Genomic DNA, 248450 nt, shown 5'->3' with positions numbered 1-248450 from the left:
TCTTTTTCCAGGCTCTAATCCAGGACCATCTCAGAACAAGTTCATAGTTTGAGGTTTTCTGGACCGCTGGGTGATATAAATCCAGGCAACACATCTATGGGAGAATACACTGTGTAGTCACAAATTCTCATGAAAGGTTTGGGATATTTAGATGGCTCAGTCGGTTAAACATCTGACATTGGCTCTGGTCATGACTGTGTGGTTCATGGGTTCAACCCCCACATCAGGCTCTGTGCTATGTGGCCTGGAGCCTGCTTCAGATTCTGTGCCTCTTTGTGCCTCTTCCCCACTCATGCTCTATCTCTCAAAAATAAAAAATAAAACATTAAAGAAAATTCTCATGGAAGGTTTAATCTCTTTCTTTTTCTTTTCCTTGTTAGTCCCAAAGCAATGTTCTTTGCCATCTGTTGGAAGTGGGAATTAGCACAGATTTGCTTGTTTTTTTTTCTTTTTTAAAGTTTTTAGTTTAAATTTCAGTTAGTTAACACACAATGTAATATTGTTTCAGGTGTACAATATAGTGATTAAACACTTCCATACATCACCCAGCACTCATCACAACAAGTGCACTCCTTAATCCCCATCACCTATTTAACCCATCCTCCCACCCACCTCCCTTCTGGTAAGCATCAATTTGTTCTCTATAGTTAAGGGTCTATTTCTTGGTTTGCCTCTCTATTTTTCTCCCATATAATTGTTTGTTTTATTTCTTAAATTCCACATATGAGTGAACTCATATAGTATTTGTTTTTCTCTGACTTATTTCACTTAGCATAATACTTTCTATCTCCATCCACATTGTTGCTAATGGCAAAATTTCATTCTTTTCATTCTTTTTATGGCTGAGTCCACATCTTTATCCATTCGTCAGTCAATGGATATTTGGACTGTTTCCATAATTTGACTATTGTAGATAATGCTGCTGTAAACATGTGGTACATGTATCCCTTCAAATTAGTATTTTTGTATTCTTAGGGAAAACACCTAGTAGTGCAGTTGCTGGATCATGGGGTAGTTCTATTTTTAACTTTTTGGGTAACCTCCATACTGTTTTCTAGAGTTTTCCAGACTGCACCAGTTTGCATTGCCATCAACAGTACAAGAGGGTTCCTCTTTCTCTACATCCTCACCAACACCAAACCTGTTGTTCCTTGTTTTATTGATTTTAGCCATTTTGACATGTGTCCCCACCTCCCACCTGGGGTTCAATATCTGTTACCCACCATACTGTAAGCTCGCCAAAACCAAATTCAAGTTTTTCAGTTAGGACAAAAGCCCTCATGCCAAAAGTGGTTTTGGTGTTGTGACTTCTCTCTCTGGGTTTCAGCTTTCCTTTGGGTTTTGGCCTGGCAGTTCCTTTTGACCATGTCAGTTCTTCACTGCTCTTAACTTAAAAAATATGTGTTTTATGCAGTATTTTTGGTGTTTTTACTAAAAGCATTAACTCAAATACTTACCTGCCATGACACCAAATGAAGTCCCCAAACAAATTCTTTATAATGAACGCATATTAGCTTTGTAATTAAAAAAGATATGGATGTGGTGCCTGAGTGACTTAGTCGGTTAAGCTTCTGACTCTTGATTTTGGCTTCGGTCAAGATTTAAGGGTCATGAGATCAAGCCCCACCTCTGCTGGACTCCCCACTGGGCATGGAGGCTGCTTAGGATTCTCTCTCTCTCCCTCTCCCTCTGCCCCTCCCCCCATGCGTGCCCTCCTGCATGCACTCACTCCTGCGCGCACTCTCCCAAAAAAAATAACATGGGCGAAGACTTCAGGATATTTGAAGAGCAAGATGAGTCACAAGATAATGCATAATTATTATCCCCCCCAAATGAAAATAGTGATTCTCATTTTCTGTGACTTCAGAAGAAAGTGAATTCACCATAGTTCGAAACAGGTTGACAGTTTGACAAAACAGTTTAATGGCAGAAGTGTGATTTAAAGTGCAAGATAAGGGGCGCCTGGATGGCTCAGTCGGTTGAGCAACCGACTTCGGCTCAGGTCATGATCTCACAGTTTGAGTTTGAGCCCTGCGTCAGGCTCTATGCTGACAGCTCTGAGCCTGGAGCCTGCTTTGGATTCTGTGTCTCCTCTCTCTGCCCCTCCCCCACTCATGCTGTGTCTCTGTCTCAGAAATAAACATTAAAAAAATTTTAAAAATATTCTATATATATATAGAATATATATAGAATATATATATAGAATATATATAGAATATATATATAGAATATATATAGAATATATATAGAATATATATAGAATATATATTATATTCTATAATATAGAATATTATATAAATATGCATACATATGTGTGTGTATATATATATACATGTATACATATATATGTACATACATACATATATATGTATATATATACACATATTATATGTGTGTGTGTATATATATATATATATATATATATATAAAACCTTCTTTATCCATTCATCTATTGATGGAAACTTTGGAAACAGGTTGCTTTCATATCTCAGTTATTGAAAATTATGCTGCAATCAACATAGGGATGCATATATCTTTTTGAATTAGTGTTTTCTTTTTCTTTGGGTAAAGAACCAGTAGTGGAATTATGGAATTGTATGGTATTTCATTTATAATTTTTTGAGGAACCTCCATACTGTTTTCCATAGTGGCTGTAGCAATTACTTAGCCATTAAAAAACAGAAGAGATCAGGGTTCCTGGGTGGTTCAGTCGGTTAAGCATCCGACTTCGGCTCAGGTCACGATCTCACAGTTTGTGAGTTCGAGCCCGGTATCGGGCTCTGTGCTGACAGCTTAGAGCCTGGAGCCTGCTTCGAATTCTGTGTCTCCCTCGCTCTCTGCTCCTCCCCCGCTCATGCTGTCTCTCTCTCCTTCAAAAATAAATAAAAACATTTTAAAAAAAAGAAGAGATCTTGCCATTTGCAACAATATGGATGGACCTAGAGGGTATTATGCTAAGAGAAATAAGTCAAAGACAAATACCATACAATACAAATACCATATGATTTCACTTATATGTGGAATCTGAAAAACAAAATAAATGAATAAATAAACAAAAAGCAGAATCAGACCTATAAATATAGAGAATAAACTGATGGTTGCCAGAGAGGAGGAAGGCAGGGTGATGGGCAAAATGGGTGAAGAGGAGTGAGAGACACAGGCTTCCAGTTATGGAATGAATAAAAGGAATAAAGGGAATTTTCAGCATAGAGAATATAGTCAATGGTATTGTAATAACATTATGTGGTGACAGATGGTAGTTATACTTGTGGTGAACATTGCATAGTATATAAGGTTGTTGAATCATTATATTGTATACATGTAACTAATGTAACATGTGTCAACTATTCAAATAAATAAAGAAACCATGCAATTTTATTGGCTACTTAAAAACTAAAAGAAAAATTACAGCTGAATATTCATATGGTGTTTGGTTCAATTCTATGTAACCTGCCACCCCCCCCCCACAAAAAAATCCAGCACTAAACATCTGTCACTCTTGAATTAACTGAATAGATTCTTAAGATTGTGGTGTGTGTGTGTGTGTGTGTGTGTGTGTGTGTATGCAAGATAGACCAATGGATTTTGATGCAACAGAATAAAAAATATCTCATTAATTTTTATGGATTCACTTTAACTCATCCCATGATCAAATCTGTGTGGCTGGAAGCTATTTTGAGATATGAATCTACAGAGTGTTTCATCCCTGTATTTCCCCTGTCCTTACCTCCCATTCAAGCATGTAGCTCTGTGATTATTGCCTCCAAGGGGGTATGCAGCAGAATGGAAAGCAGAAATAACCCACAAGTCTCCTTGGCTTTTGCATTCCAAAAATGTAAGACCTTAGAAAAACTTAAAGGGGAAGTTAGAAGAAAGGGAGAATTAAATTCCCAGGTATAAATGGCATGTCTCAGAAGAAACATGAAAGAACAAAGATCTACCTCAGACTAAAATGACATTCTCTTAGACTGAGGGTAGGAGATAAGGAGATCTGCAGGGTCCAGAGCTTAGACACGGGGATACTGCTTTCAGCTAGTGCTATCAGGGAGATAGTAGAGAGAAAGTAGTTACAGAGAAATGGCTCTTGAAGCATCCAGAAAGACAGAACATAGGCAGTCTAAAAACGATTCCCAGGCGATAAATTGACACAAAAGCAACAGAGAGCTAAAATGGAGGGACCGTGAAGACAGGACAGCGAACTCCCAGTGGTAACAATACTGGTTCTCTTTGCACTGGCACTGTATTAAACCCTAAAATTACAGTACTATCGAAGGATAAAAACATCCCCCAGAATGGCTGAGCATGATTTTCCTGTCAGTCCCGTGGAACAGAGTCAGAGGATAAGTCAGGATCAGAAAGTAACATGAGTGGTAGAAAAAAAAATAACTGGTATATCTTAGCCAAGCTTGTGACTGACATTCAAATTACTTCATCTTTATCTAGCTCTGACATTTTCTCAAGCTCCATGAAAGTGCTTAATGAAAATTTTGAGATGGGTGTTCCACTATCACCTCAAATTTGGCATATTTGTAACCATATTACTAATATTGCCACTGAAGCAGAGCTAGCTGAGACAATTACCCCTATACTATCCTTCTCGTAATCGGGAGAAACCAAAGAATAGGGAAAAGCAATTTGAGCACTGTCCTTTATTGTGTCTTCATGTTAGAATGCTTTGTATGTAGCCCAATTCAAGGACGATGTTATGTTCTTTGAACACGAGGCCTAAGTTTGTAATAAATAAAATCAAAGTTTTACCCCAGAAGATATATGAATCTTTTGTGTAGAGAAATGTGTTAAAGAAAACTAAATTTCAAGGTGGATGGGTGTTTGATTATGACTACTTAGAAGAATCCCAGCCACAGCGAGAGTGGAAGCTTCCTAGTCCTGTTCTTTCTCCACTTTTCATGGGACAAATGTGTTAAGGGCAGTGAAGGATCTGAGATTGAACCCTACTTTCATGCCACAAGTTAGGCTGACACAGTTTCAGGGATGTTGGCAGAAGACACAAGACGCCTGGGTCAGAGACATGGTACAGGAGATAGCCTGTCGTCCCCTTTGTCGTCCAAGTCCCACGAGGGTGATGCACAGGTGGAATCAGATAGATTTTGCACATGCAGTAAACATGTGTCAGGACCCAAGAAAGGGTTAGGAGTTGGTGAGTGCTGTAGGGACGGGTGACAGATCCCAAGGAAGTGGGGAGGCATACACTACAAAATGTGCAGATGGCAATAGAGTAGGTTAAAGGAAGAGAACTTTTCAGAGTGAAGGAGGGAAAGAGGACTTTAAAGAAAAAAATTTTAAGTTTATTTATTTTAAGAGAGAGAGAGAGAGAGATTGTGAGCAGGGGTGCGGTGGAGAGATGGGGAGAGAGAGAGAGAGAATCCCAATCTGAGCTGACAGCTCAGAGCCCGACATGGGGCTCAAACTCACAAACCGTGAGATCATGACCTGAGCTGAAATGAAGAGTCAGATGCTTAATTGACTGAGCCACCCATGGTGCCCCAAGAAAGAACTTTTAACTAACCCCTGAAGATCTAGAGAGTAAAACCTCATGTAAAAAAGAGAGCACATTTCAAAGACCAAAGATTTAATGCCTCACTTTTTACCAATGCCAAATGCTTCACCAGAATTTCAGTAAAATAGCTACAGTCTTTATTTGTTTTGGGGAAGGTGGGTGCTGCAGACTGGGTCCTCTAGGAAGCAGACTTCCAGAGTGCAAGATGTTGAGTACAGAATGTCCTCGGGGTTAGTGGGGAAAAGAAACGCAGATTGGGGCAGAGAGAAAAGACAGGTTGCAATGCAGGCCTGATGACATTTTGCCAATGCCAGCACCAGCTATGGAGCTAAATTAGCCTGTCAGGGTTGGTTTTTTGGGGTGGAAATGGTGAAGCCTTTTCTCTTAGTGTCAATGAGTCACTGCATGTGTACCATTTGGAAGGGGTGTGTCCTTGGGCGAAGGACTTTTCTGCAGGCAATCCTGGAAGGAGCTGAGAGCTGGCTCTAGAAAACCCAGTGACTGGACAGCAAGTCCTTCTTTGGATGAGGGTCTGGATATCACAGTTTCATGTCTACCACTATCTTATCCACTCTGTGTCACTTAAAATCTACTTCTTAAAATACGTTGAGTTCAGCTAGGATTCTGGTTGGCCTCCCCTACTGGGGAAAACTTCGAAGAGGAGTGTTAATGAAGTGGACTATAGCTTCCATAATTGCAACTCGTTTAGATGTCTCTCATCCTTAGCTGGCACCTCTGCTGGTTTTGGACATAACTCCTATATGAGAAAGGGACACTGCTCTTCAGGATACTGCATTCATCTTAAAGTGATATCCAATAGTCCTCTGAAATGTTTGGATAGTCCCCTTTGTCCAGTATGTATGTATCTGCATAAATGGCCGTAGGTCCCACTGGGGAATGATTTTACCATGTACATTTGTTCTGCTCTTTTACAGCTATCTCTTCTTTCTGAAAAACGGCATCCTCTGGGTCCAAAAACAGGGGGGGGGGGAGGTTAAATTCTGAAAACAGCAAAAGATCATGAAGTTTTACTGGAACAACTACCCTCAGCCTCCTATTTAGTCATCCTTAATTTCTTCTAAGGGTACAAGTTAAATAATACAAATTCGTATTTTCCTAACCATCTCCATAACTCTCTGTGGGTCAGTCCCCTTGGCCACCAGTCTGAACTTGCCACTCATTACAATAATTGCATCTACCTAGTGTCTAATTAAGTGCTACCATGTGGTCTCCATCTTTTGGGGATCTTATTATCCCTGTTACCATAAGTGAGCCCGGTACTGTAACCGACTCTTTTGCTGTCAACCCTGGCAAACAAAAGAGAACTAACACTGAATTTTTAGTGATGCTTGTCTTCTTTCTCCCAGCACATCCCTATGGTCTTGCTAAATTGTGTATCCTTCAGGTCTTCCCGTGGAACATAATCATTTAGAGGGTATTTTTGTCTGATATAGTATATCTACTCCAGCATGCTCATTTTTGTGTATCTTTCAATTTCCTTTTCCATCTGTCACAGGAATTCTGGCATTTTGACCTCTCTTATTATGGGCCATTATTTTTTTTTTCCCAGCTGCTAGGTGTTACCCAGTTAGTGAGTTAACAGAGATCACAGAGAGTTCACAGAGATCTCTTCTCTTGGGATCCTTGTTATAGGTGTTAAATCCTGTATCTCAGGACTTAATAAAAAACACTTTTTCCAATCTCTTGTTCTAATCTCCTTGATCAAGCACTCAAAGAACACAGCCCCAGGCATACTTCCAGCTCTTTCCAGCACATGCCGTCAGTTTCCTGCATCTCCTTTCTGTCCTCTTTCATGTCCCAACATGTCCCCAGCTTGGTTATATGCTATGACCCCTTCAAAATCTTCCCCAACTACCTACTTCACAGATGCTGAGAGGAGCACATATTGTCTTACAGGAGGTAGAAATCTGTATTTTCTTAAAGCAAGAGGAAGTGGTAGCTCTGAATAGGGAGAGTTGGGCTACTTTGGTAGGTTCATAACTCAGGGAAATCTGAGAATCCAATATTTTCAGGGGTATCAATCCGAATGTCCCCACTCCAAGTGTTAAGGTCCAATTCTTTCTCAGAGTCTAGACCTTAGTATAGCAGACTTATGTTGTTTGAAAGTTGAACTTTTTTGGAAAGTACCTACTCTGACAATTAAGTGCTGGGTCTGATCCTAAGTTTTCTCTGCCTCCCTGCTACAGATAGCCACTTTACATGTTGCTAAAGGGCCCCCAGGTTTTCCACCTGACTATTTCCAATTGCCTATTAATTGCTCTTAGCCTTTTATCTTTTTCTAGAGCATCAATCCAATTTGGCATTATCTATGGAATTCCATTGTTCTTGTAGTTACTACTGTATCTGTATTTTTCAAATGTCTGATACATCAAATCAGCTAGGGTATTTCTTTTCACTACTATGCCATTCCAGCTCACTACTAGCGGAAATTTGAACAATTGGATGGCTCCCTGCAGCCAGAGGCTGTTGTTACTTCATTTACTATCAGTGATGACATCTTCACCAAGCTGGTAGTGAATGAACTAGCTCTAAATCCCCTTCTTAACTGTTTTCTGAGACTTCTCCTGGCACCAATTATTGCAGATTGGATTTTCTGGGAAGCACAGTGGATTGGAGTTTAGGGTGCAACATGATATTAGGGAGTACCATTGTGATCAAAGAGACAGGATTAGGCAGATGGAGAAGTTGAGCTGTGATGCAGGCTCTAATGACAGCCTTGATTGAACCCAAAGAAAAGCTTGGCTCATCATAGTTTTCCTATGTTGGACACAAATGGCAGGAACTTTATACTCCCTTGTTAATGAGTCATTCTAATCTAATATTAGAAACAAAAATTGTTGGTGAGGATGTGGAGAAAAAGGAACACTTGTGCACTGTTGGTAGGAATGTTAACTAGTATATCCACTGTGGAAAACAGTATGGAGGTTCCTCAAAAATTAAAAATAGAAATACCATATGATCCAGTAATTCTACTATTGGGTACTTAACTTACCCAGAGAAATTGAAAACACTAACTTGAAAAGATAAATGCACTCCTATGTTTATTGCAGCATTATTTACAATAGCCAAGACATGGAAGCAACCTAAGTGTCCATCAAGAGACAAATAAATAAGGAAAATGTGGTATATATATACAATGGAATATTACACACCCAAAAAAGGATGAGATCATGCCATTTGAGACAACATGGATGGACTTAGAGAATACTATGCTAAGGGAAATAAATTAGACTGAAAAAGACAAATACCATATGATTCTGCTCATAAATGGAATCTAAAAAGTTAATAAACAAACAAAAAGCAGATTCAAACCTGTAAATACAGAGAACAAACTGATGGTTGCTAGAGGAGACAGGGGTGAGGGATGAACAAAATGGGTGAAGAGCGGTAGGAGATACAAATCTCCAGTTATAGAATAGATATGTCACAGGAATAAAAAGCAGAGCATAAGGAGTACAGTCAATGATATTATAATAATAACATAATGGGACAGTTGGTAGGTATACTTGTGGTGAACATAGAGTAATGTCTAAACTTGTCAAATCACTAAGTTGTACACCCAAAACTAATGTAACATTATGTGTCAATGATACCTTAAAAAACAGAAAGAAAACCTAATGTTGAACCCATAACCTCCCTGCCATATAAGGGGGTGATTGCCACATAGTTTCCTCCTAAATAAGCTCCCTAATTAATTTTCATCTTTCAATTAATGGTGGCATCAATACCCAACCAAACATACTTTATCTATCTATCTATCTATCTATCTATCTATCTATCTATCTATCTATCTATCATCTATCTTAAGCAGGCTTTATGCTCAGCACAGAGCCTGAGGCAAATCTCAATCCCATGACCCTGGGATCATGACCTAAGCTGAAATCAAGAGTCAGAAGCTCAACTGACTGAGTCACCCAGATGCCCCCACCAATAAACCATACTATAAATGACAATATCATGGCTTACCCTTTCTCCCTAACATTTCCAGTCAATTAGCAAGCCCTGTGATTTTTGTTTTGTGTGTGTGTGTGTGTGCTGTGTGGTAAAATACACATATTATAAAATTTTCCATTTTGACCATTTGAAAATATACAGTTCAGTGGCATTTACAGTGGTATATCATCATTATCACTATCTAGTTCCAGAACATTTCCAAAATCATGAAAAGAAACCCTGTACTCATTAAATAGTCAGTCCCCATCATCCCCTTTCCCCAGACCTTGGCAACCATTAATTTGCTTTTTGTCTCTATAGATTTGCCTATTCTGGATATTTCAAATAAATGGAATCATAAAATATTGGTACTTTTGTGTATAGCTAATTTTTTTTAAGTTTATTTACTTATTTCAAGAGGGAGTGTGTGTGTACGAGTAGGGGAGGGTGAGAAAGAGAGGGAGAGAGAGACTCCCAAGCAGGTTCCACACTAGAAACAGAGCTGGGCTCCATCTAAAGACAGTGAGGTCATGACCTGAGCTGAAATCAAGAGTTGGATGCTTAACTGACAGAGCCACCCAGGCCCCCATATATGGCTTACTTCATAATGCCTACAAGGTTCATCTATGTTGTAGCATGTATCATTACTTCATTCCTTTTATTTGACAAATAAGATTTCATCGTACGAATATACCACATTTTATTTATTCTTTCATTATTTGAACACTTGAGTTGGCTACATGTTTTTGGTTATCATGAGTAGTGCTACTATGAACATATGTGTACAGGTTTTTGTTTGAATACCTGTTTTCAATTTTTTTGAGAATATACCTAGGGGTGGAATTGCTGGATCATATGATAAATCTATATTTAATGTTTCAGGAACAGCCAAACAAGTCCTGTGTTTTTAAATGGGTTTCCTGTGTATCCATTATTTCCATTTTTGCTACCATCAATATGAGTGTTTATTCTTTCATGATTGAATTACTTCAAAATTCCTTACTGGTATTAGTTCTCCTAATAGTTGTGCTTAATGCCTTCACACATATTCCCAAAATAAAGTTTTGATAACATCAGTTCACTTCCTAAACACCATCTAGAACTTCTGTTTAGAATAATATCCTAATTCTTAGGACACTAATTCTTAGCTTGGCATGTAAATCCTCCACATTTCCATTCCAGATATGTCTTATGTCTCAGTCTCCAAACCCTCCAAATAAACTAGTTCACTCGTCCTCTGAATACATCTTGAGTTTTTCCAGTTCTTCTTGTTTTCTTGAAACACATTTCCTCATTCCATCTCATGCATGAATAGCTTACAACCTATCCATGATTTAATTACAAAGCCATTTCTCTTTCCAGTTTGTCCCACCTCTGAACTTCCAGAGCTTGTAGATCAGGTTGAAATTTTATTTTGTCTTTTTGATTAGAGAGTGTTTCAAACTCTTGCAACAAAGAATCCATTTTTCAGAAAATATTATGCAATTTTAAAGAGGACAGGATTTCTGGAGGGAAATGATGTTATGTGAAAAGTGTGAAGAAAACAACAAAATCAAATTAATGATAGTGGCAAAAATAACTTGAGTTTGGACTTTTTTATAGACCCTAATGAAGAGAGAGATTTCTAAAGATACATGCCAGCCCTGAGGAAAAATTCTTCTCTGAAAAGGTAGATAATGCAGTAATGGGAAATATAACTATGAATTTAAATCTCACTAACAAAGAGCTGAAGATAATGTGTGATTGGAATCTCTGAAGAGGAGGCCATGTTCTTTCTGGTTCCACTGGCTTTGGACCTGAAAATGGGATTGTCCCAGTCAGAAATTTATTTTACTTTAAATACAGAAAAATGAGTTATGGTACTCGGTCTAGGATATCTGTAAAGGAATATGGTTTAAAAAATATAAGAGATTCTTATGTATATGAAATTATCACTATTCATTGGGAAAGTGAGGTAACCTGCACATAAGGAAACAAAATTAACTATAGAAGGAACTTTGTGATAAACTCAGGTTTTGAAGTGATCTTTAAATTGTTTTTAATGGGGGCGCCTGGGTGGCTCAGTCGGTTGAGCGTCCGACTTCGGCCCAGGTCATGATCTCATGTCTGTGAGTTCAAGCCCCGCGTCGGGCTCTGTGCTGACAGCTCGGAGCCTGGAGCCTGTTTCAGATTCTGTGTCTCCCTCTCTCTCTGACCCTCCCGCATTCATGCTCTGTCTCTCTCTGTCTCAAAAATAAATAAATGTTAAAAAAAAAAGTAAAAAAAAAAATAAATTGTTTTTAATGTTTATTTATTTTTGAGAGACAGAGAGACCGTGAGCAGGGGAGGGGCAGAGAGAGATAGACAGACAGACAGACAGAATATGAAGCGAGCTCCAGGCTCTGAGCTGTTGGCACAGAGCTTGACGTGGGGCTCGAACTCATTAGCCATGAGATCATGACCCTAGCCGACATCAGATGCTTAACCAACTGAGCCACCCAGGCGCCGCTTGAGATGATCTTTAAAAAATAGAGGGGATGGCACATAAACAGCAAAATGTGGCATGAATCTTTAAAACTGGAAAGCTGGAATGCCAATGGATAAGAAATGCAAAAATTAAGAAAAGTGCCCCCTCTACTTCTTTTTTAAATTGGAGTATAGTTGACACATAATGTTACATTATTTTCAGGTGTATTCTACTTTCCTTTAAGATATTTAAATTATTGAATTAAAATAATTGAAAAGGCACATTTAGCTGTTTTAGGCAAGACAAGCGATGTTTACTAAAGAAGACAGGACTGTAACTCTTATTTTCCTTCCATTTTATACAACAAATAGCATTCAAAGGTAAAACTAACTTTAGGGAGCCTGGGTGGTTTCATTGGTTAAGCGTCCGACTCTTGGTTTTGGCTCAGGTCATGATCTCAGGATTCGTGAGTTTGAGTCCCGCGTTAGGCTCTGTGCTGTCAATGAGGGACCTGCTTGGGATTTTCTCTCCCCCTCTCTGCCCCTCTCCCACTGTCTCTCAAAAAATAAACTTTAAAAATATATTTTAAAAATTAAAAAAGATAAGCTAACTTTAAAGTGGAAATAGAAGCCCCTGGTAAGTGAGGAACTGGTCTTAGTGCACCTCGATGCTTTGGATAAATTTAGAATTCTTCATTTATACAGATTGTACTATAGATAAGGACGCTTTTCTAAACACATTTGTGAAGGATCTCCTGGTCAGAAATGCTGCAACCTGAGCAGGGGAAGAGGGGTACTATTGACCTTGACAATGACCATGGAGTTTGGTACTGAACTAAAGGGCCAAAACGTTTGTTTTTTGCTTGGGAGAGTTGAAAGGAGCATTTGCCCTCCATTGAGAAGACCATTTGGTTTCCTTGCCATCATTTGGTGGCAAGTTGCTTACATGAGATAATGTCCATCTTTGAAAGAACAAACATTCACTTTTACTGTTGTGGTTCTGGGTATGGGTGTGTTTTTCTTATCCACAGAGTCTAACTCTACTTACTCTTTGATGGTTCACAGACTGATTTACTAGGAGCTATCAACCTGATAATATGGTAGAATGGCTGGGGGGTTTGTTTAATTTTTTTTAATGTTTATTTTTTAGAGAGAGACAGTGAAGCAGGGAAGGGCCAGAGAGACAGAGAGACACAGAATCTGAAGCAGGCTCCAGACGCTGAGCTGTCAGCACAGAGCCTGATGCGGGGCTCAAACCCATGAACCACAAGATCATGACATGAGCTGAAGTTGGACGCTGACCCGACTAAGGCACCCAGGTGCCCCTTCTTTGTTTTTTAATTAGAGTATAGTTAACACACGTTGTTGCATTAGTTTCAGGTATACAGCATAGTTATTTGACAAATTTATACATTATGCTATGCTCACCACAAATGTGGCTACCATCTGTTGCCATGCAATGCTATCAAGATACCACTGACCATAAATATTATGTTATGCTATATCTTCTATCCCTGTGACTTACTTATTCATTCCATAACTGGAAACCTGTTATCTCCCACTCCTTTTCACCTATTTTGTCCATCACCCCACCTCCCTCCCCTCTGGCAACCATCATTTTGTTCTCTGTATTTATAGGTCTGATTCTGCTTTTTGTTTATTAATTTTTTTTAGATGTCACATATGAGTGAAATCATATAGTATTTACATTTCTCAGTCTGATTTTTTCACTTAGCATAATACCCTCTAAGTCCATCCGTATTGTCTCAAATGGCATGATCTCATCCTTTTTATAGCTGTGTAATACTCCATGTGCCATATATATATATATATATATATATACACACATATGTATATGTATATATATATACATATACATATATATACGTATATACATATACATACGTATATATATGTATTGCACATTTTCATTATCTATTCTTCTGTCATTGGATACTTAGGCTGCTTCCATATCTTGGCTATTGTAAATAATGCTGCAGTCAACATAGGGGTGTGTATATCTTTTCAAATTGGTGTTTTTGTTTTCTTTGGCAATTCCCTGAAGTGGAATTACTGGATCATATAGTATTTGTAGTTTTAATTTTTGAGTTACTTTCATACTTTCTATGCAGAACTTTCATACTTTTTATACAGTTTTATGCAGTGGATATTGCAATTTACATTCCCACCTACAGTGTATGAAGTTTCCTTTTTTCTCAACATCCTCATCAACACTTGTTATTTCTTGTTTTTTTTATCTTAGCCATTCTTACAGGGGTAAAGGGATATCTCATTGGGGTATTGATTTGCATTTCCCTGATGATTAGTAATGTTGAGGATTTTTCATGCATCTATTGACCATCTGCATGTCTTCTTTGGAAAATGTCCAGTCAGGACCTCTGCCCATTTTTTAATTGGATTGTTTGGGGTTTTTTGGTTTGAGTTGTAGAAGTTCTTTATATATTTCAGATATTAACCCCTTATTGGATATTTCTTTTGCAAATATCTTCTACCATTCAATAGATTGCCTTTTTGTTTTCTTGATGTATTTATTGATGTATTTTTGCTGTGCAAAAGCTTTTTATTTTGATGAAGTTCTAATAGTTAATTTTTGCTTTTGTTTCCCTTGCCTTAGGGGACATATCTAGAAAAATGTCACTACAGCCATGTCAGAGAAATTACCACCTGTGTTCTCTTCTAGGATTTTTATGGTTTGAGGTCTCACATTGAGGTCCTTAATCAGTTTTGAGTTTATTTTTATGTATGGGGTTAGGAAGTGGTCCAATTTCATTCTGTTGCATGTAATTGTCCAATTTTCCCATTGAAGAGACTGTCTTTTCCCAGTTGTATTTTCTTGTCTCCTTTGTTATAGATTAATTGATTACGTAATTGTGGGTTTATTTCTGGGCTTTCTATTCTGTCCCATGGGTTTATGTGTCTGTTTTTGTGCTAGTATAATATTATTTTGATTTCTATAGCTTTGTATTATATCTTGAAATCTGGAATTGTGATAACTTTTATCTTTTTCCTTCTTTCTCAAGATGTCTTGGGCTATTGGGCGCTTTTGTGGTTCCATACAAATTTTAGGATTGTTTGTTCTAGTTCTGCGAAGAATGCTATTGGTATTTTGATAGGGATTTCATTGAATCTATAGATTGCTTTGGGTAATATGGACATTTTAACAATATTAATCTTTCCATTCCATGAGCATGGAACATCTTTCCATTTGTGTCGTTATCAATTGGAATGGTTTTTTTCAAAGCTTCTGCTGAGGTGCTAGAATTATAGATGATTCTCATGTGAGAAAGGGGCACTATTCTTCAGAATGGTGTATACATCTCAAAGGGATGAATATTATATGGTGCTATATCCCCAGCAGTTAGAGTACATCAGTTCAGTATCACCAGTCAACATCACTCCCGACGACCCACTTGGAGAATTTGTTTTCTTGTCCTTGCAGCTTTAGGATCTGTGGATTGAGAGGTCTGAATTTCTATTGCAGTGGGGCTCTTTGCCCCAAGCAACATAGAGTACCTCTAAACTTAAAGCTATAGCTGCTTTCTGGTCACTTTGCATTTCTTGTCCCTTTAATAGCAGCTGGTAAGCAAAGAAAGTAATTACACACTGGCAGGGGTAACTGAACTTCATCATTTAAATAGGTATATTGATACATAAAAGAGAAGAAATTCAGATGCTTTGTGGCATCTCTTGGTACTCCCTGCCTGATTCTAACTATAAATTGACAAACAGCAACCAGAGCTTCAGAAGGGTCTTGCTGCTGTTTCCACTGAGGGTCTGGGCTATTCCACCACACAAACCTAGACCAGTGGAAATGCTTGTCAACGGGTAGAATATTTAAGAATAAAAAGTAGAAGAGGGACATGATGAGTATCTGGCCTTGTGATCAAACAAAGCAGCAAGGGGCAGAAGTCCATCCCATTGACCCTCCTTTTGTAACTTTCCCCCCAAATTGTGATCAACCAGAATCCTGGAGAAGCTGTGACTGGGTATAGTGAACTAACTGTGACAGGCAAGCTGATCTGAGCAAGTGCAAGCGTGGAGTATAATAAATGTTATTGGTGGCCCACCCATCTTCCCCCTTTTCCATGTCAGTGCATCTATCTTTGAGCTGTTGCCAGTGTGGCTGATTGATACTGGCTTACAGCTGCACCAAACTTTGGAGAACTGCCTTGGGCCACTAGTTGCTGCTTCATCCAGAAATGCCTGAGAAATAATGTCCCACCCGCACTGGTGGCCGACAGCCAATGGCCGACATGATATGAGGGTACAAAACGCCTTCTCAAGGTAGGTCAGTTCTGAGGTGCAATCATTCATGCCCAAGAGCTTCTGGTGGAATTAGGCTATGACTAGACTTCAGCTGAAACTATTTCTTCTACTTAATATCTTCCCCTGTCCTGTAGTGCTTCACTCACATCCTGATAGCTTTCTCCTGGGAACACTCCTTCAGCAAATCACATAAGAATCTTGTCTCAAGCTCTGCGTCTGGGGATCCTAAGACAGTTCCTTTTCCTCTATCTCCAAAAAGGAAATTCCTGACGAAGAATTTTGATTGGCCCGGTATGTAGTAAAGAATTAACCTTACCCAAAGGGAGATCTCCCTTTACCCCAAACTAAGAGGAGGTGATCTCTAGGCCCCTGGAATGTCTTGCTGATAGGAATAATTTGCCTGGGGGATTTGACCCATGTAATATCAGTCTAAAAATGTGATTTATGATGGGGGCTTTGGGTCACTCAGTGTCAGTTTTGCCTCCAGAAGGGCTTGGAGACTAAAGATATCAGCCCAACCTGCAAGCCGGTCTGGAGACTACAGTTCAGCAACATAGGTGGTATGTAATGGGGTTCCAATAAAACTCTAAATATCAAAGATGGGGTGAGCTTCCTCTGCTGGCTGTGCATGTCTTCACACATTGTGGCTAGAAGGAGTTAACTCTGTCCATGACTCCATGTTGAGAGAACACGAAGCTCCTCATTTGGCCCCCTCCTGGACTCGACTCTGTGTATCTTTTCTCTTGGCCAATTTTAATCCCTGTAATAGCCCACAACTGTGGCTATAGCAGTTTTTAGTTTTAGTTCTGAGTCCTTCTAGCAAATGATCAAAACTGAGGGTGGTTTGGGGAACTGCCCAGATATGTAGTTGGTGTCATAAGTGAGGGTGGTCTTGTGTGGACACTGCTCCTCTAGCTATATGGTTGGCTAAACCATCACAACTGGCTTGCATCTCTTCTCCTTGTTTGGAGCCATCATTAAGGTCACATAAGTGGAGCACAGTCTGCTAGTAAATTTGGAGATAGGAGATGTGAGCTGGTGGGATGGACTGACAAAAAGATGTTTAATTGCCACCAGCATTTTCTAGGACCTCGAATCTGCCCTACCTTGATGAAAGTCTGCTTCTTTACTCCAATTACTGTGAATGCCACTACTTTTTTTTCTTACCTTCCCTGCATCAGGGAACATTCCCCTCCCATCTCTAACCCTGGCCTTCATTCTCCCCTCAGATGCTCAATTTACACTTCTGATTTGACACATCTGACATCATTTTGCTTGGAAATCAGTGAAATGTTAGTACTGCCTCCTTCTTTATGTGATGCAAATATTTACATATTATAACTATACTATTTTTATCTCTGGAAATTGATCTCTACTTAATATTATGTGTTAATTATAAATGTTTCTTTATAATGAAACTTCTTGGTGAATAGATGTAGTTTGGCCTCCATAGCATCTACTTTATAATTTTAAAGAGTCTGTGGTCATTTTCTTTAAAATGTTTATTATCCATAAAAAATACAAATGAAATAAATTTTTATTATCCTTGCTAACAATATTAACCTCATTCCTTAGCTTGTCCTGTCATCAGGTGTTAGTTGATGTCAATTGCTTGAGAGTGGCTGGGAGGAGGCTCCATAGTAATGTTTGGGTGTTATCTGAAGTCATGTAGGAAACTTAAGTTGGAATTTAAATACCAGCAGATTTTAAACAAAAGTTTCATTTCACTTAGGATTAGCATAGAAACTGGGGTAATGTATCTGTAGACCAACTCGTGGAGTAAAAAGGCAGGCACTAAGAAAACCCAGGCAGAGCCTGAGAACAGTAGACATGTAAACATTTCACTAATATCTGAATGAGAAAGGACCAGTAAGCATTAGAACATCAGAGTAGTAAAGCTTGTATTTCATTATCACTTTTTTGTATGTGTATAAATACATTAAAGTAAGCTTGACTATATGTCTAATCTGGTTTTTGTTTTTTGGGTTTTTGTGGTGGTTGTTTGTTTTTGCTTAACTGATTCTATAATATAAGCCTATTTCTTCTCAACTGCTTTACTGGAACTAGACTCAGTTGTAAGCTGAGTAGCTGGGGATCATTTACTGTATCTCTCTTAGTTTCCCTGTCTGTAAAATAGTGATAATAGTCTAACTGCCTTGTAGGTTGTTGGGAGCCTTCTAGAATGCTTGGCCCAATAGAGGTGCTCAGTAAATGTATCTATTATTATTGGCTCTGTTAACATTTTGGGTTGAAAAAATTAGTTCATTAAGTATCCTTCAGGAGGTACCACTTTTGTGTCCTCACTGGATGTATCAGTTAAGTAGCACCTTCTTTTGAATGTTTCCAAGTACAAACCATTCCTTTTTAGGATTCTTTTGCTTCTGTATCATGAATAACTTTTTGAGGATGAGGCCCTTACTGGTTTTTGCCTTCACTGGTCATGCTCTTTTTAAGGCACAGATATCCTCAGTCTGACATTTAGCCTCACCACCTTCCTGACTCCATGCAGCCATTGCTTTGATCATGGTACGTAAGAGGCAATATTTTATCAGACTCAAACCAAAGCCATTGGAGTGTGGGATTAATCTCACTGCTTTAAGCCTGGGTTTTGTGTGCCTAGGGAGAACCTTGTCTTCTTATATGCCCCCAAACTACAGCCTCTGTTCATCGCTCTGTGTTATTCCAGGCCATTTGACTGGATTTCTGCCTCAGTTAACTCTTCAGAATTCAAGCTCCCCCTTGGATCAGGAACACTGAACCAAATCCATGTGAAAGGGATCCTAACAGCCTGCTCTTGAGCAGCTGAATCCTGTGCTCCATAAATCCAAGGCTTCGTTAGACTTCTGCTCCTGAAATCCAAAACCACTGCCTCCCCTGACTTCATTATTTTCTACTCTCTGTACCCTTTCCAACTGGAATGGACCAAATTTCGATGCCAGTCTGAGTCCGTGGTGAATTTGTCATTTGAACACTAGCTTGCTGCCCCATGACCCAACTCTATGACTGGCTCTGTTTTTCCTCCTGTCCCATCTTCGATTCAGGGCCTCAGTTATACCTGAGGGTCAAGCTTATACAAGTGTCAGCACTGCCAAATGCATTCAGGTATTATCTTTTTAAAAGAATCACATAAATTGCATTCACATAATTGCATAGGTAGAACTACCTATTCTCTACTGCATTACATGTGTTATACTTTTAATATATTTTTTTTGACTGAATATAAAGCAATTTTATTTTTTTTTATTTTTTTTTTATATATGAAATTTATTGACAAATTGGTTTCCATACAACACCCAGTGCTCATCCCAAAAGGTGCCCTCCTCAATACCCATCACCCACCCTCCCCTCCCTCCCACCCCCCATCAACCCTCAGTTTGTTCTCAGTTTTTTAACAGTCTCTTATGCTTTGGCTCTCTCCCACTCTAACGTCCTTTTTTTTTTTTTTTCCTTCCCCTCCACCAAGGGTTCCTGTTAAGTTTCTCAGGATCCACATAAGAGTGAAACCATATGGTATCTGTCTTTCTCTGTATGGCTTATTTCACTTAGCATCACACTCTCCAGTTCCATCCACGTTGCTACAAAAGGCCATATTTCATTTTTTCTCATTGCCACGTAGTATTCCATTGTGTATATAAACCACAATTTCTTTATCCATTCATCAGTTGATGGACATTTAGGCTCTTTCTATAATTTGGCTATTGTTGAGAGTGCTGCTATGAACATTGGGGTACAAGTGCCCCTATGCATCAGTACTCCTGTATCCCTTGGGTAAATTCCTAGCAGTGCTATTGATGGGTCATAGGGTAGGTCTATTTTTAATTTTCTGAGGAACCTCCACACTGCTTTCCAGAGCGGCTGCACCAATTTGCATTCCCACCAACAGTGCAAGAGGGTTCTCGTTTCTCCACATCCTCTCCAGCATCTATAGTCTCCTGATTTGTTCATTTTGGCCACTCTGACTGGCGTGAGGTGATACCTGAGTGTGGTTTTGATTTGTATTTCCCTGATAAGGAGCGACGCTGAACATCTTTTCATGTGCCTGTTGGCCATCTGGATGTCTTCTTTAGAGAAGTGTCTATTCATGTTTTCTGCCCATTTCTTCACTGGGTTATTTGTTTTTCGAGTGTGGAGTTTGGTGAGCTCTTTATAGATTTTAGATACTAGCCCTTTGTCCGATATGTCATTTGCAAATATCTTTTCCCATTCCGTTGGTTGCCTTTTAGTTTTGTTGGTTGTTTCCTTTGCTGTGCAGAAGCTTTTTATCTTCATAAGGTCCCAGTAATTCACTTTTGCTTTTAATTCCCTTGCCTTTGGGGATGTGTTGAGTAAGAGATTGCTACGGCTGAGGTCAGAGAGGTCTTTTCCTGCTTTCTCCTCTAAGGTTCTGATGGTTTCCTGTCTCACATTTAGGTCCTTTATCCATTTTGAGTTTATTTTTGTAAATGGTGTGAGAAAGTGGTCTAGTTTCAACCTTCTGCATGTTGCTGTCCAGTTCTCCCAGCACCATTTGTTAAAGAGGCTGTCTTTTTTCCATTGGATGTTCTTTCCTGCTTTGTCAAAGATGAGTTGGCCATACGTTTGTGAGTCTAGTTCTGGGGTTTCTATTCTATTCCATTGGTCTGTGTGTCTGTTTTTGTGCCAATACCATGCTGTCTTGATGATGACAGCTTTGTAGTAGAGGCTGAAGTCTGGGATTGTGATGCCTCCTGCTTTGGTCTTCTTCTTCAAAATTCCTTTGGCTATTCGGGGCCTTTTGTGGTTCCATATGAATTTTAGGATTGCTTGTTCTAGTTTCAAAAAGAATGCTGGTGCAATTTTGATTGGGATTGCATTGAATATGTAGATAGCTTTGGGTAGTATTGACATTTTGACAATATTTATTTTTCCAATCCATGAGCAGGGAATGTCTTTCCATTTCTTTAAATCTTCTTCAATTACCTTCATAAGCTTTCTATAGTTTTCAGCATACAGATCCTTTACATCTTTGGTTAGATTTATTCCTAGGTATTTTATGCTTCTTGGTGCAATTGTGAATGGGATCAGTTTCTTTATTTGTCTTTCTGTTGCTTCATTGTTAGTGTACAAGAATGCAACTGATTTCTGTACATTGATTTTGTATCCTGCAACTTTGCTGAATTCATGTATCAGTTCTAGCAGACTTTTGGTGGAGTCTATCGGATTTTCCATGTATAATATCATGTCATCTGCAAAGAGCGAAAGCTTGACTTCATCTTTGCCAATTTTGATGCCTTTGATTTCCTTTTGTTGTCTGATTGCTGATGCTAGAACTTCCAGCACTATGTTAAACAACAGCGGTGAGAGTGGGCATCCCTGTCGTGTTCCTGATCTCAGGGAAAAAGCTCTCAGTTTTTCCCCGTTGAGGATGATGTTAGCTGTGGGCTTTTCATAAATGGCTTTTATGATCTTTAAGTATGTTCCTTCTATCCCGACTTTCTCAAGGGTTTTTATTAAGAAAGGGTGCTGGATTTTGTCAAAGGCCTTTTCTGCATCGATTGACAGGATCATATGGTTCTTCTCTTTTTTTTTGTTAATGTGATGTATCACGTTGATTGATTTGCGAATGTTGAACCAGCCCTGCATCCCAGGAATGAATCCCACTTGATCATGGTGAATAATTCTTTTTATATGCTGTTGAATTCGATTTGCTAGTATCTTATTGAGAATTTTTGCATCCATATTCATCAGGGATATTGGCCTGTAGTTCTCTTTTTTTACTGGGTCTCTGTCTGGTTTAGGAATCAAAGTAATACTGGCTTCATAGAAGGAGTCTGGAAGTTTTCCTTCCCTTTCTATTTCTTGGAATAGCTTGAGAAGGATAGGTATTATCTCTGCTTTAAACGTCTGGTAGAACTCCCCCTGAGAAGCCATCTGGTCCTGGACTCTTATTTGTTGGGAGATTTTTGATAACCGATTCAATTTCTTCGCTGGTTATGGGTCTGTTCAAGCTTTCTATTTCCTCCTGATTGAGTTTTGGAAGAGTGTGGGTGTTCAGGAATTTGTCCATTTCTTCCAGGTTGTCCAATTTGTTGGCATATAATTTTTCATAGTATTCCCTGATAATTGTTTGTATCTCTGAGGGATTGGTTGTAATAATTCCATTTTCATTCATGATTGTATCTATTTGGGTCATCTCCCTTTTCTTTTTGAGAAGCCTGGCTAGAGGTTTGTCAATTTTGTTTATTTTTTCAAAAAACCAACTCTTGGTTTCGTTGATCTGCTCTACAGTTTTTTTAGATTCTATATTGTTTATTTCTGCTCTGATCTTTATTATTTCTCTTCTTCTGCTGGGTTTAGGCTGCCTTTGCTGTTCTGCTTCTATTTCCTTTAGGTGTGCTGTTAGATTTTGTATTTGGGATTTTTCTTGTTTCTTGAGATAGGCCTGGATTGCAATGTATTTTCCTCTCAGGACTGCCTTCGCTGCGTCCCAAAGCGTTTGGATTGTTGTATTTTCATTTTCGTTTGTTTCCATATATTTTTTGATTTCTTCTCTAATTGCCTGGTTGACCCACTCATTCGTTAGTAGGGTGTTCTTTAACCTCCATGCTTTTGGAGGTTTTCCAGACTTTTTCCTGTGGTTGATTTCAAGCTTCATAGCATTGTGGTCTGAAAGTATGCATGGTATAATTTCAATTCTTGTAAACTTATGAAGGGCTGTTTTGTGACCCAGTATATGATCTATCTTGGAGAATGTTCCATGTGCACTCGAGAAGAAAGTATATTCTGTTGCTTTGGGATGCAGAGTTCTAAATATATCTGTCAAGTCCATCTGATCCAGTGTCTCATGCAGGGCCCTTGTTTCTTTATTGACCGTGTGTCTAGATGATCTATCCATTTCTGTAAGTGGGGTGTTAAAGTCCCCAGCAATTACCACATTCTTATCAATAAGTTTGCTTCTGTTTATGAGTAATTGTTTTATATATTTGGGGGCTCCGGTATTCGGCGCATAGACATTTATAATTGTTAGCTCTTCCTGATGGATAGACCCTGTAACTATTATATAATGTCCTTCTTCATCTCTTGTTACAGCCTTTAATTTAAAGTCTAGTTTGTCTGATATAAGTATGGCTACTCCAGCTTTCTTCTGGCTTCCAGTAGCATGATAAATAGTTCTCCATCCCCTCACTCTGAATCTAAAGGTGTCCTCAGGTCTAAAATGAGTCTCTTGTAGACAGCAAATAGATGGGTCTTGTTTTTTTATCCATTCTGAAACCCTATGTCTTTTGGTTGGCGCATTTAATCCATTTACATTCAGTGTTATTATAGAAAGATACGGGTTTAGAGTCATTGTGATGTCTGTATGTTTTATGCTTGTAGTGATGTCTCTGGTACTTTGTCTCACAGGGTCCCCCTTAGGATCTCTTGTAGGGCTGGTATAGTGGTGACAAATTCCTTCAGTTTTTGTTTGTTTGGGAAGACCTTTATCTCTCCTTCTATTCTAAATGACAGACTTGCTGGATAAAGGATTCTCGGCTGCATATTTTTGCTATCTAGCACCCTGAAAATCTCGTGCCAATTCTTTCTGGCCTGCCAAGTTTCAAAAGAGAGATCAGTCACGAGTCTTATAGGTCTCCCTTTATATGTGAGGGCACGTTTACCCCTCGCTGCTTTCAGAATTTTCTCTTTATCCTTGTATTTTGCCAGTTTCACTATGATATGTCGTGCAGAAGATCGATTCAAGTTACGTCTGAAGGGAGTTCTCTGTGCCTCTTGGATTTCAATGCCTTTTTCCTTCCCCAGTTCAGGGAAGTTCTCAGCTATTATTTCTTCAAGTACCCCTTCAGCACCTTTCCCTCTCTCTTCCTCCTCTGGGATACCAATTATGCGTATATTATTTCTTTTTAGTGTATCACTTAGTTCTCTAATTTTCCCCTCATACTCCTGGATTTTTTTATCTCTCTTTTTCTCAGCTTCCTCTTTTTCCATAACTTTATCTTCTAGTTCACCTATTCTCTCCTCTGCCTCTTCCATCCGAGCCGTGGTCGTTTGCATTTTGTTTTGCATTTCCTTTAAAGCGTTTTTCAGCTCCTCGTGACTGTTCCTTAGTCCCTTGATCTCTGTAGCAAGAGATTCTCTGCTGTCCTGTATGCTGTTTTCCAGCCCAGCGATTAATTTTATGACTATTATTCTAAATTCACTTTCTGTTATATTATTTAAATCCTTTTTGATCAGCTCATTAGCTGTTGTTATTTCCTGGAGATTCTTCTGAGGGGAATTCTTCCGCTTGGTCATTTTGGATAGTCCCTGGTGTGGTGAGGGCCTGCAGGGCACTTCCCCTGTGCTGTGGTGTATAACTGGAGTTGGTGGGCGGGGCCGCAGTCCGACCTGATGTCTGCCCCCAGCCCACCGCTGGGGCCACAGTCAGACTGGTGTGTGCCTTCTCTTCCCCTCTCCTAGGGGCGGGATTCACTGTGGGGTGGCGTGGCCCGTCTGGGCTACTTGCACACTGCCAGGCTTGTGGTGCTGGGGATCTGGCGTATTAGCTGGGGTGGGAAGGCAAGGTGCACGGCGGCAGGGGGGGCAGGCTTAGCTCGCTTCTCCTTAGGTGATCCACTTCAGGAGGGGCCCTGTGGCAGCCGGAGGGAGTCAGATCCGCTGCCGGAGGTTTGGCTCCGCAGAAGCACAGAGTTGGGTGTTTGCGCGGAGCGAGCAATTTCTCTGGCCGGAACCGGTTCCCTTTGGGATTTTGGCTGGGGGATGGGCGGGGGAGATGGCGCTGACGAGCGCCTTTGTTCCCCGCCAAACTGAGCTCTGTCGTCCGGGGGCTCCGCAGCTCACCCTCCCTTTGTCCTCCAGCCTTCCTGCTTTCCGAGCAGAGCTGTTAACTTATGACCTCCCAGACGCTAAGTCCCGCTTGCTGTCGGAACACAGTCCGTCAGGCCCCTCCGCTTTTGCAAGCCGGACTCGAGGGCTCTGCTTGGCTGGCGAGCCGCCCCTCCGCCCCGGCTCCCTCCCGCCAGTCCGTGGAGCGCGCACCGCCTCGCCGCCCTTCCTACCCTCTTCTGTGGGCCTCTCGTCTGCACGTGGGTCCGGTGACTCCGTTCTGCTAATCCTCTGGCGGTTTTCTGGGTTATTTAGGCAGGTGTAGGTGGAATCTAAGTGATCAGCAGGACGCGCGGTGAGCCCAGCGTCCTCCTACGCCGCCATCTTCCCAGAATCCCCACTTTGAATATATTTTAATTAGCTAATTTTCTGACAGTCATTCTAGTTTGTTACTGAGTTTCAAATTCTATTTTGTTTTAGAGCCCTAGGAAAATTGCACACATTGCTTTAATTAGTACCATTTTGGTTGTCAAATTTTCAAGATGAAGCCATTGTGTTTCAGCATTATTTAAAGCTAGGGCATTAAAATTAGCTGGGAATTTTTCAAGAATCCCTCATTATAACCCAATTTTAAAGTTATTTTAAATATAACATTTAAAAGAGTTACTCTCTTTGGGATACAATATTGCAAAAGTTATATAAAAAGCTAATTGCTAGCCAAAGGTATCACTTTTCACTGAGTAAAAAATAATGTCAACTAAATTGTCTGTATCAGGAGAAGCAGAAATTGAGTAATCCAAAAGTAATTTATATTTGTCTTTGGGATGCTTTTGCCCTTAAACTTGAATATGGGTGAGTCTGATGTCTAGGGAATTCATGTCAAAGTAATGAAGCTATATAATGAAGATCTCAAATGAGGAAGCTGATGAGTTCAGTTATTCTGCCTTTTTTTTTTCTTGCTCTCCCAGGTTGAAAGAAGCAAGTTAAGCTGACCCCCAGTCTTCTTTGGTAGATTAGAATATTGAACACAGATGTTAAATCATGGGTCTGGGAAGAATTCAGTAGCGATTAGAAGATGCTGAAATAAGGAGTTTTAGATCTCTATTGCTTTATGTGATTAGAGATTAAAAAAAAAAAAAGAAAGAAAGAAATGGAGGGAACAACAACAACAACAAAAGAAGATAGATTATATCATAGGAAAAAAAAACATTTAGAGAAAACACTGCAGAATTTCTGTAAAGAGAACAGGGAATGACATGTGGCCAAGTGTTAGGCTGCCCTGAAATATAACCGATCAAGTTCTGCATATTGCGTGCCATGGGGGTTGAAGTAAATTAGAGAAGGAAATGAAACAATAGGCTAAAGAAGTAAAAACTAGTATCTTTGAAAATTAGGGCATTTCTTATATCATGGTATGTAAGAAATGCATATAAACATGATATTTTAAAACCAATACTCTTTTGATTCATTTGAATCATTCTTTTTTACCATATGCATCTTTTATCTACTACTCAACAGCTACAAACTTGAAAACAAGCACCTAGAATTTGAAAATACATAGAATTTGATGGTAACAGCAAATGTTTCTTCTAATGATAAATACCTAACACTCTACCTAGCTAGTTTAGTTTTACACAAAATTTCTAAGTTGAAAGACAGCAAGCTTTGTTTATCTTTTGCAACTAGACCGTACATGCCTTAAGGCCAATTACTGTGTCATAGTTGTTTATATCGATCACAGGCTCTAAGGAGAACACCTCATACGTAGTAGGTGCATATTTTTTGAATGAAGGCATGGATACTGAGTGCATGAATATCTCTGGCTAGGTCTGGATGCCCCATATAATAAGAACATGGCAATCTGATCACTTCAGCCATTTTTATCGCCCACCAATTGCTTCTGCCATGTTCATTATGTGATCTGCAAGGAAAAATTAGAGCTATTATAATTTATTTCATTTATATTCCACCTTGTTTATAAAAAAAATTTAGATGGCACCAAAATTGCTCTATTAACTGTACCATCCTGCTTTTTTTTTAATTTCTTTTAAGTCCTAACCATTTTCAACATGCTGTGCCACGTATGTCTAGTTTTTCTTTCTTAGTGGTTCATGTTTTGGTAAAAACCTTCTTTGCCTCTGCAGATGGATTGATCTCTCTTAACATGTTACACCATCTTTTTTGTAAAAATATAAGTCAGAAGGCATAGTCCTTAATATTTTTAATTTAATTTTTTTATTTTTTTTTAATTTTATGTATTTGTTTATTTTTTTAACGTTTATTTATTTTTGAGACAGAGAGAGAGACAGAGCATGAACGGGGGAGGAGCAGAGAGAGAGGGAGACACAGAATCGGAAGCAGGCTCCAGGCTCTGAGCCATCAGCCCAGAGCCCGACGCGGGGCTCAAACTCACGGACGCGAGATCGCGAGATCGTGACCTGAGCTGAAGTCGGACGCTCAACCGACTGAGCCACCCAGGCGCCCCTAATTTTATTTTAATAAAGGGAATTGGTTTCCTGGCATGTAGCTAGCCAGATCTTCTATAGATGACTCTTTTATTCTCCATTTCTTAACAATCACATAAATGACCTTTCAGAAAAACTAATATTTAGCAATAATAGCTAACCTTCATTCATGCTTACTATCTTCCTGGCACTGTGCTTGACTCTTTCTTATGACCTTGTTGTATTTATTTTTTATTTAAAAATGTAAATATATGCACATATAATTTTATATAAATTTATAAGTATGATGATACCATACATGGTGGGAAGAGTGTGAAGGTACAGGTGCTTCCCCTTCAGCTAAAGGCAAGAGAGAAGAACTTAGGGAAACCACCTCAAGAGCTTAATATGTGTCTCGCACAGTTTGGGAGACACGAGACTGGTGTCAGAATTATTCCTGAAAAATTTAAATAAAGGACTGAGAGCTTAGAGGAAGCGGTCAATGGCTGTAGTTTGGGAAGTAGCTGATATTTTAGAGTCTGTCACAGTGCAAGAGTTTTCATGGTTCCCAAGGATCAGGTCTAGGTGGATAACGTGACAAAAGTCAACCTGAGTGGTCTTAGTTCCTGTCCAAGTGGAAACCTCAGGAACAGAAGGCCCAAAGTGGATACCTCAGGGTATGGAAGAAGTCACAAATGACTAGCTGGAATAGAAATGGATTTGAGATCCCCGCAGTGGTGGTGACAGGGTTTGCAAGAAACCCAAACACCTTCCAGGAGAGAAAAAAACCAGACTGACAAGTCTTCCAAGTCTAAAAGGAGCCAGCGGCAGCCAGCATCAGCATCAGTTAAGTGAGAACTTTTCTGCCCTGCTTTCCTCTCCTTGCTCTCTGCATGCCAGCCTTGGAGAGCTATAACGCTGTGGGAGGAGCAGTAGAAGGGTAATGGAAGGGAGAGAAGAAGTAATTCATACTCCCTTTCCTGACTTGTGGCTTCTCTGCCTGCAGGCTGCCATGGGTGCAGCAGATCTGAGCCAAATGTGGGGAGGAGAACCTAAAATGTAAATGAAGTCCATAATTTTGATTATTATATGGGAATGGAATGGATTGTTATATGGGAATGGAATGCAATTTTTTTGGTTTGCTCCTTTACATTTTTAAATTTTTATTATTTTTAAAATTGAGATATAATTGGCATATAACATTGTTAGTTTCAGGTGTACAACATAATGATTCAATATATGTATACACTGCAAAAAAAATCACCACAGTAAGTCTAGTTAACATCTACCACCACACATAGTTAAGAACTTTTTTTCTTGTGATTAGATCTACTTCTGTCAACAAAAGTTTATTGTCAACAAGCAAAATAATGTCTAAGTAGTAGCAAATGGCTTCAGTTACTTCCATACGTTTCCTTCAAATTAAACATCTGCCATAAAAGAAAAGTCACTTTTTGTCCTTTCCTTCTTTGTCTTTATTTTTTTAATGTTTATTCATTTTTGTATTAAAAATTTTTTAATATTTATTTATTTTTGAGAGAGAGAGAGACAGACAGACACAGAGAGAGAGAGAGAGACAAAGACAGAGTGCAAGCGGGGGAGGGGCAGAGAGAGAGGGAGACACAGAATCCGAAGCAGGCTCCAGGCTCCGAGCTGTCAGCGCACAGCCTGACATGGGGCTTGAACCCATGGACCACAAGATCATGACCTGAGCTGAAGTTAAGTTAGACACTCAACCGACCGAGCCACCCAGGTGTCCCTAATATTTATTCATTTTTGATGAAGAGCACACAAGCAGGGGGAAAGGCAGAGAAAGGGAGACAGAAGATCCGAAGTGGGCTCTGCACTGACAGCAGTAAGGGCTCCAACTCAGGAACCTGTGAGATCATGACCTGAGCCAAGGTTGGATACTCAAATGACTGAGCCACCCAAGTGCCCCTTTCTTTAACTTTAATAGAAATATACTTTGATTAGTTAGAAATCTAAATTGTATACCAGCTTTTAAATAATTCATTATTCAAGTTTATTTGATAGGAATTGACACAGAAAATGTAGCTTTGTAGTTTATTTTTATGTAAAGATCATAAATCATTTTATTTTATTTTCCTGTTATACTTCTCTGTATACTTCTCTGTATACTTCTCCTGTATACTTCTCTGTAGTTCTTCCAAACTATCTACATTGGGCCCATATTAAATAATCAGAGAAATGAGTTACTATAATTTTTTTGCCTTGCCTCTTCCTCAAGCTATCTCATCTGTTCTTCCTTTTACTGCTAGACTTGGAAAAGGAGTCCACACCTTTACTTTTACTTTTTCACTACACATTCACTATAATCCTTCCAATTCTGGTTCACCTCTCTAATGAAACTGCTTTTCAAAGGCCACTGTTATCCAGTCGTAAGATTCAAAGGCTCTCTCTTAGGCTTTATCTCTGGATCACATTTGTGACAGTGCTTAATTCACAGTGCCCAGTAAACAATCGGTTCTGAATATGTTTTAGTTCTATTCCCACAAGGATTTGTTTAATGGTATTAATTAAATTAATAAATATATAATATTCTTTATCTGCATAAAAGAGTGCATTGAATGAAGACTTAAGCAGTCCAATTATATCTGTTTACCTATAAACAGATTGTGTTACCTGTATTGCTAATATAGCACAATAAATTGCCACTGTGTTTTTCACTTATACTCAGGATAGGGGGCCCAATATTGTAGAAATTCAACTCTCATTTGTTGTTCTTTATTTCCATGCCTAGTAATATAATTATTTATTTAAAACATAAGATAAATAAGTTCTGGGGATGTAATATACATCTTTGAGACTATAGTTAACACATTATACTTTTGGAAGTTGCCAAGAGAGCAGACCTTGAAAGTTCTCATCACAAGAAAAAAAAATTCTAACTATATGAAGTCATAGATGTTAACTAAACTTATTGCGGTGATCATTTCACAACATATACATATATCAAACCATCATGTCATACACCTAAAAGGAATAGGTATATGTCAACTACATCTCAATGAAACAGGAAAAGATACAGTTTCCTGGCAGTGAAATGACTGAATCAACTTGAGTATAAGCAGTGGGATCCCTGTCCTTGCTCTATGAGAAATCAAGCGGGCAGACAAATGAAACTCAGGGAGGGGGATATAAGAAGCTGTTCATTGGATTAAGTTGCCTTCAGATCCCAAACCTCTGGTCTCTTGTCTCAAGTTCTATTTTCCACCTTTCCCCTTAGTTTATTGACTAGAATGGCCTCTGTTGAGAGAATCTGCATCTGTTTCCTAATTTTGGATTCCCTTTTCTTTACCAGCTCCTCCTCCCAGCCCAACAACCTGGACAGCTATTTCCAGTTTCCTTCACTGGAAGCCCTCAGGCACTCCCACCTGATGCTGCAGAAGGGGACAAAAGTTGTTAAACCCTGGGCAGGAAATAGCCTCAGCTCTGTTATCTGAATTTAGGCTGATGGGAATGAAATCAACAATATTTATTAAATACCTACTGTGTACCGGACATTTGAAAAATAACAGCTTGATTGAGATATAATTCAGATGCCATAAAATTCACACTTATCTTATTTTGATTTGTGCTACTTATTTATTTATTTGCTTGCAATTTGTTTATGATAGATATTCCACATCTGTGATCCTCTCCAGTTAGAAGTTCTTTGTTTTTTTTTTTTTAATTTTTTTTTTAACGTTTATTTATTTTTGAGACAGAGAGAGACAGAGCATGAATGGGGGAGGGTCAGAGAGAGGGAGATACAGAATCTGAAACAGGCTCCAGGCTCTGAGCTGTCAGCACAGAGCCCGACGCGGGGCTGAACTCAAGGACTGCGAGATCATGGCCTGAGCCGAAGTCGGCCGCTCAACCGACTGAGCCACCCAGGTGCCCCAAGTTAGAAGTTCTTTGAAACGATGCTGTGGGCCTTGCCTGGTAGGAGGATAGAGTCATCTGACTCCCCCATCCTGCCAATGGCCCCACAGATAGCATAGGTTTTAAACTGGCTGTTGAACCTGTCACCCTGTCAACTTCTGCCACCATCTGAGTGGTTGTGTGGTCCTTGGCACCAATGATGAGGTTTTTGGCAGAGCATTTTCAACCCCATGTACAGGCCCATCAACTCAACAGCGTTGTTCTATAAAGTCAAGGATGTGCCTGCTCCCACAGCAAATTCACCCTTTTAAAGTGTATAATTCTCTAGGGTTTATATTCCTAGAATTGTGCAGTCATCACCATGATCCAATTTTAGAACATTTCATCCCCCCAAAAAGAAACCTCATACTCACTGGCATATACTTACCATTCTTCTCTCCCTGTAAACCACTACCCCAATTTCTGTTTCTATGAATTTGCCTATTCTGGACATTTCATGTAAAGGGAGTGATACACAGCTTTTGGGTCTGGCTTCTTTAACTTAGCCTAGTATTTATAATGTTTATCTGTTGTGTGTATCAGTAATTCATTTATTTTTATAGCCTAGTAATATTCTATTGTGTAGATATATCACATTTGTGTATCTGTTCATCAGTTGATGAGGAATTGGGTTGTTTCCACTTTTTAGCTATTATGATTACTGCTACTCTGAACATTTGTATACAAATTCTTCTGTGGACATGAGTTTTCAATTCTCTTCAGTATACATCTAGGAATGAAAATACTGGGTCATATGGTAACTCTATGTTTAGCCAAACTGTTTTCTAAGGTGGCTACACCATTTTGCATTCTACCAACAGGGTATGAGGGTTCCAATTTTTCATATCCTTGCCAATACTTATTATGGTCCATCTTTTTTATTGTAGCCATCCTAGTGAGTGGTTTTGATTTGCATTTGCTGATGACTAATGATGCTGAACGTCTCTTTTTGTCCTGGTTGACCATTTGTCTTCTTTGAAGAACCGTCCATTCAAGTCCTTGGCCCATTCCTTAATTGGGTTATCTATGTTTTTGTTGTTGAGTGGTAAATGTTCTTTACATACTTTGGATACTAGGCCTTTGTTAGATACATGATTTGTAAATATTTTCTCCCATTCTTTGGGCTGTGTTTTCATTTTCATTAAAAAATTTTTTTCAATTTATAGTCTAGTTAGTTAATATACAGTGCAATATTGTTTTCAGAAGTACAGTTCAGTGATTCATCACTTACATACAACACCCAGTGCTCATCACAACAAGCACCATTCTTTTTTTTTTTTTTCTTTTTTTCAACGTTTATTTATTTTTGGGACAGAGAGAGACAGAGCATGAACGGGGGAGGGGCAGAGAGAGAGGGAGACACAGAATCGGAAACAGGCTCCAGGCTCTGAGCCATCAGCCCAGAGCCTGACGCGGGGCTCGAACTCACGGACCGCGAGATCATGACCTGGCTGAAGTCGGACGCATAACCGACTGCGCCACCCAGGCGCCCCACCATTCTTTTTTTTTTTTTAAGTTTATTTATTTCTTTTGAGAGACAGAGATAGTGTGAGTGGCAGAGGGGCAGAGAGAGAGGGAGGGAGAGAATCCCAAGCAGGCTCCATGCTCCTAGCACAGAGCCTGATATGGGGCTTGAACTCATGAAACCGTGGGATCATGACCTCTTGAAACCAAGAGTCAGATGCTTAACCAACTGAGGCACCCAGGTGCCTCACAACAAGTGTTCTTCTTTAAAGAAATTTTTTTTCTAATTTTTATTTATTTTTGACAGAATGCAAGTGAGCATGCAATTAGGGAAGGAGCTGAGAGAGAGGGAGAGAGAGGATCTGAAGCAGGCTCCATGCTGACAGCAGAGAGCCGGGTGCAGGACTCCAACCAATGAACTGCGAGGTCATGACCTGCCTGAGCTGAAGTTGGACGCTCAACCAACTGAGCCAGGCAGGCACCCAAGTGCCCTCCTTAGTACCCATCACCCATCTAGCCCATCTCCCACCCACCTGTGTCCATCAACCATCAGTTTGTTCTCTATCATTAAGAATCTCTTGTAGTTTGTTTCCCTCTCTTCTCTCCCCCTCTTCCCATATGTTCATCTTTTTGTTTCTTAAATTCCACATATGAGTCAAATGCACAAGATTTTCTATTTCTAGAGTGAAGTATACTGGATTTTGAACCTCCAGGGACATCATCTAAGATGATATTGTAGGTGTGAGTACAGGGGGTAATATTCTTCAGGTCCATCATAACTGTCAGAATGAAAACAACTTGCATATGATTAAATAATAATGCTTACTTATGGCCATTGCTTAACTAAGGCTGGGGTTATGAAAGCCTCATAATTTTGTCTGGTCGGGGGACCCATTTTCAATTCTGACTGTGACCAGGAAGTGATACTTTCAACTCGGGGGAATGTTGTCTCTAACATGTTGTCTATAACTAGTGTAGGGTTACCCGATATGTAACGCTTCAACCTCAAACGCTCTTCTCCCTCCCACCTGCCATGTTCTGGTACTCTCAGTAGGGGCACGTGACCTATTTCTGAATACCAGGACCTTCTCATATTTCAGAAATCACACCAGAAGGACTGAGGTTCTGCAAGAAAAACCTCTGTGCCCAGGAGAGGGAAGAGGGTAAAGGCCAGGACTCCTGTCACTGAGAAGCAGCAATTGGCTTAGTTGTTCATTTCTTTCTGCATGGTGGGAAAGATGATACAAAAGAGCCAGCTAGGATAAGCCTTGTAGGGATAAAAAAGGAGAGAGAATTCATGTTGCACGTGTGTGCATTCATGTGTACATGCATGTGTCCGTGTGTGTGTGTGTGTGTCTGACCCTTAATAAATGATATGATGGTTCTGTGCACTGTGGCAGGACTCCTAGAACTTGGCCAATCAATCTTTTCATGGAGTAGGGAGACTAGAGAAGCATGGCTCTCCTGAGAGGCCTTCTCCCAAGCTGTTCAATCAATGTTTTATCTTTTATTTACTTTTTGTGTTAGATATCCTGAGTGAACATAAAGTGCTTCTCCTCCTCAGGAGTTTGTTGCATAAACTTGAGAATGATAAACACAGATGCCTTCCTAGAAATACAAAGCCATAAAATTACACCGTTGGAGGAAACCTCTGATAACTTCTAATGAAAGCCAATGCTCTCATTCATGTCTGGGGTTAAGGAACCTCAGGCCCAGAGAAGTTACATTTTTTTCACAAGGGCATCCAGATACTTAATGTTCGGAACAAGTGTGGGGTTTGCCGTAACAGAAGTAGAGATGCCTACCACTCAGTATTTTATTACAAATAAGAGCTATATAAACCAATTACACCCTAGCTCACCTGGCACATAAATGCAGTATCAAGAGGGAATAAACTAAACCAAAAGTCAACCGAAACAAAAACATTCTCAAATGGCACTGCAGAACCAGTCTATTTTCTTATACATGACATAGCTCTCCCATCTTTATCTGAAATGATATTTAACTTGCAAAACTGCCTCTATGTTATCCTCAGAAGTATAGAATTACCAAGGGCTTCTATAATGTGCAACATGCCTAGGGAGAAATAAGCTATGTTAAGAGAGCATTTTGTTAACGATTTACCTGTTTATCTGTTTTTTTTTTCTACCCCAGATATTGGAATCGTTATTGTAAAACTCAGGTTTTATTTACCTGTGAAGGTTTATTTAACACAGGTGTTTTTTTAATGTTTATTTACTTTTGAGAGAGAGAGAGAGAGCACAAATTGGGGAGGGGCTGAGAGGGACACCCAGAATCTGAAGCAGGCTCCAGGCTCTGAGCTGTCAGCATAGAGCCCAATGCGGGGCTTGAACTCATGAACTGTGAGATCATGACCTGAGCCAAAGTTGGATGCTTAACCAATTGAGACACTCAGGGGGCCCTGACTTAGGATTTTGTGAAACTAGTGGTAGATGTGTTGAAAATGACTAAATAGAATGATGCTGGAATAACAACGTTTTAACATATTTTAAAACATTTAAAACTGGAAACACCTAAAGCAATGGTTCTTAACTTTTTGGACCTTTTTGAGAAACTGATGAAGACTATGGATAGGTCTTCCAGAAAATTTTATATGTACAAGAAGTTTGAGTTATACTTCCCAGAAGTGACATAGACCCCAACGTCTCTCAATGAACGGACCTCTGCCGTATACTTACTCCTGTTAGAATCTTTCAGTGCGTCCTTCAGCTACTTTGGTTAAGGAATCGGTCTCTGTTCTGGTCTGATCTGCATGGCTTCCTGCATCTCCTTCTTGCATGACCACATTCTTTTGTGACGACACTCCCTAGTTTCAGGGGCCTTAAAATTTCTGATTAGTCTCTATATCTGTGAAAACTCAAACTCCCTCCTAAGAACTGCCATTATGGGTGTGTTGCTTCCACTCCAAGAGGTATTACAAAATTCTGTCTGCCAGTTTTATTTGCCAATACTAAGAATAATTTTAATTTCTTTCTTTGACCCTATGCCCTTCTCTTGGTCTGTCTGATTTCTAATGGCTCCATATTCCCTCCCGATGGGGGGGGGGAAGTTATGTGTTGTGCATATATGCTATATATAACTAAGGTAGTCATAGAATTTATAATCAAAATTTTAACACTTTGAGAGTAAAAAAAGTGCTATCAGTAACTATACCTGGACACACAGCATTGTCCTGCCAAACGAGGCCATATGGCACTACTAGTCTGAAACTAAAGTGCTGCTTGGTTTTCCATTGCCCTTATTATTTGGGTGTGTATCTCCCTCAAGAGTCTTGTGAGGAGTGGCCAGGAGTAGGAAATGAAGAGGTGTCCAAGGTGAATTTAGAGCTAGAACCCAGTGTAGCCCTTCTAAAATGCACAGGACAAAGCCTAAGCATATTTGTGACTCATGAATGGTTATTGAAGCTACTTTGCCATCAGCCTGCCTGATGTTAACCCCTAGGGTTGATGCAGGCACAGGAACCAACCTGTGAACTTTTTTGTTGTTCCTACTTCTTATTTCCTACTCCTGGGAAATTCAATTTCACTATGTAATTCATAGGCCAGGGTTCTCCATGGGTGCGAATGATTAGTGGATATGAAATGGTCAAACAGGAATACCCCACGGCTGCAGTAACCAGGCTGTATGTTGGACGTTAGCACTTAAACCCTCAGTACCAGGGCACAACCAAAACACACATGTGGCAAACCAGAGAGCTAACTGCAGAGTAGAAAGCACTTAGGTTAAGAAGGAAGTACTGCCTGAGCCAGGGAGCACAGACTCAGTGGAGGACTCAGATGGAAAGAGACAGGGGGATGAAGAAAATTTTTGTGGACATCATTAGCAATTCAGTGACAATGATGCTGTGCTTAAAAGAAACTTTGGGCATTTGTAAATTCAAGGGAAAAACCATAACCTGTATTACGAATATTACATGAAGAAGTAACTGTATGAGGGGTAAAAACAGATCTGGTGAAGGAAATTAGCAGAATCCTGACAAAATAGGAGAGGAAGAATCTGGGCTAAGCCAGACCAGGACAGAAATTATTCTTCTAACCACTCCAGCTAAGGTATTGCCCGTAGATTCTATATCACATTTCCACAAAAGCTCATGTATAATTTATTAACTATATCCATAGTTAACACACTTTCAGTCATGCTCTACCAATTATTTTGCTATCAAGTACAGATTTGAATAATGCCTGCAGATATCAGGACTAGCTGGACCTTGAATAATGGTTACACTCAAAATAACTAGAGCTAGAGCTGGAGATCAAGGGCTAGAGATAGAGATCAAGATAGAGATAAAGAGCAGCTAAGTGATTACAGGAGTTGAGGGAGGGTGGGAGATGAGGTTGACTATGAAGCAGATGAATAAGGGAATTTGGGGAGTGCTTTATATCTTTATTATTGGGGTGAATATGTAACTTTATGCATATATATCAAAATTCATAGAAGACTACATCACAAAGAATGAATTTTACTGTACATAACTTTTAAAATAAATAAGAGATTTAAAAGTAAAAGAATCCAAAAAGAGGTTAGAGTGGGAGAGAGCCAAAGCATAAGAGACTGTTAAAAACTGAGAACAAACTGAGGGTTGATGGGGGGTGGGAGGGAGGGGAGGGTGGGTGATGGGTATTGAGGAGGGCACCTTTTGGGATGAGCACTGGGTGTTGTATGGAAACCAATTTGTCAATAAATTTCATAAAAAAAACAAATTTGTAAAAAAAAATAAAAATAAATAAAAAATAAAAAATAAATAAAAAATAAAAAATAAAAAATAAATAAAAGTAAAAGAATCCAGGACTTTATAGGTAAAACCAATAAAACAATCTCTCCTCTGACATCCTCCTTGTCATTCTAAATTGTTGCTTTAACAAGTTTATATCTTTCTGTTAGGTACAAAGATATATTGGTCTTTCCATATGCAGACCTGTTGTTGGCCCAAAGACACAGTAGGGATAGAACAGGGAATAGTTACATGGAATAACTCGAAGCATTAAAAATTCCATTACACAGTAATAAATAGAACCTCAAGTACTGACATTTCTTGACGTTTGGACTAATGGTATATGAGGACAGGCATGGAGGTAGAGGAAGGTGGACATGTGAACACAGTCTTGAAACAAGTGAGAAAGGAAACCATGTCAAACTCATAGGAAGGGTGTTCCAGTCAGAGGGAATAGCAAGTTGAGAAGTGGTGGGCACATTCTATAGGTTTGATAACTGGCAGTAACACCAGTGTGGATAGAGAGGAGTACGCAGAGGTGGGGAGCAGCCAGATTGTATGGAGTCCGATAGGCCTTAATAAGAAGTGGTTTTAGTTTAAGTATGGCTGGAAGCCATTGAGGGTAAACAGGGGAATTATCTAGTCTGATTGCTCCCACTGCTGGTGGGAAAACAGTATGGAAGTGCCTTAAAAAATTAAAAATACAACTACCCTATGACACAGCAATTGCACTACTAGGTATTTATCCAAAGGATACAAAAATGCTGAGTTGAAGGAGCACATGCACCCCAATGTTTATAGCAGCAATATCAACAGCCAAAGTATGGAAAGAGCCCAAATGACCATCGACTGATGAATGGATGAAGAGGATATGGTATATAACTTTCTTATACCTACACAAAAATAAACTCAAAATGGATGAAAGACCTAAATGTGAGGCAGGAAACCATCAAAACCCTAGAGGAGAAAGCGGGAAAAAACCTCTTTGACCTCAGCTGCAGCAATTTCTTGCTCGACACATATCCAAAGGCAAGGGAAATAAAAGCAAAAATGAACTATTGGTAACTCATCAAGATCAAAAGCTTCTGCACTGCAAAGGAAACAATCAACAAAACTAAAAGGCATCCAGCAGAATGGGAAAAGATATTTGCAAATGACATATCAGATAAAGGGTTAGTATCCAAAAAGAATAAAGATCTTCTCAAACTCAGCCCCCAAAAAACAAATAATCCAGTGAGGAAATGGGCAGAAGACATGAGTAGACACTTTTCCAAAGAAGACATCCAGAAGACACATGAAAAGATGCTCAAAGATCACTCCTCATCAGGGAAATACAAACTAAAACCACATTGAGATACCATCTCATACCGGTCAGAGTGGCCAAAATTAACAACTCAGGAAACAACAGATGCTGTCAAGGATGTGGAGAAACAGGGACCCTCTTGCACTGTTGGTGGGAATGCAAACTGGTGCAGTCGCTCTGGAAAACAGTGTGGAGGTTCCTCAAAAAATTAAAAATAGAACTACCCTATGACCCAGAAATAGCACTACTAGGAATTTATCCAAAGGATACAGGAGTGCTGATTCATAGGGGCACATGTATCCCAATGTTTATAGCAGCACTTTCAACAATAACCAAATTATGGAAAGAGCCTAAATTTCCACCAACTGATGAAGATGGGGATAAAGAAGATGTGGGGTTTTTTTTATGTATATACAATGCAATACTACTTGGCAATGAGAAAGAATGAAATCCTGCCATTTGCAGCAACATGGATGAAACTGGAGGGTATTACACTAAGTGAAATAAGTCAGTCAGAGAAAGACAGATAACATGTTTTCATTCATGTGTGGAACTTGAGAAACTTAACAGGAGACCATGGGGGAAAGGAAGGGGAAAAAATAGTTACAAACAGAGAGGAAGGGAGGCAAACCATAAAAGACTCTTAAATACAGAGAACAAACTGAGGGTTGATGGGGGGGGGGGCAGGGGAGAAGGAAAAATGGGTGATGGATATTGAGGAGGGCACTTGTTGGGATGAGCACTGGGTGTTGTATGTAAGCGATGAATCACAGGAATTTATCCCCAAAACCAAGAGCACACTCTACACACTGTATGTTAACCAACTTGACAATAAATTATATTCAAAAATAAAAATAAAGATAATACCAAAAAAAGATGTTGTATATATATACAACGGATATTACTCAGCAATCAAAAAGAATGAAATCTTGCCATTTACAAATACGTGGTTGGAACTAGAGTGTAGTAGGCTGAGTGAAATAAGTCAGTCAGAGAAAGACAATTATCATATGATTTCACTCATATGTGGAATTTAAGAAACAAAACAGATGAACGGAGGGGAAGGGAAAGAAAAATAAGATAAAAACAGAGAGGGAGACAAACCACAAGAGACTCTTAAATACAGAGAACAAATTGAAGGTTGCTGGTGGGGTGCTGGGTGGGGGGATGGGCTAAATGGGTGATGGACATTAAGGAGGGCACTTGTTGGGATGAGCACTGGGTGTTATATGTAAGTGATGAATCACTGAATTCTATTCGTGAAATCATTATTACATTATATGTTAACTAACTTGGATTTAAATTAAAAAAATAAAAATAAATATTGCTCTGATTGCTGTATGGAGAGTGGACATTTAGGGGTAAGAGTGGAAGCAAAAAGCCATTGGAACTACATAGAAATGGTGGTATCTTAGAAAGACTTTAGTGTGCACGAAGTGGGTAAGAGGAAAAGCTTTGCTCTTTTGCCTAGCCAGAACCCCATCTCCGGCTCATCATTGCAATGATATACTTAATACTATCTTAGGATTTCTTATTCTCCTGGGCCTTAAACATTGTAGTACATACAGAAATGCTTCTAGACAATTTAAAAGTAGTTGAAGTTGGAGATTAGGATTTTTTTGTGGCTTGAAAACACATGACTATGTCATTTTCTCTAGCAATGTTCAGAAGCCCAGGTGTATATAAATGAAGAAGGAAGATGACTTAATTAACCAAGAGTCAAGGTTTTGCCAGAGATGTGTAAGCGATGAACAAAGGGGCCAAAATAATTTTACCATAATTCCTCCTAAACTATTAATATCTAAAACTATTATGTTCCTCCAGTACATAATCCTGTTATAAAAGAATATCACATGTTATCATATGATATATTACTGATGGTAAGAGGACAGTATGAAGAATGGTAAAGAAAAATGGGATGACGGATGATAAACAGAGGATGGAGACAAGATGGAGAGAAAGAAGGAATACATGAAGAATGTTACAGAGTACTATCTAACAAAAATAAATCATGACTGGTGTAACGTCAGGTCTTTTTGGAGAGGAGTCCTTCCTGGAAGTCCTCACGTTATACTGTTACACATCTATAATTTACCTTAGAATAGTTCATTATGGACAGTATGATTTTTAATTAATTAATTATTAAATGTTTATTTTTGGGAGAGAGAGAGAGTGAGAGAGAGAGAGAGAGAGAGAGAGTGTGAGCAGGGGAAAGGCAGAGAGAGAGGAAGACACAGAATCTGAATCAGGCTCCAGGCTCTGAGCTGTCAGCACAGAGCCTGACACAGGGTTCCAACTCATGAACCATGAGATCATGACCTGAGCCGAAGTCAAACACTTAACCCACTCAGCCACCCAAGTCCCCCTGATTTTTAATTTTAATCTACACCCCAGGCAGGCTAATTAACATTGAGTTGGTTGTACACACATCAACAGTGTGCCCCAAAGCAAATACCAAACAAAGCAAAGTCACATTTCACAGATGGCATTCCTTTTTGTTTTTAAGTGTATTTATTTATTTTGAGACAAAGAGAGCGAGGGAGCATGAGAGCAGGGGAGGAGCAGAGAGAGAGGGAGAGAGGGGATCCCAAGCAGGCTCCTCACAGTGCAGAGGCTGATGTGGGGCTCAAACCCACTAACCGAACTGAACTGTGAGATCCTGATTTGAGCTGAAATCAAGAGTCCAATACCTAAATGACTGAGCCACCCAGGCACCCCTCACAGGTGGCATTCCTAATATCTTTAATCAACATAGAGGGCTTGTTAGCATATGCATGTTAGAGATTATTTTTCATTATTAAAAAAGCATTCAAGACATGTGGATTGGCTAGGGATATTGTACTAGTCCTCCCACAGTTATGGGGACAAGATATAAAAATCTGGTGAACCCATTAGTCTCCACCCTTTGAAATGGTACTCTAAGCTTAGAATTCCAATTCAGTCTGTATACAAACCACTTAATAAGGCTTTTGTGGCTTGGCTTTGACTAGATTAGCTCAATCATGTTGCATTTGTCTTCAGTGAGTCTTTCATGTAAGTTACTTGCTGGAGTGGTAAAAGGACAGAAGCTGTAGAAAGATTACACTGCAGGTTGGGTGAATATTTTTATTCCTGCTTACTAATAAAAATGTTTAAGTGTGGCAGAATTTGACCTAGAACTTGATTGCATTATAAAAACCATGTAAAAAATTGTAGAGGAAGAGACTGATAACTCCTACTTGTCTTTAACCATCATGAAGCTTCCAGTAGAGCCTAAAATCAGGAATAACCACATGGCTTAAGTCACTTTGGAAATATGCCAGGTAAGACAGTCTGTTTTATAAGGTCTTTGGTTTTTTGGTAGATGAGTATGTGCTCTTTCCTTCAACATATTGAATACTTCCTTGTAGAAATACAAAATGTTAATCCTGAAAGGACACTTAAAATCATGTAGTCTGCTTCTTCATGTTGCACATGGAGAAAAGAAGGCTTGGAAAGATTGTTACATTCTCAAGGTTAATAATACTCAAGTTAGTTAGTGGTGAAGACACAAGTATGTTGTGGATCTTATGACCCAGAAGTCTCATTGCCACATTAGTAAAGCCATCTATTCCCAACCAAAACACATGAAGTATATGATCTAGAAAGTTTGGGGATGATGGGACAGAAGACATGGGATTTCAAAGGTTTTAGCAAAACACCCTCATTACTTTTAGCTATCTTACTGCTCCCTTCTTACGTGTTTTCCCACTTCAGTGATACTGTATTTTCTAATCTTCTTTAACCACATTAGGAAGTTGTTAGCAAAATTGAGGGATCCAACAGTATTACACATTGCCTCTTTCTTTCCATGTCTGTACTTTCCCATAATATAGCCCGCGGAAGAAGTGTGTTTCCTCTTGTTTTAAGGATGCATAATGATTTTTTGCATTTGTCCAAACTGGCCACTTACTGATGATCTCTGGCTTACATGTAAGATATTTCAACTGCTGGAAAAATATATAAAATAAGACCATTTCATGGTCTGGCTACAGCCAGTGTGAATAATGACAGTTTTTAAATCATCATTTATCTAGAGTCCTAACCTTTCTCCACCTCTGTTTTGTGAATATGCACTTACCCTTAACACAAGGTGCCACAGTGATCTCTTCACTCATATCTGAAGGTCTAGGAATGAACATAGGGTCCCAAGTAATCCAACACGCCAGTTATCATGAGTAAGAAATTATAAATGGTTCCATGATAGCCATATAACTTGATGAATAAGACTTAAAAAAATACTCTCCAAGTTGAAAGGGGTGTAAAATATTCTTGAAGCCAACTGTCCCTGTCAAGGGACATCCAACCTCTGCTTATGCAATGTCACTTGTCACTGACTAAAATGCTCTTTTCCCAGAGACCATTTATTCCAATTTGGGGTAATTTTAACTGCTAGAAAGTTCTTATTGAAAGAAATCCTTTTCCTTGTCACTTCTACCTACTATCCTCTTTTTCTATGGTCACTTTGGTGTCATGATGAATACATCCAATTTTTATTTTACTTATTAGCCATTTTGATATTTCTTTAAAAAAATTTTTTTAACATTTATTCATTTTTGAGAGACAGAGAGAGACAGAGTGTGAGTGGGGGAGTGACAGAGAGAGAGGGAGACACAGAATCTCAAACAGGCTCCGGGCTCTGAGCTGCCAGCACAGAGACCGACATGGGGCTTGAACTCACCGAGGTCACGACCTGGGCTGAAGTCTGACGCTTAATCCACGGAGCCACCCAGGCGCCCCCTAGCCCTTTTGATATTTCAAAGTAGTTTCCATGCTCCCCAATCACAGCATTAAAACAAAAACTTAAAGACAGATATCTTTATTGAAGAACACAGAACGAACTCTTAACTTTTCTTCTGATTATGTTATTATACATCTGCTTTTAAATGTTTTAAAGCTTGGGGCGCCTGGGTGGCGCAGTCGGTTAAGCGTCCGACTTCAGCCAGGTCACGATCTCGCGGTCCGTGAGTTCGAGCCCCGTGTCGGGCTCTGGGCTGATGGCTCAGAGCCTGGAGCCTGCTTCCGATTCTGTGTCTCCCTCTCTCTGCCCCTCCCCTGTTCATGCTCTGTCTCTCTCTGTCCCAAAAATAAATAAACGTTGAAAAAAAAATTTTTTTAAAAATAAATGTTTTAAAGCTTTTTTTTTAACTTTTTACATAAATAATCTGTTTTAAATAAACGGTTTGAAAATTACAGATAAATTTCATAGTTTTGATGTGCCCAGAAAGAGAAGGGACAAGGATTTGAATGTAAGCAGATTATTTGGGAAATGCAGAATATTTTAGAATAATGGGGAAGTAATACAAGGAAGAGAATCCAGCCAGTGAAGGGTGTGTTTTAAGTCAGCTATCATAGTAGGAAACTCTAGAGAAATCTCCTGAAAGCCCCTGGAAAATGCTGCAAAATAAGTGCCTCAGAATTATGCTACCTCAGGGGTAAGCTACTACCTCAGCATTTTCTGCCTGCTTACAGAACTGTTTTCCACAGTTCTGGAGTAAAAAGCTTTCAGGGGCGGAGGAAGCCCTTAGAAATTAGGCTAGAGTGCTGCATGGGAAACTGACAGTATCCAGGATAATAAGCAAAATAATGAAAATTGTAATTATTAATGATTAACATTTTGATGTACTTCCATTTAGAACATTTTCTATACCTATATTTACCTGAATATAAAGTATCATAAAAATGTCACTCCATGATACTAGTTTGCAGACTTAGTAATGACTTTGTAATAGACTTCTTAGTGATAGACTTTGATGCTTAGTAATACCATATATCCCATCTTTCTATGTCAATAAGTATATACCTCCTGATGTCACTAATGATGATATACTATAACATAATTTATTTATTTAATTCCCTGGTTGGACATCTACATTTGTTCCAGGTTTTTGCTGTTCTTAGAAATACTTTATTTCAGTTTCATTGAGCAATGAATTTATACCTGGTCCAGTTGTCACTCGACTATGTTTATTATGTTAATGCTTACAAGATGTAAACAGTGTGGGATAGAGTGCCATGTATTCAAATGCCAATGATTCATGCTTTGTTTGCAGTTCAGAAATATTGCTTAATACAGGTAAGTTTGAATTCAAAGTACTATAATATATCTTGTGATTATCACAAGATACAGCCACTTAGGTTACAGAGATTCAACTTCATGTGTGTCATTAAACACCACTACCGCTTAGGATCCATTGTTTTGTGTTTATGAATGTTGATTTAGATTTTAGCTGAGTACTTCCAGCCCAGAGCCATCATGCCTTCCCACATGCAGTTATATAATTGGAGCACTTTCTTTTCTCCTTAGAGTACTTGTCACTTGTTAGTTTATAGCAGTACCAAATTACACACAGTATCCATCCCCATGATCCCAACTTGTTCAGTGGGTGTGATATTGTCTAAAGTTTCCTGGGAAATAGACCGAGATGGAGATTTGCATACAGGAGGTTTAATAGGGAGTAGTCTCAGAAACATTCTAAGAAACAAAACCTCACCTCATTTGGAGACAGCTTATCCTGGATTTTGGTTACTTTTTTTTTTTTTCCCTGGAGAAATTTCTAAGGTTGGTGGGAAAAATTCCAAAGCCTGACATTGCATTTGAACCAGACGCTGATCATCTCTCTCCTCTTCCACACATTCTGTATCCCCTTAACATTCAGCTAGCCCTTTCTGGGGTGCCTGGGGGGCTCAGTTGGTTAAGTGTCTGACTTTGGCTCAGGTCATGATATTGCGGTTCGTGGGTCCGAGCCCCATGTCAGGCTCTGTGCTGACAGCTCACAAACACAGATTCTGTGTCTCCCTCTCTGACTCTCCTCTGCTCACACTCTCGCTCTCTCTCTCTCTCTCTCTCTCTCTCTCTCAAATAAATAAACATTAAAAAAAATTTTAAACCCAGAACATTCAACTAGCCCTTCTGTTGGGCTAGGTGGCTTGTGTGGATGGGGCTTGAGGGATCTGAGCCTCTAGTTGCCATATGGATGTTGCACTTATCCTTTTGCCATCAAAATTGCTTAGGCAAGTTATCAAGAGACATTCCAGTGGATCAGTTCAGTACTAAAGAGTTTTCCTTTCCTGCATTGTCTAACAGTTAGCTCTACCTCATCTGAGCCAATTACCCAGCTGGCATGGGGACTCTTTTTCTTGTCTGCTAGCCTCTTGGCAAAAGGAATTCGAAATGACCAGGGGGTAGCTTAAAGTTTAATGAGATTCTTATTACTCTGTCCCCTTTCAGAAGCATTTCTTTTATGCAAACTGGAAACTCAAGGCCTGCAGAGCATGTAGTTGTGGTGACGGGAAGCACTTGGAATACTAATAAGAAAAGGCACTCCTACGTGCACAAAACTGGGTTCCCCTGTTTGAAAATATCACCATACAATGGTCACTGATTTCAGGTGTCATGCCCATCCTGAAGGATAGTCTTTCATCCTCACATGATGCAGTGCTTTCAAAAATCTGTTCCACCTATCAAGCCTGCAGGTTTTGGGTGGTGCAGTATGTGTTAAAACCAGTGAATCCCGTGTCATGAGTCTGTTGCCACACCTCATTTGTAAAATAGCTCACTTGAGCTGAGATAGTGACCTCTTATATAATGGTATTGACTGAGGCACCTTGGGCAGGGCAACCAAACCCATACCTTAAATAGATGTCAATATTTAATTTGGATGGAATGTTTCAGCAAGCACCAGACCACTGGACCCCTAAAAACTTTATTGACATGGATAGGTCTGAATTTTCATAGGATTTGTCTCCTATACTCTGCAGCTATGTGTCTTACCAAGGGATATGAATTGACCATTTTTTAGTCATTAAGTCTGTCTAACATGATATCGCTAATGTCATAGAACAGTGTAATCTGTGGGATATCTAGATGGTCCAGGTATTTTCCACTATGTAATAACAAAGTATAGGACAGTTAACTCAACTCTGGGGCAAGACTTTAAATGTACTGTTGTTTTTCCAATGCAAAGGATACTGCTTATGCTTTTGCTGCCTGCGAGATATTGAAAACAACACATTTGTGACATTAATAGCTTCATACCTCTTATCAGGGGCTGCGTTAATCTGCTATAACTAAGATATCACATCCATCACAGTAGCTACAATGTAAGGTTACTATTTAGTTAAGTTTGAGATACTAACTACCTTGTGTTTTAGAGGCTAGACTGGACAATTACGTAGGGTTATGATGGATACCACCAAACTTATATAGGTCAGGTCTTTGAAGATGGTAATAATCTCTGCCATTCTCCCTTGAAACAGTATTGTTTTTGATTTTACAGTCTTCCAAGTGTAGGAAGAGCAATTCCCAAGGTTTCCATGTGGCCTTTTCTATTATAACAGGTCTTCTTTCATAGGTCAGGAAGCCAATATGAGGGTATGTCCATTCCAATTAGGTATTTAGTTACCAGAGAAAGGACCATTAAGTCATTCTATACCTCTTTCTGTTTTGGGAACTAATGGACTCACAGTGTCATGGATTTGGTCCAAGACTCCACTTATTACCTGACCTCTTTCCTTATTTAACAGATGTGTCATAATAACATTTTGGGTCATTGGGTATTCAGCTCCATATTCATTCAGACCTTGTATCCAATATGCCTCAAAATCTCCTATGTATTCCCTTCAGTTTATAATGACCTGAGGAAAGTCTTTTGGGAGAAGGACTGGGGACATCACTATAGTATACATTTGCTATCATTTTGCAATGTTCGGTGTTCTTCCTCAAGGGACCTGGCCTCTTCTTTAACTGATGGGTTCTAAGTTTGACAACTGTCTCAGGTGTGGAAACTACACAAAGGATTATATCTTCCCACTGGGGTAGGTTACCTTAATCTTTTGCTCATCAAGTGATGGATATCATTGATTATTGTATATATTAAGCAACACCCTTGTTGGATCCCTATCAGCCTTGCTTCTAGATACATGAGCTGTTAATCATCTCCATAGTTCACCATGGGTCAGGCTTCTCTGGCTGCCTTTCTATCCTCACTGCTCAAGAGAATAATTATACCTCTCTTGCTTCTGACAATTAGGTGCTTCCACCTGCCCTCTACTATTACAAGATCATACCATTGTTATATATTTTTTTAATGTTTACTTATTTTTGAGTGAGAGAGAGAGAAAGAGTGCAAGCTGGGGAGGGGCAGAGAGAGAGAGAGAGGGAGATACAGAATCTGAAACAGGCTCCACCCTCTAAGCTGTCAGCACAGAACCCAATGCGGGGCTCAAACTTGGAAACAGCAAGATATGACATGAGTCTATTGTGTCACAGTCTCTTGTTGTCAGCCCCTTCTTACTGAGTACAGGCACTAGTGAGCTTCTCCCTACTGCTGCTGGCCACCTCACCAATGCATTTATTATCTTGGTAAATTGAATGTCGTTAGGGCCATTTGAGGAACATAATTAGCTCTTGAATTTTCCACTTCATTTAGCACAGGCCATTGCTTTTTCCAAGATTCTAAGGGCCATGCCAGCAACTTATTAGAACTGCATGTCAAGATCCTTGCCAGAGGGGTGTCTGGGTGGCTCAGTCAGTAAGTTTCTGTCTCTAGATTACAGCTAAGGTCATGATCTTGCAGTTGATGAGTTCGAACCCCCCATAGGGCTCCATGCTGGCAGTGCAGAGTCTGCTTAGGATTCTCTCTCTCTCCCTCTCTCTGCCCCTTTCCAGCTTGCTCCTCCCCCGCCCCCCACCATCTCAAAGTAAATAAATAAACTTAAAAATAGATCATTGCCAGAGTGTTAAATCAAATGTCATGGGAAAGTGCTTCTATATCAGTAAACTCTCCCTTATTCTGCTTTATATTTTGCTGTCCTTGATTCAGCATCGTCAGGACTAACTTCCTTGCAAACAATCCTGATTCTTGCGGCTGCATGTTATTGAGGTGCTCATTATAGCTCACGTGTCTCTTACATTAGCCGACCTGATGCTACCCAGTAATGCTGAGATTTGACTCTAGTTATTGGTGTGGTTGCCAGGTCAAGGGTTGGTAGCAGATCCTGAGAAGGGCAGGCATTGTCTCATTAGCCACCTGCCTATTGGAAACATCTGCATGTTATTCAAGCAAAGTAGCGCCTATCTTCCAAGAAGAATGAGTGGGACATTTCTGCAGGCTCACAGGGTTTAAACATACCAGGGGTTCAAAGTTCTGACTGGATCCACCCAGAATCCTTAACCTAGGACATTAAGGTTAAGAAGAGTAACCCCCCATCTCAGGACCATTCCTTCCATCTCAGGACCATGGCTTTGGCATAGGAAATTTTCCAGGGTTGATAATGCAGTATTTTCTAAAATCCTGTTACTCTTAAGATTAGGTCATAACTAATGAGCACTTCTTTAAATGATATTTAGTAGGGTCTTTAGTAAGAAAAGCACACTTTGCTTTGAACTGATGAGTGATCATCCTTAGCCTATCATTTTTTTTTTTCATTTAAAGCATTGATGCTCAGCAACAGCTATGCAATTCCACAATCTTTATAATTTCCACTTTCCTCATACATCTCAAATGCCAGAGATGGTACAAGTCAATGCATCCCCTTCTAGATCCCATCCCAATTAGCCACAATTGGAAAGCCTTGATAATTTTACTGCTTCAGCATAACAGGATCTACCATATGCCACTTACCAAGAACATTGAGGTCCTCACTGTCAGTAGGTGATTCAACTGCTGAACACCATCCTTATAGTCTGCATCCCATTTCTAATATCAATGTGTCATGGGTGGTGTTTTTTAGGAGCAGAATCTGAGACAGGAATTCAGGTGCAAGTGATTTATTAAAAGAATGTGCTTCCCAAATAAAACCCCAAACCAGCAGAAGCCAGGAAATAATAAAGATTCGAGCAGATATCAATGTTATGGAAACAAAACAAAACAAAACAAAACAAAACAAAACAGTAGAACAGATCAATGAAACCAGGAGCTGGTTCTTTGAAAGGAGTAACAAAATTGATAAACCCTAGCCAGTTTGATAAAAAAGAAAAAGGAAAGGACCCAAATAAATAAAATCAAGAATGAAACAGGAGAGATCATAACCAACACAACAGAAATACAAACAATAATAAGAGAATATTATGAGCAATTATATGTCCACAAATTGGACAATCTGGAAGAACTGGACAAACTGCTAGAAACATATAAACTACCAAAACTGAAACAGGAAGAAATAGAAAATTTGAACACACCCATAACCAGTAAAGAAGTTGAGTTAGTGATCAAAAATCTTCTAAAAAACAAGAATCCAGGGCCAGATGGCTTCCAGGGGAATTCTACCAAACATTTAAAGAAGAGTTAACACCTATTCTTTTGAAGCTGTTCCAAAAAATAGAAATGGAGGGAAAGCTTCCAAACTCAGTCTACGAGGCCAGCATTACCTTCATTCCATAACAAGACAAAGACCCCACTAAAAAGGAGAACTACAGACCAATCTCTCTGATGAACATGGATGCAAAAATTCTCAACAAGATACTAGTCAACCATCCAAGAATACATTAAAAGAATTATTCACTATGATCAAAGGGGATTTGTATCTGGGATGCAGGGCTGGTTCAATATTCACAAATCAATCAATGTGATACATCACACTAATAAAAGAAAGAATAAGAACCACATGATCCTTTCAATAGATGCAGAGAAAACATTTGACAGAATACAACATCCTTTCTTGATAAAAACCCTTAAGAAAGTAGGGATAGAAGCATCATACATCAAGATCATAAAAGCCTTATATGAAAGACCCACTGCTAATATCATCCTCAATGAGGAAAAACTGAGAGCTTTCCCCCTAAGGTCAGGAACAAGACAAAGATGTCCACTCTCACCACTGTTATTCAACATAGTGTTGGAAGTCATAGTCTCAGCAATCAGACAATACAAAGAAATAAAAGCCATCCAATTTGACAAGAAGGAAGTCAAACTTTCACTTTTCATAGGTGGCATGATACTCTATGTGGAAGTCCCAAAAGAGCCCACCAAAAATCTGTTAGAACTGATCCATGAATTCAGCAAAGTTGCAGGATATAAAATAAATGTACAAAAATCGGTTACGTTTCTATACAACAATAATAAAGCAGCAGAAAGAGAAGTCAAGGAATTGATCCCATTTACAATTACACCAAAAACCATAAAATACCTAGGAGTAAGCCTAACCAAAGAGATGAAAAACCTATACACTGAAAACCATAGAAAGCTTATGAAAGAAATTGAAGAAGACACACAAAAAAAGGAAAAATATTCCATGCTCATGGATTGGAAGATCAATTTCTGTTAAAAATGTCAATACTACCCAAAGTAATCTACATATTCAATACATTACCTATCAAAATAACACCAGCATTCTTCATAGAGCTGGAACAAACAGTTCTGAAATATGTATGGAACCAGAAAAGACCCTGAATATCCAAAACAATCCTGAAAAAGAAAACCAAGGCTGGAGGCATCACAATTCCGGACTTCAAGATGTATTACAAAGCTGTAATCATCAAGACAGTATGGTATTGGCACAAAAACAGACATATAGATCAGTGGAACAGAATAGAGAACCCAGAAATGGACCCACAAACATACAGCCAGCTAATCTTTGGCAAAGCATGAAAGAATATCCAATGGAATAAAAGTAGTCTCTTTAACAAATGGTGTTGGGAAAGCTGGACAGCAACATGCAGAAGAATGAACTGGACCAATTTCTTACACCAACACACACAAAAAAAACCAATATGGGTGGAAGACCTAAACCATCAAAATCCTAGAGGAGAAAGTAGTCAAAAACCTCTTTGACCTTGGTTGCAGCAACTTCCCACTCAACATGTCTCTGGAGGCAAGGGAAACAAGAGCAAAAATGAAATATTGGGACCTCATCAAGATAAAAAGCTTCTGCACTGCAAACGAATCGATCAACAAAACTAAAAGGCAACCAATGGAATGGGAAAAGATATTTACAAATGACATATCAGATAAAGGGTTAGTATCTAAAATGTATAAAGAACTTCTCAAACTCAGCACCCAAAATACAAATAATCCAGTGAGGAAATGGGCAGAAGACATGAACAGACACTTTTCCAAAGAAGACATCCAAATGGCTGATAGACACATGAAAAAATGTTAAACATCACACATCATCAGGAAAATACAAATCAAAACCACAATGAAATATCACCTCATACCTGTCAGAATGGCTAACATCAACAACTCAGGCAAGAACAGATGTTGGCGAGGATGCGGAGAAAGAGGATCTCTTTTGCACTGCTGGTGGGAATGCAAACTGGTGCAACAGCTCTGGAAAACAGTATGGAGATTCCTCAAAAAATTAAAAATAGAATTACCCTATGACCTAGCAATTGCACTACAAGATATTTATCCGAAGGATACAGGTGTGCTGATTCGAAGGGGCACATGTACCCCAATATTTATAGCAGTGCTATTGACAATAGCCCAAGTATGGAGAGAGCCCAAATGTCCATCAACTGATGAATGGATACAGAAGATGTGATACACACACACACACACACACACACACATACATACAATGGAATATTACTTGGCAATCAAAAAGAACGAAATCTTGCCATTTACAGCAACATGGATGGAACTAGAGTATATTATGCTAAGTGAAATAAGTCAGTCAGAGAAAGACATGTCATATGACTTCACTCATCTGTGGAATTTAAGATACAAAACAGATGAACATAAGGGAAGCAAAAATAATATAAAAATAGGAAGGAGGACAAAACATAAGAGACTCTTAAATACATAATACAAACTGAGGGTTGCTGGACAGGTTTTGGGGGGGCATGGGCTAAATTAACAAGGGGGATTAAGGAGGACACTTGTTGGGATGAGCACTGGGTGTTATATGTACAGGATGAATCACTGGATTCTACTCCTGAAATCATTTTTACACTATATGCTAACTAACTTGGATGTAGATTTTAAGAAATTAATTAATTAATTTTTTAAACATGGGAAAAAAAAAAAAAGAAAAAGAGGCAAACCAAGAAACAGACTCTTAACTACAGAAAACAAACTGATGGTTACTGGAAAGGATGTGGGTGGGTGAGGCATGAGTTAAATATGTGATGAGGATTAAAGAGTGCACTTGCGGGGCGCCTGGGTGGCTCAGTTGGTTAAGCAGCCACTTCGGCTCAGGTCATGATCTCGTGGTCCATGAGTTCGAGCCCCGCGTCAGGCTCTGTGCAGACAGCTCAGAGCCTGGAGCCTGTTTCAGATTCTGTGTCTCCCTCTCTCTGACCCTCCCCCGTTCATGCTCTGTCTCTCTCTGTCTCAAAAATAAATAAACCTTAAAAAAAATAATAAAATAAATAAAATAAATAAAATAAAAAAAGTGCGCTTGTGATGAGCACTCACTCTTGTATGTAAGTAATGAATCACTAAATTCTACATAATATTATTATGTAATTATGAAACTAATATTACAGTGTATATTAACTAACTGGAATTTAAGTAAAAACTTGGGAAAAAATAAAAGAATGTACTTCAGGAAAAAACTAAAAGAGACAGAAGGAAGAAGGATAGAGAAGAGGACAGACTGTTCAGTGATGTGGTCTCAGGTTAAATCTGACTTTTACTTGAATAATGGAAGTGGGCCCTTTAGAGTACAAATTATACTGAGAGTTTTCTCAACTTGAGGCTCAAGGGACCAGACTTTTAATTCCTCTATCAGTCATTTATTAGCATCCCCACCACTCCCACAGAGACCTGGAACATCTCTTTTGTACTTTAAGCAATGATTAGACATTTCTTTTTAATAAGTGGTCTCAGACTCTTCCTGATGATTCCTTTTCTCCAATATTTCCTGATTGATTTTATTGGAGAACAGTACTAAAAACAAAAATCTGGAGTCTCTTAAATATTCCTATTGGCCAAACTCTGATAATATGAGGAGCAAAAACAACCCCAATATTAATAATTATTATTTTGGGGGTGCCTGGGTGGTCAGTCAGTTAAGCATCCAACCTGGGCTCAGGTGATGATCTCACCGTTCATGAGTTTGAGATCCGTGTCAGGCTCAGTGCTGACAGCTCAGAGCCTGAAGCCTGCTTCGGATTCTGTGTCTCCCTCTCTATCTGCCCCTTCCCCACTCACACTCTGTCTCTCAAAAATAAACATTAAAAAATCATTATTATTTTTAAAGGATTGATGAAAAAGGTGAGTCTGTGAAAGGTCATGAGTGGATAATATGCAAAAGAGGAAAACAAACATAAAGCATATAAAAAGGTAATCCTAAGAACAAAAACTTTGACCTTAAAAGGAGATCTTTAATGTTAATTCCAGGTGCACAGGAGAGTTGGTGGTAGGCAAAAATGCTGAAAATGTTAGAGATAGAGGTGTAAAAGATAGTGCTTTTTAAAAAAGTTATGAGTTTATATTGATCTTCATATGTGCCTGTATCCAACCTTTCTTATCAACTATGTTTTTTTTGTTTTTGACATGTGGGATTTTCTATTACATTGACATAGATTCAGTGTTATGTCAATCCCTATTATGAAGCCTAAAGTCTGGAATTTTCAAAGATCAAACGTGAACTCTTAACTCAGTACTAAAATAGCTTGCTTTCTTTTTACTTGACATTGTTATCTGTGGTCACTTCTCTTGTGGTCCCATAAAATTACTATATGCAAGGAACTCTCCTAATACTTAATATTAATTGTTTTCATATTAAACAATAATCTTGAGTTGGAGGTATTGTTATCCTTATTTTTCAGATTATAAAACTAAAGTTCAGGCAGGGTAAGTGAAAAATTCACACAACCAGTAAACAAATGAGCCACAGGGCTCCCTCTGCTCATTTAAAAGAAATCCCAAGATAGCTGGTTTTTAAAAGCCCAGATGTCCATCAACTAATGAATGGATAAAGATGTGGTATATAATGGAATATCACTCAGCCACAAAAAAAGAATGAAATCTTGCCATTTGCAACTATGTGCATGGAGCTAAACAGTATTATGCTAAGCAAAATACATTAGAGAAAGACAAATACCATATGATTTCACTCATATGTGGAATTTAAGAAACAAAACAAGTGAGCATAAGGGAAAAGAGAGAGAGACAGAGAGAGATAGAGGCAATCCAAGGAGCAGACTCTTAACTATAGAGAACAAATTGGTGGTTAACAAAGGGGAGGTGGGTGGTGGATGGGTTAAACAGGTGATGAGGATTAAGGAGTGCACTTGTGATTAGCACTGGGTGTTGTATGTAAGTGTTGAATCATTAAATTGTACACCTGAAACTAATATTATACTGCATGTTAACTAACTGGAATTAAAAACACTTAAAACTAAAAAGTAAAAACTTAAGAATAATTTTTCTTTCTATGGTCATATGTTCTACTTGCAACAACAGCTTTCTATCTACTCTTCTAAGGTCAAGAAAAGAATAAAAAGTGAATATTATGGTTTAGAGCATTTAGTATTAAAAAGAAAGAAAAGAGAATTTCTTGTATATAGCAGAAAAGTTGGTGTTGTGGTTAGTGATGGCAGAAATAAATACACCTAAACACTGATCCAGTGCAATGATTTCCTAAACAGACAGTAAATTACTTTTTAAAAAGCATCTATACAAGAAAATAAGTAAGAGGTTACATTGCACTGAAATATAATACCTAAGAACCAATGCGGCTTTCTTAAGGATAGTATTCGAGAAACTTCCTGCAGCTGCACCCAAAATGGTAGCTCCTAGAAAGAGGGAAATAATGGAATCTTTCAATTATTGCTTCCCAACAATTAGTAGGATATATAATTCCACTGGGGATTCCTTCTAGGGAAGACTTTCAAGTGACCTAACTCCAACCAGATGAGAGTACGAGAAATTAGCGTAGTATCCCAGAGAGAAGATTTTAACTTTCTTCTAAAAGTAAAAATTTATCTTGCAATATGCCAAATGCCATATAATATTATTGGAAGGGGGAAAAAAGAATGATAATATAGCAGGAGAAAAGAGAGAAAAGAAGTTAGGCAGTGAAAGGGAAACGTGTGATTAAGAGAAAAAAACACAAAGAGATTTATTTATAAAATGTTCATAGATGAACTAAGAAATTAACACAGAAATTACAAAATATTTGAACTGATAGTGAGCACATGATTTACTCAAATTGTTGAGTTCAGCAAAAGCAGTGCCTAGAGGAAATTCAGAACCTTAAATGCATACCAGAAAAGAAGAAAGGTTAAATATCATTTTTCTAAACTTCCAAGGAACTATAAAAAAGAACAGCAAGGCAAACCTAAAGAAAGTAGAAGGAAGGAAATAATAAAGCTACAGCAGAAATCAACAGAAAACAAATGTAATATAGAGAAAAATTGACATCACTAGAAGTTAATTTTTTGAAAATATTAATAAAATTGATAAACACTTAGGACTAATTAAAAAAAGAGAGATGGCAAAAATTACCAATATGAGACAGAAAGAGAAGTCTTCATTACAGATCCTATATTAATTAATAATATCCTCATAAGAGGATTATACCAATATTTATTTGGATATATTTGATTAATAATTAAGCTATATTTAATTAATATAGCTTATGCCAATAACTTTAAATTTATCAAATAATAAATAGCAACTTGGTTTAAATGGATAATTACCTTAGAAACACATCTTACAATCAAGAAAGTGAAAAGACACAGAATGGGGGAATATTGTAAATTGTATATGATATGGAACTTGTATCTAGAATATAGAAACAACACCTACAATTCAATAATAAAAAGATAAATGACCCAATTTTAAAAGCGGGTGAAGGATCTGAATACTTAATTCTCCAAAGAAAATATACAGATGACCTGTAAAGCACATGGAAAGATGTTCAACATGATTAGCCATCAGGCAAATGCAAATTAAAACCACAATGAGGGGCGCCTGGGTGGCTCAGTTGGTTGGGCTTCTGACTTCAGCTCAGGTCATGATCTGGCAGTTTTGTGGGTTCGAGACCCAAAACAGACTCTGTGCACTGACTGCGTCGAGTCTGCTTGGGATCCTCTCTCTATCTCTCTCTCTGCCCCTTCCCCACTTGCGCTCTGTCTCTCTCAAAATAAATAAATAATTTTTAAAAATAAAAAAAAATTCCACAATGAGATACCACCTCAAACCTATTAGGATGGCCACTATAAAAAAAAACAGGAAATAATAAGTGTTGACAAGGACGTGGATAACCTTCTGTGCTGCTGGTGGGGACATAAGATGGTGCAGCCACTTTGGAAAACAGGTTAGCAGTTCTTCAAATGGTTAAAGAGTTATCCTATTTGCCTCAATTCCATTTCTAAATATATACCCAAGATAATTGAAAATATATGTTAGCGCAAATATGTGTACATGAATGTTCATAGGAACATTGTTGATAATAGCCCCAAAGTGGAAACAACTTAAGTGTCCACTGACTGATGAATGGATAAACAAATAGTAGCGTGTCCATACAGTGTAATATTATTCAGCCTGAACTAAGACAACATGTAAACGTTTGTTTCTATTATAGAGTGTATACAAAGTCATTAAAGAAAATCTTTGTATGTTTCTTTCTTTTTTTTAAATTAAGAATACAGAGGAGCCTGGATGGCTCAGTTGGTTAACCATTCAACTTCAGCTCAGGTCATGATCTCGTGGTCTGTGAGTTCAAGCCCTGTGTTGGGCTCTGTGCTGACAGCTTGGAGCCTGGACTCTGCTTTGGATTCTGTGTCTCCCTCTCTGCCCCTACTAGGCTCTCTTTCTCTCTCTCTCTCTCTCAAAATTAAATAAACATCAAAAAATAAATTAATTAATTAAGAATACACTTGGTAAATGCAAGGAAGAATTACAGGAGTCAGATCCTTCTTCATTAGCAGAATGTTTGTCCCTGTCCAAAATAGCACCTTAACTCCATCCATAACACCTGCTATTATCTGTGATCCCAACCCAGTCTAATCAGTAAGCAAGGTATATAAGCAAATTAGTATGGCTTAAATTTTTTTTTAATGTTTTTATTTATTTTTGAGACAGAGAGAGACAGAGCATGAGCAGGGGAGGGGCAGAGAGAGAAGGAGACACAGAATTCGAGGCAGGCTCCAGGCCCCGAGCTGTCAGCACAGAGCCCGACGCGGGGCTCGAACTCACAGACTGTGAGATCATGACTGGAGCTGAAGTCGAACACTTAACCAACTGAGCCACCCAGGCACTCCACAAACTGGTATGGTTTAGAAGAAATAAATCCATCTTATTTATTTGTTTTCTTACTGATTAACTTATCTATTTGAATTCTTTACTTTTTCTACACATCAGTGGTAATTTTGCTCCTAGGAGAGCTTTTTGGATATCTTCCCATATGAAGAGATCTCCACTGATAAATACAGTTTGGTTGTGGCAAACGGAGTGAATGGTAAAAAGATTAGATATTTTGGAAGCGTAGACATCAATGGATAGGGCACTTTCCTAGGACATAGTTAGAGGCAAAAGGCCGTAGCTCTCAAAGGGCAGGAATTGCAATGCAGATTAACTTGCAAAGTATATTTCGAGAATTGTGCTGAGAAGGATTCCATGCTTGCATCCCAGGTTCAGAGGGAAAGTGTTTCCTGGCTTATTAAGGGAGGATTGGCATCATATGCATAACCAAATCCCATCCCTTTAGCAGAGGTTTCCAGAACAAGAGCTGCCTTTGTTACAGGTACTAAGAAAATTTGGATGAAGAAACTTCCAGAATAAGGCAAATTTTGAGATAGCATAAACCAAGTTACGGTGATATTATGAAGTAATCAGACCTAGAGAAGACAGTGGAAACACCATTAATAGCTTTGGAGCAAGGAAAAACATGGATTGAGAAGTAATGCTCTAAAGACCTGTTGTTGTAGGCACCATCAGATGTCTGGCTGGCTTCTGGGCCTCATCTTTCCATTTCATAATGTGAAAGGGCCACAGGGTTAACCTGAGAAGGGAAACTGGTCAATTAAGCTGAGTGGAGTGCCCATGATAAGTGTGAATCAGGTTGCATGGCAGTCCCAAATATAAATTTAACAGTGCCTAACAAGAACATTGCTTGTTTGCCGTCTCATAGAGTTTTCTGTATCTAGAGATCTAATAGATCACTATAAATACTCAGAGTTTCTTCAGAAAAACGGATGTAGTGAAAGATCTCAATCCAAAAGAAGGGATTCAAGTAGAAGTCAATTTTTGAACTGAAGGTTGGATGAAGATGCCAGGGAGCGATAGGAGAAGACCAGGGAGGTACAGCTCAAGTGTGCTTTGGGGTTTCTGATTTCATTCTTTGGGGGATGTAGATTACTTGAATTTGCTAGAATTGAACAATGACTAGGCTAAGGTGTGTGTCTGGCTCTTGCCAAGGATGAGTCAAGGCAGCATTATGGATGGTGCTTCCTGGAGCCTGGGCTAGTATTTATTGCTGTCCAAATCTTTAAAAACAAACAACAAAAACACACAAAAAACCCCACCTTGCTTATTCATGAAAGGAGAACTTGAAGCCCCTAAAAGCTCCTCTTCTATTTTCCAAATTAAGCCATCCCACTCCGTATTTACTATTCTGACTTGCTTTCTAGGCTCTCAAATTCTCCACCCCATTTCTCTCCTACCTTAATTTCAGGATTCCTCATGTTGGCCATATTGATTGATAACTCATTTGGGATATTTTATGACCCAACCACACATTTTTCTCTAGGATATTAGCAATGCATGTAGAGGTAGGAAAGACTACGCCTGTGAACCCCAGCTCTTAGAGTGACCTTCAAGATTTATTTCTATTTTTATTTTTTTATTAAAAAGAGATATATATTTCCACTTGCAGGAAGATACAGCGGATGTACTTTCCCCTGTTCTTCCCACTAAACTCAACTAAAAACTCTGGAAATTAAATATGAAACAAACATAAGAAGACTTTGAAAGGTAGATAGAAGAAGGAAAACCAGCTAGGTATGTTGAGACCCAAGGAACAACATGATGGTGAGTTTCCAGTGTTTTCTTTTTGGCCTCATAAATCCCAGACTTGGAGCTGAAGAATCCAGAAATCTGAAATGCCAGCAAGTACAGACAAAGGAAACCCCAACCAAAAGTCTGCTCTCTTAGCCAGAGGATCAGGAAAAGGGCAGACTATCAAGATAGAACAAATGCAAATAAATCTACTCAAAAATACTTATAATTAGATTTCTGAAAACTAAAACTAAACAAAAAAAATTTTTTTGAAAGCAGCAGAGAAAAACAGTATCCTACCTATAGGGGAAAAACAATTAGAACAACAGTAGATTTTTCATCAGAAAGCATGGAGACCAGAAGGACGTGACACAGTATTTTCAAGTGCTGAAAAAAAAAATCCTATATCCAGCAAAAATATCCTTCAAAAATTAAGGAGAAGTCAAGATATTCTCCAATGAAGGAAAACTAAGAGAATTTGTTGCCAAGAAGCTCATCCTAAAAGAATGGCTAAAGGAAGTTCTTTAAACAGTAAAGAAACAAATTAAGAAGTTACCTTGGAACACCAGGAAAAAAGGAAATACATGGTAAGAAAAACTGTGGGTAAATACAATAGGCTTTCCTTGTTCTCTGGAATTTTCTTAATTATGTTTGGCACTTGAAGCAAAAATTATAATAATGTTTGATGTTCTCAAAGCAAAGGAGGTATTAAGACAATTATATTCTAAACAGGGGAAGGGAGAAGAATGTAAAGATAGCTAAAGTGTCTAGACTTTACTTAAACTGATAAATGATGATACTACTAAAGTTCAATTGTGTATATTTAATACCTACAGCAACCACTATAAAATGCTAAGGAGATACACTCAAAATCACTATAGAAATATCAAAATGGAATTCTAAAAAACATCTATGTAACCCACGGAAAGGCAGGAAAAACAAAATAGAGAAAAAATTTTTAAAGAACCAACAGAGAACAAAAAAATAAATGGCAGAGTTAATCCCTAATGTATTTTTTATGAAAGTAATCTAAATATGTCATTTAAAATATATTAGTAGATTGCATTAAAAAGATGTCTATTTCACTCATCTGCAATTTAAGAAACAAAACAGATGAACATAGAAGAAGAGAAGGAAAAAGAAGAAAAACAGAGAAGGAGGAAAACCGTAAGAGACTCATAAATACAGAGATCAGAATGAGGGTTGCTGGCGGGGGAATGGGCTAAATGGGTGATGGGCATTAAGGAGGGCACTTGTTGAGATGAGCACCGGGTGTCATATGTAAGTAATGAATCACTAAATTCTACTTCTGAAACCATTAAAAAAAGATGTCTACAGAAAACTCACTTCAAATACAATGATATAGGCAGGTTGGTAAAAGGAAGACATACCAATCCCAAATGTGTATGTACAAAGCAACAGAGCTGCAAATCAGTGAAGCAAAACCTGATAGAAAAGAGAACTAGCCAATCCATGATTATAGTTGGATTTATTAAATAATAAACACCGTTTCTCAACAATTGATCAAAAAAAACTAGACAAAATCAGCAAGAATATGGAAGAATTTAAGAATACTATCAACAAATAGCATCTAACAGACATTTTTAGAACGCTCCATCCAACAACAATGGAATACACATTCTTCTCAAGTGTGCATGGATTATTCACTAAGATAGATCATATCTTGAACCATAAAATGAACCTGAAAAAGTTTTAATAGAATTGAAATTATACAGGGTGTGTCCTCTGACCACAGTGAAGTCAAACAGAAATCAGTAATAGAAAGATTACAGAAAAATATCCAAACACTTGGAAATTAAATATAATCCATGGATAAAAGAGGAAAATTAAAAAACATTCACTAAACTGAATAAAAATGAAAATACAACATGCCAAAATTACATAGGATGCAACTAAAGCAGTTGGGAAGTTTATAGCAACGGAATGCATATTATAAAGAGGAAAATTGTCAAGTAATTATTTAATCTCCCACCTCGAGGACCTAGAAAAGGAGGAGGAAAATAAAATCAAAGCAAGCATAGGGAGAAATAAGAACAATAAAAGCACAAGTCAGTGAAACTGAACACAGAAAAACCAGAGGAAAAAAAATCAAGCAAAAAGCTAATTCTTAAAAATATAAATAAAATTGAGAACCTTTAGGAAGACTTAAAAATGAAAGGAGAGAAAGACCCAAGTTATCATTATCAGAAATGAAACAGGGGAGATTACTACAGATCCTGCAGATATCAAGATATTAAGGGAATAATATGAACAAGTCTGTATAGGTAAATTTGACAACCTTGATGAAATGGACTGCTTCCCCCCAAAACCAAAGTAAATAATGTTTTGACTACTCCTATAACTATTCAAGAAATTGAATTTATAATTTTAAAACTTCCAAAAAATTCCTAGGGCAAGATGGTTTTATTAGAGAAATATAATAAAGAAGAATTAACATCAATTCTACAGGATGCCTTCCAGAAAATAGAAGAGGAGGCAGTGCTTTCCAGTTCATTTTTTGAAGCCAGTATTACCCTGACACCAAAAGCAAACAAAGAAATACAAAAAAAAAAAGAAAGAAAAGAAAATTACAGACCAATACCCCTCATGAATATAGATGCAAAATCTTAACAAAATATTAGCAAATAGAATTCAGCAATATGTTAAAAGAATGATACAATGTGAACAAGTGGAATTATTCCAGAGATGCAAAGCTGGCTCAATATTTGAAAATCAATCAATGTAATCTACCATATTAATCGGCTAAAGAAGAAAAAATCACATGATCATATCTATTGATACAGAAAAAGCATTTGACATAATTTAACACACATTAATGATGAAACTCTTAGAAAAATAAGACAAGAGTAGAACTTCCTCAACCTGACGAATAGCATCTACAAATATTCTACAGCCTAATGGTAGAAGACTGAATGTTTCACCCCTAAGATCAGGAACAAGATGAGAATGTCCACTCTCACAGCTCTTATTCAGCACAGTACTGGAAGTTCTAGACTTCCAGTTCAATAAGGTAAGAAAAGGAAACACAAAGCATGGAAATCTTAAAAGAAGAAAGAAAACTGTCCCTATTTGCAGATAATATATTTATCTACATAGAAAATCCTAAGGATTCCACACAAAAATTTTTCTAGAACTAATAAGTGAAATTATCAAGGTCTTATCATATAAGGTAAAAATACAAAGAAAATTGTATTTCTATACACTGGCAATGTACATGTGAGCTTCAAAATAAAAAGACAATATTATTTACAATCATTTACTAGTAAAAAAAGGTATTTAGATGTAAATTTAACCAAATATTTATAGAATTTGTATGCTGAAAACTGAGGAAAGACATCAAAGAAGATATATAAAGGCATAATATATTTATGGTTTGGAAATGTCAACATAGTAAAAATAATCCATTCTTCCTACATTGAATACAGGTTAAACACAATTCCTATCACAATCCCAGCAACAATTTTTGTAGACATAGGTAATATTATTCTAAAATTTTTAATGGAAAAGCAAAAGAACTAAATAGCTAAAAACTTTTTTAAAAAACGAACAGAATGGGAGGAATCAGTCTACTTGGTTTCAAAATTTACTATAGCTACAACAATCAACTGTGTGGTCTAGTGGGATAGACATATCAATCATTGAAACACAACTGAGGACCCAGAAAAAAACTTACAAAATATGCCCAACTGATTTTTGACAAAGATGTTAAAGCAATTTAACAGGGAAAAGATACCCTTTTTAACAAATGATGATGGAGCAATTGGACATTCCTAGGTTTAAAAAAATGAACCTTAATCTAAGCTTCACATTATACACAAATTAATTCAAAGTGGATCATGAACTTAAATGTAAAAGTATAAAGCTTTTAGAAAAAAACCATAGAAAATCTTCAGGATATAGGACTTTTAGACTTGACAGCAAAAACATGATCTATAAAGGAAAAATTAACTGGACTTTATCAAAATTAAAAACTGTTGTTCCAGGAAAGTCCCTGTTAACCTAAGCTACAGAGAGGTAGAAAATATTTGCAAACCACATATTTGCTATATCTAGTGTCTGCGCTATGTAATGAATTCCTAAAACTCAACAGAAAAAAGAAATCAAACAGCCAATTAGAAAATAGGCAAAAGGCTTGAAGAGACATTTTACCAAAGATCATACACAGATGGCAAATAAGCACATGAAAAGATGTTCAACGTCATTAGCCATTAGGGAAATGTAAATTAATGCTATAATGAGATATCACTATAGAGCTGCTAGAATGGCTAAAATTAAAATAGTGACAACATCAAATGTTGATGACAGTGCTGAAGAATCTGGATCAATCATACATTGCTGGTGGCAATGTAAGTAATACAGTCAATGAAAAACAGTTTGGCACTTTCTTAATAAACCGAACGTGTAACTGTTACTCGACACAGCATTTATCCTAGTGAAATGAGTTTATGTTCACATAAAAACCTAATATGAATATTTATAGCAGCTTTTTGGTAATAGCCCCCAAGTGAAAATAACCTTGATATCCTTCTATCAGTGAATGTGATACATCCATACCAGAGATACTACTCAGTAGTAAAGAGGAACAAACTGTTGATACATGCAGCAACCTGGATGAATCTCCAAAGAATTATAAGGGAGGGGAAGCCAATCTCCAAAGGTCACATATACCATGATTCCATTTATATAACATTATTAGAATGACAAAATTATATAAATGGAGAATAGATTAGTTGTTGCCAGGGGTTTAGGAGGGATTAAGGGTACTAGGAAAGTACGTGCTCAGTAAAGGGTAGCATGAAGGATCCTCATGGTAGTGGAAATATTTTGTATCTTGACTGAATCAATGTCAATATCTTGGTTGTGATTTTGTCTTGTAGTTTTGCAAGTTTTGCCTTTGGGTAAACTGGGCAAACTATACATGATCCCATATAATCTGCATATGATCTACTTATCTCAAAATAAAAGAGTTTACTTTAAAAAAGGGTGGAGGGATTAAGATAGTTTGGGCTGCCACCTGTTATGTTATGGAGAGTTTGTGAGGTACTCCTACTCTTGCAAATAGTTTGTTAGAGACCAAAAGTACTGGGCAGTAGGAGGTAGGGACACTGGGATTACAGTTGTTAGGGACCCAGGAGAAAAACAGTTGATTTTATTTACCATTGAGGATTGGTCTTTTGGGTCTTCTTTTCCAGGCTAGTGGCTTGGGAACAGCTGATACACAAAGTTTGTAAAAGCATGTAAATAGAATTTAGTAGAACTTCTTTTTTTAATTTAAAAAAATTTTATCTGAGTATAGTTGACATATATGTTACATTAGTTTCCAGTGTGCAACATACTCTTTCAGTATCTCTATCTGCTATGTTCACTACAAGTGTAGCTACCATCTGTGACCATACATCATTATTATAGTATCATTGACCGTATTCCCTCTTCTGTACCTTTTACTCCCATCACTCATTCATTTCATAACTGGAAGCCTGTATCTCCCGCTTCCTTTCACCCATTTTGCACATCCCCCTCCTCTCTGGCAACCATTGATCTGTTCTGTATTTATAGGTCTAAATCTGCTTTTTGTTTGTATATTCATTTGTTTTGTTCTTTAGATTCTCCATATGAATAAAATCATTTGGTATTTGTTTTTCTTAGTATGACTTATTTTCACTTAGCATAATACTCTCTAGATCCATCCATGTTGTTGCAAATGGCATGACCTCATCCTTGTTTATGGCTGAATAATGTTCCTATATATATGTATATGTGAGATATAGATAGATAGATAGATATGCCATTTATATATATCTTCCATATTTTGATTATTATAAATAATGCTGCAGGAAACATAGAAATGAATATATCTTTTTTGTGGCTTTGTTTTTAGAGATTTAACACTTTAATAATGACTTCTCCACAGCCCAATGGGGCAGCTAGTGCACCAGGTCTTGTCAGTAGGGCCCAATGTGCACCCCACATTCACCACAGGGACAGCCAAACAGGATGCCCTGAGGACACAGAGTGTCCTCCCTGCCCGCTGGCCTGGCCAAGTAGCAGAGTAGCAGTCAGGTCTGAGAATGTCCCTTATCTTTTTGAAGTAGTATTTTCATTTACTTGGGTAAATATCCACTGGTAGAATTATGGATCATATGGTATTTCTATTTTTAATTTTTTGAGAAAACTGCATACTGTTTTCCACAGTGGCTACACCAGTTTGCATTCCCACCAACAGTGAACAAGGGTACCTTTTTCTCCACATCCTCACCAAAACTTGTTATTTCTTGTGTTTTTAATTTTAGCCATTCTGATAGTTGTGAGGTGGTATCTCATCATGGCTTTGATTTGCATCTCCTTTATGATTAGTGATGTTGAGCCTCTTTTTTCATGTGACTGTTGGCCTTCTGTTGGTCTCCTTTGGGGAAAATGTACATTCAGATCCTCTGCCCATTTTTTAATTGGACTGTTTGGTTTATTGATGCTGGGTTGTAGAAGTTCTTTATATATTTTGGATATTAATCCCATATTGGATGTATCATTTACAAATATCTTCAACCAGTCAATAGGTTGCATTTTCATTTTGTTGATGATTTCCTTCTTTATGCAAACCCTTTTTATTTTGGTGCAATCCCAATAGTTTATTTTTGCTTTTTTTCCCTTGCCTATCTAGATAAATATCTAGATTAATGTTGCAACAGTTGAAGTCAAAGAAATTAATTACTGCCTATGTTCTCTTAGTAGGATTTTTATAGTTTCGGGTCATACATTTAGGCTTTTAATCCATTTTGAGTTTATTTTTGTGTATGGTGTGAGAAAGGGTCCAGTTTTATTCTTTTGTATGGAACTGTCCAGTTTTCCCAGCACCATTTATTGAAGAGACTGTTTTTCCCCCCTTGCATATTTTTGCCTTCTTTGTTGTAGATTTATTGACCACATAATCATTGGTTTATTTCTGGGCTCTCTGTTCTTTTCCATTGATCTATGTGTCTATTTTTGTGCCATCATCATACAGTTTTGATTACTACAGCGTTGTAGTATAGCTTGAAATCTGGAATTGAGATACCTCCAGATTTGCTTTTCTTTCTCAAGATTGCTTTGGCTATTCAAGATCTTTTGTGGTTCTGTAAAAGTTTTAGGATTATTTGTTCTAGTTCTGTTAAAAATGCTGTTATCATTTTGATAGAGATTTCTCTGAACCTGTAGATTGCTTTGGGCAGTATGGACACTTAATGTTAATTCTTCCAATCCATGATCATGGATTGCCAATTCAATATAATTACTCTTAAATGGTCTTTTCAGATTTTCTATTTATTTCTTATTCAATTTTGGAAGATTGTATGTTTCTAGGAATGTATTTATTCCATCCATAAATAAGAAAATACACATTCTTTTCAAGTGCATATAGAACATTCTCCAGAATAGATCGCATGTTAGACTACCAAACAATTATCAATAAATTTAAGAAAACTAAAATCATACCATACATCTTTTCTGACCACAAAGAAGTGAGAGTATGAAACTAGAAATCAATCACAAGAAAAAAATGGGAAAAAACCCAAACACGTGGAGGCTAAATAACATGTTACTAAACAATCAATGGGTCCATGAAAAAATCAAAGAAGAAATTTAAAAATGTGTGAAGACAAATGAAAATGAAAACACAATGGTCCCAAGTCTTTGAGACACAGTGGAAGCAGTTCTAAGAGGAAATATATAGTGATATAGACCTACCCCCTGCAAAAAAGCTCAAATAAGCAATCTAACCTTAAATTTAAAGAGACTAGAAAAAGAACTAACAAATACCAAGGTGAGTAGGAGGAAGGAAATAATAAAGATCAGAGCAGAAATATATGACATAGAGAATTTTTAAAAAATAGAAAAAAGCAATGAAACCAAGAGCTGGTTCTTTGGAAAGATAAACAAAACTGATAAACCCTTAGCCGGACTTACCAAGAAAAGAGAAAGGACTCAAATAAAATCATAAGCAAAAAAGAAGTAACAACTGACACCAAAGAAATACAAAGGATTATAAATTAATACTATGAAAAAATGATATGTTAACAAATTAGAAAACCTAGAATTTAGTAGAATTTCCTTAGATGAATACTTTGTGACTATATTTACTTCCATTCTCATGCTCTTAAGCAAATGCTAATTATGTAGTTTGTTTAGGGTATGTTCAACATAGCTAGGCATGTGGTAAGGGAGATGATGCTTATTGAAGAGGGATACGAATTCAGATGCTGTCCTTTGGATAAAATTGAAAGGAAGGAAGAAAAATTCAGAAACAAAGGACTTGACCTTATGTCAGAGCTAGATAATTCAGAGACAATTAGCTTGTAATTATTTCATTAGTTATTTAAGGAACTGACAAATTCATTTTATGTTCTTCCATCCTTTAATATTTTTTTCCAGTGACAGACTAATCACCTCTGTTCTCTTCTTCATCTATATAATTTCCTCCCCCATGCAGAATGTGTAGCATTATGCAATTCTAAGCAGCAGAAATGAGCAAACATCTCCCTTGTTTTTAAAAGTTTTTTAAAGAAAACCTCTTTTTTTTATTCCTCCATTCAACCTCAGTAGTGCAAAAGGGGAATACTTTTTCTATTGTGGTTTGAGGTCTCTGCTAGCGGTCCCTGCTGCTGATTCAGACACTCTGCTGTGTTATTCTAAAATAAGTGCGGCAAAATTTCATATCTGGCGTTCAGGAATGCTTTCTGCAAGGATGATCAGGTACTGTCATCATTTCTTACTCCACCTGGGCTGTGATCCAAACAGAACACCTGGTCTAGGAAAGGAATGAAGAAAGTAGCAGCCCAGAGGGCTACCAAAAGAAGACTTCAAAGACTTGATATCTACAAACACAGATGTTTTTCAGCAGGAAAAGAGTGATTCCAGAAGCGGTGTAGCCTACAAAATTTAAGTAATCAAACCTACATAGTCCTTAAGGTATAATGGCATGAGTATGTATACAGGCTGTTTGATTTCCAATGTCCAAGAATGTGTCCATCATTGATAAAGGTACATACTGAGAATTTCTGACTGGAGACTAGAGATGTCGAAAAAAATTGCAACAAAATTGGTGGTCATTTCTGCTAAACTTTTTAGTCTGAAAAGAAAGCAGATGGTCACAGGACTCTATAAAATGTGACACAGTGGAATTGAGTATAATAAAGGAATAGAAATGGGAAAATAGGGAAGCTAGGGATAGAGATTTCTGAGGAACTAGAAAATAAGGCTGCAAGAAACTCTTTACAGAAACTGGCACTGGAAAATCAGCGACATTCATTTGTTAATTTATTCATTTATTTATTCTTCCAGCCAACAACAATAACAAAAATGTTTTTTGAATCCCTATTTTATGCCAGGCACAGAAGCCAAGGTATCTCTAGCATGTCAGCTTATTCTTTTTGTCTCTTTCTGGAACTAGTGTCACTTTCTCATGGAGGATGTATGTGTGTGCTTCTTTCCATATTTCTTGAGCTTGCCTTTCTCTGTTTGACGTGAAGTTTTAGCAATGGTTCCCCCTGTTAAATGACCCAGCCTTTTGGGCTTTCTTTGTTCTCTTTCTCTGACAGAGAAAATCTGATTGACTCACTTCATCTTTTGGTGTGGTTACATTATTGGATTTTGGTAGGTCTATTCATTGACTATTCATTCCCTCTTTCTACCAGGTAACCTCATCAAAATAGCTGTTGCCAAGGGGATGAGGGATTTAATTCAACTGGTATTAAATAGGAGATTTGATATCTCATTGTGGTTTTGATTTACATTACCAGAGAGGAGGCGGGGGCAGGTTGGGAGAAATAGGTGAAGGGGATTAAGAGTATACTTATGTTGATGAACACTGAGTAATATATTGAATTGTTGAATCACTATACTGTACCCCTGAAACTAATATAACACTGTATGTTAACTATAGTGGAATTAAAATAAAACCTAAAGATAACAAATAAGAGGTTTGAGCCTTAAGTGCTATGAATGAGACAGATGAGACAGGAAACATGGATTAGTGTCCAGTACATTGTAACCAGAAAACCAGGTAGTAAATTTGTGTATATTAAGGGAAAACTCCCTCAAACTTTTTTAATGCTTCAAGTAAAATTTTTCTACTTTATTCACAATCTCCAATTCATACAAGATTTTACTTCTGAAATATTTTTGAGCTATGTTCATTAAACCTCTATACAGTTACTTCTGTAGGGCAGGTTCTCTTAATGCACTTTCTTCAATATGTCTCTTAGATCGCTAAAATGGCTGGAGTTTTTTCTGCCTTGTTTTGTCCCTTTAAATTTGTTCTTCCCTTTGTAGCCTGAGTGATCTACATAAACACAGATCCTACTATGTCATTTTCTGGCTTGAAAACCTTGCCACAAAAAATTAGGAAAAGGATCCTTAGTGTGATAGTCATGCCCTCCAATCTTCCTATCATACTTAAGATTGCAAGTAGTAAGGGGTGCCTGGGTGGTTCAGTCCGTTAAGCATCTGACTTTAGCTTAGGTCATTATCTCAGGGTTTGTGAGTTCAAGTCCCATGTTGGGCTCTGTGCTGACAGCTTGGAGCCTGGAGGATGTTTCAGATTCTGTGTCTCCCTCTCTCTTTGCCCCTCCCTTGCTTGTGCTGTCTTTCTCTCTCTCTCTCAAAAAGAAATGCCACGTAGTATTCCATTGTGTATATAAACCACAATTTCTTTATCCATTCATCAGTTGATGGACATTTAGGCTCTTTCCATAATTTGGCTATTGTTGAAAGTGCTGCTATAAACATTTTTGTAGCAACGTGGATGGAACTGGAGAGTGTTATGCTAAGTGAAATAAGTCATACAGAGAAAGACAGATACCATATGTTTTCACTCTTATGTGGATCCTGCAAAACTGAACAGAAGACCATGGCAGAGGGGAAAGAAAAAAAAAAGGTTAGAGACGGAGGGAGCCAAAACATAAGAGACTCTTAAAAACTGAGAACAAACTGAGGGTTGATAGGGGGTGGGAGGGAGGGGAGAGTGGGTGATGGGTATTGAGGAGGGCACCTTTTGGGATGAGCACAGGGTGTTGTATGGAAACCAATTTGACAATAAATTTCATATTTAAAGTAAATAAGTAAATAAATAAATAAATATAAAAAAAGAAAAATTTAAGATTGCAAGTAATAAACTGCTTGTAATTCCTTAAAACATCATGTTGTTTTCCATTTTCATGCTTCTATTTATGCTGTTTCCTTTGCTTGAAATGCACCTTACCTTATTTTAAAAAGTTGTTAGTGGGGCATCTGGGTGGCTCAGTTGGTTAAGTGTCTGATTTTGGCTCAGGTCATGATATCACGGTTCATGGGTTCGAGCCCTGCATCAGGCTCTGTTCTGATAGCTCAGAGCCTGGAGCCCACTTTGTATGTATGTCTCCCTCTCTCTCTGCCCCTTCTCTGCTTACACTCTCTTTCTGTCTCTCAAATATGAATAAATGTTAAAGAAATAAAAATAAATAAAAAGCTCTTACAGAAAAAATATTTTACATTTATTCACTCCATATTTAACACTTCTGATGCTCTTTATTCCTTATTGGAGATCCATCTGGTGTCATTTCACTTCTGTGTGAAGAACTTCTATAGCATTTTTTGTAGTTCAGGCCTCCTGATGATAAAATTGCACATGTCTCTTGGTGACGTTTGCTTAGTTTTCTTTCATGTGAAAATGTCTTAGTTTCACCTCATTATTGACGTATATTTTTGCTGGATAAAGAATTCTGACTTAATGATTTTTCCTTTCAGCAGTTTAAAATTGTTGTTCCAGGGACTTCCAGAGAAGATGGCAGAATAGGAAGATCCTAAGAGCACCTTGTCCCATGGATACAACTAGATGACACCCACATTATGTAAATAACTCAGAAAATGGGTAGAGGACAGGCAGAACAGGCCCTTCACAGCTGAATGTAGAGAAGAGGCGATATTGAAGTGGGTAGGAAGAGCTGAGATGTGATGGGGAGATAAACAGACCCAATGCTGTGGACACAGACAGGAGAGGACCAGACCCTGATACTACTAAGCACCCTAGACACAGAGGACCTCCTTGAAAACTGGAGGGGCATAATTTTGTGAGTTCTTACAATCAACAAGGCTTAAAACCTAGAACTTTAAAAATCAGCAGACTGTGCTCTGGGGGAGCCGTGGGGACCAGAAGAAACTGAGTGTCTGCCCTTAAAGAGACAGCACAAAAAAACAGCCCAAGGATATAAAGTTTAAAAGTAGCAGTTTGAAAAACACTGGAGGCATACAGGAGAAAAGTTTGTTTACTAATCTCAGAGTATGTGCTGAAGGGGCAGGGACCTCTGGGATGCTTCTCCAAGAGCTGGAGAGCTGTTGTCCACCATTTCCTTCTCTCATCCCCAGCCTAGATAGATGGACACTTACAGGAACCAGCATAGCACAACACTCTCAGCCTAGCTTGCTAACAGTGTGCCACACCCCAACATGCTACTGTGGATCTGCCTTCTCCCTGGTCTGAGCCCATTGCTTGCCACAAGCCTGGCATTGTGCAAGCAGCCACAACAGGGGCCAGCAACACTCTAACGTGACTCCTGCCCCAGGGAGAGGAGAAGATAACCACATACACTGGTCTGCAGCACCAGCAGTGAGCTGGGGGCCAACATCTGGTCTGCCTCCAGGCCCTGCCCACCAACAAAAACTTCCCAGGGGACAACACAGGGAAAGAGCTCTGCAGTTTAGAGCTATTGCGTCTCTTGTAAATGCTTGACATGACTCACCTCAAGCCCAAAGCTGCCCTGGACTGGCCTACTAACAACACAGACACCGAACACTGTCCACAATAGACAAAGAGAGCCATTGCAGATGACTGGACTGAAGGCAAAAGCAGCTGAGTGACAACAGAAAGGTGCACACAACACACATAGGAGACACACCTGAAGCATCAGGGTCTGATGAACAGGGGACCTTGCACTGCAGGCAGTATATAACCTCTTCTTCATACTACTACTTCATACTACCACATATCACTACTTTCAAGAGCAACAGACATAGATGACTGTCCTAACACATAGAAACAGACACAGAGAGTTAGACAAAATGAGGAGACAGGAATGTATTCCAAGTGAAAAAACAGGCCAAAATTACTGCAAGAGAGATAAATGAAATGGAGATAAACAATAGCTCTGATAAAGAATTTAAAGTAATGATCATAAAGATACTCACTGGACTTGAGAAGACCAGTGGGACCCTTAACAAAGAGATAAAGAAACATAAAAATGAAGCAATCAGAGATGGAAAACTCAATGACTGAAATTAACAATACACTAGAGGGAATAAATAGTACACTAAAGGAAACAGAAGAATGGATCAGTGACCTGGAGGACACAGTAATGGAAAACAATCATGCTGAGCAGGAGAGAGAAGAAAAATAGTAAAAAATGGAAATAGTGAACTCAGTGACACCATCAAGCATAATAACATCCACATCATAGTGATCCCAGAAGGAGAGGGGAGAAAAAGGGTGAAATAAAATGTATTTGAAGAAATGACAGTTGAAAACTCTCCAAATCTGGGGACAGAAATAGAAACCAAGATCCAGGAGGTCCACAGAGCCCCCAAAAAAATCAGCCCAGAAACTCTACACCAGTACACATAGTAATTAAAATGGCTAAAAGTAGTGGTAAAGAGAGAATTTGAAGATCAGCAAGAGAAAACAGTTACTTAGGGAAACCCTATAAGGCTATCACCTGATTTTTCAGCAGAAACTTTGCAGGCCAGAAGGGAGTGGCATGATATGTTCAAAGTGGTGAAAGGAAAAAATCTACAGCCAAGGACACTCTATCCAGCAAAGCTGTTCATTCAGAACAGAAGGAGAGATAGAATTTCCCAGAAAAACAAAAGCTAAGGTTAAAGGAATTCATCACCACTAAACCAGGCCTACAAGAAATGTTAAAAGGGATTATTTGAGTTGCAAGATAAGACCATAAGGAGGAGTAAGAAGAGTAGAAAGACGGGCACCTGGGTGGCTCAGTTGGTTGAGCATCCAGCTTTTGATTTTGGTTCAGGTCATGATCTCATGGTTGGTGGGATCGAGCCCCTGTCAGGCTCTGCACGGACAGCATGGAGCCTTCTTGGGATTCTCTCTCTCTCTCTCTCTCTCTCTCTCTCTCTCTCTCTCTCAATCTGTCCTTGCCCCTCCCCTACTCATTCTCTATCTCTCTCTCAAAATTAATTTAAAAAATTAAAAGAGAAAAGTAGGAAGCACAAAAGCAGAAAAAGTAATTATACTTATAAAAAATCCATCAAGGGATTCACAACATAAAAGGATGTAAAGTCTGACACCATATACCTAAACATGGAGGGAAGAAGAGTAAAGTAAGAGTTCAAACTTAAGCAACCACCAACTAAACATAGACTGTTATATGCAGAATATGTTATGTACAAACATAATGGTAAAACAAATAAAAACCAGTGATATATATGCAAAAAATAAAGAAAAAGGAGTCCAAGTATATCACGAAAGGAAGCAAGCAAACCGTGAGAGAAGAGAGCAAGAAAAGAAAGGAAAAGAGAATAACTACAAAAGCAAACATGACAAAACAAGTAACAAAATGGCAATAATTAATGATCAATAAATACTTTTAATGTAAATGGAGTAAACACTCCAATCCAAAGACATAGGGTGACAGAATGGATAAGAAAGCAGTTCCATCTATGCTGCATAGAAACTCATTTCAGAATGAAAGAAAACAGCAGATTGAAAGTGAAGGAATGGAAAAGTATTTATCATGCAAATGGAAGTGAAAAGAAAGCCAGGGTAGGAACACTTATATTGAACAAAAGAGACTTTAAAACAAAGACTACAACAAGAGACAAAGGAGGGCAGTATATAACCATAAAGGGAATAATCCAATAAGAAGATATAGCAATTGTAAATACTTATGCACCTAACAGAGAAGCCTCTTTATACAAAAAGCAGCTGTTAATAAACATAAAGGAAGTAATTGATTGTAATACAATAATAGTAGGGGACTTTACCACCCCACTTACATCAGTGGATAGGTCATCCAAGCAGAAAATTGACAAGGAAATAGTGGCTTTGAATGACACACTGGACTGCTACATGGATCTAACAGATATATTCAGAACATTCCATCCTAAATCACTAGATTACACGTTTTTTTCAAGAGCACGTGGAACACGTTAGTCTACAGTCAAGTCTCAATAAATTAAAAAAGATTGAAGTCATGCATGCATCTTTTCCAAATATAGTGCTAAGAAAATAGAAATCAACCACAAGAAAAAATTTGGAAAGAACACAAATACGTGGAGGTTAAATAACATGCTACTAAACAATGAATGGATCAACCAAAAAATCAAAGAGGAAATTTTAAAAATATACAGAGAACAATGAAAATGAAAATACAATGGTCCAAAATCTTTGGATGCAGCAAAAGTAGTTCAAAAAATGAAGTTTATAGCAAGAAGCAAGAAAAATCTCCAATGAACAAGCTAATCTTATACCTAAGGGAGCTAGAAAAAACAGAACAAACAAAACCCAAAATCAATTGTAAGAAGGAAATAATAAGGATTAGAGCAGAAATAACAAAACACATACGAAAAAAACAGTGAGCAGTTCAATAAAACTAGGAAGTGGTTTTTTGAAACAAATCAACAAATCATAAACCTTTAGCCAGAATCTTCAAAAAAGAGAGAGAGAGAGATTACTCAAATAAACAAAATCAGAAAAGAAAGGCAAAATAACAACTGACACCATTGAAATACAAAGGATTATTACAGACTATTATGGGGGCTCCTGGGTGGCTCAGTCAGTTAAGTGTCTGGCTCTTGATTTTGGCTCAGATCATGATCTCATCGTTCATGGGATTGAACCTGCATTGAGCTCCATGTGGAGCCTGATTGGGATTCTCTCTCCCCACCTTCTCTCTCTACCCCTTCCTACTTGCACCTTTTCTTTCTCTCAAAAATAAATAATTTTTTTAAAGAGACTATTATGAAAAATTATATGCCAACAAACTGGACAACATAGAAGAAATGTATAAATCTCTAGAAACCTATAACCTCCCAAAACTGAATCAGGAAGAAACAAAAAATTTGAACAGACTGATTTCCAGCAATGAAATTTAATCAGTAGCAATAAGAAAATAAACTTGCAACAAACAAAAGTCCAGGACCAGAGGGCCTCACATGTGAATTCTACCAAACATTTAAAGAAGAGTTAATACCTATTCTTTCCAACCTATTCCAAAAAACAGAAAAGGAAGGAAAACATATTTCATTCTATGAGGCTAGCATTAATCTGATGCCAAAACCAGATAAAGACATTACAAAACTGAGAATTATAGGCCAGTATCTCTGATGAACATACATAGAACATTTTTCAACAAAACGCTAAGAAACTAAATCCAACAATACATTTTTAAAAAATCATTCGTTAGGGCACCTGGATGGCTCAATCAGTTAAGTGTCCAACTTCAGCTCAGGTCATCGTCTTATGGTTCATGAGTTCAAGCCTCTCATCAGGCCCTTTTTTGTCAGCAGAGAGCCCACTTCAGATCCTCTGTCCCCCTCTCTCTGCCCTTGCCCCGTTCACTCTCGCTCTCTCAAAAATAAACAAATATTTAAAAATATTATAAAAAATCATTCATTTATTCTGGGAATACAAGTGTGGTTCAATATTTGCAATTCAATCAATGTGATATATCACATCAATAAGAGAAAGGATAAAAACCATATGATCCTTTCAATAAATGCATAAATATCATTTGACAACTACAACATCCATTCATGTTAAAGACTCTCAAAAAAACAGGTTTAGAGGGAACATGCCTCAACATAATATAGGCCTTAAATGAAAAACACACAACAAACATCACACTCAGTGGTAAAAAAAAAAAACAAAAAACTGAGAGCTTTTCCCCTAAGGTCAGGAACAAGACAAGGATGTCCACTCTCATCACTTTTATTCAACATTAGTACTAGAAGTCCTAGCCTCAGCTGTCAGAAAACAAAAAAAGAAATAAAAGGCATCCAAATTGATAAGGAAGAGGTAAAACTTTCAGTATTTGCAGATGACACGACACTATATATAGAAAACCCTAAAACTCCACCAAAACACTACTGGAACTGATAAATGAATTCAGTAATGTTGCAGGATACAATATGAATATACAAAAATTTGTTTCATTTCTACACAATAATAATGAGGTAGCAGAAAGAGAAAATAAGAAAACAGTCCCATTTATATTTGTGCCAAAGATAATAAGGTACCTAGGAGTAAACTAAACCAAAGAGGTGAAAGAACTGTACTCTGAAAACTATAAAACATAGATGAAAGAAGTTGAAGATGACATGAGCAAATGGAAAATATTCTATGCTCATCCGTTGGAAGCACAATAGGTTGCTAAAACGTCCATACTACTCAAAGCAATCAACAGATTTAGTGTAATCTCCATCATTATTGCAACAGCATTTTTCTGGAACTAAAACAAACAATCCTAACATTTATGTGGGACCACAAAAGACCATAAACAGCCAAAGCAATCTTGAAAAAGAACAGAACTGGAGGTATCAAATCCCAGATTTCAAGATATACTACAAATCTGTAGTAATCAAAACAGTACAGTACTGGTGTAAACATAGACATACAGATCAATGGAACAGAATAGAGAGCCCAGAAAACAACCACAATTACATGGTCAATTAATCTTCAACAAAGGAAGCAAGGAATGGAATGGGAAAAAGACAGTCTCTTCAACAAATGGTGCTGGGAAAACTGGACAGAATGAAACTGAACCACTTTCTCACACAATACACAAAAATTAACTCAGAATGGATTAATGCCCTAAATGTGAGACCTGAAACCATGAAAATCCTAGAAAAGAGCACAGACAATAATTTCTTTTACATCACCCATAGCAAAATATTTCTAGATATGTCTCCTAAGGTAAGGGAAACAATAGCAAAAATAAACTATTGGAACTTCATTTAAAAAAAAAAAAGCTTTTGCACAACAAACAATCAACAAAACTAAATGAGAACTTACTGAATGGGAGAAAATACTGGTAAATGAAATATCTGATAAAGGGGGGTGTCTGGGTGGCTCAGCTGGTTAAGTGTCTGACTGACTCAGGTTATGATCTCACGGTTGTTGTTGAGAGTTTGAGCTCTGCATTGGGCTCTATGCTGACAGCTCGGAGCCTGGAGCCTGCCCCTGATTCTGTGTCTCTGCCCTCCCTCACTTGTGCTCTGTCTCTCTCTCTCTCTCTCTCTTTCAAAAATAAATAAACATTAAAAAAATTTAAAAAAAGAAATATCTGATAAAGGGTTAAGGTCCAAAATAAAGAACTTACAAAACTCAACACGCAAAAAATAAATCATCCAATTTAAAAATGGTAGAAGACATGAACAAGACATTTTTCCAAAGAAGACATACAGATGGCCAAAAGACATATGCAAAGATGCTCAACATCACTCATCATCAGGGAAATACAAAACAAAACTACATTGAGATATCACTGCACACCTGTCAGAATGGCTAAAATCAACAACATAAAAAACAACAGGTATTGGAGAGGATGTGGAGAAAGGGGAACCCTCTTGCACTGCTGGTGGGAATGCAAACTGTTAGAGCCACTATGGAAAAAGTATGGAAGATTCTCAAAAAATTAAAAATAGATCTACCATATGATCCCATAACTCCACTACTCAGTTTTTGCCTAAAGAGAACAAAAACACTAATTCAAAAATATATATGCATCTCTCTGTTTATTGTAGCATTATTTAAAATAACCAAATATGGAAGCAGTTCAAGTGTCCATCAATAGATGAATGGATGAGGAAGTGGTATATATCACAATGGAATGTTATTCAGCCATAAAAAAGAAAGAAATATTGCTATTTGCAACAACATGGGTGGATCTAGAGAGTATAATGCTAAGTGAAATAAGTCAGTCAGAGAAAACCAAATATCCTATGATTTCACTCATATGTGGAATTTAAGAAACAAACTAAAGAAAAAAAGAGGCAAACCCCAGAATACAAAAACCAGAAAACCAAAATCCCATACTCTTAACTATGGAGAACATACTGATGGTTACTAGAAAGGAGGAAGGAGGTGGGTGAGGGATGGGTGAAATAGATGAAGAGGATTAAGAGTACACTTACATTGAGCACTGAGTAACGCATAGAATCGTTGAGTCACTATATTATATACCTGAAACTGTATGTTAACTATACTGGAATTTTTAAAAATAAAATAAATTAATAAAAATCAAAATGCCAGTGGAAAAAGAGAGAACATTCAATGAAGAAAACAAACAAAGTTGTTGTTCTATTACCTGTTCTTCTCCATTATTTCTGAAGAAAAGGCAGTAAAATTTGAATCATTGACTTTCATGTATCAATTACTTTAATGCAATGCTTTTATTATTTTTTTCCAGAAATAATTGGCATACATCACTGTATATGTTAAATGCATATAGCATGATGTATTGATTTACATATATTGTCAAATGGTTACCACAACAGCTACAGCTAACATCCATCTTCTTATGTAGATATAAGGAAAAGAAAGAAGAAAAGAATAAATGAAAAAAAAATTTTCTCCTTGTGATGAGGACTGTTAGGATTAACTCTCTTAACTTTTCTATGTATCATATAGCACTGTTAGCTATAGTAATCATGTTGTACGTTATATCCTAATACTTATTTATCTTGTAAGTGGAATTTTTGCCTTTGACCACCGTTCTTCAGTTCCCCTTTCCTCCACCTTCTGCCTCCAGTAACCACAAGTTTGATCTCTTTAACTATGAATTTGGCTCTTATTTTTCTTTTAGATTCCACATTTAAGTGAGTATTTGCCTTTTTCTGTCTGACTTACTTCACTTAGCATAATGCCTTCAAGGTTCAACCACGTTGTTACAAATGATAGGATTTCTGTGTTTTTAAATACTTTCAATTGTATTTTTATATACTACAATTTCTTTTTTAGTGTTCATTTATTTATTTTGAGAGAGAGAGAGAGAGAGAGAGAGGGAGAGAGAACACATGCATGGGTGCATGAGACAAAGAGCAGGGGAGGGGCAGACAGAGGGGGAGAGAGAATCCCAGGCAGGCTCTGTGCTGTGAGTGCAGAGCTTGTTGCAGGGCTGGATCTAACAAACTGGGAGATGGTGTCCTGTGATGAAATCAAGGATTGGACATAACTGACTGAACCACTGAGGCGCCCTATGCTACAGTTTCTTTATCCATTCATGCATCAGTGGGTCTCATAGATAGCTTCCATGGCTTGGCTATTATAAATAATGTTGCAGTGAACAAAGGGCTGCAGATTTCTTTTTGAGTTAGTGTTTTCATTACTTTGGGATATATTCCCAGAAGGGCAATTGTTGTATCATATGGTATTTTTTTTTTTATTTTCAAGTAGCATCTTCGTGCTTTTTTTAAAAGTTTTTATTTATATTCCAGTGTAATATTACTTTCAGGTGTGCAATATAGTGAATCAACACTTTCATAAAACACCCAGTGCTTATCACAGTGCATTCCTTAATCCCCATCACCTATTAACCCATGTCCCCTACCTACCTCCCTTCTAGCACCCATCAGTTTGTTTTCTATAGTTTAGAGTCTGTTTTTTGGTTTGCCTCTCTCTCCCCCCTACGCTTGCTCACTTGTTTTGTTTCTTAAATTCCACATATGAGTGAAATCATATATACAGTATTTGTCTTTCTCTGACTTATGCTTAGTATAATACTATCTAGCTCCATGCACATCACTGCAAATGACAAGATTTCATTCATATTCCATTGTGTATATAAACCACATCTTCTTTATCCATTCATCAGTCGATGGACACTGGACTATTTCCATAATTTGGCTATTATAGATAATGCTGCTATAAACATCAGGATGCATGTATCCCTTTAAATTTGTATTTTTGCATTCTTTGGGTAAATACCTGGTAATGCAATTGCTGGATCATAGGATAGTTCTATTTTTTTATCTTTTTGGGGAAATATATACTGTTTTCCAGAGAGGCTGCACCAGTTTGCATTCCCACCAACAACAGTGCAAGAGGGTTCCCTTTCTCCACATCCTCTCCAACACCTGTTGTTTCTTGGTGTTGTTGATTTTAGCCATCCTGGCATTTTCTGGGTAATGTCTCATATGCAGGGCTTGATCCCACGATCCTGAGATCATGACCTGAACCAAAATCAAGAGTTGGACGCTCAACTGACTGAGCCACCCAGGCGCTCCAAATCTTGGTTTTTTAATCCATTCAGCTGTTCTGTGTCTTTTCACTGGAGCATTCAATCTGTTTATGTTTAAAGTAATTGTTGACAGGTAACTATTTACTAATGGCATTTAGTTAATTGTTTTCTGATTATTTGATATATTCATTGGTCCTTTTTTCTTTTCCTGCTTTTTTATGTGTTTTGATGTCATTTGGTATGGGTATGCTTTGACTTCTTTTTCATGTTCTTATGTATAATTACTATAGGATTTTCATTGTAGTTACTATAAGGCTTCCATAAAGTGTCTTAAACTTCTAACACCCTATTTTCTTTTTTTTTTCTTAGCATTTTTATTTTTTTATATATATATATGAAATTTATTGACAAATTGGTTTCCATACAACACCCAGTGCTCATCCCAAAAGGTGCCCTCCTCAATACCCATCACCCACCCTCCCCTCCCTCCCACCCCCCATCAACCCTCAGTTTGTTCTCAGTTTTTATTTATTTATTTATTTATTTTATATATATATGAAATTTATTGACAAATTGGTTTCCATACAACACCCAGTGCTCATCCCAAAAGGTGCCCTCCTCAATACCCATCACCCACCCGCCCCTCCCTCCCACCCCCCATCAACCCTCAGTTTGTTCTCAGTTTTTAACAGTCTCTTATGCTTTGGCTCTCTCCCACTCTAACGTCCTTTTTTTTTTTTTTTCCTTCCCCTCCCCCATGGGTTCCTGTTAAGTTTCTCAGGATCCACATAAGAGTGAAACCATATGGTATCTGTCTTTCTCTGTATGGCTTATTTCACTTAGCATCACACTCTCCAGTTCCATCCACGTTGCTACAAAAGGCCATATTTCATTTTTTCTCATTGCCACGTAGTATTCCATTGTGTATATAAACCACAATTTCTTTATCCATTCATCAGTTGATGGACATTTAGGCTCTTTCCATAATTTGGCTATTTTTGACAGTGCTGCTATGAACATTGGGGTACAAGTGCCCCTATGCATCAGTACTCCTGTATCCCTTGGATAAATTCCTAGCAGTGCTATTGCTGGGTCATAGGGTAGGTCTATTTTTAATTTTCTGAGGAACCTCCACACTGCTTTCCAGAGCGGCTGCACCAGTTTGCATTCCCACCAACAGTGCAAGAGGGTTCCCGTTTCTCCACATCCTCTCCAGCATCTATAGTCTCCTGATTTGTTCATTTTGGCCACTCTGACTGGCGTGAGGTGATACCTGAGTGTGGTTTTGATTTGTATTTCCCTGATAAGGAGCGACGCTGAACATCTTTTCATGTGCCTGTTGGCCATCCGGATGTCTTCTTTAGAGAAGTGTCTATTCATGTTTTCTGCCCATTTCTTCACTGGGTTATTTGTTTTTTGGGTGTGGAGTTTGGTGAGCTCTTTATAGATTTTAGATACTTGCCCTTTGTCCAATATGTCATTTGCAAATATCTTTTCCCATTCCGTTGGTTGCCTTTTAGTTTTGTTGGTTGTTTCCTTTGCTGTGCAGAAGCTTTTTATCTTCATAAGGTCCCAGTAATTCACTTTTGCTTTTAATTCCCTTGCCTTTGGGGATGTGTCGAGTAAGAGATTGCTACGGCTGAGGTCAGAGAGGTCTTTTCCTGCTTTCTCCTCTAAGGTTTTGATGGTTTCCTGTCTCACATTTAGGTCCTTTATCAATTTTGAGTTTATTTTTGTAAATGGTGTGAGACAGTGGTCTAGTTTCAACCTTCTGCATGTTGCTGTCCAGTTCTCCCAGCACCATTTGTTAAAGAGGCTGTCTTTTTTCCATTGGATGTTCTTTCCTGCTTTGTCAAAGATGAGTTGGCCATACGTTTGTGGGTCTAGTTCTGGGGTTTCTATTCTATTCCATTGGTCTGTGTGTCTGTTTTTGTGCCAATACCATGCTGTCTTGATGATGACAGCTTTGTAGTAGAGGCTGAAGTCTGGGATTGTGATGCCTCCTGCTTTGGTCTTCTTCTTCAAAATTCCTTTGGCTATTCGGGGCCTTTTGTGGTTCCATATGAATTTTAGGATTGCTTGTTCTAGTTTCGAGAAGAATGCTGGTGCAATTTTGATTGGGATTGCATTGAATGTGTAGATAGCTTTGGGTAGTATTGACATTTTGACAATATTTATTTTTCCAATCCATGAGCAGGGAATGTCTTTCCATTTCTTTAAATCTTCTTCAATTACCTTCATAAGTTTTCTATAGTTTTCAGCATACAGATCCTTTACATCTTTGGTTAGATTTATTCCTAGGTATTTTATGCTTCTTGGTGCAATTGTGAATGGGATCAGTTTCTTTATTTGTCTTTCTGTTGCTTCGTTGTTAGTGTATAAGAATGCAACTGATTTCTGTACATTGATTTTGTATCCTGCAACTTTGCTGAATTCATGTATCAGTTCTAGCAGACTTTTGGTGGAGTCTATCGGATTTTCCATGTATAATATCATGTCATCTGCAAAGAGCGAAAGCTTGACTTCATCTTTGCCAGTTTTGATGCCTTTGATTTCCTTTTGTTGTCTGATTGCTGATGCTAGAACTCCCAGCACTATGTTAAACAACAGCGGTGAGAGTGGGCATCCCTGTCGTGTTCCTGATCTCAGGGAAAAAGCTCTCAGTTTTTCCCCGTTGAGGATGATGTTAGCTGTGGGCTTTTCATAAATGGCTTTTATGATCTTTAAGTATGTTCCTTCTATCCCGACTTTCTCAAGGGTTTTTATTAAGAAAGGGTGCTGGATTTTGTCAAAGGCCTTTTCTGCATCGATTGACAGGATCATATGGTTCTTCTCTTTTTTTTTGTTAATGTGATGTATCACGTTGATTGATTTGCGAATGTTGAACCAGCCCTGCATCCCAGGAATGAATCCCACTTGATCATGGTGAATAATTCTTTTTATATGCTGTTGAATTCGATTTGCTAGTATCTTATTGAGAATTTTTGCATCCATATTCATCAGGGATATTGGCCTGTAGTTCTCTTTTTTTACTGGGTCTCTGTCTGGTTTAGGAATCAAAGTAATACTGGCTTCATAGAATGAGTCTGGAAGTTTTCCTTCCCTTTCTATTTCTTGGAATAGCTTGAGAAGGATCGGTATTATCTCTGCTTTAAACGTCTGGTAGAACTCCCCTGGGAAGCCATCTGGTCCTGGACTCTTATTTGTTGGGAGATTTTTGATAACCGATTCAATTTCTTCGCTGGTTATGGGTCTGTTCAAGCTTTCTATTTCCTCCTGATTGAGTTTTGGAAGAGTGTGGGTGTTCAGGAATTTGTCCATTTCTTCCAGGTTGTCCAGTTTGTTGGCATATAATTTTTCATAGTATTCCCTGATAATTGCTTGTATCTCTGAGGGATTGGTTGTAATCATTCCATTTTCATTCATGATTTTATCTATTTGGGTCATCTCCCTTTTCTTTTTGAGAAGCCTGGCTAGAGGTTTGTCAATTTTGTTTATTTTTTCAAAAAACCAACTCTTGGTTTCGTTGATCTGCTCTACAGTTTTTTTAGATTCTATATTGTTTATTTCTGCTCTGATCTTTATTATTTCTCTTCTGCTGCTGGGTTTAGGCTGCCTTTGCTGTTCTGCTTCTATTTCCTTTAGGTGTGCTGTTAGATTTTGTATTTGGGATTTTTCTTGTTTCTTGAGATAGGCCTGGATTGCAATGTAATTTCCTCTCAGGACTGCCTTCGCTGCGTCCCAAAGCGTTTGGATTGTTGTATTTTCATTTGCGTTTGTTTCCATATATTTTTTAATTTCTTCTCTAATTGCCTGGTTGACCCACTCATTCGTTAGTAGGGTGTTCTTTAACCTCCATGCTTTTGGAGGTTTTCCAGACTTTTTCCTGTGGTTGATTTCAAGCTTCATAGCATTGTGGTCTGAAAGTATGCATGGTATAATTTCAATTCTTGTAAACTTATGAAGGGCTGTTTTGTGACCCAGTATATGATCTATCTTGGAGAATGTTCCATGTGCACTCGAGAAGAAAGTATATTCTGTTGCTTTGGGATGCAGAGTTCTAAATATATCTGTCATTCCATCTGATCCAATGTCTCATTCAGGGCCCTTGTTTCTTTATTGACCGTGTGTCTAGATGATCTATCCATTTCTGTAAGTGGGGTGTTAAAGTCCCCTGCAATTACCACATTCTTATCAATAAGGTTGCTTCTGTTTATGAGTAATTGTTTTATATATTTGGGGGCTCCGGTATTCGGCGCATAGACATTTATAATTGTTAGCTCTTCCTGATGGATAGACCCTGTAACTATTATATAATGTCCTTCTTCATCTCTTGTTACAGCCTTTAATTTAAAGTCTAGTTTGTCTGATATAAGTATGGCTACTCCAGCTTTCTTTTGGCTTCCAGTAGCATGATAAATAGTTCTCCATCCCCTCACTCTGAATCTAAAGGTGTCCTCAGGTCTAAAATGAGTCTCTTGTAGACAGCAAATAGATGGGTCTTGTTTTTTTATCCATTCTGATACCCTATGTCTTTTGATTGGCGCATTTAATCCGTTTACATTCAGTGTTATTATAGAAAGATACGGGTTTAGAGTCATTGTGATGTCTGTATGTTTTATGCTTGTAGCGATGTCTCTGGTACTTTGTCTCACAGGAGCCCCCTTAGGATCTCTTGTAGGGCTGGTTTAGTGGTGACAAATTCCTTCAGTTTTTGTTTGTTTGGGAAGACCTTTATCTCTCCTTCTATTCTAAATGACAGACTTGCTGGATAAAGGATTCTCGGCTGCATATTTTTTCTGTCTAGCACCCTGAAAATCTCGTGCCAATTCTTTCTGGCCTGCCAAGTTTCAAAAGAGAGATCAGTCACGAGTCTTATAGGTCTCCCTTTATATGTGAGGGCACATTTACCCCTTGCTGCTTTCAGAATTTTCTCTTTATCCTTGTATTTTGCCAGTTTCACTATGATATGTCGTGCAGAAGATCGATTCAAGTTACATCTGAAGGGAGTTCTCTGTGCCTCTTGGATTTCAATGCCTTTTTCCTTCCCCAGTTCAGGGAAGTTCTCAGCTATTATTTCTTCAAGTACCCCTTCAGCACCTTTCCCTCTCTCTTCCTCCTCTGGGATACCAATTATGCGTATATTATTTCTTTTTAGTGTATCACTTAGTTCTCTAATTTTCCCCTCATACTCCTGGATTTTTTTATCTCTCTTTTTCTCAGCTTCCTCTTTTTCCATAACTTTATCTTCTAGTTCACCTATTCTCTCCTCTGCCTCTTACATCCGAGCCGTGGTGGTTTCCATTTTGTTTTGCATTTCCTTTAAAGCGTTTTTCAGCTCCTCGTGACTGTTCCTTAGTCCCTTGATCTCTGTAGCAAGAGATTCTCTGCTGTCCTGTATACTGTTTTCCAGCCCAGCGATTAATTTTATGACTATTATTCTAAATTCACTTTCTGTTATATTATTTAAATCCTTTTTGATCAGCTCATTAGCTGTTGTTATTTCCTGGAGATTCTTCTGAGGGGAATTCTTCCGCTTGGTCATTTTGGATAGTCCCTGGTGTGGTGAGGACCTGCAGGGCACTTCCCTGTGCTGTGGTGTATAACTGGAGTTGGTGGGCGGGGCCGCAGTCAGTCCTGATGTCTGCCCCCAGCCCACCGCTGGGGCCACAGTCAGACTGGTGTGTGCCTTCTCTTCCCCTCTCTTAGGGGCGGGATTCACTGTGGGGTGGCGTGGCCCGTCTGGGCTACTTGCACACTGCCAGGCTTGTGGTGCTGGGGATCTGGCGTATTAGCTGGGGTGGGTAGGCAAGGTGCACGGCGGCAGGGGGGGCAGGCTTAGCTCGCTTCTCCTTAGGTGATCCACTTCAGGAGGGGCCCTGTGGCAGCCGGAGGGAGTCAGATCCGCTGCCGGAGGTTTGGCTCCGCAGAAGCACAGAGTTGGGTGTTTGCGAGGAGCAAGTTCCCTGGCCGGAACCGGTTCCCTTTGGGATTTTGGCTGGGGGATGGGCGGGGGAGATGGCGCTGGCGAGCGCCTTTGTTCCCCACCAAACTGAGCTCTGTCGTCCGGGGGCTCCGCAGCTCTCCCTCCCTTTGTCCTCCAGCCTTCCCGCTTTCCGAGCAGAGCTGTTAACTTATGACCTCCCAGACGCTAAGTCCCGCTTGCTGTCGGAACACAGTCCGTCAGGCCCCTCCGCTTTTGCAAGCCGGACTCGGGGGCTCTGCTTGGCCGGCGAGCAGCCCCTCCGCCCCGGCTCCCTCCCGCCAGTCCGTGGAGCGCGCACCGCCTCGCCGCCCTTCCTACCCTCTTCCGTGGGCCTCTCGTCTGCACTTGGGTCCGGTGACTCCGTTCTGCTAATCCTCTGGCGGTTTTCTGGGTTATTTAGGCAGGTGTAGGTGGAATCTAAGTTATCAGCAGGACGCGCGGTGAGCCCAGCGTCCTCCTACGCCGCCATCTTCCCTTCCACCCGTAACACCCTATTTTCAACTAATAAAAACTTCACTTCAATAGTATTTGTAAACTTTACACTTTTACTTCTCCCCTGTCACATTTTAAGTTATTGGTGTTAGGATTTGCATGTTTTTTGTACTGTGTAACAATAGATTATTGTATTTGTGGGTGTTTTTACTACATTAATTTAGAAAAATTTTAAGCTAGAGTTGTAAGTAAATTATGCACCACCATTGCAGAATCTAATTATGACTATATATTTATCATTACCAGTGAAAGTTTTGTTACCTTATTGTGTTTTTATAATATTAATTAGCATTCTTTTACTTCCACTCAAAGAACTCTCTTTAGTATTTCTTGTAAGGCAGGTCTGGTGGTAATGTACTCCCCCAACTTTTCTTTGTTTAGAAAAGTGTAATCCCTCCTGTGTTTCTGAAGGAAAACTTATCTGGGTATAGAATTCTTGGTTGACAGTTATTTTCTTTTAATATTTTAAATATGTCATCTGATTCTCTCCTGGCCTGGAAAGTTTCTATTGAGAAATGTGCCAGTAATCTTATAGGGGTTCTCTTGCATGTAGCTTCTCTTTCTTCTCTTGATGCTCTTAAAATTCTTTCTTTGTCTTTGACTTTTGATATACTAATTTTAAAGTGTCTTTGAAGTCCTATTTGAGTTCAACCTACTTGGGTTTCATGTATCTGGATGTCCATTTCCCTAGATTTGGTAAGTTTTCAGCCATTATTGCTTTAAATATACCTTCTGTCCCTTTCCTTTTCTCTTTGCTTTCTGGAATTCCCATAATGTGAATATTGTTCCTTTTCATTATGTCTTATAAATTCCTATAAGCTTTCTTCATTTTTTCTTTTTTTCCTTGATTTCTTCCTTTTTTTCTTTCTTTCATTCTTTCTCTCTGTATTTCTTTCTATTTTGCTCTGGGTAGTTTCCAATGTCCTATCTTCTATGTTGCTGATTCCTTTTTTGCATGGTCCCGTCTACATTTTTTGCATGGCCCAGTCTAAAATTTCTATTTGTGTTGTTGTTATGTTTGATAGTTGCTATTTCTTTGTCAAACTGCTTATTTTGTTCATGCATTGTTTTTTTTAACTTTTTAGTTGTCTGTGTTTTCTTGTATTTCACTAAATGTCCTTTAGAAGATTATTCTAAATTATTTGCCTGATAGTATATTTTCATTTCTTTGGTCAGTTATTAGAGCTTTATTAGTTTCCTTTGGTGTATTCATATTTACCTGGTTTTTCGTGATTCTTGATTCCTTATTTTGGCATCTGTACATTTAAATAATGAGGCTCCTCTTCCAGACTTTACAGGTTTGCTTTAACAGAAATAGTTCTTCACCAGTCAGCTTAGTTTGGGTTTCTGAGTAAGTCTGATGATAATGTGTTTGGGTAGTTTGTCTAATATTATGGTCTAATTTTTATGGTCTAATTTTGGGTGAGGCAACTGAGCTCTGAAGACAGGGATGGGGGGCCGTGCCATTAGTGAGAACTGTTGGATAAAACTACTGTCTTGGTTTCTTGCCCAAGTGAGTCTGTAGTATGGGTTCTGTAATTGTCTGAATAATCTGGTCAGGCTTGGTAGATGGCTGCAGATGATTAATATGTTCGGTAATAGGTGGGGATATAAGTTAGCTTCCCTACCGTGGCAGGGTGGCAGGCCAGGGCCCAGGGCCTATACAGCTCATTGTTTGGGGCCTACATCAGGCCAAAGTGTGTGCTTTATTCCCTGGTCTGGTGAGGCCACTGATTTTGCTCTGCAGATAGGGGAAACTGTGAGCTATGCTCTCTGTTCAAGTGCCACTGTATGAAGGACTATTAAATGGACTGTGTAGCTTCTTATGCATTTTGGTTAGGTTCCCTGATCTGAAAGTCTGAAGGGTGTATTCAGTGATGGGAAGAGCTACAAATTAGATTCCCTGACTGTTCAAACCAGGAGAAGCAGCTCTAAAACTGGTAAATCTCCTTGTTGTCTAAACTTAAGTTGATTTATACCCTATGTTCACTAGCTCTACATGGCCACTGATTTTGTTCTGCAAACCATCAACTCTGTCTTTCCTTCTTTGGCTTGAGTGCCACTGTGATGTACAGCTTCCAGGTGTTTTTGGCAGCCCTTCTGGTTGAATGGGGCTGGAAGACACTCTCCACAGTGAGTGAAATTAGGTCTCAGCCCCTTTGTCTGGGTGGAAGTGGTAGAAGCTGGTTCTGGCTACTCTCAATTTCCCAAACATACTCTCTGGTTGGGAGGGACCACTATCTACCCTGAGCCTTGTTTACGAATTAATGCTCCTGCCTGTGCATAGCATGTGAACTTTCCATGCCTGGTACTGGCTTTTTTTCTGGGGGAATCAGCTTTTAATACCTAATTCTTGGCTCAAGTACTACTGGGCTAGACAGTTTCCATGAGTTGTCACTAGCTCTTCTGGTAAGATGGAGCTAGAAAATACTCTGTATATAGCGTATGGGTCTTTAACTCAGCACATCAGCAAAGTGGACTCTAAAGCCAGAGAAATAACTTCTCTGAGAATTCAATCAGAAAATTCTGCACCCCACTGAGTTCCCTGATCAGAGTACAACCCTGAGTTGGTTTTGCAGATTAACATAGGTACTGGCTGGGGTTACTACTTGGTCACTGCCAATATGAACTCAATCTGGCAGGATATGTGTGCTGGTTGTTGCAAACCCTCCTCTCTTCTCTGTCACAGTCAGATTCCCTTTGGCTACACCCCACAAATTCTCTTGCAATCCCTGTGGAGTGAGGTCAGAGTAGGGACTCCTGCAAAGTGATTCAGAATGTTGGGAGCACTATTTGTCTTCCCTGGGTTCTCTTTTCTCACTGGAGGAACCAGAGGCTCAGGGGAGACCTTTCTGTATGGTGCTGCACTGGTCTGGTGGAGGGACATATGGTCAGTGTGTAGGCACTTCTCTTACCCTTCTAATGCAATCTGTCTTGGTCTCTGAGGTACAGTGGGGTGCTTCAGCTTCACTCTGTGTTCTAGGATTCTCTCAGTGTTGTCTTGAGTTGCTTGTTTTGTGAGTTGGGGATGAAGTCAGGAATAACCTGTGTCTCTATCTTGGTGATGTCCATTGCATTAATTTTCTTTGACTATGTTAAAATTTTTTCTTTCTCTTTTGTTTTCAGAAATTTGGTTATGATGTTTAAGCATTATTTTCTTTATATTTATACTGTGTGGAGTTCACTGAGCTTCTTGAAGCTGTAAATTTACTTCTTTAATCAAATTTGGGGAATTTTTAGCCATTATTTCTTTATATATTCTGTCCCATTCTAAATCTCTTCTTCTGTGACTTCAATAACTCATATATCACATATATTAGAATGACTGATATTATCCTATAGGCTCTTGAATCTCTTATCATATTTTTAATATTTTTCTCTCCGTTGTTCAGATTGAATAATTTCTAATGATTAATTTTCAAGTTCACTGAAGTTCCTTTATCGTTATTTTTCCATTCAGCCTGCCTAATGAAGTTTTCAAATTTTCACTGACAATAGTTGGGATAGCAGTTTTAAATCCCCTGTTTGCTAATTCCAACATTTGGGTCATCTCAAGGTCAGTTACCATTGATGGCTTTTATTTTGAGAATAGGTCACGTTTTCCTGTTTCTTCATATGTTAAGTAATTTGGGGTTGTATCTTGAACAACGTTAATACTAATGTTGTAGAGATTCTGGATCCTATTTTATCCCCCCAAAGAGTTGTTTTAGAATGAAATAAAGTTGGTCACACTCACCCCGAAAACTTTGTCTCTTAGGAAACACTTCAAATCTCACATCCTTTATTAGATGAGCTCGTTGAAATCTTCCCAACCACGTGTAATTCACTGGGCAACTAGAGCTTTGGGTACAGTTTATACACAGAATTTTGGGCTCTTCTTGGCTGGTGCTCTTTTCAAGTTGTTCCAAACTCTGTTCTCTGGTTCTTCAAACCAGAAAGACTGGATTTTCTGTCAGAGTTTTAGACATTTTTTTGTTGTGCCAACTGCAGCTGTTTTTACATCTAAAGCTATAATAATGGGAAACTCACTCTATGCCATGCCCTACACTCAAGTATAATTTTTCTTCCATAAATCGTCTGTTTTGGTCACCTTCCAGTTCCTACAGGTGATTGCATTCAGAGTTTATAGTTGTTATCTGCAACAGTGTTGGTCCAGTAGGTTACTCAGCCATACCAGAATTTGAAGTCCTTCCTTCTCTTTTTTACCAAAAGAACATCTGCTCATCTGTCAAGAATAGTTAAGACATTACCTCCCCACATAAACCCTCTCCTTCTTTCATTTCTTTCAGGTTGAAAGTTAGTTAGCTACATAAGAGCTGATTAGGTGTCTCTCCTCTGGGCTTTCATAGGAACTTGTGTCAACATTGCTTAGAGAACTTTTAATGAAGTTATTCATGTGTATAATTTCTTTTTCAACTGACTATAAGAATTTGAGCTCAGAAATCCTAGTTTATTTTTCTTTATATTCCTTGTGTGTTGTACAAGATCTGGTGCATAGACTATTTTGTCAAACAGTCTGTGTTGATATATATACATCTTGTAGCACTGTGTGACACTACAGAGATAGAGATAGAGAGAGAGAGAGAGATAGAGATAGAGATACACATTGACTCTTGAACAACATGGGGATTAGGGGTGTCAATTGCCCACAGTCTAAAATCTGCATAACTTTAACTCCCCCAAAACTTAACTACTAATAGCCTACTATTAACTGGAAGCCTTACTAATATAAACAGTCATTAAAACATATTTTGTATGTTATATGCATTATATACTATATTTCTACAATAAAGTAAGCTAGAGAAAAGAAAATGTTATTAAGAAAATCATAAGGAAGTGAAAATACATTTACATCTACTGTGTGTATATGCATATACAGTTGACCCTTTAACTGCATGGGTCTAGTTAGTTATACATGGATTATTTTCAATCAATGTACTGGAAAATTGTTTAGATATTTGTGACAATTTGCAAAAACTTGCAGACAAACCACATAACCTTAGAAATATTGAAAAAATTAATAAAAAGATAGGCATGTCATAGATACATCAAATATATATAGATGCTAGATCATTTTATTTATCATTTACTACCATAAAATATACACAAATCTATTATAAAAAGTTAAAGTTTATCAGAATTTATGCACAGAGTGTACATGGTGCCATTCACAGTTGACAAGCTTAAGATTCGTATTAAATCATAACTGCATAAAATTAAGTGTACTACATACTGTATTGCTGTAATAATTTTATAGCCACCTCCCGTTGCTACTGCGGTGAGCTCAGGTGTTGACAGTATTTGCTTAAAATGCCATGTGATGCTAATCATCTCTGCATGAGCTCTTTGTCTTTCCAGTAAATTGCATATCACAGTAAAAAGTGGTCTCTTGTGGTTCTCATGTATTTTTCATTGTGTTTAGTGCAATACCATAAACCTTAAATAATACCAGGGGACCCATACAAAGTGCCACTGGTGATGCTGGAAGTCCTCCCAAGAAGCAGAGTCATGACATTGCGAGAAAAAGTTGAGCTTCTTGGTATGCACTATAGATTGAGATCTACAGCGGCGGTTGCTTACCATTTTAAGATAAATTAATCCAGCGTTAAGGACCATTGAAAAAAAGAAAAGGAAATCCATGAAATCATCACTGAAGCTACACCAGCAGGTGGAAAAACCTTGCAATTTCTGCAAAATACTTTTTAATCTCATATAGAAAATGCAGCTTTCAGGTAGGTGCGGCATTGCTATAAGAAAGGCACACCTATAGACTAATATGATTCAAGATAAAACATTATATGACAACTTAAAACAAAAGGAAAGCGAAGGATTTAAAGCTAGAGAATTTAATTCCAGCAAAGGATTATTTGATAATTTTAGAAAGAGGTTTAATTTTAAAAATGTCAAGATAACAGGAATAGCGTCTGCCAACTATGAGGTCGAAGACGAGTTCACAGATACCACTAAGAAAATCATTGAGAAGAAATGATATCTGCCTGGACAGATTTTTAGTGCAGACAAAAGTGCCCTATCCTGGAAAAGAAAATGCCACAAAAGGCATTTATTAGTAAGGCAGAGAAGTGAGCACTGAGGTTTATGGCAGGAAGGGATAGGCTAACTCTACTATTTTGTGCAAATGCAGTCAGGTTTATGATCAGGACTGCCCTCATCTATAAAACTGCTAACCTCAAACTTTGAAGGGAAAAGAGAAACACCAACTGCCAGTCTTTTGGTTGTATAACAAGAGGGCCTGGACAATGAGAACACTTTTTTTTTTAAGTTTATTTATTTGTTTATTTATTTTTACACGTTGAAATGTCATTCATTTCCCCTTGTTTCCAAATGTGGTTACTACTGTCAAATTCTAGATATTTTTCCCCTTTTTGGGAAAAAGAAATTCTGACATGACATTTTTTCAAAGAAATGTCAGTCCAGTAAATGAATTGGGGCAGATGGACTAAGGAGAAATGGGTGTGTAATGCTCAAAAGGCTGAGACACAAAGGAGTAACTTCATAGAGAGGGACCCACATTCTTTGAACTTTTTCAGTTCTCTGAGGCAGGGGCTGCTTGGTAGCATTGGGTTTGAGGGCTGAGAGTGTAGCTCAGGTGTCAATAAGGACAGAGACAGATTTTTTTTTTTTTCCCAGTGTGGAGAGTAGTTTCTTCAAGGCAATTGAGAGGGAGGATTGGGAAGATCCCTGTGGTTCCTCAGAGCCCTGTCATTGGGAATTAGGAAGACACTGAAAATGTTGACTGAAGAGCTGAAGGTGCGTTAGGCTCTTAAATTTGTAACACTCATTTTTTCCAATGTCCAGAAACTCTGATAAGTGAAGAAGAAATGGATTTAAGTTCTGGATAATAACCATAGCCTTCCTTACTTCCCCCAAATGATTCCAAATAGGATCCCCTGTGGAGTTTCAAAACCCATCCTTGCTATTACCCCCCTCCTCAGATTTTGTCGATTGGTGTGGATGGAAACACCATCCACAGTGTTTGATTTAATTAAGTGCTCCAGGTGAGGCCAGTATTAGTTGGCAAAGCTTCCCATTAATTTATAGGAGTTGAGTGCAGGCTTTTGCTCAAGGAGAGGTAACAGGGTCTCCTCTACATGAGTGTGGGAGGATTAAGTCAATGCAGCATACTCTTCCTATGCTGCAGTAGAATTTGTGGGTGTCTGTGGGAGAGGAAGCCCCTGAAAGTATAGAAGGAAAACTCAGAGATTGGTCCTCAAGTAGCAAGTCTTTGTTTCTGAAAAGCTCCTGCTACAAAAAACTAGGAAGTTGGCCATTTCAAAGTCCTGCCTGCCAGTGAGCAGTTTTCTGGTGAAGATGTTCTGTTGGTGCCTTTAAGGGCATTTTCTCCTGATGCAGCTGTGATTTCTCCACAAATATCTTCCGAGAAAGAGATCTAAAGGATGAGGTGAAAGAAGAAGAAATGGCCAGCTCTCGGGTAAGCCTGGTGTCCCAGGTCGGAGGCTGAGTCATCTTTTTCACCTAAAATTCCATGCATTTAGAAATCGCAAATGTTGATTTCTCTATTTCTGATGTTTCTGCCTCATGTTTTCACCTAAATTTTTAAGCCTTCTCAGTAATGGTACTCAAGGTTAGGTCACTAGAACTCTTCTCCCATTTAACCTGGAGTCTTCTCTACATTCTTCAACCTGGCTTCCAGTAGGGTGTTAACAATTGTACTTTGAAATAAAGTCCTGCAAGTATAGAAAACATTCCCTTTATGACAGATCCAAAGGGGGAAGGCATTGAGTCTGGATTTCCTCTTGCTGATGGGGTCTGGTCCTGGGAGATCACTCAAGGAGAATAGTTTCCCCTTTAGTTCCAATATGGATGCTTTATCATCTCTCTGTAGACCAGGATTAAGAAAATGCAATAATACAAGTCTTAACATATCTTATGAGTCCTCCTAACATATGAAAGTCCTTCTGGAGGCCCCAGAAGGGGGCCTTTACTTCCCCCAACTCCATAATATATAACTAGTCACTCTTCACAACGCCAGTGTGGCTCTTGCTGCCCACAGGTCCCAGGCCTTTGGTATAATAAAACCACCTTTTTGCAACAAAAAATAAATGAGAAGGTAAACAAGATGGATATGAGGTCTAAAATAACTTGAAAGTTCTCAAAAACAGGGGGGAGGGAAATCTTTCTCTTTAAAATGTGAAAAAGAGGGGCGCCTGGGTGGCTTGGTCGGTTAAGCATCCGACTTCGGCTCAGGTCATGATCTCACGGTCCATGAGTTCGAGCCCCACGTCGGGCTCTGTGCTGACAGCTCGGAGCCTGGAACCTGTTTCAGATTCTGTGTCTCCCTCTCTCTCTGCTCCTCCCCTGTTCATGCTCTGTCTCTCTCTGTCTCAAAAATAAATAAACGTTAAAATGTGAAAAAGATACTCTGTTTAAAATATACTAGATATTGCAAGACATGCAAACAGGAGTCTAAATGAGAGAGAGCATGAGTAGGGAGAAGGGGCAGAGAGAGAGAGATAGACCAGACCGGTCAGCCCAAGTGGGACTCAATATCACAAACAGATCGTAACCTGAGCCAAAATCAAGAGTTGGATGCTTAACTGACTGAATCACCCAGGTGCCCCTAAATTTAGTAAATACAGCGTATGTGAGTGTATAATTTTTATTATTCTCTTCATGTTGGTAGGTATGTAGTGTCCAGTTATTAAAACCACAGTGTTCAAGGGGATAAGTCCAATATAACTGTTGGCCTAGTAAGTATAGGAAGGTTATGGAGATAGCCAAGTAGACTGGGGTCCTTGGAAAGATTCCAGATTTAGCAGTGGGAATGACAATTAAAACTAGGAATGGAAGCAGAATCTATCCTGTTGAGCAGGCACTGATGACAGGGGTTAGAGAACAAGGCAGCCACATACTGAGTCTACAGGTGCCTGGAGGGTTCTCCTTCCATTCGCACCAACCAATTTAAAAATCTACGCATTTAATCTGGAATGGCCTTAAAACTGGATTAGTCTGACCTTTAATCTAGTGATCTTCAATGATGAAAGTTATTTCTGCTAGGGGACACATCAATCCTGGTCCCAGAAAAGTCGTAGTTTTATATTCATTTCATTAAATTCATTCAAATTCAAATTCATTTAAATTCAGTAAAAATATCTGTGGGAAGGGTAATAGTTTAGAAGACAGTCAATTAACTGATAGCTAGCTGAGGCCAAGACCAGGCAAGAATAGGACATAGGAGAAATGTATGGAATTGTTGAATCTATACATAGTACACTTGAAACTCATATAACACTGTATGTTAATTATTCTTGAATAATTTTATAGTATAGCGTATATGGCAGTTGAGTGTGTATGATGGAAGAACACAAACTGTAAAACATTTCCATAGCTTTATGGAGGGTCACTGTTTGGGAAGATCATTAGTCAGTTTTCCCTTCACAGGCTTCCAAACCTCAGGCACTTAGTGTACAATGAATATTTTCCTCTCTTGATAAAAATATGAAAATAATTTTGGCTATTAACCATGATTCATGAGTAAGTCTTACTGAGATTTGATGCACCTTTCTAAGAGATAAATTCACGTTATAGCAAAAAACAAGATATCATGGATGCAAAGTAACTTTGTTTGAAATTTATGCCAGCTTGCTGTTTGTTGCCTCCAGTAAAGGATAAAGACTCATTGCTCCCAGTTCCAGTGCTCCACCACTCATTTACTGTCTTTATTGCTACTGCTCCTGTCAATAACAATGAAATAACTCTTTCACAGCGGGAGTCTCTTTCAAACTCTCTAAGGGAAATCTCTGCTGGTATTGGCCAGTTATTGGGCACAAGGGCACCATGCTTAAGCTGAAGCTCTCATGATAGGGCTATACCTGCTTGCCAGGTCACTTACTACCTCTGGCTCTAATAACTGTGGTTATGAAAAGTGATGAAGAATTCACTACCTGCAAGATAGTCCATTTCAACAACTATGGCTACAAAGCCTCCTAAAGACAGAATCTAATTACAGCAAAGCTTTGTCTAAATGTACAAAACTGTGAATCATAGAGTATTTAAAAATAATTGTATCTACCACCCACTGATTGTCATAACAACACTAATGGTTTTCTTCATTTTACAAGTAAAGAAATTGAGGCTCTGGGTAGGTAAGTTAATTACCCAAAGTTGCACAGCCCTTAGGTGACAGATCCAGGAAGCCTTAGATCTGTCTGAGTCTAAAGTGGGTGTTCTTTGTACAATACTATATTGTCTTTCAAAATACAATTTTGTTTCTTTCAAATACTTTAAATGTCTGTATTACTAAAATAGTTTCTTAGCTAACACCCCTGCACATAGTTTCTCTCCTCCTATTCTTAATTGTCATACACTCCCCGGTTCCAGAGCCTTCAGTGTTTTCTGATTATCATTTGCACCTTATTACTCACTGCCCTCCATCCATAGACCTCCATTGAATTTCTAGAAGACACCCCCATTTCTTCTTTCCTTCACTCCACATCCACATAATTCTTTTGTTTCTCAGTAATTGCCAAATGTTAAGGTTCTTTATGGTGCAAACCAAATCCTTTCTTCCCCAGGAAGCATGTCTTATTTCTCAAGAACTCCAGAAGTGTTCCCTTCTTGAATCCCCATAATGTCTATTACACATTGTAGCTCTTCCTTAATCACAAATTTGATCATATTGTTGCCTTAACTTTTGCAATTTTTCAATCTCCTTTCCTCTGAAATCATTTTAAAGCTAACATACAGCTTTATATGTAATGGATTTTTCTATCCAGCTCGGTTTTCACCCCTGAAATAACAAGTATTTTATTTTTATGCTTTTTATATTTGCTATACATATAACATCAGGATAGGCTTTTTTCCATAACCTTGTACTTTTCACATTTCGAAGGGTCAAATTTTTATTTTGAAACACATTAGAGAAAATAAACTATTATACTGTTTATATACTGGTTATAATGAAAATATGACTAAAATTTTTTTTATGTTTATTTTTAAGAGAGAGAGAGAGAGAGGGAGGGAGGGAGGGAGGGAGAGAGGGAGGGAGGAAGGGAGACATAGAATATGAAGCAGGCTCCAAGCTCCAAGCTGTCAGCACAGAGGCCGACATGGGGCTCGAACTCACGAACCATGAGATCATGACCTGAGAGGAAGTAAGACACCCAACCAACTGAGCCACTCAGGCGCCCCTAAAAAATTTTTTGTAGTAAAAAAAAGCAGTGGGGATGGGTCATAAAACCTAGCTTTAATCCTAAATCTATTGTTAATGAACCATGTAACCTTGAATGAATTTTTAAATCTCTCTAGAAATTGGCTTCCTTGTTAGTGTAAAATGAGGGGCTTATGCCAGATTATGTACTACTCTAAAATTATGATTCTGTAGTACGATCTCATCTGAACTTTAAAAATACTTTTAAATAATTTTTTAAAAATTTGTAATGTTTAATTTTGAGAGAGAGAGAGCAAGAGCGAGCGAGCGAGAGAGAGAGGGAGAGAGAGCGCAATCAGGGGAGGGGCAGAGAGAGAGAGGGAGACACAGAATCCAAAGCAGGCTCCAGGCTCCAAGCTGTCAGAATAGAGCCTGACATGGGGCTCAAGCCCATGAAACATGAGATCATGACCTGAGCTGAAGTTGGAACCTTAACTGACTGAGCTACACAGGCGCCCCTAAAAATACTTAATCTTAAATAGATCGGGATTCCGTTCTAGCTAATGTTAAGGGTATCTTAGACACAATTTCTAAGTTTGTTTGTTTTTTCACACATTTAACTGAATTCCAATGAGCTTCATCCTACCCATTCACTTAAGACTTTTATCTATCCTGTTACAAGATCTATACTGTTGAATCAGCTGCAAATATTTATTCAGGTCACACCCATAGTGATGAACTTTATTGTACAAAGATCCAGAATTCACAACATCCTTTAAATTCATGTTTGCTTTCACAATGTTTCCATAGCAGAATGCTATGTTTCATACATTTTCATTACTGTAAAACATATTTCAAAACTACATAACATATAAACATTCCTAATTTTTTTTGAAGATTTGTGGAATTGAATTATGGATGACTAGTTGTGAATTTTCAAGCTCCAGAAGCACTGTCTGAAAAGTGTATCGCAAAGCACCTCCGATTTAAAAGTGGCACTGTGAGAGATGATATGTGTCGTCCATGACTTGCCTTCTAGATGACACTTATAGTCACTTAGTATTATTGAAAACATTAGCAGATTGGTTTATCGGGACTAGAGGAGATCTCTGCCATTTGAGGGATGACAGATCAAAGTATGGAGCAACTCTGCAACAAGATCTAATAATTATTGTACATAAACATTGACATAGAGAAGATTTTGAGTAATTACAGCTAATGTTCTGCTTTTGCTCTAGAAGAGCTATGGATTTAACACACTCTTGTCTGACCTCATCTGACATTAATTACACAGTGTTTGAAGGTAGGGAACAGCTGCTGAAAAATACATAACAAAGAATAAGGGGGGGGGGTGTGAATGCGTCTTGTTGTTTGTGGCCAGTTGTCAATCTGCTGAGGAAGAACACCCAAAAATCATATCTCCCTCCCAACATAGATCATATAAACAAATTTGGAGACAATGGTGAGATAGAAAGAAATTTTTTTTGACTATTCGTTTTGTGTATTGAAGATGATTCTTACAAGAAGTTGACCAATCTATAGTATATTATTGTATAGCATTAGATTAGTGTTTCTTAAAGCTTAAATTAAAATTTTTTTCTGGTAATTTTAAAGCAAATCATTTCAACAAACATAGGTTTTACTTAGGCATCGATATTTATCATCAAGTATTGGAGAGATGATACAGATTTTAATAACAGTAGCTTTTTCTATAGGTGAAGAAAAGGTGAGAACTTCTCCTATATGAATTTGTGTTATAAAGTTCTTTAATAACTGAAGCTGGAAAACACATTTAAGGTTCTTTTTTTTTTTTTTAATTTTTTTTTCAACGTTTATTTATTTTTGGGACAGAGAGAGACAGAGCATGAACGGGGGAGGGGCAGAGAGAGAGGGAGACACAGAATCGGAAACAGGCTCCAGGCTCTGAGCCATGAGCCCAGAGCCTGACGCGGGGCTCGAACTCACGGACCGCGAGATCGCGACCTGGCTGAAGTCGGACGCTTAACCGACTGCGCCACCCAGGCGCCCCACATTTAAGGTTTTTCTAATGAACTTATAACCAAGAAGAGATAAATTAAGACTAAGTTGTTTCCGTAATTCTTCTCTTACTACCCTGACTAGACTGGTTTTATTTTCTTCTTATCCACTTATAACTACTTTATACATTTTAATGTAAACTTGATTTATTTTACTGTTTGCAGTAAAATTTTATTGTATGTTGAGAAGTACTCAGAACATAGAAGCTTGTTTTAATTAAATTAATGTATATGCTGTTGTTTTTGTTTCTGGTTATTTCCCTTAAGGAAAACCGTGACTAGCCTATTGAAAAATGAATAGTCAACTCCTAAGGATGCCACAAAGAAATGTTCAGCTTTGGATATTTTTAATGAAAAAATGAAACTAACAATTATTGCCCAATTTCTGATATCTCTATAGTACACGGGGGAAAAATATAAATCACATTAGCACTCTAAATTAATAGAAGGCACTTTTGAAAAATATAACCTATGCTTTATAAGTTGTACATAACTAATTCTTTAAAATTCATATTAATTTGAAAGGAATAAAAAATTATTAAAAGAAATTTTCGAGCATGATTAAAATTGTGACTAAAATTACTTATTTAAGGGGCACCTGAGTGGCTCAGTTGGTTGAGCTCAGCTCAGGTCATGATCTCACAGTTTATAAGTTCAAGCCCCACATTGGGCTTCCTGCTGTCAGGGCAGAATCCAGTTTGGATGCTCTGTCCCCCTCTCTGTCCTTCCCCCACTTGCATTCTCTCAAAAATTAATAAAACTTTTTTCTAAAAAATTACTTACTTAAAATAAAATCTAATAAAAAGTGGAAAGAAATCTAACAAAAAGAGATGATGTGATAAACATTTAAAATGGTACATGTAAAGAAAGCAGCGTGAATCAATTCAGTTGGTCAGGCCTAAGCTTCAGGTTTTAGGATATGGACTGATTTAAGAGAAGGATATGACCATCCTTTGGCACCAAATTCCTCAAACATATTGTTGACAGTAATTGCTTTCTACTCATTCCCTTCTAACATGGCTTCTAATTCTTCCACTTCACTATAAATACCCTTCTTGAGGCCAGTAGCTTCTTTCTTGCCAAATCCAGAGGGCTTTTCTCAGTCTGCCTATTGCTCAGTTTTTCCATGGTATTTTAGTTGGGTAACCTCATATTTGTTTCATTTTACTTTTAGCATTCTAAATATTACAAAAGTAATATGTGTCCTTTGTAGTGATTAGAAAATCCAGATTATTTTTAAAAAGGTTTTCAATTTCCATGAACATTTTAGTGGAATCTTTCCTGGCTTTAATTACATTTATATACTTGGCACATTTGTATCCTGAGTTATGTTTGTTGGGGTCAGAGATAGGAGTCATTCCTTTATTAATATTCAGATGTCACTGGCTTTTGCTCTACCTGCTTACAGAAGTCACTATCCACTTTTGTGTCCTTCAAGTATTTCTGGGGGCTCCTAGAGGTATCTTTCTTGTATTTACAAACAGGTCTTATCTTAAAGGTACTATTACTCCTCTGCAAGGTATCTACCCCTCTTCCAGCAGGTATCCTGGACTCTGCTGAACAGCAAGTTTGGCTCCCTAGAGCCCTTGCATTGTCAAAGTTGGGCTGAGTTCCAGAAATAAGAAAGGGGAGGAACAGATAGACTGATGAAAGTGACTAATCAAAAGATAGCCAAGTTAGTTACACTAATATGAGATAAAATTGACCAAAAAGCATTATTAGGGATAGATTATTACATAATAATAAAACCTTGTTTGCCTCTACCACATTTTAATTCCAAAATGTTCTCCTTTTTTCACATTTTAATATATCTGAAGTCAGAAGGCATCTCGCAGTTAAAGTCAGACAAGCAGCCAAACATAAAAGGTTTGCTTATAATTATCAATGGTTCAGTATTTACATCAGAACCTGCAGAATGGGTGTTAGAGACATGGAAGAGAATTCTGGAGAAAATAGTGGAGCACTCTTAATAAGTGCTTCATAACCCACACTTGATGATACAGAAAATAATACTGTATGGAGAAGGGTGGACATTGATGACTCTTCGTTGAAAAGTGATTCAAGCAAGTCAAACTGAATTGGAGGAATATTTAGGAATATCTTAATCAATCATTTTTCCCACAGTTTTATTGAGAAATAAAGTATACACAATAAAATTCACTGATTTTAATTGGGTAGTTTAATGAGGTTGGGTATTTATGAATAGCGATGTATCTACCACAACAGTTAAGATTATAGAACATTTCCAACAATTAAAATTTCTCTGCGGCCCTTTCCAGTCAATGCCTTCATCTCACCTCCAATTCCAGACAGCTATCAATTTGCTTTCAGTCACTATGATTTGCCTTTTCCAGAATTTAATATGATGGAATCATATAGCATACAGTCTTTTGTGTTTGACATGCTTTCATTTGTGTTGGATAATTACCTAAATTGTTGTGTTATATAGTAACTATATGTTGAACTTTATAAGTCACATCCAAATTGTTTTTTATATGGTGGGAAGGAGGAATCATAGTTAACTTTTAAAATAAGGATTTATAATTCTTCCACTAATATTTATTAAACAGACTATCCTTTCCCCATTGAATACCTTTGTACTTTTATTGAAATGTGTGGGTTTACTTTTGGGCTCTCTTTTCTGTTCCATTGATCTATACGTATTTTTTTTTTCAGTACTATATTGTCGGGATCACTGTGTTCTTAATATCAGGTATTGTGAGTCCTCCAACATTGCTGTTCTTTCTCAAAATTGTTTTGGCTACTGTAGTTTCCTTGTCATTTCATACAAGTTTTATAATCAGTTTGTCAATTTCTACAAAAATCCAGCTGGAATGTTGATGAGAGAGAATTGGTATTTTTCACAATATTGAGTCTCCTACTTAATAAACTTGGAATCTCTTTACATATATTTTTTCTTTGGTATCTTTCATCAGCGTTTTGCAGTTTTCAGCTTATAGATTTTGCATATATTTTGGTACATTTATTCTTAAGCATTTCACATTCCTTTGGTGCTATTGTAAATAGTACTGCATTTCAGAATTCAATTTCCAATTGTCCATTGCTAGTATTTAGAACTGCATCTAGTTTTTGTGTATTGGACTTGTATCTTGCAACTTTGCTAATATCTCTAAATATTTACGTGGACTTTTGGGGATAGATTCTTTGGAGTTTTTCAACTAGACAATCATGTGATCTGTGAATAGAGACACTTTTATTTCCTCCCTTCCCAGATTGATAAATTAATTTACCTTATTGCATAGGAGGGAACTTCAGTTCTCCAGTATGATTATGAATAAGAGTGGTAAAAATGGAAGTTCTTGTCTTGTTCCTCATATTATGGGGAAAGCATTTATTTTTTATCATTAAATATGAGGTTAGATGCAGATTTTTTTTTGAGATGCTCTTTATCAGGTTGAAGACGTTCCTTTCTCCTTCCAGTATGATGAGAATCCAATGTTTAATCTCTACATATTAGGCATTATTATTAGTAGGCATTTTAGAGACATTATTTATTTAGACTGACATGCCTGTTTTTTTTTGTTTTTTTTTATATATATATGAAATTTATTGACAAATTGGTTTCCATACAACACCCAGTGCTCATCCCAAAAGGTGCCCTCCTCAATACCCATCACCCACCCTCCGCTCCCTCCCACCAAACATGCCTGTTTACCATTTTATATGCTTACCATTTCTTCTGGCATCTCAAAGTGTTCTTATGGTATGATTTTCTTTCTTCCTGAGTACATCTTGTAGAAGTTCCCTTAGTATGTGTATGTGGGTGGTGAGTCTCTTAAGTGTTATTTATCTGAAGATATCTTTATTATACTCTCACTCTTGCAATATAGTAGTAGTGAGTGCATGGTTCTAGACTGAAATTTTCTTTGATCCCTTTGAGGATACAATAAAATCCCCTCAGAATATGGAAACAATATGGAAATATTAGGGAAGATGAAAATGTGTAACTATATACAAAGAAGAGTGGGATTATTGTGGAAATTAAAGAAATGAGTCACCTGAGTCTGTCTAGCTGGCTGGCTAGAAGTTTTAGTGGTCTGGCTCTATAATTAAAATCTTTGCTCATCCTGATTGTGGTTTTGCACCACTTGGTGGTGGCGGTCTGAATCAAAATAAACACCAGTGATGCCAATTCTGGATCCTGTCTCACTGACTAGAGCTTCCAGGACAGTGACAGCATTTATAGTAATTTATAGTAATCTTCTATATAGCTGGGGCCCATTTAATCATTCTAATCCAAGAAGGGTAGATTGGAAGAATACTGGCAATAAAGGACTCAGCCTCTGCTTCTCTGTGTCCTGAGATTGGGTGCTTAGTTTTTCTCACACAGCTTTTATGTCCCCTTTCTTCATCACTCCACATCCTCTATCTCTTCCACTCAGAAAATAAAAGTTTCTCCCACCCAGTTTGAAAATGGGGGCTAGAGAGAAGGTAGCCAATCATTAATGATTAACTGGTGATTAGCCATCCATCATGCTTGATCCAAATTCTCATTATAGTGGAGCTTATTATCCTGGGATTTCACTCATCATTTTACTGTCTTCTGGCTTCCATTGTTGCTATTAAACATCTGCTTTCAGTCTAATTCCTCCTTTGTAGGTTGTCTTTTTTCTCTCTGGCTATTTTAAAGATGCTTGAAAAAAAAAACTTTTGGGTTATATAACAGGTCTAAGAATAGATTTTTAATTTTATCCTCCTGTGTTTCTTGAATCTATACATTCATGTCTTTCCTAAATTCTCAAAAATTCTAAGCAATTAACTTTTGTAATGTTGCTTCTCGATATTTAAAATCTGTCCTTGGAATCTGGTTATTTACATGTCAGATCTTCTCAGCCTGACTCCTATGATTAACATTTCTTTTATATTTACCATGTCCTTGTCATTCTCTGTTCATTCTGGATAGTTCTCTTAGATATTTTATGGTTAACAAATTATTTGTGTATAATATGGCATTCGACCTATCCACTGAGTGTTTTCATTTCAACAAATAGGCGTTTAATGTCTAAAAGTGTCATACAATTATTTGTCACATCTGCTTGATCATTCCTGACAGTCCTTTGTTGCTTGATCATCACTATAATTCTATCCCTTATTTCTTTAAAAATATTCTCAATAAATATTCTACATTTCACAGCTGATAAAAATTTTTATATCTGAGTTTATTGGGGATTATAAATATTTATTATTTCTTTTGATTTCTCCCTCATGGTGACTTGCTTGCTTCCTTTATGCCTGGTGATTTTTGATGGTGCACTCACATTTTGTTGATCTTAATCCAGGAATCTGGTGGGCTTAATTAGGGATATTTTTCCTCTGAAAAGGCTTTGTATTTGATTCTGTTGGGAGCCTAGGTACATTATCAATTTGGAGCTATTTTAGTCTTTATCAGTTAGTTCAGTAGCTTAGAAGAAGAGTCTCAGGTTCAGCTCCTCCATATTACTGATGATCTCAACCTTGCTTTCTGAGCACAGTCCTTTTATGGGCATCTTCTCAGGTTAACCCATTTTATTTTTTAAAAACTTTTTCTAAAAAGTTTATTTCTTTGTTTGCTTTGAGAGGTGGGGCAGAGAGAGAGAGAGAGAGAGAGAGAGAATCCCAAGCAGGCTCTGCAGTGTCAGCACAGAGCCCAATGCAAGACTTGGACCCATGAACCATGAAATCATGACCTGAGCCAAAGTCAGACATTTAACCAACTGAGCCACCCAGGCGCCCCAGCTCATTTTATTTTTTTAATTGCCTATTCACAGAATCCGTTTTGTTCATTTGGGAGGGCAGAGAGCTGGAATGGCAGATGTCAGCAGGACACAGAAGTTTTCCTTACCTCTGCAAATTAAGCAATGCATATATGCTTGTTTAACAGAATCTGGTTGTTGTACAAGAAGAGAATCTAGCTCACAATTCTGTTAAAGAAGTCTCTTTTAGCTTATTTTTAAAAAAATAGACTTTATTTTTTAGAACAGATTTAGGCTTGCAGAAAAATTGAGAATATAGTACAGAGAGTTTCCATATACCCTGCACCCAGTTTATTCTATCATTAACATCTTCTACCAGTATAGTACATTTATTAAAGCTAATGAACCATTCTTAATACATTATTATTAACTAAGGTCTATAGTTTATTCATATTTCTTTGTTTTTTAACATAATAGATTTTTCTGTCCCAATATTCTATACAGAATACCACATTATGTTTCACTGTCGTGTCTCCATAGGCTTTTTGTGGTTGTGACAGTTTCTCAAACTTAACTTGTTTTGGAAGATTTTGACAGTTTTGATAAGTACTGATCAGGTATTTTGTAGGATGCTCCTCAACTGGAATATTTTTTATTGTGGTAAAATATATATATAACATAAAATTTACCATTTTAACTATTTTTTTTAATTTTTTTTTAATGTTTACTTATTTTTGAGACACAGAGAGACAGAGCATGAACGGGGGAGGGGCAGAGAGAGAGGGAGACACAGAATCGGAAGCAGGCTCCAGGCTCTGAGCCATCAGCCCAGAGCCTGACGTGGGGCTCGAACTCACGGGCTGTGAGATCGTGACCTGAGCCGAAGTCGGACGCTTAGCCAACTGAGCCACCCAGGCGCCCCTTAACTATTTTTAAGTATAAAATTTGGTGGCATTATGTATATTCACAATGTTGTGCAATGATCGATATTAGCTACGTCCAGAATTTTTTCATCATCCCAAACAGAAACTCTCTAATTAAAAAGTAGCTACCCAGTCCCTCTCTCCCTCTCCAGTCTATATTCTGTCTCTGAATTTGCCTATTCTAGGCACCTTGTATAAATAGAGTCATGTAATATTTGTCCTTCTGTGTCCAGTTTTTATCACTTAACATGTTTTCAAAATTCATCCATGTTATAGCATGGATCCAAATTTCATTATGTATAAATATATATACACATATATACACATATATATGTGTGTGTATACCACCTTTTGTTTATCAATTTTGTTTATTAGCTGCAAGAGTTTTTTCGGTAATTCTTTGAAATTTTCTTCATAGACACTTATATCATGTCTGAACAAAGACATTGTATTTATTCCTTCCCAATGTATACCTTTTAGTTCCTTTTCTTGTCTTATTATCAGCTAGGACTTCAGGTATGATATTAAATAAGAATGGTGAGAGAGGACATTCTTGTCTTGTTCCAGACCCTAGGGGGAAGTATTCATTTTTTTTCTTTTTTCTTTTTTATTTATTTTTTTAATGTTTATTTATTTTGAGAAAGAGACAGAGAGACAGAGTGCAAGTCGGGGAGGGGCAGAAAGAGAGTGAGACACAGAATCTGAAGCAGGCTCCAGGCTCTGAGCTGTCAGCACAGAGCCCTATGCAGGGCTCGAACTCATAAACAGTGAGATCATGACCTGAGCCAAAGTCAGACGCTCAACCGACTGAGTCACCCAGGTGCCCCTCTAGGGGGAACTATTCAGGTTCTCACCATTAAGTATGATGTTAGCTGTGGGTTTTTTGTAGATGTTCTTTATCAAGTTGCAGATGTTCTCCTCTGAGAATTTTAGCCAAGAAATTTTCTACCTTAAAAGTTGTTGGATTTTCTAAAAGCTTTTGCCACATCAATATTTATGATCATGTGTTTTTTCTTCTTTATATACTAAATTACATTGATTTTAGAATGTTTAACTATTTTTGTATACCTGGAATAAATCTCCCATTTGGTTGTGTGTATAATTCTTTTTGTACATTGTTGGATTCTATTTGCTAATATTTGTTGAAGATTTTTGTGTTTATGTTCGTGAGAGATATCAGTCCATTGTTTTCTCTTCTTATAATGTGTTTAACTGCTTTTCAGTATTAGGGACTAATAGAATGATTAGAAGTGTTCGCTCTGTTTCTACTTTCTAGAAGACATTGTGGAGAATTGGTACCATTTCTTCTTTAAATATTTGGTAGAATTCATCAATGAAACTATCTCGGCCTAGTGCTTTCTTTCTCAGAGGGTTAGTGACTCAGTCCTTGACTATGCAAATTATACATTTCTCCTTGTCTGAGTTTTGGTCATTTGCATCTTTCAAGGAATTGGTCCATTTCATCTAATTTACCAAATGTGTGAATATAGAGTTGTTTATAGTATTCTCTTATTATTCTTTTAATGTTTATGAGATAACTAATGATGATCCCTTTTCCATTTCTGACCCTGGTATTATATCATTTATATTTTTAATTTTTCTGTGGATTATGGTGTTTTGACATCTTAAAAAACCTTTCTGCCTGGGGAAAGACTGTCTCTCCGGGGGTTAAGCCAATTCTCAGAGATAGCAAAGGACTGAGCCAGGAGCATGCCTTTGGTATGCAAATTAACCAATCCAGGGTCATATCTCTTCTACCTGTCCTGTACACCCCAGGAGGCAATATTCCTCTGCCTTAATTGTCCCAGGACCAGATACCAGGCAACTAGGGACAGCTCCTATGCCCCAAGGCCTGCTGAAATTATTCAAACTAGTCAACCCTAAACTGCCTTGCCTTTCCTGCAGAAACCCCAATAAAAGCTCTAGCCTAGGTTTCCCTCTTGCTTGTGTTTTCTGTCTCCTTACCACCAGAGGCTTTCCCATGTAGTTTTGTGTGGCATTCTTTGCCACCTGTTTTTCTCCTGTGACTCCTCTCATGGTCATATCTGACTAACCATCACGTAAAATAACACAGAATAGGTAATTTATTTTGTGTCTTCTTTCCTTTTCCTAGGTTAGCATGACTAGAGGTTTATTGATTTTATTAATCTTTCCAAAGAACCAGATTTTTAGTTTCTGTGATTTTCTCTATTGTTTTCCTGTTTTCAATTCCAATGACTGCTGTTCTTTTACTTCTTTTTTCCCCTTTTCTTTTGTTGTTTTTTTTTTCTCTCTTTAAGCTTAAGTTGCTCTTCTTTCTTTCATTGCCTAAGTTGGAACCTAAGACTGTCAATTTTAAGTTTTTCATCTTTTCTAATATATGCATTTAATGCTAAGTACTCTAAGTACTGGTTTGCTGATTCCAGTAAGTTTTGATAAGTTGTATTTTCATTTTCATTTAGTTCAAAATGTTTTTAAAATTTCTCTTGCTACTTGTTCTTTGGCTCATATATAATTTAGAAGTCTGTGTTTTATCTCTAAGTATTTTGAGATTTTCCAGCTATTTTTATGTTACTGACTTCTAGTTTAATTCTATCATGGGCTGAGAATATAGTTCATATGATCCTGTTATAGGTTGAATTTTGTCCCCTCAAAAGATATATTCAAGTCCTAAGCCATGCTCCCCAACCTGTGGATTGAGCTTATTTGGAAATAGGGTCTTTGTAGAGGTAATCAAGTTAAGATGAGGTCATTTAAGGTGGGTCTGTAGTAAGGGGCTGACCTTAAGCTTTTGATTGCCAAGGCATCCCTTTCAAATACATCCATCTCAAATAAACATGTTGCCAGCTGGATGACACAGCTACTAACTAAATAACTAGATAAGGAGCGAGGCCTCCCCTGTCCATGGACTTCTCCTTTTATAAAGGAAACCTAGATAACTGACTGCTTGAGTGTCCACACCCCTTTCCCCTTTCCATGCCCCAATTCTTACTCTTACGTTTGAAAATTCACCAATAGAAGTGAATCAAGGAAACCTTAGGCAACCCGTCTTCAACCCTGATAAAGGCAGAATCCCAGGTCTGTACTCCCTTTCTACCTGCAGCCTCCCTTGTATGGCCCTTAGGCATGCTGTATACCCTCCAGGATTTGTGAGTAATAAACCTCATTTTTTCCCTCATGGTTGTTGCTGGGGTGTATCTTACATTCATAATAAGAACCATAAAGGTCAGTCCAGCCACAACACTGGCTCTGGTTGGGGAAATATCCGTGGGGGCTTGCCACAAGTGGTATGGGTCCAGGTGAGTCCCCCAGGCATTCCTGACTGATAGCATCACTACTGGTAGACTGAGATTGACACTAAAACAGTGTGTTAGGCCAATACACTGGCAGTCTTTATGAGAAGAAATGCCATGTGAAGACAGAGACGCTTGGGGAGAACACAGTATGATTACAGAGGCAGAGATTCAAGTGATGCACCTGCAAGTCAAGGAATGCCAAAGAGTGACAGCCACCGCCAGAAACTAGGAAGAGGCAAGGAAAGATTCTCCCCTATATGTTTCAAAAGGAGCATGGCCCTGCCAACACTTTTTTATACCTCTGTCCTCTAGAACTGTGAGACAATAAATTTCTGCTGTGTTTTTTTAATTTTTAAAATGAATTTGTTTAAAATTTTTTTATGTTTATTCATTTCCTGAAAGAGAGAGAGAGAGAGTATGAGCAGGGCGGGAGCTGGGGGGTGGGCAGAGAGAAAGGGAGACACAGAATCCGAAGCAGGCTCCAGGCTCTGAGCTGTCAGCACAGAGCCTGACATGGGGCTCAAACTCATGAACTGTGAGATTATGGCCCACGCTGAAATTGGATGCTCAACCACCTGAGTCAACCAGGTGCCCTCTTCTGTGTTAAGCCACCTAGTTTGTGATACTTTGTTACAGCAGCTCTAGGAAACTAATATAAATTATATTCTTTTAAATTTTTTTATTTTGCATTTTTTGGTACAGGATGTGGTCTATTTGGGTGAATGTTTAATGTGACATTGAGAAGAATGTGTATTCTGCTCTTGTTGGAGGGAGTATTCTCCAAATGTCAATTAGATCAAGATGATTAATAGCAATTATATCCTTAATGTTTTTCTGCCTGTTTAAACTATCAATTACTGAAAGAGGGGTGTCAAAATCTCCAAATATATTAGTGGACTTATCCGTATCTCTACAGTCCCTTTAGTTTTTGCCTCATGCATTTTAACACTAAAATGTTTGTCGCATACACATTAAAGATTGCTGCCTCTCCATGGAGTGTTAACCTCTTTAGCATTATGTAATGCTTTTCCTTGTTGCTGATAATTTTCCTTGTTCTGAAGTCAGCTTTGCTTGAAATTAATACAGCCACTTCAACTCTCTTTTGATTGGCATTAGTGTGGTGTACTTTTCTCCATCCCCTGATCTTTTCATTTTAATAAGTTATTTTTTTTAATGTTTTAACAACTTAATTGATGTATTTCACATACCTATGATTCACCCATGTAAATTGTACTATTCATTGGCTTTTAGTGTAGTCACAAGGTTGTGCAACCATCATCACAATTTTAGTATATTTACAATACCCCCACAAAAACCTTTGCAGCTTAGCCAATCCTCCATCATCTGTAAAACTGGGCAACCACTAATCTAGTTTCTGTCAATATATATTTTCCTATTTTGGACATTTCACATAGTATGTGGTCATATTGGAATGGGGTCAGTTAATACGTGGCCTTTTATGAATTGCTTCTTTCACACTTCATGTTTTCAAGGCTGATCCATATACTACAGTATGTGCCAGTACTTCATTCTTCTTGGGTGCAGAATAATATTCTACTTTATTATTATACCATTTTTATTTGCTCATTAATCAGTATATGATCATTTAGGTTATGTTCACTTTTTGGCTATTCTGAATAATGCTGTTATATAAATATTTGTGTACAACTTTATGTGAGGGCATATGTTTTCATTTTTCTTGGGCATATACCTAAGAGTTGGTTCCTAGATCATCTGGTAACTCTATGTGTAACTGCCAGACTGTTTTCTGAAGTGGCTGCACAATTTTATATTCCCACCAATACTGTATGAGGGTTTGAATTTCTCCACATTTTCCCCAACACTTGTTATTGTTCGTCTTTCACTTTATTTATGGTATACTTTGAAACAAAATGTTTTTTTTTTTAATGTTTACTTTTGAGAGAGAGAAAGAGACAGAGCATGAGCGGGGAAGGGGCAGAGAGAGAGGGAGACATAGAAGCTGAAGCAGTCTCCAGGCTCTGAGCTGTCAGCACAGATCCCAATGTGAGGCACAAACTCGCAAAGCGTGAGATTGTGACCTGAGCTGAAGTGGACACTTAACCAACTAAGCCACCTAGATGCCCCAAAACAAAATGTTTTTGATTTTCATGATGTTCAGTTTATTGATTATTCTCTTGTGGTTTGTTTTTGGTGTTATATTTAAAAGATGATAACTTGATTCAAGGTGATGAAGATTTTCACTTACAGTTTCTTTGAAGAGCTTTATAATTTTATCTCTTAAGGTTAGGTGTTTGATCCAGTTTGAGTTAATTGTTATACCTGGTGTGAGATAAGGGTCCTATTTAACTCTTCTGCATCCCAGTACCATTTGTTGAAAAGACTATTCTTGGGGCGCCTGGGTGGCGCAGTCGGTTGGGCGTCCGACTTCAGCCAGGTCACCATCTCGCGGTCCGGGAGTTCGAGCCCCGCGTCGGGCTCTGGGCTGATGGCTCAGAGCCTGGAGCCTGTTTCCGATTCTGTGTCTCCCTCTTTCTCTGCCCCTCCCCCGTTCATGCTCTGTCTCTCTCTGTCCCAAAAATAAATAAACATTGAAAAAAAAAAAAAAAAGAAAAGACTATTCTTTCCCCCATTGAATGGTCTTGGCATCCTTGCCAAATGTTGACACTTGTAAAAATTAATAAAAGGAAACCTTATTTAGAATGGAGTCAGGAGACCAGGAGGGGGAAGCTCTTAAACTCTACCACTTACCAATTGCAAATCTAACAGGAAGAGATAGACCTTGCACATGGATACACTTCCTTAGGAGGAACGGTGTTTCCCATAGCCTGACAACAGCCCAGCCAATAACAGGCTGTCACAGCTCAGCCAATGAATAGCAATTATACTTCAAACTCCCAGTTTTTATTCCAATAGGCTTTTTGTTTATAACAGCTTTCCCAGCATCCCCCTTTCCTGTATAAGAGCAGTCCTCTCCTTTGTTCTGTGGATTTGGCTGTGGTTCTGCTGCAGCTTGCTTGTTCCAGATTCCAGTTCTCTGCTATTCCCAAACCCATTTTTGCTGGTAAAATAACTGGCAGTTTTATTTTTTAACATGTGAAGGTTTATTTTTGAACTCTCAATTTTATTCCAAAAGAGCTGGAAAATTTAACTGCTTGCTGTGTTTCAGCCACAATCCTAATCACAAATTCATTTACTCCTCATTGTAACTCTATGAGATGGGAACTATTTTTATTCTCCTTTAAGTAGCCAAGATACAGAGTGATTTACCCAAGACCGTACAACTAGTAAGCGGCAGAGCCAGGACATGAACTTAGGCTGGCTGATGCTCTAACTGTGAGAAATTAGAACCTAAAATTCCAATAACGAGTTCATTTTTTAAAAACCAGGTGGAGGTCGAATTGGCTAGTAAGTTTGGAAAAGCACAACAGAGAAGGAGCTTTACTAGCTTGCTTCTTACTGAGTTTTAGAAACGGACCTGCCTTCCTTGATTGAAACGTTTCCAACCCCAACTTCACAATTTGTATGTCGACCCAGTAGGCTGGCTTCTTGGGCTACTGGGGCAGTGCAGATCAGGGTTCCCCCTTTCAGTCCACAGCTAGAGCTTGCTCTGTGCTTACTCCCTAGCCCTCATGCCCCACCCCAGTCTCAGACAGCTCTAGAGTCCAGGACTAGACGGAGTCTGCGCCCAGGGCGGTAGGCTGTCTGGGATGCGGGAACTCTCGCGGGAAGATGAGTTCGTTGCCTCGGTAACAGCGTCGGTCGTGAAAGATGGCGGGGCGCAGTGTCGGTCCCCGGGTCAGTTCAAACACAGACACTCGAGTAGCGACTAGATTTCCAGCGGGCTGAGAACGCGGAACCTCATTTAACTTCGGGTCTGAAAATCCCTTTCTCTTTTACAGAGACGGAGCGTTCCAAGCACTCCGCTCCCGCAGCGTATTCAGCAACCTGCTGCGCCTCGACGTGACCTACTTGCCCGGGAGGAAGAATATAAGTAAGAAGCCGTTCAGCTTTTCCTACTTTCCTTTACCCAAATGAGGCTGCTTGCAAGTACTTTCCTGGTGACTGACGGGGTCTTCGGGGTTACTCACTGTTTACCACTCTCCTTTCATCATCCTATTCGCTAGTCTTTCTTCATCTTTTCTCCGCTTGCATCGTCAGTGTTTGAAGGGGATGGAAATTTACCCCAAGAAAGCATGTTCATCAGGAAAATGGTAATGCTCTTTGTGATAGGATAGCAGGAATTGCCAATATTTCAGTTTCTAGTTTAAGAAAATCCACTTAATTTGGAGTCTCTAGAGTTTAATTATGTAAATTTCTCTTGGTTTCAAAATTGAAAGCGTGTTTCTCATTGCAGTTGGAATTCCCGTTCTCATCCACATTTGGTGGAGTTGGGAGGAGCATTTCCTTTACTTATCAGCGCTCAGTGTAATTATACCTATTCTGACAACACGTGCTTTCATTTTTAGACCATTTCTGCCTTCATGCCCCAGTTTTCACACAGACCCGGAGTAATCATTCAATTTGATCATGTCACTCCCTTGCCTGAAACTTTGCAGTGGTTCCCTGTTGCACTTTAGAAACTGTCTGAAGTTAGGGAGGGACCAAACCCTAAGAGACTTTTAAAAACTGAGAATAAACTGAAGGTTGATGGGGGGTGGGAAGGAGGGGAAAGTGGATGATGGGCATTGAGGAGGGCACCTGTTGGGATGAGCACTGTGTGTTGTATGGAAACCAATTTGACAATAAATTTCATATTAAAAAATAAATAAAAATCAAAAAATCAAAAAAGAAGCTGTCTGATCTGGATCCTGTCTCTAGTTTGATCTGGTGCCCTCTCTTTTTTGCGTACCAATTTCCAGCCTCACTGGTCTTTAAGCGTCTCAGACTTTTTCCCTTGAGGACAATCACACACATGCCTTCCACCTGTAATGCTCCGCGTGGTCTTCCTGAACTATGTTAGAGTAAGCTCCCCAGTTACTCTTTTTATAGGGACTTACTAATTTTTCTTTGCAGTTAACATAATTGTTACAAATTCATTTGTTAGTGTACTTTTTGTCTGTTTCTTCCACTGGGCTGTAAGTTGTATAAAGTAAGAGACCACGTCTTTTATTTGTCATTGCATATACCCTTACAAAAAATTATATTTTACCAACTCATTTTCTTTTTAATTTATCTAATTTAATTTAAAATTGGGAAACATTATAGTACTGCTTCATATAGTTAAACATAGAGTTACCATATGATCTGTACTTAAAATTAAAGCATATTTAAAGTTAAAACTGAAGTGAACTCTCTTGATGAACTAGACATGTACTCGTTAATTTGCCATAACATGTAGGAAGATAATCATTCTCCTCTATTTAATGAAATGGGCCTATTAATTCACTTCAGGAGTTTACCTAAGTAACTCATCTGTTGTCTGTGTACAGGTCTGAATTAGCTGTGCTCAACCCCAAATGGTTATTTTCATTATATTCTAGATAGCACTAAATACCTGCATTGATTAGGTTAATTCATTTACTTATTTAGGGGTATAATTTGCAACTAGCTCTGGTATGTTGTTATGGTCCTGCTTAAAGTCTTCTTAAAGACGTTTATAGGAGCTATTCTATTTTAACAAAAGTCATTTTTTGGTAAAGGTGGCCAGTTGTTGCTTGTTCTGTTACCTGTACTCAGGTGTGCAAATCTGAGGCATATATGAACAGAGTAGCTTCCTGGCTCTGCCTGAAGCTATAGATCACTTCTGTGCCATGCAGAAGAGTAAAATATCTGGCCATTCTTATGGGCAAGAATAAGAGGTAATAACAGAGTATTTTGCCACATGCGGTCTTGATATTAAGCATATTTGGGATGTCTCCCATCAGCAGAACACAGAACTTGCCGGGATCCCGATCCAGAATGGTCTATAATCAACTGCTGTTAGATATTTTCAGGAAATAATCACCATCTGAGAGAATATACTAAAGAATGTGCTGATTACTCAAGTCAGTAGATTTTCCAAGTTTCTTGCCTATATTATAAAACTAGAAATCTAAACAGTAAGATTCTGTGACCGCTCTTATAATGGTCTTGATAACCGGTAGGGCAAGCCCCACTCCTCCCCACATCCCATACCCATAAATACCACTTACATTGGATTTATAGATTAATTGGCAGAGAACTGGCATCTTTATGGTATTGAATCTTTCTTTCTATGAATATTGATACATCTCCATTTATACAGGGGTTGGGGTTTTTTGGTGTCCTTTAATATTTTATATTACTACATTAAACCCTCACATATGTAATCTATTTCTAGGTGCCTTATAGTTTTTGTGGCTGTAATGAATGGCTTTTTAAAATATTTCTCATTGATTAGATGTGTAGGAACATTGCTGATTTTGTATGTTGATCCTAGGCCTGTATTTATATATAGTCCTGCTGAACTCTCTTCGTCGTTGTGTAGATAGAGTCCCTTGGATTTTTTATAATCATTGTTATATCAAATGCAGATAAGGATAGTTTTGTGTCTTCACAGTTTCTTACGCGTTTTTTAAAATCAATCTGGTTAGCACCTCCACTGCAGTATGGGATAGAAAAAGTGATGATGAGCATCCTTATCTTGGTTATGATTTTAAGGAGCCCACTTAATTTATCACTGTGTATGAAATTTGATAATAGAGTTTACTAGATTGTTTTATTAGGTTTAAGGACATTGTTTCCTTTAATTCCTGTTTTGAATGAATGTTAAATCCTATCAAAACTTTTTTCCTTAATTAATTTAGGTGACTAAATGTCCTCCCCCTCCATATTTAATGTTTTAACACTTTGAACTACTAAGCAGATTTTTTATTTTCCTTTAAAGACTGCTGGATTTGACTGCTCTAATTTTATGTAGGTTTTCTGCATCTTCAAACAAATGAAATTGGTCTTAAACTTTTTTCTAGTTCTTTTCCTTTCTGATTTTGATACCCATATTATCCTAGCCACATGAAACAACAGAATAGTTTTCCTTTTTTTTTTCTGTTCTTGGAAGCTTTTTGTAACTAGGGATCATCTATCCTTTGATTAAAACTGTGAAATTGAGTCTGATGTATTTTTTGTTGATGGAATTTTTTTGCCTATCATTTCAGTTTCATAAATGAACAATCATTAATTTAGATGTACTAGTGCTTCCAGAATAAATTTTGGTAATTTGTAGTTTTCTAGAAAAGTGTCCACTTCATATATGTTTTAAAAAGGTAAATTTATTGGGGCGCCTGGGTGGCGCAGTCGGTTAAGCGTCCGACTTCAGCCAGGTCACCATCTCGCGGTCTGTGAGTTCGAGCCCCGCGTCGGGCTCTGGGCTGATGGCTCAGAGCCTGGAGCCTGTTTCCGATTCTGTGTCTCCCTCTCTCTCTGCCCCTCCCCCGTTCATGCTCTGTCTCTCTCTGTCCCAAAAATAAATAAACGTTGAAAAAAAAAATTAAAAAAAAAAAAAGTAAATTTATAATATAAAAACATAAATATGTTTATTTTTTATTTTAAGAAATAGTTATATGTTTGTTTATTTTTTATTTTAAGAAATGTTTATTTTTTATTTTAAGAAATAGTTAATTTATTACTATTTTTTTAATTCCAGTATAGTTATTTTTAATTATTTAGTTTTTTTTATTTTAAGAAATAGTTAATTTATTACTATTTTTTTAAATTCCAGTATAGTTAGCATATAGTGTTATATTTGTTTCAGGTGTACAGTGTGGTGATTCAACACTTCCATACACCACTCTGTGCTGATCACGACAAGTGTGCTTTTTAACGCCCATCCCGAAGTTCACCTATCTCCTCACCCACCTCCCCTCTGGTAACCATCAGTTTGTTCTCTGTGGTTAAGTATTTCTTGGTTCTCTTTCTCTCTCTTTTTTTCCTCCTTTGCTCATTGTTTTGTTTCTTAAGTTCCACATCAGTGAAATCATTATGTTATTTGTCTTTCTCTGATTTAATTTCACTTAACATAATACTCTCTACCATCATCCATGTTGTTGCAGGTAGCAAGATTTCATTCTTTTTTATGGCTGAATAATGTTCCATTATGTGTATATGTGTCTGATATATGTGTATGTGTGTGTGTGTGTATTTTAAGTCTTGTGCGTGTTTATTACCTTATACACACACATCTTATGGAAGCTTTCTAGTGTCATTTATTTTTGCCTTTTCTTTTTTGCAGTCTTGCTGGAAGGTCTATTTTATTGGTCTTTTCAGAGAACTAGCTTTTTTTTTTTCTTTAAGTAGGCTCCATGCCCAGCCCAACACAGAACTTGAACTTATGACCCTGAGATCAAGACCTGAGCAGAGATCGAGAGTCAGATGCTTAACTGACTGAGCCATCCAGATGCCCCCAGAGAACTAGCTTTTGATTTTGCTGCTAATCTATGTTTTCTTATTTGGTCTTTATCTTAGCTCTTCTAATTGTGGTGGATTTTTTTTTTTTACTCTTTAGTTTAGTAATTTAGTTCATATTTAGTTTACTAGGGCACCTGGGTGGCTCACTCAGTTGAGCAACTGGCTCCTGACTTCTGCTTAGATCATGATTACAGGGTTGTGAGATGCAGCCCTGTGTTGGGCTCCACACTGAGCATAGAGCCTGCTAAGACTCTCTCTCGCCCTCACCCCTCTCGCCTGCTCATGCTCTCTGTCTCAAATTTTTAAAAAAAAGTTATTTTTAATTTACTTTAGTTTCGTTTTTAGTTTTGTTTTTAATTTTTTAATAAATACATTTAATTTTTGTAAATTTTTCTCCACCTACAGCTTATTTGTATTTCAGGGCCTAGTTTGATATTTATTTCTTTTGTGGTTATTTGGTTTAAAATATTTTATGATTTTCATAAGTGATTATTTAGGAGTTTTTTAGTTCCCAGGCATATAGATTGTTTGATTGCTTTATTTTTATAATTTTAAAATTTATGTTTAATTGCACTATGATCAGAGAATTACATACTAATGATATTTGAAAATGTATTGAAACTTACTTCTGAATAGATGCATGTTCAGTTTTTGTAAATGTTCATGTATTCTCTGATAGTATATTTGCTATTTGTGAATTAATCTCTTAGCTCAAGCTAATTAATTTGGCTTTCCATAATATCAGTATCCTCACCATTTTTTTTTCTTGCTAGCTCTGTTGATTCCTGTTAGAGGTGTATTGAAATAAGCTATAATTTAAAAACTTCTTCATAGAATTGTGTTCATTTTTTTTGCTTGGACACTGTATTGTTTGATTTCCTTAAATCTTCCAGATGAAATGAATTATTCCTTTCATTATTAGTTCCGTTTTTTTATTCTTTTATTTATAAGCTTTTTATATCATTTAGTTTTAAAAACATTGTTTTTATATCCTGTCTGATCATTTCTGCCTCTGATAAGTGAATTTATTTACATTATTGTGTCATTAATTTGAAATTCTTTGGGTCATTTTATTTTTTGTATTTCCTCTTTACTATCCCTTTGTTCTTTTCTGTCTTCTATTGGATTGAAGTTTTTGTTGTATCTCTATTTTTCTTTTTCTGGTTTGGAAAGACCTTAAAATGCTTTAACTTGGTTTTCTTCTATCTGTCAAGTTAGATAATACTTGACTTGCTCTTAGTTTTGAACATTGCTGCTCTCCAGGTTATCATTAATGTTATTTTTATGTTCTGAACTAATTTAGATTTATCAGCATGTTTTCTAATTTTTGTCCCTGTTGTGACCTTTTTTCTAGGTCCAGCTTCCTCCTTCCTGAAGTGTAGACCCTTCATTACTTTTTCTGAGTCTGCAGTCTTTTTTGAAAATTTTGTTAACACTTACTCTTCTATGGTAGTTTAGCTGGACATAGAATTCTAAATGGTCAGTTTTTTTCCTCTGCAATCCATTGAGGTTAACACTTCATAGTCCATTGGAATCTAGAGATGTTGATAAACTGTCTACTGTCAGCTTTTTAGAACATCATGCTGGTAGACTATTTTTTTTTAAATAACTGCTTTGATAATTTAAAGATTATTTTTGTCTTTGAAGTTCTGTAATTTCACCCTGACATATACAGGTGTGGGCTAATTTTCTTCCTTCCTTCCTTCCTTCCTTCCTTCCTTCCTTCCTTCCTTCCTTCCTTCCTTTCTTTCAAGATTTTAAGTAATTTCTAATCCCAGCATGGAGCTCAACCCCACAACCCTGAGATCACGAGTCATATACTCTACTGACTGAGTCGTCCAGGTGTCCCTGTTTTCTTTTTTGATATATGTTTGTTATATGATTATATATATATGTTTTGATATATGTTATATAATAATTTTAATTCTTTTATCCCCAGTGACTTTGAGAACCAGAATGATCAGAGTGGGAAAAGGAGATATAAATGTAACATAAAAGAGGCTAAGTAAAAACTCTGTAGTCTTGAATTTGAATTGGAAGAATGTTTGAACTTATGATTTATTTTATCTTTAAAACAAAATAGGGGTGCCTGGGTGGCTCAGTCGGTTGAGCAACTTCGGCTCAGGTCATGATCTCAAGGTTTGTGAGTTCGGGCCCCATGTCGTGCTCTGTGCTGACACCTCAGAACCTGGAACCTGCTTCATATTCTGTGTCTCCCTCTCTCTCTGCCCCTCCCCCACTCATGCTCTGTCTCTCAGAAATAAATAAACATTAAAAATAAATAAATAAATAAATATATAATAAACAAAACATCTCCTCCCCTTCCCCCCACCCACTATTTCCTAGCTTTGTCCATGAAAAGACCTAGAAACAGTAACCATTCTAATAACAACACCAACCTTAGTGCCCAGATTACAGTCTTTTTTTTTAACTTGTTTTATTTTTTATTTTTTTAAATTTACATCCAAATTAGTTAGCATATAGTGCAAAAATGATTTCAGGAGTAGATTCCTTAATGCCCCTTACCCATTTAGCTCATCCCTCCTCCCCACAAGCCCTCCCATAACCCTCAGTTTGTTCTCCATATTTATGAGTCTCTTCTGTTTTGTGTCCCTCCCTGGTTTTATAACATTTTTGTTTCCCTTCCCTTATGTTCATCTGTTTTGTCTCTTAAAGTCCTCATATTAGTGAAGTCATATGATTTTTGACTTTCTCTAATTTCACTATTTTAATTCCACTTGAGATCCATGTCTTTCTTCAGTACTAGAAAATTCTCAGTATTTGAATATTGATGTTCCTGCTTCTGGGATTTCCTTCTGCAGCTTCTATTAGGTAGATGTACATATGTCTTTGTCAGTCTCTCTTCAATGCATGTTAACCTTTCTTTTGTATTTTTATCTTTTTGTTTCTCTTTATCTCCTTTTAGGTGCATTGTCTCTTATCTCTCTTCTAATTCATTTCCTCTTAAGTTAATTTGATCAGTGTAACCATTGAGTTTGAGTTTTTAAGTGCAATGACTGTGTTTTCGTTAATGTAATTTCTACTTGGTTCTTTCCTAAATTCAGTGTTCCTTTGGTAAAAAAAAAAAAAAAAAAAAAAAAAAAAAATTAGCTCTTGCCTAATAGTTTCTATTCCTGCTTTTTGGGGAGTGGGCAAATGAAAAATCCTGATTTAAAATATTTAAAAATAGGGGCGCCTGGGTGGCGCAGTCGGTTAAGCCTCCGACTTCAGCCAGGTCACGATCTCGCGGTCCGTGAGTTCGAGCCCCGCGTCGGGCTCTGGGCTGATGGCTCAGAGCCTGGAGCTTGTTTCCGATTCTGTGTCTCCCTCTCTCTCTGCCCCTCCCCCCGTTCATGCTCTGTCTGTCTCTGTCCCAAAAATAAATTAAAAAAAAAAAAAGTTGAAAAAAAATAAAATATTTAAAAATAGATTTTAGATTTAGATTTTTATTTATAGATTTAGAAAATCTAGTTATTATGGTATAAGTTTTGTCGTGTCTGCCGTTTCTCGGTCTTGGTAACTTCTTTATGCAGTTTGTTATGTTTGTGAGGTTATTTTTAGAAGGGTTTGCTTTCTGAGAGAGCTCCATATATTCTACATGAATAAATGTCATTATAGGTTGATTTCACATTTACCTTTCCTAGCTTATCAGAGTTTTCACTGCTTTCGGTGTACCTTTCTACACTAAAATTTGGCACAATGTCCCCACACCATCTGGGAAAGATGAATTTTCTCTGACCACTGACAAGAGAATCTTTTCCACCCATGACTCCAGTTTCATTTCCATTTGCCTAATGTTATGGGTAGTGTTTTATAGTCTGTGTTTCACAGGTGTAGTCCTTCATGACTCCCACACATGCATCAGTTTTTAGCTGTTAGACTCTTTTGGCTTCTGTTCCTGTTTACTGCTCTCACTTTGAGTTACTGCTTTATTTTTAGTGTCAGGGTATTTTCCTTGCCTGAGTTGGAGTTTAGCAATATTTCCTTCATTACATTTTATCCAACATGTCCATTTGGACATCCATGGTTTGGAGCAGAATAGTGTTCTGAGTCATCCTCAGAAAACTATATTGACCAGAAGCTTCTATTTAAGTTCTCATGATTCTTTTTTTTTTTTTTTTTTTTTCAACGTTTATTTATTTTTGGGACAAAGAGAGACAGAGCATGAACGGGGGGAGGGGCAGAGAGAGAGGGAGACACAGAATCGGAAACAGGCTCCAGGCTCTGAGCCATCAGCCCGGAGCCAGACGCGGGGCTCGAACTCACGGACCGCGAGATCGTGACCTGGCTGAAGTCGGACGCTTAACCGACTGCGCCACCCAGGCACCCCTAAGTTCTCATGATTCTTAAGAAAATGTGAAAAATCAAGTAATGACATCTTAAATGCAACTTTAAGTCTTTATTAGTTATTTTTCTTTTGATTAACTGATCTTAAGATGTAAAAATATTTCTTACAACATTAGACTGTTTTAGGAAGGCATAAGGAATGTAGTATTGCTTCTCTTCTTCTTCCTTTTTTTTTTTTTTTTTTTTTTTTTTTTACTGGGGGTGGGGATCGTCTGAATCTTGTTTCTTCTGAATCACATATCGAAGAAAAACAAACAATATCATATCTCATTTTAAAAATTGCTCAACATATTCCCTTCATGTAATTTCAAAAGAGACTAGATGGTCTAGAAATGTGACCTATGAATAAATTAAAAAGTTACATGCTTTTGAAGATATTTATTATAGTGTTAACCTTTAAAAGTGAAAAAGAATATTTAACAGTAGGAACAGTTTAGTACATTATGTTAAGTGCAACTCATTAGAATTGTGTAGCCATTTAAGGCATGAATTATAAAGATTATGTGGAGATACATATTCCTTCTGTTTTTTGTAGGAAAGCATAGTATGAAATTGTGTGTATAGATGAAAATTAGAAGGGAATATGAAAAATAAAAAAAATTGGATGATGGTGGAAGGATTATGAACACTTTTTTCTTTAAAAAGAGTTTCCTTCAGTGATATTGCCATTCTTGCCATTCTTCCCATCTAAATGGAGCCAAATAGTATTCCTATTCTTGGTTAGATTCTAAGTAGATGTGGTGGGGTGAGGCAGGGATGGGGGTGGAGGAAGGAGTGGCAAGTGGAGGCCAAAACAATCACCTTTGTTTCTGAAGCTGATACTGAAGTATGTAGCTGAGGTGTGAGCCACATTAGGTCTGCTCACTAAACCCAGGGTTATCTCCCCAGTTGCAGCAACACCCCAGACCAAAGCAGGCCTCTCCCCCACCCTGCCCTATTCCTGTCCCTAGTTGGAGTTGATCCCACGAAGATGGAGAGTGAAACTGAGTTGAACCCATCCAGTTTGTTCTACCCAAATAAATCATTCCACCTGAAGTGAGGGCCAGAGAGAGGCCACGAGTTACTGTATGAATTTCTACCACAAAAGATAAGGAATCATGAGTGGTTGGAGGTAAGAGTTCTAAAGTAATGGTAATTTTAGAATAAAAATGTCATGTGTATATTTTGGCATTTTTTTGATTAGCTAAAGTGTAGTTACTGAAATTTAATTACTTTTATTTTTGTTAGAATTTTGAGTATATCCCAAATAATAATTATTTTCTGCCTTTAGGCGTTTAAATGCAGAATTGGAGGCAAAAACAGCTGATCTGGTTCGACAAGCTGAGGAAGTAATAGTAAGTAAATATGCAATTATTACTAATTTCATGTGAGTGCTAGTTTTTTTTAACTTTTTAAAAGTGCCCAAAACATAAATTTTTAGTTCAATGAATTATCACAGAATGAACATGAATATATGAATAGGTGTATGTATATATATGCAAGTATATGTTTTTGATATGCACGCATTTTTGAAAAGCCACTGAAAAAGTGTTTTCTATTTGATGTTCCAGTCATCTAATTAGTAAGAACATTCATACTTAGTAATCTTTCCCACTACTTTAAAATTAATGTTTGAGAGTAGATGTATATAATTAATTCTGGTAATTCAGTAAGGATAGAAATAACATGGGCTCTGCAAAAAAGTTGAATAAAGGATAACAGTCATCACTGATACTCAGATGGTAATTTGTTTCTTCAATTCTGCAATTGGATGTGACTCAGATTCTTAGGGCTAGACTGTAGTCAGTTTTATAGTTAGAGAAAATGTAGTGAAGTTTTATCACTAGACAATATAAGCATATTTTGCCCCATTCTGGCTACCAAATTGTTTATTCCTAATGTAAGCAGCTCCGTATGCATCAACATTCCCATTATTTATTCCTTAGAGGAATAAAGTGGCTGCTTTCAAACTTTTTTCAGTTTTTACTCTACTTAATACATCTTCTTTTAAATTCTCACCCATCCCCCTTAGGAGGGTAGTGAAGAATAGGGAATAATTTGTTTGAACTGCCTTATACAGTCCTTCATTATTCGTTAGTTTTGAAATAAGAAATATATGTTATATATAATATTATGTATACACATATATATAATATGTATATATATAATGTATAATGTATACACATATATAATATAATATATAATATACATGTACACACATATATACACACATACATACACACACATCACATTCTTTTCAGGTAATGTATTCAGATAACGGTCATAGACTTGCTAGTTTCATTTGTAATTAAATATTTTACTAAAAGTAAATTTTTATGATATCTTTTAGTTTTTGCCAGTGTCTAAAGACTAGGAAAATAACAAACCATATTATAGGAAAATGAGGGATTTATTGCTCCAAGAATCCTCTAATAAGGACAATCTACCTCTACCCTGAAAAAGAGTAAAGTAGAAGCCCAGGAAGGGCTAGGAAAGGGGAGAAGACATTGCTGCCCCACAGAAGCTAATGGATATAACTTTTGCTGCCTTGAATTTTTGTTTACTCACTTTCATGTCTTGATACATCATTACAAAAAATTTAGTACTTTAGTGCTTCATGATCTTCTTAACATTGAAGTCGTGCCTATTTTGAGATAAGTATTTCTACCCATTAAACAGATTTATGTTCCCATTTCCTGTGAGCCTAATTTCCTTTGTATGTTACAAGTTGGAAGACTAATGTAGTGGGGAAACAGGAGTTAGATAAGATCACATAAGGCATTGATACATTTTTCCTTTAAAATTGACTTTCTGAATCCAAAAAGAATGAAAGGTGAAATTACATTGTTCCAAACCTTATATTCATACCATAACATTTCGAATTCTGTGCCTGGATTTCATGGAAACTATGGACAACTCTGAAATGATTAATGATCAGAAAGGCACTTAACCAATCCTGGTTTTGTGATTTTTGTTTATATGACTTACCTTTACTCATTTAACTAGAGAGATCAGCAAGAAGACCAATCGAGGCCTGTTTCAACACAAATTAAATCATATGAAAAGGAAGAGGATTGCAATTTAAAGTAAGTTAAATCTCAAATACCATTTTTTTGATGATGCATTTGGATCTTTTTTTATGTAAGATCTTTTTGCATGTAAGTATTGGAAATTTATAATTTGAAGAATAATGTAATATATAATGTAGTAATAAAATGGGAGCTTATATCAGCCAGACACAATGTAAACCCTTTACCTACTTTATCTCATTTAATTCTCAGAGTACTATTTTGAAATAAATGTTATTGTCCTCATTTTAAAAATGAGGAAACTAGAACTTAGCAAAGTTCAGGAGCTTGCCCAAGGATATATAGATAATAGGTGATTTCACTGAGATGCAAACCACAGTTGGTTAAGATTTCCGAACCTGTTCTTACATCCTATACTTTCTTTTAAAATTGCATATGAAAATTAGGTAAAAATAAATAAATTAGTAAAAATAGAATATATTAGATCTTTTTTCCCTTGAATTTCATGTGGACTTCAGGTATGTTAAAAGAAAAAAATAGGGACCCAAAAAGTATTTAGGAATAAATTTAACAGGAAACATAAAAGATCTATGTGAATAAAACTATAAAATCTTAAAGCTGAGGCAATAATGATCACCCAACATTCTAAGTTTCTTGCTATGAGCAAAAGTCAGACTATTCTCTTCGAAGCCAACAGATAGGAGTTGGGTTTTGAACCTCAAGCTGAGTCTTTCTATGCCATGATCAGTGAAAATCCAGTTGATGAAATCTCCCAGCCTCGTCTCTGGGTGACCATATGGAACTTATGGTAGAAAAAAGTGTGGCTTTAGCTTTGTAGTTAGGTGGTAGCCAGTGAGGAAACTGATCCTGGAAAGATAGAGAAGTTGTATTAAATGTACCAGCAGTGGATTTAGTAAAACTGCCACCTTTGCTAAATGGGAAGGCAGAACAGGTGTCAAATGAACTTGTGCGTTAGGGAGAGAGGTTGGAAAACAGAATATTAGTAGTATGTGCTGTTAGTTACTATTAGCTGTATTATTCTTTGCCCACTGAATGGTCTTGGCACTTTTGTCAAAACTCACCTGACCAGAGACACATGGTTTTATTGGTGGACTCTCAATTCTACCCAATTGATCTATATATCTTTTTTTTTTAATTTTTTACTGTTTATTTATTTTTGAGAGAGAGAAAGAGTGTGAGCAGGGGAGGTGCAGAGAGATAAGGAGACACAGAATCCAAAGCAGACTCTAGGCTCTGAGCTGTCAGCACAGAGCCTGATGTGAGGCTCGAACTCATGGACCATGAGATCATGACTTGAGCTGAAGTTGGACACTCAACCAACTGAGCCACCCAGGTGTCCCAATGTATATATCTTTTCTTATGCCCTCCCTCACTGTCTTGATGACCCTTGGTTTGTAGAATTAGCTGCTTTTTGACAAGAAAAATTATGATATAGAGAAATTCTTTGAGGAACAAAAGCCTATTAAAGCTCAGCCTTGAAGTAAAAGTCAAACTAAAGATGTGCACTTCATGCTATTGATAAAACTTTACAGTGGATTAAGATTCTTCAGGGCAAGGATCATTTTGAATGGCACCTAGTGAAACTTTCCAATTGGGTAAAATGGCTCAGTGCAAAGATCTAACTAAAGCTGTAGTTTCCCCATAGAAACCTGACAATTTCAAAGTACGGCGTTTTTAAAGTCAGGAAGGAGAAGGGGAGGAGGGTGAGGTGTTCAGTTTAAAGAAATACAGTCTCGGAGAGAACTGTAGGTGTGGTAATGGCACACAAAACTAACTGGAATCAAATAGGTGTGAAATCCACTAGTTTTTGAGGGAGTTTTATTGGCAAAGAAACTTTGAGTGATAGACTAAAACTGTGACTGTTTAAATCTTAAAACAGCTGTGCGTCCTCCCATTCTTCTGAGATGAAGCAGCAGGCTGTGAAAGCAGCACAGCCCCAAGAGGGTCTAATGTTTAAACACCTTAGAAGGCTTAGAAACAGAAAAGAAATATGTTATTTAAGCAGTAGTATAGTTGGCTCATACTTGAAATATTGGGACATCATTCATTTACTCAAAAATACTGCGTATGATACAGCAATTCTCCTTTCGCTGGTTACCCAAGAGAAATGAAGACACATGTCCAAACAAAAACCTTTATGCGAATGTTTATAGCACTTTTATTTATAATTGCAAAACTGGAACAACTCAAATATCTATCAAGTAGTAAACAGGTAGGATAAGCAAATTATGTTATATCCATGCAATGGAATACTACTTGGCAGTAACAAGCAATGAACTATTGATGCAGCAGCAACATAGAAGCTAAGTGACAGAAGCTAGACTAAAATATATGTATGCTGTATGATTCCATTTTTTTAAAGTTTTTATTTAAATTCCAGTTAGTTACCATACAGTGTAATATTAGTTTCAGGTGTACAATATACTGATTCAACACTGCCATACATCACCCTGTGCTCATCATGACAAGTGCACTGCTTAATCCCCATCACCTATTTCACCCATCCCCCCACCATTCACCTCACCTCTGGTAACCATCAGTTTGTTCTCTGTAGTTAAGAGTCTATTTTCTAGTTTGCCTCTCTCTCTCTTTTTTTTTCCTTATCCCTATGTTCCTTTATTTGACATTCTGGAAATGGTAAAACTATAGAGACAGAATCTGATTCGTGGTTTTATGTTGTGGAGGGGAGATAATCAACTGCAAAGCACAAGGGAACTTTTGGGGGTGATGGAAACATTCTCTGTCTTGGTTGTTATGGTTATATGATCATAAAGTTTGTTAAAATTTATAGAGCTGTATAGCTAAAAAGAGTATATTTTACTGTAAATCAGTAAATCTTTCTGAAAAAAAAATGAAACAATTTTTGAATACCATCCATGCCAGGTCTAGCTACTGGTGATACAGTGATAACAGACCAGGTCCTGCTTCCCAGGAGTTAATGCCTGGTGCATTTTAATTTTTTTTAATAAAATTTTTTCCCATAAAAATTTTTTTATATCATCATTTGACATACACACGTGAAACAACTTATCCTTATTATATATAACACTTTCTGATACTTTATGGGAAATGATGCTATCAAAATTCCAAAATTTGGATTACAGAGAAGATGAGGCATGGCTTTTATCAAGTAAATGAATAGATTGAAATGATGGTAATGACTGCTAATGCCTAGTTTCTGTTGAAGCAAGTGAGAGACTGATTTCACAAGCCTAAAGATAAATCTGTTGGTTTTCTTTCACAAAATTTTCCTTAAGTGCAAAGTGGTGATGACACCTCTGTTTACCTTGGTCAGGTGACTTTTTAAAAAAATACTACTGTTTGAACAATTGGCTTTTAAACATGCTACTTGACTATTAGTTGGGAATTGCTGAATATGGAAGGTAATTCTGTAGAGAGATAATCCATTTTAGCTTGGAGAATAATACACCTAAATGATTATGGTCAGGCAGTATACATTATAATAGGTCTTCAACATCCACGGTTACTCTGCCAAACAATACAGTTGGAAAACCAGAATCTAGCTTCTTTTTTTTTTTTTTTTTCAACGTTTATTTATTTTTGGGACAGAGAGAGACAGAGCATGAACGGGAGGAGCAGAGACAGAGGGAGACACAGAATCGGAAACAGGCTCCGGGCTCTGAGCCATCAGCCCAGAGCCTGACGCGGGGCTCTAACTCCCGGACCGCGAGATCGTGACCTGGCTGAAGTCGGACGCTTAACCGACTGCGCCACCCAGGCGCCCCCAGAATCTAGCTTCTTAACAGTATGGGATACGTATCCTTCGGTCTGTTGGAAGCAAGGTTTACCACACAAATCATTTCAGTCATGTTACGTACAAACCTTTCATGGAGAAATGTAATGAAAGTAACTAGAATACTGTATTTTAGTTCATTTTTCACAGAAATACACTAGCAAAGTAATGTCACTCAGCTAAACCTGAGGGAGACAGATAACCGTTAAATGTCTTTTGGCTGATACGTTTGTGTATCTGGGAAGGAACAATGGAAGCTACAGAAAATGTAAGGAAACGGCAAATATTTTTGATATGAAGGCCATGGAAGAGGACAGTTAAAATTTTGTATAAAATTTGGTAACATTTTAATGTCATATGTGAGAATGATTCTTAGTCTGTAATTTTAAGCTGTTTTGAAAGCCTTCTTTTTATTCTTTGCAAAGCTATTTCTGGTTCTTTGAGAGGTTGTATATAATATCTATCTAAGTATATTTTTGTATTTAATATTGAAATAACCTATGTGTAACTAGTTCAGTAGGTGACATCTGATAGAAAGTAATTTTGTTTTTATGTCCTTATTCTGGTAATGAGTTCTCAGGGGGATATGATGTAGTGTTTTGTTTTTAAATATTTTATTTATTTATTTATTTATTTATTTATTTATTTATTTATTTATTTATTTATTTATTTTGGGAGAAAGAGAGTGAGAATGTGAGTGGGGGAAAGGCAGAGAGGGAGGGAGAGAATCCCCATCAGGCTCCACACAGTCAGTGAAGAGCTGCACGCAGAGCTCCATCCCACAAACCATGAGATCATGACCTGAGCTGAAATCAAGAATAGGACGCTTCACCAACTGAGACATCCAGTGCCTGTTTTGTTTTTTAATAGCAACAAGATATAGAAATAATAATATATGTAATGGGGATGATCTAGACAATTGATCAGGGGGTAGGCAGAATCTTCCTGTGAAGAGCCAGATAGTAAATATTTTTGTATTTGTCAGCTTTATAGTTTTTGTCACTACTCAATTTCGCTGCTGGTAGTGTGAAAACAGCCATAGATAATGTGAAAATGAGTTGATGTGGATGGATTCAGCCCATGGGCCAGAGAGTGCAGACCCCATAAACACTCTTTGTATTAAATAAAAACATAATTTTGAAAACTGCGCAGAAAAATGAGTTGTATTTTAGAGGTACAAATTTCTAGTAATAAATTAAGTCAGTCACAGGGATGTAATGTACACCACAGGGAATATAGTCAGCAATATTATAACAACTTTGTACGGTGACAGATGGCAACTAGACCTATTGTGGAGATCATTTTGTATTGTATAAAAATATTGAATTACTATGATGTACACCTGAAACTAATAGACTATTGTATGTCAATTAAAAAAATGTGAAGTTAAAATGTTTAAAAAATGAATTGTATTTTAGATTCATGCATTTAGCAAATATTTGCTCGGTGACAATTTAAGAACCTATATACCATGTACTACACCATGTACTAGGCATAGAGCAGTGAACAAGGCAGACAGGATTCCTACCTTCATGGATTTCACAGTGTAATGGGAGAAACAAATACAGACCACATATTTAAATGCCTTAAACAAAGGATAACACTGGGCGGGCTCACACTAAAAAGCCTTGTGGTGAATTATTTTGTAAAATAGATAATCCCTGTGTGTAGCCAATAATCACTCCTTATGATTTTAATTTGTTAAAGTTTGTGCTTCATTTTCCTACAAAAATATTGGTATTACATTATAACTTCTTAAAGGTGAATTATTTAACCAAAGCAATTTTCTTGTGTTAATAAATTAACATGTGCATAACTAGAATTATAGCAAAGTCTACTTGGTAGTTGTCTATTTTCCCTTTCAGATGTAATTACTGTTGACTTTTATTGTGTCTCAGCTTAGTATCGTCTATTATTAATATATAATGTTTATTTTTGGTCTGTAGAGGTCTGTTGTCTGAAGGGATAGTTCATCTTCATTCAGAAACTAAGGTATGAAATTGAACTTGCTGTAAATGTAATTACGCTGTATAGAATTTAGGTTATTTTTTAGGCTTTTCTTAGAACAAAACAGAGGAGTATGACTCTACAGAAATAGAATACAAGCCTTGATACTTAGAAGAGATGCTTTCATGATGTGTTACTTATAAAATAAGCTGAATCCTTTTTTGTCTCATAATTTCACTGAACAATTTGGTTATATACTGGAAGAAATTCTGAGTAAAATGTATCTGTAACCTAAGGAGTTTGTTTTCCCTCTGAAGCTGAAATTCACCAGGTATTCGACCCAAAAAAGAAAATTATTTATATACTAAGAAGGTAATTTGAAAGGTTTATTCATTCATTTAAATATTTGCAGTGTATAGATCACTATTACAGGTGCTGGGCTTATTGAGATCTACGGGTTCCCCACCCACAGATATCTAGGCCAAGAAAACAGCATATGTGAAGGCCTGCCTGGGGAATAATCAGTGAGGAGAACTCAGTTCTGTGAGTCATAACATCCGATTTAATATTCCACTAGCCAGCTGAATATCCTTGACTTTATGGGACTCATTTTCCTTATCTTTGAACCTGTTGGTGCTAGTGATATCTAGGTCTTTTCCAGCTATACAGTTTCTGGGATTCTTTAAAATACAATTCAATAATTCCATGAAAATAGGAGTTCTTCTGTGTAGTAAACTAGCAGTTCTGTGTATTACAAAACTGCTTTCCAGGGCAAATGGTTAGAATCTAATTAATCAATAATTTAAATTCTTTGATGTAGCCAAAGACCAAAAATGTTGATGCAGTGAACAAGATTCAAAACAAACTACACTCTACAAATAAAGGAAGGAAAACAAATTCAAGGTATAGTACAGTTTTAAAAGTATTACTTTCTATTTTTTTAGTTTTATGATTCATACTATCATGATTTTAGTTATTAAGCTCTTTCTCTTTCTCCAGATCTTTTTATACCTGGCATTGTGTATATCTTATCTACATTCAGTAATTTAAAACATTCTCAACTCAGAAATGTCTTACAGCAGTTAATAAACATTGTGCACAGTTCTTTTAAGCAAAATCGCCACATTTCAAATTTTTAAATGTTATTTTTAGTGAGATATTTTCTTAGAACTGAGTCTAGAACATAGGTGTCTTTGCCTAGTTCTCTCAGACTAGTCTACTTTTTCGAACATTTAATAGAACACCATACATTATTGTGTGTATTGACATACAGAGTGATTTGGTAGGCTCTAAATAAGACTATAGTATCATTATAATTTACATTCTATTGTTTTTGGTGATAAAGAATTCAAGACTGTTCTTAGTAGTTTTAGCTTGAAAAGGGGACCCAAGAGGCAATCTAGGATAGGAGACCTTCTGGAAAAGGAAGGTCATACCTACAATGGGTTGTACCAACACGCTTCTTATTCACAGTAAATTATTGTGTCTATTACTTATCCAAACTGATACTGCATTATAATCCTGGAAAAATCTTTGTTAATGTTGGTGTCTTTTAATAGGCTAAATAACTTTTTTTGTTTTTTGAATAAAAGAAAAAATACAGTGAAGGGATAAGGAAAATAAAATAAATCTAAAATAGATTGATAGGGGAGCCTGGTGGCTCAGTTGGTTGAGGGTCCAAATTGGTTTCGGCTCAGGTCATAATCTCATGGTTCGTAGGATCGAGCCCCACATTGAGCTCTGCACTGATAGCGTGGAGCCTGCTTGGGATTCTCTCTCTCTCTCTCTCTCTCTCTCTCTCTCTCTCTCTCTCTCTTTCTCTCTCTCTCTCTCTCTCTCTCTGTCCCTCCCTCTGTCCCTCCCCTGGTTACACTCATGCTCTCTTTCTCTCAAAATACATAAACATTAAAATAAATAAAATTGATAGAAGAGAACATACACTGCGTACATCAGTACATGCATGCATACATAACTGGTTATTTTATTTTCAGACTTCAAAACTACTTTTTAAGGAAAAGGTTGTTTTTATAAATAGAATTCTGAACTTTGTGCTTATGTATTAAAAGAAAGTTAGGCTTTAAATTAAGTAAAAAGTTAAAAACAAGGCTTTTGGAATCATAAACTTGATGGGTTAGGCTTGGCCCATTCCTTAATGCCTTTACTAGTGACTTTTATTTCATATTTCCTCTCTTGTTAAGAAAAGAAAATCCAATTTTTGGTTGATTTTGATTCTGGTTAGAATGTGTTTCTTTAGGTGGAAAAAAAAGTTGATTTTGATTGAGCTAATAGATGTTCACTCTAATTCTTAAGAGGTATTATTCTCAGTGTTTGCAGAATTATGGCTAAACGCAATATCACTTTATATAGTTCTTCAGCAGCATATAAGTTAAAATCCACAGTCTGGATCTAACTTGGGAGGCCAAGTTCAGCACTCTTAGTTTTGATGTTTACTTGTTTGGAGGCAATGTGTAGACAAACTGGTTTCATAAGCCTTCTCTAGCTCTGTGGCCGTGTGATTCATAAAGATTGAAAGTCAGCCAAGTCTTTTATAATATAATCCTTGGAAGTATCAATTATAGGTTTCATCATAAATTCAAAATTAATAATTTTTTAATTAATAATTTTGATCTTTTTTATTTGGATAAAAGTCATATTTCCTTTGTATGTTGACATTGTATATAATATATAATGAGTATGTATATGTGTGTGTATGTTTATTTATAGTATAAAATTGAAATACTTTGATGTACAGACTGCCAATGATGTTGCCATTCCAGAGGATTTCTCAGACTTTTCTCTTGCTAAAACAATTAGTAAAATTGAAGGGCAACTGGAGGAAGAAGGCTTACCTGATTATATCGATGATGATATTTTTTGTGGTGTTAGTAATGACATTGGAATAGGTAAGTTTTCTTCTGTTTATTTTTATCTGTATATCACAATTACTTAGAAACAGATATTTGGGAAATATTTTTTTGCATTTAAAAAAAGTATCGTGATATCTTGCACTTGTTTCAAAATCATCTAGTGGGACATGATGGTAGGAGGAATGAGTGGAATTATAGATGACATAAAATTGGTTATGAGTCAGTTGAAGATGGATGATAGGAAAGTGGTTTTTCATTGACAGTGTCTTTCTACTTTTATATGTTTGACATTTTCCATTATAAAAAGTAAAAATGAAAAAGACTATATGGTATTGGTTTCATTGACCACTGTTCAACTAAGGTTAAAATGCCCCATAGCTTATCATTAAACATTAAAATACTTTTTAAAACCCAATGTCTTTGTATTTCTTTCATTGATTGTTACTGTATTCTACTTATGGCATGTTAAAAGGATAAATGAATCACTCATGTGGCATCAGTTAAAATAATCAAATTAGTTTTCTAATGAATGTGATTTTCTTTCTTATAAACTCATTCTCTGCATATCACTTTGAAAAATAATAAGTTTAGATACTCTAAAAACATTATCAGTAGTGCCTCTAGAACTGTTGAATTTATGAGGTGCCACCTATGCTATTGTAAACATAAGACAGTTGAGTGTAGATGAAGAGTTAATACTGAACTATAATTGTAAGTTCAGGCAAGCCACTTGGCCTCTCTGTAATTGCAATTTCTTAATTTCAAAATTTAGCAGTTTATATTAGATGGTCATAAGGTTATCTTTAAAATTCTGATTCTGGGGCGCCTGGGTGGCGCAGTCGGTTAAGCGTCCGACTTCAGCCAGGTCACGATCTCGCGGTCCGTGAGTTCGAGCCCCGCGTCGGGCTCTGGGCTGATGGCTCAGAGCCTGGAGCCTGTTTCCGATTCTGTGTCTCCCTCTCTCTCTGCCCCTCCCCCGTTCATGCTCTGTCTCTCTCTGTCCCAAAAATAAATAAACGTTGAAAAAAAAAATTAAAAAAAAAAAATTCTGATTCTGTGAAAACAATAACAATTTATATGTATAATGATTATTGTGCTACATGCTAGTCATTCATAAATGAGCAATTCATTTATGAATTTATCACATTTACTGGCTAGTAAATCTAAGCTTTCTGGGGTACTTGTCAGAAGAGAAGATAAAGGAAGCAGGAAGCTGCCTTTAGGTCTTTGTCAAGATGCCTTCAAGGACACACTGGTCACATGTTGGCTGTTTCTCAGTACATAGTCACCCGTGGTCCCATTACAATATTCCCGCTCCCAGATACATAGAACCAATACAACAGACTACCTTAAATTGCCACTTGGTTTTTATTGCTGAATCACCTCTCTGCCACTTTGTCTCCCTGCATTCCCTTTCCAGAGTCTTTGGCCTAGGTGTCTGTCCTTTTGGGGGAGTTTTTCTCTTATTCCAGATATGAATGGGTATCTTACAGGCAAGAGGAAAAGATAAGAAAAGTAGTTTAGTAGCACATACTGCTTTCTAAGACTAAAGTCAGAGGGAGATGGGGATGGGAGGTTAATGCTGTGGCCTACAGAGATGAGAGCACTCAACTTGATGACACCAAGGTTAGTTGGGGAGAGAAAGAGATGGACAAACTCAGGCTCTTGCATTCTTCCTCCTTTCCCCTTAGAGAACAGCTACTGCAAACTTCACATTTTTAAATTTATCATTTCCCTTCTATCCTGTGCTAACCTGGAGTGACACGAGAGGCTTGAAGGAGAGTTGAGGCTGGAGAGATCTAGGTGGGTTAGAGCCAGTCATCATTAATCATCTCCATGATAACACTGGAAGCATTTAATAGAGCTTTGGGGGCACCTGGGTGGCTCAGTCAAACGTCAGACTCTTCATCTTGGCTCAGGTCATGATCTCACGGTTTGGGAGATCTAGCCTTGCGTCAGGCTCTGTGCTGACAGCACGGAGCCTGCTTGGGATTCTCTCTTTCTCTCTTCCTGTCTCCCTGCACCTCCCCAGCCCACATGTGCACTCTCTCTCTCTCTCTCTCAAATAAACTTAAAAAAATAAAAAATAAAAAGAAGAGCTTTGGAAGGAGTATGCATGAAGAGATTTTGTGCATTCTCTGGGGTATATTCTAATGACTTCTCAGAGACCACTCAGGGTGTTTACTCAACATAAGATCCATGAAGGCATAGCTTGTTTTATCCCTATTAGGTCTGGAACATTGTAGAGACTTAATGTATATTTTTTCAATGAATGATTGAATGAATTATGGAGTGAGTGCTAATTTCAGTTTTCACTTTATTTACTTGTATACACCTAGAAACATCAAAGATTTACTGCTGATATCATTGAATAAAGAACTTTAGGTAGCAATGAAATACTTTGCAAAGGCAGATCTTAGAGTTTGTGCGAGAAAGCTTCAGCAGTAAGGTGTTAGTGTATTTCTTTGCTTCTAAGGCACATAGACTACGTTATAACTTCCGTGAAATTGGCATGTGTGTTACAGTCAATGGTATTTTATAATCACAATGGCTGAAACTGAAGTTGAGTTTTGCTCGAGTGGTTTTGTGTTTGTTTCTGCCAAACACCTGGGGATGTTACCAACCTGAAACCACTTTAAATTTTGACTGAGGTATTTTGTACCACCTTGGTAAAGACAAATTCAGTTTGCAAGAGTGAATACTGGCTTGTGGTTCAGACTCTAAGGAGAGGTTTTTGGGTTTTTTTCCCCTCTTTACTCAGTTCCACTGTTGAAATGTGAACAGTTCCTTTCTGTTGGGTGGATTTGTTTTTCCTTTACCTTGATAGTATGAGTATTCAGTGTCTTTAGTGTTCTCAAACAGGGGTCTCCTGATAAACTCGCCATCTTGAGCATTCTTTTTCCTCATAAAATGGTCTATCTGCAGTTAATGGCATCTTAGATTCAGTGAAGGACAATAAATGTAATCATTTAAATCCACAGAAGCACAGAACAGATTTCTAAAGGCCAAACTCCGTGTTATGCAGGAGGAATTGGATAATGTTGTATATGAATGCAATAAGAAGGTATGTTTTTTAAAATAAATGCTCTATATTTAAAGATATGTTAGGAGTAGTTTCATTATTTTTACAATATATGTTTATTGACATATAATTTACAGTTAACTTTTGAATTAAAAATTGTATGTAAATACTGACTTATATTCTATTCTGAGATGTTGAATTTTCACTAAGTGAAAAAATTTTATTTTTTTTTATTTTTTTTTTTTTTTTAAACGTTTATTTATTTTGGGGACAGAGAGAGACAGAGCATGAACGGGGGAGGGACAGAGAGAGAGGGAAACACAGAATCGGTAACAGGCTCCAGGCTCTGAGCCATCAGCCCAGAGCCCGACGCGGGGCTCGAACTCCCGGACCGCGAGATCGTGACCTGGCTGAAGTCGGACGCTTAACCGACTGCGCCACCCAGGCGCCCCTAAGTGAAAAAATTTTAAATACTTGTTAGCAGTTAGAATTTTTTGTATAAGATTTACAAATGGAAGCTATTAAACACAAATGAAACTTCTAACTTCTATTTTTGAAGATGAGAATGGAACACAATTTGTTATTCTCCTTGAAATGGATATAAGTATCTCATTAAAAATCATATGAAACTCCTTTTTGTTTTCTGCTTTATGTTTTGATACCAAATCTTGTGTATTTTTCACATAATCTGTAATTTTATAACTATAGGAAAATGAAATTCAGGATTTAAAGTCTCAAATAAAAAACTTGGAAGAAGATTGTATGAGACAGCAGCGAACAATTAATTTGCAACAGTCTCAAACAGAAAAATATAAAACTCTTTTCGAGGAGCTAAATAAAAAATGTGATGGATTACAGCAACAGCTGTCTTCAGTAGAAAAGGTAATAATTTTGTGATTTTTCCTGCCCTAATGTTAAAAACACTATAAAACATAAAAGTTACATGTTTGTGTAGACATCACTTTTGTTCACTTATTTTGTTAGTGCTTACTAAAAAGTCTTCCACCATATATAGGAGAATATTAATAGATTTATTGAGATAAAATTCACATATAGTACACACCACACTTTAAAATTTTTTTTAATTTTTTTAATGTTTATTTATTTTTGAGAGAGAGACAGAGCACAAGCAGGAGAGGGGGAGAAAGAGAGAGGGAGACACAGATTCCAAAGCAGGCTCCAGGCTCTGAGCTGTCAGCAAGAGTCAATGCGGGGCTTGAACTCATGAGCTGTGAGATCACGGCTTGAGGTGAAGTTGGATGCTTAACAGACTGAGCCACCCAGGCACCCTGAAATCACCCTTTTAAAGTATACAATTTGGGGACTTTTTCTTAAAGTTTACTTATTTTGAGAAAGAGAGAGAAAGAGAGGCATCCAGCATGAGTGGGAGAGGGACAGAGAGAAAGGGGGAGAGAGAGATTCCCAAGCAGGCTCTGCACTGTCAGTGCAGATCCCAATGCAGGGCTCAAACTCATGAACCATGTGATCATGAACCAAGCTGAAATCAAGAGTGAGATGCTTAACTGACTCAGCCACTGGGTGTCCCCCAATTTAGTGGCTTTTAATATATTCACAGAGTTGTGCAACTATCACCATGATCAGTTTTAGAACATCTTAATTCAAATGAACATTTAAATTTAAATACAGGTTAACATGTAGTATATAGTTTAATAATGATTTCAGGAGTAGACCTGAATGATTCATCACTTAACCTATAACACCCAATTCTCATCCCAACAAGTGTCCTCCTTAATGCCCATCACTCATTTAACCCATCCCCCTCCTTCCTCCCCTCCAGTGACCCTCAGTTTGTTCCCTGTATTTCAGAGTCTCTTATGGTTTGTGTCCCTTCTCTGTTTTTATTTTATTTATCCTTCCCTTCCCCTATGTTTGTTTTTTTTTTCTTAAATTACACATATGAGTGAAATCATGATATTTGTCTTTTTGTGACTTATTTTGCTTAGGATAATAAACTAGTTCCTTCCACATTGTTGCAGATAGCAAGATTTTATTCTTTTTGAGCACTGAGTAATATTTCATTGTGTATATATATGCCACATCTTCTTTATCCATTCATCAGTTGATGGACATTTGGGCTCTTTCCATTCTTTGGCTATTGTTGATAGTAGAGCTATAAACATTGGGATGATTGTGCCCCTGCGAAACAGCACACCTGTATCCCTTGGGTAAATACCTAGTAGTGCAGTTGCTGGGTCATAGAGTAGTTGTATTTTTAATTTTTTGAGGAACCTCCATACTGTTTTCCAGAGTGGCTGTACCAGTTTGTGTTCCCACCAGCAGTGCAAAAGAGATCCTCTTTCTCCACATCCTTGCCAACATCTGTTGGTGCCTGTGTTGTTGATGTTAGCCATTCTGACTGGTGTGGGGTGGTGTCTCATTGTGTATTTCCTGATGATGAGTGATGTTTGTATTTCCCTGATGATGAGTGATGTTGAGCATCTTTTCGTGTGTCTGTTAGTCATCTGAATGTCTTCTTTGGAAAAGTGTCTATTTATGTCTTTTTCCCATTTCTTCACTGGATTATTTGTTTTTTGGGTGTTGAGTTTGGTAAGTTCTTTACTGATTTTGGATACTAACCCTTTATCCAATATGTCCTTTGCAAATACCTTCTCCCATTCTGTCAGTTGCCTTTTAGTTTTGCTGATTGTTTCCTTTGCTGGGCAGAAGCTTTTTATCTTCATGAGGTCCCAATAGTTCATTTTTGCTTTTGTTTGCCTTGCCTCCAGAGACATGTCAAGTAAGAAGTTTCTGCAGCCAAGGTCAAAGAGGTTGCTGCCTGCTTTCTCTAGGATTTTGATGGCTTCCTGTCTTACATTTAGGTCTTTCATCCATTTTGAGTTTATTTTTGTTTATGGTGCAAGAAAGTAGTCCAGATGCATTTTTCTGCATGTTGCTGTCCATTTTTCCCAGCATCATTTGCTGAAGAGACTGTCTTTATTCCATTAGATATTCTTCCCTGCTTTGTCAAAGATTAGTTGGCCATATGTTTGTGGGTCCATTTCTGGGTTGTCTATTCTGTTCCATTGATCTGAGTGTTTGTTTTTGTGCAAGTACCATACTCTCTTGATGATTCTGGCCTTTTAATACACCTTGAAGTGTGGGATTGTGATGCCTCCAGCTTTGGTTTTCTTTTTCAGGATTGCTTTGGCTAGTCAGGGTCTTATCTGGTTCCATACAAATTTTAGGATCGTTTGTTCTAGCTTTGTGAAGAATGCTGGGATTATTTTGATAGGGATTGCATTGAATATGTAGATTGCTTTGGGTAGTATCAACATTTTAACAATATTCTTCCAATCCATGAGCATGGAATATTTTTCCATTTTTTTTTAATGTCTTCTTCAATTTCTTTCATAAGCTTTCTACAGTTTTCAGTGTATAGATTTTTCACATCTTTGGTTAGGTTTATTCCTAGGTATTTTATGGGTTTTGGTGCAATCGTAAATGGGGTCGATTCCTGGATTTCTCTTTCTGTGGCTTCATTATTGGTGTATAGGAATGCAACTGATTTCTGTGCATTGATCTTACATCCTGCGACTTTGCTGAATTCATGGATCAATTCTAGCAGTTTTTTGGTGAAATCTTTTGGGATTCTGTATAGAGTATCATGTCGTCTGCGAAGAGTGAAAGTTTGACTTCCTCCTTGCCGATTGGGATGCCTTTTATTCCTTTGTGTTTGCTGAGGCGAGGACTTCCCATACTGTGTTGAATAACAGTGGTGAGAGTGGACATTCCTGTTGTGTTCTGGACCTTAGGGGTAAAGCTCTCATTTTTCCGCCATTGGGGATGATATTACCAGTGGGTCTTTCATATATGGCTTTTATGATCTTGAGGTATGATTTTCTATCCCTATTTTATGATCTTGAAGTATGATCCTTTATCCCTACTTTCTTGAGGGTTTTTATCAAGAAAGGATACTGTATTTTGTGAGATGCTTTCTCTGCATCTATTAAGAGGAGCATGTGGTTCTTGTCCTTTCTTTTATTGGTGTGATATATCACATTGATTATTTAGCAGATATTGAACCAGCCCTGCATCCCAGGTATAAATCCCACTTGGTCATGGTGAATAATTCTTTTAATGTATTGTTGAATCTGGTTGGCTAGATCTTGTTGAGGATTTTGCATCCATGTTCATCAGGGAAATTGGTCTGTAGTTGTCCTTTTTAGTGGGATCTTTGTCTAGTTTTGGAATCAAGGTAATGCTGGCTTCATAGAATGAGTTTCAAAGTTTTCCTTCCATTTCTGTTTTTTGGAACAGCTTCAAAAGAATGGGTGCTAACTTTTCTTCAAATGTTTGGTAGAATTCCCCTGGAAAGCCATCCGGCCCTGGACTCATGTTTTTTGTTTTGTGTTTTTTTTTTTTTTTGAGAGAGATTTTTGATTACTAATTTGATTTCTTTACTGGTTATGGGTCTGTTAAATTTTCTGTTTCTTCCTGTTTCAGTTTTGGTAGTTTATATGTTTCTAGGAATTTGCCCATTTCTTCCAGATTGCTTAATTTATTGGTGTATAATTGCTCATAATACTCTCCTATTGTTTTTATTTCTGCTGTGTTAGTTGTGATTTCTCCTGTTTCATCTTGATTTTGTTTAGTTGGATTCTTTCCTTTTTCTTTTTGATCAAATTGGCTAGGGGTTTATCAACTTTGTTACTTCTTTCAAAGAACCAGCTCCTGGTTTCATTAATCTGTTCTACTACTTTTGTTGGTTTCAGTAGCATTCATCTCTGCTCTAATCTTTATTATTTGCTGTTTTCTACTGTTTTGGGGTTTTATTTGCTGTTCTTTTTCCAGCTCTTTAAGGTATAAGGTTAGATTGTGTTTCTGAGACCTTTTTTCCTTCTTAAGAAAGGCCTGGATTGCTATGTACTTCCCTCTTATGACCACTTTTACTGCGTCCCAGAGGTTTTGGGCTGTGGTGTTATCATTTTCATTGGCTTCCATGTACTTGTTAATTTTCTCTTTCACTTCTTGGTTAGCCTATTCATTCTTTAGTAGGATGTTCTTTAGTCTCCAAGTATTATCTTTCCAAGTTTTTTCTTGTGATTGATTTCAAGTTTCATAGCACTGTGGTCTGAAAATATGCATGGTATGATCTCTATCTCTTTGTACATGTGGAGGGCTGATTTGTGTCCCAGTATGTGATCTCTTCTGGCGAATGTTCCATGTGCACTCAAGAAGAATGTGTATTTGCTGCTTTAGGGTGAAATGTTCTGAATATATCTGTTAAGTCCATCCGGTTCAGTGTGTCATTCAAAGCCATTGCTTCCTTGTTGATTTTCTGTTTAGATGATCTGTCCATTGTTGTAAGTGGGGTGTTGAAGTCCCCTGCTAGTATGATATTATTATCAATGAGTTTATGTTTGTGATTAATTGATTTATATATTTGGGTATTTCCACACTTGGAGCATAAATCTTTACTATGTTAGATCTTCTTGGTGGATAAACCCCTTAATTATGATATAATGCCCTTCTTCATTTCTTGTTACAGTCTTTATTTTAAAATCTAGATTGTCTGATATAAGTATGGCTACTAGGGCTTTCTTTTGGTGACCATTAGCTGATAGATGGCTCTCCATCTCCTTACTTTCAATCTGAAGGTGCTTTAGGTCTAAAATGGGTCTCTTGCCAAAGAGACTTAAAAACTGAGAAGAAACTGAGGGTTGATGGGGGGTGGGAGGGAAGGGAGGATGGGTGATGGGTTTTGAGGAGGGCACCTTTTGGGATGAGCACTGGGTGTTGTATGGAAACCAATTTGACAATAAATTTCGTATTAAAAAAATAAATAAAAATAAAAAAAAATAAAGTGGGTCTCTTGTAAACAGCATATAGATGGATCTTGTTTCCTTATCCATTCTGTTACCCTATGTCTTTTGATTGGAGCGTTTAGCCCTTTATATTTAGAGTGAGTACTGAAAGATACTAATTTATTGTCATTATGTTGCCTGTAGAGTTGGTGTTCCTGGTGGTGTTCTCTGGTCCTTTCTAGTCTTTGTTGCTTTGGGTCTTTTTTCCCCCATCTTTTCTCCCCCAGAGAGTCCCTCTTAAATTTTCTTTCAGGGCTGGTTTAATGGTCATGAATTGCTTTAATGTTTGTTTGGGTAACTTTTTTTCTCTCCTTCTATTTTGAATGACAGACTTGCTGGATAAAGAATTCTTGGCTGCATATTTTTCTGATTCAGCACATTGAATATATCCTGCCACTCCTTTCTGGCCTGCCAAGTTTCTGTGAATTGGTCTGCTGTGAACCTGATCTGTCTTCCCTTGTAGGTTAAGGACTTTTTTCCCTTGATGCTTTCATGATTCTTTCCTTGTCTGAGTATTTTGTGAATTTGACTATGATATGTCTTGTCACTGTTTGGTTTTTGTTGAATCTAATGAGAGTTCTCTGTGTCCTGGATTTTAATGTCTGTGTCTTTCCCCAGGTTAGGAAAGTTTTCCTCTATGATTTGCTCACATAAAACTTCTACCCCTTTTTCTCTCTCTTCATCTTCTGGAGCTCCTATGATTCAAATGTTATTCCTTTTTAATGAGTCCCTGAGTTCTCTAATTCTTATATTGTGCTCTTTTGCCTTAGTTTCCCTCTTTTTTCCTGCTTCATTATTCTCCATAAGTGTGTCCTCTGTATTGTTGATTCACTGCTCTGCTTCATCCATCCTTGCCACTGGGGCATCCATGTAAGAGTGCATCTAAGTTACAACATTTTTAATGTCATCCTGACTAGATTTTACTTTTTTTTTTATCTCTGCAGAAAGGGATTCTATGCTTTTTTATTTTTTATTTTTTTTAATTTATTTATTTAAAAAAAATTTTTTTCTTCAACGTTTATTTATTTTTGGGACAGAGAGAGACAGAGCATGAACAGGGGAGGGGCAGAGAGAGAGGGAGACACAGAATCGGAAACAGGCTCCAGGCTCTGAGCCATCAGCCCAGAGCCTGACGCGGGGCTCGAACTCACGGACCGCGAGATCGTGACCTGGCTGAAGTCGGACGCTTAACCGACTGCGCCACCCAGGCGCCCCGATTCTATGCTTTTTTAAACCCCAGGTAGTATTCTTATTATTGTGATTCTGAATTCTAGTTCATACATCTTACTTTTATTAAGTCCCTGGCTGTCATTTCGTCCTGTTTTCTTTTGGGGTGAATCCTTCGTTTTGTCATTTTGCAGGAAGAAAAAGAATTAATACAATTAAATAAATAAATAAATAAATAAATAAATAAATAAATAAATAAAAGCAACACAGAAAAAAACAAAGGATGCTAGATTCTAGATGTGTTTTGGTCTGGTTGTTGAAAGAGGTTTGATAGAGTAGAGAAAAAAGGGAAAGAAAAGAAAAAAAAAGTTTGAAAATTTTAAAAGATGAATACACTAAAATAGAATAAATTGAAATGGTGAGAGTAAAATAGAACTAAAAAATTTACCAAAAAGTAAAAAATATAGTAGAAAAAATTAAAAATCTTCTTTATAAAAATAATTGTTTTCTCTTCCTATAGTCAAGAATAAAAGGAAAAAAATTGATAGATGGACCAGTGAACAGAATGAAATATGATTAAAGTTATATCCAGTTTACCCTAGAAGTCCAACTATGAAGCACTTTATAGTCCGTGAACTAGGCAGGCAGAGAGACTTGTGGTCCTCTAGAGAACAGTTGGCCCAGTTGGACAGGGCTCGGAGTAATGACACTATTCTCCATTATATGGCACTGCCTAATTTATTGGTAGATGGCACTGCTTAATTTACTGGTGTGGATTATTGTGACACATGTAGCAACAGAGGGGTGAAAATGGTATCACCCAGCTACCCTGTCTCTAGTATCAGAACTCTGTGCTCTTGAGCATTGGCAATCAAGCACCCCTCCTTTGTCTCCAGCTTCTGTTAACTCCCCACTTCTATACTGTGACCAAGCCATCAGCCTGCCAGGCAGCACCTGGCCTAAGTTTTATCTCAGATGGGGCTGTGTTTCTAAACCCCTCACTTCTGAGGGCCCTGCAGCTTTGACCCACTCAGACTCTCTGGGGAATCGCTAGGTGCTGGCCTGCCCTCAGGAACTTTCACATGACTGCTTTGCTACAGATTCCCAGAGGCTACAGCCAGGTGCCTACCTGCCCCAGAAAAAGTTTGCACAATCATGTAGCAGCAGTGTTTCAAGGATTATGGGAAGTTACAACACACATCTGGCGCCAGGTTTCACCCTCAACGTCCTTGTTCCAACAGCAGCGAACATAGCTGTTCTCCAGAAACCCCTGGGACCTTTGCCTTTGGGGAGGCCGCACAGCCTCTATCTAATGTCCTCCCAGCAGGGGAACCGCCACTGTCCATGTGGCCTGAGGACCCCTTGGTCCTCACTGTCTTCTCCTGGGGATTCGCTCTTCCTACTAGAGCTCCGCCAGGTATCAAGCTGCAGAGTTTCAGACTCTGTACTCTCCTGTTCATACAGTCTGAAAGGTATCCAAACCCTCTCCTTTCTCCCTGTCTTGTTCAGTCCCTTGCAGGTTTTCTACTCTTTCTCTTTCCCTCCAGCTGCTTTAGGGGGGAGTGCTTTTTCTGTACTCTCCATCCTCTCTCTGCAAGCAAAACCAGCTCCCTACCCTCTCTGTCTTCTCTCTCCCCTTTTCATATCTCTGTGCCACGTACCTGCTGAATTCTGTGGTTCAGGTTGTATTGTTATGTTAATCCTCAAATCAGTTTTCTAGGTGTGCAAGATGGTTTGGTGTTGATCTGGCTGCATTTCAGGGACAAGAGAGGCAAAAAAAAAAACTTCCTTGCTGCTCCTCCATGTTAGCTGGCAACTCTCAAATTTCTATCTGTCTCTTCTTTGCTTACATAAGCACTTAAAGCTATCAATTTTCCTCTAAGTGCTGCCTTATCTGCATTCCACAAATTTTGATGTTGTCTTTTTATTTTCATTAAGTTCAATGTATATTCCCATTTCCTTTATAATTTTTCTTGATCATTGGATTATATAGAAGTATATTGTTTAATTTCTAAATAATTGGGCATTTTTCATATCTTTCTGTTGATTTCTAATTTAATTCTGTAGTGTGAGAACCTACCCTGTATGATTTCATTCTTTTAAAATTTATCTCAACTAGTTTTATGGACCAGCATTTAGCATCTTTTGATGAATACTTCATGTAATTTGAAAAAAATATATAGTATACTGTGTTGAATGGAGTGTTCTGCAAATATTAGGGTGAGTTTGTTGATGGTGTTGTTAAAGTGCTTAATCATTTATTAGTGCTGATGCTGAAATCTCTGACTAGAGTTGTGGATTTGTCTTTTTCTCCTTTCAGTTATATCAGTTTTGGATTCATGTATTTTCAGTCTCTATTTTGGATGCCTGCACAATTAGAACTCTAGTGGTTTTGATTAATGCTTCTTTGTAAATACTTTTTTAAAATCTCTGATGATATTTCTTGTTCCAAAGTCGACTTACTTTTTCTGATATTAGTGTAGTAGTTCCAGCTTCATGATGCATAGTGTTTGTGTGATACATCTTTTTTCATCTTTTTACTTGTCATCTGCCTTTTATACTGAGAATGAGTTTGTTATAGCCAGTACAAAATTGGGTTTTGCTTTTTTATCTACTTCGATGGTCTCTGTCTCTCATTGGCATGTTCATACCAATTACATTAATTCAGGTTTTGATATTTGGATTTAAATCTATCATCTTGCTTTTCTAACTGTTCTGTTACTTCTTTTCTCTTCTGAATTGAATATTTTTTAGTATTTTGTGGTTTTTCCCCTATTGGCTATATCTTTGTTTTATATTTTTATGTTAGATTTAACACAAAAAACATCAAAAATGTTTGCATGCATAAATTACATCAAACACAAAAAACATATTTACCATATCACAATCTACCTTCAAATCATGTTATACTATTTCAAATACAAGACGCTCACAACCATATACTCCATTTCTACCTCCTTTCCTTTATGCTTTTGTTGTTATACATTTACTTTTAAATGTCATAAATCTCACAATGTTTCTTTAAATAGTTATAGTTTAAAAAGATTAACGTATGAAAATGCCTTTTATACTTGCCATTTCTGGTATTCTTCATTCTTTAGATCTGTTTTTGTATATGTCTGCTTGAAATAACTACCCTTTCCATTTTTGTGGTATCAGGTTGCTAATTACTGATTCTTTGTTTTTGTTTGTTTGAAAAAAGACTCTTTTCTTTCAATTTTTTTTATTTTGAAAATTATAGATTCACAGAAAGCTGGAAAAATAATAAGTCCTGTGTACCCTTCACTCAGTTCCCCTCATTGATAACATTGAACATAATTACAGTACAATATCAAAACCAGGAAACCAACATTGGTACACACCACAGGTATTATTCATATTTCATCAATTTTGTATGCACTTGTGTTTGGACCCTTACATTTTTGAAGGGTATTTTCCTCTAGAGATAGAATTATCAGTTGAAAATTTTTGTCTTCTTTTAGTACTTTAAAGATACCATCCCACTGTCTCCTAGGTTATGTCATTTCTGACAAAAATTTCACAGTAATTCTTTGCTCTGTCTACCTTTTTATTTTTATATCTTTTATCTCTTCTTTTAAGACATTCCCTGGTACTGGTTTTCAGCAATTTGATAATGATGTGTTTTCTTAGTTTTGTGTGGAGAATGTGTTTATTCTGCTTGAAGTTTGTAGAACTTTTTGGATCTGTGGGTTTATAATGTTCCTGAAATTTGGAAAATGTTGGCAATTATTTCTTTCAGTATTTTTTCTTTCTCCTCTCTTTCTCTCCCCTGACTTGAGACTTCAATTATACTTTTGTTACACCACTTGATATTATCACACTGATAATATATCAATGATATTAGGTCACTGATGTTTTTAAGCCTTTTTCCTTTATATTTTTTGTTTGGATAGATTCTGTTGCTATGTCTTCAGTAGTTCACTCATCTTTTCTTTTCAATGTCTGATGTGTTCTTATTCTTAACCCAGTGAAAAGTTCATTTGGATATATTATTTATCTGTAGAAGTTCCATTTGATTCTGTTTTATATTTTCAATTTATGTTCTCATTATAATAATGTATATAATTAAAATAGCTGTTTGGAAAGCCTTGTCTGCTGGATCCATCATTTTTCTCAGATAAGGATTTGTTTCTCTTGACTATTTTTTCTCCTGGAGATCAATCACATTTTCCTGCTTCTTGAATTGGTTAGTGATTTTATATTGGATGATAGACATTGTGAATGTTATATTATTGAGTGTCTGTGTTTAGTGTGCTCTTTGAAGATAGTATTGGGTTTTAACAGATATTTTTCAATATAGTCCCTTTGAGTCCTGTTTTTAAGTTTGGCTGGGTGTGTCTAGAGTAGCCTCCAAGAATAATTCAACTCTACTACCAAGGCTTCCCTTAAAGATATCTTCCAAAATCTCGACTGAATGCCTTAGATTATCACTATGGACTCTCACTTCTGTCTGTTTAGAGCTCAAATGTCTTCGTTCCTTGTCTGAATGACGTGAATTGTTCTATATACACTTCCTGCTTGTTCTTTGCTGGCCTTGTTGAGTTTCTCTGTATGCAGGTGTGGCCTAGTCCTCAGTATGTGGATTCCTGAAGCTCCTTCCTAATGGAGTTCCTCCTTACTTGAACCCTTCTTAGAAATTCTAGCTGCCTCAGTCTCCTCCAACTCCCATCTCTGTCTCCTTACTCAGCTCAACAGACCTTGAGCTCTATTTGTGTTTTCTCCTCCTTGTACCCAAAGTGTGGGTGTTGCCTTGAGGCTGAATGCTGAGGTGATTATAGGACTACTTCATTTATTTCCTTTCTGTCAGGAATCACCATCCTACTGTTTTCCATGATCTCTAAATAGTTATTTAACAAGTTTTGATTATTTCTTTTAGTTGTTTATGATGTGTTTTTATGTTAGATCCTTATTGTTTATCATGTGTGGAAGACTTAATCTCTGTTTTATGTTGGTTTTGGTCAAATTAAAGTCAGCAGGTACATCGACAAGTTTCTCTGACCATGAATTATGTCACACAAACATGCTTATCATTAGTAACTCACTTTTTAAAAAGTCTGCTCTCTCTTTATCTTTTTCCCCAGCTAAAATTGATGCTTGTATAATTTCTTGAAGATACTTTATTCTTTTTTGCTTTTATAGCAAAACTACTCAAAATCATTTTCTTAATTTCTTCAAGTTCTTATCTTGCAAAGAAAGCTTTTTAAATTTTTGCCTAGATGTGTCCTGTAGAGCTGTTATATTAATGGTCCTTTTGTTTAATATTGTGTAGTTTACAAATTGCTATCACATACATAAGATAGTTGTGTATAGTCAAATATATTTTTATTATACAGATCTGCATCTCCCCCCAGTTCTTTATTCCCTTCCTCCCAGCTTAGTTTTCATGTTCACTACTTAATTATCCATTGTATATTCTTAATTTCCCTGCAAATCTAGTGTGTGGGCAAAACCCAAGCCTAGTTAAACCTAATGTCCTTGCTACTGCATGCTTCCTCAAGTGCAGTGAATTTGGGCTGTCAAAACAAAACAAAACAAAAAAACACCAGCCAAATGGATTGGTCCTATTTTAATTTATTTTACAAATCTCAGGTGTAATGCCATTTTCCTCTCCAACTTTCTGAGAAGTCATTTCCCTCTCCCAAGATGATTATTAAACAGGTGAACTTTTCTCCTCAACTTTTCAGTACTTCTTCTAACTTTCCCATTTTAAGTTCATGACTTTGCCCCCTGTTTTACTAAGAAAATAAAATCAAAAGATAACTCTTTCTCATCCTGTCACTAAATATGTGAATGTCTCTGCCTCTCTACCCATCTACTCTGCTTCCCCCTAATGTATGACAATAGATTCCTACCTCTTCTGTGTAAATGCCTCTCTTTACTGTGCACTGGATCACATACCCTCTCTCCTACTCAAGGACTTTGCTTCTACAATTATCCTGTCTTTGTCTTTCAAAAATCACATTCACCTATTGGATTATTCATATCATCATAGAAACATGTTATAGAATATGCAATATATTTTTTAAAACCTCCATAGATCTTGTATGTACCTCCAGCTCTATAACATTGCTCCCCATTATAGTGAAGCTTGTTAAAATGGTTGTTTATACTCAATGTCTCTATTCCTCATTTGTCATTCTCTCCTGAAACTAGTCTAGTTAGGTTTCCATCTCTGCTCTGCCTCAGAACCATTCTTTACAACATCATCAGTAATCCACACTGCCAGTTGTAGTCAGTTACTATTCCTTTCAGTAATTTGTCTCTCAGTAACATTTGCCATGGTTGATTACTCACTCCTTGAAATACTTTTCATTTGACTTCTATAGCACACTTAATGATTTTCTTCCTTATTTTCTTGATCTTTACATGTTGAAGTGCCCAAGGCTGAGTCCTTGGCTCTCTTCACTATTCTGTCTACATCCAGTTGTTAGATGCTCTCATTCACTTCCATGGCTTTATATACCATTCATATATTGATCACCACCACATTTCTTTTTCTTACTCTAACCTCTTCATAGGTGCCCACTTGATACTTCTGCTTGATATGTTAAACTTCGTACGTCTTAAAAGGAGCTCCTGCTTCCCTGCACTCTGCAAACAAGCTTCTCCTCTCCTTCTCAGTAAAAGACATCAAGTTGTTCAGGCCAAAATCCAAAAGTCCTGTTGCTCCTTCTCTCTTCCCATATCTACATCCAACCCATCAACAAGCTCTGTCAATTCTATCTTCAAAATACATAGAATTAACTACTTATCAAAAACTCACTACTTCTATCCAAGCCCCAGCTACTGTCGTTCACTTACTCTATTCCAGTAACCTCCTAGATTGATAGTCCTACCTCAATAGCAATACCACCTCGGTGATCTTTGAATATGCTGAGTGGATTCCTACCTCAGGATCTTTGTTTTCATTGTTCCTTCAGTCTATAAGTCTTCCCTCCAGATCTTTACAAGAATCATCCCCACATTTGGAAGCCTTACAAATGTAAATTTCAGGAGTAAATATGACTCTCTTAAGGTAGCCAAATGCCTCATCACCTAATTAGTGACATGCATGAATGGATGAACAAGATTCCCACTGTCCCTACCTAGTATCCAGTGAAACCACAGCCAGGGGAACAGGCTTGGTGGAATCGGGGTGGGGGAGAAAGAAGACCCTGTTGACCTTGACTCTAGTCTGGCATGGTGAAGAGACATGAGAGCTGTAGAATAAGTGGGAGGCCCCCGGTGGCCCACCCCCCATCCCTGTGAGGGGTTAACCAGGTAATGGGTCAACCAGGCAATTAGAGAAGAAATTTAAAAATAGATGGAAACAAATGAAAATGAAAATACAACAATCCAAATGCTTTGGGATGCAGCAAAGGCAGTCCTGAGAGGAATATACATTGCAATCCTGGCCTATCTCAAGAAACAAGAAAAATCCCAAATATAAAATCTAACAGCACACGTAAAGGAAATAGAAGCAGAACAGCAAAGACACCCCAAACCCAGCAGAAGAGAAATAATAATGATCAGAGCAGAAATAATATAGGATCTAAAAAAAAAAAAACCTGTAGAACAGATCAATGAAACCAAGAGTTGGTTTTTTTAAAAAATAAACAAAATTGATAAACCTCTAGCCAGGCTTCTCAAAAAGAAAAAGGAGAGGACCTAAATAGATAAAATCATGAATGAAAATGGAATTATTACAACCAATCCCTCAGAGATACAAGCAATTATCAGGGAATACTATGAAAAATTATATGCCAACAAACTGGACAACCTGGAAGAAATGGAGAAATTCCATTGGAATTCCAACTTCTGTTGGAAGGTCTAGCATCAGCAATCAGACAACAAAAGGAAATCAAAGGCTTCAAAATTGGCAAAGATGAAGTCAAGCTTTCACTTTTTGCAGATGACATGATATTATACATGGAAAACCCGGCAGACACTACCAAAAGTCTGCTAGAACTGATACATGAATTCTGCAAAGTCGCAGGATACAAAATTAATGTACAGAAATCAGTTGCATTCTTATACGCTAATAATGAAGCAACAGAAAGACAAATAAACTGATCCCATTTACAATTGCACCAAGAATCATAAAATACCTAGGAATAAACCTAACTAAAGATTTAAAAGATCTGTATGCTGAAAACTATAGAAGGCTTATGAAGGAAATTGAAGAAGATACAAAGAAATGGAAAAACATTCCATGCTCATGCATGGGAAGAATAAATATTGTTAAAATGTCAATACTACCCAAAGCTATCTACACATTCAATGCAATCCCAATCAAAATGGCACCAGCATTCTTCTCAAAGCTAGAACAAGCAATCCTAAAATTTGTATGGAACCACAAAAGACCCCGAATACCCAAAGAATATTGAAGAAGACCAAAGTGGGAGGCATCACAATTCCAGACTTTAGCCTCTACTACAAAGCTGTAATCATCAAGACAGCATGGTATTGGCACAAAAACAGACACATAGACCGATAGAATAGAATAGAGACTCCAGAATTGGACCCACAAAAGTATGGCCAACTAGTCTTTGACAAAGCAGGAAAGAATATCCAATGGAAAAAGACAGTCTCTTTAACAAATGGTGCTGGCAGAACTGGACAGCAACATGCAGAAGAATGAAACTAGACCACTTTCTTTCACCATTCACAAAAATAAACTGAAAATGGACAAAGGACCTGAATGTGAGACAGGAAACCATCCAAACCCTAGAGGAGAAAGCAGGAAAAAACCTCTCTGACCTCAGCCGCAGCAATGTCTTACTTGATACATCCCCAAAGGCAAGGGAATTAAAAGCAAAAATGAACTATTGGGACCTTATGAAGATAAAAAGCTTCTGCACAGCAAAGGAAACAACCAACAAAACTAAAAGGCAACCAACGGAATGGGAAAGATATTTGCAAATGACTTGTGAGACAAAGGGCTAATATCCAAAATCTATAAAGAACTCACCAAACTCCACACCCGAAAAACAAATAACCCAGTGAAGAAATGGGCAGAAAACATGAATAGACACTTTTCTAAAGAAGACATCCAGATGGCCAGCAGCCACATGAAGAGATGCTCAACATCACTCCTCATCAGGGAAATACAAATCAAAACCACACTGAGATAACACCTCACACCAGTTAAAGTGGTTAAAATGAACAAATCAGGAGACTATAGATGCTGGAAAGGATGTAGAGAAACGGGAACCCTCTTGCACTGTTGGTGGGAATGTAAACTAGTGCAGCCGCTCTGGAAAGCAGTGTGGAGGTTCCTCAAAAAATTAAAAATAGATCTACTCTATGACCCAGCAGTAGTACTGCTAGGAATTTACCCAAGGGATACAGGAGTGCTGATGCATAGGGGCACTTGTACCCCAATGTTTATAGCAGCACTTTCAACAATAGCCAAATTATGGAAAGAGCCTAAATGTCCATCAACTGATGAATGAATAAAGAAATTGTGGTTTATATACACAATGGAATACTACTTGGCAATGAGAAAGAATGAAATATGGCCTTTTGTAGCAATGTGGATGGAACTGGAGAGTGTGATGCTAAGTGAAATAAGTCATACAGAGAAAGACAGATACCATATGTTTTCACTCTTATGTGGATCCTGAGAAACTTGACAGAAGACCATGGGAGAGGGGAAGGAAAAAAAAAGTTAGGGAGGGAGCCAAATCATAAGAGACTTTTAAAAACTGAGAATAAACTGAGGATTGATGGGGGTGGGAGGGAGGGGAAAGTGGGTGATGGGCATTGAGGAGGGCACCTTTTGGGATGAGCACTGGGTGTTGTATGGAAACCAAGCTGACAATAAATTTCATTAAAAAAAAAATAAGTGGGAGGCCCCTGGCGTCCCCGCCCCCCCCATGAGGGCGCGGGGCAGGGTCCTCCGGCCTTGCCGGCCAGCGGTGAAATACCACTACTCTTACCGTTTTTTTCACTGACCCACTGAGGCAGGGCAGGATGAGCCCCAAGGGGCTCTCGCTTCTGGCGCCAAGCCTTCTTTATTTTTCTTCATAGACCTTATCACTACCAGATATTATGTATGAGTATGTATATATGTATGTGCTTATCATCTGTCTTTTCGTCTAGAAGGTAAGCTTTATGAAGGGAGGAACTTTGGTTAATTATCATGTGCCCATCATTCATATAGAATAGTACCTGGCACATAGTAAGTGCTTGATAAATGTGTTGCATAAGTAATTAGATATACATCTCATCACTTCCAATTTCAGATGTGGAAACTGAGTCTATCACAGTTCATAGGTTTTCTGACTCCACGTTTAATGCTCTTTGTACCTTAGCCACCTGTTTCTAGAACCTTATCTGATCATTTACTTGTTGTCCTCATGTGATTATTTCTCTTCTAAATTACTGTGGCAACTTGTTCCTCTTAAAGCATTTGCTACATTTCATCCTGTGCTGTGGCTACTGATACATACCTCTCTGTATTCTTGCCCTCTTGTAGTGCCTTATGAATGCTTTAAAAGTTATCAGAGGATGGCAAATTATTTCTTGGATCTCATACTCTTTGAGTTTTAAAGTCAGATTTTCTTTAAGCTATCTAGATTTTTCTTTTAAAGCTGATGTAAAAGTAAGGGCTTGAGATCTTTCATAAAATTTTTCTCTAACAACATGTAAACTGCTTAACTTTGGTAACAATAGGTTTACTGTATTGAGTATTTTCAGCATATATAAAAAATATTGGTACTTTGTATGCATTTTGTAAAGAGTCCTTGAGTGTGACTGAAAACAGCAATGTTTTCAAGTTTTTGGTAAGGTTTTCCCTTAGTAGATTTACTCGTATAGGAATATTTTATTTCGTATTTTAGTATTCTAATGGCTACCATTTTTCTTTTTCACTTCTCCCAAGCAGGAGGTCAATATTGATTCACAAAAAGGGGAACATAATGTGGTGTAGGATGGTTTCCATTTTTCTATGAAGCAGGTTACAAAGTCACCAGAAGGAAAGAGAAGGGCAAAGATTTATTTCATATTCTTATGAGAGGAGGCTGAAATGAGGCAGCTAGAATTGTGGACTTTCTAGCTAATGAGAATCTCTGCCTTTTCCATGTGAACAGTGAGATAAATCAAGCTTGCTCTTACTGTAGCTACCACCCACAAAGCTGTGAAGAAGGCTGGTGATAGCAGATGGTATCCATACACAGTTTGATTTGTTTAGAAACCTACATAAAGAGCAGCATGTGTTTTGTTGTATTTTGTTTTGTTTTGCCCTTAATTACTCAGAGCCAGGGAGATCAGTTTTCAAATAAAACCTAGTGATGCAGCCAGGAGAAAAAAAAACTTAATAAAAGAAGAAAACAGACAACTGTAGCTTTAACTGCATCATTTCAATTCCCTGATATTTATTGAGTATGTGTTGTATATAAAGCTCTGTACTAGGCACTATAGGAAATGCAAAGAAGAGTGAGTTAAGTATTACAAAATAAATTTAATTGAATAAACATGTCATTAAACTTCTGGGAATACAGAAATTAAGACCATTTCTATCCTTAATGAGTTTATATTATAGTGGGGGAAATGAAGTAAATGGATAGTTTCAGTTCTCCACAGCAGGTACCATGATAAATGTGCGTCACGGTGTTGTAGAAGCTCTAAAGAAAGGGTACCTAATCCAGCCTAGGAGGAGAATGAGGAAGATAATGAGGGAAGGCTTCTTGGAGGAGGTAAAGCCCTCGTGTACACCCTTCACTGAGTTTTAAAGGATAAGCATGTAAAAATGAGGAGTAGGCAGGAGGGATCAGGGCAGAAGCAAGAGCATGAGCAAAGGCTTAGAGGCAAGAAACATCATAGCTTTAGAAGAGATCCACATACTGCTGATACATCTGAAGGTAACATTTCTGGCAGGAGATGAAACTGTAGTGCCAGATGATGGTAGAATTTGGAGTTTATCCTACATGTTCATGTTTCTTCATGTGTGGCCTGTAGACTCTGTGCAGCAGCATCTCTTAGAATATTTGCAGAAATGCAAGTCTAAACCTACCCCAAGATGGGGAAAATTAATCCACAAGATCTGTTGTTTGTGCTCAGAGTTGGGATTCTCCCTATAAGGCTAACATAGAATGCTCTGTTTTTAACAAATATTTCTTCTATACTTCGTTAGGTGTACATAAACACAGTGTTTATGAGAGAGTTTGTGCCTTACATGGGTGTTTTGGGGAGGTTCCCAAAGGAAGAATTGTAGTTACAAGGAGTTGCTTATAAAATAAATACAGAGAATCTCTATACTACATAAAAAGAAGTAGAAAATTCCAAACAAATAGTAATTTGAAAGTTGAATTCATAACTACATTTTTAAGGATATATTTTCCTACTACTAATTTGGAAGTAAGAATTCCCTGAGACTTCTGTCAGTCAGTCTTCAGCCCTCCGCCCCCAGCTGTGTGTGTGTGTGTGTGTGTGTGTGTGTGTGTAAAACTTGGGAGAAATGGAAAATGTTATATAATAATAGAGGGAACTTGTGATATATTTATAAATGTCCCATATATTTCTTTTACTGTACAGGAATTAGAAAATAAAAGAAGACTACAAAAACAGGCTGCTACTAATCAAAGTGCTACAGAAGTTCGGTTGAATAGAGCTCTAGAAGAGGCAGAAAAGTATAAATTGGAGTTAAGTAAATCAAGGCAAAATAACAAGGTATGGAAAAATTGAACAGTTTGGGTAGTGGTCACCTTTGGTAACTTCTTTTATGCAAGAGTCAAAAATAATAGTTTTTAAATTATAATTCTTGATGTCATGGCAAACATTTCTCTTCAAAGAAGAAATACTTTCATCATCAATATGTACATCTTCAATAAGTTAGGATTATATTTCTTGGGCTATTGCCATAATTGGATGATAGCACACCTCTTTAGAGGATTCAGTCATTTTCCCATCCAAAAATCTTTATTGTGTGCACAGATTATGTGCCAGACATTTTTCTAATCTCTGGGGATAGATGAAAGGAAAATGTCCTTTTTGCACCTCAAGTCTGCTTCCTTCTCTGAGCCTCAATTTTTCAGTATATCAATGCAATTATGTGGTTCTCAAACTTGAGCGTGTATCAGAATTACCTGGAAGGCTTATTAAAACACACATTGCTGGGCCCCAACCCCAGAGTTTCAGATTTAGTAGGTCTGGGGTGATGCCTGTTTTAACTACTTTAAGGAAGCAGTTTTAACAAGTTCCCAGGTTGATGCTGATGCCACTGGTTCTGAGACAACATTTTGATAGTCACTATTATAGGGTTGTTGTAAGGATGACTGTTGTATCCTGGTATCTAGCCAGTGATGGGCATAGAATTAGCACTCAGTCCCTGAAATGTCTGTTGAATAAATAAAGGCTCACATATCCATGTTGTGTAAAAACCTTTTGTATACTGTATTTTGTATATCAAAATCTTGTATAAATTTTGGCTATTAGTTTTTGGTTCTATGTCAGCCTAAAAGTGATGCTCCATTGGAATCTCTCCCTTAGGACAATAATGAATACTTTAACAATGACTTGGGTGATGAAATTAGGAGCCACTGTCATTATAGACACAGATGATACATTTTGGACTAAATTAATAACACTTAATAAGTGTTAGAACTAACACTAACACTATGTTAGAACATAGAACTAAACTGAACTTGATGAATCCTCTAACATGTTTAACAGAGGCAAATATGTTACAGTGACTAAAGAGTTTTAAGATATCTTCTGTGAGATAGTTTATGCTGTGTGATCAGACTATGTTCATGTTCAAGAGCCATCAATGATAGTATGATGACAGGGATTTATTAATAGAAGTTAGTAAGCAAGTTAGGAAGTCATCTTTATAACTTGCCAATAATTAGCATGCTCTTGGAGTATTATTTTCACTTTGGTGCACTCTGAAGGGATTTTGAAGAAAATAGAATAACCGTGTATATGCCAGGATTTGCTAATTCTTGGTTGTAGATGTGATGTCTGTTTTAGCACACACATTAGAGAAGCAGAAGGAAAAACTTGTTTCCATGACAGCAATAATCCCAAGCCATTTTACAAATTCAAGTAATGAGGATTTGGTATGCGAACTCAGTTTAAAACCATCAACACTGTAAAAACAAATGTGTCCAAGATAAATTTCTGATCCCAAGTCAGCATTATGGGTGATGAGTTTAAAGACAGTTGGGATAACATTTTGTGTAACTATTTGCTATGAAGTAGGCATTTCAAGATCAGAGTTCTTAGACGTAACTTATTTCAGATTTCTGAAAAAATATGTGTATGTCTTTAAGTTTTTCATTTTTTAATTATTTTGCTTTATTTCTAACTTCTTTCTTTGAAGAACTCTTTGGGCATATGCTGTTAGGTTTTTCCTTGTCGTCTAGTCTGTATATAAGTTTTGTGAGGAGGTATATTTTATTTTCCATTTTAATTCTTTGTACTTTGCTTCTCATTCTCATTAGACATATAAATAGGTAGGTAATTAAAATTATTCAGGTCTGTATGTTTAAGAAATAGTAAATTTTCCATAAAATAGAACAAGATTTCCTCAGAGTCATAAGAAAGTTAAAGATTTATTTTAAAAATAATGATATATTTATTCTCCACAGAGGTTAGGAAACAAGTAATCTGGCCTTAGAATAAGAGTAACTTTCAAAATGAAAAGTCAGTCAGCTTAAACCAGATGCTGCATGAGTGGAGGGACCCTGACTGTCTCATCCATTGTTGGGTCTCAGTGCCTGAAACATAATAATTGCCCCTGAAACACACTGCAGGAAGGAATGAGGAAAAACAACTTTGTGATGGTTTAATTGGAATTCTTAAAAACAGGGCATTTGATGATTTGCTTGTAATCCATTTAAAACATGTCACCAAGTCCATGTCATTTAGGAACAAATAATTTCTAATTCTTCCTTAATTCATTCAGAAATATTTATGAGGGCCTTCTAGGTACCTGCCAGATTTTTACTAGAGGCTAGAGATATAAACATGATAAAAATAAATGTGGTGCTTATAATCACGCACTTCATAGTGAAGAAGCTGTGTGTTAGACAGTTCATCAAGCAAAACTAAGGTGCAACTGTGCTTTCAGCAGGTAACCAGGTCAAGGAATGCTTTTTTTTTTAATTCTTTTTTTTTTTAATGTTATTTATTTTGAGAGAGACAGAGCACGAGCAGGGGCAGAGAGGGAGGGAGACACAGAACTTGAAGCAGGCTCCAGGCTCTGCGCTGTCAGCACAGAGCCCGACGCGGGGCTCAAACCCACAAACCACGAGATCATGACCTGAGCTGAAGTTGGACACTTAACTGACTGAGCCAACCCTGCACCTCAAGGAATGCTTTTTTAAAAAGTAATTCTAAGCTAAGTTCTAAATAATATTAATGAGTTAGATGCTAGATTATGGACAAAAGGAATCCTATATAAAAAATGGCACTGTGGCAAGAAGAAAGACAAGGTATGAAAGTCAGGGATGGATATCAAGGGAGTGTTGCAAAGTGAGGCCTCCAACATTAGGTAGAGGCCAAACCATCTGGATCCTTTAGGCCATGTTAAGTATTACAGGTTTTACCCAAAGAGTAGTATAAAGTCACTGTATGGTTATTTGAAAAAGGTGAAAGGAGACTATGCTATGATCAGATGTGTACCTGGAAAGTATTTCTGTGTGCTGTGTGGATAATTGATTGGAAGGATGGATGCTGGTTAAGAGATGCAGCGTGAAAGATGAGGTAGCTTGGACTAAACTGGTAGTGGTAGAATCAAGTCGCATTCTTTTATATGAGAATATCTAATTTTCCCAGCACCATTTATTGAAAACACTATCATTTTCCCATTATTAGTTGACTGTATATGCATGGATTAATTTCTGGGCTCTTGATTCTGTTCCAGTGGTCTATGTGTCTGCTTTTATGCCAATACCATACTATTTTAATTACTAGTCTTACAATATAGCTTGAAATCAGGAAGTGTGATGCCTCCATGAGCAGGGAATGTTCTTCCATTTCTTTATATCTTCTCCAATTTCCTTTATAAGCTTTCTATAGTTTTCAGCATACCGATCTTTTACATCTTTGGTTAGATTTATCCCTAGGTATTTTATGCTTCTTGGTGCAATTGTGAATGGGATCAGTTTCTTTATTTGTCTTTCTGTTGCTTCATTATTAGTGTATAAGAATGCAACTGATTTCTGTACATTGATTTTATATCCTGCAACTTTGCTGAATTCATCTATCAGTTCTAGCAGACTTTTGGTGGAGTCTATCGGATTTTCCATGTATAGTATCATGTCATCTGCAAAGAAAGCTTGACTTCATCTTTGCCAGTTTTGATGCCTTTGATTTCCTTTTGTTGTCTGATTGCTGATGCTAGAACTTCCAACACTATGTTAAACAACAGCAGTGAGAGTGGACATCCCTGTCGTGTTCCTGATCTCAGGGAAAAAGCTCTCAGTTTTTCCCCATTGAGGATGATGTTAGCTGTGGGCTTTTCATAAATGGCTTTTATGACGTTTAAGTATGTTCCTTCTATCCCAGCTTTCTGAAGGGTTTTTATTAAGAAAGGGTGCTGAATTTTGTCAAATGCCTTTTCTGCATCGATTGACAGGATCATATGGTTCTTATCTTTTCTTTTGTTAATGTGATGTATCACATTGATTGATTTGCGAATGTTCAACCAGCCCTGCAGCCCAGGAATGAATCCCACTTGATCATGGTGAATAATTCTTTTTATATGCTGTTGAATTTGATTTGCTAGTATCTTATTGAGAATTTTTGCATCTGTATTCATCAGGGATATTGGCCTGTGGTTCTCTTATTTTACTGGGTCTCTGTGTGGTTTAGGAATGAAAGTAATACTGGCTTCATAGAATGAGTCTGGAAGTTTTCCTTCCCTTTCTATTTTTTGGAATAGCTTGAGAAGGATCGGTATTATCTCTGCTTTAAACGTCTGGTAGAACTCCCCTGGGAAGCCATCTGGTCCTGGACTCTTATTTGTTGGGAGATTTTTGATGACTGATTCAATTTCTTCGCTGGTTATGGGTCTGTTCAAGCTTTCTATTTCCTCCTGATTGAGTTTTGGAAGCGTGTGGATGTTTAGGAATTTGTCTATTTCTTCCAGGTTGTCCAGTTTGTTGGCATATAATTTTTCATAGTATTCCCTGATAATTGCTTGTATCTCTGAGGGATTGGTTGTAATAATTCCATTTTCATTCATGATTTTATCTATTTGGGTCATCTCCCTTTTCTTTTTGAGAAGCCTGGCTAGAGGTTTGTCAATTTTGTTTATTTTTTCAAAAAACCAACTCTTGGTTTCGTTGATCTGCTCTACAGTTTTTTTAGATTCTATATTGTTTATTTCTGCTCTGATCTTTATTATTTCTCTTCTGCTGCTGGGTTTAGGCTGCCTTTGCTGTTCTGCTTCTATTTCCTTTAGGTGTGCTGTTAGATTTTGTATTTGGGATTTTTCTTGTTTCTTGAGATAGGCCTGGATTGCAATGTATTTTCCTCTTAGGACTGCCTTTGCTGCATCCCAAAGCATTTGGATTGTTGTATTTTCATTTTCATTTGTTTCCATCTATTTTTTAATTTCTTCTCTAATTGCCTGGTTGACCCACTCATTCGTTAGTAGGGTGTTCTTTAACCTCCATGCTTTTGGAGGTTTTCCAGACTTTTTCCTGTGGTTGATTTCAAGCTTCATAGCGTTGTGGTCTGAAAGTATGCATGGTATGATTTCAATTCTTGTATACTTATGAAGGGCTGTTTTGTGACCCAGTATGTGATCTATCTTGGAGAATGTTCCATGTGCACTCGAGAAGAAAGTATATTCTGTTGCTTTGGGATGCAGAGTTCTAAATATATCTGTCAAGTCCATCTGATCCAATATATCATTCAGGGCCCTTGTTTCTTTATTGACCGTGTGTCTAGATGATCTATCCATTGCTGTAAGTGGAGTGTTAAAGTCCCCTGCAATTACCACATTCTTATCAATAAGGTTGCTTATGTTTATGAGTAATTGTTTTATATATTTGGGGGCTCCTGTATTCGGTGCATAGACATTTATAATTGTTACCTCTTCCTGATGGATAGACCCTGTGATTATTATATAATGCCCTTCTTCATCTCTTGTTACAGCCTTTAATTTAAAGTCTAGTTTGTCTGATATAAGTATGGCTACTCCAGCTTTCTTTTGACTTCCAGTAGCATGATAAATAGTTCTCCATCCCCTCACTCTCAATCTGAAGGTGTCATCAGGTCTAAAATGAGTCTCTTGTAGACAGCAAATAGATGGGTCTTGTTTTTTTTTTTTATCCATTCTGATACCCTATGTCTTTTGGTTGGCGCATTGAGTCCATTTACTTTCAGTGTTATTATAGAAAGATATTGGTTTAGAGTCATTGTGATGTCTGTATGTTTTATGCTTGTAGCGATGTCTCTGGTACTTTGTCTCACAGGAGCCCCCTTAGGATCTCTTGTAGGGCTGGTTTAGTGGTGACGAATTCCTTCAGTTTTTGTTTGTTTGGGAAGACATTTATCTCTCCTTCTATTCTAAATGACAGACTTGCTGGATAAAGGATTCTCAGCTACATATTTTTTCCTGTTCATCACATTGAAGATCTCCTGCCATTCCTTTCTGGTCTGCCAAGTTTCAGAAGAGAGATGAGTCACGAGTCTTATAGGTCTCCCTTTATATATTAGGGCACGTTTATCCCTCGCTGCTTTCAGAATTTTCTCTTTATCCTTGTATTTTGCCAGTTTCACTATGATAGGTCGTGCAGAAGATTGATTCAAGTTACGTCTGAAGGGAGTTTTCTGTGCCTCTTGGATTTCAATGCCTTTTTCCTTCCCCAGTTCAGGGAAGTTCTCAGCTATTATTTCTTCAAGAACACCTTCAGCACCTTTCCCTCTCTCTTCCTCCTCTGGAATACCAATTATGCGTATATTATTTCTCTTTAGTGCATTACTTAGTTCTCTAATTTTCCCCTCATACTCCTGGATTTTTTTATCTCTGTCTCAGCTTCCTCTTTTTCCATAATTTTATCTTCTAGTTCACCTATTCTCTCCTCTGCCTCTTCAATCCAAGCCGTTGTCGTTTCCATTTTATTTTGCAGCTCGTTTATAGCGTTTTTTAGTTCCTCCTGACTCTTCCTTAGTCCCTTGATCTCTATAGCAATAGATTCTCTGCTGTCCTCTATACTGTTTCAATCCCAGCGATTAATTTTATGACTATTATTCTAAATTCACTTTCTGTTATATTGTTTAAATCCTTTTTGATCAGTTCATTAGCTGTTGTTATTTCCTGGAGATTCTTTTGAGGGGAATTCTTCCATTTGGTCATTTTGGATAGTCCCTGGAGTGGTGCGGACCTGCAGGGCACTTCCCCTGTGCTGTCTTGAATAACTGGAGTTGGTGGGAGGAGAGCAGTCAGACCTGATGTCTGCCCCCTGCCCACCTTTGGGGCCACAGTCTGACTGGTGTGTGCCTTCTCTTCCCCTCTCCTAGGGGCAGGATTCACTGTGGGGTGGCGTGGCCCGTCTGGGCTACTTGCACACTGCCAGGCTTGTGGTGCTGGGGATCTGGCGTATTAGCTGGGGTGAATCTGCAAGGTGCACAGGGGCGGGAGGGGCAGGCTTAGCTCAGTTCTCCTTCAGTGATCCACTTTAGGAGGGGCCCTGTGGCAGCGGGAGGGAGTCAGACCCGCCGCTGGAGGGGTGGCTCCACAGAAGCACAGCGTTGGGTGTTTGTGCGGTGCAAGCAAGTTCCCTGGCAGGAACCAGTTCCCTTTGGGATTTTGGCTGGGGGATGGGCGAGGGAGATGGCGCTGGCCAGCGCCTTTGTTCCCCGCCAAACTGAGCTCTGTCGTCAGGGGCTCAGCAGCTCTCCCTCCCGTTGTCCTCCAGCCTTCCCGCTCTCTGAGCAGAGCTGTTAACTTATAACCTCCCAGATGTTAAGTCCCACTTGCTGTCGGAACACACTCCCTCCGGCCCCTCCGCTTTTGCAAGCCAGACTCAGGGGCTCTGCTTGGCCAGCGGGCCGCCCCTCTGCCCCGGCTCCCTCCCGCCAGTCCGAGTAGCCCGCACCGCCTCGCCGCCCTTCCTACTCTCTTCCGTGGGCCTCTCGTCTGCGCTTGGCTCCAGAGACTCCGTTCTGCTAATCCTCTGGTGGTTTTCTGGGTTATTTAGGTAGGTGTAGGTGGAATCTAAGTGGTCAGCAGGACGTGGTGAGCCCAGCATCCTCCTACACCACCATCTTCCCCGAAATCCAGAATCTTTACATTTTACCTATGTTGTCAAATTTATCGGCATATAATTTTTTTTGTTATTCCTTTATTGTCCTTTGAATAACTAGAGAATTTATATTGATGTTCTTCCCACATTCTCATAGATTTCTTTTTCTCCTTATTCTTGATATTGGTAATTTGTATCATCTTTTCTTGATCAGCCTTACTAGAACCTTACTAAATTGGTTTTTATTTATTTTTCCTCAGTTTTCTCTTTTATTGATTTCTATTTATTATTTCCTTCTCTCTCTTTAATTGGGTTCAATTTGTTCTTTTTCTAGTTACTTAAAATGGGAACAGAATCTGTTGATTTGAACCCTTTCTTTTCTAATATAAGCATTTAACATTGTAAATTTTCTTCTATGCATTCTTTTAGCTACAAATTTTGATTTGTCATTTTTTCATTTTCATTCTATTCACATACTGTCTAATTTTCCTTTTGATTTTTTTTACTTATGAGTTATTTAGAAGCTTGTTGTTTCATTTACAAATATTTGGTAATTTTTCCAGATACTTTTTTTACTGATTTCTAATTTAATTCATGGTGGACATATAATGAATTTGTTTTTGTTTTTGTTTAAGTTTTTTATTTTAATTCAGTTATAGTTAACATACAAGGTTATATTAGTTAAAGGTAAACAATATACTGATTGAACAATTTTAAACATTTTCTGTACTCACATATCTGATAAACGTATTCTTAATCCCCATCACCTATTTCACCCATTGCCCTACTCACCTCTCTGTTAACCATCAGTTCTCTATAGTTCACTCTTAGTTTGTCTCTCTCTTTCATTCTCTCTTTCTCTCTTATGCTCATTTATTTTGTTTTTTAAATTCCACATATGAGTGAGATCATAAGGTATTTGTTTCTCTGACTTATTTCACTTAGCATTATATTCTCTAGCTCCATCCATGGTGTTGCAAATGGCAAGAGTTCATTCTTTTTGTGGCTTAATAATACTCCATTGTGTATATGCACTGCTTCTTTATCCTTTCATCTGTTGATGGACACTTGAGCTGCTTACCTATTTGATTATTTTAAATAACCAGAGGGATGCATATATATCTTTTTGAATTATTCTTTTCATGTTCTTTGGGTAAATATTGAGTAGTGGAGCTACTGGATCATATGGTATTTCTATCTTGAAATTGTTGAGGAACCTCCATACTGTTTTCCAGAGAGGCTGCACCTGCTTGCATTCCCACCAACAGTGCATTGAGGGTTCCTTTTTCTCCACATCCTCACCAACACTTGTTGTTTCTTGTGTTTTTGATTTTAGCCATTCTGGCATGTATGAGGTGATACCTCTTGTGGTTTGATTTGCATTTTCCTGATGATGAGTGATGTTGAGCATCTTTTCATGTCTTTTGGCCATCTGTATGTCTTTGAAGAAATGTCTATTCATGTCTTCGGCCCATTTTTGGATTATTTGGTTTTGGGTGTTGAGTTGTAGAAGTTCTTTATATATTTTGGATATTAACCCTTTATAGGATAGGCCATTTGCAAATACTTTCTCCCATTCAGTAGGTTGCATTTTAGTTTTGTTCATTGTTTACTTCACTGTGCCAAAGCTTTTTATTTTGATGTGATCCTAATAGTTATTTTTTTAAGCTTTATTTCCCTTTCCTCAGGGGACATCTCTAGAAAAAATATTGCTATAGCTGATGTCACAGGAATTACTGCTGCTCTTCTAGGTTTTTTTTTTTTGTCGTTTCAGGTCTCATGTTTAATCCATTTTGAATTTATTTTTGTGTATGGTGTAAGAAAGTGGTCCAGTTTCATTCTTTCACATGTAGCTGTCCAGTTTTTCCAACTCCATTTGTTAAAGACACTTTTTCCCATTGCATATTCTTTCCTCCTTAGTTGAGGATTAATTGACCATATAATTGTGGGTTTATTGGGGGCTCTATATTCTGTTCTATTAATCTGTTTTGTGCCAGTACCATACTGTTTTGATTACTTGAGCTTTGTAATATGACTTGAAGACTGGAATTGTAATACTTCCCTCTAGTTTTGTTTCTCTTTTTCAGGATTGTTTTGGCTACTTGGGGTCTTTTATGGTTCCATACAAATTTTAGGATTGTTTATTCTAGTTCTGTGAAAAGTGCTGTTGGTATTTTGATAGGGATTGAATTTAATCTGTAGATTGCTTGGTAGTATGGACATTTTAACAGTATTCGTTCTCCCATTTCATGAGCATGTTTATTATATCTTTCCATTTCTTTGTGTCATGTTCAATTTTTTCATCAGTGTTTCATAGTTTTCAGAGTACAAGTTTTTTACCTCTTCGGTTAGGTTTATTCCTAGGTATTTTATTATTTTTGGTGCAACTGTAATGGGATTCCTTGCTTAATTTCTCTTTGTGCTATTTCATTATTAGTGTATAAAAATGGAAGAGATTTCTATATGTTGGTTTTGTATCCCTCAACTTAACTCATTTATCAGTGCTAGTAATTTTCTGGCGAACTTTTTAGGGTTTCCTATATAGAGTATCATGTCATCTGCACATAGTGAAAGTTTTACTTCTTCCTTACCAATTTGGATGCCTTTTATTTCTTTTTGTTGTCTGATTGCTGTGGCTAGGACTTCTAGTTCTATGGTGAATAAAAGTGATGAGAGTGGACCTCCTTGTGTTACTTAGGGGAAAAGCTCTCAGTTTTTCACCACTGAGTAGGATATATGCTGTGGGATTTCAATATAAGGTATTTATTATGTTTAGTTATGTTCCCTCTAAACCTAATTCGTTGAGTTTTTTGTTTTTATCATGAAGCATGTTGTACTTTGTCAAATGCTTTTTGGAAACGATCATATGGTTTGTATCCTGTTAGTGATGTGCTCTATCATGTTGATAGATTTATGAATATTAAACCACCCTTGAATCCCAGGAATAAATCCCACTTGATCATGATGAATGATTTTTTTAAATGTATTACTGGATTCAGTTTGCTAACATTGTGATGAGGAGTTTTGCATCTGTGTTCATCAGAGATATTGGCCTGTAGTTCTTTGTGTTTGTGGGTGTGTGTGTGTGTCTGTGGTGGTTTTATCTAGTGTTGGTATCAGAGTAATACTAATCCCATAGAATGAATTTGGAAGTTTTTCTTCCTATTATGTTTATTGGAATAGTTTGAGGAGACTAGATATTAACTCTTCTTTAAATGTTTGATAGAATTTGGGGCACCTGGGTGGCTCAGTCAGTTAAGCATCTGGCTCTCAATTTCAGCTTAGGTCATGATCTCATGATTTGTGGGATCAAGCCCTGCATCAGGCTTCATGCTGACCATGGAGCCTTCTTGGGATTCTATCTCAACATAAATTAATAAAGATTAAAAAATAAAATATGTTCGATAGAATTTGCCTGAGAAGCTGTCTGGTTCTGGACTTTTGTTTGTTGGAAGTTTTTTGACTAGTTCAATTTCATTGCTGGTAATCATTCTGTCCAAATTTTCTATTTCTTTCAGTTTTGGTAGGTTATTTGTTCCTAGGAATTTATCCATTTCTTCTAGGTTGTCCAATTTGTTGGCATATAGTTTCTCATAATACTCTCTTAAAATTCTTTATATGGTGTTGGTTGTCATTTTTCCTTCCATTTATGATTTTCTTTGAGTCCTCTTTTTTTTTTTTTTTTTTTTGATGGGTCTCCCTGGAGGTTTATCAATCTTGTTGATCTTTTCAAAGAACCAGCTCCTGGTGTCATTGATCTGTTCTATAATTTTTATAGTCTCTATATCATTTATTTCTGCTGTAACATTTGTTATTTTCTTCTTTTGGTTTTGGGTTTTGTTTGGTCTTTTTTTTTCTAGTTCCTTTAGGTGTAAGGTTAGGTTGTTTATTTAAGACTTTTTATGTTTGTTGAGATAGGCCTGTATTTATGGAAACTTCCCTTTTAGAAACACTTCTGCTATATCCCAAAGAGTTTGTACTGTTGTGTTTTCATTTTCATTTGTTTACATGTAATTTTTTATTTCTTCTTTGATACCTTGGTTGACCCATTCATTTTTTAGTAGCCTATTATTTAACCTCTAGATATTTGTGTTGTTTCCAGATTTTCTCTTGTGATTGATTTCTAGTTTCATAGCACTGTGGTCAGAAAAGATGTATGGTGTGACTTTGATCTTTTAAATTCTGTTGAGACTTGTTTTGTGCCCTAATATGTGGTCTGTTCTGGAGAATGTTCCATGTGTGCTTGAAAAGAAAGTGTATTCTGCTATTTTAGGATGTTTTGAATGTATCTGTTAAGTCCACTTAGTCTCCTGTGTCATTCAAAGCCACTATTTCTTTGTTGATTTTTTGTTTAGATGACCTGTCCATTGATGTAAGTGGGATGTTAAAGTCCCCTACTATTATTGTGTTAGTATTGATTAGTTCCCTTATGTTTGTCTTTAACTGTTTTATGGATCTGGGTTCTTCCATGGTAGGTGTACAAATATTTTCAATTATTGTATCTTCTTCTTGGATTGTCCCCTTTATTATATATAGTGTTCTTTGCTTTATGTTACAGTGTTTTAAGTCTATTTTGTCTAAGTACTGCTATCCCAGCTTTCTTTTGACATCCATCTACAAAATAAATATTTCTCTATCCCCTTACTTTCAATCTGCAGGTATTTTTAGGTCTAAAATGAGTCTCTTATAGGCAGCATATAGATGGATTTTGTTTTTATCCACTTTGTCATCCTGTGTTTCCATTGGAGTATTTAGTCCATTTACATTCAAAGTAATTATTGATAGGTATGTATTTATTGTCATTTTGTTACTTGTTTTGTAGGATTTTTTTTTGTAGTTTTTCTCTGACTTTTGTCTTGCTCTCTTTCATGGTTTGCTGATTTTCTTTAGTGATATACTTGGATTCCTTTCTCTTTATTCTTTGCATATTTTTTTACTGTTTTTTGATTTATGGTTATCATTAGGTGTATATGTAACATCTTCTACCTTTATCATAGTCTTATGAAGCTGATGGTTGCTTAAGAAAGAGAGGGAGAGAGAGAGAACCCCAAGCAGGCTCTGCAATGTCAGCACAGAGCCTGACCTAGGGCTCGAACCCTTGAACCATGAGATCATGACCTGAGCCAAAATCGAGTTGTCTGCTTAACTGACTGCTATGAACATGAGTGTACAATTACTCTTTTTAAGACCCTGGTTTCAGTTTTCTTGGGTATATATCCAGATGTGGAATTGCTGGATCATATGGCAAATACTTGTTAATTTTTCAGGAAACAACCATACTGCTTTTCCACAGGAGCTGTCTCATTTTACATCCTCACCAATGGTGCATGAGGGTTCTAGTTTCTCTGTATTTTCACCAGCAGTTATTTTTTTGTGGTTTTGGTTTTATTTTTTTTATAGTAGTTATCCTAATATTTATTAGGGGGTTATTTCTCATTGTGACTTTGATTTACATTTCCCTAATGATTAGTAACACTGACCACCTTTTTTGTGCTTGCTAGACATATGTATATCTTTTTTTGGAGAAATGTCTACAAAATAGGCAAGGACTTGAATTGGTTGACTGTGCTCTGTTACTGACTTGTAGGAATTCTTTACATATTCTGGATATTAATTCCTTGTCAGATATATGATTTGCAGAGATTTGCCATTCACTCTGTTGATTTTGTCCTTTAATGTAGTGTTTTTTAAAATTTTTTTGTGGTTGCTTGTACTTTTGGCATCCTAAGAAATCACAACTGAATCCAATATCATGTACCATGTCCCCTGTGTTTTCTTCTAATAGTTTAATAATTTTAGGGTTTACATTTAGGTCTTTAACCAAACTTGAGTTAATTTTTGTAGATAGTATGATATAGAGGTACAGGCTCATTATTTTGCTTGGAGATACCAAGTTTCCAAGTACAGTGTGTTAAAGAGGATGTCCGTTCCCAGGGAATGGTCTTGGCACTCTTGTCAATATAATTATTTGTCCTTATGTGTTTATTTCTGGGCATTCTGTTCCATTGGTCTATGTCTTTTATGAAGGTATCACATTGCTTTGATCACTGTAGCTTTGTAATAAGTTTTGAAATCCAGAAGTATGAGACCTCCAACTTTGTTATTCATTTCAGGATTGTTTGACTATTTATATCCTTTTGAGATTCCATATGAATATTAGGATGGATATTTCCATTTCTGTAAAAAAACACAGTTGGGATTTTGATAGAGATGACATTGAATCTATAAATATCTTTTGGGTAGTATTGGCATCATAAAAATATTAAGTCTTTCCAATCCACAAACACAGAATATCTGTCCATTTATTTGGATTTAAATACTTTCAGCAGTTTTCAAGTTTTCAGTGTAAAAGTCTTTCATCTTGGTTATGTTTATTCCTAAGTATTGTATTCTTTTGAATACAATGGTTATTGTATGGTTACAATACAATGGTTATTGTACAATGGTTATTTCTTTTTAGGAATATTCATTGTTAGTATACAAAACATAACTGATTTTGTGTATTGATTCTGTAACTTGCAGCTTTACCAAATGAATTTATTCTTAATAGTTTTCTTGTAGAATCTTTAGGGTTTTCCACATACATGTGTTATCTGTGAACAGGAATAATGTTTCTTCTTCTTCTTTTTTTTAATTTGGATGCCTTTTATTATTTTTCTTCCCTGGATTCTCTGACCAAGACTTCCAGTACTATGTTGGATAAAGTGGCAAAAGCAGGTGTCCTTGTCTTGTTCTTGATAATGGAGTAAAAGCTTCTGGTCTTTTACCACTGAGTATATTAGCTGTGGGCTTTTCATGTGGGGCTTTTATTATGTTGAAGTAGGATCATTGTTCCTTGTCTGTTTCATGTTTTTTAACATGAAAGCGTGTTTAATCTTCTCAAATCCTTTTTTGACATCATTCAAGAGGATTGTGTGTTTCTTTCATTGTGTTAATGTGAAGTGTTACATTGATTGATTTTCATTATGTTGAACCATCCTTGCTTCCAGGAATATATCCCCCTTGGTCATTCTGTACAGTCCTTTTCATGTACTGTGGAATTGTGTGCTATTATTTTGTTGAGGATTTTCACGTAAGTATTTGTGAGGGATATAGGTCTGTAGTTTTTTTTGTTGTATTTTTGTCTGGCTTTGGTATTAGGCTGATGCTGTCTTCATAGAATGAGTTTGGAAGTGTTTTGTTCTCTTCAGTTTGGGTAAAGAATTTAAAGATGGTTCATGTTCTTTTTTTTTTTTAATATTTGGTAGAATTCACCAGTGAAGCCATCTAGTTCAGGGATTTCCTTGTTAAAAGGTTTTTGAATAGGGATTTCCTTATTAAAAGGTTTTTGAATACTCCTTCAATCTCCTAACTAGATACAGATTTATTTGGATTTCCTGAACTGATTTCGTATTTATCATTCAGTTTTAGTAGATTGGGAATGTCTAGGAATTTGTTTCATCTAGGTTATCCAATTTATTGGTGTACCACTGTTCATAGTATTCTCTTATCTTCTGTATTTCTGGGATATCAGTTGTAATGTCTACTCTCCCATTTATTTAAAATCTTCCAAAAATAATAAATAAATAAATAAATAAATAAATAAATAAATAAATAATAAAATCTCCCAAAATGGGGGCACCTGGGTGGCTCAGTTGGTTAAACGTCTTCACCTAGGTCATGATCTCAAGGTTTGTGAGTTTGAGCTCACGTTGGGCTCTGTGCTGACAGCTCAGAACCTGAAGCTTGCTTCTGATTCTGTTTCCCTTGCTTTCTGCCCCTCCCCCACTTGCACTCTCTTGTAAACGTTAAAAAAAATTTTTAAAATAAAATCTTCCAAAATGGCTTTGTTTCTGTAAAATCAGTTGCAATATCTCCTTTTTCATTTTTGTTATTATTATTTTTTTGAGAGTGAGCAAACATGAGCAGGGGAGGGGCAGAGGGAGAGAGAGAAGTTTAAGTAGACTCCATGCCCAGTGCAGGGCCCAATGTGGGACTTGATCTCCCAAGCATGAGATCATGACCTGAGCCGAAATCATGAGTCACTTAATAGACTGAGCCACCCAGGTGACTCCTGCTTTCATTTCTGATGTTAGTTGAGTCATTGTGTTTTGTTTTGTTTTTTTAGTCTAGGTAAAGGTTTGTCAATTTTATTGATCTTAACAAAGAATGAACTCCTGGTTTCATGGATTTTTCTCTACTGTTTTTTTATTCTCTATTTCATTTATCTCTGCTCTAAGCTTTATTTTCTATTTTCAACTAGCTTTGGGTTTAGTTCTCTAGTTATAGTGAGATTGTTGATTTGAGATATCTTCTTTTTTAATGTAAGCATTTATAGCTATACATTTCATTTTCCCCTTAGCACTGCTCTCACTGCATCCTATAACTTTTGTTATATTGGGTTTTCATCGTCATTTATCTGAAGATATTTTTCTAATTTCTCTTGTGATTTCTTCTTTGACCCATTGGTTGTTTAAAAGTATGTTAATTCCCACGTATTTATGGATTTTCCATTTTCCTTCTGCTATTGATTTCTAGTTTCATTTCACTGTGAACAGGAAAGACACTTTGGTTTCAATCTTTTAAAATTTCCTAAGACTTGTTTGTGGCCTAAAATGGTCTATTTTGGAGAATGTTTCATGTGCACTTAAGAAAAATATATATTCTGCTTTTCTTGGGTGTAATGTTCTAATATGTCTTTTGGGTCCAGTTGGTCTTTAGGGTTGTTCAAGTACTGTTCTTATTGCTCTTCTTTCTGGTTCTATCCATTATTGTAAGTGGGGTATTGAAGTCTACTGTAACTGTAGAGCGGTTCTTTTTCTCCCACCAATTCTGTCCATGTTTGCTTCATATATTTAGGAACTCATGTTGGGTGCATATATAATTGTTATAGCTCCTTGGTGAATTGAGCCTTTTATTATTATATAATGGCCTTTTTTTGGTCTCTCATACCTGTTTTGACTAAAAGTCTATTTTGTCTGGTATTATTGTAGCTACCTCCATCCTCTTGTGGTTACCATTTGCATGGATTATCTTTTTCCATCCTTTCATTTTCAATCTGTGTATGTCCTTAGATCTAAAGTGAGTCTTTTGTAGAAAGTATATACTTGATCTTGTTTTTTAAATCCAATCTATGGGGACTTTAATTCACTTACATTTCAAGTTACTAGTGATGGGGAAGAAATTCCTGCTACCATTTTGTATTATTTTCTATATGTCTTAAAGCTCTTTTTGTCATTTAAACGTCTTAATTTCCTAGGAGTCTCAGCCCTGCTGCTTCTCAGGGCCTTAGGTGTTGTATTAAATTCCTCTGCCCATAATCTCTTGCCCTTAGGCATTCATGGTTCTGCAGACCCCCAGTAGCCCTCAGGTGTAGCACTTCCCATCAGTGCTCTGAGTCAGGCTAGACAGTCCCTCAAGCAATCCTCAGACAAGTCAGAACATCACAAGTAAGTTCCACTCTTTTTTCCATGAATTTAGAGGCTTCTTTTTTCCACTAGGCCAGGAGAATAAGGGGAAAGGGTGAGCATAAAGGCCATAAAGTTTCCTATCATTTTGAATGTGACTTTTTGTTGGTTAGGTGTTTGGTTGTTACTGCTGCTTAATTGGCTTCTAGAGTTCTCATGTTACATTGGGGAGTATATTGTATCTTCAGTGTTTCTCTGCGTATTTGTTGGGGGGAGAAGGGTCTGGAGCTTCCTAATCTTGGTGATATCACTGTCAATTATCTTTTACAGAGATTTATTTTGAAAGAAAAAGTCTAATATTCTATTATTTCTGGTACTTTTTTATGTGTATGTAGATTCAGATTTCCTTCTGGTATCATTGTCCTTTTGCATGAAAGACTTCCTTTAATATTTCTTTAAGATCTTCCTATACTTAAATAAATTCTACTGACCTGTCTTAAAGCTCACAGATATTTTTTCTGCACTGTCCAAATTGCTGCAGAGCTCATTCAGGTAATTTTTGCCAAGATTACAAACTCTGCCTTCTCAGACCACTGGCTGAATTCTCTGCCCAGCTCTCTAGACCACAGCTCTTGCCTTTCATGTTGCCTTTCCTAGAGGTCTCACTCTGCACGTGGGCTATCTAGGTATCTGCCAAGGATTTGAGGGAATTTTGAGGGCTCTTTTCTTTCCAGGATTTGCCACCTGGAAATTTCTACCACCCTGGCAACCCTGCTCTTTCATTCCTCAGCCCAGTAAAACTACTTTTTCCTTGAGGTCTATCTCCTGTGAACCCATTAAGTGGAAAGTGCTCTCAGAAGCCAGTTGAATATGGACCTCAGTCAGTTTATTTCCCTTTTTTCAAGTATCATATCATCTCCACTTTCTGCTTACTATTGATTACTCATCTGTGCCTTCAAATATGTTATTGTTACCCTCAGAAGAGTTTGGTCCATTTTAAGTTACTCTGCCACTACTGGAATTAGAACTGAATTATATTTAAAATGCTTAAAATGTATGAGTTATCAAAGTCAGTTTTTCAGTAATGCAAAGAAGATTTACAAAAATTTTATATTTTAAAGGTAGTTATTACAAAGTGACTATAGTTTTTATAATTTGAAGACTATATGGGATTTGTTTTTCCTTGTGCAGGATATAGCCAATGAAGACCACAAAAAAATTGAAGCATTAAAGTCTGAAAACAAGAAGCTAGAAAAACAAAAAGGAGAATTAATGATAGGGTTCAAGAAGCAGTTAAAATTAATTGATGTTTTAAAAAGGCAGAAGGTGAGTCTATTCTAAAAAAAACAGTTAAATTGTAGATATTTTTAGATGTATTTGATATGCTTAGGTACAAAATTTTACCTATAGAACATACATAATAAGATTTCTACATAACATGTCATCCAAGCAAATGGATATTTTCAGGCAGATAAATTAGTAATGTGGAAAATGGGACTGGTAAATACAGTATGGGTACTCCCTAATGACAGAAAGTATATACAAGAGTATAATATACTATTACCGTATTGGATTGGTTTGCCTCTTTAAACACGGAAGAGTGCAAATGGATTCCAAATCACTCTTCCCTTCTCTACACGTGAATTACCTGGTGGTGAGAAGATTCGAAGCCATGGCTCTGCCACTTTCCCTTTTTGCAAAGGTTACGTATTAAAATACTACTGAAGTGTTCTCTCAACAGGTTGATTCAGTAACCACCATGGACAAATAGGCTTTTACAGGCTGACCCTTGAATGTAATTATTTCAAATATGTTTATTGGAATTAGAGTACACATTCCAACAGAGCTTATCATTTGATAGCATATTTATATACACATTTTTATCAACTGAGTGTTGTCCTGTGGTCTACTCTTAATGCTAAAACAATATTGATTTGTTACAAACACAGATGCATATTGAAGCTGCCAAGATGCTGTCTTTCACCGAAGAGGAATTTATGAAGGCACTTGAATGGGGAAATTGATAAGTGACCTACTTTAATTAGTCTGTATAACTGACTGTGTGCCCCATATACATTTTATTTAAAGTTTTAATGATTTATTTTTACTCTCTATAAATAATTAAGATATTTGATAATGAAATCAAAGCAATTGCAACAAATTCCCTGTTTAGATTTGGGGTGGATACAAAATTGATAGGTGATTATTAGAAAATTGTGAGCCACTTGCCCTTTTATATAAAGTATTTTATGCTCTGGTGATTTAGCTCTAGTTAATAAAAACAGTACTAGCACATAAACTGTCATTTAAGTTCTTATTGACAATAAAGCACTTTGAAATTCCTCACTCCTTATTCTTTTCCCTTATAGTAGAAAGAAAAAGATACTTTCCCTAAACACAAATACCAAGCTCTGAGCAGGAGGAGTAGTATGGAAAAGTTAGTCTCCTGGGTTTGGCTGTATTGTATTTATATAAAGAAAATGTTGTAATGTGGTGTGTAACTCAGCTCTTCAAATTATCAGTACAAGAACAAGAATTTGACTAATAGCAATTAATTTTATAGATAAAAAATATTCTGCAATTTAATTTTATCAGAAAACAAATATTTTCTTATAGATAATTGTTTACAAATGATGAAATACAGAGTTGCTTTAGAAAATCCAAATACATTATGGATTCTGTCACTGACCTGTGAAACAAAAGTCACACTGACATCTAGTGGTGAAAACAAAACAATCCAGGTTTTACCAAATCTTGATGGTATCACTTCTCTTCACAAATTTCCCTCCTTTTCTGATATACTTTTCTAAACTCTTCACCAAGCATATCGATATCATCCTCCTTTTTAAATACTCCCTACAGGAAAAATATTTTGTGAGTTACTTCAAATGCCAGAATATTTAAATGCTTCTAAGACTAACATATAGACTACAAAAATTTGTAAAGTTATCTCCAAGATAATGAAATCTATTTCATAGGTTTACAAATAATATCACTAGTCTCTGAAAATTATGACTCTATGTATAATGAAATCTTTGACCTGATTTCCTGATTTATTTATCAGCTCCAGTATAGGAATTTGTAATAGGAATCTGGAATTCTATTTTACTACCTCAAGTACCACTGCTTGGATTGGCTGAATGAGAATTTCATAAGGTATGAGAGCAGTCAGAGTTAAGAGACTGAGCTTTGCTAGATTCATGCATGGGATTGGCTCTCACCTCCATTCTATGGTTGATCAGCAAACATTGTCTTGCAGGAAAGACTCCAGATTTGGAGTTACATGCCCTTTAAGCAAGCCCTTTGAAATTCTTGGTGCTTTTATTTACTTTTCTTTTCCTTATAGTACACAATAAAAGGCTCTTAAATATTTACTTATGTAATTTAAAGGAGCTAAAGAATAATTTAGGTCATTTAGGGCCATTAGGACCTAAAAGATTAAAATCATTTTGGCAGAACAGGTTTGTTAGACTCTCCCTATCTCCACATTTATTTCCTTTTAAAAGTATCTAAACTGAGATTCTCCAGAATTTATAGTCTAATTTTTTTGAAATGAATTTCTTATAGCTTTTGTCAGTATATCATTTCATATTCATTAATCCAATCAGCCAATTAGACTATAACATCCTGTGGACAAGCAATAATTACTCAGATATTTCCCTTTCTCTTTCCTTAGCACTGGACTGAACCCAAAATAAGCACTTTATTCTTCCAATGGAATAAAATATCAAATGACATTTCTATTTGAAGGTTGTAAATTTTATTTACATGAGTCCAGATGTTTATGGGGCTTAGGAAAATCCATTGTTACTTCATTTATAGTCAGAATGTATCCCACTTATACATGAAAATCTGTTACCTTCTGGAAGTACTTTTAAAAATAGATTACTTAGTACCTACTTATAACCTCCCATTATACAGCAGCTCTGTCTCGGACTCGGTTCAAGCATGTGTCTGTTATCAGTGTTACCAATTACAAGAGTTTCCTGTACAAAAAGTATCACGGTTGCTTTAGGGTAGTTTAGTTTTAGACTTCCTACACCCAAAGGGAAAAAGAACTTCTAAAATTTAAATTCAGTAAATCTGGCTCCTACTTTAAGAATGTGCCAAGATTTGGGGCACCTGGGTGGCTCAGTTAAGCTTCTGACTTTAGCTCAAGTCATGCTCTCACAGTCCATGAGTTCAAGCACCAAGTCAGGCTCTGTGCAGACAGCTCAGAGCCTGGAGCCTGCTTCAGATTCTGTGTCTCCTTTCTCTCTGACTCTTTGCTGCTTGTACTTTCTCTCTCAAAAATAAATAAACATTAAGAAAAAAAAAAAATGTGCCAAGACCAACTCTAATTTTAGAGACAGATGTTCAATGACTGCCTCCGATCCCACTGCTGCTTTGTAACAGCCACAAGTAAGTGAAACCCAGGCCCTCTGTTTTTTTCCCCATTATTAGAGTTTAGGAAGATTATACCTTGAATTAAATCTCACTTACTTTAGGAAGATATCCTAGTAATTTTGTAGCATGTTCTTTGAGAAGTTTTAGTCTTTCTTCTTCAATAATTGCATTAATACATCCTTGTCGTCTTTGCTGCAACTGCCATTCTTCCAGTTCACGTTGCTGGAAATGTAAATGAAATTTTATTGTCACAGAATACATTAATCTTTTAAGAAGTCATCAAATAAAGCCATCTTGCAGTGGATTAGATAAAATTGAACTATTTTTTACACTACAGAAAATATTATGTAGTTTATATATCTTTTATATTTATTATATATACACAAATCTCTATTTTTTACAGTCACTATTCCCTTAAGGATACAAAAAAAAAAGGCATGGCTGGGATTTTAGGGAGGCAAGTATATATCTTCAGGACAGTATCTTCATCACCAAGGAAAAAATGTACAAAGAAGGGACTTCCTAACTAATTCAAATATTTATGTAATGTTTACCGTATGCCAATTGCTGAAGGCAACTTTCAGTGTAAAACAAAACCAAAAACTGGATGAAACAGAATAGGGATGTCTAAAAGATAAATATTTCCATGTATGTTAAAAATTTTAAGAGCCCATATGAAGCACAGGAGTAGCAGCAAGAGTTCTAACAGGAGAACCAGTGTTTCTCAGGCAACAGTTCTGAATGCTCTCATGTAACCGCACCAAAATTCTGTGCCACATGCTATGGAAGAGATGGCCAGCTTTAAAAGTTTTAGGGCTTAAAAGAACTCTTACAGCGTTGTATCCAAATAATCTATTGCAAAGGGAAGGGTGCTAAAGGCAGGCCACTGAAGTAGTGTTGAATTCCTACATAGAATTAAAGTAGTATTAATGTTGAGCTGGTCTGTGCAATAAATAGTTTCCTAGGGTCACAATTTCTTCAAAACTCTTCATAGTTACCAAATAAAGAAGGATGCTAGGACACAGCCATATCCAATGCCACTTAAGCCTTTAATGGCTTCTAATGAGACTATTTCGTCTACTATATTACCTTATTTGCATTACAGAATCAGAAGCAGCACTGGTAGCTGAGAAAAGACTTACACTCTCTACCCATCTTGTTATTGAATCAAAGTGTTGAGTGGTTCTTACTTATTTTCTAAGATGATATAAAGTTATAGAATCTGCCATGGAATTGTTATAACTGAATTTGTTTTGAGACTATATTTCTAAGGCTCCCTTATAATCATGTGTGGTCACAACAAGACTTGGTTTCTGCCAATGGACTATAAGCAAAAGTGTCATATGGCAGATTCCAGGAATCAATCGTATACACCCACTTTGTCTCTCTTCAACTCTTCCATCTGCTACTTGAAACATGAAGGGTGAAGATCCAATTTAGACCATGAAGATAAAGGCTATAGGCTACAGAAGCCACAGCGAAATGCTAGGATGACCCTGGTTCCTGAAGGCTGAATACAGCCTCCATTCCAGCCCTGAATTCCCTTAGACTTTTATGTGAGAATAGTAAACTATCTACTATGCCACTATTAATTTGATACTCTGTACCTGCAGCCAAACCTAATCCTAACTGATCTGTTCTTTATAAAAAGGAGATGCAAAAAAAATTCTGAAACGTTGTGAGGAAAGGTCAGTTGTTAGATTTTTGTCCAATGATGTACGGTCTCTAGTTGGGGTAGAATACAAGATTTCTCTACTTGGGATGTGGTAAACACATTAAATATTTATCCTAATAAACACTTTCATAGTAAATTAGGCTAAACAGAAAGTATGAAACCAATTTGTCCATTTAGACAAACTCAATAGAGCTGGTATTAGGTAACTCTTTCCTGGGTAGTTTTATATTTTGTCTTACTAACCATGTGATTTTTTTAGAGGTAGACAGAATTGTAGTTACCTATTTAGGAATATATCTGAAATCTAAAAAAACAGAGTTAGAGCCTTATAGGATTAATGTGTTCCATGATCATGAAAATCCACCCTTGCTCTTGGGCAAGAAAAATGTGACCCAATCTCAGACACTTTTAGCACACAGCTTTATATTAGGAATATTTACATTAGAAAAAATTAAGAAAATAAAGACATAAATTGTAGAAATATCTATGCTTTAGGTGGTTTTATGTGATTTCCATTTATAGTTACCTTGCTAACTTTTCTAGGAGCTTTCTAATTAGCTCTGTAAGCCATGAGATGGGACGGTCTATCACTGTTTCTACCTCTTTCTACGCAAGGAGTATTCAAAACCTTCTGATCATTTCAAAAGTCTTCTAATTTTCATCCTCCTTGACTGCTCTGCTTGTCTGACACTGTTGATCACCCTCCTTGATTCAACAAACATTTATTATTCACCACTTGTCAAGCAAAATGCTAGGTGCTTAAAGGTTAACCCTTAAAGGTTAGAGTAGATCATGACTGATTTATATCAAAGATAAGGAATTGGGATTTTATGCTGTAGGAATCCACTTAGGTTTAAGTACGAGGAGGACATAATGAATTTTTTAAGCCCATTATAACTAGTAGCAGATGGACTAGTCATATGGAGACCAGTAGATAACAATTTCAGTAGTCCACAGGAATGGTATTAAATGTCTGGACTAAGTTATTAAGAAACTGGATTTAAGACTTATTACTGAAATGAAGTCAATGGAATTTGGTGGCTGACTAAAAATTATTAGATAGGAATGGGGAAAAGTCCAGGATGATTTCAAAGTCATAGACTTGGGTAACTGACTGAATATGCTGTCTTTAACCAAGATTCAGGCTACAGAAACTGTAAAAAGTTTGTGTGGAATGTTCACTTTTGGAAACTAAATTCTAAGGCACCTACAAGATTTCCAACTACGTCATTTAGACAGCTAGAAATATGGCATCAGAACAAAAGCATGAAATGAGTAAGAATAGAAGAGACCTAAAAATTGAACTCCAAGTATCCCCCCCGCCCCACCTCCCCACTTCATGGAGCAGACAAAAAAAAGAGCTGACCTTGCTTGGTTTTCTGTGACTACAACCATCCAGATTCTCTTGCCTTTCTGACCATCTCTTGGTCTTGTCATTGTTTTTTTCCTCCTCCTTCTACTCCTAAATAAGAATGTTCGCTGAGACTCCATCATTGGCCCTCTGATTGTTTCTCATTATAATATATTCTTGGAATCTCTGTGTGCTAATTAATGCCAGATATGTATGTTTAGGAAAACTTGACCTAAGCTTTGCTCCTCTGAGTCAAGTGCCTTCAAGATATTTTCAATTTGTATTTCTATTTCAAGCCCAACATGATATAAACTGAATTAATTCTCTTTTTTCTCTGACTCAAAACATAACAGCACTTGGTATTCTTTGAGTTTCTCCTAGTTGAAACCTTGGAGTTATTTTGACTCCTTCCTCCAGTCTACCCTATATGATCCACCAACAAAACAAAACAAGACAAAACAAAACATACCAGTCTCATATTCCTTTAAAAATATTTAAACTCTTCCTTTCTTGCTTCTTCCATGCTTTGTTAACCTATTCTAGGTCCTCATCACCTCACTCTTGAATCACTACATTCTCTTCTTCCTAAGACCATGTTGTGATCACCAATTTCCTATTGTATCATGTCTAAACTCCTCTGCCTATCACTCCAGTTTCTCATTGTGGGTAATTCCATATGCTGCCAACTTAGAATAGCCTTCTTCTGCTTTTATTCATCTTTTATATATTTCCAGGAAAACCCATATAGTTATGCCATAAATGCACAGTTGACCCATGAACAACACAGGTTTGAACTGCGTGGGTCCGCTTACCTGCAGATTTTTTTCAGTAATATAATATGGTACCATAAAGATATTTTCTCTTATGATTTTCTTAATAAGATTGTTTTCTCTAGCTACTTTATTATATGAATATAGTTTATAATATGTATATAAAATGTGTGCTAATTGACTTTTTTAAAATAAGATAATCTTTTTTATTTTTTTATTTTACAGAGAGAACACAAGCTGGGGAGAGGGACAGAGTGGGGGAGAGGGAGAGGGAGTGGGAAAGAGAGAGAGAGAGAGAGAGAGAGAGAGAGAGAATATCTTAAGCAAGGCTCCATGCACAGCACAGAGCCCAATGTGGGACTCAGTGCCACAACCCTAGGATCATGATGTGAGCTGAAATCAAGAGTCAGATGCTCAGACTGAGCCACCCAGGCACCCCATGTGCCAGTTGACTCTTCATGTTATCAGGAAGGCTTCTGGTCATCAGGAGGCCATTAGTTAAGTTTTGGAGGAGTCAAAAATTTTATGTGGATTTTTGACTGGGGTGGGGGTTGGGGGAGGTGTCAGCACCCTTACTTATCCCCTGTGTTGTTCATGGGTCAACTGTATTGCACAATTGGTAAATTATAACTACCAAATTCTATAAATGTACACTGTACATTTAAGAAATGTATTCTCAGTATAATTTTATATATAATTGAGTGTTTTGGGAATCTATACCCCATTTTTTGTACTACACTAGAAAGTACAAAAATTAACTTGTATTTATTTTGGTTCTGTCACCAATACTCAGCAGAATGCCTAGCAGATCAGTATCTATTGATTACAAGAATATCCTGAGATTTCTTTCTGCCTACCCATACTGGAAAAGATCATCATTAGGATATCAATTAACTTAATTCCAGCTCTGCCACTTACTTGCTATAAAACCCCGACCTACATAACTCATAGAGTTGAAAGGTTAAAGTTATTTGCTTGAAATGAGCTTAGAATAGTTGAATGACATATGTAAAAGCTCAGTAAATGTTGTTACACTACAACTTATATTAATTATTTTAAAATATTTACCCTATGCCTAATCTGTACTCTTCATATTTAGAGCGTTTATCTTTACAAAGCACTTATACGTTATCTTATTTGGTTCTTTTTTTAAAAAATTTTTTTAATATTTATTTTTGAAGGAAAGAGAGACACAGTGTGAGTGGGGGAGGGGCAGAGAGAGAGGGAGACACAGAATCTGAAGCAGGCTCCAGGCTCTGAGCTGTCAGCACAGAGCCTGACACGGGGCTCGAAATCACGAACCATGAGATCATGACCTGAGCCCAAGTCGGACGCTTAACCGACTGAGCCACCCAGGCGCCCCTCTTATTTGGTTCTTAAAGCACAACAATCTAGTGTGGTAGATTAAGTATTATTTCAGTTTTATAAATCAAACATAAAATAGATAAATCAATTTGTCCAAAGGCACAAACCTAGTTCCATCTCCAACTCTTAAATCCCTATTTCCAACTAAGAAATCAACCCCTGGGGCCTCAATCAATGTGGACAAAATGGAATTATATACCCCCTTGAAATCTATTTTTCTTTGTTTTCTTTAGGACATCACCCACTCACTCACTAAAGATGGAAGCAATAGTATTATTTAGTGGTAGTAGAAGGCATAATCCTGCTCTCACCTCTCCAGACCCAGCTAACTGGTCAGCAAGCCCCATCAAGTCTATCTCCCTAACTTCTCTCACATGGCCCCCTTCTCTATTTGCACAGGCTTTCCCCACCTATCATGGACTGATGGTAGTAATGTCCTAACTGATCTCCCTGTCTCTGGTCTCACTCCAGGCAGTACCCCCAGTACCACTACTCAAGTCATCTTTCCAAGTGCAGATCTTATCAGATAGCTTTCTTAATTCTTCAGTGGGTTCCCCTGGATAAAGACCACCTTCCTTAAAATAGCATCCAGGGCACTCATGATCTGTGCCCTGTCTACCACACCAAGATGCCCATACCTGTATAATTATTGTCACGTGTACCTGACATATCTTTACAATGATTGTTTTTATATATTTTCTTTAACCAAGACGATAAAATAAAATCATAGATGTCATAGACTTAGCTGTACATATGTTCTCAACACCAAACGGTGTCTAGCACATAGAAAGCATCAATAAATACATTCTAGATGCATAAATAAATGGTCAGAAAATGTCTATGCCATGTGACTAGTTAGCAGATATCTAACATCACCTGGCACATAAAAGGGTCTCAGTTAAATGCTGAGTGGATGAATAGATGAGCTGACTACTGTTCAGTGATAACAAAAATGAACACTTTTTCTTACTTTGTCTGCAAGGAACTGGTTGCGACGCTCTTCGATAAGCTTTTCCACAGCCCTCCTGTGTTCTAGCTGCTTCATTCTTTGCTTCTGAGCATTCATCAGTTCTATTCGATCATCCTCAGCAAGCTTAGCTAGCGTAGCTTTTCTAAAGGTCTCCTCTTCCTCTTTTGCAGCCTGGAGTACTAGTTCCTTCAGGGCCATTTGTTCTAGAAAATCTTGTTTCAACTCCTTTTGCTTTCTTAATTTCTCTTCTGCTTCCTCCTAAACAACAATCCGTATAAACATTGATTCAGTAACTGTTTCTTTACAACAGATTTATAAAGAAATGATGGATAGAGTTTGGTTAAGTGCAGTGTTACAATATGAAATAAAGCCTGAAAAATTAAGCCTTTTCAAGATAACACTTTCCCTCACCCTGTTAACACTAGTTGGATAAAGGACATGTTACTTTGGATTGCCTTCTTTTATTTTTAAATTTTAATTTGTATCTATTTTGAAAGGAGCTGACATAAAAACTTTTTTGCATAACTGAGATCATTAAATCTGTGGTCTGTGAAATTTGTACCCACAAAGAATCATTCTAAAATCTTGCCTGAAATTATGATTCAAATTACTGGGAAATATTTTTCAGAAAAATAATCTACAAGTGACAATCACAAGTTTTTCAGGAAAATTCAAATTTACTTGGAGCAGTTCAAATCTTTTCCTACAAGCTTTAATTTTCCTAACATTATGAAAAATTTCAAACATAACTGGAAAATAGAAGTTTACAGTGATCACTCATCTACCTAACACCTAGGTACTATCAGTAACATTTTACTATTTTTGCTTTATCATCTATCCAATTAGGACTGATACAATTCCTTCTCAACTGTAACCAGCCTTACCTAATTCAAACACAATTTCCAGGAGGTAAGCCATATCCTCAAGGCAATCAAAATATTGCCTTAATAACAGCCGTTTGGTCAGGTTTCTTACAGGTAACAGAAGCTATAAGGGATTTACTATAGGCCAGCAAGTGGTATGAGAGAACTTCCAGGATGGCCAAGGACCCAGCCACTGTCTTGGTTACCATCTGTCTTCGGTAGAGTTAACCATCATGGCTCAAAGTTACCATGATGGTAACTCTACCAAAACTACTCCCAAAGACCCAGTCTTCTACATGTGACTATGACCTCATTTTGCCCACTTCTATCTTCACACCTTGAGGTTGAGAGTAACTTGGAAGATAACCTAGGTCCTATGAAGAATTCTAGCTAAAAGAAATGTGGTTTTAACTTTATAGCTTTTATAGCAAAGTAAGACAAAAAAGTATAGGAGTGGATTTTAAGCCACCCAATCTGGAATATCAGCTGTTTGTTCCACCTATTTGTTAATTATCTTGAATGTTCCACTTCTTTTTCTTCACTTACCTCTATCTAATCTGTTCAAAACCTACCTCCTCCAGAAAGTCACTCTAATTCATACATCTCTCTCTTTTGGGCCTCTGATACCATTTATTTTTCCCATCATTAATTTTACTTCAGATACATGCATTATCGCCTCACTAAAAATAAATTCCTAGAGGGCATATTATTTCTTATTATTTTATTTATCTTATATATTATTTTTCTTTGGGATGCTGGGCACAGTGTTTTTATGATATTATAGTTTGTGTTCATCTCTATGTATTATATGTAGAAGTCAGAAGGCTCACTGAAGGCAGATATTGTCTCAGCTTTGAATTCCTCCAGAGTTTATCCTAATACCTTGCACATAAAAAATACACATAGAACCAAATGAACTGTTGACATTTCCTGGCATCCATCTCCCATACAAATTTTAGTTTAATCCAATCAACGGTAAAGACATCTGGCTAAAAATCAGGGAAATGTCAGCAAAACAAAACAAAACAAAACACCATTCACTGTATTTTTTTTTCAACTAGAAAAATGTCCCTATACTCTTTGATATGCCTGGATCAGGAATATATATTAATGTAATATGAACTGCATAATTTTCCAAACTTTTCTACATTCTAAAGCCCATAATGTGGTTTGAGAAATAGCTATTCACTGCAGGTTTGAAATAATTTGCTGAAAAAACTACTTTGAGCCTGGAAACTTAGAGGTATCTTGGTCTGGGTTCTCCTCTGAAAGCATAATCTTACACAAATATTTGCATATACATATTTTATGAGAGAGAGAGAGAGAGAGATCTCAGGAAGCAGCAGTGAGGGAAAAGCAGAGAGAAATAGGGAAGGGAGAAAAGCCAACACGTAGGTGCATCAAGAACTGGTTACTATGTGGGCAAGTGTGGCTTAATCCTGCCAGAATCTTGTGAGGAATGCATGAAGCACCTTTCAGGTCTGTCCTCAAGGCTGACAGGAAGAAGCATTTATCCCTTAATTCCTGTCCACTGTTGGCTGAGGGATGCCTCAGAGGGTGTTCATTCCCTGCCCCCACCAACAGCACCACACATTAGGACACTGTCAAGCACAGTCAGTGTAAACCCTCACAAGTGTTGTCCACAGCTGTCACTGAAATTAGAGGTGAGGCTAAGAGGGTATGAGGCAGGGCACAGCAAGCTTTTCACATGGGATATATCCTTAGTAATCTTATTTTGGCTTTTTCTACATTTTTTGAAATCACTATACTTTTAATGCAGAAAATAGTACCACTAAGATTGTCCCATTTTATAAGTATACAATTGAATGACCGTTCATTATTTTCTAATCTTTTTTCTTTACAGACCTTTTAGTCTTTCTAGTTTTGTTTTTGCTTTCCTTTTTAGTATGTTTTTCCAGAGTAAAAGCTTTACCACCCAATACTAAATAATTGGATTAATTAATTCTAATACGTTTTCTTGATTTTGGTAAATTTCCACTTGTATCTTTATGATTTCCTTCCATATTCTTGCCCCATACTTGGATTTGTATTGTTTTTCTAAGTTACTGAGTTGGCTGCCTGGATAATTTTTTCTAATATTTCTTGTTAAAAATTAATTGCCTCGGGGCGCCTGGGTGGCGCAGTCGGTTAAGCGTCCGACTTCAGCCAGGTCACGATCTCGCGGTCCGTGAGTTCGAGCCCCGCGTCAGGCTCTGGGCTGATGGCTCAGAGCCTGGAGCCTGTTTCCGATTCTGTGTCTCCCTCTCTCTCTGCCCCTCGCCCGTTCATGCTCTGTCTCTCTCTGTCCCAAAAATAAATAAACGTTGAAAAAAAAAATTTAAAAAAAAAAATTAATTGCCTCAACTTTAAGATACAAAACAGACGAACATAAGGGAAGGGAAGCAAAAATAATATAAAAACAGAGAGGGGGACAAAACATAAGAGACTCTTAAATATGGAAAACAGAGGGTTACTAGAGGGGTTTTGGGAGTGAGGATGGGCTAAATGGGTAAGGGGAATTAAGGAATCTACTCCTGAAATCATTGTTGCACAAATGCTAACTAATTTGGAGATACATTAAAAAAATAAAATATAAAAAAAAATTTTTAAAAGATTAATTGCCTCAGAGATCAGTTTTATAAATCTGATAAGATTTTGATGTGTACTAATCTCATCCTCTAAATTACCTACAAATTTCCTCTTCAACCAATAATAACTGAAAATAATATTTTTAGATTTTCAGATAGAAGATGAAAATATTTGTCATTAATTTCTAGTGATGATAAATACCATTTCCCCTTGTATTATTCTGGTAAATTTTCTTTGGAAGTTTAATAGCTTTTAAAGTTATGTACTTCAGGGGCGCCTAGGTGGCTCAGTCAGTTAAGCATCGACTTTTGGCTCAGGTCATGATCTCACGGTTTGTGAGTCTGAGCCCCACGTTGGGCTCTGTGCTGTCAGCTCAGAGACCGGAGCCTGCTTCAGATTCTGCATCTCCCTCTCTCTCTCTGCCCTTCCCCTGCTTGCACTCTGTCTCTCTGTCTCTCAAAAATAAATAAAACAGGGGCGCCTGGGTGGCGCAGTCGGTTAAGCGTCCGACTTCAGCCAGGTCACGATCTCGCGGTCCGGGAGTTCGAGCCCCGCGTCAGGCTCTGGGCTGATGGCTGGGAGCCTGGAGCCTGTTTCTGATTCTGTGTCTCCCTCTCTCTCTGCCCCTCCCCCGTTCATGCTCTCTCTGTCCCAAAATAAATAAACGTTGAAAAAAAAAATTTAAAAAAAAATAAATAAAACATTAAAAAAAAATTTTAAGTTATGTACTTCAATGCAATGTTACATAGAAGATTAAATGTTTATCCTGTAATACCCTCATTGTCAACTGTACCTTTCATCTGTGATATCTGGGATTCATTTGATGTTCTATCTATCTGATGCTAACCTTGCCTATTTGCTTCCCCTTGGTCCATGTATACCTGTTACACGTTCATCCATCATTTCATTCTTAACTTTTTTGGGTAATTTGATACTAGGTATATATAAATGGATTACATTAAGTTGTTTTTAAAAAGAAATGTACATATTTTACATTTAAAAAAATTTTTAATGTATTATTTTTGAGAGAGGGAGAGAGAGAGAGAGAATGAACGGGGGAGGGGCAGAGAGAGAGGGAGACACAGAATCCGAAGTAGGCTCCAGGCTCTAAGCTGTCAGCACAGAGCCCAACCTGGAGCTTGAACCCACGAACCACAAGATCATGACCTGAGCCGAAGTCGGACACTTAACCGACTGAGCCACCCAGGTGCCCCTATATTTACATTCTTACATGCAGTAATCATTAAGAATATACACCCAACCGGGTTTTGATATCAATACATGGTAACTATTTCCTCCTCATTGATGAAAAAGTTTATCTACAATGATGTTTTGTTATAGGTGAAAAATATTAAAAATAATGCTAATAACCAACAATCTATTGTATACTTGGCTATTCATGTATTTGTTATATGAAGTCTTTGTTCAAACTTCTTGCTCATTAAAAAAATAGTTCTTTATTATTCTATTATTGAGTTATAAGTGTTCTTTTTATATTCTGAATAAAAGGTTTTTGTAAGATACACATACAGAATACTATTTCCCAGATTGTGGCTTGCATTTACATTTTCCTAACGGTGTTAGGAAATTGTTAGTTTTGATGAAACCCAATTTGCAACTTTTTCCTTTATGGATCATGCCTTTTTTACTGTACCAAAAAAATCTTCACCCTTCTCAAGGTCGTAAAGACTTTCTCCTCTGTTTTCTTCTAGAAATTTTGTAGTTTCATCCTTTTTGTTTGTCACACTTATTTTGAGTTAATCTTTGTATATAATGAGACAGAAAATAATAAACTGGAGGGTAGGGGAAATAGGAAGAGGTTGATAATGGGTACAAAGTTCAGCCATAGGGCCTGAAGATCTAATGTAAAATGTGGTGATTAAAGTGAATAACACTGTATTATGTAAGTGAAATTTGCTAAAAGTCCAACTTAAGTGCTCTCTTCAAAAAGAAATTAAAAAAATAATTATGTGAGGTGATAGATGTATTAACTAGATGGGAGAATCATTCCCCAAAATAAACATATATCAAATCACCATAATGCTTTAAATATCTTACAAGTTTATATGTCAATTATACTTTAAGAAAACTGATAATAAAAGCCAGTTAACTTGAAAAACCTGAGGCAAGAGTGACCAAAAAAACAAAGAAACAAATTACCAATATCAGGAATGAAACATGGGATAGCATTGGAGACCCTGCAGACATCAAAAGGATAATAAGGGAACAGTATGAATAATTCTACATACACGTTTGACAACTTAGACAAAATGGATCACTTTCTCAAACACAAGTCACTAATAGTAACCAAATATGAAATAAGATCATTTGAATTAATCTATAACTATTAATGACACTGAATTAATAATTTAAAGCTCTAAAAAATAAAACTCCAGGGCCAGATGGTTTCATTGGAAAAGACTACCAAACATTTTAACAAAGCATTAAAACCAATTTTACATAATCTTCCAGAAAACATAAGAGGAGGGAACACTTCTGCATTTATTTTATGAAGATCATAATACCCTGATACCAATATGAAAACAGAAAACTAAAAAGCAATATTCCTCATGAATATGGATGAAAACATCCTTAGCATAATATTAGAAAATAGAATCCAGCCATATATTAAAAGACTTACACACCAATGCAAAGTGGGATTTATTCCAGTGATCAGACTGGTTCAATATTCAAAAAAAAAATAAATGTAACCCGCCAAAGTAAAGAAAAAACACACAACCTTATCTACAGATATAAATAGATATCTATATAGATAGGTATATAGATATCTATATCTATAGATATAAAAAAGCATTTGACAAACTTCATATCTCTTCATGATAAAAATCTTCAGAAAATAGGGTTACAAGAGAACTTCCTCAACTTAATAAAGAGCATCTATCTACAGAACTACAATTAACAAAATGCTTTCCCTGAAGATAGACAACAAAGAAAGCTGATATCTATCTCATCACTCTTACTCATCACAGTGGTAGACAATGCTAGAGAAGTTTTAGCCAGAACAGTAAGGCAAGAAAAGGAAATAAAAAGGATACAGATAAAAAACAATTAAAACTGTCCCTATTCTCAGAAAACATAACTGGGTAGGTAAAAAAAAAAAAAAAAAGAAAAACAACTCCTACAGTACTAAATGAATACAGCAAAGTTGTGAGATACAAGATAAATATAAAAAAAATGAATTCACCAGCAAAGTTGCAGGATACAAAATCAATGTCCAGAAATCAGTTGCATTCTTATACACTAACAATGAAGCAACAGAAAGACAAATAAAGAAAATGATCCCATTCACAGTTGCACCAAGAAGCATAAAATACCTAGGAATAAATCTAACCAAAGATGTAAAGGATCTGTATGCTGAAAACTATAGAAAGCTTATGAAGGTAATTGAAGAAGACTTAAAGAAATGGAAAGATATTCCCTGCTCATGGATTGGAAAAATAAATATTGTCAAAATGTCAATACTACCCAAAGCTATCTACACATTCAATGCAATCCCAATCAAAATTGCACCAGCATTCTTCTCGAAACTAGAACAAGCAATCCTAAAATTCATATGGAACCACAAAAGGCCCCGAATAGCCAAAGGAATTTTGAAGAAGAAGACCAAAGCAGGAGGCATCACAATCCCAGACTTCAGCCTCTACTACAAAGCTGTCATCATCAAGACAGCATGGTATTGGCACAAAAACAGACACACAGACCAATGGAATAGAATAGAAACCCCAGAACTAGACCCACAAACGTATGGCCAACTCATCTTTGACAAAGCAGGAAAGAACATCCAATGGAAAAAAGACAGCCTCTTTAACAAATGGTGCTGGGAGAACTGGACAGCAACATGCAGAAGGTTGAAACTAGACCACTGTCTCACACCATTTACAAAAATAAACTCAAAATGGATAAAGGACCTAAATGTGAGACAGGAAACCATCAAAACCTTAGAGGAGAAAGCAGGAAAAGATCTCTCTGACCTCAGCCGTAGCAATCTCTTATTCGACACATCCCCAAAGGCAAGGGAATTAAAAGTAAAAGTGAATTACTGGGACCTTATGAAGATAAAAAGCTTCTGCACAGCAAAGGAAACAACCAACAAAACTAAAAGGCAACCAACGGAATGGGAAAAGATATTTGCACATGACATATCGGACAAAGGGCTAGTATCTAAAATCTATATAGAGCTCACCAAACTCCACACCCGAAAAACAAATAACCCAGTGAAGAAATGGGCAGAAAACATGAATAGACACTTCTCTAAAGAAGACATCCAGATGGCCAACAGGCACATGAAAAGATGTTCAGCGTCGCTCCTTATCAGGGAAATACAAATCAAAACCACACTCAGGTATCACCTCACGCCAGTCAGAGTGGCCAAAATGAACAAATCAGGAGACTATAGATGCTGGAGAGGATGTGGAGAAACGGGAACCCTCTTGCACTGTTGGTGGGAATGCAAATTGGTGCAGCCGCTCTGGAAAGCAGTGTGGAGGTTCCTCAGAAAATTAAAACTAGACCTACCCTATGACCCAGCAATAGCACTGCTAGGAATTTATCCAAGGGATACAGGAGTACTGATGCACAGGGGCACTTGTACCCCAATGTTCATAGCAGCACTCTCAACAATAGCCAAATTATGGAAAGAGCCTAAATGTCCATCAACTGATGAATGGATAAAGAAATTGTGGTATATATACACAATGGAGTACTATGTGGCAATGAGAAAAAATGAAATGTGGCCCTTGGTAGCAACGTGGATGGAACTGGAGAGTGTAATGCTAAGTGAAATAAGCCATACAGAGAAAGACAGATACCATATGGTTTCACTCTTATGTGGATCCTGAGAAACTTAACAGGAACCCATGGGGGAGGGGAAGAAAAAAAAAAAAAAAGAGGTTAGAGTGGGAGAGAGCCAAAGCATAAGAGACTGTTAAAAACTGAGAACAAACTGAGGGTTGATGGGGGGTGGGAGGGAGGGGAGGGTGGGTGATGGGTATTGAGGAGGGCACCTTTTGGGATGAGCACTGGGTGTTGTATGGAAACCAATTTGTCAATAAATTTCATAAAAAAAAAAAATGAATTCACTAGTAATGAGTCCGTGGACACTGAAATTAAAACTAAAATTCCATTTATAATTATTCAAAAAAAAAGAAATACTTAAATATAAAAACAAAGCACATACAGGATTTGTACAATGAAAACTATGAAACACAAGAAAAAATACAAAGATGATCTAAATAAATGGAGAATTATACTATGTTCATGGACTGGTAGACTCAAAAGTGAACATGTCAGTTCTCCCCAAATTGATACTTAGATTTAATGCAATTCCTCTCAAAATCCCAGAAGACTTACTTGTACTTAGAGACAAGATTATTCAAAAATATGTATGGAAAGGCTGGGGTGCCTGGGTGGCTGCTCAGGTCATGATCTCGTGGTCTGAGTTCAAGCCCCGCGTCGGGCTCTGTGCTGACAGCTCAGAGCCTGGAGCCTGTTTCAGATTCTGTGTCTCCCTTTCTCTCTGACCCTCCCCCGTTCATGCTCTGTGTCTCTCTGTCTCAAAAATAAATAAACATTAAAAAAATTTTTTTAAAATATGTATGGAAAGGCTAAAGCAAATTTGAAGCATTATATAGCTACAGTAACCAAAACTGTCTGGTATTGGTGGAGGGACAGATACATAGATCAACAGAACAAAATAGAGATCCCAGGAACAGATCCATACAAATATACTTAACTGTGTTTTAATAAAGTTGCAAAAGCAATTAAATGTAGGATAGAAAATCTTTTCAACAAATGATGTAGAGCAACTGTATATCTAAAAGCAAAAAACTTTGACCTAAGTTTCACATCCCACACAAAATATTAACTGAAAATAGATCACAGACTTAAATGGAAAAGGAAAAAAGTTTTAGGAAAAAAAGGAGAAATTCTTCAGGATCTAAGCAAAGACTTCCTAGAATTGATACCAAAGTATGATCTAAAAAAAATGAAATTAGCAAATTGGACCTCAGAGAAACTGAAAACATTTGCTTGGAAGAAAACTCTGTTAAAAAGATAAAAAGACAAGCTATAGACCAAGAGAAAATATATGAAACCCACATACCTGACAAATGACTAATTTCTATAATACATAAAGAACTCTCAAAACTCTACGATAAATTAACAACACAATTAGAAAACTGGCCAATCATCTTGACTTGTGGTCAAGGTTTTTGATGTTGTTGAACACCATATCCTGTGGTTTTCTGACTACTTATTCTATATATTAATGAGAAGGGATACCGAAATCTTGAACTATAATTATGGATTTGTCTCTTTCTCCTTTCAGTTTTACTTCATGCATTTCAAAGCTTTATTTAGGTTCATCCACCCTTTAGGACTATTATATCCTCTAGATGAATTTACCATGATTTCCAACACCACTTGCTTTTGATTAGTGTTTAGTATATCTCTCTCCATCATTTTGTTTTTAAACTACATGTCTTCATATTTAAATTGTGTGTCTTATAGATAACACAGTTGAATCATACTTTCTATGCAGTTTGTGAACTGTTACCTAGGTATGACTTTTTTATCCAGCCTGAAAATTTCTCTTTTAATTGCAGTGATTATGCTATTTACACATAATGTAATTATCAATATGGCTGGGTTAAATCTACTATTTTTCTGCTTCATCTCAAAATGATATTCTTCTCTATGTTAATCATTCTTTCCATTTCCAAAACTTACTTTTAGTTTCATCTTATGTATTTCAGCTTGTTCTTCCTGGTATAATTCTTGTCTCACTTGTTCCAAATCTTCACGTTGCCGCAGCATTTCTTCCAATTTCTGAGTCAGCTATTAAATTTTTAAAGAAACACACAAACATTAATAAGAAACAAATTCTATATCAAGTATTTCTGAATTTCTCCAATGTTAAAGAAGTGGCTATTTTAATACCATATTCTGAAGCTGCAGCCTTTTTTCTTCATTTTCTTGAACTTTTGCCATTCGATCTTCTTCTCTTTGTTGCTGCATGTTGGCAAACTCTATGATTTTTCTGTTTTCTTCTTCCATCTCCTCACATTTCTTTTTTCTCCAGAGAGCCTGCTCTTTCTGAAACTCTTCTATGTACCTTCGAGTTACATTCATTTTTTCTAACTTTTGTTGTCTTTCCCTAAAAAAGCAATAGTTGAGTACAGTTTTATAGTACAAGAAATAATATAAAAATGTGTCATTTCCTTCAGTTGATAATGTGGGAAAAAACAGCCTTTCTATTTATAGTTTATTCATTCATTCATACCACAAACATTTTGAGTGTCCACTATGTACTGCTAAATATAACGACAGGTATGAATTTTCCAAGTAAAATACTACTTATACCTTTCCTCTAACCTATTAATGAAGTTTTATGCCTCTCACTTCAGAAAGGCACCAACCTGTTTACATAAGCCTAGCAGTACACTACACTTCAGTTGTCTAGCAAAGAAATGATCAGAAGACAAGTCCTCTGACACAATATGGGCACATTTAAGGAAAACAAAGGTTTAATCATTCTGTTACTTAATAAGCATTTGTTACCAGATAATTATCATGCTCACAAAGATAAACGGGAGTTGGACTCCGTTTATGTGATCGTAATACTTCCTGAGGACTTAGTATGTATTCAGCACTGTTCAGGTGCTTCTCCTCTTCACAACAAGCCTGACATAAATCTCATCTCAATTTTTAGGCATGTAAAGAAACTGGGATAAACTTACAATTGATCTTCTTCATAGATTTTCCTAACAATTTCATCAATCATGAGTTTCTCTTTCAGTAACTGCTCATAAGCTTCCTGCTTTTTCCTTTCTTGTTCCTCAAGTTGTTTCTCCAAGTCAAGATAATACTGTGCTTTTACTTTATTCCGTTTGTTCTCTGCAGCATTCTCTTCCTTTATTGCTCTCTCGTGTTCTTCCATCATGATTTTGGCTATTTCAGCATCACGTTTCTGTTATGAAAACAAAATTCATCTTTCTACTTTCAAATGTGAGTGCAGTATGATAGAATATTTCAAAACAGGTGAAATTGAATATTATAAAGTGTACTGCATAAAATATTTTCATCTGTCCAGGTAAATGCAAAGGTAAGTCACTGTTACTTGAAGGGTTTGAATGATGAGTCAAACCCTAAAGATGCTTTCCCATTCCTTCAAGTAGATTTCAAGGAAATACAAGAGAAGTGTAACTAATAACTCCACGTGTGAGAAAATTAGAAAAACTCTGCATTGGAAAAACAGCAAAAATTTGAAAAAATTAGAAGTACTTTATTAATAACTGTTTTTTAAAAAAAGCAGTAGTAATCTTTTCCTTTTATTTAAAAGTCATGTAGGCAATTTTTAGCTCCATTATGTATCAGCTGCCCTTTACAGTAAGGATTGTACTCTTTTTCAGACAAGTCTCCTATTAACCAGCTCTGAGCAACTCTGAAGTTTCTCTCAGCCTAAACTTTCTTTCTTGCCACCAGCCTTTGAAGTCTCTCATTTCTCACTTATTAAATGCCCTTTATAATCACTTTAACTTAAAAGAGTCACATATATCATTGTGCCTGTTTTCTGTAGCTTTTAATTCACTCATTCAAGACCATTCCCTGAGTTAGAGACAATCTTACTTCTTTTTTTTTTTTTTTTTTTTTGAGACAATCTTACTTCTTAACTAGGTTAAACCTCTTATTTTTTTTTGAGCATTTTGAAATCACTTAACAAAATAAGTTGTAAATTAAATATATTGAGGCAATTTTTTTTACCCTCGACCATTATGATCACATACCAAATAGCATCAAATAGACAAGAAAAGATTAAAATGCGAATGTGAATGCCATTCCTAATCTAATTGAGGCTTTTAACATATACACTATGAATATGACTTGACCAAAATTCTTTCTCTTCTACTTTCTTAGCACGTGTTGTACTGGGTTCTTTAAAAAAATGTGAAATGACAAAAACATTTCTGTACACACTGCCACACACTTAATAGACATACAATGTTCTCATTTCACAGATTTAAGAAGACTAAAGCTCAGACAGACAGAGCCCATATTGGCACCTAGGTATCTCGACACCTAGTCAAGTTGTAGGACTATTTGACTTTAATTTTTGTGGACTCACTTTATTTAGAAAATAGTGGCAATTCTTTCAGGAGTCAGACTTAAATGTACAACTACCTGGAAAAACTTCAATGATCAGAATAAAACTGTAAACTACTGGTCAAAGAGTACACTGTTTATGTTCTACTTTATCTTTGTTTTTAATTTTATTTATTTTGAGAGAGAAAGAAAGAGAGAACATGAGGGGAGGAGCAGAGAGGGAGAGAGAAAATCTCACAAAGATGTGGGGTTGATCTCACGAAGCATGAGATCATGACCTAAGCCAAAATCAAGAGTTGGACCAACTCTTAGCTCAGCTTAACCAACTGAGCCACCCAGTTGCCCCAGTTCCACTTTATTTTTGAAAGGGTAGAAAAGAACTACATGGCTTAGGAAATGAGGTCTCCTCATGCTCTCCTACCACCTGCCATGCGAAAGGCAATCCCAGTTAACAGCATGCTGTGCAACCCTTCAGACTTTTCCTATACTAACACACATGCATGCACATCACTGTGGCCAGCATCTATTCTTATGAGATGCCTATGCTGCATTGTGCTGGTTAAGTATTTTGATATTATTCCTCTAATTGTATGTGTGCATCAACATATATGTGTTGATATATATACACATATGTTAATATACAGTTTTTAAAAAATAAAGACGGTCTGTGATGTGTATTTCTCTCCAACTTGATTTTTCTGCAACTTGTTTTTTTTTCTTTTTAACCTAAAATATAACTTTAAAAGCCACAACATTTACCTCTACCTCTTCTCTTTAACAGCTTATAATCCTTGAAAGGGATCCAAGAGAGAGGAAACTCTACAACCAAAATGCTCTATGTATTAATAGAGAAACGAGAGAAAAGAACTTATAAGATTGTGTACTATTGCAATCAGACCTTTTCATCTATGTCTAGCCTTTCCAGGGGACCATGAGGGCTCAAGTGATGGTGTGCACGCTGCTTTTCAGAATTAACTCAATAAACCCTATTTTACATTTACTGTAGCACCACTAGTGAGTGTGTCTAAAACTCCTTTGCCCAAGAGTAACTCTTGCCCTGAATCTGGCAGTATGTCAGGAGTTAGAAAAGGGAATAAACATAGAGGAAAAAGATAAAGAGATAGCTACTTACAAAACATGAAAGTTTCCTGCTTAAAATTATAAAATACTTCACTTTTTAAAACATTTAACAAATGAAAAACCTAGTAACATTCTAAAATGAATTGATCACACTAACAACTTGTACTGTATTGGTTTGTCAAAGAATTATCAGTCAGAGACCACAAAGAATGCTCAGACTTACTGAGTATAGCTATTCATTCTAAACAGCAACCACATTCTTTGTGTCTCTGAAAGGCTCTAATATTAAATTAAACAAGGCTCACTATTGAATAATTTCTGAGTTTCTATACCTTAAGGATCTGAAAAGCATAAAAGTATTTAAGAAATCTAGCAGTGTAAATTCTTCATAGTATGTAGCAGTTTTCAAAAAATTGGTCTATTGTTGATTTTCTAAATGAAGCTAAAAATATAGAAAACATAATGACCAGAAACATGATTACCATTTGCTCATGTTTAATGGCATCCTTCTCTGCAATCTGAGCTGCCCTTTCTTTATTCATGTAAGCTGCTTTTAATTTCTTCTCCAATTCTCTGAGCTCAATACTGTTTAAAAAAAAAAGACAGAAATTTAAAATTGAGGACCACATTTTCATCTTAAAAATCTGTACCTGAAATTTAAAATAATTTTTTTCTAAATGTATATTTATATTAAATATCTTGAAAGTAATACTCTTTTCTCTCTCCATCCAAAGAAAAATCAGAATGAAAATGAGGCATTATAATTAATTTTCCACACAAAACAACTGTTTTATTTCCAATAATCATCACTAAAAATCTTTTTGCCAGTGCCTGACTCAGAGAAGATGCTTTAGCAATATTGGTTCCAATTTCTGTCCAGCTACTGACACTATTGAGCTACAAGAACTATAGTGGAGGGGTTGTAAACACTCTGAAAGCCATGACTATTTTTTGATGATTAATGATGGAGAGGAATGACCATAGGCAAGTTTGCTTCACTTCTCTGGGCTTGTTTACTTACCTGTTAAAAATGAGGATCACCCTCAGAAAACCTCTGAACTGCTTTTCAATCTATCCCTTCCCTAACTATAGTGGAAAATAATATGCCATACACAACTTTTCATTTTAATGTGCCAATCATATTTCTGAATATGAGAATTCTGAGTCGGAAGGGTACTTAGATGTCACTTAGAAGCACATCTTGGGGCACTGGGGTGGCTCTATAAGCTGAGCATCTGATTCTTAATTTCAGCTCAGATCATGATCCCAAGGTCATGGGAGCCCCCGTGTGGATCATGGAGCCTGCTTAAGATTCTCTGTCACCCTCTCCCTCTCCCCTTCCCTGACTTGTGCATGCTGTTTCAAAAAATTAAGTTAAATTAAAAAAAAATTTTTAAAGCACATCTTAATTCTTACTAGAACAGAGGCACTCACCTAATTATAAACAATTTAGAAGTACCCTAAACCTCCAAAGAGATAATCATGGGTAGGGAAGAGAGCTATTCTTGGTGTTATGATGTGTCCTTCTTGCCCTCACTGTTGTAGTTGTAAATGTATGGGACACAAGATTGCCTTCTTTCATAAAAGTAATAATATAAATGAGGATTAAGTTTCTAGGTTAGTCCACATATTTTACTCTAAGGAGCTGACATATTTACAAGAGTTTTTGTTGGATTAGAGTTAGGTACTAATATTAGTAAGCCAATGTACATACCCAATCCCAATTTATAGTATTACCTCTCCAAAACAAAGTGCATCAAATTCCAAACAACTAACATGCAAATAAATGACTTTCATTTGAAGGACAAATGCACAGATTTCTATTGGATATATACCTAGGAATGAGATTTCTGAGTCACAGGGTAGGCTGTATTCAAATTTCATAGAAAATGCCAGCTTTCCATGCTCTGTACAGAGATTTACACTCATAGTGCTTCAGTACTCTCACTGCTACACATCCCAGCAACACTTTTTAGTCGTGTCATTCTTTTTCATTTTAACCACTCTTGTGGGTAAAATATCACTGTGGTTTTAATTTGTTTCCCTAATAAAATGAAACTCAGACCTTTTCATATGTTTGAATCATTTCTGTGAAGTCATTCATCTTCTGTGAAGTTTTTGTTCAAGAATTTTTTGCCCACTTTTAGACTAAATTGTCTACTTCTTGTTACAGAAGAGTTCTTTGTATGTTCTTAATATAAGTCTCTTGTTAGTTACAATCATTGCAAATATTTTATTCCAGTCTGTACTTACTCTTATAGCTGTTTCTTTAGATGAAGAGAAGTTTTCTAATTCACCCATCTGTTTCTTCATTGTCAATGACTTATGTGTCATGTTTTAAGAAATGTTGCCTACTGCACAGACATAAAGTTATTTTCTTTTGTTAGTCTTTCAAAATTTTGTTTCACCATTGACTTTTAGACTATAATCATTCAAGAATTGAATTCTGTGTGTAGAGTGAGGTAAAAAATCAAGTTCATTTTTGTATATATGGCTATTTAATTGATGCAGTACCATTTTATAAAAATGTCCATTTCTGAATGTTCTGCACTACCATTGTAGTGCCAGGGATTTGCAGTGTCATAAAGTTTAAGTGTGTATATATGCATGGATCCATTTTTGAATATCCCATCCCATCATTCCTCAACTGGGGTTCCATAAGAGAACTAAGCCTCACAGAAAACGGAGTCTATATTTTAATTCTCTCACAGAAAGTACATAGCAGGCATTGTTTTAGATCCACAGGAAGTAAGTTAATTCATTACAGATGCCGTAGGCCATTAGGGTTTAAATTTTCTGGTTGAAAAGATCTGCTCCATCCTATTTCATCAATCTATTTGTTTATTCTGTGCTAAAACCACAATATCTTAATTATTATAGCTTTATAATAAGTATTCATATCCTAAAGAATAAGTCTCCAATTTTGGTCTTCTTAAAGATTGTCTTAGCCATTCTAGGTACTTTGCATTTCCATATACATTTTAGAATAAGCTTGTCAAATGTCATAATAAACAATACTGGCTGAGATTCTGATTAGGATTATCCTGAATTTATAAATCAGTTTGACATGTTTACAATACTGAGTCTTCAATTTTATAAACATGGCACATCCTTCCAATTATTTAGGTTTTTAAAAACTCTATTGATAATAGTTTTTTTTTTTCAGTGTTGAGGTTTTACACCTCTTTCATTAGTTACTTACTTTTCTATGCTCTTGTACAAATTATTTTAAAACTTTCATTAATTGTTGCTAATTTACAGAAATACAATTAATGTTGTATATTGACTTAACATCCAACAACACTGCTGAACTTATTCTTATAATTTATACATAGATTCTTTTGGATTCTCTAGATACACAATCATATCATCTGGTAAAAATAAAAGTTCTATTTCTTTACTGCCAATCCTAACAACTTTCATTTACTTTTCTTGCCTTATTGCACTGGCTAGTGTCCCCAATACAATTATTAAGAGATGTTGTTATAGCAAGCATTCCTGTCTTCTTAATATAAGTAAAGTGTTTAATGTTTGCCATTAAGTATGATGTTACTGTAAACTCCTTTTATTCCTAATTTGCAAATCCTCTTTTAATCTTAGAGTGATGTTGATTTCTACCAATTGGTTTTTTCTGCTCATACAGTTTTTCTATTATATTCTGTTCATCAGATGAATTACACTTACTGATTTTCTAATGTTAAAACAACTTTGTATTCTTAGAATAAGTTAAATTTAGTCAGATTTTTATCTTTCTCACACACTGTTGGATTTGATATTAACTAATTTCAGATTACAGTAGCTAAACTCAAGAGAAAAATTAGTCTATAAGGTTCTTACCCTACTCAGATACTGATCGGATTACAATCAATTGGAAAGTGTTTCTTCTTTTCCCACTCTGCAAAACTATGTGAGATCAGGGTTATTATTTGAATGTTTGGTAAAATTCACCAACCACCTAGCTATGTAGGTTTCTTTGTGAAAAAGGTTAATTATAGGTGTAATATCTTTAAAAGTTATAGAAACATTTATGTTTCTGTTTCTACATATGCCAGTTTGGTAAATAGTTCTATTTAAGAATTTATCTAATTTTCAAATTTATTTGTATCAAATTATTCACAATATCTTGCTATGATCTAGTAAACATTTGTACGATCTACAGTGATATCTTATCATCCATTCCTAAAATTGGTTATTTATGCATTCATTCTCTTTTACACTATACCATTCTAACCAGAGGTAATCAATTTTATTAGCCTTTTTAAAGGCACAATTCTTGGCTTTGATTCTACTTTATGTTTACATTCTAATTCATTTGTTTCTGCTCTTATTATTCTCTTCCTACATTCTTTTTATAATCATTCCAGATGGAAATTTGCTGTACATTCTCTAATATCCAGATGGAGCCTTCATTTCTAATAGTCATTTCAGATTATAAATTACTCTTGAGCAACAGCTTTAGCTAAACCCCATAAGTTTGAGGGTTTTCATATTATAATTTTTTTATTGTGGTACAATACAAAAAAGAAAAATTTGCCATTTTTAACTATTTTAAGTGTACAATTCAGTGGTGTTAGTTGCATTCACAATGTTCTACAACCATCATCACTATTTCTAAAACTTTTTCATCATTCTAAATAGAAATGCTGTACTCATTTAAGCAGTAACTTCCCATTCCTCTCTTTTCCTAGCCTCTGGTAATCTCTAACTACTTTTTGTCTCTACAAATTTACCTGTTCTAGTTATTTCACATAAGTGGATTTACACAGTATTTATCCTGTTGTGTCTGGCTTACTGCACTTAACATATTGCTTTCAAGGTTCAGCCATATTGTAGCATGTATCAGAACTTCATTCCTTTTCATAACTGAATGATATTCCACTGTATATACATACCAAAGTTGTTGATGGACAACGGGGTTGTTCCTACCTTTTGCTATTGTGAATAATGCTGCATTAAACATTAATGTACAAATATCTGATTAAGCCTCAATTTTCAATCCTTGTGGGTATCTACCTAGATAGATCATATGGCAGTTCTATATTTAACTTTTTGAGAATCGTCAAACTATTTTCCACAGTGCTTACACCATTTTATGTTCCTACCAGCAATGTCCAAGGGTTCCAATTTATCCACATCTTCACCAGCATTTACTTTCCATTTTTTTATTAAAGCTATCCTATCAATTTCCCTAATGACTTAATGATGTTGAGTGTTTTTTTCATGCGCTTATTGCCCCTTGTCTGTCTTCTTTGGAGAAATCTCTTAAGTACTTTGCCTATGTCCAAACTGTTGAATTGTAGGAATCATTTATATATTCTGGATATTAAATCCTTTTTTTTTTAAGTTTTTTAATGTTTATTTTGAGAGAGAGAGAGAGAGAGAATGGACAGGGAGGGGCAGAAACAGAGAGGGAGACACAGAATCTGAAGCAGGCTCCAGACTCCGAGCTATCAGCACAGAGCCTGATGCAGCCATGAGATCATGACCTGAGCAGAAGTCAGACACTTAACTGACTGAGCCACCCAGGTGCCCCAAGGATATTAAAATCTTATCAGAGATGTAATTTGCTTTTCTAGTCTGAGTTGGTTAGGAGTTATGTGTAACAGAGATGAGCATCTTGTGTCAATCCTACAGGTAGCTACCAGGTAGGTTCAAACATACATACATAATAATTTTCTAATAAGATCTGATCTGCTCTCCTCTCTCCAGAATGAGGGACAGATACTCACAATATGGGCTACTACTTTCAAGCCTGCCTTAGAGCTGGGAGGGGATGGAACAAGGACAAATGAAAAAACTACAAAGCTTTGCTGCCATTTATAAGTTGCCTTTTTCTTGATTCAGCATTCACTTGGTTGCTATGAACCTTTGACTGTTCGAACTGTACTGCCATCAGGAACAAAGTGGCTATGTGTTTAATAAAGGAAGCCTATCTCTGTCTCCTCTTTGAGCCAGTGTTTGCTAAACTTAACTATCAATTATATATGAGATACTTGTTTTTGCTTTTATAAAACTATATATTAACTATATAGTACATGTATAGCTGCTAATTATGTAATTATAAATTGTATAATTAATCATATAATTAAGCATAATAATTTTAAATCACTGAAATTATTAATCACACATATAATTACTGATCTGTGGTATAATTTTAAAAAAGACTTCTAAAAATAGGAAGTGACTAAAAAAATAAAAAAATAAAAATAGGAAGTGATTGTCCCATCTCAAGGTAAAAGCAGTGATAAAATTAAACTGTCTTTTAAATATTTTCTTGGATTAAAAAAACATGTGTTCAAAGATCAAATAACAAAGAATCTCATGACTTTCAAAGTCAATTATTTTCAAAATAAATGTCAATGAGCCTTAAAAATTTACCTTGGGTTTTAAAAATTCATTTCTTTTAGATTTAAAGAGGCTAATCTTACTATACACGGTTTTTAATCACTTAGGATGTATTTTGAGTACCACTGCAAACATTTCCTTGATTTGAGAACTGCCAATTTGCAGATGGAAACACTGATCAGAAAACTGGTCCCTTACTGCACGTCAGTCACAATTCCATCACGGCTTATGCACAAAATTAAAAACTCTTAGCAGTTTTGACACTGCTAAGAAGTAGCATACGCTATTTGAAAAAGCACTCAGCTGAATGACTTCTGCCTTAAATTTGAAGAAAATTTTCAAAAATATAGCATTCTAGATGGGCCATTATTTTCTTTCAGCCCTTTCAATACATGGACTTCTCGTTTTCACTGTTACTGTCAAAATCGAGTTGTACTTCTGATTGTTGCTCCTTTGAACGTAATAGTCTTTTGAGGGGCTGCTTTTGTGATTTTCATAGTTTTATTTATTGTTGGATTTCAAAAGTTTGACTAGGATAAGTACAGGTATAGTTTTCAACATTTGTTGTGTTTTAACCTGTGGCTTTATGTCTTTTATCATTTTTGGACATTCTTGGCCAGTATCTCTTCAAATACTGTTTTTGCATCATCCTCTTCTATTTCTACTACCAGAGCTAAAATCATACATCTGTTAGAATTTCCATCATAGCCCTTATCTCTTTTAAGCTTTCTTTTGTATTTTTCTATCTTTTTGTCTCTCTGTGCTTCATTCTGGATATTTTCCACTGGCCTGCTTGCACATGACTCTCTTCATCTGTTTCTTTCTAATAAAATCAAATTGAATTCTGTATTAGTGAAGTAAAACATACACGAAGGTGCAAAAATCTTAAACATAAAGTTTATCAAAATGTTGAACACCTTGCCATATGCTTATTGGCTAAGCTCTGCTTCAGTTCTTAACTCTCAGCCATACTTTTGGAATCAGCAAAGCTTCCAAAAGAAATGCAGCTTCAAATGCCAAGCTTACCATTCAGGTTTTCTTCTTTCCCAGATCTGGCTTTTATACTTTCTCCAGATAACCTGTTCTCAGAGGGAGCAATTATTGGAATCACTTTGTCTAAAAATTGCTAGAAGTAGAAAGTTCCTCCATTTAATTTTTAGATCAGTGAATTAGACAAAAATATGATGAAATATTTGTTTCATCTTCAGATAACATAAAACCACAAGGGATAGCTCATATGATTGGAGAATTAATGTCCAAAAAGACGGTTTGCGACTAGAACAATACGAAGACATTAGTGGCAATTTTAAATCTTTAAGAATTAGTAAAAGAATTTGATAAAAGTTGTAGACCCAGAAAAACACACATGGGTACATCTGTCAAACATATAAATATAAATTAATGAAGTTTAGAATCCCTGAGGGTCACCCATGGGTCATATAATATCCTACAGGAAGTTTGGCTCAGTTAAGATAAAATGTAACAATTATCAAAGTAAATAAATTTCTATTATATTCAACTATGTAAGTATAGGCGTGACATGGCTGCTCCTAATAAGTAATTCTGTCTTAGGCAACATTAAGAAACATATTTTAGAACAATGTGATTAACAGTCCCTCTACTAGGGGTATTAAGCAATACCCTGGAGCATTACACATAATTATGGGGGTAATATTTTGTTAAGGACCAATAATCATGTAAAGTGTATCTACAGAAGAGAACCAGGATGGTGAAGCTTGAAATTATACTATATGTGAAACAAATGAAGGAATGAAGGATGTTTAATTTATAGAATAAAACATTTATGGGATTCATAAATATGAAAGGATATCCTAAATAAGCACTAAATTTGTTTGTTTTTTATTAGATAGCAAAAATGAGATAAATTCATGAAAGTTACAAGGAACTTAATTTTGAAACAATATGGGGGAAAGATATTCAGAGTTACAGCCGAATGAAAAAAGAAGTTCTATGGCAATCACTAGAGGTGTTGACCCATAGCTGACCAGCCACTTTCCAGTAATACTGGGGTAGAAAATTAAATTATGTAAGGTTTCACTTAAGAGTAGGATTCATGAGTCTATTTTTTAGGTCATTTAAAAAATTACATTTAGAGGAAAGATAAGAAAGTGATATTTATTTTCACCTTAAACACTACTTTGAATACAACTTCTTTTCTCAAATGAATATATACAGGACTTAAAGCAATAAGCATTTCCAGACAAAATATTAACTAAGTGCAATGATACAAAGAAAGAAATTTTGCTTTCAGGTGCCAAGCACAACATAAATAGTTTAAAGGCAAAAACAAAATAAGTGAAATTTATAAATGCCAAGATACCTGTTTTCTCTTACTTGTTGCCTCATCTTTTCATCCTTTAGACTTTCATGTTTTAGTTTGGCCAATTCCATAGCCATTTTTTCTTCTTGTTCAATCTGAAGTTCCCTCAATCTTTTGTTTTCTTCTGCCTGAATTTTTTTAAAAAAGAAACTTCAATTATTTGTCCTTCAGAATCAGATATATTTTTTCCTCAAGGAAGACTCTGTTTTGTAACAGAAAACTTCAAGTGCCTTCGGAGCAACAACCATTTGTGTTTTATTTTAAAATACAAAACGCTATTTCAATCAACACTTTCCCAAACGTTTTACCATAGAAAATGTCAGACATCTTAAGTAGTAAGAATATTAAAATACACCCTCAGGTAGCATCACTCATTTTCAATAACTACCAATATTTTGTCAACCTTTTTTCTTTGCTCTTCTACTCCAATTTCATTTTTTTTCTTTGTTCTTTTTTGCTAGACTATTTAAACCGTATCCTAGATATGTCATTACCATATAAGTAATTCAGTATTGATCTCTACCTGATAAGAATTTCATCTCATATAACAACCATACCATTAACATGTCTAAATAACAGTTATTCCTTAGTAAGGTGTAGTCCATTTTCAGGTTTTCCCAATTGTCTCAAAGATGCTTTTAGTTTGCTTTTTCAAATCAAAATCCAAACAAGGTCCACATGTGGCATCTAGTTATTAGTTCTCTTAAGTCTCTTTCATTCTGTAATAGTCATCCCATACACACATTTTTCCCCCCAAGCCATTGATTTGTTGTAGAAATTAGTACATGTAGCCCATAGAATGTCCTACATTCTGAATTTGACTGATTGCTTCTCCAGGATACCATTTAACTTGTTTCTCTTTTGTATCATGGGTAAAATGGTAGAAGAATCTAGAGGCTTAACTAAATTCTGTATTTAGAAGGAATAAGCACATGAAAAGATGTTCACTATCATTAGCATTCAGGAAATGCAGATTAAAATTACAACGACAGATCACTACAAACCTATTACAATGGCTAAAATGAAAAATAATGGCAAAACCAAATGTTGGTGAGAAATTGTTTGCTGGGTGGGAATGTAAAATGATAGAGCAACTCTGGAAAACAGTTTGGTAGTTTGTTATAAAGCTAACATACAATTACCATATAACTCAGTAACTTTACTCTTAAACATTTATCCCAGAGAAATGAAAACTTATGTTTATTTAAAAACCTGTATCCAGAATTGGACCCACAAATGTATGGCTAACTCATCTTTGACAAAACAGGAAAGAATATCCAATGGAAAAAAGTCTCTTTAACAAATGGTGCTGGGAGAACTGGACAGCAACATGCGGAAGAATGAAACTAGACCACTTTCTTTCACCATTCACAAAAATAAATTCAAAATGGATGAAGGACCTAAACGTGAGACAGGAAACCATCAAAACCCTAGAGGAGAAAGCACAGAAAAACCTCTGTGACTTCAGCTGCAGCAATTTCTTACTTGACACATCTACAAAGGTAAAGAAATTAAAAGCAAAAATAAACTATTGGGACCTCATCAAGATAAAAAGTTTCTGCACTGCAAAGGAAACAATCAACAAAACTAAAAGGCAACCAAAATAATGGGAAAAGATATTTGCAAATGACATACCGGATAAAGGGCTAGTATCCAAAATCTATAAAGAACTCACCAAACTCCACATCTGAAAAACAAATAATCCAGTGAAATAGTGGGCAGAAGACATGAACAGACACTTCTCTAAAGAAGACATCCAGATGGCCAACAGGCACATGAAAAGATGCTCAACGTCACTCCTCATCAGGGAAATATAAATCAAAACCACACTGAGATACCACCTCATGCCAGTCAGAGTGGCTAAAATGAACAAATCAGACTACAGATGCTGGAGAGGATGTGGAGAAACAGGGACCCTCTTGCACTGTTGGTGGGAATGCAAACTGGTGGAGCTGCTCTGGAAAACAGTGTGGAGGTTCCTCAAAAAATTAAAAATAGATCTACCCTATGACCCAGCAATAGCACTGCTAGGAATTTACCCAAGGGATACAGGAGTGCTGATACACAGGGGCACTTGTACCCCAATGTTTATAGCAGCACTTTCAACAATAGCCAAATTATGGAAAAGGCCTAAATGTCCATCAAATGACGAATGGATAAAGAAGATGTGGTTTATATATACAATAGAATACTACTTGGCAATGAGAAAGAATGAAATCTGGCCATTTGTAGCAACCGTGGATGGAACTGGAGAGTATTATGCTATGGGAAATAAGTCAGGCACAGAAAGACAGATACCATATATTTTCGCTCAGATGTGGATCCTGAGAAACTTAACAGAAGACCAGGGGGGAGGGGAAAGAAAAAAAAAGTTAGAGAGGGAGGGAGCCAAACCATAAGAGACTCTTAAATACTGACAACAAACTGAGGGTTGATGGGGGTGGGGGAGAGGGGAAAGTGACAGATGGGCATTGAGGAGGGCACCTGTTGGGATGAACACTGGGTGTTGTATGGAAACAAATTTGACAATAAATTATATATTAAAAAATAATAAAAAAATAAATAAAAACCTGTATCTAAATGTTTACAGATTTATTCAAAATAGCTAATAATGGAAATAAACAGACAAATGCTACCAGGTGAATAGTGAGATAAACTGTGGTACATCCTACCATGGAGGACTGCTCGACAACAAAGGGGAACAAAATAGTGACACTAGCAACAACTTGGATGAATTTCTAGCAATTAAGCTGAGTGAAAAAATCCAATCCCAATATACTGTTTGGGCCCATTTATATAATGTTCTTGAAACACGTTCCTTATTTTACAATTGTGCTTTAATTCACATATTATAAAATTCACCTTTCACAATTCCCAATTCAGTGTTTTTTTAGTATATTCACAGTGTTGTGCAACAATCATCATTATCTAGTTTCAGAACTTTTAAGTGGATATTTTTTTTTTGAAGCAGCTTTGTGTTCACAACAAAACTGAGCAGAAATAAGAGAGTTCCCATATACCCAAAGCCCACACATATGCACCGCCCACCTCACTATCAACACCCCACCAGCGTGGTACGTTTGTTACAATCAATTAATCTGCAATGACACAATCACCCAAAGTCCACAGTTTATATTAGGGTTAACTCTTGCTGTTGTACATTCTGTGGTTTTGAGAAATATGTAATGATATTTATCTACCATTACAGTTATCATACAGAACTGGTAGATAGTTGGAATCATGCAGTATGAAGCCTTTACAGGTTGGATTCTTTCACTTAGTAATACACATTTAAAGTTTCTCCATGTCTTTTCATGGCTTGATAGTTCATTTCTTTTAGCACTAATATTCTATTGTCTGGATCAACGATCCATTCATCTACTGAAGGACATCTTAGTAGCTTACAAGTTTTGGCAATTAAAACTGCTATAAACATCCACATGCAGGTTTTCGTGTAGATGTAAGTTTTAACATTACAGAACAGTTTCATCGCCTCCAAAAAAAAAAAAAACAAAAACAAAAACAAAAAACAAAAAACACCCATACCTGTTAGCAGTCACTCACCATTCCACACACCCACTAGTTTCTGAGAACCACTAATCTGCTTTCTATCTCTATGGACTTGCCTATTCTAGATACTTCATTTAAATGGAATCACAGAATAAGTGGCCTTTTTGTGCTCGGCTTCTTTCATTTGGTGTAATGCTTTCAAGGTTCATCCATGTTGCAGCATGTATCAGTACTTCATTCCCTTTTATGTCTGTATAATATCCCACTGTACAGATAGAACACATTTTATCTAGTCATCAGTGGATGGGCACTTGGGTTGTTTCCAACAACCACCTTTTGGCTATCATGAATAATGTTGCTTTCAATATTCATGTACAAGTTTTTGTGTAAACATGTTTTCAATTGTCTTGGGTTTAGTAGAAGAATTGCTAAGTGATACAGCATTTGCATTTAACTTTTTGAGGAACTGTCCAACTGTCTCCCACAGCCACTACAACATTTTACATTTCCAAAAGCAATGTACAAGGGTTCGAAGTTCTCTACATCGTTTCCGATACTTACTATCCTTTTTAAAAAGAATTAGAGCAATTTTCATGGCTCTGAAGGGATACCTAACTGCGATTTTGATTTGCATCTCCCTAATGACATTATGTTGAACATCTTTTATGTGCTTATTATTCATTTGTATATCTTCTTTAGAGAAATGGCTATTGATGTCCTTTGTCCATTAAAGAGTTTATTTGTCTTTTTATTGTTGAGTTGTATAGGTAGCATTCTTGAAATGACAAAATTATAGAAACAGAGAACATATTAGTGGTTGCCAGAGTCAAGCATGAGGTATGGTGTACAAGAAAGAGATGGTTATGTTTATGAAAGGACAAAATGAGGGACCCTTGTGGTCATGGAGCTCCCCTGGATCATGACTGTGGTGCTGGACATACAAACCTACACGTGTGATAAACTGTAGGGAACCAAACACACACACACACACACACACACACACACACACCAATGCACAGACAGGAGCACAAGTAAAAGTAGGGAACTCTGAACAAGATTGGTGGATTGTATCATTGCTGTTATTTTGCCTGTGATATTGTACTACAGTTTTGCAAGATGAACCATTAGGAGACATTAGGTGCAAGGTATATTGGGTCTCTCTGTATTATTTCTTACAACTGCATATGAATCCACAATTATCTAAATAATAATTTCAATTAACAAAAAGCAACTGCAAGTACTGGTGATGACACAAAACAACTGGAATTCTCATACACCACCTGAGGAAATGCAAAAAAATGCAGCAACTCTGCAAAATGGTTTGGCAATTTCTTATCAAGTGAAACATACACCCACTATATGACACAACCATCCTACTCTCAGATATCTATCTAAGAGAAATGAAAATTTATGTTCACATAAAAGTTTGTAATCAAATGTTTATAGCAGTTTTATTCACAGTTGCCATAAACTGGAAACAATTCAGATTTTTTTCAACATGCAAATGAACAAACAACTGTGGTACATCCACATACTAGAATACAACAATACCATTCAGCAATAAAAGGAACAATTCATACAACGATATGGAATCTTACATTTGTTTTGCTAAGTGAAAGAAGTCAGACCCAAAAGGTAACACATTGCCTAATTCCAGTTATATGACATTGTGGAAAAGGTGAACCTAACAGGACACAAAAGAAATCAATGGTTTCCAGGGATTTGGGGAGAAGGGTGAGTGGCTGACTACAAAGGGGCAGCATGAGGGGACTTTTAGGATGATAGACGTGTTTGAATGACACTGGGAGGGTAGAGATAGAAATCTATCCATTTGTCAAAATCCATAGAACTATATATACATCAGAGAGAATTTTATAATATGCAAATTTAAAAAGAAATCAACCAGTAAATCCATGCCAGGCACTACTACTCAATAATAAAAAAGAATTAACTATTGACAAATTCAACAACTTGGATGACTCTCAAAAGCATTACACTGAGTGAAAAAAATCTACTCTAAAGGTCACATATGACTCCACATATGTATGGAATCACACACAATTACATTTATATAACATTCCTGAAAGAACAAAATTACAGAGATGGAGAACAAATCAATGGTTGCCAGGCATAGTCGGTGGCCGCAGCTGGGTGGGGGGGGGGGGAGGGCAGTGGTGGTGAAGAAAATATATGACTATAATGGGGTAGCATGAATAAGGTCTTGGTGGTGATACAACAGTTCTGTATCTTGAATTAGGTGGTGGCTGTGGAAATCTACTACACATTTGAAAAAAATGACATATGGGTATATATGCATATTGTACCAGTATCATTTTCTAGAGTTTGATATTATATTACAGTTATGCAAGATGTAACCACCGGGGGAATCTTCTGTATGGTGCCCAGTGGACCTCTCCATATGATTTTTGCAATTTCCCAAGAATTTGTAACTATTTCAACATAAAAATTTTTTTTAAAGAAATCGACCACATGTGGGGGGAATAATGGAATGCAGACTATGTCAAATTAACTGTATTAAAAATCAGGGGGTCCAAGATGGCAGCATAGGAAGATCCTGAACTCATCTCCTCCCATGGACACACAAAATCTACAGCTACCTGTAGATCATTTGTGTGGGAATGCTGACAATACCGACTCCATCTTTAGCCCTCCATCTTGTTCATGGTTGCTCAATGACCTTTCTTGGGGCTACAGGTTCCATGTAGCCATTCCATGGAAATGAATAATCATACCTTAGAAATGCCCACCAAGACCAAAATAGGGAGAAGGTTGTTTTGGTCTCCCATTAATCTTTTAGAAATAATAGTCTTTCCCCTTCCTGATGCACAGGTGAGGCTGCAAGATCTAATTAAAAGTTAGCGGTCAATTAGACACATTCAAGCTCTCTGCGGTGTGTGTGAACCCTTTGATCTCAGTATAGTGCCCTTCTGTGCGTCTCTTTGCTCTATAAGGTTTGTGGACTAAGGTCTGGATTTGGCGGAGAATAACTATGCAGTTGCTGTGAATAGTCAGTCTTCCACCCAATCCCCCTGTCAGTAAGTTACCTGAAGTAAAACACTGTGTAAACTGTATGGAGTGGCCTACTTCATTTTCCGGTCTCCAAGTGCCTTCTCAGTTTGGGGGATACTTCATGTCTCTCCTGCACCTTCTAACAATTTCTCTCTGAAAAGGATCTGAAAACTAGATGAACTGCTTCTCTGCAACAAAGGATAAAAGGACCACATTGAGAGCGGTAGAGACACTGTCTTGCCAAAAAACCCTACACCCAATAAGCAGGGAGACACAACAGAGGGATCTCACCAGTCCAGCACCTCTGCCAGATGAGTGAGCGGTTGGTGCCCCACATTAGGCACTCCAACACTTCAGAGCTGCACCAAAAATGTCTGGCTTAGAAAACCAACAGGGCTGACATCCAAGGGACCCAAAGTACTATAGGAAACTGAGATTCTCATTTTAAAGGCTCACCTGCAGTCTCACTCATCCCAGGATCAAGCACAAAAGCACCAATTTGAAGGGAATTCATTTGCTGATCTGGGGGAATCTGCTGCAGAAGTAAGGGACAGTTGGGACTCTGCCAGAGACAGAGGCAAGGCTAACTCCTTTTGTGTGCTCTCTACCTAACCTGCCAGGGTAGCACACTGGATGCTGCACCCTCTCACTGCCTCACTGGGGCTGGTGGGACAGGTGGCCTCAGTGACGTCCTGCTGCTTTCCTGCAGCTGGGCAGTGGGAGCGGTCATAGCAATCCCCCATACCGCGCTTGGACTGGCAAGTGGGAGCAGTCATGACATTCTCCTGCCACCAACCTGGGACCATACAGGCACAGAGACAGGGCACTCTCCCACAGTATCACAGAAGCCTTCAGGCACATGCAGTCAAGACATTTCCCCCCTGCCTTTCTGAACCTGGTGAGCGCACCTTTCAGAGCAGGTGTGTGCAAACCACAGAGAGAATGCCCTTTGTTCACTTGGCCTTGGTGGCCAAGAGGGCTGAAGGTCCTGAGCTCCAAGGGACTCTTACCATCAGAAGACAGTTCTTGGCAGGCCAACCCCCCAGGGCACTGCACACCCAGTCTTCCTTGAAAAAGGCCTATTTATCCTGGAGCTCCAGCCTAAGAAAGAGTCTTCAGGTTTCCCACACAAACAGTAGCTACAAAGGCACTCCCAGGGAACATAAGTAGGGAGACATTATTCTTGCCCATCCTGTTGGCCTCACTGCAGCTCAACAAGACCTCCCAGAAAGGAGCTTATATACTCATCTGCAGCCCTGTTTTTACAACTGTTGCCCAGGGAACACCTCCATCTCTAGATCTGGAGGCCAACAGAGTTTACAATTGTAGCCCCACAGGACTGCATATATTTGCATATATTAAAAGCTGCTGCCTGAGGGTCTGGCTTCCATTCAGCCTGAAACTAGGTGCTGAGTAAGATTCCTCTCCTTGGAACACTGACAGGTCTTGGCATACCGTCAACAACACAGACATATCAAGAATAAAAATCAGGCTGTTCAGACGATCACAAAGGTTCAAGAGACAACCAAGAACTAATCAATGGTGAATGAGAAGTTTCATCACCTACACAAAGCCACTTCTTCAAGACTGAAAGAAGTACTTGTTTTGCCCAACAGAGGGAAACAAACACAGCCAAACAAAATGAGGATACAGAGAAGTATGTTCCAAATGAGAGAATAAGACAAAACATCAGAAAAAGACCTTACTGATCCAGAGATAAGTAATTTACCAGATAAAGAATTCAAAGTAATAGGCATAAAGATGCTCACCAAGCTTAGGAGAAGACTGAATGAACACAGTGAGAACTTCAACAAAGAGATATAAGATATAAGAAAGTATGAAACCGAAATCAGAGCTGAAGAATATAATAACTGAACTGAAAAATACACGAAGAGGGTTATACAGCAGATTGGATAGAGCAGAAGAATGGATCAGAGAACTGGAAAACAAAGCACTGGAAATCACCCAGACAGAGCAGCAAAAAGAAAAAGGAATTCTTAAAAAAAAAAAAGATGATAAATTAAGAGATCTATGGGTAAAATCAAGTGAAATAATATCTGCATTATAGGGGTACCAAAGGAGATGAGAAAGGAAAGAGGCAGAAAACTTATTTGAAGAAATAATGGCTGAAAACTTCCCTCACCTAAGGAAGGAAACAGACACCCCGATCCAGAAACCCAGAGAGTTCCAAGTAAAATAAACCCAAAGAGATCCATGCCAACACACATTATTATTAATATGTCAAAAATTAAAGAGAAAATCTTAGGGTACCCTAGTGGCTCAGTTGGTTAAGTGTCCAACTTTGGCTCAGGTCATGGATCTTGCAGTTCATGAGTTTGAGCCCTGCATCGGGCTTTGTGCTGACAGCTCAGAGCCTGAAGCCTGCTTTGGATTCTGTGTCTCCCTCTCTCTCTGTCCCTCCCCTGCTTGCACTCTGTCTGTCTGTCTCTCTCTCTCAAAAATAAATTTAAAAAAAATTTTTAGAAATTAAAAAAAAAAGAAAAATCTAAAAGCAGTACAAGCAACTTGTTGTAAAGAAAACTCCACAAGGCTATCAGCAGATTGCTCAGCCCAAGCTGTGCAGGCCAGAAGGGAGTGGCATGACATATTCAAAGTGCTAAAAGGAAAAAACTTCCAACCAAGAATACTCTACCCAGTAAGTTTATCACTCAGAATTGAAGGATAGTTTTTCAGATAAGCAAAAGCTAAAGGAATTCATCACCACTAAACTGGTTTTTCAAGAAATGTTAAAGGGATCTTTTAAGTTGAAAAGAAATGGCACTAATTAACAACCAAAAAACATTTGAAAGTAAAAATCTCTCTGTAAAATTTAATATGTAGTGAAGGTAGTATATAAGTTAACTCATAAAGTTAGTATGAAGGTTAAAAGACAAAAATAGTAAAATAAAACTACAATAATTAATTAAGTGATACATAAAATAGGAGATAAAATGTGACATCAAAAACATAAAATGGGGGAGATGGTAAAAGTGTACTATTTTGGAATAAGTTCAAGTTGATATCAACCTAAAAGGTTGATAGGATGTTATATATGTTGTATACATAAATTACCTCACAGTAACCACAAAGCAAAACCTTACAGTAAATAAGTAAGTACAGTAAATAGTAAAAAAGTAAACACAACACTAAAGAAAGACAATGAACCACAAGGAAAGACAGAAAGAAAATGGAACAGAGAGGAACTACAGAAACAGCCAGAAAACAATTAACCAAATGGCAATAAGTACAGATCTAACAGTAATATTTTAAATATAAATGGACTAAATGTTCTACTCAAAAGACAGCTGGCCAAATGGATTATAAACAAACAAACAAAGAACAAACAAGACTCATCTATATAGTTACTTCAGAAGTAACTATATAGAGTTACTTCAGAAGTAGGGATACACACAAGCTGCAAGTGAGGAATGGAAACCATATTCCATGCAAATGAAAAGAAAGCTGGTATAGCTATACTCATATCAGACAAAATAAGCTTTAAAACCAACACTGTAATAAAAGACAAGGAAGGGCATTACATGATAAAGAGGTCAATCAAGCAAGAAAATATAAAATTTACAAATATATATGTATGTAATATAGAAGCACCAAAATATATAAAGCAAATATTAACACACCAAAAAGGGGAAATCAACAATAATACAATAATGGTAGGGGATTTTAGCACCCTATTTATATCATCTGACAGAAATAAGAAAATCAATAAGGAAACATCAGTCTTAAACAACACGTTAAACCAGGTGGACTTAATAGATATATACAGAACATTCAGTACAAAAATAGCAGAATACACATGCTTCTCAAGTGCATATAGAACATTCTCCAGACCAGATCAATGTTAGGCCACATAAAAAGAAAATGTAAATAAATTCAAAATTGATATTATATCAAGCACCTTTTCCAACCATAATGGTATGGAATTACCAATTATCAAGAAGAAAACAACAAAACTGTGAGAATTAACCAGCATGCTACAAAGCAACCACAAGGGCATCGAAGAAATAAATACCTAGAAGAAATTTTTAAAAAATCTACAGACAGGGGCACCTGGGTAGCTCAGTCAATTAAGAATCAGACTTTGGCTCAGGTCATGATCTCACCATTTCCAAGTTCAAGCTCTTTGTCAGACTCTGTGCTGACAGCTCAGAGCCTGGGCCTGTTTCGGATTCTGTGTCTCCCTCTCCCTCTCTATCCTTCCTCCCACTCATGCTCTGTCTGTCTCTCTCTCAAAAATAAAAAAAAAACATTGAGAAAAATTTTTAATTAAAGAATAAAATTTTAAAAATTTGGAAACAAATGAAAACAGGAAAATAACATCAAAATGCAGCAAAAGCAGTTCTAAGAGGGAGGTACACAGCAGTACAGATCTTTCTGAAGAAACAACAAAACCCTCAATTAAACAGTCTAACTTTACACCAAAAGGAACTATAGCAAGAATAAATGAAGCCTAAGGTTAGTAGGAGGAAAATAATAAAGATCAGAGTGGAAATAAATGAAATACGGACAAAAAAAAAGACAATAGGAAACATCAATGAAACTATGAACTAGTTCTTTGAAAATATAAATAAAAATGGGGTGCCTGGGTGGCTCAGTCAGTTAAGCATTCAACTACTGGTTTTAGCTCAGGTCATGATCTCACGGTTTGTGAGTTCGAGGCCCAGATTGGGCTCCATGCTAACAGTGCAGAGCCTGCTTGGGATTCTCTCTTTCCCTCTCCCTCTGCCCCCACCCCCACTCATTCTCTCTCTCAAAAATAAACTTAAAAAAGAAAATATAAATAAAATTGATAAACTTTCAGCTAGACTTACCAAGGAAAAAAGAGAGAGGGCTCAAATACATAAAAATGAGAAGTGAAAAAGGAGTTACAACTAATACTAAAGAAATGCAAAGGATCATAAGAGAGTAATATGAACAATTATACGCCAAAAATTAGACAAACTAGAAGAAGTGGATAAATTCCTAACACACGATCTTCCAAGACTGAATCAAGAAGAATTCTTGAATCAAGAATAAAATCAAGATACTAGTAGGGAGATTACTAGTAAGGAGACTGAATCAATAAAACCTCCCAAAAAACAAAAGTCCAGGACTATGTGGCTTTACTGGTTAACTCTATCAAACATTCAAAGAATTAATATTTACCCTTCTCAAACTCTCAAAAAACTGAAGAGGAGGGAACACTCTCACTCCATGTCATGAGGCCATCATTATCCTAATACCAAAACCAGACAAGGATGCCATACAAAAATAAAATTACCAGCTAATATTCCTGATAAACATAAATGCAACATTCCTCAACAAAATATTAAGCAAACCAAATTCAACAACATATTAAAAGGACCATACACCATGATTAATGTGACTTATTCCAGGGATGCAAGGATGATTCAACATCCCAAATCAATCACTATTATATACATTAACAAAATGAAAGATAAAAATCATTGATCATTTTGATTCAGGAAAAGCAGATTATGGAGAGAATGTACCTCAACATAATTAATACCCTTATGACAAACCCACAGTTAGTTTCATACTCATTGGTGAGAAGCTCTAAGATCAAGAACAAGACAAGAATGCTCACTCCATCCCCACTTTTATACAACATAGTACTGGAAGTCCTAGCCATAGTAATTAGGCAAGAAAAAGAAATAAAAGACATCCAAATTGGCAAGGAAGAGGCAAACTTGTCACTATTTGCAAATAACACAACACTAAAGACTACACCAAAAAACTATTAAAATAAATCAATTCAGTAGTGATAAGACACAAAAAATACATAAAAACCTGTTGAATTTCTACACATCAATACCAAAAGATCAGAAAGAAAAATCAAGAAAACAATCCCATTTACAACTGCATCAAAAAGTACAAAATACCTAGGACTAAATGTAACCAAGGTGACTATATACTGAAAACTATAAGATACTCATGAAAGAAAACGAAGAAAACACAAATAAATGGAAAGATATTCTGTGCTCATGGAGTAGTATAAAATGTCTGTACTTTTCAAAGCAATCTACAGAGTCAATGTAATTCCTACCGAAATATCAACAGCATTTTCACAGAATTTGAACAAATAATTCTAAAATTCATATAAAAGCACAAAAGAATTAAGATAACCAAAGCAATCTTGAAAAAGAACAAAGTCAGAAGTGTAATGCTCCCAAATTTCAAACTATTATCACAAAGCTATAGTAATCAAATCAGTATAGTATTGGCATTAAAAACAGACACATAGAGGGACTCCTGGCTGACTCCGTCGGTTGAGCGTCTGACTTCGGGTCAGGTCATGATCTCACTGTTCATGAGTTTGAGCCCCGCATCCAGCTCTGTGCTGACAGCTCAGAGCCTGGAGCCTGCTTCAGATTCTGTGTCTCCCTCTGTCTCTGACCCTCCCCCATTCATGCTCTGTCTCTCTCTCAAAAATAAATAAATATTAAAAAATTTTTAAAATAAAAACAGACACATAGATCAATATAACAGGACAGACAGCTCAGGAAAACCCACACATATATGTCAATTAATTTAGAACAAAGGAGGCAAGAATATACAACGGGGAAAAGTGGTGTTGAAACTCTTCAAGTGCTGCTGGGAAAACTAGACAGCAACATGCAAAAAAATGAAACTGGACCACTATCATACAACATATACAAAAATTAACTCAAAATGGATCAGAAATTTGAATGCTAAGACCTGAAACCATACAAGTCTGAAAGGAAAACATAGGCAGTAAGCTCCTTTACATTAATCTTAATGTTTTTTTTAAAGCTGATTCCAGAGGTAATTGCAATAAAAAAGCAAAATCAAATGAGACTACCACAAACTAAAAAGCTTCTGCACAGCAAAGGAAACCATCAACAAAATTAAAAGGCAACCTTCTGCAATGACAGAAGTATTTGCAAATCATATATCCTATATGGGGTTAATATCCAAAATATATAAAGTCATAAAACTCCAAAAGAAACAAAATATAAACAGTCTGATTAAAGAATAAGCAGAGGACCTAAATAGACTCTTTTTAAAAATGACATACAGATGCCCACCACCACAGGAAAAGATATTTAACATCACCCATCATCAGAGAAATGCAAATCAAAACTATAATGTGATTATTACCTTACACCTGTCAGAATGGCTATTAGCAAAAAGAAATAAGTGTTGGTGTGTGGAGAAAAGGGAATCCTCATGCAGTGGTGGTGAGAATATAAATTGGTGCAGCCACAATGGAAAACAGTATGGAAGCTCTCAAAAATTTTTAAAAAATCATATAATCCAGCAGTTTCACTTCTGGGCATCTACCAAAGAAAACAAAAGCACTAATTTGAAAAGATATATAAATGTAGCATTATTTATAATAATCAAGATATGGAAATAACCTATGTCCATCAATGGAAGAGTAGAGAAAATGTGGTATGTAAGTACAATAGAATGTTGCTCAGCCATAAAGATAATCTTGCCATTTGTGACAATTTGGATGGACCTTGAGGGTATTACACTAACTGAAATAAGTCAGAGAAAGACCATTATCTTTGATTTCACTTATATGTGGAATCTCAAAAACAAAACAAATAAACAAAACAAAACCCAAATTCATAGATATAGACAACCAAATGGTGGTTGCCAGACGAGAGGGGAGTAGGAGTGGAGGTGTGAAATGAGTAAAGAGGATCAAGAAGTACAAACTTCCAGTTATAAAATAAGTAATGGGGATTTACATACAGGATGGGGAATATAGTCAATAATAGCGTATTAATTTTGTATGGTAAATAGATAGTAACTAGACTTATTGAGGTCATCATTTCACAATGTATACAAAGGTCAAATTGCTATGTTGTGCACCTGAAACTAATATCATAATGTATGTCAATTATACCTCAATAAAATTTTTAAAAAGACAATCACATAAATGCAGTAGAAATAGACATAAGTAATTTTAGGAAACAGTGTCTGACTAGATATTATAAGGCTAAGGACAAAAAATATTTATATCCAAATCTGTACTGTAGTAAGTAAATGTGTTGTTCACAGGGGTGCAGGTTAACAATTCTGAGACTATTTTATTTGTATACTAGGGTTGAAAGAATAAGTAAATATACTATAGATAATGAGAACCAACTTTCTTTTTGTTGGAGAAAGCAATTATGAATAAGGAAAGGACAAAGGCTAGAATAACCACTGTGCTAATCAGAAGGGAGATTCTCTTGGGTAGGCCTGACCTAATCAGGTGAGCCCTAAAATGACAAAGAGCAGTTGAAGCCACTGTTCTGTGGATATCAGGGAAACAGACTGCTATGTTGTAGAAAGGATCAAGTGGCAGGGAATGTCAGCAATCTCTGAGAGATATGAGCATTAGTCTTCGAACTATGAGAACATGCACTCTGCCAACTTAAATGAGCTTAGAAGAGGACCCCAAGATTCAGATGAGAATATATTCCAGACAACACCTGGATTTCAGCCTTGTGAGACCAAGCAGTCAATCCAGCTATAAACCACGTTTGGATTTCTGACCTACAGAAACCGTGAGGTAATCAACAGATGTTTTTAGCCACTAAATTTGTGGTAATTTGTTACATAGCAACAGAAAACTAATATAATAAATGAACGGTAGTCTTTAAAATTGTCAAGGTCATGAAAGACAGGAAAAGTGAAAAACTGTTACAGATTGGAGGAGATTAAGGAAACATAACAACTAAATGCAGTTTGTATTCCTGAAACAGAAAACATGTTAATGGAAAAAACTCATATGATCTGAATAAATACTATAGTTAACATATTGTACCAAGGCTAATTTCTTCATTTTGATAATTGTTCCATGATTATTTAAGATGTTAACTTAAAGAAAAATCAGTAAACAGTATACAGGAATTCTCTTTACTATTTTTTGCAACTCTTATGTATCTAAACTTATCTCAAAAATTGTCTCTAAATATTATTTCCATTAGATGATAACAGTGCTCTTTGGTACAATGGCTGATTCTGGGTGTGAAGCCAGAAATTTACAAGATGAGTCTTGTATTCACCAGAGGAAAAGAACAAATAGGATAATGAATCAGCTCAAGTGATTCCTAAGATCTGAGAGTAGAAAGCCAGAGACCCAGAGAGGCCTGGGTGGCTCAGTCGGTTAAGCATCCAACTTTGGCTCAGGTCATGATCTCACAGTTCATGGGTTTGAGCCCCGCATCGGGCTCTGTGCTGACAGCTCAGAATCTGGAGCCTGCTTTGGATTCTGTGTCTCCCTCTCTCTCTGTCTCTCCTCCACTCATGTTCTGTCTCTCTCTGTCTCTCAAAAATAAATAAACGTTAAAGAAAAATTCCTTTTTAAATAAATAAAGGATGAGGGAGAGACTGTTTTAGATTAGAGGTACCTAACAGACATAACAACCAAATATACTATATGAACCTTGTTCGGATCCTGATTAAAACAAACCAACTGTAAAAGCAGACTTTGACATAATCCCCAAAACTTGATTATGGGATGGCATTAAATGATACCTAGAATTTACTGTTAATTCTATTACGTGAGATAATGGCATTGTTCTGCTACTATGTTAGAAAATATCTGTATTTTATAAGATGCATACTGAAGTATACAGGAGAGAGATGATCTGATATCTAGGGTTTTCTTTAAAATTAAAGAAAAAAATAAGAATAAAAATAGGAAAAAAATCTAATCCCTAGGATCTTATTGCTCAGAGTTGAAAATCATGTCTAAGCTTTATGAAATTGAAATTCAGGGGCGCCTGGGTGGCGCAGACGGTTAGGCGTCCGACTTCAGCCAGGTCACGATCTCGCGGTCCGGGAGTTCGAGCCCCGCGTCAGGCTCTGGGCTGATGGCTGGGAGCCTGGAGCCTGTTTCTGATTCTGTGTCTCCCTCTCTCTCTGCTCCTCCCCCGTTCATGCTCTGTCTCTCTCTGTCCCAAAAATAAATAAACGCTGAAAAAAAAAAAATTAAAAAAAAAAAAAAAGAAATTCAGAGGGATGGATATCATTTTTAAAAGTTGCTTTTGCCATTCCCCACAATATCCTGCAAAATGTTGAACATAAAGCAGGAACTCAAAAAATAGTGAAATATCAGAACACCTTTTTCACATTTATGAGAACTTGTTTCTTATTGGTTTCCCTTTTTTACCACCTTCATCCTGTAAAATATTTAGAAGTTTCCATTAAAAAATTATCTCCATATTTTAGGAGTTATATATATGTACTGTACCTGAATTCAAGTCAGTATTTCAAAAATCAAAAATACAAGTAAATTCAAATCTAATACATACGTGTTCATTTTCTACCACTGAACAATGAACATGTTTAATATCAGGATATTCAAAAAAGGTAATCTGAAATTTTTGTCTTTTGAATTTTATGGAATGCAACTGAATTTTACTTATATGAGCAAAACTCAGTAATTATGGATTTCATGTTTATGAAAAAAACGAGAAAACCTGTGTCTTACTCTGTTCCAGGTACTTTTCCAAGTGCTTTCCATGTATTAAATCATTAACTATTAAAACAATCCTACAAAGTGGGTACTATTATAATTCCTGTTTTATAGATGAGGCAGCAAGTAAAATCATGGTTCAACAGCTTATATACAGCAATACTAGGATTTAAAGACATAACAGTCTAACTCCAAAAACGCAGTTCTTTACCACTACATTGGACGGACATACAATGAGGCATACTTTATCTGATCCTGTTATCTATTCAATTCCAGTATCAGCAGTTGGTTTTTATCATTTCCAAGGAGAAAATGAAGGGAAAAAAATGATGTAAGAATGAATAGTAAAATGTACCTTTTGAATGGCCTCTTCCATATCCAACTCAAACTGTTCATTCTGTAATAATCTGAGGAATCTCCTGCGCTCCACACGGTCATCATTTTCGTTCTGCACCATTTGGTCCCTGACTTGATTCTGTATCTTTCTTAGTGATTGGACATGCAATTTCTTGCAGTAGTTTACATCTACTAATTTCTGATGTCTTTCACTGAAGTTCATAGCTCTCCTTTTAGAAGCCTATAATGAAAAAAAAGAAAAGTATGCATACTTTGATATTCCAAAATCTAATTTTTAAAAGAATACTGCTGTGGAGTGCCTGGGTGGCTCAGAGGGTTATGCACCACACTCTTGATTTCCGCTCAGGTCATTATCTCCCAGTCCTGGGATTGAGCCCCGCTAAGGAATTGAGCCCGGCTGAGCGTGGAGCCTGCTTGGGATTCTCTCTCCCTTTCTTTCTGCCCCTCCCCCACTTGTGCTCCCTCGCTCTCAAAATAAATAAATAAACTTTAAAAGTATACTGATGTAAGCTCCCATTACAAAAATAGGGTACACTAATAAAAATAAAGGACCTTTGGCCTCCTTCCTAAATTCAGAGAAATAAAAAAAAGTACGCGTGGTAGCTAAATATATTGATATATCAGTAAACTACTTTTATTACTCCCCATTTTATAGATGAAGAATAAAAAGTAAAAGCAACTTTACCCAGGATTCCTCAGCTTAAATATGCCGCAGTACTAAGATTCAAAGACCTGTAGTCAAGCTCTGTAGAACTAGCTTTTAGCGCAATACAGGGAATTCCTCCTTCCCCATTCCACCCCCCTCTCCCTTACCCCTTGGCCATAAAGTTCCGTTGAGAAACTGGTCAGGTTTTCCTAGTATAGATTTAACAGGTCGGGCCGCTGCTACTTAATTCATTCACTCTCTCCTGGAGTTTTCTTCCCCCAGTTATTCGTTCAACATTCTTAATCTTTTCCCAAATTTCCAAAATATGAGAAAAAAGATATTTACCGGGCAGATCTAATATCAGCCAGAAATTTTGGAAAAGGCTGAAAGCCACCGTGTTCGTTGCTTAAACAATAGCACAGGAGGCCTCTGAAAGCAAATTGTACGAGTTTCCCACTTTAATTCTCAGATTAGGCACTTCAAATCCTTTTTAGGTGCAAGCTGGCTCTAAACTACAATTAAACCAATAGATAAACAAGTAGTTTCAAGACCCCCAACCGGCTTACCATCTTGGCAGACGAAAATTCCCCTCTCCTGCTCCAGCGGCCACCACCTCCCGCTTCCAAAGCAGAGGCTCAGCTCTCTGATGTTGATGCGGTTTCCTGGCAACTGCCGCCAAAGAGGGTCCCACCTACCGGCGCAGGGCGCAGTCTCTCATTGGACGCAGGAAGAGCCAATGGGCATTGAGCTTCTTGGAAGGCTGGCAGAGGAGGTACTTCTCCAGATCTAATTAACAGGCGGGAAGTTCAGATTCTGTATCCAGGCGCGAACTCTTTGTAGTCTTTTAGGGCGCTCACGATTTCCCTCAAGCGGCTAAATTCTGTGATTTGGGTAGGTTTGGGAGCCAAGGGGAGGCTGTGGAAACTTTACACAGAAATACGCAAACTCCTATTCCATGGGGCCAAAGTCACTTTCCACGCATAGAACATCCTGTGCCCTCAAAGCCCGTTCTGCATGAGTTGATGACTGCCTTCACCTTTAGCAGTGGGAGGCACGGCCACCGTCTCCCTAGCTGGGTAACTGTGAGCCACTGTGGGTGGCATGTCCTTCCAGCGCCCTTCACCTCACACCCCACAGACACTGTTGGTAAACTGTGGTAATAAAATGCAGGGGCCACACAGAGCTTTCTCCGCTGTGGAATACCTGGTCCAGGTATCGATGAGCCAGCATACAGATGATGGCAGGATGTGATCAGGTTTATTTTACTGGCAGTTACACACTACAGTCCATTTTAAATGGAAGAATTTAAGAACAGGAATGGGTCAGAAAAATTAGTCAAAGATTATAGAGATGACAGAGAAGTCCCTAAAAAAATTGAGGCGCCTGGGTGACTCAGTGGGTTAGGCATCTGGCTTAAGCTCAGGTCATGATCTTGGGGTTTGTGAGTTTGAGCTGATAGCTCAGAGCCTGGAGCCTGCTTCAGATTCCGTGTCTCCCTCTCACTCTGCCCCTCCCCTACTTGCGCTCTCCCTCTCACTCTCTCCCTCTCTATCTCTCTCAAAAATAATACTAAAAAAAAAAAATTAAACGTAGTGTGGGAACTTGACTTAGTTTGTGCTAGCTAATTTGAAGCCCATCATGTGCAGCAATGTTGTGCTTAAATATTAATAACCAAAAGGACTTCCAGTTCCAGCTCCAAAATGTAAAAGCTTGGAAGTTATCACTTGTCCTTACTATCAGAAAAATTTCAACAAACTAAAAACTAATGATTTTTCTTGGACTCATCAAAGAACTGAGGTCACAGGGCAACCTACAACCCTGAAATCTGGAGAGGTGAGTCCAGGGGGTAACAGCCAAGACCTACTTATCTAGAGCAGGAGCCTCTGAAGCCATAAACAAGGAATACTTGAATAGTAATTTTGATTAATTGTTGGAAACTGAGCACAGACTGGCGTGAGTTAAACTACCCGGGGTTTGCAGTCTTGGGAGGCCCAACACTTGCATGGGTTTTGCTTTGACAAACTCCAGCAAGTTCTCACCATTAAAAACCAAGAAAGATATCTTGTGGCTCTAGGAAGCAGATAAGATTAATAATTATTATCAAATATATCTAGAGCCTTCTCCTTAATAAAGGCCTACTTCCCAGAAGAAAAGATTGTACCAAAGCTATATCCCACCCAAGGCAAGGACAGTTCTCTGACTATAGCTTCCTCCAGCCTGCCAGTCTCTCCTAAGTAGAGAGGAGGAAGCTAAGAAACACTTGTGAAGGTCACAGCCCAAAGAGGTTTAAAGAGGCTTAAATATAAAATTATGGAATTCTTCCCACACTTAACATTGAGTACAGATTAAAGCACTGCAAAATCACATACTAACAAGGAATTCTTAGGGAAATCCAAAGACAACAGGAGACAGAAACAAAAATACTAGAAGTATTTGAAACCTCTAGAACAAACAGCTACAGCAAACATGAAGCACAGCCCAACTCCTAGCCATGTAATAAAAAACTCACATTAAGCGCTACTTACCTCAATTCCTGTTACCCAATATAGCACAGCCAGTTTCAACAAAAAACAAGGCTAAAGGCAAGGAAACAGTCAGTTTGAAAAGCAAAGTAAGCATCAGAACTAGACTCAACCAGATTGGGAGAAACAGAACAGATTGGGAGATTATTAAACAGTAATATAACTATGATTAATATGCTAACGGATCTGATGGAAAATATTGACAACATACAAGAATAGATGGGTGATGTAATCAGATAAATGGAAACTCAAAGAATCCAAAGAAAATTTTAGAAATAAGAAACACTGTAACAAATGAGGAATGCCTTTGACAAGCTTATTGTAGACTGGACAACACTGTGGAGAGGATCAGTGAGCCTGAAGATATGTCAGTAGAAACTTCCCAAACTTAAATGCAAGGAATAGATAATCCTATTGGGCTTGTAGACCTCACCTTAGAATCAAATTGTTTTCTACAATAGAAAAGGGCATGTGTGTGTGTGTGTGTGTGTGTGTGTGTGTGTGTGTGTTGAGGGGATGGTAATTGTCAAGGTTTATATTTTTTGGGAGATCATATAAACCCAGTTACCACAAAAGTCGAATTGGCCACATGTGTACAGTGCAAAACATTTTGAAAACATTCAATTTTGTTTGTCTAGCAACTTCCACAAGAATTCTACAAAAAGCATGGCTTATGTATAGCTTCTCATAAAGTAGCCTCTAATTAAAATTTTGTTGGTTGGGCTATCAGCAGGAATTTTTGTTTTGTTTTGAACAATGATTAGTGCCTGGCACATAATAGGTGATAAGTAAATATTTGTTAAATTAACAAATGATTGAAATTATGGTACTGTTATACACATCGGAAAAAGCTCTACCCAGAAATAACTTTGAAGAAATATTGCTCTTCATCATTTAAAGTTTTATCAAATTTACTTATATTTTCAAAGAGCAAACTTTTGGCTTTATTAATTTCTCTCTCTCTCTCTCTCTCTCTCTATATATATATATATATATATACATAAATATATGTATATATTTTTTTCCATTTTCATTGTTTGTTGCTCTTACCATCATTATTTTCTTCCCATCTTGCTTTGGGTTTAATTTGCTTTTCTCTTTATAGTTTCATAAGGTGGAAGTTTAAATCTTTAACACCATTCTTCTTTTCAAATATAAATATATAATATAAATTTCTCTCTAAGCCTTGCTTTAGCTGCTTCCCACAGATTTTGATATATGGTGATTTCTCATTCATTCAGTTCAAAATATCAAAGACTTTTTCTTTGACTTATGAATTATTTAAACATGCTTTGTTAACCATTTCCAGGCATCTTTTTGTTATTGATTTCTAGTTGATTCCATTATGGTAAAAAAATGTACCTGTATGACTTCAAATCTTTTGAGTTGTAGAGATTTATTTTATTCAGCACAATATGGTCCATTTTGGTGACTGTTTCATGTGTCCTTGAAAAGAATATGTATTCAGGTACTTTGGATGAGGTATTCTATAAACGTCACAAAGGTCAAGTTGGTTGAGAATGGCTTTCATCCAATGCCAAGGAAATTCCATGTCCTTACAGTATTTCTATTTTATCAATTACTGTGAGAAGTGTTGAGGTCATCAAGTATAATTGTGGATTTGCTTATCCTTTTGCTGCATGTCTTTTAAAGTATTATTGTTAAGCGTGTATACCTTTAGGATTAAGGTATATACATTAACATTTTGACATTAACATTTCAAACACCCTTATTTTCCCCTGGTAATTATTCTTTGTTCTTTTTAAAAATTTTTTAACATTTATTTATTTTGAGAGAGAGAGAGAGAGAGAGAGAGAGAGAGAGAATATCCCAAGCAGGCTCCATGCTGCCAGCACAGGACCTGATGCAGGGCTCGAACTCATGAACTTTGAGATTGTGACCTGAGCCAAAATCATGAGTCAGACACTTGCCTGACTGAGCCACCTAGGCACCCCAGTAATACTCTTTTTCTGAAGTCTTGTTGCCATTAATGTAGCCACCCTAGCTTTCTTATAACTAATGTTTAATAAATTTTTTTTTCAACGTTTATTTATTTTTGGGACAGAGAGAGAGACAGAGCATGAACGGGGGAGGGGCAGAGAGAGAGGGAGACACAGAATCGGAAACAGGCTCCAGGCTCTGAGCCATCAGCCCAGAGCCCGATGCGGGGCTTGAACCCATGGACCGCGAGATCGTGACCTGGCTGAAGTCGGACGCCTAACCGACTGTGCCACCCAGGCGCCCCTCTTACAACTAATGTTTACATGGCATGTATTTCTCTATGTTTTTACTTTTCTAATTTTCTATCTAATGTATCTGCATATTTATATTTAAAATGACTTTCCTACAGATAGCATATCATTGAGCATTATTTTCTTATTCAATCGAATAATCTCCATCTTTTTTAAAATTTAAGTATAATTAACATGTAATGTTATACTAGTTTCAGCTGTAGAATATAGTGAGCCAAAAATTCTATACATTTCTCAATACTCATCAAGATAAGAGTACTCTTAATCCCCTTTATCTAGTTCACCCAACCCCCCACCCCTCTCTGGCCGGTTCCCCTCTGGCAACCACCAGTTTGTTCTCTGTATTTAAGAGTCTGATTTTTTTTCTTTTTTTTTCTTTGTTCATTTGTTTTGTTTTATCACTAATCATCAGGGAAATAAAAATCAAAACCACAATGAGATATCATTTTATACCTGTCAGAATGTCTAAAATCAAAAACACAAGAAATAACAAGTTTTGTTGAGGATGTGAAGGAAAAGGAACCTTTGTACACTATTGGTACAAATGCAAATTGGTACAGCCACTGTGGGAAACAGTATGGAGTTTCCTCAAAATTATTAAAGACAGAATTAGCATATGATCCACTAATTCTACTACTGGGTATTTACCTCCCCCCAAAAAAACCCAAAAACACTAGTTTGAAAAGAAATATGCACCCCTATGCTTATTACACATTATTTACAATAGCCAAGATATAGAAGCAACACAAGTGCCCATCCATAGATGAATGAATAAAGAAGAGGTGGTAAATATGTACAATGGAGTTATTACTCGGCCATAAAAAAGAATGAAATCAGGGGCACCTGGGTGGCTTGGTCGGTTAAGCGTCCGACTTCGGCTCAGGTCATGATCTCACAGTCCGTGAGTTCAAGCCCCGCGTCGGGCTCTGTGCTGACCGCTCAGAGCCTGGAGCCTGTTTCGGATTCTGTGTCTCCCTCTCTCTCTGCCCCTCCCCTGTTCATTCTCTGTCTCTCTCTGTCTCAAAAATAAACGTTAAAAAAAAATTAAAAAAAAAAAAAGAATGAAATCTTGCCATTTGCCACAATATGGATGAACCTAGAGGGTATGTTTGAGTGAAGTCAATCAGAGAAAGACAAATAGCATATGATTTCACTCATATGTTTAAGAAAAATTTAAGAAAGTCTCCATCTTTTAATTGCTAGGTTTATGCAATTTACATATCAGTATTGATATGTATGGATTAAAATATACACTTATGCTAATTTTAAAATATTTGTTGCATATGTTTTTTATTTTCTCTTCTTTTTCGGTCTTCTTTTTTTTATTATTTGTGATTTCGTTTTATTTTCACTATTGACTTGTTATTTATACCTCTTAAATGTTTGTGATTGTCCTAAGCTTTACTATTTACATATTATTCAAATACTGTAACTCTGCCTCAGTTGTTGTGTGTAAACCTTAGAACAGTATAATTTCAATTCCTCCATCCCATATCTTGTGCTGTTACCATACATTTTAAATTACATAAATCCACAATACATATGTTAGATTGTTGGATATTGTTTCAAAATTCTCAAGTGCTCTGTTTTTTGTTTTCTCCAATATTTTTCAGTCTTTCATTTTGGGTAATTCTTATTAATATATCCTCAAATTCGCTCTTTTCCTCAGCTATGTTGTCTTTTGTTGAAACTGTCAAAGTTCATTTGTTTTATTTTTAGAATTTCCATTCAACTCTTATAGTTTCCATCTTCTCAGCTAAAATTATCCAAGTTTTCATGTATATTGTCTACCTATTCTGTTAGGGTCTTTAATATATTAATCATAGTATTTAAATTTTTCTGAGTTTCACCATTTGGGCCCTGTATGAATTTTGTTCTGTTGATAGGTTCATCTTTATACACCTTTTACAATGTTGTTCCTTGAATTTTGGTGGATGTCATAGTTCTGGATTGAATACCAGACATCACATGTAAGGCAGTAGAGACTGAGGTAAATCATATTTAGGCCTGGAAATAAGCATACAACATCAGTGTAGGAGGTTGAGCCTAGGTAGTCAGGAGCTGAGCTGGATTTGAACTTTGTGTTGCTATGGTTTTGTGGTTTCAGTACACCATTATCTTCAAATTTCTCTAGCATTATCTTTTGCTTATGGTGGAAGCTAGTTTTCCAAAAGGCTTCTCTCAATGTTCCTGGTTCATCTTTAGCTTAAGGCCTTCCCTGTGATTCTGGCATGTCAAAGCTTGTCTCTTTCCACCTTCTGGTTCCTGCCCTCCCAGGAGACTGCTGTTTTTTGTTGCTAAGGCTAGCTTGCCAGGTAGTGGGAAGAGGGACTTCTCTGTTACCCTGGTCCAGTCTCAGTGTTAGGTGGGTTCTGGCACACTAGTTGTGGAGGTGGGGGGGTCTCATAAACTGATAAAACTTCTCTTAATGGTAAGTACTGGCTGTTTTCTTATTGCTTTTAAAGAAAATCTAGAACCCTTCACCTGGCTATAAAGGCTGTATGTTTATCTCTTCAGATTTCTTCAAACTTCAGCCAAAATTGATTTCTTTGAGCTCCTTCCTGCAAGAAGGCCTTTACATGTGTGGGTCTCTGCCCTTAATAAGAGGTTGTGATGACTGAAAGCCCACCAGCCATCTCGTCAATGAGATAATACATGCTCTGGATGGCAGAAGAGAAAAATGGAAGGAGCCTTGGTTATTTATGACCACAGAGCTACAATATCAGATTGGGCTGCCTAATGCTATATGAAAGAAAAATAAATTCCTCATTTGTCTAAGCCTCTGTGTCCTCTTCTTCACTCCGGATTCTTATTATTATTAGTCAGATGCAATTCCTAAATGATACAAACCACCATCTCTATTTAATCTCATGGGTGAAAATGATTAAGAAAAACAAGACTTTTTATAGCATTCATTGCCTTTTAAAATCAATATTTTATTTTGAAGATTAACAGGCAGGGTAGAAAACCTCCTATTTCCTTTCTCCCATTTTCCTCTCTCCCTTATCTTATAGAAGCTACTAATTAGTTCCTTTCCCATAATTCCTGTGCTCAGAGTCTTGATCACAACTTTTGATTCTTGTGTTGTTGTTTTTTTAATTTAATTTACATCCAAGTTAGTTAGCTTACAGTGCAACAATGATTTCAGGGGTAGATTCCTTAGTGCCCCTTACCTATTTAGCCCATCCCCCTCCCACAACCCCTCCAGTAACCCTCTGTTTGTTCTCCATATTTAAGAGTCTCTTATGTTTTGTCCCCCTCCCTGTTTTATATTATTTTTGCTTCCCTTCCCTTGTGTTCATCTGTTCTATGCCTTAAAGTCCTCATATGAGTGAAGCCATATGATATTTGTCTTTCTCTGGCTAATTTCACTTAGCCTAATACCCTCTAGTCCCATCCACATAGTTGCAAGTGGCAAGGTTTCATTCTTTTTGATTGCCGAGTAATACTCCATTGTGTGTGTGTGTGTGTGTGTATATATATATATATATATATATATATATATATATATATATACCACATCTTCTTTATCCATTCATCCATCGATGGACATTTGGGCTCTTTCCATACTTTGGCTATTGTTGATAATGCTACTATAAACATTGGGGTGCATGTGCTCCTTCGAAACAGCATACCTGTATCCCTTGGATAAGTACCTAGTAGTGCAATTGCTGAGTCCTAGGGTAGTTCTATTTTCAGTTTTTTGAGGAACCTCCATACTATTTTCCAGAGTGGCTGCACCAGTTTGCATTCCCATCAGCAGTGCAAAAGAGATCCTCTTTCTCCACATCCTTGCCAACATCTGTTGTTGCCTGAGTTGTTAATGTTAGCCATTTTGACAGGTGTGAGGTGGTATCTCATTGTGGTTTTGATTTGTATTTCCCTGGTGATGAGTGATGTTGAGCATTTTTTCATGTGTCGGTTGTCCATCTGGATGTCTTCTTTGGAGAAGTGTCTATTCATATCTTTTGCCCATTTCTTCACTGGATTCTTTGTTTTTTGGGTGTTGAGTTTGATATATTCTTTATAGATTTTGGATACTAACCCTTTATCTGATATGTCGTTTGCAAATATATTCCCCATTCCATCGGTTGCCTTTTAGTTTTGCTGATTGTTTCCTTCCCTGTGCAGAAGCTTTTTATTTTGATGAGGTCCCAGTAGTTCATTTTTGCTTTTGTTTCCCTTGCCTCTGGAGACGGGGTGAGTAAGAGTTGCTGCAGCCAAGATTACAGAGGTTTTTGCCTGCTTTCTCCTCGAGGATTTTGATGGCTTCCTGTCTTACATTTAGGTCTTTCATCCATTTTGGGTTTATTTTTGCATATGGTGTAAGAAAGTGGTCCAGGTTCATTTTTCTGCATGTCGCTGTCAGGTTTCCCAGCACCACTTGTTGAAGAGACTGTCTTTATTCCACTGAATATTCTTTCCTGCTTTGTCAAAGATTAGTTGGCCATACGTTTGTGGGTCCATTTCTGGGTTCTCAATTCTGTTCCATTGATCTGAGTGTCTGTTCTGGTGCCAGTACCACACTGTCTTGATGATTACAGGTGTGTAGTACAGCTTGAAGTCCAGGATTGTGATGGCTCTTGCTTTGGTTTTCTTTTTCAAGATTGCTTTGACTATTTGGGGTCTTTTCTGGTTCCATATAAATTTTAGGATTGTTTGTTCTAGCTCTGTGAAGAATGCTGGTGTTATTTTGATAGGGATTGCATTGAATGTGTATGCTTTGGGTAGTGTTGACATTTTAACAATATTTGTTCTTCCTATCCATGAGCATGGAATCTTTTTCCATTTTTTGTGTGTGTCTTCTTCAATTTCTTTCATAAGCTTTCTATAGTTTTCAGTGTATAGATTTTTCACCTCTTTGGTTAGATTTATTCCTAAGTATTTGACGGTTTTTAGTGCAATTGTAAATGGGATCAATTCCTTGATTTCTCTTTCTGTTGCTTCATTGTTGGTGTATAGGAATGCAACCGATTTCTGTGCATTGATTTTATACCCTGGAACTTTGCTGAATTCATGAATCAGCTCTATCAGTTTTTTGGTTGAATCTTTTGGGTTTTCCATATAGAGTATCATGTAATCTGTGAAGAGTGAAAGTTTATCCTCCTCCTGGCCGATTTCGATACCTGATTCTTGGTTTTGATTTCCAAAATATCCACGTAACATGTTTAATAACTCCCAGAGTCATGTCATTTACAAATTGAATAAATAAGCCTTTTGTATTTTCAAATACTTAAAGAATAAAAAAGTAGACAAGGATCCAAGAACAAAGAGCCCTGACATATACTATTAGAGTATCTTTTTGAGGGGAACTAAATCAGCAAACTTTGAGTATGATCATCTAACTAGTTACCAATGAACCAATTTTACTAAAATGTTACCAATATTTATATACCTTTCCATAAGAATTTACTGGGAGAATTCTTCAAAAAGACTTCATTAAAGTCTAAATACATTATAATTTCTTCATTTCCCTTATCTGTCTAACACAATCCAATTGACCTCTTGGCAACCAAATGACAAATCTTTTTGGTTGCATAGATAGATTCAGGTCAATGTTATTTGCCTGAAATGCTCACAGATCAATAAATATAAATGTCTTAAAAACATTAAGAGGGTACAAATCTGATCATTAAACATTAGTTACTTGCTAACTAAATATAGGCTCTCATATACAATGAACTTCTAATACACACTAATACATTAGTTTTTGCAAGGAAACATTTGTAACCTAAAGACTACTTCATTAATCAAATACACAAAGTATTTCACTCATCAATACATAGATTATCTGTTTAGTTAGGCAGCTAAATATATCAATTCCATTTGCCTCTTAAAACGTGCAATTAGCATTTCAGAACACCACACATGGTAAGCAATAGTCTAAATGCATTACTAATTGTCTAAATTTACCAGAATGTGGCTAGCACATAGCTCTGAACATAGTATAGCTTAGTAAGTTTACATTGAAGGACTGACAGTATATTTAGAACATGGTGATTTGAGTGTTAGGATGTTCAGAAGGATAATTCAGATGGAGAATCTACTGTGTAGGAGGAGGGAAAAGCTTTGCATTTAGTCAGTAGAAATAAACTAAGGTGAAACCATATAGGTGACCAGAAATTATGAGATGAGAGACAAAAGAAGAATGTCAAGGAATGGTTGGTGTACTTTTAATCACAAGAGTGGAGGGTACTGAAAAAGCAACAGGATTCTGAACAAGTAGAATTCAAGTCCTCGGTCTAAGAGGACCTACACTGCACTCCAGGTTGCCCTGGCAAAGGGACCCCTACCTTAAAGTAATGACATTATAATAAGAACAATGTTCACTAATAAAGAAAACAGTGATAAAATGTAGGGCCATACATAAACAAGCTAAAAACATGCAACGTTCATGTTAAAGCAAATTCTGGGAAGGAGTTTGAGAAAGGTCTATATATGGCAAAGATTGAGACCATAAGGAAAAGAATCTAAAGCATGAGTAAAAAGATTAACTGGAGCTGTGAAAAAAGTTCTGGGAACTGCAAATCTTTTGCTCCTCTCTCTGTCCTTGGGTTATTGATCGCATGGTTGCATATCAATATTATCTCTCCCGCTCTACTCATCGGCAATATTGCCTGAGAGGAACAGAAGGCACAAGCTTTCTCTCTTGGTGTTCTGTGTAAACTGACCTGGAACAAAGCAAAGCAGACAGCCTGCTGCAAATTTCTTGATATAACCACTTCCCTAAAAGGTTAGGCTCCCTGTAGCGAGGGTAAATGAGGAGGACAGGTTCAGGGTATACCAGGTTTAAGAGAGTGGAATTTGCTAATTCCTAATAGCAAAATGTGATGTAGTATTACAAAGTATTTTAGCAATTATTTTTTGCTTCTCTAAGGATTGTTGGTTCTAAACGGAATTTTAGTTATAGCTTCTTGTTTCCAGGCAACACATGAGTATTGTAGAAAGATTCTACAATAATTTACGTAATTTAATAAGGGATCTGTCAGAGAAAAAGATTTTTGGCCCAAATTTTCATCTAAATTAAAGACAAATTTGGGGTGCTTGGGTGGCTCAGTCCATTAAGCATCCAACTTCGGCTCAGGTCATGATCTCATGGCTTGTGGGTTCAAGCCCTGCATCAGGGTCTGTGCTGTCAGCTCAGAGCCTGAAACCTGCTTTGGATTCTTTGTCTCCCTCTCTCTCTGCCCCTCCCCTGCTCATGCCCTGTCTCTCTCAAAAATAAATAAACATTACAAATAATAATAAATTAAATATAAATTTAGTAAGTTGCAACAATTAGCTGATTTGACCTGAAAAAATAGCCTAATTTTTTTTAATTAATAGACTTTGCTTTTTAGAGCAGTTTTTGATTTATAGAAAAATTGATAGGCTACAGAGAGTTCCAATATGTCCTCTCCTCCCTCCATACTCACACAGTTTCTACTATCATTAGCATCAAACATTAGTGTGGTACATTTATTACAATTGATGAACCAATAGTGATACATTAACTAAAGTCCATAGTTGACATTAAGGTTCACTCTATTTTACAGGTCTATGGGTTTTGAGAAATGCATAATGTCATGTATTCACCATTACAGTACCATGCAGAATAGTTACATTGCTTAAAAAATCCCTTGTGGTCCACCTATACATCCCTCCCTCCTTCCCCCCAAGTCCTGGAAACCACTAATCTATCTATTGCCTTTTTTTTTCTTTTCCAGAATGTCATATAGTTGAAATCACACAGTCTGTAGCCTTTTCAGACCCATTTATTTCACTTAGTAATATGCATTTAAGATTCTTCCATGTCTTTTTGTGGCTTGATAGCTCATTTATTTTTATCACAAAATAATACTCCATTGTATGCCTTTTTAAAAAAACAATTACTACATTTAAAGATTATTTTTTATGATAAATTATCATAAATGCTACTTCATTGTTGAGGAAGGATTTATGCCCTCCCAGCATTAAGGAGAAATTTTCTGGTTCATTTCCCTTTGGAATATAGCTTTTCACCCACAGGTCTAGACTAAAGGTCTAGAGTATGTAAGGGAAAGAGCTTTTCCTAATAATAAATGATGGATTATGATTCACAGTTCCCAACAGTTACAATATAGGGAGGTTGAACATAACATAGTTCCTGATATGAAATAAGTCATGGTAATAGGTATACACTGTAAGTTTAACCATATAGTAGAAATTATTTACAAAATTGTATTGCTTTATAAAATGAGGCAATTAAAAAAAAAGCAATTTTTCTTTCATTCAGAAAAATGCCCAAATCTAATCTAATTTGCTGCAGCTGGACACCACCTGCAGATGACTAAGTACTCTGAACGTTACACACTTATCTTTTAAATATTGATAATGCCATTTTTCATTTCCTTGACATGAAATCCCACAGGGAATAATTATGCTAATAAACCTTAATGATTCTCGCAAATAAATGATCAAACCAAATTGCTACTGTTGATTTATATTAATGGATGCCTTTAGGACGAGATTTGCCAGTACGGTGCTGCCTCTTGAATCTCAATTCATCTTATTTAGCTGAAGAGTATACATAGTTTGTTAAATAGATGAAGTGTTTAAAATATAATGTGTTTGTGCAGTTTTCGCACTTCATAATGTTCAAGCATTACCATCTTGCCTTGTGGCAAATCTGCATTTAATGGTTTCATTGTATATAACTTCCTTTCTTACTTTGTCTCTCTGTGATATGCAGTTAGGAAGTGACTATTTCTGGTCGATTCAGAATAAGCCAGTTTCCATATGTTGAACCTGACTGTTTCATTAAGGCAATAAAATCTGTGTCTGGATGTTTTATCCACCATAATCTGGGAATCACATTGACTAGGTGCCGATGGGATCAAGAGCTAAATAATTGTTTGCGGGGGAGGGAGGAGACACAGTTATATAGGCTTATTTGTCGCCCATTTAAACCTAGATTAGTGGTTCCCTTCCTTCACTGCTCTCTTAGTTTCATCCTCGCTCTTGCATGCTCACCTATTAGGAAATTACTGACTTGGTAAATTCTAAAGGAACGCTAGAAAGTAACTATAGAAATGTTACACGTACATTTCTAAGGTTGGAGAATACCACACGGAAAGAATGCTTATTCTTTGTGGATATGAATAAAGTTTTATCTGGGTAATTTTTTAAAAAGCCACTTTTATTTAAAATGCCATGTAGTTTGGCATGACTGGCTAGCTCAGTTGGTAGAGCCTGTGACTCTTGATCTTGAGGTTGTGGGTTCAAGCCCTATGTTCAGTGTAGAGATTACTTAATAAAATAAAATAAAATAAAATAAAATAAAATAAAATAAAATACCATGTAGTTGAAAAAAATTATTACCTTCATCTAGATGATTGCCTCAGTTGTCTATTTTTGTGCATTCTGTCATTCTAAGCATAAGAGGAAAACCAAGTGCAGATACAACAGGTGTAAGAACAGAATTGAATGAAAAGTGACATTAATTAGTACTAAAATAGGTGGTTGGCATATACATAACAAGATATGGAACAGCAAGTAATAGTTGCTTAGAGATTTGTCATTTGGTGCATAGAGACTAATTGGTTAGTGGTGAAACAAAGACGACCACATCTAATTCATTGTAAAGAGAAGAGGAGTCCCTTTCTGAACTATAAAGCTCGTATTCATTTTTTTAAAAAGTGTGTACATATTAATATCCAAGTACATATATAGGTAAAACACCTTTAGAAAGGCGTTAATTGTTTTTCATTTCTTAACTTTGGAAAAAGTACCTAATTTGATCAAATTTGGCATATTTGTGGTGTTTTTTTCAATGGAAAATTAACCAGACCAAACAAAAATTTGAAACCACTAAATGTATTATTTTATTCACTGTAGAATTTTCCAATTTAGCAGAAAAAGAGGAGCAGCCCAAATACACAATGGTAAGGAAATGATGAAATAAATAATAGCACATCAGCTACGTACCTAGAGAACATGTGAGTATGTCTGGAGGGTCAGAGGGGCAGGCCCAGAAGAGGTGATTTGCAGAGAGCCTGAGCAACATCATAGGAAAGAATGACTGGGCACTGAGAACCTGAGCACCAACTCTAAGGTCCTGGAGAGCAAGAGGGACACAATACTCCTTCAAGAGGAATGGCAGATGAAGAAGGCAGCTACCTGAGGAGGGAGAGCCTAAGAACCCAAGCTCACTGCGATCACCTGAAGCAAGGCAAAGGAGTATGGTGCAAGGCTGTTTACATTGTCTTAAGATCCAGCCCTGCTTGGCCCATTGCCAGAAAACAGAGAGGAACTGGGGGGGCTGTGGGGAGGTGGAGACAGGGAAAAAAGGGAGGAGAGGGGAAAGGCAAAGGGAGAGAGAGAGAGAGCAGCTGTATCAATTCACCGGTAGAGCTAACAGACCAGAATGGCCCAGAAATCCTGTAACAACCTTGCCTTGAGATAATAGATGACAAAGTGTATAAGGAAATGCAGTGCAAAATATTTTGAAAACATTTTCCTGCTACCTTATACCTAATTGAGCATCTACTATATACCAGCCGCTTCATTTATAATTGTCTGTAATTATCAGGACAATTCAGTTTGTTTTACATATGAAGAAAACAAGATTCAGTAGAAGCAATTTGCCAAATGCATGGAAGGGGTTAGTTGTGCGACAGAGTTTTATACCAAGTCTGTCTCCCCAGCTCATGCTTTTTTATAAAATTAAGTATTTTTCAAATTGTGGATCACGAATAAGGTAAGATAAGAAAGAAAGCTAAGAAAGCAAGAAAGAGAGTATATATTGGATCATGATATAAATCATGTTTCTTACTACGGGTCAAGGTCAAAAAAATTTAAAAACTACTGAATCTCAGGGAAATGCTGTGAACTTCGGAATTACAGCAAATTTCTCATTTTATAGAATGTTTTCCACAATGTCTAGGGCATCATTCCACACAAAATCATTTTTTTTCAAACAATCTCTGAATCAAGTGTGAAGTATATTTTTCCCAAACTTTACCAATCCTTCCAGTGATTATGGAGTAGTATATCAAAATGATCCCCACTTATTCTTTCCTAGGATTTTTGAAACATGGGGAATTTTGGAAATAATTGGAATGCTGGGAGAAACTGATCCAAGTATAAAGGTTACATGGAGAGAGAAAGGAAACAATGGTTTCAATCCTAACTTTGGAAACAGTGCCAAGGAATCCAATTTTAGGTAAGACAGCTCTGGCTTATAAGAAAACATCAGTTGTAAAAGTAGCAAAAAAGAAAAAGGAGTAAAAGAGTGAATAGAGTCAGAAGTGACAAGAGTAAAGGTTCTTGCTTCCTATGACTTTTTTAAAATGTTTATTTCTGTTTTAGAGAGACAGAGAGAGAGAGTGCGTGCAGGGGAGGGGCAGAGAGAGAGGGAGACACAGAATCGACAGCGGGCTCCAGGCTCTGAGCTGTCAGCACAAAGCCCCATGCAGGACTCGAACCTATGAACGGCAAGATCATGGCCTGAGATAAAGTCGGGCGGTTAACTGACTGGGCCACCCAGGTGCCCCTCCAAAACTTTTTTTATGCCTCTTTGGATCCCTAGTTATTTCTATAGTAATATGCCCATGACAATATTTATCCACAGTATACCTATCCATCATATAATTCTGTTTCTTGAGTTTTTCTTTCCTTTCCTAGTAGATACATCTAACAAATAGCCAAATAATAACCCACAAAGGTTAATTCAGCCCCTTAGGCCTTTAGAATCTATAATAGTACCTAGCATCTTGTGACCTGAATTGAGATGATATTTCTTACTGAACCAATCTATGACACCATCAATGGTAGGATGCCCAGGTATTTTATCCATCAGTAAAGGAAGAAACCCCTCTGATTTAACTGCAGCACATCATTTATTTTAAGGCCCATCCCAATTTCAGAAAGACTAAAATGAAAAAAGAAAGTATATCCTAGAATCTGTGAAACATGGATTTTCTCCCCCCCCCCCCACCACCACCACCAGAAGTAAATTTTACTACAATACATACGTATATCTAAGGCCATGCCATCATGAGGGAGCACAATTAAGGAATTGTGATAATGGTAACTACAACAACCAGACAGAAACTATTGCTTTCAAACCACTCCCTCCACAAAGCAGGATCCTAATTTTTTTTCTCAGGTAATGTTTAAATCCCTCCTTGACATCAACCAAGGCAACTGCTATATTCTGCATCAGCTAGGGTCTTCTGTGATACAGATGCCAAGACCAAACTGGCTGGTCAAGAGGTTTATTTTGGAAAAGGTCTATAAAGGAGAAAGGAGGAGGGAGAAGTAGACATAGCATGGAGAGCCTTCAGAACTGATTCTGACACCTGTAAAAGGAGAGAGGAAAAGAAGAAGAGCCTCAAACTGCTGTACAATTGATAAAGTCTCTACCAGGCCAGGAGGGAGTCTCCAAGCACAGCCTTTCCATGAGAGATGTCCCATGTTGGGCCAAAAAGTCCCTGCTCTAATCCCCCAGTCATGCTCAGGCATTGCCTGGGAGCAGCTTTGGCAGAGTGTGGCCTGAGTGTGAACGCTGCAGTGGATCCTGATGTGCAGCAACCAGAGGTTCTTGGGCAATTGCTTTCCTTGAAGCAAGTTCCTTTAAAGAGAGATTTGAGCAGAGCACCCCCACGGCTGCTACATTGACACATGGAGTGCTAGTATGCGTCTCACATTTATAGTGGCTATTCTCATTTCCTCTAATCTTCTCATATGTCATCTTTGTTATCATTGTTATTCTGCTGACATCTTCTCTAAGAGTACCCTGTGTGCCCAGTTTATCCACTTACATCTCGGAATCAGACATACAAATTCCTAAGAGAGGTCATGGCTGGCAAAGCACCACAGGATTAGGTGTCACTCACATCTGCCAAACTGGGACTCCTGGTTTTCCAAGAGTCCATATAGGGCTGGTCCTCTGTCTCCAGAGTCCTCCTCTTGAGGGTGCAGACCAGGACCCTGCCCTCACTACCCACCCCGCCTTTGCTGCATAATCATTATGGAACAGGCTTCAATTTTTAAAAACTTAGAGGCAAATTAAAAAAAAAACCTGTGTTCAAATAATATTTCATGATCCAATGCAAAGAAACTCATAAAAGTTTAAAGGATGCATTACTGAACCTATTTACAGGATGCACTGGCAAAGAAAGACTGTGTCTTTGACCTTGAACAAGTTATTTAACCTCCTTAACGTCTGTTTCCTCTTCTATAAAATGAAGAGGGTGGGCTAGATAATCCTTAAGGCCTCTTCTAGCACTAACATTCTATGAAATAAAAGTCAACTTAGAGATTAATTGGGTTTCTGAGCCTCGAGCAATTAATTACACTGTCACTGCCCTTTAACAGACCCATCACAGAAGAAAATTAGATTCAACTGGCAGATTTTAATCTTCACCAACTCATGTTGAATTGAAGTCCAACATTATTTTTTAAGATTTGCAAATTAATGCTTTCACAAAAGGTTCAGTAGCTTTGTGGGCAAGGAATTTGACCTGATAGACATATTATAATACCAAGGCCATTCTTTTCTATTAAAAAAATAGCCATTGTGCTGACTTTTTTCCTATATTCAGAACTTCAGCAGGCACTCTACCGGAATTTTGAAAAATGATAGAGAGTGGTTTTGTGAAATTCCTTACCAGTTTCCAAAGTGCTCAAGGACATCTGTGGTCATGGACTCTAGTTGTGCCCACACCTGCTTCATCTAATTCCATTTTGTTTTTCTTACTTTTGTTTCCTTTACATTGCCTTTATGTATTATGATGCATTGCCTTTATCTTGGGTCAACATTGAATTGTTAATAGAAAAACATCCTGGTTGATTTTCCATTAAACAAAAGTCTGTTTTGATCTCCAGTTAATAAGGAAGTATTTCACATTATCCTCTTTTTAATGCCTATGCATTTCAACAATGCTGATATTTTCCTATTTTTTCCTTAAATATCATAATTTATATACATAGTTTAGATTTTAAAAATTAAATCCCACAACTTTTGGTTTATTAAACTTTGTTTTCTGGTATCTAGTTTCTACTTTTGTGACATGTCTACTTGCATTGGTAATATCTCCAACATAAAAGCATAGGGAATAATATGAACGCCCATGTTTCTATTTTTAAAAAAAATTGATCTAAGAAAAACTGTGGAAGCTATTTTTGTGCACCAGGGTACATATCCTGGTCTCGTCTCTCTGACTTGAGACAACACTATTCTGTATTTAATAGCATCATTCCCACACACGGCTTTATACTTTTAATACTTCTAAAGAGGTGATACTACTTTCCATGTTTAATAAGGCTGAGACACACTTCCTAAATCACTTTTAACTCCACGTGTGTGAGATTACTACATCCTACTGCGGGTACATCTACTTTGTTTTCTCTAAGCTGTGGCATATATATTTTACTTTGTCTAAAATGGCTTTTAATGCACAGAAATTTAAAATCCAGAATTGTCAAATTCATCAATTATTTCCTTTAGGTCTAATGTGGGTTTTTTGACCATATTTAAATACTCTTTTAGTAATGTGAGATCATAAAGCTTTTTATGATCCAACTATAATTCACCTGGGATTTATGTATTCTGAGATAGGTGTATAATTTTATTATTCTTTTGTCCATATGAATACCATTGTTCCAGTACCATTATCTTTCCTTATTGATCTGCAATGCACCAATTTCAGTTTTAATTACTCCATGTGTATAGTAACACTACCTTGTAGAGCAAGGCTTTGCCTGATTTATTGTTCTTCAGTAGAGGGCTATTATTTGCCCTCTGTTGTTCTATATAAATTTAGATTTCCCTTGCCAAGTCCCATGAAAATAAGGTTGGAAATTGCAATGGAATTTATTTGAATCTACGGATCAATTTGGAGAAAAAAACAATGTCTGCATATTATGTCCTCCTAGCCATGTACATGGTATAGTTCAATAGCTGTTTTAAAATGTCCTTTAGGGGCGCCTGGGTGGCGCAGTCGGTTAAGCGTCCGACTTCAGCCAGGTCACGATCTCGCGGTCCGTGAGTTCGAGCCCCACGTCAGGCTCTGGGCTGATGGCTCAGAGCCTGGAGCCTGTTTCCGATTCTGTGTCTCCCTCTCTCTCTGCCCCTCCCCCGTTCATGCTCTGTCTCTCTCTGTCCCAAAAATAAATAAAAAAACGCTGAAAAAAAAAATTAAAATGTCCTTTAATTAGGCTTTAGAATTTTTCTATAAAGGTCTTTTGCCTCTTTTTTTATTTCTAGTTAAATTCTTTGTTGCTGTCATAAATACTATCTATATCCTTGAAGGCCCAAGTAGGAAACAGCACCCTCATATTAGGTCATTTACACATACGTAGGCAGGGTTTAAGCAAACTACCAGGGATTATACAGTACCTAAGGTGCAGTAATGTTGGGGGACTATTACTACTCCTAAACTTAAAGGGAAGGAAAGAAGAAATTTTCCAGAACGCAAAGACAGAAACAGCTATGCAGAGAGAGCCCTCTGATGGGAGCTATGACTTTTGATGGGTGATACAACCAGCCAAGAGCAGCCCCACAGGGAGAGAGATGAGGTTATATAACCCTCCTACTCTTTTCCTCCTCCCTTGGATCTCCTGCTGCTGCTGCTGCTGCTACTACTTACTGAACCTAATGAGAAGCCAGAGAATAAGGGAACTTGTTACTGCAGGTCGGTATCCCAAGGCACTACCATTGTGGAGGAAGGTGAAGAGTGAATCTGGAGGGGCAAATTGATATTCAACAAATTATTTCTCTATATTGATTTTATATCCACTAGTCTTGCTAAATTCCATTTTGAAATTTGATCACGTATCTGTAGATTTTCTTGAGTCTTCTATGTTCATAAACATCTTTTGCTTTCCTCTCCTTACACCATATAAAAGATTTTCTTCCTTTATTGAACTAACCATAACTTCTAATAAATAGAAGAACTAATTAATCAGGGTATCCTTGGGGCTCCTGGGTGGCTCAGTTGGTTGAGCGTCCAACTTCGGCTCAGGTCATGATCTTACAGTTTCAGTCAGAGCCCCACATCGGGCTCTATGCTGGCAGCTCAGAGCCTGGAAGCTGCTTCAGATTCTGTGACTCCCTCTCTCTCTGCCCCTTCCAGGTTGCACTCTGTCTCTCTCTTTCAAAAATAAATAAACGTTAAAAAAATAAAAAAAAAAATTTTTTTATCCTTGCCTTATATGTTGACATCTGACCTCTAAGTAAGATGTTTGCAGTAATTTTTTTCTTGTTTTTACTTTTATTATTGCAAAATCAGTATATGTACATTGTAGAAAGTGAGAATATATAGATAACAATATAAGAACACTATATTTCTATTAGCAGAGTTTATGACTATTAACACCTTAGTGAACTACAAGAGTATACATGGGCAGATTTTTAACTGAATGAGATTATACTGATTATGCATATTATAAAAGGTTACACACTATGAAGGGCATTTCATACTATAGGTGTTTTATTCCCTTGTTTGTGAATTTTCAGCCTGGATGGAAATTTAAATTTTATCAATTTATTTCTACATTCAGAAAAAAAGTTTTTTTGTTCTTATCAGTCAGTTAATTTCTACAATAGTTCTTTTATTCTATTTTTTTTTTTTTGAGAGAGAGAGGGAGAGTCTGTGCACACACACAAGTGGGGGAGGGGCAGAGAGAAGGAGACATAGGATCTGAAGCAGGCCAGGTCCTGTGAGCACAGAGCCGAATGTGGGGCTCAAATCCATGAACCGTGAGATCATGGCCTGAGCTGAAATCCAGAGTTGGCTGCTTAACCAACTGAGCCACCCAGGGACCCCACAATGGTTCTAATATTCTTATTTGGTTGTTTTGTGAAAGTGGGTGTGAGTGGGCTTATAACCTGGACAGAAAACTTTCTGGCTCAATTAACTTGAGTACACTGATTTAAAACATACTGTGTTAAAGTAGAAAATACTTTCATCTTATTTCTCTTATTAAACAAAGATGGAATTAAAATCATAAGTTTAAACAAAATGTATTTGATAATTTTATTATATAAAGCATATTAGATTTTTCTGCCAACTCTCATGGTTGATGAGTATTCATCATTCTGCTGCAGATATGTCTCCCAAAAAGAGGATTAATTTTTGTTCCAGAGATGAAGCTATGTAACTGAGAACCACTTTTAAATGCTTATTTCTAGGCTTTATTTGGGGAGGACAGTTGAAATATCAGGAACAATAGATGTGAAGAAAGAAGAAAAAATATGGAAATATCATCATTGTGGGTAGCAGTCATTTCACGTTTTAAATTACCCCCAAATAGTAAACATAATCTAGTTAGCATATGTGAATTTTTTTATGAGTATTTATCTCTGTGCTTGGCCCTTTTAGGGTTGTTGTTATTGTTGTTGCTGTTGTTTTGCCACAAATGATAATGATATTTGGAGAAGGGGTGAACTAGCTGGATATCACTAGCCTAAATGTGGTTCACAAACACCAGAAACATCTGTGGAACTTTAAGTACAGCTGCTACATGCCAAAGATTGAAGTTATACACTTACCTTGCATCATATATACCATATAAAATGTTAATCCAAGATGAATCAAAGACCTAAACCTAAGAGCTAAACTATAAAATTCTTAGAAGAAAACATAGGGGAGAAAAGTTCAAGATTTGACAATGATGTCTTGGAAAGGACACCAAAAGCCCAGGTAACAAAAGAAAAAAAGATATAAACTGGACTACATCAAAATAAAAATGTTCTGTACAAAGGACAAAGTCAACAGAATGAAAAGGCAACTTACAGAATGTGAGAAAATATTTGCAGATCATATATCTGATGAGGATTTAATATCTAGAACGTATACAATTCAACTCATACAATTCAACAAAAGCCAAACATCTGATTTTAAAAATGGCAAAGTAGTTGAATAGACATTTCTCCAAAGAAGAAATGCAAAAGGCCAAGAAGCACGAAAAAATGTTCAACATCTCTAATTATTATAGAAATGCAAATCAAAAACCACAATGAGATACCACCTCACATTCTTTGTAATATCTACTGTTAAAAAAAAAACCCACAAAAATTCAAACCAGAAAACAAGTGTTGGCAAAGATACATAGAAATCAGAACCCTTTGTGCACTTTCAGTGGGAAAGTAAAATGGCACAGCTACTGTGGAAGAATTTGGTGCTTCCTTAAAAATTAAAAACAGAATTATCATATGACCGACCATTTCCACTTCTAAGTATATACCCCAAATAATTGAAAGAAAAGCCTTGAAGAGAGACCCATACACTCAAGTTTATAGCCGCATTATTCACAATACCCGAAGGGTGGAAGAAGTGTCCACTGATGGATGAATGGATAAACAAAATGTGGTATATTCACACAATGGGTATTTTTCAGTCTCAAAAAAAGGAATCAAAGTGACAAATGCCACAAGTTGGATGAAC

At 37.0% G+C, this 248450-nt stretch overlaps 2 protein-coding genes and 1 long non-coding RNA gene across 3 annotated transcripts; 1 reads left to right on the top strand and 2 right to left on the bottom strand.

The window, feature by feature from the left end:
- Positions 1-114248: 114248 nt before the first annotated feature.
- TEX9 (testis expressed 9) lies at positions 114249-176433 on the top strand. The gene is made up of 12 exons (XM_030318115.1): positions 114249-114295; positions 114400-114491; positions 124479-124542; positions 126194-126273; positions 131938-131983; positions 132759-132841; positions 134663-134841; positions 137787-137869; positions 138536-138709; positions 157357-157491; positions 175601-175735; positions 176359-176433. Exons 1-12 carry the CDS (start codon positions 114269-114271, stop codon positions 176431-176433), a joined length of 1173 nt encoding a protein of 390 aa, XP_030173975.1. The 5' UTR covers positions 114249-114268.
- LOC115515888 lies at positions 146211-152064 on the bottom strand. The gene is made up of 3 exons (XR_003969435.1): positions 152003-152064; positions 150657-150660; positions 146211-146221 (listed from the first exon to the last, which is right to left on the bottom strand). It is a non-coding gene; the product is annotated as an uncharacterized LOC115515888 (long non-coding RNA).
- Positions 175796-225901, bottom strand: MNS1 (meiosis specific nuclear structural 1). The gene is made up of 10 exons (XM_030318113.2): positions 225833-225901; positions 224619-224840; positions 207265-207392; positions 199061-199163; positions 196136-196365; positions 195336-195552; positions 195126-195233; positions 184927-185184; positions 178892-179017; positions 175796-177265 (listed from the first exon to the last, which is right to left on the bottom strand). The coding sequence occupies exons 1-10, from the start codon at positions 225833-225835 to the stop codon at positions 177173-177175; spliced, it is 1488 nt and encodes a 495-aa protein (XP_030173973.1). The 5' UTR covers positions 225836-225901; the 3' UTR covers positions 175796-177172.
- Between the last annotated feature and the right edge of the window lie 22549 nt (positions 225902-248450).

Source organism: Lynx canadensis, chromosome B3 (genome assembly GCF_007474595.2).
Source record: "Lynx canadensis isolate LIC74 chromosome B3, mLynCan4.pri.v2, whole genome shotgun sequence".
Lineage (NCBI taxonomy): Eukaryota > Metazoa > Chordata > Mammalia > Carnivora > Felidae > Lynx > Lynx canadensis.
This window is presented reverse-complemented; position numbering and strand designations above follow the sequence as displayed.

Coding starts and splice junctions, on each gene's coding strand:
- MNS1 (XM_030318113.2), bottom strand. Junction 207,393..224,618: donor TGGAAGAGGCCATTCAAAAG/GTACATTTTACT, acceptor AAAAAAATTCAG/GCAGAAGAAAACAAAAGATT. Junction 185,185..195,125: donor TACATAAGATGAAACTAAAA/GTAAGTTTTGGA, acceptor ATTGTTGTTTAG/GAGGAAGCAGAAGAGAAATT.
- TEX9 (XM_030318115.1), top strand. CDS start 114,269: ATGGCGGGGCGCAGTGTCGGTCCCCGG. Junction 132,842..134,662: donor GGAAGGAAAACAAATTCAAG/GTATAGTACAGT, acceptor GTTTATTTATAG/TATAAAATTGAAATACTTTG. Junction 134,842..137,786: donor TAGTAATGACATTGGAATAG/GTAAGTTTTCTT, acceptor TTAAATCCACAG/AAGCACAGAACAGATTTCTA.